Raw genomic sequence first — 263,368 nt, forward strand, 5'->3', positions numbered from 1 at the left:
CATATCTGTCCAATTTTTCCAACACCATTTATTGAATAGACTGTCTTTACCACATTGTATGTTCTTGCCTCCTTTGCTGATATTAACTGACAATAAAGGCATAGTTTATTTCTGGGCTCTCTGTTTTGTTCCATTGACCTATCTGTCTGTTTTTATGCCTAGTACCATGCTGTTTTGGTTACTATGGCCTTGTAGTATGGTTTGATATCAGATAGCATGATTCTTCCAACTTTGTTCTTCTTTCTCAAGATTGCTGTGGTACCTACCTGGCTTAAGTCTTTTCCTCCACTCTATGCTCCAATATTTTGTTTGTAACATCAGTAACTGAAAATCTGTAGTGAAAACCAAACAAAACTTTTTATCTTTTCACACAGGAAAAGGATAACAAGCCTAAAGGAAAGGAGCATGTACAAAACTTTAAAACACAAATTAACATTTATTGACTGCTTTCTGGTAAGTGCTTTGAGAAATATGAAGAACACTCCAGAAATGCTAGCCTTAGAGTTATGGAAGTATTTGCAAAAAACGTTCTATTATCCCAGTAAATATATTTCACTTTAAAGACAAACAACTCTATAACCTGATCACACTGATCAATCTTAGATCTTAAGAATCAAAATAATTGATTTTGTGATGTGAAATTAAGTATCCAGCATCATCTATGGCATATTTGGGAGAGGGGAAATGTGATCTGAACCTAAGCAATCCTTTAGATCTAACTTCCATTTAGTTCTAGCAGCCAAACTTGCTAAAATAATCTTGTATTATTTCTAATTATTGAGTAATAGTCTCTTGAGGTTTTTTTTTTTATATATTGTCTCCAAATATTTGATTTCTGCGATTCTCAAACATCATGAGACTAATTTAATCCTCTTATTGCAGAGGCTAGGAATTCCAACACAATATTAGATAAAGAGTGGTGAAAATAGTCCAGCCGATAGGGCCAAGTGATTGATTGTTGACCTCTGAACCAGGAGATCAAGGTTCGATTCCCCAGGTTGCATAGGGGGCGTACAGGAAGCAACTGATCAATCAATGATTTTCTCTCATCATAGATGTTTCTCTCTCTCTCTTTCTCTCTTTCTGTCTGTCTCTCTCTCTCTTTCTCTCTCTCTCTCTCTCTTCCTTCCTCTCTGAAATAAATAAAAACATATTTTAGAAAAAGAGTAGTGAAAATAAGTATACTTTCTCCATACCTCAATTAAAAAAAATTCTAAGATTTCCTATTAGGATGTTGTTTGCTGTAGACTTTTTATTTTTAAACAGAGACTTTTTATCACATTAAAAAATTTTATTTCCAATCTTAATATACTATGAATTCTTTTTTTATTTCAGCTTTGAGGTAAAACTGACATATAAAATATTTAAAGCATACATCATGGTTATTTGATATACATATACACTGTGAAAAGATTCCTCCTATCTAGTTAATTAACACATCATATGATCTAGATGAAACTGACAAATGCCAAGAATCACATAAACCACCAAAACTTACTTGAGAAGAGACAGAAAATCAAAATAGACTTATAACAGATTTAATTAGTAATAAAAAAGTCTCCCAACAAAGAAAACCCAGGACTAGTTGGCTTCACTGGTAAATTCTATCAAACATTTAAAAAATAATTAACACCAATTCTTTTCAAAGTCTTCTAATAGATAGAAGAGGGAACACTTCCTAACTCATTCTATGAAGCCAATATTACTGATACCAAAGCCAGAAAAAGACATCACAAGAAAACTACAAACTAATATCCTGTATGTACATAAATGCTGAAATTCTCAACAAAATACTAGTAAACCAAACCCAGCCATATAGCAAAACAATTTACACCATGACCAAGTGGGATTTACCTGAGAAATAAACTAATTAGATTTACTTGATACAAATGCTGACCTACCTCACTAGTAGTGTCAAATTTAAGAATCTAGATTAAGTTCTCGCTTTGGTCATTCTATCAACACTGACGGTTCTTACATCTAATAAAAAAGTAAGTAAATATCTTGGTATTAGCTACTAAAAACTTGTTTTTAAAGCACACTCTATGTTCATAAAATTCAATAGGACCAATAAAACAAATTTTGATTCTACTTCAAAATTTTGCTTAGGACCAAATCTTTAATAAGAATGTCACAAATGTATAAGTCTATTAATTAATTATATAAATTTCCCAAATTATCTCAGTATAAAATAACGCTGATTGATCAAAAATCAGGATCAAAATATATGCAAAGACTCTGTGAAGTGGGGCAAAATAGAACTGTAGTAAAGAAAGAAATTTCAAAGACTGAAAGAAGCTACCCTTAAGTGGATCGTGGAAGAAGTCACATGAACTGTAATGGACAGCAGAATAAACATTTTACAGCAATGTAATGATGACTAATCCAACAGTAAAAATAAGAATTTAACCTTTATTTAATCTATCTGCTGGGAGCTGAGCAAGATGTTTCATCTTTCCCCAATAACTTTTCCCAAAATCCTATGGCATTAAGCTTTTAAAAAGGCAACATTTATACTTAATATGTATGATTTATAATAAAACTAACACGATCACTTCATGGTATAACGCCATTAGAGAAAAATTTAGCAATATATTATAAAAAACAAAGATGTGGTGTTCTAAAATAAAACAAACAAAAAAATCCTACATGAGACGCCAGTTCACACCCAGTGAGTGCCTAGGATGTGAGACTCTCATATATTGCTGGAAAGAAATGTTAAAAACGTCACTCGTTTCTCATAATGTTAAACATTCAGTAACCACATGATCCAGAAATTCCAAGAAAAATAAAATCATATTTCCACAAAAGAGCAAAAGACCAATGTTTATAGCAACATTATTCCTAACAGCCCAACACTAGAAACAACCCAAATATCTACCACCAGCTGAATGGATAACTTGTGGTATATTCACACAATGGACATACTACTCAGCAATAAAATGGAACAAACTACTGATACATGTAGTAAGATGGATGGGTCATAAAGTAATTTGTTATGCAAAATAACTCAGATCTATAGCAGATAAATTATATGTTTACATTTATACGAAGTTGAAATCCAGGCAAAACTACTTATGATAATAGAAATCAGAAGAGTGGTTATCTCTGGTGGGAAAAGGGAGCTTGGAACAAGGGCTGATAACCTTCTGAGAGGGCATAAATGTTCTATGGGGTGGTAATTACATGGATATACGTATTTGTTAGAGCTCATCAATCTGTATGCTTAAAATGGGTGCACTTTATTGTATGTAAATTATTAAGAATATTGAAAACTTTTTAAATTTACATGATGAGTTCTCACTGGCATAGCATACTGTAGGTACTCAATCAATACACAAGGAAAGAAGGAAGTAGGATAGGTAAGTAAACTGTTTTACAGTCATGGCCAAATACGTATTCTGTACTACCTACCCTAAAAGAATTTACGATCTAGATCAGAATATGATATATAACCTTTGAACCAGTCACACCCCATACTGGGGATAGAGCTTGCAACCTGGGCATTTGTCCCGACTGGGAATTGAACCTTGACCTCCTGGTTCATAGGTCGATGAGCAACCACTGAGCCACCGCTGGCCGGGCCCAGTTCATTATCTTTAATAGCTACTTTGGGTGCCACAGCAGCTTTTGCACTATGCGGCCTCAGAGGGCTCCACTCTCAATTTTTGAATCTTCCTATGTTGCTTATTCTCCATTTTTACCCTTCCCCTAGGTTGTGCTCAATGACTTGACATGCTGAGTTTTCCTGCTTTCCCAGCCATGCTCACCTGAGACAATGGACCTCAGTGCCACAGCCACTAACCAACTCTATCCTTTCATATGGTTGGCCTGCAAAACTAAGAACTTAACCACTGAAAATCCTTGGGCCTTCCAATTCACCAGAGTAACGAGACTCTAAAATGTGAAAATTAAATATTGAAAGTAGCAACAGAAGATAGTATATCAATAGTTGGCAAATTAATCCAAACAGGAATTATTACAGGCTCCAAAGGAGCAGGAAATAAAGGCTGCATCTAAGCTAGGCTTGCTACAAATAGGAAAGAGGAACAATTGCCAGGCAGGTGGAGAGACTTAAGCAAAAGAAAATAGGAAAGTGATGACATTACAGAAGAACAAATATATCCGTTTGTCTAGATTCTAGAATAAGAAAATTATATTTGTGTTTGTATGAGGTAATCTGAAAAAGTCAATTAGTTCTCATTTGACAATCACAAAAAATTGCTAGGTACAGTGAGCAGATATTGTCTGCATTTATACATGAAGAAATTAAAGCATAGAAAGGGTAATACTTGCCCAAGGTCCTTAAACTATTTAGAAGTAGAGCCCATGCTGAATGAATTATATCTGATTCACAGCTAAATGTTCATTTAATTAGTTCATTCTTTTTTTTAAAATATATTTTATTGACTTTTTACAGAGAGAAAGGGAGAGGGATAGAGAGTCAGAAACATCGATCAGCTGCCTCCTGCACATTCCCTACTGGGGATGTGCCCGCAACCCAGGTACATGCCCTTGACCGGAATTGAACCTGGGACCCTTGAGTCCGCAGGCCTATGCTCTATCCACTGAGCCAAACCAGCTAGGGCTAATTAGTTCATTCTACTCAGTGTTCTCCTACTTTGCTAAATAGAACTCTTTAACCAAACTTCTCACCACAAATATTCTTCTTGAATGTATACTTTTTACCTGAAGCACATTTCAACACATACTTTAACATAAACCTTATTCCAGTGGTTCTCAACCTTCCTAATGCTGCTCGACGCTTTAATACAGTTCCTCATGTTGTGGTGACCCCCAATTTCACTGTTACAAATTGAACATAATTAAAGCATAGTGATTAATCACAAAACAATATGTAATTATATGTGTGTTTTCTGATGGTCTTAGGCGACCCCTGTGAAAGGGTCGTTAGACCCCCAAAGGGGTCGCGACCCACAGGTTGAGAACCACTGCCTTATTCTCTTACCAACATATGAGCAGGTTTCTATACTTAACAGGACACAGATAGAGGACCAAGTCCTTCATCCTATGGCTACTAAAAGATTTGAGTTCCAATAACAATTTTTTAAAAATTAATCTTGGGTTACAGATTAGAAAGTTACTAACACTATCTAGTAAAACAGACTCTGCTTTTCATAGCTTGGCGTTATCACATGTAGTGCAGGCAAGGGTGTGCCTAAAAGCATAGGGATAACGAGATTACTGTCCTTCCTCATTATAGTAAATAAGGAAGGTAATTCATCTTTCAGTAGAACAAAACATGGGCTTCATTTTTTTTTATTTTCTTCAATAGAAACATGTTTAAATCCTTCCCATATCCCCCAAACCTTCCAAAGACCCAATCTTCCCTTCCTATCATTGTAATTCCCTACACTGGCAGATTTTTTGCAAAAGTACGTACACTCAATATGTTTCCACGTCAAGCCTACCATTACCTAGTACAGTACTTACCTTATCAATATAATGAATTTCTCACTAAGGAAACCAATGACCAGAATGAATCAAGTCTAAGAGTTTTTGAATTCTTGAGGATAGAGGGGCTGGTGCGGAGTTTACCACAATTACAGCACTTACTGTGCTCTCACTCTGTGCCAGGCACTGCATTAATAAGAATGTTTCATTTAATCATCGCATCTGAGAAGTATTTATCATCCCTTTTCATAAATTAAAATTGAGACTCAAAATTACCCAAATCCATATGGTTAGTGAAGCCTACATAATCCCAATGTTTTCAATTCTGTGACTTTTAAATATATATGTAATATCTATATCTATATCTATCTATCTATCTATCTATCTATCTATCTATCTATCTATCTATTTTATTGACCTCAGAGAGAAAGGGAGAGGGAGAAATAGAAACATCAATGATGAGAGAGAATCATTGATTGGCTGCCTCCCGCATACCCTCCACAGGGGATCAAGCCTGCAACCTAGGCATGTGCCCTGACCCAGAAGGGAACCACAGGTTGACACCCAACCACTGAACCACACCGGCTGGGCTTCTGTGACTTTTGACAGCGGTTTTGTTCCCAGTTCTCTTCCTAACTCTGTGGCTTTTTCTCCGTCTCTCTCACTGTTTCCTCACCCTCTCTGCTCATCACTACTTCTCTTACTTCACAAGCTACCCCGAGGCAATTCCATTTCCTCCCAGGACTGTAACTACACAGTATATTAGTGTTTCTCAACCTTTCAACGTTTTTTATAAACATTAAAATCTTGCTCTCTCTGTAGTTTGCATTTTGAAAACAGGTTTTTCCCAAATAGAAATGCTACTAGTAATGTTGGATATTTGTCCAAACTACACCTCCTCCTGCCTCTCAAGATCTGCTAACCCTACTGCTGAGAATTGGTGATTGGTCTCGTTCTGCCATGACTGAGAACTAGTGACTGGTCTGTGTGATGTCCATCAAACCCATCAATCTTCCCTTTCTTTATCGCACCCACCCTCAGACATCTTTCCTGAGTTACAGACAAGTATTACCAACTGTCTAAAAACACAGTTCCATGGCTGTCTCCCCAGGCCCTTTGATTTAAAGCCATCCGAAAAACAACAACAACAACAAATCTCTCTAATCAAACCTGAACCATCTCTTTTTATTCTCCATTTTGGCCTAAAGGTATCCCAATCCACCCTTGTCTATGCTTTTAGGTACCTATTTTCGAAACGGTTTTATTAGCACTAACTTCTCTGAACTATTAGGTCAAAAATCAACATTAAACAATGAGTGCCTCTCGTGGCCAGGAGGTAAGAAATGCAAAGTGGTACTCTTCGTCCTTGAGTGTACAAGCAGAAACATACCCAAGCCAGTATTTTTTTTTTTTGTGAAGCGTTTTCCCATCTACAAAACAAAACTGAAATACTTTACAAAACATTTTAATTTAACCCGTATTATAATCCCATTATTATCCCCATTTTATAGGTGAAAAAACTGAGGCTCAAAGGGATTAGGTAATTTAACCAAAGTCTTACACAAGCTGGTAAGTGTCCAGTCCAGACCCAAAACCCAAGATTTGAGATGTCCAATTCCGCTCTGGGACATACACTTCCCCACCATGAGACAGGTCTGTGCAAACCAGAGCAGCACACGGGGTCAAGTGAAAGTGGGGCGCTGCAGGCGGGGGCCTCCTGGCCCGACCCTCCCTCCAACGCCCGCCGCCGCCAGCACCTAGCAAGTCCCTCTGCGGCCTGCGTCCGGCCCGCAGGGTCTGCGGCGATCGATCGCGGGAAACCCACGCTCTGCGACTCCAGGCGCGCTGAGCAGGGGCCGCCGCCGCCTCCCCGCCCCAGCTCAGCCGCAGCCGCCGCGCCTCCAGACGACAGGACGGCCGACCCGTCAGAAACAAGCAAACCTGGGGGAGAAGGCGGCAGCACGGCGGGCGACCCCGGCAACCCTAGGAGGCGAGAAGGCCGCCGGAGGAGGGCTGGGCCGGCCTCCGGCTCTAACTGCATCCACCTACGTCTGGTAGACACGGAGCCACCAAGCCTCCTCCGGACGGTGCAGGGACGCCCGGCGGCGGGTCGGCGAGCTCGGATCTGAGGCAGAGGGCATCGCGGTGGGGAGGGGCGGGGCGGAGACGGCCTGTGGGGGCGGGGCCCGCGGCTCTGGGAGGCGTGGCTTGCGGGGCGAGGAGGCGGGGCTTGGGGCGGGACCTGCGGCTTGACGAGGCGGGGCTTGGGCGGGACGTGCGGCGCGAGGAGGCGGGGCTTGAGGGTCGGGACGTGCGGCGTGAGGAGGCGGGGCGCGTGTCTGGGCGCCGCGGCTTCGTGACGCGTTTTCAAATCTTCAACCGCCACAGCCCGTTGTGTATGCCTGTGACCGTCTTCCTCTGAGCCTGGAGCCTGGCCCGGGCCCGGAAGTCCGGCTAGCGGGCCTGGTGTCTCCCCAGCGCGGGTGTGCGGGTCTGCGGAAGGGGAGGCGACCGGCGGGTCCCCGGGCCTCGGGGAACCGTGTTCTCTCGGCCTCCCGGCGCGACGCCCTCTCCGGACCCAGCATGTAGGTGCTGGGCGGCTGCCATGAACCCCGGAGCCATGAGGATCCACAGCAAAGGCTATGTCCAGGGTAGGAAGCCCCCCTCCGCCTGCGTCCCTTTAATGGTTTCCTCCCTCCGCTTCCACCATGGATGCTTTGTGGCGTCCTCCCTTCGGGGCCCTGCTGCTTTCCTGGCGTGAGCGTCCTTTTCTGTGGCCTAAACGGAAGGTTTTCTTGGTTCAGGGTTTTGCCTCAAAAAGGGAACGGATCTCGAGCGCAGCCCTGGCGCTCTCCACGCCCCTAACCGCGGCCCCCAAATGCCGGGGTGCCCGTGTTTAAAACCCGAGAACAGTGCGCGCACCCGGGGCCTCGCCGGGGCGCCGACGGAGGCCGCGGCGCGACCCTCGGTGGAGAAGCGGGCGTTCCTGGCTTTCCGCTTCCTGATTGAAGGGAGTGGGCGGGGGATCTTGGTCCCATTCTTCTATGTTCTTCCCTCACGAAGCTATAAGTATGTGTACTTTAAACCCACCATCGCTGTTTTCATACAGATAAACAAACTTCCGTTTTCAGTCTTTCTTGCTCTGTGTATATTATACTCGCTAGTGACCTCCAACTTACGAACAGATTGTGTTCTGAAAGTTAATTTGAAAGCGGCTTGGAAATAGTGAGATGAATGGTGACCCGGGGCCTCATGTAGTTCTCCACGGAGAGGTGACTCTCAATGAGCTAAACCTCGCGCGGTGCGGGATCTCTGAGGACCAGGTCCTTCGTGGAGTCAGGGTTCTTGCATTGCTACGTGTTTAACTTTTTTTTTTTTTTTTAGTAAAAGTGTGTTTTTATTGACTTTGGATAGGGAGGAGCAGAGACAGCCGAAAGGGGAGGGGGTGAGAGATGGGAACATGGATCCCTGCCCCATGCAGGGCCCCCACCCTGTTTGAAGCCCACACGGGCCGCCGGGAATCCCCCGGCGACCCCTGGGCACGCTCAGCCCGGGGCCCATAGCCGCACTGGAGCCCCATATCCGCACTGGAGCCCCATAGCTGCACCGTACTGGAGCACCATATCCGCACTGGAGCCCATAACTGCACTGGAGCACCATAGCTGCACCGCACTGGAGCCCCACAGCAGCACTGGAGCCCCACAGCAGCACTGGAGCCTCCCAGCCGCACTGGAGCCCCGAGCCGCATTGGAGCCCCAGAGCCACACTGGAGCACCATAGCCACACTGGAGCCCAGAGCCGCACTGGAGCACCATAGCCACACTGGAGCCCAGAGCCGCACTGGAGCACCATAGCTGCACTGGAGCCCCATAGCTGCACTGGAGCCCCATAGCCGCACTGGAGCCCCATAGCCGCACTGGAGCCCCATAGCCGCACTGGAGCCCAGAGCCGCACTGGAGCCCCATAGCTGCACTGGAGCCCCATAGCCGCACTGGAGCCCCATAGCCGCACTGGAGCCCAGAGCCGCACTGGAGCACCATAGCTGCACTGGAGCACCATAGCTGCACTGGAGCACCATAGCTGCACTGGAGCCCCAGAGCCGCACTGGAGCCCCATAGCTGCACTGGAGCCCCATAGCTGCACTGGAGCCCCAGAGCCACACTGGAGCACCATAGCTGCACTGCACTGGAGCCTCCTAGCTGCACTGGAGCACCAGAGCTGCACCGCACTGGAGCCCCCTAGCCGCACTGCACTGGAGCCCCATAGCTGCACTGATGGGGCCAAACATTTAGCATTTAAGTACCTGTTTTGACTGTTCAGCAGAAAGGCAATGCTCCAGAAATAGTTTGTTGAGTAAATACCCATGAAGTTTGCATTTTAGGAGGAGGAAAATCTTTCAATAAGGTTTTATGTACTGGTTCCCTACCTTCATACATAAAACATAAATGCGTGAATATTTATTTCCTTCAGACTCAGATATGGGCTGTAAACAATCCTTGCTTTGCAATACAGGTTCGGTTAAACTGTACTGGGTACTTTCCCATCATCTTAAGTGGGACCACAAAGAAATAGGGCTTGAATGGGTGGGATAAAGATTTTTCCCTCTGTGATATGATTAGTGTGTACAAAACTGTTTTTAAAACATTGTAATTCTTTTTGTCTGCAGAAAACATCTAATTCTAAATGTTTAAACAATAGGTGGAATCCAACTCAAAAATGAAAAGAACAGACCATCTCTGAAATCTCTGAAAACTCTTAACAAACCAGAAAAATCCAAATGTAAGCCACTTTGGGGAAAGATATTTTACATCGACTTACCATCTGTCACCATTTCTGAAAAACTGCAAAAGGACATTAAGGATCTAGGAGGGGTAAGTCAGAATTATACACTGGAAAAAAGGAAAAATTTGTAACTAGTACTTTTTAATATATAATCGTTTAAAATGTCATTTTGGAGAACATCATTAGTACCAAGTGCAAACTTTTTATATCATTAATGGAAAACTATCTGTTTTAACCTTTGTAGCCTAGTAAAACTTTCAGTTTTCTATGATTATTAGTTTAAATAGTGTAAAGTTCACAAAGTGTGAAGTGAGGTGAGACTCCCTTGTCCTGGTGGAACTGCTAATTGTCTTTCCATTGTAATGCTGGATGTCTTCCCCATACCAGGAACTCCTTGCTTATGATTATTGGAGAGCTACAGAAATTTGTCTGGATTAGCAAACAAAGAATGTTATTTACAGAACCAGGAAAACCTAAGAAGTAAAATTGCTCTTGAGTGATGAGTCTCAGCACAATGAATGTCATTAAGGGAACAGAATTTTGAATTAAGAACTTGGAAAACCTGCTTTTCTATGCTATACATTGAGTAAATGATTAGGAAATTAGAAAATTTGGGTAAAATTCTAAGATTTTCTTGGGCTTAAAGTTAATTAATATTAGGTAAATTTTAGTGAGTAAGTCTAAAATTTTATTAATTTATTTCCTAATTCTTCCTGTTTAAAAGATCTCTGCTGCACTTAGAATTTGTTAAGGTTAACATCTTGAACAGATCCTGTCTTTCCAGGAGTAGATATTTGCAGAAGCACAAGTAACAAGTTTACTGAAATTATTTATTATTGTGATGTTTTACTTACCTATCCTTGTAAAGCTATTTTATTTTTTTGCTATTCATTTTCTTAAAACATCAAACACATTTTGTCATAGTATCCTATATCATAATAACCATATGATTATATTCCTAAAAGTCATGTTTTACATAGGCCTGCTACCAAGTTGACCGGACCACCTATCAGGAGTGTCTTAATTTTTTGAGGACCTTAGACATTGAGTAAAGACCCCTTTATTTTAGAAATTATATATTTAAGGATCAGGAGAAGGTAAATGACTGGCCTAGCGTTGAATTAACCTCTGATTCCAATGCTGCTGCACAATTCTGTTTCTCTAGCAATTAATGGTTACAAAAAAACTATCTTACACAGTTTTGCAGCTTTCTCATATGTGATGAATTACCATTAGCCCCTCTGATCTAAATCTGTGACTTTAGATTTGTGTTTTTAGCAATGGAACACTTCAGATGAAATCATATTCAGATGTCCAAAGTGTAAAGCCAGTAAAAAGGGAACTGCTCTAGCTAAAATAGCAGTATAGTAGCTAGTGCTGGGACTGCTGCCCTGTCCCCCTTTTTCTCTCCTCTCACCTCTCCCCATCAGTTCCTAAGGCACTTGGAAGAAATTTTGAATTAATTTATGCATTTGATAATATAGACTTATTAACTTGATTCCTTAATTCCTTTTCAGGAAAAAAAATGTTTTTGTCAAATTCTGATCTCTCCATAGACTATCTTTCCAATAATTTAGTGATGTCCTTATTTCTGTCCCTAGCACATTACTACTTCTACCACTGAAAAAAGACTGTTAAGATCTCTAGTGAATTATTAAGGAACTTTGACCTCTAGACACTAATTTAAGAGTTTTAGGATTCAACTTTAAGTACCAGTTAGTTGAATTAGATATTACTTAAAATTCTTTGCTTATTTAATGTTTTAGGATTACTTAGGCCTTTTTTTTATATATATAATTAATCTTGCTTCAGATTAGTACCATCTTTGTCCTTTAATTGTCCACTTTATGCATTTGTTTTCTCTAGTCTTTTTTTTTTTTTAAAATATATTTTATTGATTTTTGACAGAGAGGAAGGGAGAGAGATAGAGAGTTAGAAACATCGATGAGAGAGAAACATCGATCAGCCGCCTCCTGCACATCTCCCACTGGGGATGTGCCCGCAACCCAGGTACATGCCCTTGACCGGAACCGAACCTGGGACCCTTCAGTCTGCAGGCCGACGCTCTATCCACTGAGCCAAACCGATTTCGGCTTTTCTCTAGTCTTAATGAAAACCTCTAAATACCCCATTTTTCTGGAGAGTGCACTTCTGACAAATTCAACCATAAAGAGCACAGCAATGAAGTCTGACATAATGGGGAAATATCTTTAATTGTGGCAGAGAAAGTAACTGTTACAAAACCATCTAAAAAGGATATGGAACCAGCCACATTTAAGTCTATGTCTAAACATTGTGGACTAAAATAGGGCAGTTGGAGAAGAAGAAAGATATAAGGGCAGATACCCGGCCATATCATGAACTTGAAGACAGTTACTTGTTTGATGTTTATTGTGACATTGAGTCATAAGAAAATAGCAATTGCTAATAAATTGAAGACCATGGTAAAACTAAGTCAGCAGTACAGGGCATAGTATATTAAGTGTTTTGTTACAGTCTAAAATGAATCTTATGCCCATCTTCCCTCAGCTAGGTAGAGATGGTATGGGTGCAATTATTTTAATACAACATAGAAGGTCAAGAAGAGGGGAAGATTGCAGCCAGCTGAAGAATCTTGCAAGCCATTTTACAGACACAATTTGTACTCTGTTTTAAAAAAAGGATTATGATTTGGATGTGGAAATTCATTCAGAAATTATTCCACCAGTGTCTCCCATATGCCAGCACTATTTTAGATGCTGGGGATGCAAAAATAAGTTAAGAGGTAGTCTAGTTCTATAGGAATTTTTATTCTATGGGAATATCAGTCACCTAAATAAATAATTAACAGCAGTATTATGAATACTTTAACAGAAACTATGTAGAAATTGCCATTAGAATATAGAGATGGAAATGATTGGTTCTGCCTTTAGAAATTACATGAGAGAGAGTTTGAGCTGAGTTTTGAAAGCCTGGTAATATACCAGAATGAACAAACTTCATTAGAGGAAAGAATACATTCAAACAAATTTCAGTGTGGTTTGTTCGAGCAGCAGCTAATATTATACCACTAGAGGCCCGGTGCACAAAATTTGTGCACAGGGGTGGAGGGGGGGCGCGAAGGGTCCCTCAGCCCTGCCTGCATCCTCTCACAATCCAGGACTGCTGGCTCCTAACCGCTTGCCTGCCTGATTGCCCCCAACCACTTTGCCTGAGCGTCCCTAAGTGTTTGCCTGCCTGCCTGATCACCCCTAACCGCCTCTGCCTTAGCCCCTGCCGCAGCAGCTTTGTCCAGAATGACATCCGGAAGCTTATTTGGCTGTCTGGTCTAATTAGCATATTATGCTTTTATTATTATAGATTACTTGAATTTGGGATTTAGATAAGGAAAATGGCAAGAGACTGTTATTTAGGGGCCAAATTATAAATGATACTTTATTCGCTACTAAAGAGTTGTAACTCAAGCTATAGGAAATGGAAAACCAAGAGAAAGTGTAGTATTAGCATAAGGGCAGACATGTAGACCATTGTAATAGAGAGACCAGAAATCAATCATCATATATAGGTTGCCAAGATCATTCAGTAGGGAAAGGGCAATCTTTTCAACAACTGATGCTAGGAAAACTAGATATCCACATGCAAAAGAATGAAGTTATACCATTACTGTGTATCATATGCTAAAATTAATTAAAAATAGATTAAAATACATTCTTCTAAAACTCTTAGAAGAATGTATAAGGAAAAATCTTGATGGCATTGGGTTTGGTGTTGGTTCCTAGGATATGACACCGAAAGCACAGGCAAACAAAAAAAGCAGATACATTGGACTTTATAAAAATGAAAAGGTTTTTTCATCAAAGAGCATTATGAAGGTGAAAAGACAACCCACAGAATGAGAGAAAAAAAAATTTTCAAATCACATATCTAATAAGAGACTAGTATCCAGAATGTATAAAGATTACAAATCAACAACCTGATTTTAAAATGAGCAAAGAATTTGGATAATTCGACTTTTCTCCAAAGATCTTCAAATAGTGAATAAACACATGAAAAGATACTCAACATCACTAATCATTAGGGAAATACAAATCAAAACTACATGTGATACCATCTCTCATCCATTAGGATGGTCACTATAAAAAAATAAATGTTAATAAGGATGTGGGGAAACTGGATTCCTGTGCACTGTTGGTGGGATTATAAATTAATGCAACTGCTATGCTAAATAGCATGAAGGCTCCTCAATTAAAAATAAAATTATTAGCCGAAACCGGTTTGGCTCAGTGGATAGAGCGTCGGCCTGCGGACTGAAGGGTCCCAGGTTCGATTCCGGTCAGGGGCATGTGCCTGGGTTGCGGGCATATCCCCAGTGGGAGATGTGCAGGAGGCAGCTGATCGATGTTTCTCTCTCATCGATATTTCTGGCTCTCTATCTCTCTCCCTTCCTCTCTGTAAAAAATCAATAAAATATATTCAAAAATAAATAAATAAAATAAAATTACTATATGATCAAGCAATTCTATTTCTGTGTATATTTCTAAAAGGATTAAAAGCAGGGTCTTGAAGACCCTGTTCCTAGCAGCATTATTCACAATAGCCAAAAGGAGGAAACAACCCAAATATTAGCAGATAAATGGATAAACAAAATGTGGTATTTACATACAATGGAATATCATTCAACCTTGAAAAGGAATGAAATTCCTACCCATGCTACAATGTGGATGAACCTTGGAAACATTGTGCTAAGCGAAATAAGCCAAACAAAAGGACAAATACAGGAGTCCACTTAATATGAGGTATATAGAATAGTCAAATCCACAGAAACAAAGTAGAATAGCGATTAAAAAGGGCTAAGGAGAATGGGAAGTTTGGTTTAATGTATACAGTATCAGGTGGAATGATGAAAAAGTTCTGCAAATGGGTCGTGGTGATGATTGCACAACATGATGAATGTACTTAGTACTACTGTATCATACACCTGAAAATGGTTAAACTTTTATGTCATTTTTATCACAATTTTTAGAAGCATGTAGGAGATTGAGCTTCTCTTGAAAAATTGGAAACTCTGGCAGTGTGAGGGCCACGTATTAATGAAAATGAAAATATTCCTTTATATTTCTGCTGGCCCTTGTAGGCATTTGAGTTTATAATCCCTGGAATTAAGAAAAGTGAATACTTACTTTATATACTGGTTAATGAAAACCCACAGAATGAGAGACATTCTGTGGGGGAAGGAAGTAGTGATTTGCATTTATCCAAGGGGACTGCTGGCCTTAGCCGGACATTCTGCTTAATGCTTACATGAAATTAATTCATCTAATACATACTTTGCTTCATTTTTAAATTTTCCTATTTATATTGTGAGATCCTGTAGAATTTAGGTATAGCTGTTTAAAATATTTTAGAAGTCTTTAGTATTTGTTTTCACTTATTTCAATTTTCCTGCCTTTGGATGGGAATGATTGTCAATAATACTGACCTTGGTACATGTGTTTTTAAATTCAGACATTTAAGTAATGATTTTCAAGCATTTTAGCAGGGAAATTCTCTTTAAACAAACCATTTTACACTCTTAAGGGTAAGGGTGTAAAAAGCTGGCTTAGCATATAAAAGCCTGATTTATATGACTCACTTAAAAATACTTTGTTTTTCTTTAGCGAGTTGAAGAATTTCTCAGCAAAGATATCAGTTATCTTATTTCAAATAAAAAGGAAGCTAAATTTGCCCAAACCTTTGGACAGATTTCTCCTGTACCAAGTCCAGAATCTGCATATACTGCAGAAACCACTTCACCTCATCCCAGCCATGATGGAAGTTCATTTAAGTCTCCAGATTCAGTAAGTCTCTTAAATGTGCTTTGAGTCGCTCGTAAAGGCTACAGCCTGAGGATGTTATGATTTTTAAGAGCAGGCTGGCCTCAGAGTTTGCTTAGGTAGAACAATGTCTACATTATGTGTAGCTTTCCAGTCATTAATAGGGCTGCTGTCTGACAGAAAGGTGATTTTTTTTTTTCCCCAGTAGTGCTTGTATAGATATACTCTGCTTCCTAAAATAGACCCTTGCATTTAGATATGATGGTATGACTTTATTTTTTAGAGTAATTTATAACTTAGAAGTAACAGTGGGTCATTGTTTAAAGAAGAAATGGAAATATTTTGTTTGTTTTAGAGCAGGGCTTAGCAAACTATGGCCACTGGCCAAATCCAGCCCATCACCTGTTTTTTATAGCTTTCAAGCCAAAGCATGGTTTTACATTTTCAAATAGGGAGAAAATCAAAATATTTTGTGACAAGTGGAATTGAAATGAAATTTAAATTTTGTTGTTCACAAAGTTTTATTGGAACATAGCCATAATACCCATGTGTTTACTTATTCACTGATTGTTTACTGCTTTCCTGCAACCAGTTAATATGTAAATGAATAAAGTCAGAACTGGATAGCTGGGAAAGACTACAAAGCCAGGAGAGCCTAAAATGTGTAGAAGTTTGCCAACCCCTATTCTAGATTTGTTGACATTATACTCCTTTGTCAATAAGTTGGAAGATACAGTGAAGAATAAATTAAACTGATTTAATTTGATGTGGAAAAGGGAAGAGATTAAAAACTAAAATGTTCATCTTATTTTTAGATTGAAATGTAATTATCATTTTAAAATCTCAACTTATCGACTGTAGCCACTTGCGAAGAAAGAAAAATTGGGGCAGGGAATAGAAGAAATGAGTTACATAAGAAATATCACTTGATAAAAAAAGACAAATACATAGAAAAAAGTCAAAGACAGAGGAGAACAAGGAAGCCTAATATATCTTTTTAGTTCATGCTTTTTGGAGGAACGAGATTAGACACCAGTGACTAGTTCCAAATTAATTGTAACTCAGCATTTCAACTGCTTTTCTGGTGCTTTGTTTAAAAAGTGAAATACCATATAAAACAATATATACAGTTACATCTTTAGTTTAATGGAAAACTAAAATGTAAACTTACTGAATTTTAGACGGTTTCAGAGGAACCTAGCTATTTTATTTTTCATGTTAAATAGAATTTACTAAAGAACTGACCTTGGGTCTCGACAACATTCAATTCAGTTTAGCTTTTTCCCTTTTTCAATGAGGCACAAACCTTTTATTTTTGATTGTTCTCTGGTCTTTTTATAGGTGTGTTTGAGCAGAGGAAAATTATTAGCTGAAAAAGCTATCAAGGATCATGTAAGTATAAGTAGTAACTTTAAAAACAGTGTATATTCTGTTATTAAAAACTCAAGTAGAAAATAGAGATAGATGTTCTTGAAATCTTTCCTTGTTTTCATGGGAAAAGCCTAAATAACAGCATGTATCTTGTTTTACAAAGAACAGAATCCACTTTCATGAAGAAACGTCTCCATCTTGTGGTCTTTTAAAGTATTACTAAAGATTTCTGAAGCTCCTGGTATTTTTAAATGGAATAATTTCTTGAAACTAATAACTGTAAGGCTGTATTGTGTAGTAATTGTCAAGAATATGGGAATGTATTAAGCAGGTTTGAAAAACTGGCGTTATCATTGCTGTTGTAACTATAGAGTGTTCAGCGACATTGTTTCAAATAATTTTTAAATTCAGCTCATTTAAAATAGCAATTTCTTAGAAAAACTATCAGACTGTTTTGTTTTGATTTTGTTTGTTTGTTTTTACAGGATTTTATTCCTTCAAATAGTATATTGTCAAATGCTTTATCGTGGGGAGTAAAAATTATTCATATTGATGGTAAGGATTTTATCCTTATTTTATTTCTTATATATTTCTTTCCCTTGGTTCCAAACTTTACATAGTGAAAATTCTGAATGCAAGAAATACCTGTTAACTCCAAAGGTAAAATGCTAATCTTAAACCCTTCTTTCTTCTAATAAAGACATAAGATACTACATTGAACAAAAGAAAAAGGAATTGTGTGTACTCAAGAAATCAAGCACTGCTATAAGAGATTTGGTATGTTATTTTCCTTTCTTTTTAAGTTAATTAAAGAAAGTGATCAAGTTTGGTTTTTGTTTATGTATCTGGATTTTTTTTGCCAAGTAGAATATATTATTGCCAGAATATCCTAAGGTAAACTTGGATACTGTATTCATAGTTCTATTATAGGGTCTATCTGTCAGACCATTCTTTTGTGGTAGGCTTCTCTTCACTCAATCCTTAAATGAATATGATCTAAAAGGAAAATAAATTTTATAGAAGAATGTATGTAAAGACATAAGTCATAACTAGGATGGCATGTTTTTGCAAATTTTCTGTATTGTAATACATATTGACTCTTAGAGCAAGAGAATGACAAGAAATGAAGCTGGAAAAATTAGCGGGTTCAGATAAAAGTATAGAGGAGTTTGTACACTATATAAAGGAGTAGATTTTTTCTTGAAGGGTTTGGAAATTTATTGCGAAATTATTAACAGAGGAACTGATTGGATAGGCATTTTGGAAAGATCTGATTGCCAGTAAAGAATATTTGCTGGCAAGACTAGCAGTTGGACATTGGCCTTTGAACTCTTTGAACACAATTTTCATTAAGAAATATTTTACATCATGAATACCCATATATGCATGCTATATACAATGATTCATAAAGTCTTTGTGACTTCACATTTTTAATAAATTTTAATTTATATAAAATATAAACAGTTCAGAAAGGAACAAATAATTTACTTAGTATTTAAATAAAATTGCTAATATTTTATTTGTTTGGTTGTCTCATTTACAAGTAAAAAAAAATTTCCAAATGACTATTCCCAGATTTTTGCAAAATGATGGGTGGATATTCCTTTATTGAAATATGCTAAATATGCTACTGCACTTTGCAAATTATTTGGATTGAACAGAAAAGTAGATGGAAATTTAAACTCAAAAGGACATTTATGGATTCTGAATACACACACATATTGAGTATTCTGGGATGATATGTCTGTAATCAGGCAAAAGGTTGAAAGCCTGCTTAAAAGTAGTAATAGAAGAAGAGCGGAAGATTTAAAAGATACTTATTAACAGGTTTCAGTGCCTTAAATCCAATATAAACTTTATGAGGGTTCAGATTTGTCTTATCTTTAAATGCTAGGTGTTGATTACACATGTAACCTCTATTGTTCATTTAGTATTCAACAAATACTCAGTGTCTATTGTGTGCCAGGTACTAGGAAAAAAAGTTAAAAGCTGGGTTTTTTTTAATTCTCATCCAAGGATATGTTTTTACTGATTTTAGAGAAAGAGGAAGGGAGAGATGGGCAGTCAATCGGTTTCCTTCCCATATGCTCCCAGACCACTGTTTTACATGGGTGTGAAAAATATCTTACTTTTCTCTCCAAACAAACATGATAAAAATACCAAATATCTCTATAATCCAGGATGTGTGATTAATTGGTCAACTTGATTCCACTTCTGGCAGGTTTTTTTGTTTGTTTTTTGAATGAGAAAAAAAAAAATGTTTCTGGAATAATTTTGGTTTGCCAAGTACTAAAACGTAAAACTTTTCAATGAAGGTGCATTTATGGGCCTTAAATGGACAGCAATAAACTTAGACATACCACAAATTTTAACACATTAATTATATTCTCACAAATACTCTCGTTAATTTTTAAAGTTGGATAAATGTATTTGCTCCACTAATTTATTTAAAGTGCTTTGAGGTACCCCCCCCCCCTTTCCAGTTAACCAGAAACATGTTTTGGGTGTTTTTTTTTTTTTGGAGGATTTTTTGCATATATTTGCCTGAGAAATATTGGTCATCTTTTTCTTTCAATGTCTTTGATTTCAATGTCAAGATAATGCTGTGCTTATAAAGTGCTAGAATGTATTTCTCTTCTATTTTCTAGACAAGTTTTTGTAGAATCGGTTTTACTTTTTAAATGTTTGGTAGAATTTACCAGTAAGATTATTGGGGTGTGAAATTTTCTATGTTGGACATTTTCAAATATGAATTCAATTTCTTTATTAGACAGAGGAACCTTGGGTTGTTTATTTATTCTTGAGTGTACTTTGGTAGTTTGTGTTTTTCAAAGGACTTGTACATATTGTTAAAACTGTCAAATTGATGGCAAAAGTGTTTGTAATAATCCTTTATTAAGCCTTTAATGTCTATAGGGTCTGTAATGATGTCTCCTCTTTCATTCCTAATATCATTATCGTATGCCTTTTTTTCTTTTCTTGGTCAGCCTGGCTAGTTTTATTTTATTTCTCCTTTTTAAAGAACCACCTTTACTGTAAATTCCCTTTAAGCTCTGCTTTAGCTTCATCCCAAACATTTTATATTAGATTTTTAAAAATATATAGACTTTATTTATTTTATCCTCTCCCGAGGATATGTTTCCAGATTTTAGAGAGAGGGGAAGGGGAAGGTAGGGGAGAGAGAGGGAGCAAAGCATTGATGTAAGAGAGAAACTGCCTCTCATATATGTCCCAACTGAAACCAAACCCAAAACCTAGGTGTATGCCCCAACTGGGAATCAAACCTCTGACCCTTTGGTGTGTAGGATGATACTCCAACTAACTGAAGCCACATCAACCAGAGCTAGACTTTATTTTTTAGAGCTTCTTTAGGTTCACAGTAAAATTGAGTAGAAGATACAGATATTCCCTTATACCCCTTGTTTTCAGTATACGCACAACATCTACTACTATCAATAATCTACAACAGAGTAGTACTAATTGATGAACCTATATTAAGTCATCATCACTCAGAGTCCATAGTTTACGTTAGGGTTCACTTTTGCCTTTCAGTTTAGACAAATGTATAGTGACATGTCTACCATACAGTACCCTAAAATATAATTTCAATGCCCTAAAAACCCTCCACGCTCCATCTATTCACCCCTCCCTTCCCACTTAGTTCTGGCAACTACTGATCTTTGTACTGTTTCCATAATTTCACCTTTTACCGAGTGTCATACAGTTGGAATCACAGTATATATATAGCCTTTTAGATTGGCTTCTTCACTTAGTGTTAGGCATTTAAAAGTTCCTGTCTTCATGACTTGGTAGCTCATTTGTTTTTATAGTTGAAAATTCCATTGTCTGGATATGCCATGGTTTATCCATTCACCTTCCAAAAGACATCTTGGTTGCTTCCAGGTTTGCCAGTTATGGATATAGATTAAGGATATAAATATCCATGTGAAGGTTTTTGTGTATTCGGCTCATTTGAATAAATACTAAGGTGCATGGTTACTGGATCATATGGTAAGAGTGTTTTTAGTATTATAAGAAACTGTCTTCCAAAATGGCTATCCCATTTTGCATTCCCACCAGTAATGAATGAGAGTTTCTGTTGCTGACATGTCCTGTTTTCATCTTTGTTTAATTAAAAATATTTTAAATTTTACCTTAATGACTTATTCTTTGTCCTGAGCATTGTTAAGTGTGTACACATCTAATATTTTTATGTCTTCTTGGTGAATGGATCTTTTTATTATTATACAGGGTGTTCAGAAGTAGGTTTATGATTGTTTGTATGGAAAAATAATACAATAATTAATAAATAATCCTATCTGATAAAGAGGTAATATGCAAATTGACCATCACCCCAACACACAAGATGGCCGCCAGGGGAGGGCAGTTGTGGGCAATCAGGCCAGCAGGGGAGGGCAGTTGGGAGGTATCAGGCCTGCAGGGGAGGGTAGTTGGGGGCAATCGAACCAGCAGGGGAGCAGTTAGGCTTCGATCAGGCTGCCAGGGGAGTGATTAGGGGATTATCAGGCTGGCAGGCAGGCGAGCGGTTGGGAGCCAGCAGTCCTGGGTTGTGAGAGGGATGTCCGACTGCCCGTTTAGGCCCTATTCCGGTAGGATTGGGCCTAAACGGCAGTCGGACATCCTTCGAGGGGTTCCAGATTGGAGAGGGTTGAGGGACACACACACCCATGCATGAATTTCGTGCACCGGGCCTCCAGTATAAGAATAAACTATTATCAAATAGTTTTTGAATGCGTATTAGACATTGTAAATGTTGTATAGGCTCCAGATCTATGATAATACTTTAAAGAAAGTTGATTTTTGTTGCTGCTGCAGGCAGTCATCAAGTTTGGTTCAGACTATCAGTTCTGTCTCAAATTAGATGGCAGGTCTAATCTCGGTTTCTGTTTTCAAAGACTTGTATGGAGCTTTCTGTTTGTTCTGCATATGCATCACTTATAGATTAGCCCAAGACTTGGGCAGTGTAGTTTGAATCTTATAGTTCCAATTTTCAAAGCTCTTGCTTTGTATCTGTCCTTAGAATATGCAGCTTAGAGTTAACCCCGGTTTTTATGTGGATTTATACAGGGAATTAGGGATCCCCTTCTCCAGCTTGCTATTATCTGTGGTTTCCCCTTCACTCTCCACTATGAAGTAACCCTTTTTATAGTTTCTCTAGTCAGAAAGTCATGGTTTCTCAATTTCATTTGCTTGTGGTACTTTTACAATTGCAATTTCATAACTGGGGCCCACCCAAAGGGCAAAAAGGTGGGAGAAATCAAAAAGAACATAATACAGTGATTCTCTTTGTAATCTTTGGATTGCAGGAGCCTCTTTCCAGGTTCTTTCTAGGTAGAAAGATGGGGTTTGCATAGGAAAGGTAATCACTGGCTTCACTCTTCCCACCAACTCCGTGACTGTAGGCTGGTTTGTCCTTAAGGCAAAATTGCAAGAGAAAGATGGGGGGATGGGAAACTTACCCCCTAAAGGTAGTCTCTCTCTAAGTTTTTACTTCCTTCAACAATATTCTTGCTTCTGTTTACTTTTCAGTCTGCAGGTAGTTGCTTATCTACACTAATAAAAGAGAAAAATGGTAATTGGCATACGGCGATACCTTTTTCATTGGCTAATCAGGGCTATATGCAAATTAACTGCCAACTAAGATTGGCAGTTAACTGCCAACAAGATGGCGGCTAATTTGCATAGGTAGGCACAATGCAGGGAGGCGAAAGGGAAAGCAGGAAGAAGCCCCCTGCTACTGACAGTGATCTGAAACCCAGGGGGGAGCTAAGAGCTGGGGGGCAGCCATGATCGGAGAATCAGGCGCCTTTGCCGCCCTGGCCAGTGATAGCAGGAAGTAGGGGTGGAGCCAGCGATGGGAGCTGGGCAAGGTCGAAGCTGGCAGTCCCAGGAGCTAGGGGTCCCTTGCCTGGGCCTAAAGCGGAGCCCACCATCGCGGCACCCCCCGCTGCCACTGCAGGTCCCCGCTGCCTGGGCTGGACACCTAGGCCAGAGGCGTTAGGCCTGGGCAGGGGCAGAGCCTGCAACCGCGGGGAGCTGGGGGTCCCCTGCCCAGGCCTGACATCTCTGCCGGAGGCCTCAGGCCTGGTCAAGGGGCCGATCTGGTGATTGGTGATCGGAGGGTGATGAGGGTCAACTCCTCTGGCCGAGGCATCAGGCCTGGGCAGGGGGCGGAGCCGGGGATTGGGGGGATATGATGGTCCCCTTGCCCAGGCCTGAAGCCTGGGTCAGAGGCGTCAGGCTTGGGCGGGGGGTGGAGCAAGCGATTAGAGGGAGATGGGAGTCCCCTGCCCAGGCATGATTCCTGGGCCAGAGGCCTCAGACCTGGGCGGGGGCCAGAGCCAGTGATCGGGGGGAGATGGGGGTCCCCTGTCCAAGCCTGACGCCTCTGGCGGAGGCGTCAGGCCTGGGCAAGGGGCCGATCAGGAGATCAGAGGGTGATGGGGGTCAACGCCTGAGGGCTCCCAGTATGTGAGAGGGGGCAGGCTGGGCTGAGGGACACTCCCCCCCCCTCCCCACACACACACACACACCCAGTGCACGAATTTCGTGCACCGGGCCCCTAGTTGTATTATGTTCAGTCTTCGGTTATAATCAATGGGATTGGATGTATTCCAGCTTGACTGGAATTGATAGACTATAATGAATTTTTTTTGTTTTATATTGTTCTTTTCCTATATGGTTTTAAAAATATAATTTAAGGGTAATTGCAATTTTCACTATACTATCAAACCCAGTATTTTCACTATCAATTTTTTTTTTTTTTTTTTTAGGGGAAAAGAGTAGGTGTTGGCATACAGAAAACAAGAAGTAAGTATTTTGATATACTTAAATGTGTTTGGTTTGCTATAGAAAACAGAACATAATTTTCTTAAAAATCATGTAAATAACTTCAGATGACTTACTCAGTAGTTCCTAGTCTTTTTAAGAACCTGTACCCATGTAGCAATCTGTTTAAAAAATACATTTTTTTAATTATTAGTTTACTAAGAAAATAATATTGGATTGAGTTAACAGAATTTTTAATGAAAAAATAATATTACATGCTTTAATTACACATTAAAGTCAAGCTCTAAAACTGATTCTGATTACTGTAATTTTAAAGTGATGAACATAAATGATGCTTTGAGATATCTGTAGTAATTAATATGATAGGAAAATACCTGTTTTGATTTGTATCAAAATTACCAGCACTGGTAATACTTATATGAATAATTTGAGGAAATGTCAAATTTCAGTTAGAAGTTAGTAAAAATAAAAGTTGAATTTGTTTTTTTTCCTGTTGAACCTCTTGAGCCTCCTGAATTCTACTCGTAGGTCTATGGTGGGGGGCGGGGCAGGGGGGGGTGTCCATTTAGTTTCAGAATCTCAGAATATAGACGGAGCTTCTGTTATTTTGAAATGGATTGACATTGTAAAATAACTCGCCTGAGATTTAAAACTAATTGAAATGAAATGGATAATGGGTACATAGTTGGTGATTTTTTTGTGTGTTTTGTTTTGTTTTTTAACCAGAGTAGTTTTTTGTTTGTTTGTTTTAAATCATGGATTTGTAATATCTAATACCATGTTTTAATATGTTTTCAAGCAGGTAGACTCAAAAAGCCTTTTCTAAAGGTGGAAGATATGAGCCAGTAAGTATCTAAGTTCAATCTGCCGGTCGCCTCCGGTCCCTGAGGGCTCCTAGACTGTAAGAAGGGGCAGGCCGGGCTGAGGGACTCCCCCCCTCCAGTGCATGAATTTTCATGCACTGGGCCTCTAGTTTCAAATAACCATTATCTGGGTAAATACAGTACCATATGATTTATAACAACTACTTAATAATTGCTTCTACATTTGTTAAAAAGAAATTATTAGTTGCTATTTGGAAATACAAATCTGAGTCTAACTTTTTTATTTTAGAGAGAGTGTGTGAGAGAAACATGTATTTGTTGTTCCACTTAGGAATTTATTGGTTGATTTCTTATATGTGATCAGACCCACAACCATGGTGTATCGGGACGATGCTCTAACCAGCTGAACTTGCCTGACCATGGCTGAGTCTTAACATTTTATGTGGTAGTTTTTCTAAACTCACTCTCATATATTATAGGATAATATTAATGAAAATTAAGGTGTGAGCGAATTAAGTTGGCATGGAGGAATCATATTTCTTTACCTTGACTTTCCAGTTATTCAGACATGTGTGGTTAATTACTCATTTAGATGTGTAATTAATTCTCTTGGGTACTCACTGAGGTGATTAATGTGTGTTGAATGCTTCTGTTTATGAAATGTATTATGGGGGGCGGGGCTGCAATTCAAAATTAGGCCTGGAGAAGACATCAATAAATGATATTCCATGTTCATGAATGTGAACACTTCATCTTGTTAAGATGTCAGTGGTATCCAAAGTGATCTACAGATCCAGTGCATTCCCTGTCAGAATCCCAATGACTTTTTTAACAGAAAGGGAAAAATCTATCCTAAAATTCATATGGAATCTCACAGGACCCTGAACACCCAAAGCAGTCTTGAAAAGAACAAAGTTGGAGATCTGTACTTCCTGATTTCAAAACTTAGTACAAAACTACAGTCATCAAAATAGTTTGGTGCTGAAAAAAAGGCAGATATATAGACCAGTGAGATAGAATAAAGAGCCTAGAAATAAATCTTCACATGTTGACAAGGATGTCAAGATCATTTAGTGGGGGAAGGACATTTGTTTGTTTGTTTTCAAAACTCAAAATGGCTTAAAAACCCAAAACTGTAAAACTCCTGGAAAAAAACACTAGGGGAAAGCTTTATGACATTGGATTTGGCAGTGATTTCTTGGATATAAGACCAAAAACACAAGCAATAAAAGATTTAAAAAAAAATTGCACTACATCAAAATTATAAATTTCTGTACACCAAAGGCTACAACAAAGTGAAAAAGGGAACCCATAGAATGGGAGAAGATATTTGCAAATCATATGTTTAATAAGGCATTGATATAAAGTCAAGCCCTAGGCGGTGTGGCTCAGTGGATTTAGTGTAGGCCTGAGGACTGAAGGTTCAATTCGGTTCAAGGGCATCTATCTCCATTGCAGGCTCGATTTCCCTGGGATGTGTGCAGGAGGCAACCAATGGATGTGTCTCTCTCACATCGTTTCTCTCTGTCTCTCCTCCTCCCTCCCACTCTCTAAAAATCAATGGAAAAATATCCTCAGGTGAGGATTAAAATAAAAAAGTCAACAACAGATAATCAAATGACCTAAAAATGGACAAAGGATTTGACATTTCCCCAAAGATATACAAGTTACCAATAGGCATATGAAAAGATGTTCAGCATTGCTGTTCATCAGAGAAATGCAAATCATTACACTACAGTATACCTCATATCTTTTAGGATAGCCATTATAAACAAACAAAACAGAAGATAAGTGTTGAGCATTGTTGGCAGGATTGGAAAATTTTGCATCCGCTATGGAAAAACCAGTATGGAAGTTCTTCAAAAGAATTAGAAATACCATATCCAGCAATTCCACTTCTGGGTATATATCTAAAGTTATAGAAAGCAGGGTCTTGAAGAGATATATGCACATACATATATGTTCATAGCATTATTCACTATAGCCAAAATGAATGGATAATGTATATGTAGACAATGGAATATTATTCAACCTTAAAAATGAATGAAACTCTGACACATGCTACAACGTAGAAGAACTGTGAGGACATTATGCAAAGTGAAATAAGAAAAAAAAACTGCATGATTCCATCTAATGAGGTACCTAGAGTCATTAAATTCATACTGACAGGAAGTAGAATAGTAATTGTCTGGCTGGTGGGGAAAAGAATGGGGAGTTATTGTTTCACGGGTATAAAATCCGTTTTGCAAGATGCAAAGGGTCTGGAGATGGATAGTGTTCCTGGTTACAAAACATTGTGAATGTGCTTAATGCGATGGGACTGTACACTTAAAAATGGTTAAGGTAGTAAATAAATTTTGTTACGTGTATTTTGCCACAATTAAGCTTGTTTTTAATGTGTTAAAAAAAATGGGTCTAGAATTGGGAAGGGAAGTCTAACTGATTTCTGTTGTTTATTTCAGATTCCAGATGAATTACATGATTTTAAAATATAAAACATCAAATGTGTTTTCTTTAACCATAAAAATGTTCATGTGTTTTTCTTTTTATTCTTTTAGACTTTATAGACCATTTTATCTTCAACTGACCAATATGCCTTATATAAATTACTCTATTCAGAAGCCTTCCAGTCCATTTGATATAGATAAGCCATCTAACATCCAAAAGCAAACTCAGGTTAAACTAAGGTTGGTTTAACCTTTAAGTAACTTTTTATCCACTTAAACAAACATGAAAATAATTAATGCCGTGTGTGTGTGTGTGTGTGTGTGTGTGTGTGTGTGTGTTCGTTCGCTCTTAGGGTCCCCCCACCCCATATATTTTTATTGCCACTTGGATAGATTTTAAGTCTGAATTTCTTTTAAGTGTCTCACATTTAGAAACTAGATAGATGGGGGGAAGAGGAATTGAAATTGCAAATAATTAAAATGTGTTGTTTTTCTTAAGTGATCTGAAATATGCTCAAGAATCATCATTATGTTCTTAGTTTGCTTCTCAATTGTTTAAAAAGAAAAACGTTGCAAATATTTGTTGATAGAAAACTCTGCAGATTACGGCAGATTCTGTTTGATTTGTATTATTCCTTATGTTCAGCAGTTAATCCTTTTATCATATATTTCTATCAGAATCCAAATGGATGGCGATAAATGTGATGGAATCCCAACTCAACTCCAATTGAAAGAAAAGAAAAAAAAAGGATATTGTGAATGTTGCTTGCAAAAATATGAAGATCTCGAAACTGTATGCATGATTTTATGTTTGGGGTTTGATATTTTTAAAGCTATGAATAGATATCTGATTGTGGTTATAACATTAAATTATTAAGTAGTATATATTTCTTTTTGATAGAATTATCTGAAATTTTAAGAACCCAAAGTGGGGAAATATATATTGAAAAATCATTTTAACTCATTTATTCAACAAATATTTATTGTGCATCTGTTATGTAAGAATCACTACGCTGAGCAAGTATTGAACAAAGACCAATTCCCTGCCCTTATAAAGATTACATTTTTTGGAGGAGGAGGGGAGATAGGTAACTAGAATAAAAGAATAAAGAATATATAGAGAGAATATTTAGGTCAGTACTGTGAGAAAATATAAAGCAGGAATGGTGATTTTGCTATTTACATAGATTAGATAAGGAATACCTGACTGATAAGGTAATATTTGAGTTAGAGGCCTGAGAGAAGTGAGGGAACAGTAAGACCTGTAGATATTGAAATAAACAATGCAAAAGTGCTAAATTAAACTGATTGTTGGGACCAAAGAACAGATGATGGAGACCTAGACTAAGTAGAAGTCAGGAGTCATGGTCAGATTGTGGATGTAATTCAAAAGTGAGGCCAAGGGGATTTGTCAGTGGATTGGATGTTGGGAGTAAGAGAGATGAGTCATGGGTGACTATAATATCGCAGGCTTAAGCAATTAATAAATGGGCAGGTGATTTACTAATGGGAGGATGAGAATAAAATGAAGACAATTCTTTGAAGTAGCAGAAAGAAATGGAATAGTTGGAAGGATATGTGGGATAAAGAGAAAGTTAAAGATGGGAACTATTACAACTTGTAATTCAGAAAACACATATATAATTTCATATTGTTTTTGTGATTAATCACTATGCTTTAATTATGTTCAATTTGTAACAATGAAAATACATCCTGCATATCAGATATTTACATTATGATTCATAACAGTAGCAAAACTGCAGTTATGAAGTAGCAACGAAAATAATTTTATGGTTGGGGTCACCACAACAAGAGGAACTGCATTAAAGGGTCGTGGCATTAGGAAGGTTGAAAACCACTGAGATAGAGGTTCTTCTATGATCATCTTGGTATAGGCTTTTGGATATAACTCCCTGATTAACAATCAAACAAATAGAATTAGCCTGGTGATTCCACCTATTCAAAAGGAACTTTGTTTCCTGTGAGTTTTATTCCAATACACTGAATTAATTTATGTTTGTTCTTGACCACTCTTAAAATTAATAGTTACTTCTCTCTATTCTCCATTATAAGCACTGAATAATGGAATCATCTGCCTATTCTCAATGTGTTCCTTTTTAAAGATTATTTTTATTCCTGACAGCATTCATTGTATTTCATTTGTGTGTTCAGTCTACCTTATAGCTTCTTGTTTTGGATTCTTGTGTATTAATTATAACATTTTATTCACTGGATATTTTATAAGCCCTATCTTATTTAATGGTAATTGTATAAGGCTAAAATAAAGTATTAAAGGGAAAAGTGTTCTCAAAGTATTAGAGCACTGTAAAAGTTATTTTTTTTTCTCCATCTTTATCTTCAGATTTCTGATATAGTTCGTTTTCAGTTACATTGAAACCACAAATTAGTATTTGATTTTTTTTATTGAAAAATGGAAGACTGAAAAGCAAAGTAAGGTTGTCCCTTGAGCAAACGGGTTTGAACTGCATGGGTCCACTGAAATATGGATTATTTTATTTATTTTTTTTAAAGAAATACCTGTACTGTTTTTGATCCGAAATTGGGAGTTTGTGGATGCTGAGGGTTGCCGGTATGCATTGGCCTATGCTGTTTTACATAGTTAGGGAGCTGGAGCATCTCGGATTTTGCTATCTGGGGAGGGGAGATGCAGAGAGACCACTGGAGCAGTTATACATGGTTTGGCTGGAGGGAGTCGGCACCCCTCAACCTCTGTGTTCAAGGGTCAGCTGTAGTTCTGGTGGTTTCTCAAAGTTAGCGTTTACTTCTGTCATCCTACGAAGTTCTAGTGAAAGGTATTACTTTGGAGTAGTTATTAGAAACTTAATTTTAGGGACATGCAAATGTTAGAAAACCTGAACAAAAAAAGGTATCTGTTGATTTAAAAATATAATTTTATAATTTATATGCTTTTTGTTTTGTTTTAGCATCTCTTAACTGAGCAACACAGAAATTTTGCACAGAGTAATCACTATCAAGTTGTTGATAACGTTGTATCTAAGTTAGTTTTTGAATTTGTGGAACATGAAAGGGACATGCCTAAAAAGAAAAGGTAATTTATCCACCTAAGTTTTAAATTTTAAACTATTTTCTTAAACTAAAAATAAATCCAAAGTTTCCTATTCTTAGATGGAATATATATTTTGAGAATGTCAATATGGTTAAGGATTGATTACTTCTTTCCTCTCTCCTCTTTACTTCTAAAAGTGTGTATTTTAGATTACTTTTAAGGTCCTCATTTTAACATTATAGTCTAGAGGAGGGTTTTTTAAAAATAGTAAATATTTTAGGCTTTGTGAACCATAAGAATCAGCTTGTACAGATAACAACCTAATTGATTAAGGAATAACCAGTTTAATATAGACAGTCCTCGGGTTACGTCAGACTCAATGTACGTCGTTTCGTGGTTACGTCGCCATATCCCATTTATTTATAAAAAAAAAAGTTCTGTCATTTCGACATATGTTCATATGTGCTTTATGTTTTTTATTATTTATTTACCACAAGTAAAGGTCAGGAATTGTTATCTTTCTTATAAATTTTTTTTACTGTTTCACTTCATTACTGCTGTGTCTGTGCTCCATGTGCGTGACGTAGGTGCTGATGTAGGTGGGTTCCGACTTAGGGTGAAAATTGCGTTACGTTGTGCTGTAGGAAGGGATCTCTAATGTAACCCGAGGACTCACTGTATGTGTTTCTGCCTTAGGTTTCCCAATAATTGCTCATTCCACATTGCTAACTAAATTTGAAAAGACAAAATTAATGTACATCACAACATAGAAGTTAAGAAGTTTTTCAGAATAATGAAAGTGACCCAAATCTCTCTACTATCATCTTGTTTGATTTATATGGTTGAAAGAGTTTTAAACACCACATTCAAGATGCTGGAAGGGAAGAGTGTGGATTGGAAGAGGGGTACTCTAGAGTTTTCAGCTATATCTGTAGAAGTTTATTACTTTAAAAGCATCTAAATTTGTCTGAATGCTAATATTTCTGTATTTTTGTAATATTGCCTAAGTTAAATAAGTTTCGTAAATAGTTTTAAAAGATTTTTACTAATTTAATGTTTAACTACTAAGAAATATTTTTTTTTTGGCAATTCTTTTTCTTTTTTTCTAAAAAGATTAAAATGCAGCGTTGGATCCCTTTCTCCTATTACTGCAAATATCCTGAAAAAGTTTGAACCAAAAGAAAAGCTAGAATTGCAACCTATTTCTCAGAAAGACTTCAGGGAAAATAATGTACAGGTGATCAAGCGGAGTTTTCTATATAAAGAAACCCAGCAACCTGAAGAGGAGCTTGTGTTTATTTCAGAGCACATCGCTAGCCCTTCAGATGAATTGAGAGGACTTGTTGAGAAAAAAAATCAATATTCCACGTTAAATCCAGCTGAAAATGACATAAAACAAAATTTTACACATCTATTTCCAGGTAAAAATGGACAGGGATGCATTCTTGATATTTCTAAACATAAATTAATTATAAATGAAAACAACTTGGAAGAAATAAGAACAGATCATTGTCTGTGTAGGCTACAGACATCTATACAAGTTTCTAATTTCAATATAGATAATAGTGCATCTCAACCAAAACAAAAATCAGATGTTGTGCTTTTTCCAGCAAAGGATCTGAAGGAAAAGGACCTTCATTTAATATGTCATGATTATGCTCTGTCGGCAGTGAACAGTTCACAGGAGCACCGAACTATTCAGGCAAACACTCCATCCCGAAGTTGTCTTGGGGAACCCAATGAATGTGACATCAAGAATATGGATAGCTTACCTTCTGGTAAAATCTGTCGGAAAGTGAAAATATTATTACGAAGAAATAAAAAAGAAAATCTGGAACCAAATGTGGATTTAGATAAGAAAAGAACTGAATGTCTTATTACACAAGAGGAAAACAGAATTTGTAGTTCACAGTCTCTACTAGACTTATTTCAGACTAGTGAAGAGACATCAGAATTTTTCGGTTTCACAAGCTACACCGAAAATGGTGGAATATGTGATGGTTTTGATATTTGGAGGGAGGATAATTCAAATCTGTCATCACTGTTTTCCTCTTTCCCTTCAAATTCTACATTTACTGGCTTTTAGATTTAAAAAAAATAAATTTAAAAGGGATAAAAATCATACTGAAATTTTTATAAATATGTATAGAAATTCTTAGGTTGTTGTTTTTGTTTTTTTTTGCCAACTTTGTTTACAGAACCAAATGTAAATGTTAACAATAAAGGTAATATTTACATTTTTATACAGAATTGAATACTTATTATAGAAAAATTGTAGGGTAAATTTGTGACTCATTTTTATATACTCTGTTCATAATTGTTTCATAAGAATATGAATAAGTGCTTTATGACACTGAAAACTAGTGTCAAGTGAAATCTCGAGAATATAAAAATTTAGCATTATTGCCTGGTTGCAATGGCTCAGTGGTTGAGTGTCTGCCTATGAACCAGGAGGTCACAGTTTGATTCCTGTCGGGGAACATGCCCAGGTTATGGCTCGATCCCCAATAGGGGGTGTGCAGGAGGCAGCCAACCAAGTATTCTCTCATCATTGATGTTTCCCTCCCTTCCTCTCTGAAATCAATAAAAAAAAATATTTTAAATATTTAACATTGTAAATTTAGCAGATATTCTGGTTTTATCTATTGTTTATTAAAATAGAGTCCAATGGCCCTAGCTGGTTTGGCTCAGTTGATAGAGTGTCAGCCTGCAGACTGAAGAGTCCCAGGTTCGATTCCGATCAAGGGCACATGCCCAGGTTGGGGGCTTGATCCCCAATAGGGGGCGTGCAAGAGGCAGCCCATCAATGATTCTCATCATTGATGTTTCTATCTCTCCCTCTCTGAAACAATAAAAATATATTAAAAACAAAAAATAGAGTCCCATGATAACATGGCTGTAAATCAGGAGTTGCTCAGATGGGAAGCAAAAATTTCTAGAAGGTCACAAGACTAATGACAAATAGGGCCACGTCTGCTTCCACCTACTGGTTCCCAGACTTATGTATTCTCTTAGCAGAGACACAGCACCATATAAATGTTTTGAACATCCTAGATTATATTCCATCCTCAAAAATATCACCTCCAACCCTTCAAGGTGATGCTATAACTGTGCCTCTATTAACTATTACAATACTCTGTCATTCAGGCAACTTCTGGGTGACTCAGTATGTTGTAGACCTATGGGTCACCTGATCATGAACCCATTCCCACACCTTTATTGTGATTTTAATCCCCTAGTGAAACACGAAATTATGAATGATGCCATGCCAGTGAATCAAACCGTCTGTCTGTAAACCCTCAAAAAGTGATGTGAGGAAGAAAGACAAACACATCTGGAATGTGCCTGTTACTATACCTAGTGTAATCAACTTGCCTGGTGGGTGGTCTCATGGAATTGTGTCATATCAAGAACTCAGTGTTGGTCTGTTTCTGACAGGTTGGACAATTGGCAATGGCAGAAACACTAGATCAGCTTTAGTCAATAGGAGCCCATGCTATTGAGCCCATACATAACTTTCATCCCTGCCAACATCATTCTTTTGCTCATGTGCCCATTGTGCCAACTTTTGGGTGGTGGTAATGTGTGATATTAAGATACATTTCATGACCATTCCCATATGCCACATGCCTCTACCCCTTATAGTCAACCTTCTACCCCTTGTATTCAACCTTTCAATCATTCTCTTCCCAAATGCCTTAATAGCCAGTCAAGTAATTTCTCCCTGCCCCTGAGTCCACAAATACTCTACACCTAGGCCACTTCTCTTTGCTTACAAAGGGGATGACTAGGTACACCACTTGAAGCTCTGCCCATTGGGAAGATTTCCCCTTGTGACTGGTTACCAAAGCCACCCACCCCTGAGTGCAGCTATAAGGCAGTTGCCATCTATTTTCAGCTTGCACCCATGGAAGCAACTAATTCATAAACCAAGTCTGGGTTTTTACTCTTCATCTGGTCTTAAGGGATGGCCCATATACCTAGAGGTGTGATCTAAGAGAGAGGACCTAGGGAAAAATACCACGTGAAATGAGGAAGCAGGATCTGATATTACAGGCAGATTCTAGGTCCTCTCACCAGAGCCTCCACCTTATGGCAGGAAAACCCCTGCCTTAGTTGCAGATGTCAACAACAACAATGACTGGCTGGAACCAGATCATCCCCAAATGGAGGAAATACCAAAGACCTGACCCCAAAGCTCACTGTACCATCATTGTAATGAAAACTGACATCGCAAGTAGAGGTGGGGGCCAAGCGGGTGGTGAACACCATGACACTTCCTGAATGGACCATATTAGGAACTCCCAACCTGAAGGTGGAGACAAAATTTGGTGCCACAGGTTTCAAAAACCTGGAACACATAAAATCCCAGGAACTGACTGACGGTGTGCACAACTCACTTGCAAGTTGGCCCACATCCACTCAGACGCGTACTTCTGCCTCTTTCACAGAGGCAATGGCAGAAACACTAGATAGGCTTTGGTGAATAGGAGCCCATGCTTTGTCTCTACTTGAATAAAACTTGCTTTTGTTCTCACTCCAAATCATTCTTGAAATCTTTCCTGTATGAGTCAAGAGCCTGGAGGTCGTCTGATACGAGAAAGGTCCTGGATTGTCTTGGGACAGGGCCAGCTCCCGCTCTGAATAGGTCTGGTGACACAACAGCGATGGATGACATGGGGTTCTGGGCTGTGTGCTCATGCAATTCCCTTGAACCTTCTGGTCCTGCTCTTGCCCAGTCTTGGATATACCAATCCTATCTTACAGTGGCTTCTTGTTGCACCTGCCCAATGTTATGAATTAGAAGATCTGACAGAACCCCAGCTCATGATTGGCAGTTGTGACCATATGATGGTTTTTGCTCCATAGTCAGGTGCTCCATCTGCCATACATCATCAAAAATACAAACCATATATATATATATAATATTTTTTAAGTACATAATTCGCCACTAAAGATGTCATGGCTTTACTCTAAAACCCCAAAGCCTCAGCTGTGACTTCCCCATGGGGGTTTGCCATAAGCTCCAGTTTTCCTACCTCTGATACCCAGAACCTTTGAACCTGCCTGGTGAGCCTGCAGAGCTTTTTCTGCTCACAGCTGGCAGCATTCAGCAAAGCAGTATGAACACTGCTGCGACAATCTGAAAAGGCCTATCAGGAATTATGCTTTCTTCATATTTGGGAAGCTCAGGATGCAGTAATTTGTCTTTAGTGGGATTTCCTGGCATGCTCCTGACCACTGACTCAAACTGATACTGATAGGGCAGGGCCCTGAGTCTTTTTTTTTTAAAGATTTTTTAAAATTGATTTTTAGAGAGAGAAGAAGAGAGAAACATCAAGGTGAGCTGCCTCCTGCACGCCCCCTACTGAAGATCGAGCCCAAAATCCTGGCATGTGCCCTGAGTGGGAATCAAACCAGCAACCTTTCATTGCACGGATGATGCCCAACCAACTGACCCACACCGACCAGGACCTGAATCTTAGGGGGTGTCTTTCACACTTTAGAGAACATGTCTTATCAAAGTTTCCAATGTGCTAGGAACTTCCTTCTCAAATGGTCTGATGAATATGATATCATCAGTATAATGGATGAAAGTGATATTCTCCATGGCATCCTCTTCAAATTATAACAAAGGAAAAGAAAGAATGTATACGATAATCTTTTCCCAATGAACACAAATGGTTTCTCATCCTTTTTTTTTTCTGACAGGGATGAAAAATTATGCGTCTGCCAAATAAATGGCTGTATACATGTACCTGAGGCCATGTTCATTTCTAACTTTTTAAGAAATCCTCACCGAAGATATGTGTGTGCCCCCCCCCCCCCATGTTCATTTTTAATAGAAAAGACCACATCTGGCATTGCAACTGCAGTTGAGGCTGCTACTTAGTGCAGTTTGTGGTTATCTACTGTCATTCTTTATGACCCATATGCGATTATGATGGGAATTAACCATCTTCTGGCTATTTAACAGGGATAGTAATTCCTCCATCACCACCACAAAACACTACCACTACCACCACCATGACCCCAGGTTAAGGTATTGTTTTTGATTTATTTATTGTTTGGCTAAGGGAGGAGCAGTTTTAGAGGTTCCTACTTGGTGTCTTTTTCTTTCCTTCCTTCCTCCCCCCCCCCCCACTATAATTCTTACCCTGTAGGCCAGGGAAATAATGTGGGGGATTTTATGAAGTACTAAGCATTTCTTTTCTAATAATACATTCAGAGGCTGTGAGCAAAACCTTGGTCAGGACTTCATTTATCACCTACCTCCCAGATGCCCCCACTATAATGGGTGCTTTGGGTCCCAGGTACCAGTGTCAATTCGAACACTGCATACAACAAATATTTGGGTATTTCCCTTTCCCTGGCGCACAATTACTGAAGTAAATGGAGGTAAGTCCCTTTGCGGAAGGATTGGGGGGAATCATTACCACGTGTACTTGACATGTATTGCAGGGTCCTCCTGGGACATGGCCTTTTCTTTAGTCGGTGATTTCTGGGTTGCAAACCTGACTAATGTCTGAAAACCAAACAAGAGATCATGATTTCTTATTGGAGCAACTGCTCTCAGCCTCCAGAGTATGATCTATTTTAATGGCACATATTCAGTGATTCCCTTGTTGGTTGTCTTATCTATTTTGCTCCTAAAGGAACTATGTTCTCTTAACCAATTCCACAACTCACTGAGAATCAGGATTTCTTCGGCTGCCTCTTCAACCTTGCCAATTAAAACTACGTGTACCTGGCAAGACAATGGTCAGAAGACCACGACTAATGGACCTCAATATAATGTGCCCTCACTATAATAAAGACCATATATGACAAGCTCACAGCTTGGGTCCAGGATGTAGGGGATGAAGGTAAAGGGCTATTCCAGGCCTTACTTCTAATTCCGTTTTACAATGACTATTATGGAATCGTCTGCATCCAAGGTATAAAGTGTACTGTTGAAAACTTGTAGCCCCTTATTCAGGCTACAATTACATGTCATATATAGGATTCTTAAGTGTCTCATTATTTGGAGATTTGGGGAAATGTCTTTGAAATGACAATAAGTGAGATGTGGCTACCAAAATATGATAGAATGTTCTCATAGGCAAGAATTTAGGTCAAGGGAAAGGAGTCCCTCTCTACTGTTTGCTTGTGAAACCATGCCTAAGTTGTACTTAATTCTGGATACCACACTTTAGCTGGGACATTGACACACTGGAGTGTATTTTCAAATCATGATGGCGAAGGAACCTGAAACCATGTCACCCGAGGCAGGAGTGGTAATTGTGTGGACAATTGTGTTATTGCTGTCTTATCTTCAAGAGTTAACATTTGAAATTTTTTTTTTTAAAAAAAGGAATAAGCAGACGAAAAAGTGGAGTATTCCAAGCCTGGCTTTCAGAGACAGGTTTGAGGCAGACAGATATCAGAGAAAGGACAAAAACATCCTCCAGAGTTTGGCTAAATCCAGCATATCTTTCAAGTGCCTGTGTAGACCTTCAGGAGGTTCTCCCTGCCTCCCCCTGGTTAAGTCAATGACTCCCCTCCAGCATCATCTGGATACTTTTCACCTGTTGCGTGTAAGACAGTGTTTACTCGACTGTGCCTGAGAACAGGTGCCTCCTATACCAGTGTTGTTCACAGTTGTGATCCCTGAGCTTAGTCAACTGCCGGGCATATACTGTAGTAGGTCCTTAATCAATACTTATTGGGTAACTAACTTACCATGAATTATTGAAGGTATAATTCCCTGATAACTATTAAAATTGTGGGAAACATTAATATGGTTCTTTGTGGACGATGTGGATGAATACTGCTCCCGCGGCAGCGCGGTTGGATGTCCTCGGTGCCAGGAGGCCTGCCAACATGACCTCTCTTTCTGTTGCCCTTTTCCTGCCTCCTGTCTTCATGCTGTAGAAGACCTCACGGTCACGAGGTCGCAGCCATCCGCTCCGTGGTGGCGATGAGCGGGACGCGGGAGAGAACTACATTTCCCAGGGACATGCGCGCGTCCCTGCCCGCGCGCGGCGGGGCGAGTGCACCAGGCGCTCGCTCCCTGCAGAGCGCTCGTCGCCTGCCGGAGCCTTTGCCAGGCGATGGGGTGGGAGGCGCTAGAAACCACTTAGCTACAGCCAACCGCCCAATGCAGCACTCGCACGCTCCCCCCGCCAGCGGAAGCTCCTGCGAAGCACAATGCAGCACTGAGGCAGCGCCGCGGTGGAGGCTGCAGCGCCACGGCCGCCGCAGCACCGGCCGGGGCGGGGAGGGGGCGGCCCGGGCGAGCGGGGGGGCGCTGGGCCAGGGAGTCGGACCAGCTGACCCGGCATGAGGAGCTGAGCGTCTCCAGCGAGGTGGCTGACGGCAGCACCATGCAGGCGGCGGCGGCGTCCGTGCCCATCTTGCTGCTCTGCGCCCTGGGGACCTGCCCCTTGGTGCGCGGCGGCCGGGCAGGTAAGTTCGCCACCCTCTGTGGCTTAGGGACGTACCGTTTGCCGGGCATCTCTGCAGCCCTCCGGCGCATTGCAAAGGGACATCCCCATTTCCCGAGTGCGCGGGGAGATTTTCTTTTTTATTTGGAAAAGTGGAGCAAAAATACGTGTGGGGGCGCGCGGATGCATTAGAAGCCTTTGGTCAAATGTCTGTTTTTCTTTTGAAGAAGAGGCATGCGGCGGATGGGGAAGGGGTGCTCTGCTTCTGGGCCCCTATCCTGGATGCGCTCGGAGGAGCGGGTCCCAGGCTCTCCGATTGGTGCCTGCGTCCTTCCCAGCTGGGGTCCGGGAGGGACCAGGAGGTGGAATGTTCAGAGGGGAGGGGTCGGGCCGCAGGACCGACGATTGTGAGTCAGGGTCATTATTTTCGCATTTTCTTCCCATTCCCTTCTTCTCCCCTTCCTGCCTGGAGGAGACGCCTCGTTGACTGAGCTGGAGAGGAGGAATGAAAACGGCTTCCTGGAGCGCCAGAGCATCGTGCCGCTCCGGCTCCTCTATCGCTCTGGCGACGAAGACGAAACGGGGCACCACACGCTGACCACGCGGGTGCGGGGCGACCCCCGCGGCGCTCAGGTGAGAGGCGCGGTCCCGGGAGGGTGGTCCTCTGCGCTGCCCAGCCCACCCGCGACTCCGCGTTTGCTCTCGGTTGCCCTGGAGATGCAGTGTCTTAGGTGAAATGAGCGCCTAAGTAGAAATCCTACTAGTCCAGCAGGACGCTCCCTGCTTAAAAAAATAAAAATAAAAATAAAAATCGGAAATGGGGGACCCCCCCCCCCCGCCCCGAACAACCCCTGGCCAGGGCCTGTGCTTAAGAGGAGTTTGTGCAGTTTGCCTCCAGCAGTGCGGCTACTGAGCGAAAGGGCGGAGACCTCTCCTCTCAAGGAAAAGCAAAAGGCCATGCATGGGCAAGAAGGGATATGATATTAGGGCAGGATTTGCATCATTATTATTGTGGTGGTTGTTTTAATGCTAAGAGAAGACTTATAAGTGATTTAAACCACAACTGGTGCTATAGAAAATAGGAGAAACAAACCTAGACATCCCTAACTAAACTCAAACCATAAAAATAACCTAAACTGAAGGGTTCTCCTCTCGCTCAATATGTGGACCCCAGATTTGTGTCCAATCACCTCCACTTTCTAGAAAAGACGTCCCCCTCCCCGCTTTCTTCGTTGGTAGAAGCCTTCTTGGTGTATTTAGGGCCATGGTATTTATTGGGCACTTGTAAATTATGATTTTAAAAAATCAAAATTTACCAGTTACCTGCATTTGGATTAATATTACACATCCACAGATATGCCTGAAAATTATTTTGCACTTTCTGGTGAATTTCAGTAAATATCTGGGGCTCTGTAAACCTTTTTTGAATTCATATACATCATTCTAGCAACCAGTTCACCTACCTGTAAATGCTTATTAAGACAGAACTTGTTTATGTAGTTGAAATTTTGTAAACTTAACTGAAGCAAACTTACAATTTGTATGTGTAAAATATGTAAAAATAGAAAAATACTATTTAAATTGGTATTTGTAGCCAAATGTTAAAATTTTAATATAAGTGAGGAATTAATTTAAAGGGCTACAATAAGTTATCAAAGTTAGATTATTGCAGTAAAAAATCTAATATGCCAAGTCTTTAATGAAAGATTCCATGATTTGAATTAATATTTGTTAAATGCCCATTTTTTCTTTTTCATTTTAACTTGTTTCCATAGTAAAACTGAAGAAGCAGAGGGCACTGTCTTATTTTTCAATAAGTTAGAATTATTGTTGTGGAGGAATAAATTTTAAACACACACAAAAGTAAATATTGTAATGAACCCCGCTTTGACAATTAGCAACTTAATTACCAATTAATTCAATTATCAGTCTTCTTTTACCTATATCCTACCTATTTTCTTCCCCTTCTTGTATTATTTTGAAGCATATGATATCTTTCATTTATTAAAAGTTCACTCAGCCTTTCTAAAAGGTAAGGATTCTTTTAAAAAATGTAACCATATAATATCTAACATAGACATATATTAAATATGTAAATATGTTAAAATGTATATAAATATATTAAGTAAATATGCTGTATATACACATAATGCATACATATTTATGTTTGTTTGTTTGATCCAGAACCCAAATAATACCTTTCGACTGCAATTAGTGTATTTTGTTTTGAAGTCTCTTTACTGCATAGTTTCTCTACATTTTTGGTTTGTTTTTCCTGAAGACCTGGGGTCTTTCATCCTGTAGCGTTTCCTACAATGTGAATTTTTGCTGATAGAGCCAGTGCTTTAATACAGATCACAAAGCCTTTCTCAGGGAGCAAGGGAGACCGAAGGAAGCAGAGAAGCAGATAAAGGGAAGTGCAGGACTGAACCTGGCAGTGCTGTCTCCGCCGCAGGCTGGTCCTGTCCACAGAACCTCTGCCCTGCTCTGTGTTGGTGAAAGACCAGCGCTTGGCAAAACAGGCCAGTCCTCCTCCGTTGATGGAGCTCGACTTCTGCAGGGTTTTTTTGTTCCTAGGCCTCTCCACTTGGGGCAGAAGATACCTTGGGCCCCTGCAGTTTCTGCTTTCGACAGCAATAAACCTCACAACTGAATAGAATGACTCTGCCTTCTGTGAGGGGTGAATGAATTGGTAGGATTTAGGTTAAACGCACGAAGAGATAACTAATTCAAGCCAGCAATGAAAGTGAAGATACTGTCTTGCCATCAAAGTAATTATCACAGGAAATCATCTCAGTGCCTGGCACGTAGTCAGGTATACACAGCACATCTGGCTGGATGTCTGGATCACCTGGGCAGCCCATGCAGCTTTCCGTGCTCCTTAAACTCGAGTTAGAAATCACTGATACGAGGACTGAATTGGGCAGAGTTGTGAAGACCTACTTGCCATATGCCAACTTTTCCGGCAGTTAGGGAACTAAGGAGTTTTCTTGCATTGTGGCATTTCTAGTTTCCTAAGAGCTGTAATTTGACCTGAAAACATAAGGTGATTGTATGAGGCCCTTGGTATTTCTTTGGTAATTAAATAGATATAATTTATGGCATCTTAGCTATGCTTAGATATTTTTTAGCAACTTCCTTTCTGCTTTAGAAATAAAATTAGGATGATTTTCTGTTAGCTTACAAAACACAAATTCATTTGTTGATTTGTTGATTTAAAGGCATTTATTTACTTGAGCCTCTTCTGTGTACCAATTTCTGTGCAAGGCCCTGGGAATTTAAAGAGAAAAGAGCCCAGCCAGTGTGGTTCAGTGGTTGAGCATTGACCCGTGAACCAAGAAGTCACTGGTTCGATTCCTGGTTAGGGCACATGCCTGGGCTGTGGGCTTCATCCCCAGTAGGAGGCGTGCAGGAGGCAGCATATCAATGTTTCTCTCATCCATGTTTCTAACTCTCTCTAAAAAAATCAATAAAAACGTATTAAAGAGAAAAGGCACATTTTTTACCTTTAAGGGATTTAGAGACAAATGGGAAAATGGATGCGTGAATAGCAGTTACATTCTGCCCTTCTGTGTGTGATTTTCTGGAGGTGGTCCCAGAAAACTGGAAGCAGAGAAGACCTATTATTTAACCCAGGGAACAGTCAGGATGGACTTTTCCCGGGGGATGCAGTGTGAGCTCTGTTTTGAGAGTAGGAATTGGCCAGATTAAGGGGAAGGATCAAGAACATGAAACCCAAGGGGCAGCAAGTACATAGGCACATGGAGTCAGGACACATTTAAAAAAAATATATATATATATATTATTGATTTTTTATAGGGAGGAAGAGAAAGGGATAGAGAGTTAGAAACATCGATCAGCTGCCTTCTGCACACTCCCTACTGGGGATGTGCTCGCAACCAAGTTACATGCCCTTGACCGGAATTGAAACTGGGACCCTTCAGTCAACAGGCTGACACTCTATCCACTGAGCCAAACCGGTCAGGGCAGGACACATTTTTGTTAACCGCAAATAGTTCAGATTTAAGGGACAGATGAGAGAAAACAGGAAAGCAGAGAGATGCTGTGGCATCTTCATGGTTTGCTGAAGAGTTTGGACTTGGTCCTAAAGGCAGTCTAAGATTTTCATAGGGAGAGTTAATTGACCAGATTTGTGTTATCATGGGATAATCTTAATTGTTAGAAATGAATAGTTTTAATTTCAAAGAGTCAGTGAATGGGTTTATTTACTTTAATTAATAGGTAAATGCCAATTCACATACTCATTAAGCTTCACAGAAACTTAGTTTCCAAGTAGACTGAAAATACTGTAGAAATGAATTAATATTTACAAAGCACTTAGAACAATGTTGGGCATGTTGTAAATACTGTGAGTTTTCGTTAAATAACAAACTCCCTCAGGCTTCTTGAGTACTATTTAGTTTTGTGACATCACTTTAATGCAAAAATGATGCCCTAATCACTTAAGTTTAACACATTCCCAAGAGTAATTTACAGATTACTCAAATTTACATAACCACGTGGAATCTAACAGTGCTAGAGATGGAAGAGACCTTAAAGGTCATCTCCAGTAAGTCAGGAGTTATCTCTCACCGGATAAGATCAAGCCGTTGACCCAGAGTAAGGAAACAAGCCATGTATTAAATTTCAGAAAGCTCACAGAACTGTGATAGTATAACACACCTCAATTTTACTCCTCATGTGTCCTTTTTTCAGTTTTTATCACTAAATGGAGCAGAACACATATTTTGGGGAGAAATTTACATTTTAGTTCTGTGGAAATACTGGCAATTTTGTGTGAAATAATAATTCTGTCGGTATGAGTCCATATTGCAAAATATTTCTTTATTACATGGGCAGTTACTTGAATGCATGCTTTATTTTTATCCCAAGTGGGATAATACCGAAAGCTTATTATGCCATAAAGTCCTGGAAATGATAGTCAATGACATATTTGCTGTGGGTAACCTTGCTTTCCTCCAGGTTGTCTACCGCGTCTGAAGTAATTTCAGTCTTGTAAAATAACAATCAACTATAATACTCAAAATGCTCAGTGTCTTCTCTTCTCACTTGAAATTATTTGTGCTGAAGGAATTGTATGTTTGCAGATAAAAGAACAGAACATACTTTTAACGGGACACCCCTATGAGCACGATATCACCTACTGAGTCTTACTGATGATTTGATACTGATAATCATGAAATTGCTACTTTTAAGACTAAGCACCTTACTGGTTACTCCTTGTTTGCTACCCATGTGTGACAGATTTCTGTGGCATCAAAGAAAGGTTACTTGGTGATTTATTTTGTTGTGTGGTCACCCTATAAATTTTCAATAATTTGTTTTTCACCCAGTCATTGCATGTCTCTACAAATAGCAGAATTTCTTTTTGTCAGAAGACTTTGTTGTTAGCAAATAGATGGGCTACTTATTTCTCTGTCTCATTCCCTGGAAAGTGTTGCAGCTTCTCAAGTAGTCGGTCAGGTGCCAAGAACATAGACCTACAGTTTGTCATAGTTTTGGTAATCAGTAACGAATGGGGAAAGTGCAAGGTGGCAGCAAGATGGCAAGAGTAGGAGTGCTCCTTTTTTATGATTTTATTTATACATATGCCTAAGCATGGATGAGCTGTACTTAAAATTGTGCTATTTCACTTGGGAGCTCTGAGTCAGCTTGATGGTAAAGTGTCTGCAGTACTGCTTCCCTGGCGGAAAAGGGCTCCTAGAATTACAGTTTTAGAAGTATTTTGCAAGGAGAGCACAAACCTTGTTTTTTCTTAATGTGCATTTGTTAAACCTAAGTAGCTCAATATTGATAAAATTTCCCCACCAATCATAACTTTGTTCTGCTGCTGTAAATAGGAAGGAGACGTTTCGTAGTTCATTTCTACTCCCCTGCCAATTAAATAGTTAAGAGAAAATGAAATCCAGAATTGTAGGAGTTTCCCTGAAATCTTGTTTTTACTTTACGAGGTTCCCAATATGTATATATTTCTTTGGGGCATCTTTGAAATTCTGCCTAATGATTTTACTGTGCACAAAAAGAACCTGTCTTTCATAGGTTCTTTATAGCTACACATGGAAAATTCTGAATTATTCTAAGAGCTTAGGGGTTGATACAATTTTTTTTCCAGTTTTATTTGCTTTCTTATATTTCAAAGAATGCCAAGTGTTTTTATCATTTTTAATGATTAAATCCCCTCCTAAAAGTCCATGGCCTGGGGCTGGCTTTAATGTCACAACACTGAGAGTGAACCTAGGAGGTCTTCCATGGGGCTCAGATAGGGCCACGTTTATCATTAAGTCCATAGAAAAGCCCCACAGAGAAAAAGAATGGTAATACAAGGAGGAGGAAGAGCTGAAGAAGAGGAAGAAAACTTGAGGGGAGAATAGAGAGTAGGAGGAAGGAAAGAGAATTCAGGAAAAGAAATAAATTCAGTAGTGTTATCATATGTTCTAGTATGTACTAAAATATTTAATCTGCGGTAACTTAATGTGGGGACTTTTTATGTGCCAAATGATTTTCTGAGTACTTGATGTACATAAACTCATTGCAACCTTACAGGAATCCTGTGACAGGTAATGCTTGTCAGCTGCAAAATCACAGAGCTGGAAGGTGGCTGAGGCCACTTGAACCCAGGCACCTCAGCTCCATTGCACTGCCTGTGTGCTTAACCATGGTGCTAAACTGGCCTATGGTAGGAGACCACCAACATTTTCTTAGATGTCATTCGGTGACCCTGGGGTCAAAGATTTCTTACATCTGCCCCATTGGAACTATTTATTTCATTCAGTGCTTGAAAATGCTTGTTAAACTTACAAAGTCTCTTAGAGAAGAAGCTTGCAGAACACAGCAGGGATGATTCATTGCACTACCTAGAGAATGAGAATGGAATATAGAATGAGACTTAACATTTAAAAGGGGAGAAACTTCTCCTGGAGGAGGTGTGTTTTGTTTGTTTGGAACTGGATGTGTACACTGATTATTAGAACTGTGGTAAATCAAAGGTTTTAGTATTCACCAGTCAACACCAAAATTACATATGTCCTTTTTAGTAAAATGATTTTTATAAAACAGAAACATCAAATGCTAAAGAAGGATCCATATTCATATGATCTTCTTCAAAGGAAAAGATGCAAAGTATCTTTTTTTAAATTTTATTTTATTGCTTAAAGTATTACAAAGAGTAGTACATATGTCTCCTTTTTTTCCCATTGACCTTCCCCCGATCTCCCCTACCCCCAATATCTTGCGACCATTGGTTATGCTTATAAGCATGCATACAAGTCCTTCGGTCGATCTCTGACCTCCCCGCCACAACCCTTCCCTGCCTTCTTGCTGTAGTTTGACAGTCTGTTTGATGCTGCTCTGCCTCTGTATCTATTTTGTTCATCAGTTTATAATGGTCTTTATTATTCATAAATGAGTGAGATCATGTGGTATTTTTCTTTCTCTGACTGGCTTATTTCACTTAGCATAATGCTCTCCAGTTCCATCCATGCTGTTGCAAATGGTAAGAATTCCTTCTTTTTTATAGCAGCATAGTATTCCATGGTGTAGATATACCACAGTTTTTTAATCCACTCATCTGCTGGTGGATACTTACGTTGTTTCCAAATCTTAGCTATGGTGAATTGTGCTGCTATGAACATAGGGGTGTATATATCCTTTCTGATTGGTGTTTCTGGTTTCTTGGGATATAGTCCTAGAAGTGGGATTACTGGGTCAAATGGGAGTTCCATTTTTAACTTTTTGAGGAAATGCCATACTGTTTTCCACAGTGGCTGCACCAGTCTGCATTCCCACCAGCAGTGCAGGAGGGTTCCTTTTTCTCCGCATCCTTGCCAGCACTTGTCAAAGTATCTTTTTTGTCTTCAAAAAACAAGTAGCTCCAGGGTCCCAGGGGCACATTGATGCCATGTTTAGCACTTGTTATGTCCATGTCTAGAAATGGATCTAATGTCTGCTGCTACCTCACATGTTCTTTTTAAGCACATGGAAATATCTAAATGGCAACAAAGAGTATCTGCACTCTGAATGTTTGTTGGAGTTTAATGTGCCAGAAATTCGCTTAAAAGAAACAAATTATGGAGAATTATCTTCTATTTCTCCGTAGTGTCCTGACCTCACCTCCAGAGATCCTGGGTGGGGGTATTTTAAAAAATCTCCACAGTGGATTCCAATTTGTACCCAGGGTTGAGGAGCTCTGGGTGTTCTTCAGATTTAAGAGATTTTTTTTTCTTAAGTCTCTTTGGATTTGAGTTAGTTATAAGAGAGTTTGGTATCAGTCTTCTCAATCACTTCCTTGACCTCTTCAGTCATCTACCAGGCTTTTTCTAAAGGATATTTTGGACATTGTACAAAATATTCCTGAGTAACCAGTTACAGTATTAATCAAAGTCTTGGAAAACATCACATGATGTCTCGTCAGGACCAAGAGGAGAGATTGGTCCTGGAACTGTGTTTCCTTCTTTGAGTTGATGCCAAACATTTGGAGGCAGATTGTGGCCTCCTGCAAAGTGAAGGCACAGCGTGAGTTTTCAGAGCAGCTTCCTGACTCTCTCATCGGTGTGCTCCTTCTCATCCTCCCATTTCAGCTCAAAAGTCCTCAGATATCTCTTGCTTCATGAGATTTATCAGCCATGGAAGTCTCGGATCTGTGCACATTATCATATGCACGTTACACTTTGATTAAATTAACAATGAGGATAAAAGAAAAGTAATCTCCGAGAGGTTTCCTCTGTCCATTTTCCTAAAGCAGTCCCACCTCACCCTCTCCTTATTACATCACTTTACTCTGTTGTCTTCTAACACTTGTCAGCATTTGACATTCTTTTTGATGATTGGTTTGTTTATTGTCTTTCTTCCAGTATGCCATCACTAGAATGTGTAAACTATGAGAATAGTGATCTTGTCTCTTTATTCAGGACACATCTCCATTGCCTAGAGTCAGTGTTCAGTAAATACTGATTGAATGAATGAATTTTCCCTCACCTCCAGTTTCCTCATTTACTTAAAATTTTTATTTTATCTTGTAATTGTTCATATAAACAACCTGAAATTCCTTTTGGAACAAGGTAGGGTTCCAAATAGATAAATGCATGAATAATTTTACTCTTTTAAAATATTGAATTTATAGACCCCTTTGATAGTTGTAATTATTTTACAAATAATTAAATAGAGTTCAGTGTGCTGTATTTTAAAATATAGACATACTTCTGGTTGCCAGAGGGGAAGGAGGTTGGGGACTGGGTGAAAAAGGTGAAGGGATTAAGAAGTATAAATTAGTAATCACAGAATAGTCACAGGCTTGTAAATTATAGCATAGGCAATATAGTCAATAATATTATAATAACTATGTATGGTGCCAGGTGAGTACTTGAAGTATTGGGAGGAACACTGTAAAGTAAATGAATGTCTAACCACTATGCTGCACACCTGAAACTAATACAAAATAAAACTGAATGTAAACTGCAATTGAAAATTAAAATTAGAATAAAAGGAAAAAAATAAAAATAAAAATGCTTTTATAAAAAAACTGATTTTATACTTCTAGATCAGTGGTTCTCAACCTGTGGGTCACAACCCCTTTGGCAGTCGAACGACCCTTTCACAGGGGTCGCCTAAGACTATCCTGCATATCAGACATTTACATTACGATTCATAACAGTAGCAACATTACAGTTATGAAGTAGCAACAAAAATAATTTTATGGTTGGGTCACAACATGAGGAACTGTATTTAAAGGGCCAGAAGGTTGAGAACCACTGTTCTAGATGTTTCTTACTTCTGATTTCATCATTTGAGTTGCTTTTTTTTTTTTAAATATATTTTATTGATTTTTTACGGAGAGGAAGGGAGAGAGATAGAGAGCTAGAAACATCGATGGGAGAGAAACATCGATCAACCGCCTCCTGCACATCTCCTACTGGGGATGTGCCCACAACCCAGGTACATGCCCTTGACCGGAATCAAACCTGGGACCTTTCAGTCCGCAGGCCGACGCTCTATCCACTGAGCCAAACCGGTTTCGGCTTGAGTTGCTTTTAAGATATAAATCTGTTTTTTCCCCCAGCACAGACTATTATATGTAATTTCATCCTGAAAATAAAATTTTAAAAATGCTGTATCATAATCCAGAAATATCAGCAATTCTAACTGGAAAGAGAAAGAATAAAGAACTTAATCCTTTATCTGCCCCACTCCTCACCCCTGCTCAACAATCTATTTGTTGTTTATATTGAAGAAAATTTTCAGAATCATGTTTATCATCAAGGGTAAACAAATACTTTTCTTCTCCTTTTTAAAAATTAATTTTGTCCCAGGGTATTTTTAAGACTTAGCAATGGTTGCCCTTTTGTTGTATTTTTTGGCCCAAGTAAAGAACATTAGATAACTCTTTGAAGATGGGAAATCAATGATGCTTTCCCAGACAGACCTCAAGAGCTCACATTTTGCCAGTAGTTTTAGACTTTCCTACCCAAGGCAGAATTATGATAAAAATGGGGAAGAATATTGATGCTGAGATACTGAGAATTCTCATTTAATTTAATTTCTGAGTTAAGTTTAGCATGATGTTCTTAGAGTTCTTAATGATCCTGCATAGACAATGTTCTCTCATATTTAATGAAGGAAAATACTATTAATTCATAACTTAACCAATTTAATATGAAATCTACTTGAGGTCATCGATTAATGAGTTGTTTAGGACATTTCTTTTTTAAAAAAATTTTTATCTTCCAATTACAGTGATGTACTATATTATATTAGCTTTGAGTATATAACCCAACGATTGGGCATTTATATTACTTACAAAGTGATTACCCTGATAAATCTAGTGCCTATCTGATACCATGCATAGTTTTTACAATATTATTGACTGTACCCCCTACATCTCCCTGACTATTCTAAAAAAAAACTATCAATTTGTACTTCATCCCTTTGCCTTTTTCACCCATCTCCCCAACCCTTCTCCCATCTGGCAACCGTCAAAATGTTCTCTGTATCTATGAGTCTGTTTCTGTCCTGCAGATTTATTTATTTATTTAGATTCCACATATAAGTGAAATCATATGGTATTTGTCTCTCTCTATCTGACTTATTTTACTGAGCACAATACCCTCTAGAAGATTCATCCATGTTGTTGCAAATGGCAAGATTTCATTCCTTTTTATGGTTGAGTCATATTCCATTGTATAATATATACACTACTACTTCTTTATTCATTTATCTATTTAAAACATTTTTTGTTAATCCTCAAATATGGGGGATATTTTTTCCATTGATTTTTAGAGAGAGTGGAAGGGAGAGAGGAAGGGTGAGAAAGACAGTGTACACTGAATTGTACATTCGAAGCGAATATAACATTAAAAGAGAGAGAAACATTGATGTGAGAGAGACACATCGAATGGTTGCCTCCCATATGCACCCCAGCCAGGGCCGGGGTGGAACCTGCAACCCAGGTACATGCCTTTGACAGGGAATTGAACCTGCTTGGGCTGATGCTTTAACTACTGAACAAACCAGCTAGGGCTCATTTATTTATTGATGGACACTTAGGTTGCTTCCATATCTTGGCTATTATAAATAACTAGAGGCCCAGTACACAGATTCATGCACCAGTGGGGTCCCTCAGCCTGGCCTGTGGACATCCCCTGAGGGGTCCCGGATTGCGAGAGGGTGCAGGCCAAAGTGAGGGACCCCATCGGTGCACAATCAGGGCCAGGGAAGGACCGCGGGAGGGCTCCAAGGGTGTGTCCTGCTCATCTCACCTAGTCCTGATCGGCCTGACCCTAGCCCCCTGGCGATCAGTGCACGTCATAGCGACTGGTCAAAAACTGGAACAAATGGTCAGACACTTAGCATATTAGGCTTGTATTATATGGGATGCTGCAATCAACATATGGTGCATATATTTTTTCGATTTAGTGTTTTAGGTTTCTTTAGATAAATACCCAGAAGTGGAATTGCTGGGTCCTTCTTTGTCTTTTATTATAGCCTTTGTTTTGAAGTCTGTTTTGTCTGGTTAGGACATTTCTTAAATGTTCTGATTATGAAATCATGAAGTTTGCAGTTATCATAGGGTGATGGGGTGTAAACATTATTTTATGTTTATTTATTGGATAGAAAAACATTGAGTGAAGGCATGCATCCTCATCTTCATTTTTATTTCTTCCCAACATTGAACACAGAGCCTTGTACATAGCAAGTGGTCAACAAACCAATATCAACTGAATGAATCACTGGTGCCATGACTTATAGAGCCGTTCCATTCTTATGCCCCCAGATCTCTCTTCTCATATCAGGTTTTTTCTGGTCAATTATTTCTTTTCTCTTTCTTTCCTCCTCTCTCAGTACAGGTTCTGTCACTTTCCTGTTGCTTCTTTCCATTTGTCATTTTCTTGGAATTCAGCCTTGCTCTGCTTTCCCTTATGACCCCACTCTATTTCTGTTGAGTGTCTCTTTTTCTCTTAGCAACTACAGTAAAAAACAAGTCCCTGAAAGGTTATTTACATTCAGTGTTGGGAGCCATCTCTGCTGCACCGTGCTGGACCTAACTTATTTTGGGATTTGAAAAATGTGTTATAGTTCAACAAGCTTTGCATTTAACTACTTACCATTAAGCATGTGAGTGTGTGTGTGTGTGTGTGTGTGTGTGTGTGCGTGTGTGTGTTTCTTTATTCCTGTTTGTTTCTTTTGTTCCCCTTAAATTGTTTCTATTCCTTCTCTTCTTTGGGTGTGGATTCAGATGTCCCTTCTGCTCTTCACTGCTGGACTAATCGCCTTTCTAAAATCATTCTCCTGTTCTCATTGCTCACAACCCCCTAGATTTAAACACTGAGTTATGTGCTCACTCCATCCTCCACCCTTGTTGAGCATGTCACTTCTTCTCAAAGTCTTCCAGACTGTTCCATTGCCAGTTGCTAGAGGACTCAGACACAGTACTAAGGAATGATGAGGCACTTTTACAGGTATATTGAAAGTAAAACTTGCCTCACAGGCCTGTCATAAAATCATCCCTGCTTATGTGTGTGTTCGGGTGGGTTGGGAGGTGGGGATTAAAGCACTGATCACTTGGGTGTGTCAATAGAAGGTGTCCCCATGAGATAGACTGTCATTCCTATCCACCATCGTTTGTTTACTGCTTAGCACTGTGCCTGATGCATAGTGGATGCTCAGCAAATATTTATGTTCTGTCCTCTGTTTGAGTTTTCTGTCTCAAAGATGCAGAAAAAATGTTCTGTGACCATTTGTTACTGATTTTATATACTGTTGGTGTATTTTCAACCAGTTGCAGTATTTCTTTCCTCCAGATTACTCGTCTTTTGTTGGGATGGGTTCAAGAGGAGGACGGGCCTCCTTCCACATTTGTGCCTTATCTCTGACCTCTTTCTTCCTCTTCCCCCACATGTATTCTTGCTGGCCCAGCAGAGCTACCCTGGCTATAGTATTCCCAGGCTCTGGGAGAATCCCATCACCTTGAGCATCTGAACTGAAATACTGTTCTCTTGCTTCAGGTGTGAGGCAGGACTTATTAGGAAAGGCAGGGCCATGATGATGAGGAGAGGGAACACTGGAGAAAGTGGTGGGAACTCAGACAATGATTGGTACACTGTCATTTTACCTCATAAAGCCACCTTGCTGTCTCTTGGCTGCCTTAATCACTGTGACAAAATCATTCATGTCAGTTTATAGACCTGTCTCTCCCAACAAAAATAAATCCAAGCTATTTAACCTTTGTGTGTGACTTTATTCACCAGATTTTGCCATTTGCTGCCTAGAGCTGTATTTTCTTTAAGACAATGATGTGTGTCTTCTCAGAGAGTGACACAATATTTTTGATGGATCTGAACTCATATGACATGGAGTTCAGCCAAGGAGTTCCCTTGATATTTGTTCTCAGAGTTTTGATTTTTTTTTTCTTTAACTGTAGTTTTAAACTGAGGCCATATCCTTCCTTCCTTTCTTTCTTTCTTTCTTTCTTTCTTTCTTTCTTTCTTTCTTTCTTTCTCTCTCTCTCTCTCTCTCTCTCTCTCTCTCTCTCTCTCTCTCTCTCTCTTAGACAAGTTTCAGGTACATCTTGTCTAATAATGTTTTATTTTTTCAATTTACTGTTCTTTTAGAGGCTTACAAGGTAATATAAAATATTTTACTGTCTTTGTTTCTTAGGTGGTAGATGTTACCCATATAGTACTGTGACTCCATGAGATCTCCATGCCTCTAAAAGCTCTGCACATCTAATTGAAACCAGAAAGAACACCCCTAGAGACCAATCCCTTTAGAATAAGTAGAGCCCACAGGGAAGGATGGCCCTCTGGACTATTTTGAAGCATATACATGCTAGTGTGAATGAAGGATCTGAAAGTAGGTTTAAGATCAGAAAAGAAAATAAGGGCTTGTGGTGGAGAGGCAATTCCATCAAAATGTTAAGATCCAGTAACTGGCCCACAGAAATTAACTGTTTTCACGACTCCAACTGACCTACTATAATATAATCTCAGGAACAAAATTATTCATAGTTTAAAAAAATATTTTTATTCATTTCAGAGAAGAAGGGAGAGGGAGAGAGAGATAGAAACATCAAGGATGAGAGAGAATCATCAATCGGCTGCCTCCTGCATGCGCCTATTGGGGATCAAGCCCACAACCCGGTCATGTGCCCTTGACTGGGAATTGAGCTGTGACCTCCTGGTTTATAGGTCAATGCTCAACCACTGAGCCACGTCAGCTGGGCCATATTTTAATTATATTTAATAGGTTTTTCTAAGAACTTTATTGAAATATAATTTACATATCATAGAATTTACCTATATAACAAGAGTCTACAATTCAGTTTATTAGTATATTCAAACAGTTGTACAATCACCACCACCACAATCAATTTTAAAGCATTTCCATCACCTCAAAAAAGAAACCTCACACATTCTCCAAACTCTCTCCTGTACTGCCTACTCTCAAACCTAGGCCTAGGCGGCCACAAATCTACTTTCTGTCCCTTTAGACTTGCCTCTTCTAGACATTTCATACACAAGGAATCTTACACTATGTGCTCTTTTGTGACTAGTTTTTTCCATTTAGCATAATGCTTTCGTGGTTCATTCATGTTGTAGTATGTGTTACTTCATTCCTTTTTATTGCTGAATGATATTCCATTTTCCATTAATTTTGATGAACATCCCCCCACCCCTTTTTGGGGAATTATGCATAACACTCTTATTAACATTTGTACAAAAGTGTTTGTTTTTTTTTTATTAAATCTGTATTGTTCAAATTATTACAGTTGTTCCTCTTTTTTCCCCCCATAGCTCCCCTTTACCCGGTCCCAACCCCACCCTCTACCCTTACCTCCCCCCCCACTGTCCTCATCCATAGGTGTACGATTTTTGTCCAGTCTATTCCTGCACCCGAGAATAGTCAGTCCACTCCCTTTCTATGTCCCTGATTATATTCACCAGTTTATTCTGTTCATCAGATTATTTATTCACTTGATTCTTAGATTCACTTGTTGATAGATGCATATTTGTTGTTCATAATTTGTATCTTTACCTTTTTCTTCCTCTTCCTCTTCTTAAAGGATACCTTTCAGCATTTCATATAATCCTGGTTTGGTGGTGATGAACTCCTTTAGCTTTTCCTTATCTGTGAAGCTCTTTATCTGACCTTCAATTCTGAATGATAGCTTTGCTGGGTAAAGTAATCTTGGTTGTAGGTTCTTGCTATTCATCACTTTGAATATTTCTTGCCACTCCCTTCTGGCCTGCATAGTTTCTGTTGAGAAATCAGCTGGAAGTTGTATGGGTACTCCCTTGTAGGTAACTGACTTTTTTTTCTCTTGCTGCTTTTAAGATTTTCTCTTTGTCTTTTGCTCTTGGCATTTTAATTATGATGTGTCTTGGTGTGGTCCTCTTTGGATTCCTTTTGTTTGGGGTTCTCTGCGCTTCCTGGACCTGTAAGTCTATTTCTTTCATCAGGAAGGGGAAGTTTTCTGTCAGTATTTCTTCAAATAGGTTTTCAATATCTTGCTGTCTCTCTTCTTCTGGCACCCCCATAATTCGGATGTTGGTACGCTTGAAGTTGTCCCAGAGGCTCCTTACACTATCTTCATATTTTTGGATTCTTTTTTCATTTTGCTTTTCCGGTTGGGTGTTTTTTACTTCTTCATATTTCAAATCTTTGACTTGATTCTTGCAATCCTCTAGTCTGCTGTTGGGAGTCTGTATAATATTCTTTATTTCAGTCAGTATATGCTTAATTTCTAGTTGGTCCTTTCTCATAACCTCGAGGGTCTCACTAGATTTATTGAGGGTTTCACTAAATTTATCGGCGGTTTCTAGAAAAATTCTTGAAAAACCTTATAAGTGTGGTTTTGAACTCTATATCCAGTATTTTGCTTTCCTCCATTTCTGCCATTTGTGACCTGTTCCTTTGTCTCTGCATTTTTTTATGCTTCCCTGTGTTGACCGAGTGGCTTTCTGTGCTAGGTGTCCTATAGGGCCCAGTGGCTCAGCCTCCCCAATTACCTGAAGTGGACACTCTTGGTGCACCCCTTTGTGGGCTTTGTGCACAGTCTTGTTGTAGTTAAGCCTTGATTGTTGTAGGTATCCCTGGGAGGAATTGACCTCCAGGCCAATGAGCTGTGAGCATCAGCTTTGTCTACAGTGGGAGAACTTCTGTGCTGGAGACACCCTTATGGGGCAAGACTTGCTTCAGTGGTGCTTTGGTGCTCACTGAGTCTGCCCCTTGAGTGTGTCACTTATGGATGTGAAGAGTTGTAATCTGGTATTGTCTCACACTAACCACTGGATACACTGGCTCTTGGATCTCCAAGGAGGTGCAAAGCCAACCATTGCCTGGGTCACCAAGCAGGAGCTACAGAGAGATCTTCAGATTCCTCCTCTTTGTATTGGGTTTGGAAGTGCCAGTTGAGGCCCAGCTGTGTAGCAAGGCAGGCTGCTGTTTCTGGATTGATTGCTTTGGGGCTCCCTGACCCAGATGCTGTCTGACAGGTTTTAGGCTGAGAAAGGAGAGGCCATTCATATGCAAAAGCCACTTTGCACAGCTTAGGTGGGGTTGTAAATTGGGTGGGGCAGGGTCTCAGAGAATCATCAGGAAGGAGCAAACAGCAATGGCTGCCAGTCTGCCTTGCACTGGGGAGGTCCCAGCACAAGAACAATGACTGCTGTGAGCATCTCTGTCCGGAAGAAAGCTGCCCCCGTTTTCCTGCCCCGATGCCAGTTTCTCCCCATATGTGTCTGGGTCCCCCAGAGTCTCGCCTGGCACTGGAGTTATGAGCAAGTGGGAGTTTGTATCTCCCTCTTGATTAAAAAAGCAGCGCACTCGGGTACCAGCCTGTTCCGTGCCTCCGCACCTCCTACCAGTCTCAATGCACTTTCTTCTTCACCTCTTTAGTTGTAGAACTTCCACTCAGCCAGCTTTCCTGCAGTTCTGGATGATAGTTGTTCTGTCTTTTAGTTGTAATTTTGATGTGGTTGTGAGAGGCAGCAAGTACAGGTGTTTACCTGTGCTGCCATCTTGGTTCCTCTGTGTACAAAAATTTTTGTGTGAACATATGAAAACATGCACACACCAAAATCAAAGGAAGTCATTGTGAAACAATACTTTCATCCATAATACATGCAGCAGTATACATTTCACTGTACTCTGTTTTTTGTCATATTTTAAAAAATTCTGGCCAGGTTATGCTTAAGTGTTTTCAGAGCCTTATAATGGATCATGATCTGACCTACAGATTTAAAAACTGTCTCACAGGATTCCAGACAGACGAGCCTAATACCTACAAGGCAGCTCTTTTTTTGAGCAGCTCTGAGAAAGGTTTTAGAAGGTTGAGTCAATGTGTGCCTGCTGGAGCTTCCAGCCATTAATTTTTATTTCTTGTGCGTTTACTGGCAACAGTATTAGAGACATCTCTATGCTGTATTACTCATTCCTCCCCCCTCCCCTTTACAATATATTTTTATTGATTTCAGAGAGGAAGGGAGAGGGAGAGAGATAAAAACATCAATGATGAGAGAGTATCATTGATTGGGTTGCCTCCTGCATGCTCCTCCCCCCGCCCCCCCACTCCCCTCGGGGATCGAGCCTGCAACTTGAGCGTGTGCCCTGACTGGAAGTCAATCCATGATCTTTTGGTTCATAGGTTGATGCTCAAGCACTGGGCCACACAGGCTGGGCCTTTCCCCTTTTTTTTTTATCCTCACCCAAGGATATGTTTATTGATTTAAGAGAGAGAGAAAGGAAGAAAGGGAAAGAGAGACAGAGAGAGAAACATCGATGTGAGAGAGAAACATCTATCAGTGCCTCCCATATGCACCCTGACTGGGGATCGAACCCTCAACCTAGGTATGTGTCCTGACCAGGAATCAACCCACAATCTTTTGGACGATGCTCCAACCAACTGAACCACCCGACCAGGGCAGTGTTACTCATCCCTTAGTTGTTATGTGGCATCAATGAAATCAACCATGCAAAGATGCTTGTGAAAAAAATTTTTTTTATAATTGTAAAAAGTTTTATGTTTTGTAATAGTTCAAGTTTACAGAAAAGTAGAGAAAATAATGTGACAGACACTCTTGTACTCACCATCCAGGTCAACAAAATTTAGTAGTTTTTTTTTTTTTTTTAAGGACATAACTTTATAGATTGAGTTGATACTTTCCTTCCTTTCATTTCTCCTCCCTTCCCAGAGGAAATTACCTTGCAATTGGTGTCATTTTGCCTGGCTTTCTTTTCATACTTTTACTACATAAATATTTCCATAAACAATTGAACTATTTTGTGTGTTTTTTAAATATACATATTTGGTATCATATAGATCCTTTTGCCACTTCTCAACTTTGATTTTCAATCTCTTATGTTGATACAGGTAAAATAATTGAATTCATCCTTTTTTATTGCTATCTGGCTTTCTGTTTCATAAACCTACCAGTTATTTATTTTCCCTTTAATGACATTTATAGACTGTTTCCAAGTTTTTGCTCTTATAAGCAGTGTATGCCATTGATATATACATGTATTTCTGTGGGGTATGTATTTGGAAGTGAAATTGTTGGCTCTTCAGGTTTGTATCTTTTCAGTTTTTCTACATATTGCCACATAGTACAGTGAAATACCAATTTATATTCCACCATCAATGCATGAGGCTTTCTGTGCATTGCCATCTTCATCATCGTTTAGAATCATAGGACTTTTAAATGTCTGACAACATTGTGGGTGTGAAAATGGTGTTTCGTTATTTTACTTTCCTTTTTTTAAAAAAATATATTTTATTGATTTTTTTACAGAGAGGAATAGAGAGGGATAGAGAGTTAGAAACATCAACGAGAGAGAAACATCGATCAGCTGCCTCTTGCACACCTCCTACTGGGGATGTGCCTGCAACCAAGGTACATGCCCTTGGTCGGAATCGAACCTGGGACCTTTCAGTCCGCAGGCTGATGCTCTATCCACTGAGCCAAACTGGTTAGGGCTTACTTTCCATTTTTATGATGACTAATAAGATAGAGTGCCTTTGGGGACTACTAGTACATTTCTTCTCTGAATGACCTCATCACTTACTTTCTCCAATTTCCTAGTGGGATATTTGTCTTTTTCTTATTGATTTATAGGAGTTTTAAATATGTTATGGGTTCTTTTCTATTATTAGTTATCTCTGTTACAAATACTTTTAAAAAATGTTGTGGCTTACCTATTCATTACCCTGGTATCATTTCTTGTGACAGATTAAAAAAAGTTTTTGATGTGTTCCATACTGACCCTTTCCTTCATGATGCTTTGTGTGTTTGTGTATTATATTACTATTTTAGAATCTACTATAGTTTTATATAAGTCTTAATTTTTAGTAAATCAAATCCCTGGTGCAGTATCCTTCTTTAAAGAGTAAATGAGACTTCATAGATTCAAAGCCCACCTTTTGCCCCTAGCTAACTGTGTGAACTTGATGCACACTTCTCTAATCCTGACTTTTTATACCAATAAAATAGCAATAAGAATAGTACCCAGCAGGGAAATGGAGACATTTGTAATAATGTAAACAATACAGATAAAGTAAAAAAAAAAAAAAAGAATAATGCCCAGTTCAGACATTATTGTGAGGATTGAAGGTGATAATACACACAAAGCTTATAGCTGAGCATTTGGCATATAGTAAGAGTTTAATGAACGTTAGCTGTTTTTTGTTTTCTTTTTTTAGCTTTCATAATTATAATTTCTTGGTATAAAACTGGTGTATAATTTTTCTATACATAAACCACTGGAATTCTCTGATTTTACAAGAGCCATGATTCACATCAAATGTTCCAGGAAGTAGAACAATTTGGACTCTGGTGCTAATTCTGAGTTCCAACTTTGTTCTCACTGTATCCTTTCCAAGAATTTAGCAAACCAAGTTATTCTTGCCCCCTTCTCCCTACCCCATAATATTAGTTCAGGTATCAGGTGGGGTTTATTTTTTTAAAATGGAATGAGCAACCATGCAGCTCCTTTACTTTGGGATGGGAGACATCTCTGCATGAGCTAAAACCTCAATAGTCTGTAGTCTGAATAGGGCTGCTCCCAGCAGGAGAGTGAGGGAAGGAAGGAGAGCAGGTTTCCAAGAGGGTAAGAGGCAGCTAGGTAAAAGGTTGGACTCATAGTTCCCAAACAAGGCTGAGTTTAGAATCTATATTTTTAACTGGATTAGAGGATAAAGTGTTCTATTTTAATATCTCGTTTTAGTTTCTTTTTTTAAAACCATGTTTTATCTGAAGAACTTCAAAATGTAAAACTCTAAAGGAACAGACATTTGAGGAAGAAAGGGCTCCCCAGATTTTATAGAAGGTAGCAGTTATTATAACCAAGTCCATTCCTCTTCTGTGAAAACTAAGATCATCTTGCATTTGAAATATATTTAGTATAACAATATTGATTTTAAATGCAGTTTTTATAACAGCTTTATTGAGATATGATTTATGTGCCATAAAGTTCATGCTTTTAAAGTATATAGTTCAGTGGTTTTTAGCATAACTTTTAATTAAATATTTAGTCATGCTTAATTCTCTTTCCCTTTCTGTTTTGATCTTCACTTTTTACCATTCTGCTGTTTTGGTCCCATTGTAAACTAGCTGTGATCATAAGTTCCTTTGCTCAGTGTCTTGCTGAGACAACTCTGGGCCCAGCGTTCCGATTTAGCCTTTGGCTCAACAGAAGAACTTCCATTTTCTTGCAGTGAATTCCCATATTTAATAAATATTTCAACACTTAATCAATCAAGCATGTGTTCCTGAATCTCCAACACTTTTCAACAAACAGTCTTTCCAAAATCTGTTATTCCAAAATTAATTGTTTGTGTTATTTCTCTTTCTCAAGAAATAATTAGGTTAGAAGACATCCGTCTGCTTTTATTTTAGTATCAGCTGTTCACTGCAGAAAGTGTTGAGGAAAAAGGAGCTCCAAGTGCAGATATTATTGTTGCTGGGGTGTTAGTGGGGTGTCTGTGTGGAGGTCTTTGCAGAACATCCCATCTCCATAGGGCCAATGGGTCAGTGTCGTCCTCACATTTCACTTGAAAAAGCTGTACTTGTCTCTGCACCTTCTGGCCCTTGTACAGTTGGGTATTTTAGTTATGCTTGAGCTATTAATCATGCCTTTTTATAGCTCCTGTACTCTGCAGTGTGTTTTCACTAGAACTAAAGGTTCTTGATTTCTCGTTTTGTCGTCCTATCTTTGAGTAATGAGGGAACCGAGAAGATTGCAAATATTTAATGGACTTTGATTCTTGTACCTTTTCTTAAGAAGTTTAAACTTGCCAGTTTTGCAATAAGAATTTTTTCATTGGTTCTTTTATTTTTCAGATGAAGGCTCACTAACTGTTTTGGGTGACACTAATATTGTGTGTGTGTGTGTGTGTGTGTGTGTGTGTGTGTGTTGGTATTTATTTCCTGTGATTTGAGTTGTGAACTGACATTTAAAGTTTTTTAAACAATATATATTTTTATTGACTTCAGAGAGGAAGAGAGAGAAGAGAGAGAGAGAGGAGAGAGAGGGAGAGAGAGAGAGAGAGAGAGAGAGAGAGAGAGAGAGAGAGAGAGAGAAACATTAATGATAAGAGAGAATCATAGATCAGCTGCCTCCTGCACTCCCTCTCTTGGGGTTGGAGCCCACAACCTGGGCATGTGCCTGCCAGGAATCGAACCTTGACCTGTGGCTGAGCTATGCATTGACATTTAAAAATTTCATTCAAAAAATTTTTCTTAAGGGCTTACTACTATTTGTCATGCACTATCCTGGGTCCTTGGGATATATGAGTGAATAAAAAATTCCCAAATTTTGTTCTTCATGGCACTTAATGTTCTAGTAGGTAGACAAAAACATAATACATGATAAATTACATAGCATATTAGAAGGTGGTAAATGCTATGGAAAGAAAGGAAAAATATATAGCATGGTAATGGTCATTGGGAGTACAAGGGGGATGTAGGGCACATAGGTTGTATTTAATAGGGTGGTTCATTAAGTTTCACAGAGAAGGTGACATTGGGAAAAGCCTTGAAAGAAGTGGGGAGTGAACCAGGCAGATATCTGAGGAAGAGCATCGCAGGATGAGAGAATAGCCAGTAAAATGGCCTGACCCAAGGCTAGAGCTTGTTTATTAAGAGTTAGTAACAAAGAAGGTGGGTGACTGAAGGTCTCATTGAAAGCTATATGTGGGGAGGTGGGGGGGTGGATATTTGGAATTATCCATACCTCTGGCAGTATTTTCTTTCTTTTTTTAATATGTTTTATTGATTTTTTACAGAGAGGAAGGGAGAGGGATAGAGAGTTAGAAACATCGATCAGCTGCCTCCTGCACATCTCCCACTGGGGATGTGCCCGCAACCCAGGTACATGCCCTTGACCGGAATTGAACCTGGGACCCTTGAGTCCGCAGGCCGACGCTCTATCCACTGAGTCAAACCAGTCAGGGCCCTCTGGCAGTATTTTCAGTTTCCTTTGTGTTCTCTAAGGGTTGTTTTATCTCATTAAAGAAGACCGTACAAATTTTCACTGTGGTGGCTGAATGTAATCCATCCCCACCAACTCCACACAATGTAATGCATTTGGATTCTTCTTTGCAAGACAGAATTACTCCTGTCCACTTAAATGTCTTTCTCTTTTATGTTTAGGACATACACGGCTTTGGATCACTCTGTCTGCAGGATGTATTATCCTAGGTGGTTGGTAGATAATTTTAGTGCTGACCTGCCATAAAGTTTACAAAGAAGCAAGTCATTGTTACTGTGCCTAACAGATGAAAGGAGTACTTCCAAGTCATCTTTGAACATATCCTGTTTCACAAATGGAGCAAATAGGCCTACATCGCATTAAGAAAGTTTTGTTAGCTATTTAAGAGGGAAAATAAGATGATTAGGGCAGACTTCAAATACAGGTTGACAAACTGTCTCAAGAGCTCATTAAATAGACTCAACAATCATTTTTTCAAGATGGTTTTGAGTAGATGTTTGTTTCCTCATAGGTGGGAAGTGAATCATTGAGGTAACCAAAGGTCAAAGTTCTGACCTTCTCTATCTGACCTATGGATATTGCATATTTCAAGTTACATAGTCAAATGACTACCAAACTCACTAACAAATGTTGGTTGAATACAATGAGCACCAGAACACAGGGTAGAATTTTTTCTTTAAAAAAATGTTGATTTCAGAGAGGAAAGGAGAGAGAAAGAGAGAGAGAGAGAGAGAGAGAGAGAGAGAGAGAGAGAGAGAGAGAGACATCAGTGATGAGAGAGAATCATCAATTGGCTGCCTCCTGCACACCCCCTTCTGGGGATTGATCCCGTAACCCAGGCATGTGCCCGGGCCTGGAATCAGACCATGACCTCCTGGTTCATAGGTGAATGCTCAACCATTGAGCCAAACCAGTTGGGTTAGGTTAGAATTTTTTAGGAAGAGTCAGTGAAATGCATATGCTGGTAATGATTATACTCTCTGTCTAACAAAGATAGTGCCTATAACTACCAGAGAACTCACAAAGAAAGCAACCTTCATTATGGTTATATTCTTGAGAACTATTTCCAATTTTTGGATATTACAATTTGCAAAATAACTTGTTCATATTATTGTGAGATAACAGTTGCCAGGTTTGTTTCACATTTGTAAGTGAGCACATATTTTGTACCAACCAAGTGCTAAGTGTTGGGAATATGGAGCCACTTGGTGCAGAATTGAGACTGGAGGGTGGTGTAGCTGTGAGGCATGGACCTCCAAGAGATAGTGAAAGGAATTGTCATCAGGAGGTGAAAAGTGGTAAGCAAGAACAATTCTGACTTCTGGATGTAACACCAGATTCTGTTCACACATGCTCCGACTTTTGCTGCTCAATAATAAATAGCCTACTTTACATGTATTCAGTCTTCCCAGCGATCCTCGGAGGTTGGTACTATTGTTCCATTTACTAAGTGGGAAAACTGAGGCACAGAGAGATTAATCACCTGCCCAAGGTCATTCAGTTTGGGAAAGGATAGGGTAGAATTTGAAACAGGAAATTTGGCTCTAGAATCTGGAGTCTTACTACCCTCTGCAGCTTTTAATAAGTAACTGCTCACAGTCTCAGCTGCTTCCCTAAAGGAGGGAAAGCTCCTTTAGGACAAGAGTGTAGCATGGGATTATATTACTGTCTGGCATAGTGGTAACTTGTGCTTCTGGACAGTAAATATGTGTGGGCACTACTGTGTCTTTCTCAGCAGCAGGTACGGTTGCCGTGGAGTCCTGTGCACGTGGTAGGGGCCGTGGGACGTGTGGTATAACGGAGATGGTAGAGCACGCAGGGGAGGCCAGACAAGGGCAAAGAGGACGGCTTGGTGGCAGTTTGCTGAGGATGCTGATCACGGGAGTGTTTTAGTCAGGACTCCTTGCCAGGAGGCAGCTTCCCAGAAACTCAGTGGGGGTAGTTCAGAGCAACTACCTACACACTTCTCAGAAGAGAATGAATTCTCCCAGGGTATCATTTAATAAATTAATTGAAATGTGAACTCCATGTCACTTCAAAGTATTCATTTGCTTCAGAGCAACAGAAGTAAGGAACTATCATAAAATGGACAGAAAGAGTAACTGTGCCCAACCTTCGTCCTTTATAAAAGAGAAGCAGGACGTCTTTTAGGAATCCTTTCTTTAACCCAGCGTGTGAGAAGCATGGAGGCCTCATTAAAATGCTCTAATTTGACCCCACCCCCCCCCCACAGAGGCAACACCAAGAGAGTTTGGTTTATTCAGTTTTATATCAAAACACATCAACAACACAGAAACCTGGGTCATGCCTGGAACATTGAGAACAGTTTAGTGCCCCACATGCACACTCTTTTGTTAAAGCCAAGAGTTTAAGCAGAGGGAGGAATGAATGGTTTTAAGTTAGCTGGTGGCTCCCACCCTGCCCAGGAGGCCACCGATTCTATCTGCTTATCCTTTCCATCAGCCTTTTACATGAAATTGTTTCTATCAAGAGCTGAGTTCGTGTCAGTGAAGAAAAGAGTGGTGGGACTAAGGATTTTCTTTTCTTTTTACATTCAGACACAAAGTCACAAAAATAATTAGAAATCTCCAAAGTTATGTTGTTTTTTTCTTGGATGGTATTTCAGGGTTCAGGGGTAGTCTACATTTGATTCTGACTTGACATCACCAGATCCTGTTAGCTTGTCCCAGATCTAGAAGACACTTTAGTAATGGCCTGTGTCTTATCTCCGTCTTAGGGCTGCAGTTATTCCTTCTATTCAGGCTTTTCCGAGTTGGAATCACCAGCGCTACAGAGTTACAGAGTTAGCTTGTTTAAAGAAGCAGTTACTTTCCAGGTGATAGTTGGCGACAGGCTTTCTCTGCTGTAATGCATACATATTTGTGCGTACACACATTTACGTGCAAGCACTATTGGATGTATAATAGATGATGTGATTTGATTTGTTGAATTTTTCTGTCTCTCCTAATAATAATAGCTCTTAGGAATTCCTGCTTTCAGTGATTATTTACAGTCAGTGTATTTTTTAAAAAGCACTCCCCTTTACTAGGGAAAGTGTTTGGTGGTAAGGATTAGGTGACAAGACTGGTCTGTTTATTGCAGGAGCTAATTGTGACTAGCACCAATAAGTAATAGAGGTGTGAGTAAAAGTAAATTTTAGAGTTTCTTTCATTACTCTTGTTACCAAGCAAGGGCTCGCTGCCTGACACATAGAAACCAATACGATGACATCGGCTTTAGAGAAAAGAAGAGGCTTTCCCCAGCAGAGAAAGGAGGCAAGGCTCAGATCTATCTCCTAATTGAAGGCTCAGGTGGAACTTAAGGGGTCAGGAAGGATGGGCGGGTGTATGGAAGTGCTGGCGGGGCAGGTTTCCATCGGAGGGCTTTGGAATTTGACCACTTATGGTGAGATATGAGATGGGGCTTCAGCACCAGGTCTCAGTGGACAAGGGACCCTTCCTTTCTGAAAGAATTCCCGTGCTGATTGAATCGGGTCAAGTCTCAGCTCTTTGATTTCCTAAGGGTGGTGGTGGTGGTGGTGGTGGGTGATACTTTGGATCTGGGTGTTGTCTGTGTGTGTTCTTTCTATCAATTTTTTATTTTAGCTACTCGGGAAACAAAGCAGCAACAACAAAAAAGAAATATTTTTGCTGGGGTTTGTGTGCCTGGAATGCTCTCATTTTGTGTCCCAATAACAGATGCCTTTGGTAGGTGACTGTTAAGTTAGAGGTGAAAAAACATTTTTTGAAAATCCTTGATGTTAGAGACTTACTGCTGGTTCTTCCTTCCTTCCTTCTTTTCTTTTCTTTTCTTTTCTTTTCTTTTCTTTTCTTTTCTTTTCTTTTCTTTTTTTTCTCCCCTCCCCTCCCCTCCCCTCCCCTCCCCTCCCCTCCCCTCCCCTTCCCTCCCCTCCCCTCCCCTCCCCTTCCTTCCTCCCTCCCTTCCTTCCTTCCTTCCTTCCTTCCTTCCTTCCTTCCTTCCTTCCTTCCTTCCTTCCTTCCTCCCTTCTCTTTCTTTTCTTTCTACCAGGAGCTTTGCTCTTGCAGGATTTCTGTTTGACTGTGTTCTTGGAAAACTTTTGGGCAATTGAGATAGAACAAATCTGGTTCTTTTTTAAAAAAAAAAATCTTTATTGTTGAAAATATTACAGATGTCTCCTCTTTTTCCCCATTGAGCCCCTCCACCGCACACTCTCACCCCAGGCCTTCACCACACTATTGTCTGTGTCCATGGGTTATGCATATACGCACACAAGTTCTTTGGTTGATCTCTTCCCACCACCTACCCACCAATCCCCGCTTTCCCTCTGAGATTCAACAGTCTGTTCCATGCTTCTATGTCTCTGGATCTGTTTTGTTCATCAGTTTATTTTGTTCATTAGCTTTCACATATGAGTGAGATCATGTGATACTTGTCTTGCTCTGACTGGCTTATTTCACTTAGCATAATACCAAATCTGGTCCTTTTTTAAAGTGTAGTATGTATGTGTCTGTATATCTACATGTGTATGTATATGTATTGTATATGTGTGAGCAGAAAGTCTTCTAGAATTACGTAGTTTTAGTCTTTAGTCTAGGAGAGAAAAAGCCTTTTTACCCATGCAAATTTTTTTCCCAAAGAAAATTCGATGGAATTCTTGTGTACCAGCTGTTCATTATGGGATTTTACTCAGTGATATTTCTGAATTTTTTTTCTTCAAACACTTGGAGCTGGCCCTTTAGTGGCAGTGAGCCTTAACTGTCAGATGCCTGTAATATTTATATATGGAAGATGAAATTAAGCAATCAAATAAAAATCCATTGGCATAACAGAACTGGGTGAAATGAATCTTAATGTGAAGAACACGCCATTCTTATTTTTATTCCTTGGACTAGACCTATTTTTGATGTTGCCTCCAGGAGAGACTGTGACCCAGCTGGCAGAGACAATCCTGATTTCCATGCGTGCTTTTAAAATTATCTGATTTAGAGCTGAAATGAGTAGTTATTCATTTGAGAATGTAATAGCTAAACTGCTTATTCCCCTCCCCCCCCCCCCCGCTCTTTTTACCTGTCCTATATTTAGCTTTCAATAGTTACATTATTCTTTGCAACAAAACTTCACATATTCTTTTGACCACAGACAATTTTAAAGTCTTTTTCTCATAGCATTCTATACTTAATGCTATTTTCAGTTTACATACAGGGGATGACAAGATGAAGCCCATAGTAAGTTTTAGTAACTTCACTCTAAATCATATATCGAGTCAATAGCGGGGCCAGGAAAAGGTCTCGTCTTTCTCCTAAGCCTTTCTTGCATTAAGGAAGAGTATCCGTTTCCCAGAGCTGATTCATCTGAGGGATTGTGTCTGCCGATGTTGTTGCATCCAAATATTGGGATTCCTTGCACTCAGATTTAATTACAGCTCAATATGACTACATATTGTATTGTTCTCAGGCTACTAAAGATCTTAAAGGCTTTAACTTTCAGGATTATGTGAGTAAGCGCTTTCTTGTTCAGTCCTTAAATTGAAGGCCTAGTAATGGAAGGTTAATGGCCAAGATGATGGAGAGACTGATTTGTCAGAAGATAGCTGGAGCATAAATAGGTAATGAGGCTGCCTGACTTCCTGAATGGAGGGGAGAAAATCCGAGCTGGTGCCAGTGTCAGATAGTCTTTCTGCCTTCAGCTTTTGGAGCGGGGGCCACTGGAAAGAAGGGCCCTCAGCTACCAGGGAATCAGAATCATGGGCTTTCAACACCATCAGAACTGGAAACTCAGCAAAACGAATTCAGGGAGTGCCTCTCAAGGACTCATCTTATCCAAGGAAAGCCCTTTGTGTGTGTGTGTGTGTGTGTGTGTGTGTGTGTGTGTGTGTGTGTGTAACATATGGCTTTACCCAAGGGTTCCGAGGCAGTGAGAGCTACATGACATAATCTCTGTACTGGAGTAATACATCCCCAAACAAGGGCATGCTCACAGCAACTGAACATGTTTACATCAATTGTAAAATTTTTTTTACATCAAATAAAGTCAGTATCAAGCACTGGAATTTGAATTAGAGAGCTAGTTCAACCAAAGGAGAATTCCATGGGAATTGGTTATATGTTAGACTCATATGGGTGGCTCTTTTAAAAAAATATCCTGGGAATTTCAATCTATTGCTCCTTCCCCCCCCCCACCTCCCCCCATTTAGAAAAAAACATGTGTGGAGAGTCTACTGTGCTTGTAGAGATGTTTCTGGAAACCTGGAGGCCTCATTTAATTTATCTGGGGAGGCCACCAGATGGAATTCCTTTTCCTCCTTTTTGGCTTTCTCTCACCCTTCCCTTCCTTTAAAATCTTTTTTTTTAACTTGTAAAACTTTTATTCATTTGATTGAACTCAACAACAAAACTCAGGCTGTAAAATTGTCAAAAGAACATAGACTTTACTTGCAAGAAATATGTGGGAATTTAGTCAGTAGATACTGGTTTTCATAGTTAAACATGTTTTGTCATAAATTGTGAGAGTAAAGGAAGGGACCTGTTGGTTATTGGACATCTGTGATCTCAAAGGCATTTTCATCCACCCATTTCCTGTTATTTTTCAGGCTAAAGAGTACATCTCTTACATTGGTTTATAATAGTGATTCTCAACCCTTAGCCACCCTCAGAATCACATGGGTAGCTCTTAAAAAAAAATTGATACCTGAGATCAACCCCAGACTAAAAGAATCAGAATCTTTGAATTTGGGGCCCAAGCATTGGTATATCTTAACAAGCTTCCCGAGCAAGTCTAGTGTGCAGCCAGGACTGAGAACCACTGGTTTAGAAGTTATTTGGCATCTGTAGTTCCAGCCTGTTTTCCAACAGTAGATGCCTCACACTTTCTGCCTCAGGAATACAGCATTTCTTACAGTTCCCTGGATGTGCTGAACGGTTCCCATCTTTGTGCCTTTGTTGGTCCTTTTGCCTGGACTGCTTTCTTCTTCATTTTTGTCTGAGTGGCACCCCTTCCACTCCGTCACCCTACAGGCAGCGGGCTGCTGTCATACCTCGTATGTATATCTATTATTGGACTTTAAAACATTCTGTTACTTGTTCAGCAGCTTCCCTTTTGGACAGTGGGTTTCCTGGATAAGGGACCATGTTTGACTCTTCTTTATATCCCCAGAGCCTGGTATATTTCCACTAAGGTATGGTCTGCACTCCACAAAGGTTGAATGGATTGTAACTTGTACTTTAGTTATGCCAATAAATCCACAAACTGTGTATTGTTATGTTTGTTCTTTTAGAGACTTTGGTTTTGAGACATTAAACAATTTGCCCTAATTTGTTCCATTAATAAATGGCAGACCCAGAATTCAAATGCAGCTCTGTCTGACTTTTAAAGACTGTGCTTTTTTGTTCCGTTTTATTTCACTTCATTTTAAAATGTCCTGCTGTCAGACTGTTTCATTCTTATAGTACTAAATGCAGAAGGTTGGATTTTATGAATAGTTTGGTTAAAGATAATGTATAAATTAATGCAATATATGATGCACCTTATGAAAACTATAGACATGATTGACTTGACCAGGTGGAAAGGGGAGAGATATTTAACATAAAGTCATAGATATAGACATATGAATAGAAAAGCACTAATTTTCTTATTAATTTTCTGATGTAGAAAAGAGGGATAATATATATTAGTGATTATTGGCATATTATTTTTTTTTAATTGAACTCAATATTAGACATCAGGAATAATACTTGTATTTTTTTTTTTTTTTTAAAAAACAAGTTGAAGTAGCCCTGACCGGATTGGCTCAGTGGATAGAGAATTGGCCCTCGGACTGAAGGATTCTGGTCAAGGGCACATACCTCATTTGCAGGCTTAATCCTTGGCCCGGTTGGGGAGAGTGTGGGAGACAACCAATTGATGTGTCTTTCTCACATTGATGTTTCTTTCTCTCCCCTTCCCTTCTACTTTCTCTAAAAATCAATGGAAAAATATCCTCAGGTGAGGATTAAAAAAAACGTATCTGATTTGAAGTAATCACATGGTAAAGAAGTATTTAGAATGCAGAATAGCTAAAGATTCTGTTACTTTCATTATAGACTTCTTTTTAATAATGTTCATTACTTTCCCAGTTACTGTGTTGCACAATACAATTTGACTGGCAGTACTCCCACCCACTAGTATTCATTGGCTCATTATTCAAATTGGGCTTAATTAAAACCCAAATTACCTTATCTTTCTGCTTGTGTCAAAGTTCTGATTCTGCCATGAAAGTTTTAGTGTCACCTTTGCTTTAAAAAGTGGTTATGAATACGGCAGTCTTGAAAAGTTCACTTGTATTTGTTCTTTGGGGTATGTAGGTTGGCCCCAGCTAATTGGTTCTAGGAGATAGGAGGAGAAAAAGACTGGCTGCCAAGAAGCAAAATACATAAGGAGCAGGGTGCTTATATTAACTTCGCAGTTAGATTTCAGCTATTGCCATGAATAATAAACAGGCCTCAATCTGGAGATCATATCAGATTCTTCTGGTCCTAAAATTCTCTGATTCATTTTTGAAATTTGAAATTAAAATTTATCCTTATGCAAGTATATTGATTTATTAAGTTTGCTTGCCATCTGGTTATTTTATACTTTTGCATTTTTCCCCCTCAATCTTTTGTTTCATGGCTTTTATAAATGTCTGTCTCACTGCTTGTCCAAAACCTTAAAATGTACAAATGCACACACATTTTACCATAAACATGCAGTTTTTTCCTTTAAAAATAGATTTGCATTTATATTTTAAACCATTATTTGTCATTTCTAAGGTGGTAATCAAATTGGCCTTAGAACATGTGTCAGATGTGGTGACATTATTGATTTTTTTTTTTTTATAAAAACAGAGTTCTAAAGATTATTTTTCATTGTTTAATTTTTTATGCGCTTTAAAATGCACTTTCATGACTCTAGGAAACCTGCAAGCTTCTCTGAGCTGCAGAGTAGAAGCAAGGATGAAGCATGAGAAACGGCCTGCCAGGAGGCAGAACGCCTGCTCTGCTTCCAAGGAGTGTGACCTTGGAAGGACATTGGCCCACACTTCCTTCCCTTGGGTTCCTTGTTTGTAAAATAAGGCTGTTGTATCATATGCGTTCTAGGGGATCTCTCAATATGATGATATGATATGAAAGTGTTTGATGAATAATTTTAAAATAACAAATCATGCTTATGTAGTAATTTGAAAGACTGCATTTCAATTTATATTTTTCAAATATTTCTGAGAGACATTTAGCTTTTAATCTTCAAGTTAAAGTTAATAAATATTAGAATTTTTCTTTGGCTATATATGTTAGGCACCTCTCCCCAAAGGAAAATCCTGATATTATACAAGTTCTATCTTCTCAAATCTTCATTTTCTTTTCCTTTACATTTAAAAGGCCCGGTCTAAGATGAACTTTCTGATGGCCGTCCTGGCTCACGTCAGTAGTGTTGAATAATAAGCTAGATTGTTAGTACTGCATGAATTCGGGGTAACTCTATTTAATTTATTATTTCAGATAACCTAAAGTAGTAAATATGAGAGACTCTCAGAATATGTTTGTTGACTGAATCAATCTGAATACAGTCTAAGGAAGACTTTTTTACATGAAAACTATTCCTATTCCTATCAATACTGCAAATTTTTTTTTTTTTTACCAAACAGCAGTTAAACTTGCTGTCAATAGATTTTCTTTTGAGTTTAGTAATGGATTTCTCCTTAGGCTATGCATGGGTGAAATCAATGAAATAAAAGACCAGATGTAACATAAGAAAAATATAAGAATTAGACAGAATTAATGCAAACAGTAACTATCTTGCTGAAAAGGGATGGTAACGTTATCCTGATCCAAGCTGTAATCATACCATGATGATTAACATGTGGCCTCTGCCCTGTTCACCATAAGACATCCAGAGAAAAAATGGAGGAGAGAGCGAGAGGCTCATTTTAGTTGGGACATCAATGCTGGTAAGCAAAATACATAAGAGCTTTCCTCGGTCTATTCCCAAAACATGGCACTTCAGGAAACTCAAAGAGCTTTCATACAAAAGGGAAGGCATTGTCCATTGACATGGCATTAGGAACAACCCTGATGGAAGGACTGCATTTTATATGCAAGTAATTGATAGCTGTTCAATTGTTGTTCATTTATGCATCCAGGTGATTGATAAAACAAACATTCAAATCAATTAGTCAGGAAATACTTATTGAATACCCGATGCTGGTCAGTCCTGAGGCCCTGATGTCAAACTGAACCCTACTGAGGAGGAGGGAAGACAGAGGTGGGAAGACACTGGGACGACCTTGTTTGGGCTGAACTGTGTCCCTTCCAAAAAGTATATGTCAAAGCCCTAACCGCTAAGGTGACTGTATATGGAGATAGAGCTTTTAAAGAGGTAATTAAGGGCAAGTAGCAGTTAAACATGCTGTCAATAAACCAACAAAAAATAATTGTCTTAAAGTTCTGGAGATCAAAAGCCCAAAATGGATCTTAAAGGCTAAGATGAAAGTCTTGGCAGGGCTGTGCTCCTTCCAGAGGCTCCAGGAGAGAATCGTTCCTTGCTTTTTCCAGTTTATAGAGCCTTACAGCATTCCTTGGCATGAAGCCTTTTCTTCAGGCCACAAGTGTGGGCCTTAATCCAATGTGACTGGTGCCCTTGCAGTGGTTCTCAACCTTCCTAATGCCGCGACCCTTTAATACAGTTCTTCATGTTGTGGTGACCCCCAACCATAAAATTATTTTCGTTGCTACTTCATCACTGTAATTTTGCTACTGTTACGAATCGTAATGTAAATATCTGATATGCAGGATGTCTTTTCATTGTTACAAATTGAACATAATTAAAGCATAGTGATTAATCACAAAAACAATATGTAATTATATATGTTTTCCAATGGTCTTAGGCGACCCCTGTGAAAGGGTCGTTCAATCCCCAAAGGGGTCGCGACCCAGAGGTTGGCGACCCACAGGTTGAGAACCGCTGCCTTACAAGAACAGATGTGCGCGTGCGTGCACACGCGCTCACACACACACACACACACACACACACACACACTGAGAGAGACAGAGAGAGAGAGAAGAGAAAACGATAGTTATGCCAGGGGTGCACACACATAGAGAAAAGGTCATGTGAGGACACAGTTGGAAGGTGGCTGTCTGCAAACCAAGGAGAGGGGCCTCAGGACAACACTTTAATCTTGGACTTCTGGCTGTTACCAGAGAATTAAACTTCCCTGTCACTCGTGGGAGTGAGGTTCTTATGACATCTTAGAAAATGTGTGGAAACAGGCTTTATTTGCCTAAAGTTACATTTCTCAGGTTCCCTTAAAGTCTCCTGCCCCTTAAGCCAGTCTTGGAAAAGGTGCAGCTGAGGTTCCAGCAGAGAGAGAGAGAGAACTTCGTTGTTTGGAAGTTTAAGTACTCAGGTTTGCACTCTTGCAGTAATCACACCCATCTTGGCCACTGACTGGCTTTCAGGTGTGATTGATGAGCAGACAGGTAGGCATCTTCTCACATCACTCAGACCTTACTGGGCATGCGTCTAAACTGCCTTTGTCCAGTCCCTACCCCCATTGATTAGTGGGGAAGAGATTTGGAGAGTGTTAAATGCAGCTTTTTGACAAAGCTGCACAGATGGCCTGCCTATACCTAGTCTTCCCTTTCCTCCTTTCCTGTTAAATAATAACCAGGTTATCACAGCCTCCAGGACTCTGAGAAAGAATATTTCTGTTGTGTAAGCCTCCTAGTCTATGGTCCTCTGCCATGGTAGCCCTTGGCAGACTAATACAGGGAGGAACTTGATCAAAGTCTAAAAGGATGGATAGGGCCATTTTGGGAAATGATATTGGGAGAGATCAGGGCCTGGTTCAGAAAAGCACTCAGCAGAAGTGATGAGTGAAAGTCACATAAAAAGTTGGAACATACCTCGCTTGTGGAATTAAAGAGCAGAAAGGAGAACAGTGTGGAGGCAGTGTGGGTGGATTCTTGGGAACTTGGGTGCCATTATATCTGGGGTGGGGGAAGTGACTGTGGAAGATCTTGATATTCAGGGAGAGAAGGTTTGTAAGTGAATCTTCTGGGGCTTATATTTGGGGTTTGAAAATATGCGGCTTACATTTGGGATTTTGGTAAGGAGTTAATTTTAAAAAGAGCAAGGAAGATATGATCTCTGGAGGCAGATGTGGAAATAGAGAATAAGGTGTGGCTCCAAGAATGGCCATAAAAATAAAAAAGAGGTGAGAGTTTGATGATAGCTCAGTGTTATTGGGAAGAATGAAGGGTTAATGAAGTTAATGAGGCTGAAAGGTAACCAGATAGTTCTTCATCCTTGGGGTTTCATGAGGATTGGAATATGTTTGAAATTGAGCTATTGCATTGTTCCACCCCCTATTACTTTTAAATAATTTGAAACAGAAGAGTTACCATTTTTTTTCATAAAGCTTTATTATCATTAAGTGCTCTCCTTTCACCTAGTGCCATAAGCTCACTGTGTATGAAAATCCCAGGGGTGGTTCAGGTGCCCTTCATGCCTCACAGAATCCTGGGATGCCCCTTCCTAAGATGCACTGGTTCACCATCTGTTTCATGTGCTACATGAGTGCGGTTGCTCAGATGGTTTTTATCTCTAAAATAGTGTCTGCTTTTTTCTCACTGCAGGAATTATACATGTTTATTTTAGGAATTTTGGATACTATAGAAACATACAAATAAAAATTTCAAAAATTCATAGTCCTACTAAGATATAGGTATTCTTAGTATTTGGGGAGTCAAACAGAAGGAGCAGTTTTGCTTCCTCCCTCTTTTCAGTTAATGCACATGATTATTCAACATGTTGAAATTATGTTCTTGGTAGCTCTCTATATTGTTTAGTTTAGAATCCCTTATGATTTTCTCTGGGACTTCCAAGAATGGTGTTGGAAATAGTGATTTCATTTTTCCAAGAAAATTTTGATAGGCGATATTTGCAGTAGATGTACAGAGGTTCAGTTTTGCTCTTAGGAAGACAGGGAAACCTCTATGAAATTATGTTTGCTGAATTAGAATGGAAAGAATTTTAATTAATTAATTAATTAATTATTTCTCTGGATAATGTTTTTTCTTTTCCCTCTGGATAATTAGAACTGAAATATTTTTAAAGTTTGTATTTGTGACAGGATGAAAAGTATTTTTAGATCATATTCACCATATTATCTTACTCTTGAACATATTTTGCTCTATTTTTTAATGTACAAGGCTTAATTTTAAAGGAGCCAGTCATTTAATATAGAATAAACTGAAGAAAGTTCGGTCTTCTTGGAAATGAGATGTGTAGCTACTTGAGATAAAGTGGAACGGTAGGGCACTGACCCTCCTTGGCAAGGTGGTGCTTTACTTCAGACTGGTGAATGCTTGGCTTCTAAGAAGGTGCACATTTTACTTTGTTTTTATTTGATGTCCATGTTGAATTGTTGTTTTCTAAATTAGGATACCATACATTTTTTTAAAAGTGATCTAAGAAATGCTTATCATCTGATCACTATGCTGAATAATAAATACCTTTTATCTTTTTAATATTGCAGTTGACTCATGTTAACCAGGCAAGCTTCCAGGTCGATGCCTTTGGAACATCATTTATTCTTGATGTCGTGCTAAACCAGTAAGTCTTTGTTGAGCTGTATTCACTTTTGTCCGATACCCATTGAATCTACCTTGTTATCCTTCTGTGAAGTTTTGTTTTCTTACTGTATTTTACTTCATCTTGCTATCTCAGTTAAATAATACATTTAAAACTAGTACATCTATTAATATAATATCTGTTATATCTATTAATATGATATCTATTATAAGTATTAAGTCTGGCAAGTAATAGGAAATGGATATCCATTTGAAATTGAAGTCAGAACAGATTTGAGAATGTAATATGGAGGGCAAGACCTACTCCACTATTTTGCATAAAAATACCTGTGACCTAAGTTTCTATGAATGACAACAAATTGTGAAAATAATACTTTTAGTATTAAAATTTCCTTCTTAAGAGAAAGCTACCCTTTTGCTCAATGACTCAGAGGATTGGCTGTGTCCGTTATTCTTAATAATGCCTTTGGGATGCTTTGAGTTGGGAGTTGATTTCTGTGAGGTTTAGGGTACTGGGATTATTCGGTAAGTACCATATAATTTTGGAAATTGTCATTTGCCTGTCTACCTGGAATTTGGGGTTTGGAATAACAGAATTTTAGGTTTAGAAGTGGCTTTTGTTTAATCACTGGATTTAATCTCTTCCCGTTGGGTAAGTCTAGTGTCTAATAAGTCTTACAGGACTTTTGGTTGTCTGTTCCCTTTTTTAAAAAAGCATTTGTATCCCACTTCTCATCATGGGCAAGTGGAAAGAGACCATGCTCTGCCAGCCAGTGTTTGTGAGCTGAGCAGCAGTGGCCAGCAGCTTTGCTGAAATCAGCTAGCTATGCACCAGCTCAGGAAGAAAATTTGAGGCCAGAAGGGCAGAAATGTAGATCTAGAGTGAGAACTAAAGCCTAAATTGTCTATATTGGGAAACCAGGTGAATGGAAGACTATAAAAATGACATAAGAGGCAGGACTTAGAGCTGTGATATCTGGATAAGTAGCCACTAGCCTCTTTAAATAAAATTTGAGATTCTATTTTTCTGTTGCATTCTCCACATTCCTAATGCTCACTAGCCATATGTGGTTACTGGTTATCTTATTGGACAAGGCAGTACATTTCCATCATTGCAGAAAGTTCTGTTGGACAGTGTTGGTTTAGAGAATTCTTTTGGAGAACAGGCACATAGAAACTGTTAGATTATTGAGCTAGGTCAGTCATTTCCATCCATGTTCAATGTTAAATTAATAATGAATCTTACTAGTGTCCTAATTTTTATGGAATTTATGTACAAATTTGTGGTAATACCATTTTTGCTGCATTGATGTTTAAGCCATGCATTAGTTTATTTTGTCATTAAGCTATCTCAAATGATACATTTTGTGAGTAATTCACCTCTCATCTTTGAAATTCACCAACAATTTAAATATGAAAAAGCATGGTGTTAGATGGAAATTGTTTTCTTACTTTCTTCTTTGATAAAGTATATATTTAAAATGTAACATAAATTGTATTTCTACTATGCTCATTAAAATAGTTTGTTTTTTTTTTGTTTTTTTTTTTTAATTAGTGGCCTAGCCCTAGCCATTTTGGCTCAAGCCTGAGGACTGAAGGGTACTGGGTTTGATTCCAGTCAAAGGCGCATGCCTTGGTTGCAGGCTCCATCCCCAGTAGGGGGCAGGCAGGAGGCAGCTGGTCAATGACTCTCTCTCATCATTAATGTTTCTATCCTCTCTCCCTTCCTCTCTGAAATCAGTAAAAATATATTTTAAAAAATTAATGGTCTAGAGTTACACATATATAATTAAATGTTTTACACCACATGTATTTTTAACCTAATTTTATAGCATGTAAGACTCTGTTAATACGATCTGTATCTTATATTCCTGTTTGATGTAAATACTTGGCATAATTACACCACCTGGAGACAGGTTGCCCTATTTTAAGTCGTAATCCTCTTTGCCCTTGCTCCCCCATTAATGCTACTCCCTGTTCTGCCCTGCTTCATTTAAAAAATATTATTCATCACCATTTAATGTGTAGTTTGACTCGTATTGAGGCAGGATGGTATGAAGCTAGGAAAACTCCATGGCAAGTAGAATGGGGAAACTGAGACAGGGAGCGGAACAAACCTGCTGAGCAATTTACAGCTGGGTACAGAGGGTCACCTCCCAGAAAAGCAGCAAAACCCAGTGATCAACACCAGGGCAGGAAACTGATGCATATTCTGCTGAAACCCTCCCCTAAGACCTCCGCTAAGAGGATTAACATAAACAAACAAACAAATAAATAAATAAATAAGAAAAAAGAGGAAAATCTCCACCTTGAATTTTTTTGGCACATATTCGTATTGTCATTGTCTTTGGTTCCTAATATCCTGTGATTAATGATGCTCTTGAACAAGTCTTGAATGTGTAATCAGCCAAATAAACAAGATAGTATGAAAAAAAAAAAAGAATGTGGCCTGCAAGAGAGAGATAAAAACCCTCAAAACAAAGGACCCAGCATGCACTCCTCCCCCTGGGCTTGAGCGCACCTGTGCCTTTCCTTCCCCTCTCTTCTTCCCCCACAGGCAGTATCCTAAACGCCAAGGGTTCCCAGGAGGCTTGCAACCAAGGGAGCAATGAGCAGTGGCAGCTCATCCTGCGCTCACCCCCTGAACTGGCCCTCAAGGCCCCCTTTTCTCTGATGTCTCAGTGAGCTGAAGCAGCCCTGCTAGGCTCATTTCTTTCCTATCACATTTTCAGTGAGCCGAAGCATCCCTGCCTTGGCTGTCTCCTGCAGTTTCTTCTATCCTAGGCCTTTCCTTGTCCCACTGTCCCCAGCTTTAATGAACATACTCTCAAAATCACCTGGACTCATGTTGTGACATCTTTCCTACACACTACAGGCTGGCCCTAGGTAGACCCACTCAGGGCCAGGTCCCTTTTCCGGCAACAGAATGATGTTGTCATTTTTGCAGGGCAAAAAAAATTGACTGCTAGCATCTTCATATCATGCACTAATAGCCTGTATTTTAATTATTCACTTTGTTTATTTTTTTTTCCTCCCACTAGAATGTCAGCTCTTTGAGGGCAGAGATTTTCTTTCTTTCCCTGCTGTAACCTTAGCATAGAGTAGGTGGAAAATTGCCAGGCAGTCATATTGAATTGAAAACCAGGGGCTAGAATTAGCCAGGTGACCGAGGAGATGACTGGATGAAGATGGAGTGAAGCAACAGTCAGAGAAGAGTGAAGCAACAAAAAAGAAGAAAATGATAAATGTTTGGGACTAGCCTCTAAAAGCTGAGCATATATCTTTAGGTGTAAACTTATAAGTCAGATTTCGAGGCTTCTATTTCAATGCTTCTTTCCCATCCCTCCTTTAAATCATTGTTCTGTGGCTAGCCCCCACCATGGTTTCTGACATTTGTAACACCTTGACTTTCAGTATTCATGTTCATTTTGCCCAAATCACCTTACTTCCTTTGGAGAAACCTGAGCCCTAAAATGTTCTGCTCTGTTCCTGAAGGAGAAATACATATGACCATGTGTATCAGAGCATGAAACAGAAAACTAGGGTGCAAACAATTTCTTTTGAGATACTGGCAAAAACCTCCTTGGGCATTTTTCTTCTTATTGCAATGAGAATTTAAAATTACAAGAGGTACAAAGGATAAAATAATAGCATAAAAGGAATGAGAAATATACAATTGCTTTTGGGCATCTATATTAAACACAGGTGGCAGGTAGCTAATTTCTTTATGCTCTGAGAGCCCAGATGATTTAATACGAAGTTTATTTTTTTCTTATTTTTTTTGAGAATGTTTTTATTTCATGGTTTCGGGTTATATATTATCTTGTGGTTGTGTTGGTTAAGGAACAGGAAGATGAAAAATTGAATATGCTCTTTAAAGGTTTTTTTCTCATGAAGCAATTTTAGGGCTGTGGAACAGGTAGAGTTTTTTATTTTATTTGTTTGTTATGTTTTAAACTGGAGAGAAACTAAATAAGTTTATATGGCTGGAGTCTATTTGCAGAATAGATCCAATAATATGCATTTTTAGATTGGAATGCAAAGGAAAGTGTCATTACATAATATTCCTTTTGAATGTTCAGTAAACAAGATTTTAACCAAATTACACAAGAGTTCAACCTTTGGGTTGCAACTTCTACAGGAGGCAGATAAACAATATGGAATGGTTAAAAATGAAAAGCACAGCCAGTTCCTATTTTGTCAAGATTATGAGGGTAGAAAACAATTTTCAGTCCCTTCATGGGGTTACACAGTCATAAAAGTTCACTCTTTAGGACAGATATATTAATAAAACCAAACATATGGCCTGGCCTGGTCACACTAGTCCTGAGGCCACATTGGACCTTTCCAGAGGTCAGCATCTGGTATTATATTTTATTGTGAAGCATTTCTCAGAATGAAAAAGGCTCAGTAAAGACATTTAATTATATTATTTGAGCAATGTAAGCCAAGTCTTATCCTGCAATCGTTCTCATTTTCGTTAAGACGTGGGTAATTAAACTGCCCAAAAGAATGCATAAATATTGAAAAAATTTCATTCATTACTTCTTGATTCTTTTTTTAAATCTTCACTGGAAGATATTTTTTAAATTAATTTTCAGACAAAGTGAAGAAAGGGAGGAGTGGGGAGAAAAATATCGATGTGAGAGAGACAGGGATCAAACCCACAACCGAGGTACATGCTCTTGACTGGGAATCGAACTCATGACCCTCTGCTCTGCAGGCTGATGCTCTAACCACTGGGAAAACTGACCAGGGCACTCCTTGATTCTTTTACAACAGGTGACTTGAGAAAAACAAACCACACATGTGGACACACACACACACACACACTCCACAAAGAACCAAATGTTCCACATGGACTGTGGTTGGTTGTGTTAGGATGTGAAACATAATTAGGAAGAAAGAATCTATTTTATAACCTGTTTTTTGGAATGGATTCTGTGGTATAGTTTTCAGATCTGAGATGATTCTGTTCCTAAATTTTGACTGTATTTTATAAATCCTCTCCCTCTTTATCTTCTTACTCCAATAACAACGAAAATAATTTCTTTCTGTTATGATCCTCGTTTCTCCCCTATTTCACAGTGGTGGGTGGGGAGGACTGCTAGGGACTTAAACATGAAGCTGTCAGCAGATGGGGTTGCCCATGCAGAATGGGAGGTGGTGTAGTGATGGCAGGGGGAAGGGCACGGAGGCGGGTAGGAGCAAGATCAGACAAGGAAAACCCCAAATCAGTTCAAATGGGACCGGTCTTGTCTTCTCTCATTTAGAACCATTTGCCTACTAGTTACCTCTTCCTTGCTTTGCACTGGGACTCCTGAATTTGCAAGAAAAGTGGGAATCACAGTGGGTAAAAGGTGGTGTGAATTCAACTGGGATTGGAGGTTAGGTCTGGAAGAGTCTCATTTACTTAATGCTCTATTCACAGCGTGTAAATAGAATGTTTACAGCTTCCTTGGTCCTGTTAATCACCTGTTCTCTAATAAAACTATTCCATGATGATGTATTGGCCTGGTCTAGTCCCCTTCTTAGTCCATGTATGTCATTTTTTAGAGGTATTCCTGCCTCTTTGGGTGACACAATGGACTGACTCTAAAAGGTAGTTATTGCAGGCCAGCTAGGAAGCCAGGGAAGGCTTTTGAGCACTGCAATGTCTCCCACATTTCACTGCACCAAATGCATGTTATGCACAGAACTCGCTCTACTGAAGGATGCTTGGAGCCTGTGAACCCAGATTTATACCAGCCCTCACTGAGAAATTCAGAACAATCAAGCATTTAGAAAAAGAACAAAATCAGACAGTTTTAATAATGAATGTTTCTATGTTTTCTGAAGTAAACAACACACTAAAAATCTTTTAAAAATTATTTGAATAGTTTTGTATTCATTGAAGTCAATTCCATAGTGAAAATGGTTGATTGTCATTCTTCAGCCAAACTTTATCTGTGTATTCATTGAAGTCAATTCCATAGTGAAAATGGTTGATTGTCATTCTTCAGCCAAACTTTATCTGTGTATTCATTGAAGTCAATTCCATAGTGAAAATGGTTGATTGTCATTCTTCAGCCAAACTTTATCTGTGTATTCATTGAAGTCAATTCCATAGTGAAAATGGTTGATTGTCATTCTTCAGCCAAACTTTATCTGTGTAGATCAGGTATCCTGTTGTCACTTGAGTAATCCCCTCCCCCCCCCCCCCATTACTTTCTGTCTCTCTGGATCTGATTTGGTGCAGATCTAATTCATATCTTTAAATTTTTTCCCCCATTTTGTTCCCACCTTGATTCATCTTATAAAGCTTGTGGCTCAGATTGTAACCGACAACAAAGCTTAATAGAGGTCACAGAAAATCCCACTTCTCACTTTGCTATGCACCTTGCATTTAAAGTGCACAATTGCACGAACTCCCTAATTAAAATTTTATGTGAATAGATATTCTTCAAAGCCGAAGTGGTGAAGTGGCTTGGAAACAGACCTCTGGCAGCGGTTTTTAGAAGGCCACTGAGTTAACTAGTAACACGTGGCTATGGATACGAATTCCAGAGGAACTGAGAGGAGTAACAGATGTGGAATTACCCCTCCCTCTGCAAGAGGGATCGTGGGAATCTCAGTGCCTGGATGGAGAGGCTTAGGGCTTTCCCCAAGTGCACCACTGATTGCTACTGGGCAGTGTCCAGAAGGGCTCTCCGTTGATGTCCATAAACTAGTCTGAAAACCCACCCTCCCAAGGGCTTCTTACCTGTTGTGATAGGTTAGTCATATAACGTTGGTTTCTACATTAATCTCTTCCTCATTAACAGTGTTCCTAACCCAGCGATCTCAACTCTGACTGCATATTACAATAAACTGGGAAGTTTTATAAACTACCAATAGCTGGGTTAGTGTGTGGTTTCCAGTGTGGTTCCTGGACCAACAGCCCTGATGTCATCTGGGAACTTAGAAACAAACATTCAAGATTCTCACCCAGACCTATGGAATCAGAACTTCCGATGGGGTGGAGCCCAGGAAAGTGTGTTTTAACAAGCCCTCTGGGTGATTCTGATCTCTGTTCAAGTTTGAGAACCACTGAGCTAGTGTTTTTTCCCCTCTGACATTCACCTCCTGCCAATATCTTCTTATGATCATGATATACTCGGTGCCTAACCCTGTACCTACCAGTATATGCCACCCATCCTCTTACATAGGGACTTGTTTTGTTTAACGTTCAGTACTTAGTAACTGTTCTCACTTATAATAAAGATAATGTCTTCTGGATCAATCCTATAGATAAATATGACTTTTTCTAAACGTGCCTGGCTATTACAAATTAGGTTGAAGAAGTCTTCCCACTGGGCCCTGTGTGGTTTGCTCTGACCTGAGGTGTATTCGAGAGCTGGAAAATTGTGAGTGAGCCTCTCAGTCAGTCACTGTGAGTTTATTTTGTAATAATAGGGGTATGTCCATGACACCAGGTTATTTGGGATTTTAGAATCAATAGTTATCATGACTTTTCAATATAATAGGAGAGAAAAGGCTGCACAACAGGAAACCATGGATAGCAGATTTTATTTTATAATCATCACCCAAGGATATTTTTTCCATAATTTTTAGAGAGTGGAGGGGAGGGAAGTAGAGGGGGAGGGTGGCAGAAAGAGGGGTGGGGGAAGAGAAACGTCGACATGAGAGAGACACATTGAATGGTTGCCTCCTGCATGTGCTCCCACTGGGGCTGGGGAGCCTGCAACCAAGGTACATGTCCTTGACCCAGAATTGAACCCTTGACCTTTCGGTCTGAGGGCTGATGCTGTAACGACTGAGCAAAACCGGCCAGGGTTGGATAGCAGATTTTGCTGATTGGCTGGCTCATGTACTATGCTTCCCAAAGGAAATCTTATTGGCATTTGAGGATCAATGCAGAAATTTGTAGAGAAAAACGTTTAGCCTATACATCCCAAGGTAGCAGGTATTTTGTATTTGTTGTGCCAGTTGTAGGTGTTTGATTAAATGGTACGGGTACCAACAGAGAGGTACCCACCTGGAGTGGTTAGCAACATAGACTTTATAGCTAGACTGCCTAGGTTTAGAAACTATGCCAGTTGCTAGCTGTGTGACCCTGGGAAAGTCAGTTTCTCCACCTGTAAAATAGGGAAGGTAGCAGTACTTTTCTCTTAAGGTGGTTGGCAGGTTCAATGGGTTTATGTACATGAAGCACCCAGATCAGTGCCTGGGTATGGAAGTGCTCAGCAAGTGTTTGGCTATTATTAGCTACAAGAGGCACTTTCCTTTAAATAGTTGCTGGGAGGTCAGCTCTCTTAGAGGCACTGGCTAACTTTGAAACCTTTAGGACTAAAAGGGAGTTAGACACTGAGATTACTATTAGAGGGTTTTTTTTAGAGCATATATAACAAGGTGGTTAGGGAACGTTTCAAAGCCTTATTAGTGTTTATTAACTTGGTAAGCTCACTGAACAAACTTAAATAACAGAAATAAACAGTTCTGAATCCCTTCTGGGCAATTCTGAAACTCCCCAACGCTCTGAAAACACAGGTTTTGTAAATTTCCAGCAACTCATTTGTTATTGAAAACCTCACTTGAACATATACATATTAGTTTTGAGCAATCATAACAAATTACCCTGCCATAACAAATCACCCTAAATTTCACGGCTTTTAAAACAACACCCCTTGATTGTCTCCAGCTTCCAGGTGTCAGAAGTCTAGCTCCGCTGGGTCCCCGCTTAGAGTCTCACAGGCCTCAGTCAAGGTGTCAACAGGCTGAGCTCCTTCCCGGAGGCTCTTTTGGAGAAGACTCTACTTCCAAGCACTTTTAGGTTGTTGGCAAAATTCAGTTCCTTGAGATTGTAGGACTGAGGTCCTCACTTCCTGCTGGCTGTGGGGCATGGGTTATTCTGGAGGCCACCCATATTTCTTGGCCAGTTAACCCCTGTCTCCTTGAAAAGTAGCAGTGGCCAGTCAAGTCCCTCTCAGGCTTTGAATCTCTCTGATTCCTCCCTGCTGCCTCATCTTTTCTCTGCCTTCCCTGTCCACTGTCTCTCTCCCATGGAATCTTCCCCCTTCCTCTTCTGCTTTTAAGGACCCATGTGATTACATTGGATCTACCCAAATGATCTAGGATAATCTCCCTATTTTAAAATCAACTGATTAGTAACCTTAATTCTATCTGCAAAGTCTCTTCATGCAGTACCTAGATTAGAATCTGATGGACTAACTGGAGAATGGGAATCTTGGGTATATCTTGAGAGTTGTGCCTATCACACTGCATTAAACTGTTTAGTATTTATTCCAGTTACTGTGATTAGCATTTGGTACATAGATATCAGTAAGTTTGGTTATAGGACATTGTCCTTGATCCTGCAGGGAGTGTTATGTAATATCTCTCTATATAAAACCCTAATATGCAAATAGATTGAATGGCGGAATAACCAAACAACTGAACAACTGATCGCTATGATGTGCGCTGGCCACTAGGGGGTATGCACGGAACATGGCGGGCTTCGGCCGAGGTGGATGGTGGAGCAGATGAGCAGGGGTTCCAGACCAAGGCAGGGTGCCAGTTGGTGTTATTGGGGAGGGCCTCTGGTGGTTACTAAAAATTCTTTGCTCCCGCATGCCACATGCCTGCCAGGCACTCGCACCTGCTTCTGGCACTGGTCCCACTTGCACCTGCTGCGAGCTACAGCCCCACTCGCACCCACTCCAGTGCCAGAGCCGCTGCTCGCACCCACTGCCGATGCCGGGTGCCAGTCCTAATTGCTTGGCGCTGTCAGCGGGTGTGAGTTGCAGCTGCCAGCCCCAATTGCCCTCCAGGGCTTCCCCCCCTATCCCTACTCCTGAGGGGCAATCAGGGCCAGCAGCTGCCTCTCACACCTGCTGTTGGCAATGGCCCCACTTTCACTCACTGCTGGCACTGGGCGCTGGTCCCTATCGTTCAGTGCCATCAGCGGGTGCAAGCAGCGGGTGCAAGCAGCGGGTGCAAGCAGCGGCTGCAAGCCCCGATCACCCCGAGGGCTTCTCCACCTCCCCCTGCTCCTGAGGGATAATCAGAGCAGCAGCCACAGCTTGCATCAGCTACTATCACTGGCCCTAATCACTCCGCACCATCAGCATGTGGGAGTGGTGGCTGCAGGAGAGGGGTTACCGGCAGAAGGGGACTGGGGGCTGTGGTGGAAGGGGCGGGTGGGGGCACAGAGGATGGGCTGAGACCCACCCCTGTGCCCACCACAGCCTCGTGGCCCAGAGTTCCTTTCAAGGTGCATGAATTCGTGCACTGGGCCCCTAGTATGATATATGCATATTGTTACCTTTCTAAAGTAAAAAATAAAAATGTATTATGTACAAAACACAGCTGGCCTCAGGGTTGTTAAAGAGATTTTGATGTGTTATAAAATGTTACTGGTGAAAGATATTTTTAAAAACATGTATACTTGTATTTATAAATACTGTGAAATGGTACCTGTGTAACACTCACTACTTGAGAGAAGGGATGTTATATGTTCTCCAGATTCATACTTAGAGAACTTAAAGGGACTTTCAAGATAGATTTATTATTTTAAAGATGCAGAAAGAGGCATTAATGTTACAGATAAGAAGGAAAAGGATGAAAACATCAAACACTATACTATTCATTTTACACATGGTCACATAACACGTGTATGTGTGTAGTTTAATCTTACAGCCTGTGTAGATTATTTTTCCATTTTATAGTTGCTGGATTCAGGGATGAGGGATACTGAGTAACTTGCTCAGGGTCACATGGCTAGTCAGTGTGGAACTGGAATTTGAACTTGGTTCTGACTTCAAAGTCGATTTCTCTATTCATCAAAGAAACATCTATTTGGAAGTAGATCTGGGATTTAAACTCTAGTATCCTGTCCCACCCTGTTAAGATAGTTGTTTATAAAAAACTGGAGGCCCGATTCTTGAAATTGGTGCAAGAGTAGGCCTTCCTTCCCCCAGCTGCTGGCACCGGCTTCCCTCCAGCACCTGGGACCTGGGCTTCCCTCCGGCCGCCCGCAGGCACCCGGGACCCAGGTTTCTCTTGCAGCCCTGGTTTCGTCTGGAAGGACATCTGGTCTAATTAGCATATCATGCTTTTATTATTATAGATAATTATAGATTTACAAGTGCTTTTGGAACTAATTAAGACATTTTAAAGCTTCTTACAGAGACAATTTATGATGCTTGACTTGTTACCAAAATTAATTTGTATTTAGACTATCAGTTATATGGCATTAAAATATTCATTATTTTAGGTTGTTTTTTTTTCTATTGGTTAAACCATAAGAACAGAGTCCCAATTGAACATTTCATTCTTGGATGTCTTTATAAAAAATAATTTCCTTAAATTTCCATCTCTCAAAATGACACAGATTACAAACTTAGCAGTCATTCTTAAGTGCTGACAATAATAACGCATTTTCCTGGTACTGGAACATTTCTTTACACAGCTCCCCTGCTGATAGCTGCTTAAGGTTCTCCTCGCTGTTTTCGTGTCTACTTTCTCTGCGTAGTAAAGTGTTGACAGAAAGCAACTGTACAGAGATATAAAAATATGCATCAATTAGAACGAACGGCAAATCACAGTGTAGTTTTCAGAGAAGTATTTTAACTAAGACTTGAGAAACACAGCTGTAATAAGTGTCTGAATAGGAATAGCTTCCAAATTGCTACTAAAGTGATCTTATTGTTTTCCATTTTATAATTGTCACAGGGGATTAAAAAAAACCCAACTAAACAGGTATGCATATTCAGGATTGTGCATAGTTTGGGAAAGTAAATGTGAAATGAAGACTAAAGATTTTCTAATATCTTAATTGTGTTCCTGTTTTTATATTCACAAAGAAAACATTCTAGTTATTCATGATTTATTATTATCATAATAAATGATAAAACTTTGGCTTTGAGAGAACAACTTTATGATTCAACAAAGTTTCATTTTACATAACATGGATTCCTTAACAAAAATAACTTTATAAATGAAGGTTTGAGAGAGATGACTACACTGAATATGATTATTTGAATGTCTGTCCATTTATACAAAAGCGTAGGAAAATTCATATTTCTCTCAGTAGGAATAAACACAGTTTAATTAACTGTGATATGTTGGGAAGTTAGGAAGTTGAGAAAACAGAAACTAGATTTTGTTTTTACCCTGGTCTCAAGGAAGGTTGCTGTCTATCTTTTTTGGTTGTTTATTATTTGTTTTTGTTTTATAGATGAAATTCCAAGTCAGGTATTAAGATGATGTTATCTTAGAATTGCTTCTATAATTGTGGCTCAGAAAAATTGAGATTGGTTAGAAGGCACTTGCTCTGGTATCTGCTTATCTTTTAGCCAGAAGGTGTAGAAACATGCAGGAAAATAATATATAAGCTGTTGTCGAAGATAGAATGAAAGACACTGGAAATTCAAAGGCCAAGATATTTAGAAATAAATAATTCCTTTTTGATTAGGGAGCTAGTGTATTACTATCTCTTTATTTTTTTAAAAAAATATTTTTATTGATTTCTTAGAGGAAGGGAGAGATAGAAACATCAATGATGAGAGAGAATCATTGATTGGCTGCCTCTACTGGAATCAAACCTGGGACCCTTCCGTCCTCAGGTCAACGCTCTATCCACTGAGCAAAACCAGCTAGGGCTCACTGTCTCTTTAGAGAAGGCCCCACCAAGGCTCTCTGATTTCCTGATTTTATAGGCTTGTGTTTATACCTGGAGTCTGCTGCTCACTCCAAAGCCAGAGGAAAGGGGGTAGAAGGAGATAACGTTTTGATCTTTAATGCTAGAATTGGTGTGTGGCACAATATGTGCTGCCACTCAATAACTTTGCATTTTCAAGGCCAAGCTTACAGACAGTGATCATTTTCCTATTGTTCCCCATGGTGCCTAACAATTTCTGTAATTCTCTTAATTACCAACAGGTGAGCATTTGGGTGAAGAACTAACAATATGAGACAAGTAAAAACAGCACATTGGAAGTTTCTATAATGTTTATAGAAAAGTAAAAATGATAACAGGGCAGGGACTCAGAAAACCCAGGTTTGAGCTGGAGGTGTGTAACTTCCTAATTATGTAACCCTGGTCATGCTGTATAATCTCTCTGGAGGTCAGTTTCTTTTACTTTAAATGGTGAATGTTCTTGCTCTGCTTGACCTGGTAAAGTTGTTGTGAAAAGCTAATATTCCAGTGGTTCTCAACCTTCTGGCCCTTTAAATACAGTTCCTCATGTTGTGACCCAACCATAAAATTATTTTCGTTGCTACTTCATAACTGTAATGTTGCTACTGTTATGAATCGTAATGTAAATATCTGATATGCAGGATGGTCTTAGGCGACCCCTGTGAAAGGGTCGTTTGACTGCCAAAGGGGTCTCGACCCACAGGTTGAGAACCACTGTAAAACTTTGTAGTGTGATTAAATATGATGTGTATTAGTTGCAATCTTTCATTTGTAAATGACAAAAATTCAACTCAGATAGGCAAAGGAGAAAGGGATTTATTGGCTCATGGCTAAATCCAGAGGCAATCCTAGTTTTCAGACTCAGGACTGTTGCTGTTCGCTCTTAGCTCTGCTCCTCACCATCTTTGTTTTCTAACTCATTGTGTGTCTGTGGCCACCATAGGTGGTGTGCCTCAAGTTCAATCTAGTGCGGAGGACTGCCTCCCTTTGTCTCAGTAAGTCTCATTGTCTTCCACCAACTTTTTTTTCTTTTTTATTGCTTAAAGTATTACAAAGGGTATTACATATGTGTCCTTTTTTCCCCCCGCCCTTGACAATCCCCTGGCCTCCCCTGCCCCCCAGTGTCTTATGTCCATTGGTTATGCTTATATGCATGCATACAAATCCTTTGGTTGATCTCTTGCCCCCCTTCCTTCTGCCCCCCAACCCTCCCCGGCCTTCTCGCTGCAATTTGACAATCTGTTTGAGGCAGCTCTGCCTCTGTATCTATTATTGTTCAAAAGTTTATAATGGTCTCTATTATCCATGAATGAGTGAGATCATGTGGTATTTTTCCTTCATTGACTGGCTTATTTCACTTAGCATAATGCTCTCCAGTTCCATCCATGACGTTGCAAATGGGAAGAGTTCCTTCTTTTTTTACAGCAGCATAGTATTCCATCGTGTAGATGTACCACAGTTTTCTAATCCATTCATCTACAGATGGGCACTTCGGCTGTTTCCAGATCTTAGCTATGGTGACTTGTGCTGCTATGAACATATGGGTGCATATATCCTTTTTGATTGGTGTTTCTGGTTTCTTGGGATATATTCCTAGAAATGGGATCACAGGGTCAAATGGGAGTTCCATTTTCAGTTTTTTGAGGAAACTCCATACTGTCTTCCATAGTGGCTTCACCAGTCTGCATTCCTACCAGCAGTGCACGAGTGTTCCTTTTTCTCCACATCCTCTCCAGCACTTGTCGTTTGTTGATTTGTTGATGATAGCCAGTCTGACAGGTGTGAGATGGTACCTCATTGTTGTTTTGATTTGCATCTCTCGGATGATTAGTGACTTTGAGCATGTGTTCATATGTCTCTTGGCTTTCTGAATGTCCTCTTTTGAGAGGTGTCTATTTAGGTCCTTTGCCCATTTTTTGATTGGATTGTTTATCTTCCTTTTGTTAAGTTGTATGAATTCCCTATAAATTTTAGAGATTAGGCCCTTATCAGATATGACATTGGCAAATATGTTTTCCCACGCAGTGGGTTTTCTTGTTGTTTTGTTGATGGTTTCTTTTGCTGTGCAGAAGCTTTTTAATTTGATGTAGTCCCATTTGTTCATTTTCTCTTTAATTTCAAGTGCCCTAGGAGCTGTATCAGTGAAGAAATTGCTTCGGCATATGTCTGAGATTTTGTTGCCTTTGGATTCTTCTAGAATTTTTATGGTTTCCTGTCGTATATTTAAGTCCTTTATCCATTTTGAGTTTATTTTTGTGTATGGAGTAAGTTGGTGGTCTAGTTTCATTTTCTTGCATATATCTGTCCAATTTTCCCAACACCATTTATTGAAGAGACTATCTTGGCTCCATTGTATGTTCTTGCCTCTTTTGTCAAATATTAATTGAGCATATTGGTTCGGGCTGATTTCTGGGCTCCCTATTCTATTCCATTGATTTATATGTCTGTTCTTGTGCCAGTACCAGGCAGTTTTGAGAACAGTGGCTTTGTAATACAGCTTGATATCTGGTATTGAGATCCACCTACTTTGTTCTTTCTCAGGATTGCTGCAGCTATTCGGGGTCTTTTTTTATTCCAGATGAATTTTTGGAGAGTTTGTTCTAGATCTGTGAAGTATGCTGTTGGTATTTTAATGGGAAGTGCGTTGAATTTATAGATTGCTTTGGGTAGTTTGGACATTTTAATGATGTTGATTCTACCAATCCATGAACACGGTATGTTTTTTCCATCTGTTTATATCTTCCTCTATCTCTTTTTTCAATGTACTGTAGTTTTCTGAGTAGAGGTCTTTTACCTCTTTAGTTAAGTTTATTCCTAGGTAGCTTAATTTTTTTGGTGCGATGGTAAATGGGATTGTTTTTATAATCTCTCTTTCTGAAAGTTCAGTATTGGTGTATAGAAATGCCTCAGATTTCTTGGGGTTAATTTCGTATCCTGCTACATTGCCAAATTCATGTATTAAGTCTATTAGTTTTTTGATGGAGTCTCTAGGGTTTTGTATGTATAATATCATGTCGTCTGCAAATAAGGACAGTTTTACTTCCTCTTTTCCAATTTGGATGCCTTTTATTTCTTCTTCTAGTCTAATTGCAATGGCTAATACTTCCAGTACTATGTTGAACAGGAGTGGTGAGAGTGGGTATCCCTGTCTTGTTCCTGTTCTTAGGGGAAATGGTGTTAGTTTTTGTCCATTGAGTATGATGTTGGCTGTGGGCCTGTCATATATGGCTTTTATTATGTTGAGGTATGATCCTTCTACTCCCACCTTGCTGAGAGTTTTTATCAAAAATGGGTGTTGGATTTTGTCAAATGCTTTTTCTGCATCAATTGATATGACCATGTGGTTTTTTTCTTTCAGTTTGTTTATGTGATGTATCACGTTTATTGATTTGCGGATATTGTACCATCCTTGCATCCCTGGGATAAATCCTACTTGGTCATGGTGTATGATCTTTCTGATGTACTGCTGGATCCGATTTGCTAGGATTTTGTTGAGGATTTTGGCATCTATGTTCATGAGGGATATTAGCCTATAATTCTCTTTCATTGTGTTGTCTTTACCTGGTTTTGGTATTAGGGTGATGCTGGCTTCATAGAATGAGCTTGGAAGTGTTCCTTCCTCTTGAATTTTTTGTAGTAGTCTGAGGAGGGTAGGTTTTAGTTCTTCCTTGAATGTTTGGTAAAACTCCCCTGTGAAGCCGTCTGGTCCTGGGCTTTTGTTTGCTTGAAACTTTTTGATGACTGCTTCAATTTCTTCCATAGTTATTGGCCTATTGAGATTTGTAGATTCTTCCTGATTGAGTTTTGGAATGTTGTATTTTTCTAGGAATTTGTCCATTTCCTCCAGGTTGTCTAGTTTGTTGGAGTAGAGCTGTCCATAGTATTTTTTTTTTTACAATCATTTGTATTTCTGTGGGGTCTGTTGTTATTTCGCCTCTATCGTTTCTGATTTTGTTTATTTGGGTCCTCTCTCTTTGCTTCTTGGTGAGCCTGGCTAGAGGTTTGTCAATCTTGTTTCTCCTTTCAAAGAACCAGCTCTTGGCTTCATTGATTTTCTGTATTGTTTTTTTTGGTGTCTATGTCATTTATTTTTGCTCTAATATTTATTATCTCCTTCCTTCTGCTCACTCTGGGGTTTTCTTGTTGCTCTCTTTCTAATTCTTTGAGTCGTAGAGTTAGATGATTTACTATCATTTTTTCTTGTTTTTTGAGATAGTCCTGTAGAGCTATAAACTTCCCTCTCAGGACTGCTTTCTTTGCGTCCCATAGGTTTTGGATTGTTGTGTTTTCATTGTCATTAGTTTCCAGGATATTTTTAATTTCTTCTTTGATCTCATTGGCAACCCAATCAATATTTAATAACATGCTATTCAGCTTTTAAGTGTTTGAGTATTTTGGGTTGTTTTTATTGTAGTTTATTTCTAATATTATTCCATCGTGGTCTGAGAAGATGCTTGGTATGATTTCAATCTTCTTGAATTTGGGGAGACTTTGTTAGTGACCCAATATGTGGTCTATTTTTGAATCTGTCCCATGAGCCTTTGAGTAGAATGTATATTCCGTGGCATTGGGGTGAAGTATTCTGAAGATGTCAATTAAGTCCATCTTATCTAGTGAGTCATTTAGGATTGCTGTTTCTTTGCTGATTGTTTGTCTAGAGGATTTATCCAGTGATGTCAGTGGTGTATTAAAGTCCCCTACTATGATTGTATTGTTGTCGATCTCTCCTTTGATATCTTCCAGGAGTTTTTTTATGTATTGTGTGCTCCTGCATTGGATGCATATATGTTTACCAGGGTTATATCTTCTTGTTGTATTGATCCCTTTACTATTATGAAGTGGCCTTCCTTATCTCTTGTTATGGCCTTCACTTTGAGGTCTATTTTGTCCTATATAAGTATTGCTACCCCAGCTTTCTTTTCCTTTCCATTTGCCTGAAAGATATTTTTCCATCCCTTCACTTTCAGTCTGTATGAGTCCCTTCTAATGAGGTGGGTCTCTTGTAGACAGCAAATGTATGGGTCATGTTTTTTTATCCATTCAACCACTCGATGTCTTTTGGTTGGAGCATTTAGTCCGTTTACGTTTAAAGTTATTATTGAAAGGTACTTGTTTGTAGCCATTTCTTTTTTTGTGTGGCTGTTTTCTTTCTGAGCTTTTTTTTTCTTCCTTTTACACCAGTCCCTTTAGCATTTCTTGCATTGCTGGCTTGGTGGTGATAAACTCCCTTAGCCTTTTTTTGTCTGTGAAGCTTCTTTTCCACCAACTTTGATTGAATCACATGCCCATCCCTGAACCAAGTACCATAACCAGGAAATGTGACATGGCCATGGCTGAGGCTGATCTGGACCTACCCCAGTTGCTGGGTGTGGAATTGATCCCTCCTAAACCACAGGAGCTGAATGTGGGGAGGGGGATTCCCCAAAGGACTTTCAGGGAACACTTTTACCAAAGTTGGAATTCTGTGCCACGAGGACAATTGCCCACTGAACGAGACAATACTTAATGGCTTAAAAGTTAAAAAATAGTTAAATGGGCATTCATAAAAACCAAGAAAGCCAAATTTTAAAGGGAATTTTTCTTTAATAATTTTTGTTTAATAATTTTGCTGCCAATCTGGGTGAGGTGGAATTCTCTCCTTTATGCAACTTGAAAGAGAATCATCATACCTAGTGATGCTGACCACAGTATTAGAGGACCATGTTCTGAGACTGTTTTCACTTCCTTATTGATCTTAACCCAAGAAACAATTCATATTTAAGGAGGTTGAGTTCAATTCAAAGGGATAATAGGATTAGGAAAACTGTCCCTGGTTGAAATAAGAAAAGGGTTAATTTGTGAAGCATTGGAATCTTTAGTTAGAAATGTACATGTTATTGCCAAAAAAGTAGCACACAAATTATGAAATGAGTCTAATTTTCAGTGACTAAGTGGAGTCAGAATGAAAAGAATTGAAGTAGGGAAAATTATGAAAACTAATAAAATATTATTTGGGAAAAGCAGACAGCTGCAAGAGGCTGTCCCTGTGGAGAACAGAGAGTGTTAGAAGATTTGGAATAAACAAACTTAAAAGAGACTTAGAAAGGCAGAAAGTTAAGTGGCTATAACCCAGGAAAGAAATTGAGAATTAAAAATGGCCTTCTTTGTTCTAGAAACTTATATTCATCTTTTCATTTAAACCTCATGATAATTCCCTTTTACAGATAGGGAAACTCAAGCTTAGAGAAGTTAGGTAACTTGCTCAGCTATCACAACTGCAAGTTATTACAATTACTTAAACAACAGCTCAGTATTAGAGATGAGGCTTTACCTGGGAATCAAGTGGGCTGGTGGCGGTCCTGCCGTAACTCAGATATTTCATGGTGTGACTTCTTAGGAAATAGATGTAACTGTTTAAGGGCAGCTGGTGTTTCTGGAGATGATTTTTAGTGTTCCTAAAGAAAAGTTCCTGCCCTAACTGGTTTGGCTCCGTGAATAGAGCGTCGACCTGCAGACTCAAGGGTCCCAGGTTCGATTCTGGTCAAGGGCATGTACCTTGGTTGTGGGCACATCCCCAGTAGGGGGTGTGCAGGAGGCAGCTGATCGATGTTTCTCTCTCATCGATGTTTCTAACTCTCTATCCCTCTCCCTTCCTCTCTGTAAAAAAACCCCCAATATAATATATTTAAAAAAAGAAAAGAAAGAAAAGAAAAGTTCCTGTGGTCAGAGACATTTGGGCAACGCTCTGCGTCCGTCCGCCTCTGGGAGTCCTATGTGGATGCATGTGTGGCACCCAAGAAATTGCCCTCCTTCCTATCTCTAGGAAGCACTCAGGAAGCGGGGTCTCTATGGTTGCTTGCACCTGGTAGACAGGCAAACACAGGCCTGCGAGAGACCATTTAAGAAGGAAGTTCGGCAGCTGGGGCTGTGTTGGGGATCTGAAGGTCAGAGAAGCAGACTTCTCTTCCTGAAAGGCTGCTGTGGCATCTGTTCTTAGAGGCCTTCTCATGCACTGGAGACCTGGATTCCTTTTTCAACTTGGTACCTGTTAGTCTGTCAGTTTGGTGACAGATACGCTCATGTTAAAAGGCACTGAGGTAAAGAGCATTTTTCAAACTTTCTCCATCGTGTATTATTATTATTACTAGAGGCCCAGTGCATGAAATTTGTGCACTGGAGGGGGGGCTGTCCCTCAGCCCACCCTGCACCCTCTCTAATCTGGGACCCCTCAGGGGGTGTCCGACTAAACCGGCAGTCGGACATCCCTCTCACAATCCAGGACTGCTGGCTCCCAACTGCTTGCCTGCCTGCCAGCCTGATCACCCCCTAACCACTCCCCTGCCAGCCTGATCGATGCCTAACTGCTCCCCTGCTGGCCCGATCGCCCCCAACTGCCCTCCCCTGCCGGCCATCTTGTGGCTGTGGGCACCACCATTTTTGAGGACGGGGCAGTCAATTAGCATATTCCCTCCTTATTGGCGGTGGGCGCCACCATCTTTGTAATGGCATGAGGGTCAATTAGCATATTCCCTCTTTATTAGATAGGATTATTATTTTTTGGTGGAAACACCTGTTACATCTTCTGGACCACAACTGCCCTCCCCTGCAGGCCTGGTCGCCCCCAAATGCCCTCCCCTGCAGGCCTGGTCACCCCCAACTGCCCTCCCCTGATGGCCTGGCCGCCCCCAACTATCCTCCCCTGCCAGCCTGATCTCACCCCCAACTTCCCTCCCCTGCTGGTCTAATCTCACCCCCAACTGCCCTCCCTTGCCAGCCTGGTCACCCCCAACAGCCCTCTCCTGCCAGCCTAATTGCCCCCAACTGCCCTCCCCTGCCAGCCTGATCACCCCTAACCCCCTGCCAGCCTGATCTTGCCCCTAACCCCCTGCCAGCCTGATTTCACCCCAACTTCTCTCCCTTGCCAGCCTGATCTTGCCCCTAACTGCCTCTGCCTCGGCCCCCATTACCATGGCTTTGTCTGGAAGGAAGTCGGACATCTGGAAGGTGGCCGGTTGACCTGGTCTAATTAGCATATTACCCTTTATTAGTATAGATAGATTATATAGGATAGGACTGCTTAAATGCGCTGAGTGGGGGGAAGACTTTTCAGCAGAAGGAGATGCTTTTGGCAGACAAAAATACATAATCCCTATATCTGGACTGATAGCCAGCCATATGCACTATACTGCCAAACCAGTTATTAAAAAATTGAACCGCTTTCTTACACCTTACACCAAACAGCTGTTGCCCTTAAAACCCCTCCTCAGGCCCCACCTTAGGTTCTGCCTTCACAGTTCACCCAGATTAGGTTCTGGTTGGTCAGTTTCTATGCCAGTCAGTGTCAATAGCTCCACCTCCTAGGCAACCATTGGCTCTTCTGGGAAATCCAGAATGGCCCTGCTGACAGCTGTCTCTCTCTCCAGACCTATCTCCAGGCCTGATCCGCAGCCTCCGCAGCAGCTGCGGATCAGGCCCTGCCTCTCTTGCCATGCCCACCTCTCCCCACCCATCCGCCTGCCACCCCTCCCGCCTACCAGCCACCAGCCTTGCTATGATAGGAGTGCAGGAGAGGGACCGAGAGGTGCTCCATGCACTTCCTGGTGACCGTTCGTTGGGTCATTTTGGTCGTTACAGCCATTGGCCTTTTATTATATAGATTAAGAATCCATGGTTGGACACAGATTCCATAAGACCTGAAAGTTATATAATTTTGATAGCCCTTTTAAAGAATAACATTCAAAATTACAAAGTTTAGATATAAATAATCATATTCATATAGAATAAGAAAAGAAATTATACAGTTAAAGAATCTAACAAATATAAGAAACATTACAAAATACAGAAAAATAATGCAAAAATATTAATGAATTGCCTGACACATCTCTTTAATACAGTGGTTCCCAACATGGGGCACACACCTCACAGGGGGGCAATTTGAGAATGAGTTATTAACAGTGATTTTTTTTTTGCATTTCTCATGGCTCTAAGGGCCTCATATACAGTACATAAGTATATATTGTGACATATTTATGCACTTCAGTTCTCTATTATATGTTTTGAAACTTCATTTGCTATTTTTTCATATCACTTTATATTATTATAATTTTTTAACAATTTCTTAGTGATTTCTTCCTCAGTACTTCAAATGTCCTTTTTTTTCTTTTATTTTTCTCTTTCATGGATGCCATGTTCTTTAGAAGCTTGTTTAGACCAAGTTAATGGCCTTTTAGGCTTCCTCCATGAGAATAGGAGTCACTTTTTGAATAATAAGAATTATATGTTACAGAGGGGGCATCAGGATTTTAGAGATGCTTGGGTGGGGCATGGCCAAAAACAGGTTGAGAACCACTACTTTAATACTTTATTTTAATCAACATGTTGTGGTTGCATACTATCTAATTACCCCTCTTAATATGAAATATTATTTTCTATAGAGAGAATGTGGAGATAATTCAGTCTTACCAGCAGTATGAAATTTGATTGAAATTTGTTTTCAGTTATTGATAGAAAATTTTCTTTCAGTTTTTTTTATTTTTTTATTAATAATGTCTGATAAATTTGGGGGATTTTTTAAATCAAATTTGGGACAACCTATTATAATAAGTTATATCATTTTATGGCATTTCAAGTTTGGGGGGGACATTGACAAATCTGAAATACTCTAAATGAATGAGCCTCACTAAATGGCTTGTCATCAGTGTCCTTATGTAGTGACATACTATCGTTTTGCATTATCTTTACTGATGTCAGTATTTCATGTCAAATCAGTAAGAATTTAAATCATTTTTTAGTATGATTATTATGATTAACTCCTTTTCATAATCAGATTTTTTTAAGCAACTCAACTGCCTGTTCATTATTTTTATTTCTTTTTGAGGGATTGCTGCTTTTGGTGCAATCTGGAAAAAATTTATAACATTTGCTTCTCAATGTCAAAATACTTTCAATTGGTTATATGACTGTTCCTTGTTACGTTTGCTTCAGATTCCATTAATTTTTTCTGAATTTTCTTTTAGCTGTTTAATAAATGTAAAAATGACAACAGAATGTGCCCTTTTTATATATCCAAATCAGGTATCATAATTTTCTCCAGTTTTATTGAATTGTCTTTACAAATTTCACTTAAAAATGGTGCATTCAAACTTTGTGAAGGGAAAAAAATATATAGTGAGATTATATTTAATACATTTCCTACAGGAGAGCACTTTGAATTTTGACTAGGCATCAGTGATAAGCATCCTCTGCTGCCGCGGGAAGGCCGGGGAGGGGTGGGGGGCAGGAGATAGGGGGGAAAGAGATCAACCAAAGGACTTGTATGCATGCATATAAGCATAACCAGTGGACATAAGACACTGGGGGGTAGGGGAGGCTAGGGGACTGTCTAGGGCAGGGGGGAAAAAATGGACACATATGTAATACCCTTTGTAATACTTTAAGCAATAAAATAATAATAAAAAAGAATCCTCTGCTTATAATTTTAATTGGTGACTGGAAAATTTCCCCACAGACTAGCTTTTATTTCAAAACGTTCACCTTTACTACCCATGTTTTTCAGTGTTAGGCATCATAGGGCACATCCCTATGGTGAGAGGACTTTGCTTAGGTTCTTAGGTTCAGGGTAGACCTCTCTCTGGCCCTACGTCACTGGGAACAAATCATTTGCAGGGGTGCGGAATGGCCTGTGAAATAATTTGGTCTGGCCCTGCCAAGGCATTAGGGGTAAGTTAATTAACTGTTTGACCAAATGTGGCAGACTAGTTTTTAAATTTTTTTTTTTTATTGATTTCAGAGAGGAAGGGAGAGGGAGAGAAAGATAGAAACATCTATGATGAGAGAGAATCATCTATCAGCTGCCTTCTGAATGCCCTCTACTGGGATCGAGCCAGCAACTTGGGCATGTGCCCCAATAGGGAATCGAACTATGACCTTCTGGTACATAGGTGGACACTCAACCACTGAACCACACCAACTGGGCCAGCTTCACATATATTTATCTGTTTTCTTCTTTTTCCATTTCTGTTTCTTTATATTAATTTCATTCTCTACTCTTGAAAATTGCTTTTTCCCCCTTAAAAATTAATTGCAAGTAGTGTGGAGTTCTTTGGTAAGAGGCAGAATTTCTTTTGCAGCTTCTATTTGGAAACATCCTTGGAAATGACTCTGGTCAATCTTGGGTGATGTGCCTACTTGTTTTTTTGTTTTGTTTTGTTTTGTTTTGACCAATTACAATTGACATTCAATATTGTTTTATGCTAGTTTCAGGTATACAGCATAGTGGTTAGACATTTATATAATTTACAGTGATTCCCCCTAATAGTACTCACCTGGTACCATACATAGTTATTATTGACTATATTCCCTGTGTTGTACTTTACATCCCTGTGACAATTGTGCTTTTTAATTGCTTCACTTTTTTCATCCAGGCCCCCAACTCCCTCCCACCTGAAAACCATCAGTTTGTTCTCTGTATCTATGAGTCTATTTCTTTTTGGTTTGTTAATTTATTTTGTCCTTTAGAATACATATACAAGTGAAATCATATGGTATTTTTCTTTCTTTGGCTGACTTAACTTAGTTTGATACCCTGGATTTGTTGTCTCACTCATTCATGTATGCATTGGTTCATTCTTTATGTGCCCTTACCCAGGATCTAACCTGCAACCTTGGCCAATTTAAGGACAATGCTCTAACCAGTCAGGGTATGGCTTCATTTTCATTAATTGTAATCTGTCTATTCAGATTTTATTATTTTTCCTGATTCAGTTTTAGAAGCTTTGATGGTTCTAAGAATTAATCCATTTCATACAGATTTTCTAATTTGTTGGCATGTAGTTGTTGGTAATACTTTCTTACAATCCTTTGTATTTCTGTATGTTAGTTTTATTTCTCTTTCATTTCTGAGTTTATTCATTAGGGTCCTCTCTTTTTCTTGATGAGTCTGGTTAAAGGTTTGTTGATTTTGTTTATCTTTTCACAGAAGTAGCTCTTGGTTTCATTGATCTTTTGTATTGATTTTTATACTCTATTTTGTTTATTTCTGCTCTGATTTTTATTATTTCCTCCCTTCTACTCACTTTGAGCTTTGTTCTTTTTCTAGTTCCTTTAGGTATAAGGTTAGATTTAATATTTGAGATTTTTCTTGTTTCTTGAGTGAGGTAGGCCATAATTGCTATGGATTTCACTCTTAGTATTCCTCTTGCTGTGTTACATAGATTTTGGGTTGTTGTGTTTTCATTTTTGTTTGTCTCAAATCTTTTTATTTCTTCCTTCTCATTGATAACCCATTCATTGTTTAGTAGCATTTTATGTAGCCTCCATGCGCTTCTGTGTTTTTCAGTTTTGGGGGGTTATTTTGGTAATTGATTTCTAGTTTGATACTGTTGTACTTGGAAAAGATGCTTCTTAAATTTATTGAGACTTGTTTTGTGTCCTATCATGTGTGAGCCTAACACGTGGTCTGTCCTGAAAAATGTTTCATACGTACTTGGAAAGACTGGGGGTGAAATGCTCTAAAAATATCAATTAAATCCATCTGGTCTACTGTGTTATTTAAGGCTGCTGTTCCCTTGTTATTTTCTGCCTAGAAGACCTATCCATTGATGTCAATGAGGTGTTAAAGTGCTTTACTATGACTGTTATATCAGATATACATACATATAAGGACAATAGATGTAGCCATGCCTGAAGTCAGTTCAATCCCACAAATATAATTGCTGTAAATAAAAATAAATTCCCTGCTTTGTTTGTTATTTAGGTTTTCCAAGTCATCCTTCTATTGAGCTACCTGGTGTCTAGTGATCCCCAAATGCCAGTTCTCAGAGTGACGATAGCAGATCACTTGGGGGACTGTGGTGAAATGATTTCCAAACCAAGTTGCACCCACAAGGATTCAGAATCAGTAGACCTGGTGGGAGGATCTGGGAATCTTCAGGTTTGTAGACCTTCCCAGGTGATTTCCATATAGAGCAGTGACTAAATCTGTTCTGGTCTATGCGGTGATCATTGGTATAGGGTAGAAACCTCATCTAATAGTTCAGCATACACTCTGACCCTTACTTCTTCTCACTCTAAATAAAGTGCCCAAGATTTAATTAAAAAGAAATAGATTATGGGTACTGAATGTGCCATTCTTCTGGAGATCAAAAGAACTTTAAAAACCATCTCAGAAGCAGTTAGGGGTTAATGTTGGTTGGTTTGAGCCCTCATAAATGTTATCTGTGGATTGGTGTTATGAACTGAATGTGTCCCCTTATAATTCATAGGTTGAAGCTGTAACCCCAATGTGATGTTATTAGGAGATGTAATAATTAGGTGGGTAATTAGGTTGAGATGAAATAATGAGCTCTTGTGAAGGGATAGGTGCCCTTAAAAGAAGAGACTAGACCAGAGCTCTTCCTTTGTCTGCCATGTAAAGATACATCAAGAAGGCCACCATCTGCAAGCTAGGAAGAGCTATGCTCACCAGACACTAAATCTGCAGGCCCCTTGATCTCAGAATTGCCAGCCTCCAAAACTGTGAGGAATGAATGTTTGTCTAAGCCACGCCAGTCTGTTTTGTTATAGCAGCCTGAGCAGACAGAGACGTTGGGAAGCATTTCATAAACATTCATTAACTATGAAGTAGATAAATCTTGTTGTGCTCTTAAAGAGCTTGAAAGAGAGTAGTAAAATGCCGACCTAATTCCCTCTTATTATGCCATATAATAGCAAAGGAACTGTGGGTTCTGGCTCTGTCCATGGACCTAGGCTGTTGCCACCATTCCTGACACTCCTCCTTGTACATTTGGAATCAATCATCATAGGCATGCATAGCTGCAAGCATTTGGTTTCAGAAAAGAGGTTAAGAGAAACTAAGTGGTAAAAGGAATATGCTGGATCAAATAAAAAAGCCGCACTGAGGAAACTGGAGGAGGAAATGGAACCAGACCTCCAGCCATTACATTTCATCTTAGTACATTAATGCCTTCTTACCAAAGCTAAGCAAAGCCAGGAAATACTGAAAGTTTGACTTCGGAAGCCGCACAGCTTGGATTTTTCTTCAAGCGCCATGTCCCAACAAAAGATGAAGCTTAATATTGTAATGTATTTTCCTTTTATTAGTAATCTAAAAATCTGTGCTTCGTTTCATGCTAGTGAAATTTGTGAGTTGGAGCAGTCATTTATTATGTTTCCCCCTTGGGTTTTTATTTTTGATCAAGGTTATATATATGTACATATTGAAATAAATTTAATAGTTGTATATTTTCCCTTTCCCATGAGGCGGCAATTTTCAGCTCTTTCTTACTTTTTCCTTATATGTAATAAATGTAGAAGGAATGATAGAACTGGAAAATGTCTATTATACTTTTGTCTAAAGCTATTTCTTTTTCAAAGTATGTTCTCAGATTATTCTCATCAGAGTTAGCTGGGATGATTGTTAAAAATGAGACCTGAGTTCCCTTGCAGACCTGATAGGCTTGCTGGGGGGGGGGGGGGGGGGGCCTGCGGGAGGGACTTAGACATCTATATTTTAAACAGCTTCTAAGTGATCCTTATGCAAATTATATTATGAAAGTCACTTTCCTAAAGCTTCTTGATTTTTGCCAGGTTATGTAATGTTTTCTAGTTGTATTTCTGTCTTTCTGTCTATTGTCATGTGATCAGGGTTTGACCTAACAAAGGTTACAGCTTTCATGAATGATATTAACACAAACAAGACGAAACAGTAAGTTCACTCTTCCTAGAGAAATGGGAAATGGCTCTAGAGCAGCGGTTCTCAACCTGTGGGTCGTGACCCCTTTGCGGGTCGAACGACCCTTTCACAGGGGTCGCCTAAGACCATCGGAAAACACATATATAATTACATATTGTTTTTGTGATTAATCACTATACTTTAATTATGTTCAATTTGTAACAATGAAAAGACATCCTGCATATCAGATATTTACATTATGATTCATAAAAATAGCAAAATTACAGTTATGAAGTAGCCATGAAAATAATTTTATGGTTGGGGTCACCACAACATGAGGAACTGTATTAAAGGGTCGCGGCATTAGGAAGGTTGAGAACCAATGCTCTAGAGACTGAAATCTAGGTCCTAGATGTATTTATTACTATTGGGGTATTGTTTCTAGGCTCTTTTAGGGAACAGATTTAAAAATTGTGAATTATTTTAAAATGAGAATTATCAATAGGTACATTACAATATATTAAATTATAATATGCATTTTTTCTTTTAATGAAATTCATAGTTCTTGACAGTAACATAATTACTTCCTGCTAACCATAAAATTGCTGAGTGGTAGTTGAAGACTACTTTGCATCTTCATTGGGACTTAGAATATTTCCCATTTAGGAAATATAGTCAAGGTACTATTCTCAGAATTCACTCTAAATATTTATTTTCTCTGTTTAGTTATACTACCAACTGGGTTGTTTGTTTCCCAACAGCCGGCATTTTTAAAAATTTAATTTATTCTATGAAATATGTAAGGTATATCATGTTAAAAACTATATAAAATATATAAAGTATATACTCAGAGAAGTGTCACCCAGTTTCCAACTCCTCCCTTCTTAGAAGTAACCATTTTTATTAATTTCTGACTTTCTTGTCATTGTTTCTTTTCTGTTCTTCCTTTTTTTTTTTTTTTCAAATGCAAGCATGCAGGTATATTTATTCTTGCTTGAATTTTTTTCACAAAAAAATACAAAATATATTAGCTTTGCGTTTCCCCCACATCTTTTCCCTTCATATGTATCTGGAGATCAAGGAGAGACCTTGGAAACGGCCACTTTCTGCTCATTCCCCGAAGACTCTGAGATGGTCCCATTGAGGTGGTATTTTATTTTGTTCTTAGGTTCTCTCTTAATTCAGATCTCCATACTTGACCCTTTATGTAATAAAGACCTGTTGTCCAGGGTTGGTATTTATTATCCCATGTTAATGAAAATGACTTGAGAAATAACATGTTTATTTGTGTGCTAATTCATATGTAGATAACCTATGTCAGGTGGCCATGAAAGAACTGGCTATGCCTCCCTTTCATCTTCTGACAATAAAAGATCCACACTGTAGCACCCAGAAACCACCATTTTTCCTGTTGTTTCAGTTTGTCCTGGATGTCACAGTCTCTTTTTCTATGGTTGTTCTTCCTTAAAACATTGCTGAGAACCATTACGGGGCAGTGTCATTAATAAAACTCTTCAGTGAGGGACCTTTTATTTTGTAATAGGTACATTACATTATATTAAGTAATCTAGATTTTTTCCCCATCACTAATCTATTCTACCCAATTAGCATGTTCACACTAAGTAGAGCAGAAAAACACCCGTATTGCATAAAAAATAGAGAATTCAAATCTAATAAAATAAATTATATAATTGGGTAGAAATAGAAAGCATTGCCTTTTTCCATATTTGCAGCATGCATTGACAATAAGGCACACTGTAAAGGAAGAAAGTACTCTTTCCAAAGAAAGATTTTTCCAATCAAATTCACTCTTTAAGATTCCCAATGGCATGTTCACTTGCTGTTTTCCTGTTGCAGGCACACAAACTTGGAACATGAAAACCCCTGAAGGTCAAATACTATTTAAATGGTTTCTTAGTCGTGGACAATGGCTTCTTAGCAACAAATATCTCTGATTCTTACATAGTAATCTTAGAAAGCAAATTGCATAATCACTTTGCAAGAAATGATTGGTTATAATAATGTTTACATAAAGTTATGGATAAAAGTAGTATCAGCACATTCCTTTTGATAGATAGCTTATGAGCACTTAAGCTTGTTGCTACTAAAAGATTGTGCTTAGTTGTAATATCAAAATATATATAATGATATGCTGTTGTATTATATCATGCCTAATGATTTTCTTTTCTGAAATCAATACAAAATGTGCAAACTACTAAATTATAAAAACCAATTAGCTTCATTAGCATTCCAAATTTATATGGTAAAAAATTCTTTCAAGCAATGTATCATTGAGTTAGGGACGAGATACATTAGCCCTTTTTAAAAATTTTAGCATACTGGTTTTGAAATTCTTAAGACAGAATTTACTTTTAAATATATTTTGTTCTTAAAAAAGATTAAACCTTAAGCCATAAAAACTTTAGTGTTGTGCCATCCTCCATATTACTGATGAAAACGGACTAAGTGTTAAGTTCCTGAGCATTTATAAGAGTTCACGAAGAAAAGTGAAAGCCATTTCTTATGTGGATAGTAAATTTTTTCTGGGGAATCCTAATGATTAATCAGAAAGGGCTTTTCTGTCACCTCCAGGACTTACTGCATTCTCATGCTTATCGGTGTGGTGTTAATGAGCAGGCATCAAGTATTACCCATGGTGTGCGCTCTAATTATCAATGTGAAAAGTTGGGACTGGCTGGCGAAAGCCTGACACAGTAGGTGTTTAAATGGCTCTGCTCTGCCCATGGTGTGCTAGGAAGAGGGAGGCCGGTGCCATAACCACATGTAACATTTCGTAGGAGGCTGCTATCCCCCACAAGGCATCTCCACTCTTAAGGGAGGGCTCATGTCTGCCACGTGCATGGGTTTGTGATCTGTACTTTCAGGCTGTTGTTGGAAGAGCAGAGCAAACTGTTGTCCTTGTTTGTTTCCTCCAAGTTGTGTTGCCTTTGGTCTCACTGCCTCCTTCACTATCCCAATCTACCTTGGCAGTACTGTTGGAATTTTACCAGGTGAGTTTATATTAAGACTTTGACTCTTTCCACTGCTTCCCAATGCAATAGGCCCAGGTGGTCACCAAGTCCTGCAGATGTATTTACTCAAAAGAATATATATTAAAAAATGTTTAGCCCTAACTGGTTTGGCTCAGTGGATAGAGCATCGGCCTGCAGACTGAAAGGTCCCAGGTTCGATTCTGGTCAAGGGCATTTACCTTGGTTACGGGCACATCCCCAGTAGGGGGCGTGCAGGAGGCAGCTGATCGATATTTCTCTGTCATTGATGTTTCTAACTCTATTCCTCTCTGTAAAAAATCAATAAAAATATATTTAAGAAAAATTAATCTAAATTTATTTATTTTGTATTCATATAGTATATAATTTAAAATGTGAAAAAGAGTGAATCAGTCAGGGGCCCAATGGAGAAGAGATGGCATTCCAGGTAGGATTATTCCTATTTATTTGTAAATGAAACTATTTACAAAAGCATGGAAGTAAGGAAACTATAATGGAGGCTTGTTAGTGTCAACCCAGTTGGGAAGGAGGGAAGGAAATGGGTACTAGAACGAAGGGAGCCATTCCTACTGTACAGCTGTCAGCCCTTGAGAGAAGCCATAATCTTCTGTAGAGACACAGCCAATTCCAGGAACCTAGAGTGAGAAAGCCAGGAAATAAACACTCTGTCCTCATTCCTGTCCCACTGATCTATCCTGGTTTCCAATGTCCAACCCAGCCAGAAGCCAGAGAGCAGGAAACCCGTGATGCTAACCAGACAGGCCAACCTGCTGGGGCACAAGCTAGGTGGCAAGTGGATCTCAAGAAGCCAATGGAAGATACCTAGCACAAAAAGCAGTATGGGAGAAGTCTCTTTCCTGCCCTGGCACCCAGTTCCCCACTGTGAAAGCAACCATTTACCATGACTCCCCAGACATCTTAAATCCTGTTAAAGTTAACTGAGGGTGGGAATTATTTTCACAGATTTCAATATTTGCCTAAAGCAAACCTTGTTGCTTGGAAGGATCTACCAATGTGTGCCAAAGGTTTGCTGAGGGTCACTCAAGATAAGATGACACATATCCTGTTCCTGTATTCTAGGTGCTTTGTTTCATCCATTTTGGCCTTAAAACTTTTAAGTGGGTTAGGTTTTTGCATTATTGCCTTATGTTTCCTGTTAGTGAGCTGGCTCAGAAATAAACCATGTAAAAATATATTGCTTCTTTTCTGACAAGTGATTATAGACTTTTTTTCTGAAATGGACTTTTCAATGGCTTTAAAACACAGTTTCCTAACTTGCTCTCCATGGAAGGGCACTGAATTTCAGGAACCCCTGAAATTGCCTTTAACATGTGAAATTTTTAGGAGAGGAGGGCCAAGGCTTTCATCAAATCCTCTTAGAGGTCTTTGTGTCATAAAAGACTAAACACATTTGTCTACAGGAAGTTTGATGCATTTGGAATTTCTCCTCATTACATAATTTTAACGTGACCTCTGCATTCTTAGGGCTCAACAGCCTGGACAAAGTGAAATTCAAATGCTCTCAGTAACTTGCAAAGTAAAATTCTCTAGTGTTATGGGTTAATATGTGCTAAATGATCCTTGAAATATAAAATAGTGGGACTGTGGTCAAGAAATCCCACTACGGCCAGCTCGTAAGAAGATTTATGTTCAATGAGAATGTTTCACTTGTATGTAATCTAGAGAAAAATGTTTTGCTTAAGTGATAAAGAGGATTTGGGTCAATGAAAAAGTTGCCTAGAATTTATTTCCTACTCAAAATTGTTCAGAAATTTTATAGTATGTTATATTGTGTGAAAATTGTTATTGATTTTCTGTATACTTGTAGGTAGCCTTGATAAATAAAACTAAGTACACTTATGATAAAAAATTTTATCATAAAATTATTCTTTTATGTGAACGGTTGTCATATTTTGGAATCCAACTTTATGTACTCTGTCCTCTGGCCAAATATTCTTCTGAGAGAAAAAAAATAGTTTAATATTAAAAAATCACTGAGTGAGTTCATGGTATGATTTCCTAGTAGCATTTACTTTTTCTCAAAAAAGTAACTTTTCTCTTTCATAAGGCACAGGGGCAAGGAAACTGCTGAAACTATTAGCGGAGCAATAGTTGCTCAGTGGAAAGCACTGTTAGACTGAAATAGATGAGTCAACTCTTTACTTCCACTCATTTTACTTTCTTTTTCTTAGGACTCTGGTTACAAGTGTCCAAAACCTAAATAACTTAGACAAAACAGAGAATTTATGTTTATTTACAGGAATTACATTTGTGGGGTGGAACTGGCTTCAGGCATGGCTACATTCACCTTTTAATTTATTGATTCTTCTCTGTCTGTGTCAGCTCCATTCTCTCTTAATACGTGTGTTCTTCATGCTGAGAACAACACTCTAGTTATAGAAAGAGCCAGACTTTTTGACATTCCAGCCAGAAAACCATGTAGGAAGAAGCCTTTTCTTTCTCCACTTAAGAATATATAAAAATCCAAGGGAAAGAATTTGATTGGTCTTGCTTGGTCACATTATTGGATCAAATCATAATACTAGCAGCTCATCCCATGATTGACAGTCCATTCATTGAATAGTGAAGCCATTTCCCAAAGGAGGGGGAAGGGTATTATTACCAGAGTAAGGGGATAAGTTTGCTGGGCTGGTGTTACCAGCACATGCCCAGCACAGTGAGTTAGTATATACCTGTGTCAGAAAATCCTGCTTCCGAATTAGTAACTAGAATGCCATACTCTGGGTTTTGTAAGCTAAGAATTAACCTGCTTGTTCTAGTTTGACTATAAAAGCACAGACAGAATGTCTGGAAAAATATGGATCTGTTTTATCTCCACATATTCTTGGTCTTTCTATTGGAGACTGCAGGTAGATAATACTTAAATATAATCTCTACATAATCTTTATTGTTGCAGAAGGCTTGTAAGTTGCCTACTAGCTGGTAAAATTAAATATGAATGCAAATGAAAAATAAGTAGCACCGTATTTTTATGCTTCTGATAGATTTGGAAATAATTACCTGCATGGGTATTTACCTTTTTTTCTTTAGGAAACTGATAATGAACAGAATCCAGTGTTATAATTCATACAAGGTTTTTTGCCCCTCCCAATGTTCAGAAATCTTCTAGGGTAAATGTCTTCATTTTCTTAATTCTTTTGATGGGAAAAATTATACTTTTTTTCTGTGCAGCATTCTAATTAGGACTGGGTGCAGAAACTAAAAGGAATAAAGATACAAAATATTTTTTGTAATCCCAGTTTCAACATAGCAATTCATGTTACCACCATACTTATTATAATTTATTATACTTGTGACATATTAACAATACATTAACAGTACAATCAGCCAGCCACAGACTAAAGCTATGAGAAAGGTTCCTTACTTTAGCAGTTCATTAGAATAGCCAATATTGTATCTGTTTCTCTTGATGTGTAAATCTCTGGATAAATTGAGCCTATCCTTAGTTTGTTTTGATTTTCATAACTAATCTCCCTTATCCCTTTTCCCAACCTAAGCAGTGAGAAGTAAATAAGGATAAAGTGAAAATTTTTCCTGATTTAGTCACCCATTTTTAAAGGATTATTTTGTAAAAGATTGTTCAGAATTTATGGCAACAATAACAAGTAAAAGGAAAAAATTCTCCTATAAAATCTTAACACCCTAAAAAACAACTGGCTATTCCTTCTTCATTTCTTTCTTGTTTTATTTTTCCAGTTGCAGATGCACATACTTTATATCATTGTCATAGTTAGAATGTATATTCTGCCCATTCCATTTAACATTTGCCATAGACATTTCCATATATTGCAATCCAGTTTTGCTACATAAGATCTAATTTGCCAATGTTCCATAATTTGCAAAGGAGTTAACATTTATGTTATTTCCAGTCTTGAACTTTGTAAATGATGCTATTATAAACATAAACTGTGTATTAAAACTTTTCTTTTTCTGGTATTATTTCTTTAAGAAAAAGTCTAAGCAATGGATCAGAGTAGAAGCATTTTTGTAATTTAATTTTATAGTGAATTTGAGATAGTTTTAAAATTTGGAAATATGTAGCTACAATGTTTTTAGTAGTTTTTAAAAAATTGCTCATATAAATGTAGCTTTTATTATTTATTGGCTCTATCCCATGTATTGTATCAAATTATCTCCATTTACTCTGTTTCTGTTGGGGGGAAATGAAAACCTAAAGCATAGGTTCACATGTGAAAGAAAAAAGAGAGAAAGGTGAGGGGGCACTTACTGATTTTCTTTTTACCCTACTGTCTAATTTTTATTAAGTCTGCCTGCTGTAATTTCCATTAGGTCTGCCTTGATTTCATTTATCCTTTTTTTGCCTACGTATGGGAGCTTATTATTTCATGACTGTTCGTATGAGTTAACCTTTGAACCCAGTTCTGATCAGTGAAAAATCATGATGTAATATCTTTCCCACCATCTTTCCCTTTGTAAGAAGCTTTTGGATGATTTTCCTGCCCTTCCATCTCCCTCCCCAGCACCGGATTTTTTTCATAAAACTAGATCTCCTAAATTTTCTATGATGGTTATAATCATATAGGCCACCTCCTTAACACTTTCAGTGGGAAACTTTGTGCCAATATTTATAGTTGTCTTAAATGTCTATTGGGCAGTTCAGAAAACAAAAGGCAATGGGTTAATTCTGCACCTTGTACCTCACTAGTGGTTTTATACATCCCATGAACATTGGACATAGTGATTGATCTCAGCTCATTTGAAAATGCTCAGGAGTGTGAGCACTTGATCGCATCTCTTGAGAAATCACATAACATTTTGTATTTCTTTTTGTTTCCCAGGGATCTAACTCAATCCCTGGCAAGTATGACTTTTAGCATTCTCCATGTCCCATGGACAGAGAAATATCTTTCATCTTTTTGTGGGTGAGAATACAGACTATGAAGGGATAAGTTCCATGATCAATTAGGTTATTTTGATTTAGGATAAAAAATTATAAAAAATTAGTTTCTTCTGTCAAAAAATTTAACCTATAGTATTAATTTCAGAACATGTTGGCTTATGGTTGTCAGACATATTCATTGCCTTATAAACTATAAAATCCCTGGATGAAAACTTATACTGTGGCTTTTATTTATAAGCAAGCTCCTAAAATGTCACATAAACATAAAAGTACATCTTTGTTGTTCTTCATAATACTTGTATACATTCGTTTCTTAATCCACCTGGACAGTTTCAGTTGTTTCCCTAAAACCATGGATCTGCAGATGATGGTAGCCATAATCAAGTTTGTGAGGAGGAATTCTAAATTAGAGAACAAATAATTCCCCTAGGATAGTTATAATCTGAATCTGATTTTGTTCCCACATCTTTCCAAATATTGACAAATTCAGGACTAGAATATATAATAGCATTATACTTGAAAGGCTCTTTTAATTCTCTTTGTGTATGTGTATTTTCATTTTTAGAATGGCCAGTGATGATGATTATTTGGTACTTGTTACCTATGTAAAAAAAGGAAAAATAATGAACCACTTTCTCATTTTCTCACTCTCTGGTTTCTGCCAGTGTTATTCTACTGAATCTGCTATCAGGCACGTTACCAGCAACATACTTGTCTTCAAATTTAATAATCTTTTTCTGTCCTTGGCTTCTCTTTAATTATTTGGAAAGGTTGAAAAGGTTGATTCTCTCATCATTAAAACTCTTTTCTTAAAATACTAATTTATCTTTCCTTTTCTCCTCTCTTTTTAATATCACATCCTTCTCAAAATGGGCACATCCAAGCCTGAGTCAATGTCTTTTATTCTCCCTGTTACTATCATAGCTCAAATCTATTTCTGTAGATATCTCCTAAACCTGTCCTCTCTCATGAGTTTTCTCCCTACACCTCATGAGAGAGGACAGATACTACTAACATAAGTGGCATCAATAGAGTACAAGTTTAAGATGTTATGAGTGTGTGTTTATGAAGTGGCCAGGCTTTCTGTAATCACTTCAGGATCAATATGTCCATCACTAAGCTCATCATCTTTTCCCTTGTACAGGTCTTTTCCAAGATTTTCACATATCTGCTTCTTAGACATCCAGGTTTATTAAGTAATCTGTTGCAGATGATGAAGTAAAGAGAAAATTAGAATTTTGGTTAGGGCTAATTTTCTATTGCTGTGTAATGAATTGCCACAAACTTAGTGATTGAAAGAACATAGATTTGTTTTCTCATTGTTTCTATGGATCAGGAGATCATTTTCAGACTAGTTGGGACCTCTGCTCAGGATGGATTAAAGGTGCTGGCTGGGGAGGCGATTGCATCTGAGGCTCAAGGTTGTGTTTCAGGGTCATTCAGGTCATTGGCAGAATTCAGAATTGGCTGTATGGCTGCGGTGCCTGTGCTCTTGCTAGCTGTTGTCTGTGGACCTCTCTAAGCAACTCAAGATCATCCTCAGGTCATTGACACATAGTCCCTTCCATAGGCACTGCATGGCTATCACTTTTCCAGGCCTGCGGATGAACTTCTGCTTCCTGACCTGCTTGCGGGCTCCCGTGCGTAAGTCAGGCCCAGTCCATATTCTCTCCCTTTTCATTAACTCTGAGTCAGCTGATAAGGGATCTTAATTATATCTGCAAAATTTCTTTTTCCATATACCGTAACAAAATCATGGGAATGCTATCCCATCATATTCACAGTCCAACCCACACTTGGGGAAGTACTTATGCAGGGTGTATACACCATCCAGTGGGAATCAAAGGGACATCTTAGAATGCTACTTCCCACAGGTAGATGGGAGCAAGTATGGTAATGAGTGTCAGCGTTAGTTAGTCAAGCGATGCCATTAAGATGGTTCTACTAACATAAGTGGTATCAATAGGGTACAAGTTTAAGATGTCATTAGTGTGTGTTTATGAAAAGTTTACTAATTCTATATATACTAGAGGCCTGGTGCACAAAAATTTGTGCACTCGCGGGGGAGGGGGAGTACCTCAGCCTGGCCTGTGCCCTCTCGCAGTCTGGGACCCCTCAGGAGATAACGACCTGCTGGCTTAGGCCTGCTCCCGGGTGGCAGAGGGCAGGCCCAATCCCTAGGTGCAGCCCCTGGTCAGGCTTAGAGCATGGCCGATTGGGGAGTAGGGCGCCGCCCCCTGTCATGCACAGAGCAGGGCAGATTGGGAGGTTGTGATGCCACCCTCAGTCACGCTCAGGGTAGGGCTGATTGGAGGGTTGGGGCACCGCCCCCGTCACACTCAAGGCAGTGTCGATGGGGAGGTTGCGGTGCCACCCCCTGTCATGCACAGAGCAGGGCCAATCAGGGGGTTTGGGGCACTGCCCCCTGTCATGCACAGAGCAGGGCCGATCAGGGGGTTGGGGCGCTGCCCCCGTCACACACAGAGCAGGGCCCATCAGGGGGCTTGGAGCTCCGTACCCTGTCACGCACAGAGCAGGGTCGATCAGGGGGTTGGGGAGCTCCCCCCTGCCACGCACAGAGCAGGGTCGATCAGGGGGTTGGGGAGCTCCCCCTTGCCACACACAGACCAGAGCCCATCAGGGGGTTGAGGAGCTCCCCCCTGTCACTCACAGAGTAGGGCCAATAGGGGAGTTGGGGCACCGCCCCCTGTCACACACAGAGCAGGGCGGATCAGGGGGTTGGGGCGCTGCCCTCTATCACCCACAGAACAGGGCCGATCAGGGGGTTGGGGCGCCACCACTGTCACAAAGGGCAGGGCCGATGGGGAGGTTATGGCTCTACCCCATCACACACAGAGCAGGGCCCGTGGGGGGGCAGTTGGGGTGCCGCCCTCTATCACCCACAGAGCAGGGCTGATCAGGGGGTTGGGGCGCCACCCTCTATCACCCACAGAGCAGGGCCGATCAGGGGGTTGGAGCGCCGCACCCTGTCACACACAGAGCTGCAGGGCGATCAGGGGGTTGGGGAGCTCCCCCGTATCAGGCACAGAGCAGGGCTGATCAGGAGGTTGGGGCGCCTTCCCCTGTCATGAACAGAGCAGGGTGGATAGGGAGGTTGTGGCCCCGCCCCCTGTCACACACAGAGCTGCAGGGCGAGCAGGGGGTTTGGGTGCTGCCCCTTGTCATGCCGATCCCAGTGCCAGGAGGCCTCTCGGCTCTGCTGATCCCGGTGCTGGGAGGCATATTACCCTTTTACTATATAGGATAGAGGCCTGGTGCATGGTTGGGGCTGGCTGGTTTGCCCTGACGGGTGTCCTGGATCAGGGTGGGAGTCTCCACTGGGGTGCCTGGCCAGCCTGGATGAGGGGATGATGGCTGTTTGCAACTGGTCACACCCCCTTCAGGGTGGGGGTCCCCACTGGGGTGCCTGGCCAGTCTGGGTGAGGGGCTGAGGGCTGTTTTCAGGCTGGCGGGTGACTGAAGCTCCCAACTGCTCCTTTTTTTCTTTTTTTAAATTTTATTCTGGGCCAGCTTTAGCTCTGGCTCCAGCTCTGAGGCCTCTGCTGCTGAAAGCAGGTATCTGGTTTGTCTGGGTTCTATAATCGAAACAATGTATAACTCCAGCTCTGAGATCCCGGCTGGCTGAAAGCAGGTTTCTGGGGTTTAGTTTAGCTGCTATATTTGTTACAATGTTTCAAACTGAAAGCTCAGAGGCCGGCAAGGCAGGCGGGGACATTGGAGTCCTCCGTCACTGAAGCAAGCAAGCATCATGTTCACTTCCAGCTGCCTGGCTGCCGGCCGCCATCTTGGCTGGCAGTTAATTTGCATATCTCGCTGATTAGCCAAAGGGAAGGGTAGCAGTCATACGCTAATTACCATATTTCTCTTTTATTAGATAGGATATATATATATATATACACACATATATATATACACATACATATATATGTGTATATATACATATACATATGTGTATATATACATATACACATACATATATATATAAATATTTTAAAACACCTAGAAAATGTTTTACTATGTACTCATCTACATTCCACTCCACTAATTGCATCTTAAATCTGTCTTTGATGCTTTTTGGTAAGCAATTCCCACAATGAAACCATATTTCAATGGGAAATTTAAGGTTATTTTGAGAACTGCTACGTTTTTATTGAGAGATACAAGCGAGTACTCTTTGCCTTTATTCTTTGTTATAAAATTCTATACAATTATACATGGTGGTTTCCCACCCCCCTAAGCTAGTCCAGTAAGGTGCAATGTGAGGTGACTTTCTTCAGCTGTCATCCCAGATAAGGATAATTGCCTCTGGTGAATAATCAAATGATGGCTTTCATCCTATTTCACCCTCTGACCTTTGGAGGAACAGCATTTCTTCCAAGTTGCTTTGTGTGTATGTGTGTGAGCAAAATCCCAGTTGAAATGCTATTTTTCTTACGAAGAAATCTGTTAAGAAAAGAAAAAATGTAGATTCTTATTTGAATAAAGAAAACAGTGTTTCTACTCTGGTTTTCTAAAATGTATTTATACATAGCATCTGTTTCTATATAAATAAAGAGGTTTGTTAATTGCATTCTGCTGGTGTGTCAAAATTGATGATAAATCTTTTCTTTGAGTCATGTCTATTTTGTATTCTTTTCTCTGTTGTCTAAACCATTTTTTCCAATCTCAAAAGAAGGTATCTCCTTAAAAAAGTATCTCTTTAGGGAAGTCACTATTTTTCATACATTTTGCATAAAGCAGAGCCCATTACTAATTTTAGGCTATTTATTCCGTAAGATGTAAGAAAGATAGATACTCAGTCTTATCCTATTTTACAGAGGCTGAGATTTAAAAATTTACATGATTTTTACAAATACGTTATATAAGCTAGAACATTTTGTAGGAAAAAAGAGGAAGAAGTAAACTTTGGTTTTATTTTCAAATCAGTGGTTTATGTTGATATGGTATTTAGCTGATTTGAAATTAAATACTGACTCTTGAAGACAGCTGTTTTGTGTGTTTAATTTGAAACCAAGACCATTATATGAGAACATTCTTTATACATATATTCATAGATTACTGTGTTTTAGACCCTCTAGCTTTGTACTTGATCTGAGGGAGTTTAAAATGGAATTGGAAATTAATGTGCTTATCTCTACCCACATATACACTCAGTCTTCATTTCTCTTGATTGACTTAGCATTTCTCTTAGAAAAAAAAAGATTCATGGCTCCGTCAGTAATTGTATTCATCTAATTCAAGTCTTTCTTGAACTTGTTCCGGTCAGGCTGACATTTTGCCTCCATTAAGGGAGCCTTGGTGATAGACATAAATCCACAGGATAATGTCTTATTCTTGAGTGCCTCTGAAATGTGTTTCTAACCCAATCTCAAAGTGTCTGATGTGTTTTAGGCCCTAATTATCTTCTTCATTCATCAATGTTTTTTCCCCCCCTATTTCCTGGGTGAACCAGATCTAGTTTTGAGGATATTAATAGCCTATTCCACAGCCGTGGAAGGAGAAATTTGTTGCTACCAGTAGCAAGAAGGTGGATGGCATTCACTTCTCTACACAAAGGTCACTTTTCAAGTAGCTGACCTGTGTTTTTCTCCTCTGAATGCTTGGTGGTAGCTGTGTACACTGTATTTCAAATCTGCAATTTCCAACAACAGAGCCATTTCTTATCTGAAACATGGATATTAGCTACTTTTCATGGTATAGTTTATAGCATTCCATATTATTAAAAACATACACTTAGAAATATACATTTGTTTCCTATTTGAATCAGTGAAAACGTTGAATAAAGGTATAAGCAAAATACTTTTAAGAAGAGCATTTCAACTCCATCCATGCATATCCACACATGTCCATATGTGGATGGAAATTGTGGAGAGTTTTCCATCTGTATGCATACCATTTAGAAGTACAAGAGAGCCCAGGGAAAATAACTTCCATCACCAGCATCAGAGATACTTCTATTCATCTATTTTTATGCATGTGCATTATAGAAATCAAATATACTGCTCTTATTGCTACAATATGGCTTGCATTAAATCCAAGGGGAAGTATTTCTTTTTGAAATTAAAATGGGGAAGCTAAACAATATGCAGTCTATTAAAAAGTAAATATTTTAAATGCTTTGAAAAATTGTAGTCATATTGTTGCCCTTTATAACTCTCAGATATTAAACTGCAGTTTAATTCTTAAACTGTTGCTAATTCCATTATTTGAAGAAAGTAATTTGAAATAAACATAGAAGCAATTCCTTTTTGGATTAGGGGTAATAGGTTTCCGTATCATCTGTGATTATGATGATGATGATGGCTTTTTTAAAGTGCTGATAAATTTCCATGTTATCTACTCTATTAGATTTCTTATAATGACAGCACACAGGTAGATGAATATGTGGCATTTTTCACAAATCTCTCCTAAGTTGGAGAAATTCATTCTAACTCATGTAATAGAGACACTTTTATAATGAACCTTCTTTGCTAATCATCTCTACCTACTGCAGTTAGGTTATTTTTAATAGGACTTTCATCTTGAATAGTCCTTTCATGTACATTGGCTATGATAAAATCCCCAGCAGTCTCTTTTTATGCTTTTCTGTTAAAAGAGAGATGTGGTTGTTCAAATCATGGACTTAGGAAGGAGACCTACCTGGGAATGAATCTGGTGCTATCATTGACCAGCTGGGCTTCCCACTTGACCTTTCCACACTTCCGTTTCCTTGCCTACCAAAGGGGATCATATGTATACCTACCTCAACAGTTGTCTGTATACTTTAGTGAGCTACTAATGCATTTAAAGCACCTAGCACAGTGCCTGGCACACAGGCCTCCACACACACTAGCTGTTACTACTATTTCCGCAACTTGAACCCTCAACTCTAAATAGGCTCATCGTTTCACTACCTCTGGAGTCACTTGTAGTGTTTCCTCTGCTACAAGTCTGCTTTTGTTATTCCTCTCATTTGAAATGTCCTTCTCTGCCTCTCCGTTCTATCCACCTTCTAAGAATGAAGTCTTACAGCCTTCATGAACCCTGACCTGACTCTTCTAATTCTCAGAGATCTTTTCTTTTTGTGCATTCTATGTGCCTACTGTCAGTTCCATTTACTGAGGCTCTCAATAATACATTGCCTTCAGATCTGTTCCTTATATTTTCTTGTTTTCATAATAAGAATTGAAGTGCCATGGGATCAAGTGCCCTTTATATGTGCACATCTTCCTAGGAATTGAATATGTGAGCATGTTGTTGAGAGGTATTTTGTCTTTTTTAAAAATGATTTTGTTTCAAAGAATAAATGGCATAGAAACTAAAAAAGCAGTACAAAAGATCAATGAAACCAAGAGCTGGTTCTTTGAAAATACAAATGAGATTTACAATTATTTAAGCAGCCTCATCAAGAAAAAAAGAGAGAGAACCCAAATAAGTAAAATCAGAAATGAAAGAGAAGAAGTAACAACTGATATCACGGAAATACAAAGTATTATAAGAAATCACTATGAACAGCTATATGCCAACAAATTGGACAACTTGGGAGACATGGAAAAATTCCTAGAAACATGCAATTTTCCAAAACTGCATCAGGAAGAATCAGAAACCCTGAATAGATACCAACTAATGAAATCGAGACAGTAACAAAAAAGAACTCCCATCAAACAAACAGTCCTGGACCCCATGGCTTCATAGGCAAATTTTACCAAACATTCAAAGAAGAAATAACACCTATCCTAAAAAAATAAACATATGGGACTATATCAAACTAAAAAGCTTCTGCACAGCAAAATAAAACATCTAAAAAAAAATACAAAGGGAACCCACTGAATGGAAGAACATATTTTCCAACGATACATCTGATAAGGGGTTACTTTCCAAAATATATAAAGATCTTATACAGCTCAACATCAGGAAGACAAATAATCCAGTTAAAATTGGGCAAAAGATCTGAATAGACACTTCTCCAAAGATGACCTACTGATGGCCAATAGACATATGTAAATATGCTCAACATCACTAATCATCAGAGAGATGTATCTTAAAACCACAATGATATGTTACCTCATACCTGTCAGAATGGCTACTATCAACAAATCAACAAACAAGTGTTGGCCAGCGTGTGGAGAAAAGGCAACCTTTGTGTGCTGTTGGTGGGAATGCAGACTAGTGCAGGCACAAGGTGCTCCCAAGACAAAGAATTATCTGACCCAAAATGTCATTAGCGTGGAAGTTGAGGAATCCTGAGCCCTGGATGTCACCAATAGGTGGTTGAATTTGTATCCTGGCTATTTAGTGTCTTTTGTATATTTATTATATCATAAACATTTATTAACCAGGTGCATCGTGAATATTAAATATCTTTCTATCCATGTGTAAAACATACATGATTTTCTTACCTATACTTTATACAGCCAATGCAATTTACCCACGTCTAACAAAATTTTGCTTACTAGCTACTTATTTATATTTAAGTATCTTAAGAGTGTTTGCCTACATTATTATAAACTTCAAATTTATTCATTTAACAGACTTGAAGATTTACTAAAGCAAATTCACGTTACACCAGTCCTGAAATTTCTAATAAGAAATAAATGTCCTGATTGTTTGAGCCATGTGTAGTTGTGTTTTCTGCAACTTGCAGCTTAGAGCATCCTCGCTGGTTCCTCCTTAAAAAATCAATAGGAAAATGTATTCCAAAGACAAATGAAACAAGGGCTTAGACAATAATGATATTTTCCCCAAATGGTAATGTAAGCATCAGATATTGTAGAAACTGATTATGGTGCCTATGTTAATATGACTCTCATTTGATCAGTTTGTTTACATTTCAAGCAACTGTAACTATGGTGCTTACCGTGGGAGGACTGTGTGCTCAGAAATGCACTTTTTATTTTATTTTATAATTGGGACAATTTTGGCTTGGTGACCTTCAGAACACTGAGAAAAAGGTTTTCTTAATTGGCTGAATGTTTATTCATAGAAGTAGATTTAGAATATCAACTGATGGTTGGCATCAATTCAACACCAGCAGGGATCCCCAGTTTGGGATGTGGTGAAAAAAGAAACTTTATTCAGTGCAAACAGCTCAATTATGAAACAGCACAGCTGTGGAACAGCAGGGCTGTGAGACAGGCGCTGGGGTGAGGCAGCCCTGGGGCGAGGTGGTCCTCAGACAAGGCCCCTCTTTGGCTAGACACTTCTGCTCTGCCTGCTCTGCTCCAGTTCCTCTGTTCCGTTCTGGTCTGGTGAGAAGTCTCTGGTGCCTTGTCTTAGGTGTTTCAACTCCAGTTTTCAGTCTTTGGTGAAAAGGGAAAGTGCTCTGCCTGAGCCAGAGAGGTGCTGACTTATATAGAGAGAAGTCCCTGCCCCAGTCTCTGATTAGTCTGTCCTCATGCAAATGAGGACTCCAAATCCTCACACTTTGATTGGTCCAAAAGGCACTGTCTGGACCGATCAGCATGGAGCCACTCTGATAGGTTGGTGAAGATGCTAATGAGGATATAGCCATACGATTCCATTTGGAGCAGGGACGCCTCAGTCTTATTGGTTGAAATAGGATTCCAGGAACTGCTTTATAAGGCCTGGCTCAGATGGCAGGAACACAGTGCAGGCAGGCTGTTCAGTGTGGTTTGAATGAGAGAGCCCTGTTTTTAGACATGGCTGCAAGGCTCTGCTTTTAAATTTGAGCTCTGTTTGCCACCAGGAGCCTTTCATAGTAGGTATCTCCAGTCCCAGGGTCCACAGAAATTTATAGCTTCTTGTATTATTTCTATTAATGTTAATTTTATTTTAGTGCTTTAAAAATAACAGACTTCAATACTTTTTGTGTAAATTGTGTCTTGAGGTACTTCCATTAAAGTATGTGGGACATTTTTTCCACATACATGGAATTAAAGAGAAGTGCATTTATTTAAGATGATGCAAATAGTTTAAAATTCTATGAAAAGTTTGTTGTTTAGTAGATTTCAGAATAGAATTATTTTATTGCTAATGCTATATTTCTTTATATTTCTTTTAGCATTCTTTGCCCCCTTTTTATTTTTGTGATGGAAACTAATGTTTTGTCAGATAAAATATCACACACAGCACATAAAGAGATGGTGAGGGATGGTAGCAAGTTAAAACTGTTTGATAAAAAACTAAAGCAAAAAGGGAAGAAGATGTCTTTATAATAATGGTGTGCTTCCGGTAGTTTCCCAGAACTCCTCAACAAGATCAGTGGAATCAGCTCTGCTAAGCAAGGGGGTGACAGGTGGTATAGTCAGTTCAACCAATAACCCTTTAGAAGTACTAGGCTGGTGTGTGTGTGTGTGTGTGTGTGTGTGTGTGTGTGTGTGTGTGAGAGAGAGAGAGAGAGAGAGAGAGAGAGAGAGAGAGAGAGAGAGAGTCCTATAAAGCTTTATTTTTGTTTTAAAGTTGGAGTTAATGAATCATTAAAGCTGGTATGGGTAAACTTGATTTTCAAATGCGTTACATTTTCTAGTCCTCTTTAACCATCCTTTATTTTGTTATTGCAGTGATTTGCTGTCCTCTGAATACATAGAGAGACACATTGAACATGGAGGGAAGACGGTGGAAGTTAAAGTAAGTAAAATTTTTCTCCCTCTTGGGAAGATTTTTTTCAGAATCTTTTGAATACTGATTACCATTTTAATACTTTCAGTGATACATCTAATGTACCATTTGGGGGGTTTTATAACAAAGAATTTTATCAAGCCCTGGCATGGGTGTTGTCCCATGCACAGAAAGGTTGTTGGTTGATTGGTGGTCAGGGCACTTGCCCAGGTTTTGGGCTCAATCCTAGTTGGGGACCTGCAGGAGGAAGCCAATGGCTGTTTCTCTCTCTCTCTCATCCTCTCTCTCTGAAATTAAATTAAAAATCTTTTTTTAAAAAATATATATTTTTATTGATTTTTTTTTTATAGAGAGGAAGGGAGAGGGATAGAGAGTTAGAAACATCGATGAGAGAGAAACATCGATCAGCCGCCTCCTGCACACCCCCTACTGGGGATGTGCCCGCAACCAAGGTACATGCCCTTGACCGGAATCGAACCCGGGACCCTTCAGTCCGCAGGCCGACGCTCTATCCACTGAGCCAAACCGGTTAGGGCTAAATTAAAAATCTTAAAAAAAATTTTTTTAGCAAGAAAGTGTATTACCAATTACTTTTGAAAATAAAATAAAACCTTTAGTTATTAGAAAGAGAATTGTAAGTACACTGTAGGAGTCATTGGAGGTATGTTTTATAGAATTAATATTGCTGCAAGAGGTTCTTTTTTAATTATATCAAAGAAAATAATTTCTGAAATTTGCTTTTAAGGTTAGCACTGAGAACCAAGAGGTGAAATCTTGGGTCAGGGTATACATAGCTTTTTATTTTGTTGGGAATGACTTTCCCTGATAAAATGATGAACTTATTAGATCTAATGGGAAGTCCCAGGGAATTTTAAAACTCTGAAAACAGTAATCTCAAGATCCTAGTTCTTGTCATGTAAGTTCTGAAAAGATTCCACACAAATAAAAAGCCTTCTCCAATTATAGGCGTAAGAATGTATATTGTTTTCTTCTAGTACACTGATGAATCTTAGGGCATATGAGACTGAACTCCATGAAAGGCTTGCTTTAGGCTCAATGTTTAGTGTAGCAAGTTTTAGTTAATTGTCTATTTTCTTTTGAACAGTATTCAGACTACCTATTCTGCCTTGTCATAATTCTATTGCTATTTATATATATTTGCTTTCTTTTTCTGATTATATTTGATGCATACTCATTTTAGAAAACTTGTAAGTAGAGATAACTATATCAAAAAAGAAAAAAAAATCACCCTTAAATTTTACTGAGGTAAATTTTGTTTTCATTTTGGTGTATTTCCTTTTAGGGTTGTTTTGTTCTAGGCACATACTTATATATATATATTTTTTTAATTTATATAACATTTATTTCAAGAATGCTAATGATTTTTTTCTACTTAGCATTAGTGTGATATAGCCTTGAGCCCATTATTTGAACCATAGTATCTTTTATTTTTTATTTTTTTATTGTTTTATTGTTTAAAGTATTACAAAAGGTATTACATATGTGTCCCTTTTTTCCCCCCGCCCTTGATAATCCCCTGGCCTCCCCTACCCCCCAGTGTCTTATGTCCATTGGTTATGCTTATATGCATGCATACAAGTCCTTCGGTTGATCATACTTATATTTTTATATATAAGTATACATAAACATATATACAACATTATATCTTACTTTTTTAAAAAATATATTTTATTGGTTTTTTACAAAGAGGAAGGGAGAGGGATTGAGAGTTAGAAACATTGATGAGAGAGAAACATCGATCAGCTGCCTCCTGCACACCCCCTACTGGGGATGTGCCCGCAACAAAGGTACATGCCCTTGACTGGAATCGAACCTGGGACCCTTCAGTCCGCAGGCTGACGCTCTGTCCACTGAGCCAAACCGGTTAGGGCTGTATCTTACTTTTAAGTCATAAACATTATATCGTCCTATATATAATAAAGAGCTAATATGCTAATTAGACTGGACTGCTGAATGACCTTCCAGATGAACTTCCTGAATGACCAGGGGGCTGGGGCGGGGTCAAGAGGCAGCTGGGGTCACAAGGGCCAAGCCCCTTGCACTAATTTTGTGCATTAGGCCTCTAATATTGTAAATATTTCCCCAAGTTATTTTCTCTCGAAGCCTATATTCTATGCTTTTCAATTTAAATATATTACTGTCATAAAACTTTTTTATTTAAATTAAACTTTATATAAGTAAATAACTAAAATAAATTACATTGTTCTCTTCAAGTGATGACATGAAACAAATTGGATTTTTTAATGATATGTTAACTAAATGGAGGAAAACTTTTTATTGTGGAAATTTTCAAACATATATAGCAGTGAAAGGAATACTATAATGAACTCCCACATACCCATTTTCCAGTGTCAACAATTATAAACATTTTGACAGTCTTTTATATCTCTACTTGTGTGTGTGTGTATATGGTGTGTGTGTGTGTGTGTGTGTGTGTGTTGAAGCTGAAAGCTGCCAGTATTCTGGTTAATTTGAGTTTCTACAGCTCTATTTAATTAGTATTATAATACTAATAGTAACTGCTAACATATATTGCTCATGAAATGATGGCATACACATTTATATATATTCAATCCTGAAAACAACCTGTGGTTATAAAAATGACTATGTATTATCCCACTTTACAGGAAACTGAGGCATAGAAAGGTTACCTGTTGAAAGTAAATATAATGAATGGTCGTTACTTGTTGAAAGTAAATATAATGAATGGTCAAGCTACAATTTGAATCTAGGGTATGTAACTCCCACACTGACTCTTATACCATGTTATCTACCATACACTAGTATTCTGTTATACAAAAGTGGATGGCCATAAAAATTGAAATGAATTTTATTTAGACCTATTACATACATATTAATTCTGGAGGTACCAACAATTACTCCTTTAGCGTTTTAATCTTTAAACTGAAATGGTGGTCTACTTAAGGAACCTTTAGCTATTTCTCACAAATTTGGTGACGCATTTGGGTAAGTTTTCTGTAATGTTACTTTGGGAAAGAATGGTGCAGACACATTTCAGTACAAAGCTTGTTTTATTTTTCACATCTCAGGAACATGAACATAGTAGGAGTTTTAGAACACTAGGAGAGGAATTTGAAATTCTGTATGTATAGATGGCGGAAGGGGAAGATTTCCTGGAGGTCAAAGTAAAAGTAGACATCTTGGTAGAGATATGATTTATCATATTCATTACCAATGAAAGAGCATGTCCAGTTATCAATATCATTAACCATGTCTTCTTTTCTAATTTTTCAATTATTTATTGTTGAAAGTATTACAGATGCCCTCCTTCTTCCCCCAATTGATCCCTTCTAGCCCGCACCCACCCCAACCATTTCTTTTGGTTAAATTATATGATGTCTTGTTATAATAACCTAAAGTAATAGCTGCTGAGTGTCTTTTTTATTAGCTCAAATGATTTCTAAACTACTGTATGTGAGCACTCCCAACTGGTCCTTGGATCAGGATCCTAATTGTTAGGATGGGTATGTACAGAGACACCCATTATACATTATTGACTTTTTACTGGCAATTAACTGGTTGCTACCCATCACATAATTGAATTGAGTGTACTCAACCATCATTGTCTCAAAGTCATAATAATGCCCACAGTGGCATTAAGAAGATGGATAAGAAAGCGAAGGACCGTGGGTCAAGGGTGAAGCCTGGAATTGGATAAAGGCGTTGCAGAGAGGCTGTGTTGGAGAGCAGGTGTCAGAGGAGAAAGTGTCTGCTTAAGGGTGAAAGAGGTGGTTGTGGCTCTCGGGAACCGTTTACTCTGATGGAATAGTGGGGGTAATTTCATTAAAATATTTTATAGGCAAACTGAAATGGCCGCTGTCACTCTGGAAACAGTATATCAGGAAGTTGATATAGAAGCAAGGAATTGAGTTTTTCTCCTGCTGCTCACATCCATCTTCCTTCCCTGGGGCTGGAGCTCCATGCACGATTTCTAGCTTAACGTGGTACCATCTCCAGGAGGTGCCTGTGATACAAGCAGAGTCTTTAGGTTCCTTTTGTACTCACTTTTGTAAGTCAGGTTTCCAGCTCATTTCTTCTTTCTTAAAAAGGAGATTCCTTCTTTATCCTTTCTCAGTCTTTTTTTTTTTTAACCCAATGAATATGTAACTGACAGGGAAAACATACTAGCAGAGGACAGCTATAAGAAGTCACTTAGAAAATTTTGAGGATGTGAACTGTTAGGACAGCATATACCTACCTCCCTGGCTCACTTTGTAGCTCCTTTAAGCCTGAACAGTATTCATAGAAAACTAGAGGCCCGATGCACGAAGTTCATGCAAGAGTAGGCCTTCCTTCCCCCGGCTACCGGCACCGGCTTCCCTCTGGCACCTGGGAGCCCTAGCTTCGTCCAGGAGGTCATCTGGAAAGATGTCGGGTCTAATTAGCATATTACACTTTTATTATTATAGATTGCTTGTAATCTTGAATTGTGTTCAAGTTTTCTCATGTCCCGTTTTCTAGGTTTCTCCAGGAGGTATACAATTCTCAACAGTTGAATACTTTAAAAGATGCACAATGTGTTAAAGAAATAATGTTGCTTAAGGCATCTTTTAAGATGTTTTGTTTGGGGAAAAAAACCCACAAATAGTTGTTTGGTACTATAAAATGTGAATTTCTTTCTTAAGTAAAAAATGTTCTCAGTTTGTCATTAGTCACAGAATTTAGTTTATTTAAAATGTAGGTTATCCAGGGTGTGGCAAAAGTAGGTTTACAGTTGTTCATATATAAAGCAGTACAATTAATAAATAATCATACAAGAATAAACCCTGTTTCACATATAACTGTAAACTACTTTCCCCCCACCCTGTAGTTTAGTGACTGCATTCTCTTCCTTCTACCTCTTCTTTTTTGCTTAGTGAAAATATCCTTTTAGGAGACATAGATTTTTCTTGAGTTCATTGCATATGACTGAATAGTACATAAATGCTTGAACTGTTTCCTTTTTGGCCGCAGGGAGCACAAAAATAGCCATTAACCTGCCAGAGTGTCATTATATGTGTTTATTGCAGTAGAAACGATGAACAAAGGGGTTAATCTGAGATTGCTTATCCTGGATATCAAGTTTCCTTATTGATTCTCAAAAGTGCATTACCATCCAGAATAGAGTCTTGGTACTTTCTATAGAAGCAGGAAGGGTAAGCGATTATGTAGAAAGGAAAAACTAGGCCTTGGTGTGCAGTAAATTTTGCTGCATGAATTAGAACAGAGTCATCCATACCATTGCATCAGTGATGAATCTTCTGAAGTGAAGACTTGCATGTATTTTTCAAATAGCTTTTAGGTTATATTTTGAGGCTATCTTTGAGATGAAATGCAAGCAACAGACACTGTAGCCAAGTAATCTATCCAAAGGCTTTTAAAAATCCCATTTTCCGTTTTAGAACAGCTCAGCAGCAGCATCTCTGCCAAAATGCCTTTCTTATTTACCACTTTCCTTCACATCTGAGAAACGTGCTTTCTATCTTGAATTCTCACTACAGTAGTTCTTCCAGAGGCTCTTGGATAAGGGAATAATACTTTGTCACCTAGACAGTAATTAAGTCACATGGCCTGGAAAGATGCTTTTAGAAACGATTTTTTTAAAAGGATCTATTTATAGAACTTGTTACCTAAGCTCTTAGCTTTATCACTCTTAATTTCAAATAGAAGTTTCAGGCATTTTCTCTGGTTCTGTGGAGAGGGGGAGGCCTCTAGCCAGTAAAGAAACTCAGTGATATGCATCAGAAGGCCTGCAGATGGGAAGATTACCAATCAAAGACCCTTCCTTGGTCCTTTGAGGGGCTCCTGCTGCCATGGTAACTGGGACTTTTTTTAAAACAGCTTTAATGAAGTACACTTCATTTACTGTAACCTGAAGTGGGGTTCGGTCTCTATTTTGCCTGGTAGGGAGCACAGATTCTTTAACTGAGTATGTGTAAATAGAGTTGATTAAAATGATCACAAACAGTTCATGAAGCGATGCTAGGAATGTCTGGCAGGTGCAACTTTCCCTTATTTTATTTTATTTTTTTAAATTTATTGATTTTTTACAGAGAGGGATAGAGAGTTAGAAACATCGATGAGAGCGAAACATCGATTGGCTGCCTCCTGCACACTCCCTACTGGGGATGTGCCCGCAACCAAGGTACATGCCCTTAATCGGAATCGAACCCGGGACCCTTGAGTCCGTAGGCCGACTCTCTATCCACTGACCAAACCGGTCAGGGCAACTTTCCCTTATTTTAGATCTGTATTTATATTCTTTTCACTGCACTATCCGGGAGATTTAGGTGAAGGAATCTCACCACCGAACCTAACCTGAGAGCGCACCTCTGGGCACAAGGAGGAAACCGTCCAGCGCAGGTGCCACGGGCTGTGGTGTGGGTGGGCAGGTGCCTCACCAGGTTCTCTTTGCCAGAGGGGAATAGTTCGGATGTCAAAGCTGTGGACATGATACCTTTTCCCACTGCATAATAAAAAGCATAATAAAATTAGATGACCTGAAGAAAGATCTTTTAAAGTTTGCTTTCAGAAAAGCAGTTTAGCCATGATTTAACGTCAATCTGATGAATAGTAAACTAGAAGGATTTTAAACTATTGATTAATATATTTCCCATATATGCAATTATTTAGTTATTGGGTGTAGCTAAACTGGTTTTAAATTTCACTATATTTAATTACCTCATTAGTTCCTAACTGCCAACATAAATTAGTTTTGTAAACCTCAGGATTCTACAGGAATAAGACCTAGACTTTCTAAAAAAGTAAGTCGGATTGCTCTTCCAGTAATTTAATAAGAAATCATTGAATTGAATTTCAGGGGTGCTGGTGGGATTCAGTTCCAGGATCTTCTGAGCTAGAGATGATTCTGTAACTGCAGATGGAGCCAGCACGGGGAACCTGTCCTTCGGGGCTTGTGGGTTTGAGCTGCTGCCCATTTGTAAATACTTTCATTTATAAATAGCGAATTATATCAGAATGAAGACTCATTAATTTTCTCTGTTACTAGTGCAAGAGCCACGATATCCTCACATATGTACTTTATTTTAAATCCCAAACAACAATAAACCTGGAAAAGCCCAGGCTGGGTGGCTCAGTTGGTTGGGGCATTGTCCAATACACCAAACATGTTGCAGTTCTATCCCTAGTTGGGGCGCATACGGGAGGCAACTGACTGACATTTCTCTGTTTCTCTCCCTCCCTCCCTTTCTCTATTTAAAATCAATAAACGTCCTCTGGTAAGGATTAAATATATATACATAGCTGGAAAAAAACATATTTGATGGTTGGTGTATATGAGTCATAGTGAGCTGCTTTCCTTGATTGACAATTAATTACCATATGTTACTGTGTTGTAGAAAGACTACACTTCCATTTGTTATCTATCAACTCAGGCTCTGGGACTAAGTCTTACCTTAGGGGCAGGTACTGCTGCCAGTGGCTCAATGCCAGTCACTTGGAAGAGTTAGCTTCTTACTAATTTTCCTTCCTTAAAGCTATTAGTGGCACATTCTCTCCAGATAATGAAGCCTTCAACTTAACAGAATTAAATTAAAAACTATACTGACTTGCTGTACTTATATTTTATATTCTCAAAATTTTGTATTTTTGCAAATAAATGATTATTTTGCCCCCAAAAGAGCTGATTTTGCCATTATGGGTTTTATGTTTTATTGAATCATCTTGATATCCTGGGGGGTTAATACTGGTGACTGCACTGAGGAATAAGAGTTAAGAGGAACTAGCAGCAGTTGGAGAAATAGCAAACACTTATATGGCACTTACTGTGTGCTGGGCACTAGTTTAATGCTTCACATATGTTAAGTCTTAGTTCTTCAGCAATACCATTGTTGCTCTTCTTTTGCAGATGAGGAAACTGAACGTTTAAAGTTTAACTAACTTGCCCAAGAATTTGAGGCCAGGCAGTCTGGTGCCAGAATTCATGCTATCATTCATTAAACTGAGTGGCCAAATTATTATGACCACCTCACGTTTGTAGGCAAATTAGCTATAATTTCTCGCTGAAGTTGCTAGAGGACCAGATCATTATAAATAGGGAAGCAGGTTGTTTACCACGACAGTAGAAGTGATATTTTTCTGAAGATATGGGAAAAAAATGCGATTTAACAGCCTTTGAACGTGGGAGATATATATATATGTGTGTGTGTATGTGTACACACACACACACACACACACACACACACACACACACACACTGAGTGGCCAGATTATTATGACCACCCCATCAGTACTTCATTGGGCCACCTTTTGCCTTCAATACTCAGCGATTCTTCTTGGCATTGACTCCATGAGATGTTGAAAGGTGATGCGAGGAATCTGACACCAGGCCTGATGAATAGCACTGTCTAGTTCTGTGAGATTTGATGGTTGTAGAACCAGTTGCCTGATGGCTCTTTTAACTTTGTCCCACAAATGCTCAATTGGATTGAGATCTGGTGATTGTGGGGGCCACCTAAGCAAGGTAAAGTCTCCCTCGCGTTCTTGAAACCACTCCTGCACAATACGAGCACCGTGGCATGGTGCACTGCCTTGTTGGAAGAAGCCATCTCCATTGGGATACACCATCAACATGATAGGATGAACTTGGTCAGTAATGATACTTAGGTATGTTGTGCTATTCAGATGTTGTTCCACACGAATTAAAGGGCCCAAATCATGCCAGGAAAACATGCCCCAAACCATAACACTGCCCCCACTAGCTTGAAGGGTTGTACTCATGCATGTGGGGTGCATGGTTTTATGCTGTTTCCGCCAAATTCTCACTCTGCCATCTGCATGATGCAACTGGAAACGTGACTCATTGGACCACATGACTTTTTTCCAATGCTTGACTGTCCAATCCTTGTGTTTCTGTGTGAATTGGAGACGTTTTATCTTGGTAACTGCAGACAGCAAAGGTGTTCGAACAGGCCTTCGGCTTCCATATCCCATATGATGCAGTGTACGGCTAATTTGCCTACAAATGTCAGGTGGTCATAATAATCTGGCCACTCAGTGTATAGTCTACCCTCTTTCAGAAACAAATATCATAATACCAAAGGAGGTAGAATGCAAATATTTAACTTACAGCACTTCAATTTACCATTTGCAATTGCATCTTTGTTAGCAGTTGTTTGAGTAAGCCATGAGTTGAAGATGCAATTGCTTGTTTCAGGTGAGTTTTGATTATTCTAAATATAATATTTCCATTATTCCAAAGAAAGCAAAATATTTTCTAAGGAAGCCCTTTTTTTTTCCAACCCCCCTTTTTTTCTTGGGGGTTATTTTTAGTCCTTTGCTCTCCATAGAAGTTAGACTGAGTATTGTTCAGTATAGGGATGGCCATGGCTTCTGAACTGTAACAATTGGAAATGTGTTGCTGTCTTGCACATGGCAAACACATGGCCCAGTTCTTATGCCCATCTTATGCCTATGTGTAAATTTATCTGCATCTGGAGGAAATGTGACGTTTTATGGACAAGAGTAACTATGCTGAAACATGTCATCATCCTGCCAAAAGACCAGAAGATACCTGCTTGTATCCCTGCCAAAGTATACCCGTCCCCCTCCCTTCCCCAACACACAGCACACACACCAATAATAAAAGAGCTACACGCATCTAATAAACCGATAAAATGGTTTTTTTCCCCTCACATGTAACAGTTATCCCAAGTATGTCTCCTAACTTCTTTGCTTTTTATCCACCACTAGTCGTCTCTTTATCTTTTTGGTGAGCTGGGCTGTGTGTGCATTTCCCTCTGGCAGGCTTGTGCAGACATATGCTCTTCTTCCATCTTGCAATCAGTGTGGTTTCAGCAGTGGCTTGGATTTCATGATTTAATTCTCTTTGCATTATGGGGGAAAATTCTTTGGGGATTAAGTAAATCTTGCTTTCCCTTGGGACTGAAGCAAGGTTGCTCTAGGTCCATCATCATGTAAAATGCATCAGCAGCCTTAATGGCGTCGTTGATTACAAGTAGTCTTAACTCTGTAGCCTGAGGGAAATACATTGGCCCATTACTGGATTATGCACGTCAGGTATCTTAGTGCTGGGAGTAAGGAAACATGAAAAGTGACAGCTGGTGTCAGCATGAGTTCTGTTTCTAAGCTCTGCTAGTAACCTATTTGAATAAAAAGTCCTCTTTATTTTCTTTCCAGTGTAAGATTTTGTTGTTCACTTTAGTATCTAAAGTATTTCATCGGTTAATATTCAAGATGTTATCTATAAATTTGAAAAGACATGTTCGGCTATATATATTTTTTTAATTCAAAGGAGCACTAATGGTGTTTCTATGTATAGAATCAATTAACTGTTTTATAATAGACTAGTGTTCCTATTTTAATTCTAATTATAGAATGAATGTTTTCATCATATAATGCCTTATACAAATCTACTGTTACAAAATTTTTTGAAATTCAGAGTGAACTGTTGGAGGAATTATGACTGAACTGAAAGTTGCGAAAGTGTTGTTTTTGATAAGTTCAAAACTGGTTTGAAGCAAAAAAAGAAAAACAACCCACAAAACAAACAAAAACCAAATCACCAAAAATCCCCCAAATAAATTATTCCCTTGGTGTTTTCCCAAACTAATATTATCTTATTATTAATTTATAAAAAATTTTTATTTTTCTGGTGAGTAAGTAGCCACTATAAAAGTAAAAACAGGTAATAAACACCAGAGAATAAGTATTTGGTATGGAGTGGTTTGAGTGTTTATAGCCATTTTTAGGCAGTAATTGATCAGCACTCCAGTATCAGTTATCAAACATGATTTTATCATCCCAGCCTTTTAATTGCATCTCTGAGGAAGGAAAGGAGGTGGATGCAGGTGGGTTTCATTATCCCCATAGGAAACTCCTAAATCCTTAAGCACATGGAGGTTAAATGACATTAGATACTCAGAAAGGAAAGCTGACATTAGAGATTTACAACAGAATAGAAAAAAAGCCCCAAATGTCAGATACCATATTTGTGTCCTCAACCTTTTTCATTCAGTAGATATGTGTTGAGGGCTTGCCATCAGTTCAGGGATATATATGTGATGCACTTCTCACCCTCAAAGCTAGTAGTTTAGTAGGGTGATAGATAACAAAAATAACTACTAAACGGTCTTTTAAAATGACAGTTATGAGAGTGCCATAAGGAGAAGTCCATGTTGTCCTGAAGGCAGCGGATGGGAGACCTGACCTAGCCTGGTTGGTTTAGGAAGACTTCCTCGAGGAAATTATGTGAATTCCAACTGAAGTTTGAAAGATAAGTAACAGGCAGGTGAAATGGGAGGGGAACAGCTTTTCAAGGTGGTGAGATTAGCATGTGCAAAGGCCCAGAGAGAGACCTTGATGCAGGATCTTGGTGCATGAGGAACAAAAAGAAACCAGAGAGGGTGGGCAGACCAAGAGATGGACACAGTGGTACAAGAGGGAGAGAAAGTAGGAATATAATGTTTAACCAGAGTCTCAACTCAAAGAAATCAGGTATATCCTAAAGGAAACAAGACTACTTTTTAAATTGTTTACAATTTTTATATTTAATACTTAAAAACTTTCCATACATGCAAGCATCTTCTGCGTTGGCTTTAACTTTTATTCCTTTGTTGCAAGTGCAGTGTACAACATACTGATTCTTTGGAAGTTGGCCTAGTATTTAAAAGGAGTAAAAAGTTGGTAACATTTGATTTTTAAAAAAAAGTAGATTGCATATCATAGAATCTGAAAGGACTATAGAGACGACCTAATTCAACTCCCTCCTCTGTCTAGTAGGAAAATAAGTAGCAATAAAAAACAGCAACAAAATCAAAACCAAAAAAGAAAAAGACCAACCTGTGACCATAGAGACAGTTGCTGAAAAACAAAACAAAACACAAAACCACTTAATTTTTTGAGGCCTAGCATTTTGTTTATCAGGTACCGCCTTAAATACTAGTTTGCCTCCTTAAAGGACATTAATTGAGAAGTTCCTCCTAAGTAAGCCAACCGTTGTTTGTACCTTTAAATAAGCCCCGAGCTAAGTCAGAATCGCCTGCGGAGGGGTAGAAATGACCACTGAGAGCTACTGATCAGTTCTGCATCACCGTGTGTACGACTCAAAAGGGGAAAACGATGCTGCAGTGAAACCTTTTTTGGCAGCTAGTTTTCCCTGTTTAGCCTTCCTTCTTAAAAAAATAAAAATAAAAAAGAGATTTGGGAGGATGATACAATGGAAGTGAAAAAAAGAGGGGGAAAAAACCAAAACACACAAAACATGTTCTTTTTTTCCTTACCTCACATCCTCATATAGTTTACATTTTCTTTAAAGAAAAAAAAAGAGAAAGAAAACAACCAAATTTTCTTTTCAGATGGAGCAAAAACCCTTTTCTTCCTTTATGTTAGGGATGCCAAATATGCTTTCTTTTTGTGTAACTGTCTTCTAATCAATTATATTTCTTCCTGTTATAGTCAAGCATCAATGACAGAATAAGGTTTTAGGTAACATGCATCTCTTATGCTAAAAACTTTATATAGAACAATACATTTAAACTTCTATTATTTGCAAAAGATGCAATTATGTAGTGGTTTCCTGGAAAGAGTTATAATGTCATGCGTTTGTAATTATAGAGTCTCTGTATGTGGTCCACATTGATTTTCCCTTCTCCCAATTTAGAGCTGCATCTCAGAGAACCTGCTAAGTACCCTGTCTGCATTACAGTAATTTGTTGCTGAGGAGCCTTTTGTGGGAACCTAAAATTTTTCAGTAGTCTGATAGGAGATGGTTATATTAATGGGTCTGTAATGATTATCCGACAGCTGAAAAACAATTTCTCTTGCCTATTCTCTGGTTAAACATAAGCAATTGGGAAGCTCTGTTTGACTTACTAATAGAATTGAAGGTCAGATTTATGATATTATTTGTGTAAAAACAATGATTTGTATTTTAAATGAAGCTTTGGGAAACTAGAATGGCCTGCTCAAGGTAATTAAGGTATAGGTTAATCTTATTAGATGCATAATGCTGTGGTAGATACCTCCAGCTAATTCCACTGCGCTAACCTTCTTAGAAGCAAAATCCTTGGATTATGAATATAGAAACTCACTTGGTCACATTCGCAGAGATGAGAAGTTGTACTCTGTTGAATAGTGTCCATCAAGAGTCAGGGCCCCTGGTACCTGTGGACGTGACCTTTTTTCTTTTCTTTTTTGCAAATAAAGGTCTTTTCAAATGTAATCAAGATAAGAAGGAGGTTGTACTTGATTGGGTGGGCTCTCATCCAATGACTGGTGTCCTTATAACAGGGAAAGTTAGAGACACTGAGACAGGCACACAGGGAGAACAGCAGGTGAAGACACAAGCAGAGCCTGGGGGGTGCATGTGCAAGTCAAGGAACCCCAGGATTGTGGGCAACCCCCTCAAGTTAGGAAGAAGAAGGTTCTTCCTCAGAGCCTCCAGCGGGAGCATGGCTCCACCATCACCTTGATTTCAGAGTTCTAGCTTCCAAAACTGTGAGACTACATTTCTGTTGTTTAAAGTCACACAGTTCTTGGCAATTTGCTATGGCAGTCCTAGGAAACGAATACAGAAAGCATTTCGAGTATATTATAACGAACGCAGAAACAATGAGTATGTGTTGAAGGTGCTTGAGCCTCCACATAAGAGGAGAAGGAGTAAGCCTGAACCTTCTGGAAATGCATTGCGTCTCAAAAGACGTTAACAACTTCGCTGAGGGTACCTGGGAGCTTAACTCCTGGGGACCTCCCACAGCTTTTAGACCAGCCGCGGGCCGGATCCAGCCCGTTTGAAATGAATAAAACTAAAAAAAAAAAAAGACCGTACCCTTTTATGTAATGATGTTTACTTTGAATTTATATTAGTTCACACAAACACTCCATCCATGCTTTTGTTCCGGTCCAGTTTAAGAACCCACTGTGGCCCTGGAGTCAAAAAGTTTGCCCACCTCTGTTTTAGACTTTGTTTTCTACAGATGACATTACCCTGGGGAAATCAGTGTAAGAAAAGACTCCTGCACAACAATAAAAATAGATTTTAAGCTCACTGGGTCCCTGGTGGGCTTTTTTTTTTTTTTTTTTTTTTTTTTTTTTTTAAATCCAGAGCTCATAAGAAAATTATGGCCCCTGTTTTCTGTGGGCTTCCCCATCTTCTAATGAGACCAACTCTTTCCTCATCATTTTTATTTATATCCAGTGCCTTTCTTTTCTTTTTTTTAAAAAATATATATTTTATTGATTTTTTACAGAGAGGAAGGGAGAGGGATAGAGAGTTAGAAACATCGATGAGAGAGAAACATCAATCAGCTGCCTCCTGCACACTCCCCACTGGGGATGTGCCTGCAACCAAGGTACATGCCCTTGACCGGAATCGAACCTGGGACCTTTCAGTCCGCAGGCCAACGCTCTATCCACTGAGCCAAACCGGTTACGGCTCCAGTGCCTTTCTAGGTCTGTTTCCCTTTTTCTCTTTCTGTGGAAACGTTTGCTACAATCATATTCTTTATCTTTTTCTCTTCAGGAGAAACTATGTACCTTTTAAATGGAAGTATTCTTTTTGTCAGTTAGATCTGTCTCTTTTTAATTTTTAAAATGTTTTTGATTGACAGCTGTAATACAAGATCCTAATGTTTACCAGTGAATATTAACATAGAGCAGAGATTTTAATGACCACATAGCTGTAGATGTTGGAATGAGCTGATAATTTGGATGCTGCTTGAATACTTGTACCCTGAAATGGGTGGCAAACACAAATGTCCAAAGGCATCAACAGCAGTACAAATGAGAGACAGGCTAGCTGTGATAAAATCGACTGTGTGTGCCTTATTCACCTTCAGCTGATTTTTGTCCTGCAGGAATATGGAAATGTGGGAATGGAGGCTCACTGTTAACAAATCTCCTAATTTTTGCAACTTTTCTGTGAATCTAAAATTATTCCAAAATAAAAAGTCTATTAAAAATCTAATAATTTTAATAATCAAAGAGAAGGAAGGAACTAATCTCAAAACAAAGGACAGTTATGTAAAATGAAATACCTTTAGTTTTATGAGAAGTTGACTACACTATACTTGTTTTTCTCATTTTGTCATTAATTGGTAAAGACTTTTTGACATGCATTAGTATAGATACATGGATTATTGGCATTTAGCAACCACCATGGGACAACTTTATTTAATTTACTGTGAAAAGAGGTGATATTGTTTTCCTTTTTACTTTGCTTAGAGTCAGATACCCTTACACTTTGTACCTGAGCAGGTATTTGGCCTATGTCCCTTTAATGACTCCAACCTGACTCTGTATAATCCCAGGTTATGGATTTTAACCAAGGTGGGTTGTGGATCCTCTCCAACATAAGATTTAGCTTTTCCAAGGAATTTCCTTGATGCCACTGGCCCTTCAGAGGCTCAGAGTTTCCTGACTCAGTAATGCCTGAAAAAGCCGTTTCTCATTACTAGGAGGGAAGAGGAAGGGTAAGAAGAGGACAGTTTCCTCATGTCACTGCCACTTAAGAGGAAATTGAGAAGAGGTTATTATAGGGGAGCACCTGGTAGAACAGACTCCAGCCATGCAGCCATAACATAAGTCTGAGCAGTGCACACGCTTGGGAGGAACCTAGTGTGTGATAGAATTCAGGGGTAAGTTCCTGCAGAGGTGTGTAGCTTCTGAATCATGGTAGCATATTGGAATCATCTGGGCAGATTAAAAAATGCTTTTTGTCTACTGGGGAGAGAAACCAATAGACATATGAACTATCATTATCATATGGTCCATTTTTATAGAGGTGGGTAATTTTTTTTAGCTATAACTATCTACTTAGCTAAAAGTAAACATTGGTACTGTTATAATAATGTTATTAAATCAAGAAGTATGAAGAAAGTTTCAAGGAAAATAGATTTATTTCTGGAACAAGAGAGACAGTGAGGAAAAGGCTGTGGCTGGCAGTCAGATAAAGAGCTGAACTCTATGAGGATGTGCTGGGTTTTATCTTTTCTTACAACATCTATCTTAGATTATCATATGTAATACCCACTAGCATAAAGCATTGGTTCCACAAGAAAGTCATACGAAAATATGGAGGACCTTTATAATCAACTAGAGTCCTGATGCACAAAAATTTGTGCACTCGGGGTGGGGGGGGGTGGGGGGGGGTGGGGGGGGGGTCCCTCAGCCTGGCCTGTGCCCTCTTGCAGTCTGGGACCCCTCAGGGGATGACCACCTGCTGGCTTAGGCCCACTCCCCGGGGAATTGGGCCTAAGCTGGCAGTCAGATATCCCTCTAGCAGCCCGGAAGCCCTCAGTGGATGTCTACTTGCCAGCGGGGAGCAGGCCTAAACTGCAGTAGGACATTCTTAGCGCTGCTGAGGAGGCGGGAGAGGCTCCCACCACCACCGTTGTACTGGCAGCCGTCAGCCTGGCTTGTGGCTGAGCAGAGCTCCCCCTGTGGGAGTGCACTGAGCATCAGGGGGCAACTTCTGCATTGAGTGTCTGGCCCCTGGTGGTCAATGTGTGTCATAGTGACTAGTCATTCCCAGTTGTTCTGCTGTTAGGGTCAATTTGCATATTACCCTTTTATTATATAGGATAGAGGCCTGGTGCACAGGTGGGGGCCGGCTGGTTTGCCCTGAAGGGTGTCCCGGATCAGGGTGGGGGTCCCACTGGGGTGCCTGGCCAGCCTAGGTGAGGGGCTAATGGCTGTTTGCAGCTGGTCACACCCCCTTCAGGGTGGGGGTCCCGGCTGGAGTGCCTGGCCAGCCTGGGTGAGGGGCTGAGGGCCATTTTCAGGCTGGCTAAGCGCCCCCGGCGACAGAAGTTCCCAGCCTCTCCTTCTTTCTTTTTTCTTGTTTATTCTGGGATTTATTTACCTTCTATAATTGAAACTTTGTAGCCTTGAGAGGAGCTCAGAGCTGGCCAGGCCAGGCGGGAGGGAAGCTTGGCTTCCTCCATCACCAGGGGCAACCCAAGCCTCCTTCTCGCTCCAGCTCCATGGCCATGGCCGACTGAAAGCAGGTATCTGGGGTTTATTTACCTTCTATAATTGAAACTTTGTTGCTTTGAGTGGAGCTCAGAGCGGGCCGTGGCAGGCGGGAAGCTTGGCTTCCTCCATCATTGGGGCAACCAAGCCTCCTGCTTGCTCCAGCTCTATGGTTGCCCGCCGCCATCTTGGTTGGGTTAATTTGCATATAGTTGCTCTGATTGGCTGGTGGGCGTGGCTTAATGCATAGTGAAGGTAGGATCAATTTGCATATTTGTCTTTTATTAGTGTAGATAAGCCTTGGCTTAAGTAGTAATCTGTAGAAATATACAACTTTTGTCCAGCTGGTGTGGCTCAGTGGTTGAGTGTCAACCTATGAACCAGGAGGTCATGGTCCAATTCCTGGTCAGGGCACATGCCTGTGTTGCAGACTCAATCCCCAGTGTGGGGCATGCAGGAAGCAGCCAATCAGTGATTTTCTCTCTCAGCATTGATGTTTCTCTGTCTCTCTCCTCCTCCTTCTCTGAAATCAATAAAATATTTTAAAAAAGAAATATACAATTTTTAATAAAATACAGCTTATTATTTTCAAATGTACATTTTTAAAAACAGATGTAAGTACAAAGAAACATAATTCTATTTGTCCCTTAAAATACCTATTAAAATGTTTAATGCACATATTCTTTGACCTACCAGGTCCACATCTAGAAATCTACCCAATATATGCTGATGGAAGTGCACAAAAATATATGAAAAAAAGTTTGTTACAGTATTGTTTATGACAGCAAAAAGTAGAGGTAATCTGAATTTCCATTAGTACAGGACTATTTAAATGAACTGTTGTTCACTCCTGTAATTAAATATTACGCCATCATCGAAAGAATGAGGTATTGATATAGAAAGATGTCAAGATTACCTTAAGGAAAAAAATAAAGTGGCAGAACAGTATGCATAGTGTAAATCTTTTTGTGCTTTGAAGAGGATATCTGTGTATTTATGTATATGCACATTTACTTAAATGTGCATAGATTATTCCGGACTGTGCACAAATTCTGTCAAAAATGTTTACCTTTAAGGAGGCAACTGCAGCCTGGGCAATGTGTATGAAGGGGATATTTTTAATTATTCTGTACCATATACCTCCTGAATTCTTATAATTTTTTTCTATAAGTATTTATTGTTTTTTGAATAACGAATAATCGTTAAAAATAAAAAAAATGTTAAATTTATTTTATTTATTTTAATAATTTTTAAATATATTTATATAATTAAAGAAGCCTTTTAACGTTAAAGCCTTTATTCTGCACTAAAAAATTTTCAGGCATGTTAAAGGGGGAAAACAGCTCCATTACTTTCATTCTTAGCTTAAATAATTATCGACTTATGGTGAATGATCCCTGAAAAAAATCACAACACAAAAATTAATTTCCACCATCATTTAGAAAAATTACATATACCACAAATTACATATATAGGAAAGCCTCAAAATTTGTGTTTTAATAGTCCAAATTGAGGAGATTTCCCTCCCCCCACCCCCCTGGATGTTTATGCTTCTCTTGAAGTGTCATGGAAACATTCGATAATGAAGCAACCATATTGAGCTCTTCATTTCATTTGCAGCGTTAGGCTTTTGTGCAGATGGGTCCAGATCATATGCTGTTTTTGGATTGACTCCTGTTTTTTATAACCAGAAATTAGTGAAAGATGGTTTTCCATGATCTAATCAGCTATTTAACCCTAAAATAATGGAATATTGTTTTAAAACATGAATTTTTCGTCCTTTTTCTGATTTACTATAACATGTTTCCAGAGTTGGTATTTTAAAGAAAACTTTTGCAATTTATAAAACATTTCTCACATGTCTTTGCCTCTGACATATTTTATCCATATATAGTGACTTGTCAACTTCCATTGTTCCCTAATCTGATACCATAACTACTGTGATTATCTTTTTTTCTATTTCTCTTTGTTTCTGCTATCTTTATATTTACTGTTTGTGTTAGACCTACTCTTTTAGATAAGAGTCTCTCTCTCTGTTCAGATCACCTCATTGGTGGTTGGCCTTCTGTGTCTGGCCAATAGATAGCTAGAGTATTAATTTCTGATCCAATCAGATGTGTCCAGGAAGTGAAGGTTTTCTGAAACATAAACACCTCTCATTCAATTAGAATCTCATCTTATGGACAATTCTTAGTCCAACAGCGCCAACAGAAGATATTTAAAATTCTATTAAATTTACCTCCAGCCCCACTCAAAAAAATAAATTTTAAAAGAATCAGTCTAAAGGAAAACTTAGATTTACACTACATAACCGACAGGTTTTATGTCCAACTCATCAGTAGTGTAGGGACAATGACACTGGCCTTGAATTCACAGGTTTATACAAGGTTTGCATGCCTACTTGGCCACTTCCCAGGTGGCCAGCCTTGGCTCACAGAGATTGCGACCTCCTATGTAGACTAGAGATAACAATATTGTAAGATTGATGTGAGGATTCAAAGTGATTGTGTATGTAAATTGAGTAGGACAATAGCTGACACTAAGTAATTTTAATAGCAGCAAACCTTTACTGAATGTGTACTGAGTAACAAGCCATTATTCTAAGCGTCATATGATTATTAGCTCTGTAATCATCTGAACAACCCTATGAGAGTATTACCATTTGACAGATGACACAGGCAAGTCCTGTAATTTGTTTGAGATTACACAGCTCACACTGTTAACAGCTACGCCAAACCAACCCTACGTAGGAAGCCAGTGCCCAGGTTTGTTTCTATCCTGACATCTGTGGCCTTTGAGTTCCACCCCTGTCAGACCCACATGTGAAGTACCATCCTACTTTATCCTCCACCAAATCCAGCCGTAATCCTGGTCCATCATGCTCAATGGCTGCCTTGGATATTGGGGGTGTCCCAGGGCCAGGGATTGCATGGCGAATCATTTTATTTGCTCTCTATCCTCTCATAACTGAGGCTCACTCCAGCCTGTGGTATTATCTCAGTAGGAGCAGCGGTCGCAGGCCAGGCTACCTGCCTTGGAATTCCAGTGAAGAAACGGTCTTTAGCCTTATGATAGCATCATGTCTTCCTGTTCTCTCTCCTCCACTTGTCAAGCACTGAATAGTTTAAGTGGGGTTAGTCCTTAAGCCAGACTGGGAAGTAGGTAACGTTTGCTTCTTTAAGCCACCCGTTCTATTAGTCTGTCCTATTTCAGTCTTTCATATCTCAATGGGTCAGTTTAATTAAAAGTTTACAGCTTCTGAAGAAATAGGAGATGGGCGGGGGGATGGGAACGGTCATTTAGAGCAATGCTTCTCAGACTTGAATGTGCGAATAAATCAGTCACCTAGGGACCTTGTTAACATGCCGACTGTGATACAGTAGCTCAGGAGTGGGCCCAAGATTCTGCATTTCTCGCAAGCTCCCAGGCATGTCAATGCTACTGGTTTCTCGACCACACAATGAGCAAGTATTTAAAAACTGAGCACCACCCAGAGCTGGCAGAGGATTTACCCTGTGAGGTTTTCCAGGAACATTTCATCCGAGGAAATGAGTCTCTCAGTGGCATTTAGCTCATGTAACTGGCTGCTAGAAGAAACTTCTCCATTTCAAACCATAACCTACACTGCTTACCAGTAGAGCCATTCCTGGGTGGAGGAAAGAATAGTATAAACTTGTCAAGTTTTGATAGAAACAGTGTAAAATTAGGCATTCTCCTCCATCAGTGTAATTTAGTGACTCTCCCATGATTTATATGCCTTTTTCCTGAGCTTTATGTGAAAGTATCCACTTGCTGCTGCTGCAGGTTGAGTTTCTCACAACGGGGGAAATAGATGACTAACCTTATTCTGGTGCAAGAGCCACATGTGTATTTCAGTATCTGCTTCTTGTTCCTTCGATCATCACATTTGGAGCCAGCTCACTAGGAGCATTTGTGACTAATTTGGTTATAAATGGTGGGATAATACTAATCTGACTAATGAAATCTTGTGCAGAGCCTTACAAGTGCAAGTGCAGTGTGGCAGAAACCTGTGCAGTGATGGCGGGCTCTCCTTGTGCTGGCAAAGGCTTACATTCTCTGTTTCTATTTCCTAGGGAGGAGAACACTGTTACTACCAGGGCCATATCCGAGGAAACCCGGCCTCATTTGTTGCATTGTCAACATGCCATGGACTTCAGTAAGTGTCCAGTTTTTTTGTGTGTGTGCTACCCATGTGTTCAATCACTTATTTTCTTTTTTTTTAAGGCAAGACATCATTTGAAATCAGGGATGGATCTGATCTTTTCTCTTCTGTGGTTTATAAGCCAAACATATTTTAAAATTAGAGTTGCAGAAACCTGGGGCATTGGAATTATAATATGATACCTTATAGAGATGTTTGGAGCATTTTTCTAGTTGAGACAGAAGTTGTTGGGGTAATTTTGGTCTCTGTGTCTGTGGATGTTTAGACTCTGGGTACCAGTGCTGCTTTCAGTTCTCTTTGGTGTCAGTTTTTATATTTTTATAGAATAATAGACATTTCAGTAGATGGGAACTCTTAACTCCTTGAGCAAAGAGAAAAGGCTGCAAGTGACCTCAAGAGCTCATGTGTTTCAGCTTATTTTTCAGCTAAATCCCACCTAAGCCACTGCAGACCGGTGGGAGGTTCCGCCTGTTCTTAGAAATCTCCAAGGATCGGAGTTCATCCTTTCTCGGGGCCTTGCCTCCTTTCTCATAAAGTTCATTATCAAAGAATGTCTGCTGATGTTTAACATGGGAATACATCTACTTCCTCTGTCCTGTCGGTGATGGGGAGGCACAGGTGGCCATCTGTCATTTGTTTTATAACTCCTTACAAAGCCACTGTGTCATTCCTCAGCATTCTATTTAAGCGAAATCATCTCAGTTCCTTCGGACTTGTTTACTGTTGTTTGGGGAGGGGGGTGGTTTGTTAGGGAGGCACAGAACAAGCCAGCACTTTAATTCAGTTTTGTTAAATTTTTCTTGGTAACTTTAAAATACTTCCTGTCTGTTACCAAGTTAGGGATGTGGCTTTTTCATCTAACTAACAGTTATTGAGTGTCTAGGAATATTAAGGTGATTAGGACATGAGGCTGGCCCCCAAGAGCTCAATCTAAGGGGGAAGCTAATTCTAGCTCATCATCCTACTATGGAATATGATAGGTATATTTGTTACTTTGAGAGAAAGTAAAAAACAAAACAAAACAAAACAAAAACTGAGAAAGATGCAAGCTGAGAGTGGGCAATAATGAATGAGGGCTCTTACCTGGCCCGTGTGGCTCAGTGGTTGAATGTGGACCTATGAACTAAGAGGTCATGGTTCGATTCCTGGTCAGGGTTTATGTCCGGATTGCAGGCTCTATCCCCTTTAGTCCCCACTAGGGGGCCTGCAGGAGGCAGCCGATAGACGATTCTCTCTTATCATTGATGTCTCTCTCACTCTCCCTCCCCCGCTCCCTATCTGAAATTAATAAAAATCTGGTCAAGGGCATGTAACTTGGTTGCAGGCACATCCCCAGTGGGAGGTGTGCAGGAGGCAGCTGATCGATGTTTCTCTCTCATCGATGTTTCTACCTCTCTATCCTTCTCCCTTCCTCTGTAAAAAATCAATAAAATATAAAAAATTTTCTTAAAAATATATTTTAAAGGAGGAGGAGGAGGAGGAGGAGGAGGAGGAGGAGGAGGAGGAGGAGTGGGAGGAAAAAAGAAGAAGTGGCTCCCTGAGGAGTGGCCCCTTAACAGGGTTTGATAGAATCTTCCAAGAGAGGGGTTGGATTGACAGGTCTTAAAAAAAGCAAGGAAAGGGATCTAATGGGAAAGTCCGGAAACTGTAGCTAGTCTGCCTCAGTCAGGCTCTGGCAGTAGGTATGTGAGAGGCAGAAAGGAGAGTGGGAGGATCAGTTACTTATTCAAAGAAAAGAGGCCCCATGCCCTATAGCATGGAGGACTTCTCTTTGCTTATTCTTTCTTCTAAAAGGCAATTTCCCTTATTTTAAATAAATTCTTTTAATAAAGAGACATTTACAAACATGAGTGCATGTCTAATATCTGAGAGCTTTGGTTTTCTTATCTGGAAAAAGCAATATTGAAGTTGCCTTTAGCAGTAAAATTGGACTGATCCCAAGATGAGTACAGCTGTCAGCTCGGATTAGTACACTGGGCCTGTTGACACTTGTGACAGCAAATGTACGTTGTAGGAGAGAGATATAAAAAATGAGTTTTTCCCCCTCTCTGTTCCTCTTAAAATCTCAACCCAAAGTCACCTTGTAAGCATCATGCCTAGTTCTTATTCCAGTTTGCTTCCAGTTTTCCAAATGGACACAGATACTGTGAAAACCAGAGAGAAGGTATTACCGCCTTCTAAAGGCTGTAATAGAGCTGACAAACTAAGACCAATAGCTTTCTCTAAGCCTACATAGTCATTTGAAGGAGGATGGAAAAGTAACTTGAAGGACTTTTTTGTGACTAGATCAGGAGTAGAACTCAGAGTCTACTTCAGTTGTTTTACCTTTAGAAACCTTTTCATTTAAAACTACACAAAAACAAACAGAAAACCCACTGTGTACCTAGGCCGGAGCACCAGCAAGATTGTGGACAAGCATGTTTTGGTATTCTTAGACTTTTATAAGCGTGTGGGGAAAATTTTCTCCAGTTCCTTTTTGTTATTTATTTTTACTTCTCATCTTGATTTTACTTTCTGAACAGAAATTTCTGACAGAAATATTTGGGGTGGATATTACTAAATATTAAATGATTTTATGTTGTCTCAATTGCAGTGATTAGATATGAGATGTTATTTCATCCATAATTCATCTTTTATAAAATACACATTGAGATTTTTTTCGTTTTCCTGGATTTATTTAATTCAGTAGAAGAACATAAAAGGGAAAATAATCACATTCAGATTCATGTCTTTTACGTAAAGAACCTGCAAAAGCAATTTTTTTTTTCAAATTCAAAGGACTAATGGGTAATATTTTGTCCTGATATGTTTGATGTTGCATGCATGCATATAAGCATAACCAATGGACAAGACATTAGGGGGGTGAGGGCATGTGCCAGGGGGTGGGGGCAACTGTGGGGAGGTCAATGGGGATAAAAGGAAACATATGTACTACTATTTGTAATACTTTAAACAATAAAAAAAGATAAAGATTTATGACCAAGACTACTAATATTATTACTATTATTAATACCAACATACAAAAAAATCTGGATGATACCAAATTCAAAAAGGCTCCTAAGCTGTGTTGTATGTTTGCAAACATTTGTAAGATTATGGTGCATTTCGCCATAGGGACATATAGAAAAAGAGTAAATGATTTTCAGAAGATGGTGTTCCCGGTCCTAGTTCTTTGTGCATTCCCACCAAAGCCTGACAGTCTCAGAGGATAAAAGGAATATACGAACAACAGCAAAGAATCAGTTCGATATTTAATACTTTATACGTTTTGTTTATTTACAAGGTTAGTACCGACCTTGCGAATTGAAAAGAGCACATTAAGGAGCCAGTTTTGAGCGGTGGATTGAAAGCGATCTAATACACACAGAGGGGAGCTTCAGCATGAAGAAATTGTGGCACATGATGGCCGTCCCACTTACTTGAGAGTCATTATTACAACGGCCTTTGATCATTTTGCATCTGTGTATAGCATTTCTGCAGAGGGAATAGCAGTCTCAAATCTTTCTTTAATTATAACAAAATGATTTTGTATGTTTTTTAACAATATACTTATTTTAAAATAAAGTTGCCAAGGGATTTGCATTAAAAAAAAAAAAAAAAAAAAAGACAAAATCCTGTAACTATGGGTAGCTTAAGCGTGGACTCAAATGTAAGTTTATTGCCCTCTTGTGGCAATTTGTAAGAATGGCTGTTTTCTTTAAACATTTTGATGCAGCCTTTCAAAATTTTTGTTCTGTTGTTTCATAATGACTCAGTCCTAGTTGCAGGTTTTTATCAAACATGTTCTGTACTATTGAAATTTATATAAATATAACAGAAAGGTACCAAGCCTCAAGCAAAGCAAATAAAAACACGCATGCCTTTTATTTGTTAAAGAACTTTTAATAATAGCATATTGTAATTTAGGAGACCAGAATCTTGCAGATATAGATGGTGTCAGACTCTGCTTTCTTTATACTGTATATCATGCTGTTTAAACTCAGTAAAAATATTTGGTTTTCACATTAGATATGAACCTAATGCAAGAGGAAATAATACCCAGTACTAGTTAAGCAAAACAATCTGCTTGCAACTTAATCAGTATTGCCATGTGAACTTTGGTAAAGAGAATGGTTTTATGTAACTTTCTCCATGGATCTGGCCAAGTCCCATCAGGGGCACAAAGAATGTTTACTGCCATATTTGTTCTCCTGTTTCGAAAAGGCTCACCCCCACTGATTCCTTAGGCCTGTATGGCCAGTAATATATTACAAATGGCATCTGTTTAGCTTTAAATTCCAAATACAATGTCATCTGAATTCAGAAAGTGCATTCTTGTTTGAAAACCTTACAGATGTGAGAATAGCAGTTCTAAGGGTCTATGAGAGTTGAAGACATGTGGAAGATGTTAAGGCAGGAATGAAAGAAGCTGGGTAGTGGCAGAACCCATTTCCCTAAGCCATCAATGAGAGACAAATACTGTTCTCTGTTTAATAGCTTGGATGTCTTGTAGGCATTTCACTGAAAAATAACTGCAGACGATGACAGCTTCACCCCTGCTAGATGCCTGAATAATATGAACATTCCTTCAGCTCATAAGATCAAGGGGCTTGATCTCAGTAGAAGGACCATGTTCCACTAAAAGGAGTGACTCTCAGCATCTCTCTGAGTGGGAGTTATGGCCATCTGCAGCTTAAAATGCCCTCCACCTGATTTCTCAATTGGCTGGCAGCCATCTCCAGTCTAAGAAGTCCAACTCTGAACTCCACACTTGCGCCTTGCTCCCTGCATCCTGCTTCCTTCCTTGTTGCCAACCCCATTCTGTGCTTCTGACAGCTTTTTTCACCTTATTAAATGGCAATTCCATTTGCCCAGGTACTCAGGTCAAAACCTTGATGTCCTCACTGACAGGACTCTTTCCTCCATACTTCATCTGAAATCATTAACAAATCCCATTGGTTCTACTTTTGAAAAATAGCCAGAATTTTTGCAGTTCTTACTATTTGCATTATTACCACCATGATCTAAGCTATCATTTCATTTTCTTTCGCCCGAGTTATTGCAATACTTTCCTCATTTCTATCCTTGCCATCCTGAAGATTATTGTTGCACAGCTTTTAAAGCAATTATTTGGAAATTGAAGGGGAGATTGTGTTTCCTCTCTGCCTAGAACCCTGCAGTGGCTCCTCATCTCTCTCAGAGTGAAAGCCAAGGCCCCAAGGGCCTACCTGTCTCTCGGCCTCATTTTACAGACCTCACCCAGTCTACGCCAGCCACACTGCATCCTCCATATTCCTGAACACACCAACATCCTCTTATCTTAGGGCTTGATTCTGAAGTGCTGTCTGCGCAGATATCCTTATGGCTCTCCCCATCACTTCTTTCAGGCCTGTGCTTAAATGCACCTTCTCTGTGAAGCCTTGCTCTGACCCTCTGTATAAATTAGCCATCTTCTGTCTCTGGTTTCTATCTCCAATCACCTGGCACCAGTTATTGCTCTTACCCTGCTTTAGTTTCCTCCCTAGAATTTGCCACCTGTCATATATATTTAGTTGTGATTATATATCTTCTATGTCCTCCCTAGAATGCACGTGAGCACCATGAGGGCAGAGAAGGGGTCTGTTTTGTTCAGTACTGTATCCTCAGCACCTAGAACAGTGCATTGCACGTGCTCTCTAAATGTTTGTTCAATAAATGAATGATAATGAAGGTGGGTAAACAGCTCAGGAACCAATCTGCCTAGGCTCTATTCCTGCCTCGGCTCTCATTGATTATGTCGTTTGGGCAAGTTACTTTGTCTCTTTGGGCTTTGGTTTCTTTACTTGTAAAATGAGGATAGTCATTGTGCCTGCCTCATACATTTTTGGAAAAGAGTGAGTGTACTTAGTTCATGGTAAGTTGTTGAAATGTGTCAGCTCTTGTCACTATAGCATCTTCCATGCGTGTGGTAGGTAAGCAGTTCTGAGTAGAGTCCCTGGCAACCTGCATCAGAATCACATGGGGTTGTTTAAAATGCAGCTTCCTGGGCCCCCATTCAGGAATATGAGGAAGGTCCTGAAAGCTTTGCATATTTACTAGCACACTAAAGTTTTAGAATTATATGTTGGAGAGCGGAATAATGGGCCACAGTTAGAGAATGGTGATTATGAGCCTAGAGAACAGTCTAGATGAGGAGACCCTGCTGCTTGTGAGGAATCAGACGGAGGGACCTTCCCCTCTCAGCAGTGTGTGTGTGTGTGTGTGTGTGTGTATAGTATGTGATGTGATGTGATGTGATGTGATGGTAGCGATAGGTAGGACTTGGAAGTGGTGTTGAGGAGTAAACTGGTCCTCTAGCTGCTGCTGATTTTAAAATGATTTTGTTCCGAGACAGGAGTTGGTAGCCATGACTAATTATTTTCTTGTTTTTGACAGTGGGATGTTCTATGATGGGAACCACACCTATCTCATTGAGCCAGAAGAAAATGACACCTCCCAAGTAAGTGCTCCTCTGTTGTGGCAAACGTGAAAGTTGATGCTGAAAGCTTTTTTCTTCCTCCTTTTCCCCTCTCTGCTTTATTTTATTTAAATATATTATTAAAATAATATTGAATATGTCAAAACCACAAGTGGTTTTTTTTTCTTTCTCTTTTAAAAAAATCTGTCTCTCCTTTAAACTGAAAATACTTTCCTTCAGAGGTATTCTGAAGCTTCCATTTCTCTCTCCACCACAATGTATTATGATCTGTCTTAGTCTGCTCAGGATGTCATTACAAAACACTGGGTGGCTTAAACAACAGACATTTATTTTCTCACAGTTTTGGTGACTGGAAGTCCAACATCAAGGTGTCAACAGGGTCAGTGTCTTGGTTGAGGGCTCTGTCTTCGGGTTGCAGACAGATGCCTTCTTGCTATGTCCTCACATCGCAGAGAGAAAGAGAGAGCTCTGGTGTTTCTTCCTCCCCTTCTATGGGCACAACCCTATTGAACAAGAGCCCCACTCTTACAACTTCACTTAATTATCATTTCCTCACAGGCCCTGTCTCCAAATGCAATCACATTTGGAGTTAAGGCTTCAACATATGGATTGGTGTGGGGGGAAGGGAGGCAAACATTTATTCTATAACAGATCAAAGCCAGATACGTGATTTTCCACCCTCCCTTTCTTTCCTAGATTTGAGATTTTGCTCTATTGTCTTCAAAGCCCACTGCTGATGAAGTTTAGAGAAATCTAAGTTTTCTCAATTCTTCTCTCACTTTAGTTGAAATATTCATTTCCCACAAATTAGAAAATGATTGAGTTAATGTTATAGACTAGAGAGAAACATAATCCACTTCCATACTAGCTCTGTACACACAATTATTCTTCCTTGTATCATGGAAGGAACATTGGTCAAACACTTAGAGAGGCAAATACTTTCAAGAAACAAATTGTTTTGCCCCCCATCATCTTGTTTGAGGAAACTATCTGTATTTGCATATTATTTTCTGGTCTCCACTGCCTGCTCTCCTGTCACTTTGCTTGACCGTGTGATTTTTATTTTTAAAAGGTGATATAATGAAACTTGACTATGACATTCTTCTTTTAATATCATGAAACTGTATTTTTGGTAGTTCTTATCATGTTAGTAATTGAGTGAAGCCAGATGAAGTTAATTGAATGTTCATTAAAATATGGCTTTTTATCGGTTGGCTTTTCACAGAACTTTGCATGACACTTGGATTTTGGAGCAAGGTCCATTTGGGCATCTGCTGTGCCAGTCAGCATGCTCCTTAATACAAGCAAGTGTGTTAGCTCAGCATTCTTTGCCTAGCAAAGCTCTCTGACTCTAAAAGGGAGGCAGGGAATCGTGGAAAGGAACCAGTCATAAAAAAACATTAACCCACTTTCCCAGATGCCTTGCTTCTCCTTGGGGGGATAGGCCCATTCATTTATTTTCCAAATGGCTTTTCTGTGAAGGCATTTTGCTTCTAATAGGATGTCACTTGGGTGCAGGAGAACACGGGAGTGAGTGTGAACTCTTGTGCAATGGCTCATCGCCACTTTAAACCCAGGAGTCTGTGTAGTCAAGTTACGGTGTCTTAAGGGTTCCAGCTCCTCCAGCTCTGAACCCCCGAGGCTGGAGGTGTCTGGAAGCACATGCTTAATCTCTATTGTCTGTGTTATTTCAGGAGGATTTCCGTTTTCACTCAGTTTACAAATCCAGACTCTTTGAATTTCCTTTGGATGATCTCCCCTCTGGTATGAAATTGTTATAATGACTTAAAAAAACAACTTTAATAATTTATTTGAATGCTGTAGAGCTCATCTATAGCTGGAATATCGTTAGCACACAACTGCTCATAATTTTAGAGAGAAAGTCAAGTGCGTCAAGAGGGAGAATAAAATGCAGACTGACCTCATGCTGACAGTGGATGATTTGGAAAGATATAACTCAAACACATTGAAGGAAAACTTTTTAAAATCGTAAGATTCCAAGAAAGGTACTATAAGATAAATAATGTTAGATCAGAAGTCGGTCTGCATAGATAACATACATAAAAATTCACTCTTGGTAAAATACTATGTTGTAAACATAGGAATGAACTCTTAATCATTTCCCATTTGTTGTTTTCCTCCATTTCTGTCATTTGTGACCTGTTTGTTTGTCTCCGCATTTTGGCTGCTTCCCTGTGTTGATAGGGTGGCTTTCTGTGGTAGGTGTCCTATAGGGCCCAGTGGCTCAGCCTCCCCAATTATCTGAGGTGGACACTCTTGGTGCACCCCTTTGTGGGCTGTGTGCACAATCTTATTGTAGTTAAGCCTTGGTTGCTGTTGGTATTACTGGGAGGAACTGACCTCCAGGCCAATTGGCTGTGAGGACCAGCTGTGTCTATGGTGGGAGAACTTCTGTGCTAGAGACACCCTTATGGGGCAAGACTTGCTTCAGTGGGGCTTTGGTGCTCAATGAGTCTGCCCCCTGAGTGTGTCCCTTATGGATCTGAGGAGTTGTAACCTGAATGGTCCCACTCTGACCACTGGGTACACTGGCTCTTGGATCTCTAAGGAGGTGCTAATTTAGCCTCTTCCTGAGGCTACCCAGCAGGAATTATGGAGAGATCTGCAGATTCCTCTTCTTTCTTTGGGACTGGGAGGTGCCCAGATGAGGCCCAGCTGTGAAGCAGTGCGAGCTGCTGTGGGGCCTTGGGCCTTCTTTTGGATGTTGTGGGTCTCTCTGACCCAGCTGCAGTTTGTTAGGTAATTTTAGATTGCAAAGGGCCAGGTCATTCATATGCAAAAGCGTCTGCACACAGCTTGGGTGGGGTGGGGTCTCAGGTAATCAACAGGGCGGTGCAAACATCTATGGCTGATCCTTAGCCCTGCCCTAAGAGGCCCCGGGTCTCATTGTCCTGCGGTAATCACTGCAAGCACCTCTGAGAGAAAGCTGCCCTCGAGTTCTGCCCGCTGCCAAACAGTCCAGTTTCTCCCTGTATGAGTCTGAGTCCCTAGAGACTTGCCCAGAACTGGAGTTCAGAGCGGGAGCCTATGTCTCCCTTCTGTTTGAAAAAGACAACCGTGTCCTCAGTTGCCAGCCCTTTCTGCACACGCCTCCGTACCTCTGCACTTTACTTCTGCACCTCCTCTGAGTCTCAGTGTGCTTTTCTCTTTCCTTCTAGTTGTAGAATTTCCACTCAGCCAGCCTTCCTGTGGTTCTGGATGATATCCGTTTTGTCTTTTAGTTGTATTTTTGAAGTGGTTGTGCGAGGCAGTAATTTCAGGTGTTTACCTATGCTGCCATCTTGGTTTCTCCGGTTTCCCATTTGTTGTTATTCTCATCTCTCTATGCCGCAGCATTTTAAGGAATAACTATTTTAGATTAACATTTTTTATGTGCTATTTGTGGAATTAGTCTTTCCTTCTCATGAATGTTTATTGGTCTTTTGTTTACAGATGTTGATTTAAGAGTTGCATCCAAATCTTTACATGAAAATTGGCCTCATTTAGTGGAGCAGTGATTGTGCAGGGTCCTAGCTACCCTGGGCTCATTGTGTTCTCCTCTGAAGACAGGGCACACTCCCAATATCTGGGGTGGAGATGCTTCTCCCTGTTCAGTGAGCCCTGATCATTGCCATAATACATTCTAAATTTTAATCTCACTGTAATTTGTGCAACAGCTCTGTGAGATATATATTAATATTTCCATTTTATGGATGAAGCTCAGCTAGTTTCTTTTCCATGGTCCCACAGCTAGGAAGAGATGGACTGGAAGTTTGGATTATGGCACAATGAGAATGTTCTCTGGGAGAGAGGACCAAGGGGAATTGGAAAATTTACTAAACTGATAGCAAATCCTAAACTACTACTTAGGAAAATGACTTAAAAGTTTTCATTGTCTTCTCATCAGAAATGAAATAAATATTTTCTAATGTCCCTTCCTCTCTGAAATAAATTGGTAAGTCCTTGACTTCATGCAGTTTCCTTAAAGAGAACTAGGACTCCCCCTTCTTTCCTGTTGCCAAAGGGATATAAGGTCCTATTTTATAGAATTCACTATTTTGAAAAATCTGCAAATGAGCATATAATGCTCTTACTTCACACAGCTACCTTATGTAACTTTTATAATCCCTCTTATGGGAAGAAAATTATTCATGACTAGCTGCCTAAGAATAAAGCCACAATCTAATAGATATTACTGGAAGTAATCAACATTAATTAATATTTAAAGTGATAAATAATACCCCCAGTCTTTATTGTAGGCTTGCCATGATACAGTCTTGTAATTTGAAAAAAAAAAAAAAAGAAGAGACTTTCTTGAGAGTTTATTTCCAACAGAAATTTTGGAAGTGACTTGGCCGTTTTGCTGTTATTAAAAATGAGTTTTGAACATATTCTTTGAAAACTCAGGTCTGTCTTAATTAATTTCTGGTTTTCTTTTCTTATCAGAAGTTGGCCCTGTCAATTTTACACTTGTTTGGTGGTAGAACCTTTTGTTTTATGTGACACATCTCTTAGGATTAGTGTGTTTTCTTTCTTTGGTTTTCTTTTTGATCAGTTTTATACTCTCATATATGAGAGTCCTAATTGCTCCACCAACATTTCTTCACCAACACTTAGAGTGTCATTCTTTAATGAAGGTCAGTAGTAAACGTGTCGGTCAAGTTGGCTATTTAGAAGGTTCCCAATAAAGAATGTAATGGTTTTATGGGAGAAATATGAGAAAAACTTTGAGATAAGTTAGAACAGGAATAATGTTTGAAATTTTTTTGAATTATACTCATTCATAATGTATTTATTCAGTATTGATATGAACACAATTGTTTTGATTAATGTTCTGTATTATGAAGTGCAACATTATATCTTATAAAATTTACAACTAGTTATTAATAATTATAAGTATTAATAAAGTATAATTATATAATTTTTGTTAGGAAGGGCTAGTAAAACTTTGATTGCCTTGTATGAAATAAAGATAGACATTTCAATAAGTTTAATTTAATTTATTTTTATTTCCTCTTAGAGTTCCAACAAGTAAATATCACTCCACCAAAATTTATTTTGAAGCCAAGACCAAAAAGGACTAAACGGCAGGTATGTATTCACAGGTATATATCGTGATGCTTTAAAAACACTTGGCAACTGCCAGTCAATTGACTCCACATTAAGTCCCTGTGAGAGGATATTAGTCACGACATTTGTCAGGGTGTGGTAAGCAGTAAGCACGATGGATCTGTCGCCAGCAGTGAAGGTGTGGCTATATTTTTTCATAGACTCAGAAAGGACTCAAGACAGTGGTGATAATGTGGTTATTCATCATGTAGATGGATTATGGGGCCCTGCTGTGGCATCTCAGATGCTTTCTGACACAGGCCTTTTTCCTTACCTGGTATGCACCACCTAGTATGCATATCCTGGGATCTGCCTGTATGGTGCATAACCTTGTATTTATCTTTTTAAAGATAACCCCTTCTGAGTGAATACGTCAGGTTTTGAAGCCACAAATGCTATTGTCACACTTGAGTTACTTTGGAGTCTAGAATATAAAATTAGGATGTCTACTTTATGAATGTTCAATGGATCTTGGACTTAGTAATAAAAATAACAACTGTTTGTACAGTGCTTTAACCACATGAAGTAGGTACTATTATTACTCTTATCCAGGAAAAAAAAAACAGTGGCTTTTCAATGTGAAAATGACTCGTGCAGAATTATGGAACTGATAAATGGTTCAGACAAAATAAGAACTCGGGCCATCAGAAGTAAGCCATCATCACCGTTGTGGTGGTGGTTGGTGTGATAGTATGTGTGTGGCATACAAACACAGGGTGAGAGAACTAGATTTCTAGTAAGATGAAACTGTTGAATGAAACAGGTATTTTCTTTTTAAAATATGTTTAATCTGTGTGAAATAAAACACGTTTACAAACAAATTTCTAATGTGAATTGTAATTGCTAACTTTTATTGAGTACTTACCATGTGCCTGGCCCTGTTCTAAGAATTCTAATTGTATTAACACATGTTAATCCTCATAACAATCTAATGAGGAAGGCATTATTGTTATTATCTCCATTTTACTGGAAAGGACATTTAAGCATGGGAGGCTTCAGTAACTTGCCCATGGATGTATTGGGTTACCCAGTGGTGGATCTGGGATTCTGACCTGGAAAGTCTGGTCTCAGAGTTCTGATAACCACCTTCGCTTAATATGCTGCCGCTCAGAAGTCTTTGTGTTCTATGAATTACTACTGCGAACTTTACATATTTTGTGAGTATGTATATATATTGAGGCCCAATTAAATAGACATAAGTAATTGCCATGAGGATTTAATTGGAAACAGGAATTATTTTCATAAGTTAATAAATGAGAGAATAGGATGATTTTCTGTTGACATAATTCTTTTATGGTTTTCATAAACATTTGTAACATCCAGTCATATGCTAAGCAGACAAACTTGATTTCTCTTTCTGAGGACCATGTGGACCCAGGGAGATGAAGTGTTTTAAAACTGTGTGGCCAATATTGGCAACTTTCTGACCTTCAGAAAATGTGGGAACTTGTGAATCTACTGTATTAACTTATAAGGCTCAGTGTCCTCCACAGTTAAAAAAGCAGAGACTAGCACCCTAAAAACACCCATTTTTAAAGAGACTCCTGTGATTGGGTGCAGTTTATGTGGCTTTTTGGTTTCCAAACCTCAAATTATGTCTGTCATTCCTTACCAACTTATTATAAGGGATTTTGAAAAAATATATATATTTTTTAAAGTTTGGGAGTGTGTTAGCAATGAAACAAAAATCCACATGGCAGGAATGTTTTAGTTTGCTTTAAATGCAGTACTCAAAACACATTCATTATGGATTTAGGTTTGATTGTATACCCTCATCACCAAAATGTCCCTTGGGCAAGTGAGCAAAAAGATTTTATTGAAAAAACTGTTTATCAAAAGGTATGGTGTAAAGGAAAAAGTTAATTTTGCGTACCTTGTTAAAGATTGTGTTATAGACTAACTGCGGAGAACAAAGGCATATGGCTGCCTTAGTGGCTCTTGCCAGTAGCGTTCTCTGGTCATGATTTTGAAGGTGAGAAAATTTGTTGTTGAACAGACAGATGTAGCTGCACTGCATAACCCAAACCTGGGAACTCAGAACTATCCTAACAAAGTTCCTGTGTCATTTGGGGGATCCCCTCACCCTTGCCAGAGGAAGGAACATGTCTCAATCCCAGATTTGGAGATTAAAGAACACAAGTGTCAATCATCTCACTCCCGGTAGACCTCTCAGAGATTCGCAGGAGCTTAAATTAAACTGTTTTATTACAATCTCTGAGGTCTACTGTTAAATGAAAATAGCCTGAGAATGAAATAGATGGAAGTACATAATGAAATGCATATCCTTTGATTTATATGCGTACATATTTCTGGAAGAAACCAGTAACTGCTGTGCCCATTGTTGGGGAAGGATAAAAACCGGGTAAATGGGGACAGAGGTGAGAGGAAGACTTTTACCCTCTACTTGTTTATGATTCTTTAATTGTTGAACCATGTAAATGTATTACTTCCTCAAAAACTAAATTAATTGAAGAAAATGAAAAAATAAATGCTAAATGAATAAAAGGGGGAAACTGGTTTGTTTACTTCTCCCATATTTTTTAGTTTCTCTTATTAAAAAATTTTCAGCTTTATTGAGGTATACTTAACAAATAAAATTGTAAGATATTTAAGTGTGCATTGTGAAAACATTTCCCCCATGGAGTTAATTAACACATCTATCGCCTCACTCAGTTACCTATTTAGGGAGTGAGAACATTGACGTTCTACTTTCTTAGCAACTTTGTTATAGAAGGCAATATTATTAATGTGAGTGTCCATCAAAGAATAAATGGATCAAGAAAATGTGGCATATATACAATAGAATATTATTCAGCCTTAAATCCAAAATAAAAAAATGCATGGTATCACTTATAAATGGAATCTAAAAAACAACAACAAAAAAGTCAAACTCATGAAAACAGAATAGAAAAGTGGTTCCCAGGGTCTAAGGGGTGGGGGAATAGGGAGAGGTTGGTGAAAAGGCACACATTTTCAGCTATAAGATGAATAAGGTCTGAGAATCTAATGTCTAACATATTTTTTAGTTTTTCACAGCCAAGTTCAGAGGGCCTATTTAGGTGCCATTTCCTTTACTATATTGCAGCTCCATCGCCACCCTCGAAATGTAGAGGAGGAAACCAAATATATTGAACTGATGATTGTGAACGATCATCTCATGGTAGGATTTGCTGAATTTGTTGTTGTTTGCACTTGTTCGTACCTTGGATAAAACTGGTCAGTGCAGGAATATGTTTAGAGAAAGAGGTCCATAAAGCATTAACCTGGACAAGGTATTTGTGTAACCAGATATGTTTGTTACCCAGCAACAACCTATAAGAAGGAAACATCCTTAGGTGAAAGTAACTAATGGTATTTTGTGAAGTTCCAAAAATATTTCTGGGACTCAAAATGTCAACTCTTTCTTGATTAATATCAATTCCTACTTGACTAAGATAGGGGCTAATATTTCCTCTTACTAAAATGGCAAGTTTTAAAAAAAATGTAAAGTTCCACTAGTGAGACACCAATAATGTGACACTTTAGTTTTCAATGTTCAAGTTTATCCTAGTAAAATAGAAGCAACATTTCTATTTCTGTCTTGCTGTGCAGTAAACCATATGGAAAAGCTTATATAGCCAAGTAATACAGATTTTTTAGGATTTTTAGGATAAGAACCTAGCAAAACTCATTTTTGTTGAGTCTGTTATTTTGTTATATTCAATTCCAATATAGATTCAGTTCATGGGCATGTAGCAGTCATATGGTTATAGTCACAGTCTAGTCTTATATTGATTCTGCATAACTAGGGCATTGTACTAAAAGTGTTCAATGATGCACATTGCTTGATTTTATTTAATTTCACATGAAAGTACATTTGGATTTACTTTGATTTATTTGAGGGAAAATATAATTTATTTCCATATGATTAAACAAATAATATCAATTTTAATTCTTTTTACTGATTATACCATCAAGATTGAGTGCTTCTTTCTTGCTCAGGCTAAGACTAAGTTTTACCTTTCTACCTTTTCGAATTCAGTGCATGTTACTATTCCCTGAGATTTTTACAAAACAAGCATAAGTTGCAAAAACATAATTTTGGGTATTTTGGAATATCACAAATTCAGATGTCTATAGACACGTTTATGCAGAAAACACAAATAAAGTGAGTCAGGTGTTAACAGTAGAGAGGAGTGAGGCCTGTGGTGAAGAAAAGAATGTCACATGGCTGGTCTGGTGGGTCCCATATTTACCATGTGGGGATGCTAATTTAAAGTGAAGCCAGAAATCAGGTTTTATATGGTATTTCCTGAGTTTTAAAACAGCTCTGGGGCCAAACAAAAGGTATATGTGATTCACATCTAGCCTATAAGCTACCTCTTTGTAACCTTTAGGGCTTTCTTCTCCTGACTGAATACGTCTTATAGAATTCATACATTTTTATACTTTTAGCAGTATTCACATTCACTTTATCTGACTTGGATGCTACTTATATTAGTATGTCTTGCAATTCATAGATAACTTCATATGTTTTAATCATTTCTGAATAATAATCTCTTGGTAGAAATAAATTTGTGGAGTAGATGGAATGAGTATTTTTTCCTTCATATCCCAGATGAGTAAACTGAGGCCTCCAACTTTGAAGAGCCTTTTCTCAGACTACAGCATGTAAAGGACTAGGTCTCAATTCTTATTTATTTATGTAAGAATTTTTTTTTTTAACAGAAAACCATAGAGATCTTTTAATTACACCATGTTTTCTTTGTTGAGTTGATTATTTGCTGATGACTTTGAAAGCCCTTCACTTGTTTCCTTTTGCTTTCAGTTTAAAAAACACCGGCTTTCGGTTGTACATACCAATACGTATGCGAAATCTGTGGTGAACATGGCGGATTTAGTAAGTATCAACCCGATTCAGTATTGCCATAGAGGAATTTTATCTCTTGATGGCTAGTAGAACAGATAATATGGTTCTTCCATTTTCACTACTCTAAGTTACACGTTAGCCAAGGTGTCCCCCAAATCCCTGGTAACCGTGCAGTTGACTTTATTGACTTAGATATCTGGCTGGGAAGATGATAAAAGGAAGTGGCCACAGTTTCCCACAGGTTTATGCCTGATATTCCTTCCTGAATTTTTCACATGGGAAAAAGAAAAGGTTGGGTCATAGGCCCTAACAAAGATACTCACCCTGTACTTTCACCAGTGGAAAAGCAGTATAAGATTTGCCTTTTTCAAAAGGGTGCCTGATGCTGTGGGAATTATGCAACTAAATAATCCTACTGAATCTACTTTCCAAATCTTCCCCTCACAAGACAATGCCTGTACCTTTTCTATGACGTTAGTCAGGGACAGTCGGGTTGTGTAGAGAGGATTTCCTTGGAGAGTCTTCATTGTTCCATTTCTGCTAGGGCAGTGGTCGGCAAACTGCGGCTCTCGAGCCACATGCGGCTCGTTGGCCCCTTGGGTGTGGCTCTTCCACAAAATACCGACTTCTGCGCATGGGCCACGAAGTTTCAATCGCACTGTACGTGTGCGCCTGCACGTGGTATTTTGTGGAAGAGCCACACTCAAGGGGCCAAAGAGCCGCATGTGCCTCGCGAGCCGCAGTTTGCCGACCACTGTGCTAGGGAACTCAAGAATGCATGGATGCTTTGTCTGGGTGCCAGAAGGTGGACTCAAGGAGAGCCTTGAATAAGGGCACAAGTATTTGTCAAAACATGATTTTTTTGTTTCTAACTAGTGCTATTCTTTGGGTGTTACTTGCTAAACAATTGATTCCCTGTTACTCAAGGGAAATGCATGTAAGTTAGAAAAATAATTATCTCCCTTAAAAACAATGAAATTTCTTACATTAACTAAAACTCAAGGTGTTTCCTTAAGTCGAAATTTTTTGTCCTGTTCATTAAACATTTGATTTTACCACATGTATAGCTGGTGTGTTCATTTTGTTATACACTAGATATATAAAGACCAACTTAAAACAAGGATAGTATTGGTTGCCATGGAAACCTGGGCAGCTGACAACAAGTTTGCCATATCTGAAAATCCATTGATCACCCTACGTGAGTTTATGAAATACAGGAGGGATTTTATCAAAGAGAAAAGTGATGCAGTTCACCTTTTTTCGTACGTAACTTCTGTAATGATTTATTACTTTTCCTGGTTCCATGTTGAATGCTCTATGACCTGTGACTGCAATGTATCCTTTGTACTGCATAATACAATTAGGATTTGATAGGGAAGGTACATTTGGAAGAAGTTTTTAAAGTATAGGTTGTTTCAAATTGGCATGAAAATGTAAGAGCTTTAATTTTGAGTTATTTTCTTATTGCATATACATTTCATTTAAATTTTCAAGAGGTTTAATGAAAGCATGTATTGAGTAGAAGTACTGTTAATGTTCATACCGAGTATTTTTAACTTATTAATTATACTCTTTAAAGTCGTTGGCTTTTAAATGTTAACTATGTTTTTGATTTAAGATGAGAGCTTAGTATTTCCAGAGTTTATCTTTTGTTTTTCTCACTCTTAAAGGTTTTTTTGTAACATGTTTATTTGATATAATAGCAAGATATATATAATAGCATTTTAAAAACCTGTCATTTGAAGTCAGAGCTTTTGTTGAAGAAAGTTATAAATGGAAGTAAAAGAGTATATTTTGGGGGTAACTTTTTATTTTTATATAATTTCAAACTTAGAGAAAAGTTGTAAGGAAAAATCCTATGCCTTTCATCCAGACTCATTAATTGTTTACATTTTGCCCCATTTGTTTTATTATTTCTTTCCTTTCATTGTTCTTACCCCTTTTTCTTCCTTTCATCCATCTATCAGGTTGTTGTTTTTTCCTGAAACATTTGAGAGTAACTTGGAGACCTTACTAGGCATTTACTACTTAATACTCAAGGCATTTTCTTATATAACTATAGTAAATTATTAAAACCAGATAATTTAGCATTGGTATAATATGTTATTTAACCTATAGTCTATATTCAAATTTTACTAATTGTCTCAATAATGTCTTTTATAGCTAATTCTGTCCTGCCTCAAATTCAGAATCTAATGCAGGACTACACATTGCTGTCATGTCTCTTTAATCTGTAATCTGGAAGATTTCCTCAGCCTTTCTTTGTTTATTTTGAACTTAACACTTTGAAGCATATAGGCCTATTATTTTATAGAATGCCCCTCTTTGTGGGGCTGATATTTTCTCGTTATAAGATTCAAGTTATGCATTTTTTTGGCAGAAATAGCACAGTAGTGATTTTGTATCCTTCTCAGAGTACATCATATTAGTAATTCTTTTTTAATAGGTAGAGTTCTCTTGAAGATAGTGATTATATGGGGAAACATCCCCAGAAACCTTTCTTTTTGGTCATATGTATAAACAGTTTTCATATTCCTTCCTTGCTTCAGGAACATATAGTATACAAATGTTATGTGCATTGAGAAAATAAGTGTGATAAATTAATAATGAGAGGTGTTATGATATTTGAACTGCGAGCAGTAAGTATTTTTCATTTCCTTTTCTGAAAGGGGAAGTCAATTTGAGAGTAGCCGGAGCGGGGCAGCTTATATTGGTGGGATTTGCTCGTTGCTGAAAGGAGGAGGCGTGAATGAAGTAGGTGTGAACATCTGTACAGTACAAAGTGGTATGATGGCTGAAAATGTTTTCCTAATATTTAAGAGATAAGTTCTCAGTATTCCACATTCTCCACGTTAGGTTGTTTTATTAATACCAGTGTAGTTACTGTAAATGACCAGAGGGCAGAATAAGGAAATAACAGAAGATAATATCTGATAATTCTGTTCATGGTCTACTTAGAATAATTTCCAGATTTAGCTATTTACAGATTATTTAGTGAAAATATTTACTTTTACCTTCATGGACAATAAAGCTTTGTTTATCACTTTGATTTTCCAGAGAAATGAATAATTTTCTGAATTGTTCAGGCTATTACAAAAACCAAATTGGAAATTTTCTTCCTTTTTGATACTTGGCAAATTTTTGGAGAAAAAAATAGACCAGGCTTCTCAAAGAGTTCCTTCTACCCCTAAGGCACTAAACCTGATGGAAGTGACCTAAAAGGAAATACTTGAATCCTTGGGAGCCTGTATATTGAAAAAAATACCTCTAGGCCCCCTTAAGTTTCTTTTGGCCAAAGATCATCACCACATCCTGTTATTTAGCATTTGTTCTCAGAAGCCACGTTCTATTTATTTTGGGGAAATTTCAGGAGTACAAGTTGACACACCGAGATGAAAAGTTCCAAATAATTTACTCACTTATTATTATTATTATCCAAATCACTAATTATATGTAAGTATTGCATTTTTCAGACATATCACTGGTGAAATTTGGACTCAGAATTAGGTTTAAGTTTCCAAACCAATAAGTGGCGATTCCCTGGTTTCTAGTCTATAAGGCTTAATCAAACACGGATTTATTTCTTACTATGTCTCCCCAAATGCTCAGTAGTTCAGTATTGGCTATTATGTGTTTAACCTGTGCCAAATAAAATACTTAGAGATTACTTATTTTCAATTATATTGTGAATTTTTCTCTGGCCCATCTTAAATAAAGATAATTTGCATTTACATGTATTTTACTTTTGTTTTGTTTTTCAGTTTGGGAAAACTGATTTAATGGCAGTTACACTTGCCCAGTCATTAGCCCATAATATTGGTATTATCTCAGACAAAAGAAAGTTAGCAAGTGGTAAGTTAAAGTACATGTGTGGTTTAATTGTATTTAAAATAGACTATCTGTGAAATATTTTGGAGAATGAGATTCTTTAATTCAGTTGCTTGATCAAAAGAGTTTGGATGATAACATAAGATAAACAGCTAGGGCATAAAACAAAACGTTTTTCAAAAGTAATACACCATTATATTTATATTACAGATGAAAATTTCTCCATGTGTTATGAACGTTTAAAGTTATTGTGATGATAAACGTTTGAATTTCACATAAAAAGGACAAAATAATTTTAAATGTTTTAATAAAAAATCCAGGCATATAGGTTTAAGGCATACTGTTTTATTATGGTTTATTTAAAACATCTCTTAATATGGCCAGAGAGAATTTGCCTGACTGATAAAGGGCTTAGTCAATATGGACCTAGTGAAATATGCTACGTTTAGCATTATGAGGAATATATTTTACCAAGTTACTTCACTATGTATTATGAGTACGTTGCTTATAGTCATATTTATTTTATTTTTAATAACAGACATTATAAATATGATGGCTTATATTAATAACTATTATAATTTGTGGAATACCGATTATATGACAAACAATTGAATGCCAGTATTATCTACATGTAGATACTCATTTAATCCTCTAGATATTCCTGCAAGATATGCATTATTAGCTCCATTTTACAGATGTGACTAGATCATAAAAGGCTAATGTCTCAAGATTAAGTTAAATGGCAAGCCCACGTTTTGAACCTGGGGGATTCTGATTCTGAAGCCCTTCTGCTTAACCGATATATCATACTGCCTTCTGCCAGCAGCCTTGGTGCAGAGGCTTTTTAACAATAAACAGGAAATTATAAGAATTCTCATAAAGGCCTGTGAAACTAAGATCCTGGAGTGGTGTGTCACTATTTCATTGTATTTTATTTTAAGTGAATTCTTTCAAAATATGGCCACTTGATAAAATATCAAAAGATTTAATTTTAGTAAGTATTATGTAAACTTGACAGGGTCAGGGTAGATTTTTGTGGTTATTCACTGCATAGAAACTATAAAAAAAATTAGAAAGCAGGTATTACTTTTTAAAAATTATATTAGGAATAAAGTTAAGATATACTTTTTAAGATAGGAACTACTCGAAGGCACCTGTTTTTACTTTGTAATAAGGCGTGTGTATTCCTCTTCTCTTAGGTGAGTGTAAATGTGAGGACACCTGGTCTGGATGCATAATGGGAGACACTGGGTGAGCCACTCTACTTGAAAATACCTCACTTTTCCTTTCCCTGCTGTGCTGCTGTCTTCCTAGGAATATGACACCCAATAACTTAGTGCATGGACCCTCACTACAGACATTTAGGAGAGAATCAGTAGGTTTTCTCAGTGGCTTTGCTATGTAAAATATTTTCACAAACGACTTATTTTTGGAAACAATTGATGTCAATTAATCCAGAAGGTCAAAGATCAAAGATGTTTTTGACCTTGAATCTAGGCTGGAGATGAGGAACAGCTTCGTTCTTGATGGCTTACATACTAATCTCATTCCTTTTACCTTCTTCAAGTCAAATTCAGTGGGTTATAAACAGGACTGTGCTGGTAAGCTGACCCACAAAAACAAAAACAAGAAAAAAGCCCAGATTTGTCACTTCTCGGATTGCCAGCAGCCTTCCACCATAAGTAGAGCCTATGGTGTGTAGGCAGACACTACAAGGGCCGGTTTCAAGCTACCACAGGCGCCTCACTGAACGAGGAGTGGGCGGAGCTGTGCACATTGCCCTCCTGAGAAAGGTTTTTGTTTGTACCCTGTCCCACCCATGTCACACTATCAGGCATTAACCTTTTATTCTTTCTAAATTCTACAATCATTCCTTTCGTGCCAAGCTTATCACTACCCCTTACTTTTTTTTAAAATTAATCTTCATTGTTGAGATTATTACAGATGCCCCTCTTTTTTCCTCCCATAGCTCCCCTCTACCCGGTTCCCACCCCAGCCCAGGCCCTCGCCACCCTATTGTCTGTGTCCATAGGTAATGCATACATGCATATAAGATCTTCATCTAATCTCTTCTCGCACCCCCCCCCCCCCCCACACACACACACTTTTAAACTTTCATCATCTTGTGCTCTTATTTCAGTAACATTCCAGATACTCACTCAGCTTCGGGGCTCCCTCTCTTCCATCCACTTCCATCATAATTGAAAAGGTAGAAGGAATGAAAGAGTGAACAGTTGTAAACCATTATCCAGATTTTAAAAAGTAAATACTTACTACATAATTAAATACCATGGTTAATGTTACAATAGCAATATTAAAATAATGTTTAAATGCAATATCTTTTTCTTTTCATTTTTATTGTTCTTTTATAAAATTTGGATCCTGTTGGATATATAACCATTTATTCATTTTTTTTACTTAACATTATATAATCAACATTTTTTTTCTGAGTCTTTATTTTTGAACACCATGATTATTAATAACTACATGATATTCTATTTTATTAACAGGTTGTTGTTTTTTTTAACTGTTGAACATTTAGGTTATTTTCATGTTATTTGCTATTATAAACTGTGCCACCATAAATATCTGAGTTCAGACATATTTGAACACAAGCTAATTATCTCCTCAAGAAAAATTTTTAATTTTATTTATTTATTTATTTATTTATTTATTTTTTTAGATATATTTTGTTGATTTTTTACAGAGAGGAAGGGAAAGGGATAGAGAGTTATTCCCTATTGGGAATGTGCCCGCAACCAAGGTACATGCCCTTGACCGGAATCGAACCTGGGACCCCTCAGTCTGCAGGCTGAAGCTCTATCCACTGAGCCAAACCGGTTAGGGCTCAAGAAAAATTTTTAAATTGAAACTATTAGATTTGAGAATATTTCTCATTTTGAAGATTCTTAACACACATTGCCAAATTGGTCTATAGTTATTTCTTTTTCTATTGACCCTTTGTTACTTTATTTGTATACATTTTTTGAAACAATCTGAAACTTGAAAATTTGCAAGAATAGTAACAAAACCTTTTTGTCCTTGAATCATAAATTGCTAGCTTGGTGCCCCATCACTGCTAACAACTTAGTGTGCATTTCTACCAATAAGGACATCCTCCTACAGAAACACAGTGCAACAAATAAAATCACCTCATTCCGAGCCCTCATTCAACACTGGCTCTGTGTTTCAGAATGTCATTCTAGAAAAGGTTCAGAATCAGGCATCAGGTTTTTATGTCTCTTTAGCCTCCTTCAGTCTGGAACAGTTCCTGACTTTCTTTGACAGTCACGACCTTGACACATTTGTAGATTATAGGTCAGTGGTTTTGTAGACGGCTTTGCAGTTTGGGTTCCAGCCCAATTGTAATATTTAGGAACGACTTATTATGAAATAAATTATTCCTCTTTTTGATGGAAATTACAAGTGTGTGTGTTTCCTTTGAATATGTATGCAAATAATGAACAACCCATCATCACCATTGGTCACCAAATGAAGAATTTAGAAATATACTGATTGAATAAAACTTTTAGGGATTTGAATGCAAATATTGTACATAAGTGGAATTTATTTTTTCACTTTTGAGAAAATGTATAATTTTAACAATGTTCAATTTTAATACTAATATACAGACAAGGGAAACAAAAATTGTACCCAGCTATTATTTCCTTCTATCTTATAGCTACTACCTGCCTAAGAAGTTTACCCAGTGTAATGTTGAAGAGTATCATGACTTCCTGAATAGTGGAGGTGGAGCCTGCCTTTTCAACAAACCTTCTAAGGTAATAAGTGTGAACAGTTATTAGTTATTAATCTTTCTAAAGTATAATAAACACAAATTTTTCAGCCATCTGGTCTTATAAAAGAGAGCTTTTCAACTTGGCTTGTACATATTGCATATGTACGTATTCTAAATTTGCTAAGTATTTGCATTTTCAAAGCCAGCTTTAATCTTGAGCATTTGGGGCTTTTCTGATAGGAATAGAAAGTAGGTAGAAATAAGAATGTTTGCTTTCTGAAATTTTTTCATTTTCTATTTATACGGCCACATGATGTTTCAGGGATAACTTACAAAATGTTCTCATTTCGTTTTTCTTGAGTTCCCCTCTTTGGATACATAATCACAACTCATACCTGTAGAAAGGGGGTAGGGGGTATAGCTACCTTCATTACTCCCTGCCATTGCCTTTCAGAATAAGCAGTATGATTAAAATTGCAAGTACTTCTCAATATGAAAACCAAGTTTGCTTAAAGAAGAGAAGGAGAAAGTCTTTCTGTGCTTAGACTTTGTCAGAGGCTTTTGCAAGGTGAGGAACGTCCTTTGATCACTGACTGCCTGAAAGCAGGTCTTCCTCCTGCCCTTGGAAGTCTGCACATTAAAGGAGAATGCTTTGTCCTTGTCAATTATGTCAACGGTGGCATGCCTCTGTGCACCACAGTCTTGGGAGTAATTCACCTGCTTTCATCCTCTGTCACTCCGGTGACATTTAGGAAATGTATCACATGGCAATAAAATGACTTTAGCACCGAAAGTTCCAGAAGTGATAATTGAACAAAATTCTTACTTCTATAAAGGAAAAACAGTTCAAGTCTTTTTACCAAAATTACTGATTATTCTGAACCCAGAAGAGAATAAGAGTGCTTTTCACCTAGATACGTTTTAGTTTTGGCTTCCAAAGCTGTCTCATTCGTTATGCTCTCTTTGAATGGAAATGAAATTGAGAGATAGATGAATTGATTCTTTTGTTGGAGAGGAGAGAGTATTTGAAATGAGGTGGAGATTCTTTGTTGTTGTTGCTTGCTTTATTTGGTTTTGCTTCTTCCCTCTAGTTGGTTTTAAGAAAGTGTGTGTGTGTGTGTGTATGTGTGTGTATGTGTGTTGATAGGTGTGTATTCACCGCCATTCTGTAAAATGTAGACTTTGATTAATTTTTGAATGGATATTATATATTTAAAACATAGCAACTATATTTACTAATTTTCCCTACAATCATAAGATAAATTATAGTTAAAACATATATTGATGGAGAGTTAAAAATTAAACAGTCTTAAAATATACTCTTGTACAGACCAAAAACTGCTTCTGTTTCTGGGGAAAGTTATCATTGCTGTTCTCTGCAGGACTATGTTAATAGGAGGAACAATATTTTGTATTAAAAATTAGTGGATTTGTTATTTTGTGATGTTTTTCTCATTGTCAATGAAATAACTTTCTGTTACACAAGAAAATATAGTTAATAAAGGGCTTTTCACAGGTAATTGAACTTGATCCTCACAGCAATTTGTGATGTAGATGGACAGTTGATATTGTTCCTGTTTTAAATACTAAAACTCTTGGGCTCAGAGATGGTAAACTGTTTGCCCAAGATAAGTAGCTGAGCCAAGATTTGAATCCTTTGCTTTCTATTTAAAGGAAATGACATTTCAGGAGTCATTCTGGCTTGGTTTTGGTCAATGGCTAGATCATATTTTATTTTGATGGCATTTATCAGACCCTACTTGGTTATGTATGATATATATATATATATATATATATATATATATATATATGATTAAATCTGACATGGAGCCGAAACCAGTTTGGCTCAGTGGATAGAGCGTCAGCTTGCAGACTGAAAGGTCCCAGGTTCGATTCCGGTCAAGGGCATGTACCTGGGCTGCGGGCACATCCCCAGTAGGGATGTGCAGGAGGCAGCTGATCGATGTTTCTCTCTCATCGATGTTTCTAACTCTCTATCTCTCTCCCTTCCTCTCTGTAAAAAATCAATAAAATATATTTTAAAAAAAAAATCTGACATGGAAACAATATTAGACACTTCTGTTTTAAGGTCCCCAGTTCTAAAGTTATAGGAAATTTTGCTTTCTGTTTAGAAAAATAGAAATATAGTTTGGAATAACTGATAGATATGCCAGAAGCTTAGGTGTGGCACTTAGGGTCTCATAAAGTCTTTGACATTGATTTTTCTCTATTTTAATTCTCTTTTTGGTTTTCATCCCACAGCTTCTCGATCCTCCTGAGTGTGGTAATGGCTTCATTGAAACTGGAGAGGAGTGTGACTGCGGGACCCCAGCAGTAAGTCTCTGGGTATTTTGATGACTTCATTTAGGTTATTCAGGGTCATTCCAGGCCCATACACTGAGATAGACATACAGAGCAGGGGTGGTGCCTGGAAGTTTTATAAGATTTGTGGAAGGAAGATTATTATTACGAGGTTGTTCATTTATTTTAGAATATATCCTGGTACTTTAAGGAAAATTATCCCATTTCTGACATTATGCAAATGATTATATTCCTTAGGAATGTGTCCTCGAAGGAGCAGAGTGTTGTAAGAAATGCACCTTGACTCAAGACTCTCAGTGCAGTGATGGTCTTTGTTGTAAAAAGTGCAAGGTAAGTAAATGTTATTTCATAACCAACTGATGAAAAAGAGGACATATTTGATGACGCTGTTAAGGGGAGGTGAATATAATCTAATAACAACAGTGGTATCTAACACATATTAAGTGACTAAGTGCCAAATGCTTTACAGGATCCTCACAAAATCTTGTGAGGTGTAGTAACTATTTTTATTCCCATTTATCAGATGAGAACACTGAGTCTTGTGTGGTTGAATAGTTTGCCCAGGGTCTTAAAACAAGTAAGTCAGGGAGCGAGGGCCTGCACCTTTACAATTCCCAGAGTTTGTCCTCTCACGACTACTGCCTCCCTGAGGACTACGCACATTAAATGAAAACAGGTGTTACATCTTTGAATGCTGTTTTCCCTTTCATGTAAACCCAAGTGGGTATATAGTAGACCTTTCTTTTCTCACTGCTCAGTTTGGTACATCTCTTGCATTATCTGTTGAAGGAGCAAAAGGAATACTTTAGACATGATAACACCTTACAGGTGTTGTGCAAGAGATTTTAAAATGCACCTTGAAACACATTGACTGTTTCACCCTCCCACCAGCATCTTCATACCTGTCTCCAAATAGTTAAGCCTTTCCATCAAGACTAACAGTTATTTGAGGCTTACCTTTTCCAGAGAAATCTATTGTTTTTTTTCTCTTCTCATAGAAAGTCTGGTACAATATTCTACATTATTTCTGAGGTTGAATATGTCTTTCATTCTGTACATTTTATGGAGGCAGAGCCCGGGACTTACACAGTAATTGGTACAGGTTCTTAGTAAACATTTGTTGAATGAATGAATAAATACGCTCATCAAATACTTACTGATTATTTGTTGATTAGTCTACTTAGGGTTAAGAGAGGGTGAAATATGAACCAATTATCTACTGAGTGCCGGAGATAGTGCTAAGGACTTTTAATGTATAACATCTTATATCTGGATTCTCAATGCTGGCACTATTGACATTTTTGGCTGGATAATTTTTTGTTGTGAGGGTGAGTTTTGTTTATTGTAGAATATTTAGCAGCTTCCCTGACTTCTGCTTACCAGATGCAAGCACAATCCCTTTCAGTGGTGACAACCAAAATGTCCCCAGAAATTGTCAAATGTCCCCGTGGGGGCAAATCCACCCCTGGCTGAGATGCTGTCTTAGATAATGCTCACAACCACACTTTCTGATAGGCGTTACTATCCAGACTTTTTTCACTTGCGCAATCCCGGTCGCAAGGAAGTGAAATAACCTGCGTAGGCTCATTCAGCCGGGGATGAATATATGTGCAGTTACTTCCCAGATCTGCTGGCAGCGATTTCTGCTGTTTTCCCATTACCACGGTGTCTCTGGCAGCTTTGTAAGACAAGTGAGGCGCTGGCAGAGATCTCTGAGCATACTCTCTAAAAGAGGAAGATGAAACCAAATGTGAAACAGACGTTCTTTCATTTTGGCTGCCTCAACTGTTTATTCTGTCAGCTTTTCCAAAGGCCATAACAGGGGATCCTCAACCCCTTATTTTAATTCTCAATATTTTAAGTCTTCCCACCCATTATGTGCATTTAATTAGGCTATTTTTCTTTGATTTATGGACTTTGGCTCTCTGTGATGTAATCAGTTCAAAAAACAAATAAAAAATAATAGAATACATACAATAAAATGGTATGTTAATCATCCCACAGATAAGTACCAGTCAAGTAAGGTCTTTTTTGCTAATTTCTCACCCCCTTCCATCCCCGCTCTCACCCCTACCGTGGGCCCCTGAAGGGGCCAAAGCAAGATAGTGAATGGAGGAGTGGACATAGAAGAACAAGATGAGAAATTGAGTGTGTTTCTATTTTTTCTACATGTGTTTATAATAATGTGTATATAAGTCAGAGTTGGCAAGCACTTTCTATAAAGAGCCAGAATGTAGGCTTTGTCGGTCATAGCTATCAATGTCAATTACTTCTGCCTTTGAAAGCAGCCATCAAAAATACAGAAACCCATGGACATGGCTGTGTTCCAATAAAACTTTATTTAGAAAAACAAATGGCCAAGTGCCTATCAGTAGATGAGTGAATAAAAAAGCTGTGGTACATTTGGTCCATGAAATACTATGCAGCTGTATAAAAGAAGGATTTCTTACCCTTTGAGACAGCATGGATGGACCTGGAAATTATTATGATAAGTTAAATAAGCCTCACAAAGGAAAACAAATGCCATCTCACTTTATCTGGAATCTAATGAACAAAATAAACTGATGAACAAAATAGACCCAGAAGCATAGATACATGGAACAGGCTGACAGATCTTAGAGGGAAGGAGGGTGGAGAGGAGGGGAAGAGATTAACCAAAGAATATATATATATGCATAGCCTGAAACAGACAGTAGGCTTAGGGTGAGGTGGGAATGTGGTGATAGGGGGCAGGGGGAGGTTAAGGGAGGGGAATGGGGGACATCTGTAATATTGTCAGCAATGAAAAATAAATAAAAACAAACCAAAGGAAAAACACCCACATGTGCCCAACCAGGTGTTGCCCTCGAGCCATCACTGTGGACCTCTGCTATAAAATACTGCTTATGTATTATTTTTCTTCTCTCCGTGTGTAACTTCTAGGAGGGCAGGGATTTGGGATGATACATTTACCTCTGTGCCCCAGCACTTAGCGCAGGTCCTCCTTAACTGTGCTTTCTCTCAGAAATCTCTGGTAGTCCTTGAACATTTCCACTCTCATATAAACTCTACCTTAAATCTGCTCATATTTCTACCCCAGATGTTCTAAAACTGTGGTGTGCCCCAATTCCAAGGAGGAAGAGAGCCAGAATATATGAGATGAAATTATTCTGCTTATTTCCTTGCTTGTATAGCCTATTTGCCCCATTAAAACAGTTTCTTGCAAGCAGGATTCTTGAGTTTTGTTCTCCATTAGGTTCCCAGTGCCTGGCACATTTAAGTGGCTAGTAAATACTTGAATGAATGAATGAATAAATGAACGAACAAATGAACACAATTTTTGTTTGGATCTTCTAAAAAGTATCTGTTGAAATGCTGATTGGAGTTGGCAATGTGCTGTTCATGTTCTACAAACAACAGGAAACTGAATTGTCTGGAGGGTTGTGAGCAAGGGAGGAAGATGAAAGGTGTGTGTGTGTGTGTGTGTGTGTGTGTGTGTGTGTGCGCGCGCGCGCGTGCGCCTGCTTGAAGAATAATGTGTGTCTTTCTGTGAGCGGAGATCAAAGCAGAGAAAGATCCAGCCCCAAATATTAGCATTTTGTAGAAGGAAAGTAAGTGGGATTGAAGAGCAAAGGGAAAAGATGAAAACGCTATGTATCTCTGCTTTGTTATAATGAGTAGTCTTGCAATTATAAATCCGATGAGCTTAAAAATATATTGGTACTAGTCCCACACTTACAAGAAATATTTAAGGTGGTTGAAAACAGGCAAAAACAAAACAAAACAAAAATCCCTCCCATACATGGGTACAAATCATAGAAACATTAGAAAAGAATAAAGGACCAAGCTATAAATCCATTTAAAAATGAGGCGGGAAAGAAGGGAAAGGAGAGCACGGGAAGAAATAGCTTCGCCAGAAAATCGAACTTTTGCAATTTAGCCCAAAATGTAACTTCCAAATTCTTGGCAGAAAAGGTAAGAGAAAAAGTAATGTGATAAACGTGCCAGTAAAAATGAGGGAGAAGTGTAAATCCAAAAGCCATTTGGAAGGAAGAATTCCTAGAACTTGACTGACTCCTCCATCTCAAAGGATGCATCATCAAGCACGGTCCTGTTTTACCAAGATATTCAGGGATTGTGTGTGATGACTGTGCAAATTACTGCATACACAAGAAACTCTCTCCGAAAAGTACCAGATTAACATTTCATTCTGTAGCTGTTTTTCACAGACTACCGTGTTAAAGGAGTTTAAGATATTCCTATCCCCCAAATCTTCATTTTGCTTTTTTAAAGATGATACTCTGAGAAATTTTTCTTCAGCAGTTTTACACATTGGTTTTTGTTCATTTTAGTTTCAGCCTATGGGGACTGTGTGCCGAGAAGCAGTAAATGATTGTGATATTCGTGAATCATGCTCAGGAAACTCAAGCCAGGTAATTTACAGAATAATCTCTCTACACCAGATGGGAAAAAGTAGGCGTATCTTCAGTGCACGGACCCCCAGATGACACGGGAATGGACAAGATGCTCGTGTCTCTCTCTCATATAAATTCTTACTCTCCTTTTATTTATTTTTCAGGAATTTAAATTTCAGTCTTCAAAGCTTGAGCAGATGTTCAGCATAATTTTGTCTTCACATTGAACAAAGCCAAGATTGCATGCATGCCTTTTTTTGTTTTAAGTAGAGAGTAAAATTCATTGGCTTTTTATCTATTTAGTGAAGGAGGAAGTAATTAATTTTTTTGTTTTTGTTTTAAGTGGAGAATAAAATTCATTAACTTTTTGTCGAGTGAAGGAGGAAACAACCAGACTCTCTTCAGCTCTTTGAAACAGAAGTCAGCTAAGGCAAGAGACCCACAGAGCACTGGGTTCTGAAGGAGCCTGTTTCTCTGTCTTGACTCTTGTTTTTCCCAGACAGTTTGCATGACCTCAGTCACTAACAGCTGATCTTGAATTTCATATTATTTAGTTGTAAATAGAGAAGATGCGGAAGTTGATCAACTTTGGCTAGGGTCCCAGGTTTCGCAGGGTCAGTGTATGTACGGATAATGGAGGGTCATGAAAATAACCCTGAGAGCTAGAACCATGCAAAGTCGTCTTAGAAACTACAGTTGTTCTGTGATCTTTTAAAAAGGTTGTCAGACTCTTCAAACCTCTCTCACTGTTGATTTTTAAATGAAGATGGAAATGAAAAGCAACTCATTTATTTAGCACACTAAATTAAAACAGAAACAGTAAGAATTAAAGTATCTTGTTTCTTTTTTTTAAATGTGTTTTTATTGATTTCAGAGAGGAAGGGAGAGAGAGTGAGATAATTAGAAACATCAATGATGAATGAGGAACATTGATCGGCTGCCTCCTGCACACCCCCTGCTGGGGATTGAGCCTGCAATCAGGCATGTGCCCTGACTGGGAATTGAACTGTGACCTCCTGTTTCATAGGTCAATGCTCAACCACTGTGCAACACTGGCCAGGCAGTATTTTATTTCTTTGTAAAAAAACTTACCAGGAGTAATGCCACCTTCTTGTAAACCTCAGGAACATCTTTTCCATACTCCTTTTTAAGTTTAAATCAGCTTTCAACATTTCATCCTTTGAACTTTCAATGTCGTGAACTGTCTCCAAGAGATGTCGATGTGAAGTTTTTTGCCAAATAGCACTATCAACATTCCCATAGTCAGTGATTTTTTCTATAACAACATTTACATTTGATTAGAATTTCACTACATGTCTTCACTTTTCTTTTTCTTTCTTTCTTTTTTTTCCCCTGCACTTTTGTCTTTGTTGGTTAGTTTCCTCTTTTGATTATCCAATTTTGTAAAATGTCACATGCTATCTCCCAAAGACAGAGCAGCAACACAACTACACACCTGGTTGTCTGTGCATGCACTAAATATACAGATGGCAAGTGACCAGTCACTGAGAGGCTTTGAAAGAGTGACGAGTTAGGTCATTCACCTGTTGTTTACCTAGTGATCACTCAACGGAAGAGCTAGTAGTAAAAGCTTGTGCTTTATGCAATTACTCACAGTTAATATATTATGGTAACTGATATTGGAACTGTGTTGTTGGGGTACCAGTCTTCTTCAACAATCCTGTGGTACCTGAAATTCATGCACATTGGAGCCATGTGAAGCTAGGACTGCCTGTGTATTTTTTCTTCTAGAAAAGAGGGATTCAGTGGTTGAAAATTTACCTCCCGCTCACATGACCTTTGTTCATGGTTCTTCCTCTTCTTTGTTTTTATGTGGTATATCTACCTGAACCATTAAAAATGCTTTATTTTAAAGGTGGTCATCCTAAAAGACTAAAGATATTTCGTGTAAAAGTATTTTCCTTTCTTATGTAATTAGCATTGCGTTTCTTAGCTAACAGTGGTGATGAGGGTACAATGAAGTGGTGGATGTGCACAGAAAGATGTTCTTGCCATGTTAGTTGTAACAGCATAACTTGGAGACATAGCAGGTCCTGGAATAACAGTGTTTTGTTCAAAGCCATTTTATTATATAATATTGATGAGATGCTACAGGAACGTAAACTCTTATTTATTTCAGTTAGCCTATGGTAAAATTGGTTTCATTTTACATAATTTCTCTTTAAATCACAGAGCCTATCGAGCCTATTAGTACATTGGTTATATGATGTTAGCTCAATGCAATGTATTATAGTTATTAAAAATGATACCTACAAAAAGTTTATTATGATGAGGAAATTCATAAGTAAAGGAAAGAAGCAGAATATAAAATATTATCTATACTTTGACTGTACCTATGTTTAAAAAATATCAAAACTTGTAGAAAAAGGTAGAGAAAAAATGTAACAAAATGTAAAACGAAATGTAAAATAGCTGCCTTTTAGGGGTGGGGATTTGAGTAACTTTTGTCTTTTATTTTAATTTTGCATTTTTACATTATGTAAACTTTTCTCAAATGAGTATATAACTACTATAATGATAGAAAAAATGTATCATAAATTTAAAAACTCCATAAGAATGCTTTGAAATCTTCTGTACTTACTACAAAGTATAAAGGGGGCGTGCCATAAAGCATGTCTTTTTCTAACATGTGCAACGTGGAGGTCTGCCTGAGAGTCCTTTTGAGCGTAAGGGCTGTGTTGCTTCTCACAAAAATGAAGACATAGAGTTATTGCTCCATCCATGCTGGCATCCTCCTTGCTTTTGTTTTATGCTCTTGTTTTTCTTCTTTGAGGAACAGTGTATCTGTATAGAGCAAGATGCTCTCAAATGTTAGCATGAGCTGAGTCCGTGCTGCCAGTCTTCCTGTCTGCTGCCATGCCGCCCGTTGCCTTTGCCGCGGATAGATCAGTACTTTTAGGGGAAAGTGAGCCAGTTGTTGTATTTTCTTTTGCTTCCTCTTCTTTGTTTTTATTTTCAGATATTTTAAGACACTACACATATTTTCCTACTTTATTTTTAAAGTGAAAGCATTAAAGGGATTAGCTCATCCCGATATTTTGTTGCACATTTGGCTCATAGTTCTGTTGTCTTTTCCCAGTGTGCCCCAAATATTCATAAAATGGATGGATATTCATGTGATGGTGTTCAGGTAGGTTAGTTCATTTTTACCTAATTGTTTTGTGTGTGTACCAGCATGAAAGAAATACTGAAATGTTATCACAATAGGAACATTAATTTAAATGTTTCATAATAAATTCTGAAGATAAAAAGCCTTTATAATACTCCTTGACTAGTTCTCCAAGTTATACTTAGCTTTTCAGTTACCTGACATCAGCAGACATTGCATGGCTCATGGGTATGCTTTTCCATTTTAGGGGATTTGCTTTGGAGGAAGATGCAAAACCAGGGATAGACAATGCAAATACATCTGGGGGCAAAGTAAGTAAACAGTGTGGCCCAATCATTTCAAGGTGTGCTATCAGGCCAAGGGCCATGTGAGCAGGAAGTAAATTTTCAACCTCTTTAAGAGTGAGGGATTCTTCAAACCACCACACGTCTTAGCAGGGGCACTTTTGTGGAAATTAGAGAAGGGCACTTCTGAGAAGACAGAGCCCTACGCATCTTGGGTAGCTGGCAGTGCCTTTGGATGAGACAGATGGTGTCTTCGCTGCCAGGCAGGTGAAGTCCCTGCCAGGTGTGCAGCTTGGAGAACGGAACAAACGTGGATTTTAGCTCCACATATGCTCTCTGCAGCTGAGTGTCCTAGCAAAACCTGTACAACCATATGGGATGGACGTGGACCCTGGCTAGGGAGCTGTAGCCTTGGAACTGTAGCATTTTCGCTAGACTTGTTTTTCTCCCTCAACTATCTTTCTTGACCTCTAGCTGGCTTTTCTACTTATTGGTGACCTGCTGGAGTGGCTCTGCTATATCCGAGAGAAATTTTAATGTTATTCCCTTTAAAGCTTGTCAAATTTTCATAGGGAATTATATATCAATTATATCTAGAACATATTATTGAAATTATATATTTATATTTAAAATATATTTAAATGTATTTTTTCCAGAACTATTATCTGCCCCTTTGAAAGTAGTTTTTTGTTTTAGAGCAGTGGTTCTCAACCTTCTGGCCCTTTAAATACAGTTCCTCATGTTGTGACCCAACCATAAAATTATTTTTGTTGCTACTTCATAACTGTAATGTTGCTACTGTTATGAATCGTAATGTAAATATCTGATATGCAGGATGGTCTTAGGCGACCCCTGTGAAAGGGTCCTTCGACCACCAAGGGGTCGCGACCCACAGGTTGAGAAACACTGTTTTAGAGTCTTTCAAAAGACAGTTATCATGAAAGATAATGACAACCCTTAGTTGTCACAAACTGGCTACAATCCCTTTGGGAGAGGAAGTGTGTGCTCTCTTTGGAATAATTAGAGAAACATTGGGATGGGGGAAAATTTAATCATACAGGTTTGAACTCTGAACAGAGAGTTTTGTTTCCTCCTCTTGAGAATAACCAGTAGCTGACAGCATAACATAGAAAAAGAAAGTATCAACATAATTATTATTACTTTTTACAATATAAACCAACAGTCATCTTTTGATTAGTTTGCAAAAGTCATTTTGATCTAATTATTGGAAAACTTCATCAACCAACCCCAGCTTCAGGAAAAATAACATCTTGACAAAGATGCTGACACGACTTCAAATGTTATTTGACTCTCAGAGATTTAGCATGAATTCAAGTTTTTCTAAAAGCAGAATGAAGTTTTTTGTTTTTTAAAATTTATATATATATATATATATATAATTGATTTCCAAGAGAGAAAGGGAAAGGAAGAGAGAGAGAGAAAAATCAATTATGAGATAGAATCATTGATCGGCTGCCCCCTACCGGGGATCGAGCCTGCAACCTGGGCATGTGCCCTGACTGGGAATTGAACTGTGACCTCCTGATTCATGGGTTGATACTCAACCACCTAGCCAGGGTGAGCAAACTTTTTGACTCGAGGGCCACAATGGGTTCTTAAACTAGACCGGAGGGCCGGAACAAAAGCATGGATGGAGTGTTTGTGTGAACTAATATAAATTCAAAGTAAACATCATTACATAAAAGGGTACTGTCTTTTTTTTTTTTTTTTTAGTTTTATTCATTTCAAACGGGCCAGATCCGGCCTGCGGGCCGTAGTTTGCCCACGGCTGCCACACTGGCTGGGGAAGTTGTGTTTTTGTTGTGTTTTGTTTTGTTTTTTTGAAGTGTGTTTTTTTGGTGATAGCTGTTGACAATTAGTAAACAAGGTAGAAAGTATACCACTGTTTCTTGACTCTTTAATTTTAGTGCATAACTATTTTAATAAAATTGTCTTTATGATTAATAAAAGTTGTCGAGTGAGCAATGTGTGCTTTATATTTGGCCCTGAGATTAAAGTGTGGATTATTTATTCAAAGAACCATTTGGTAGCATCTTTCCCTAATTATTGGCCAAATTCTGAGGAGTATTGTTCTTGGAACTTATAGCTGAAACCTACCAGAGCTAATAGATTTGTTTCCCAAATTTCGAATGAGCAGTCATGAAAAATGGAGTTGAGTTATAGATGTCTAAGGGAAGGAAAACTCCTGTGAACCCTGGGCACACTTTTGGAACTGATAGCATTGTAATGAAGGAGTCTTTAAATGGAATTTCCCTGCAAACATTTTGAGTAGCTCGCATGTTGTATCTACCATTGATAGAAAATTCTGTTCTGCTTCAGAGGTGATGGCATCAGACAAATACTGCTATGAGAAACTGAATATTGAAGGGACCGAGAAAGGCAACTGTGGGAAAGACAAAGACACATGGATACAGTGCAACAAACGGTGAGGTGGACAAGTCAGCCCCCAGCTTATCCCTTAGTTAATGACAAACATTATTTTCTAAGACAGCAGGACTTTTCTGTTTTCTGCATCCCATGAAGCAGTGTGCTGCCTTCCATCTCTTCCCACTGTTCCAGTCTCATCTTTGCAGAAGCCTCCCATATCTTAACATGTATGCTCACCTCTCTCCTAAGGCCTAGGTCATGCTTAGAGCTGCCTCAGGACTTTCTCACCTAGAAGATATTTGCCAGCATCTCAAAAGCAAAAAAAATTAAATAAAATAAAGCCACCAGAATATACATACTCACTTAACTGGTTCTGATTTTCCAAAGGTCTTAATACCTCACTGTCCTTCTGATTAGAAGCCTAGAATGATCCTGGACTCCACCTTCCCTCTGGCACATTGTCCAAATGCAAGTTATGTCCATGCCTCCCTTTTATTCCCCCACCATTTAACTCATCCTTTCATTTCTATTCCTGTAGCATTAAGGACCCCACTAAGACCTCCACTACCTCTTCAGCTATTACAAAGGCCTCTAAACAGGTTTTTTTTATGCCTGCAGTCTCTAACAGGCTGCCCTCAGGATACTCTACTGACTCTTTTTGACCATGTCAACTCTTTGTTCAAATTTCACTGGTTCCACATAGCTAATGACTCATAAGAATAATATCCAACATGGATTGAATGCGCACCGTGTGCTACACATTATATTATTCTTTACACGGGCTGTGTCATTTGGTCTTTACGTCAGTTCTGATTTTATGGAAGAGGACACTGAGGCATAGTTTACTCATTTGACCAAGATCATATAACGAAGATATAACAGCAGCGGAATTGGAATTCAGGCAGTCTGATTTCAGAACTCTATTTTAACTACTTTGTAGAATGTCATACTATTTTGTTTAACAAACACAATGGAAACTTAGCTTGGCACTGTACCTCCTCCACAATTTGCCCCCAAACCTCCATTTTTTTGTGTTTTCTTCTCCACTCTTCCAAAGTCTAGCATGCCTTTCATCCCTAATGTGTGCACTGTTTTGTGCTACCTCTGTGCCTGTGCTTGTGCTATTCATTCCTCTGGAAGCACTCTTTATACCCGCTTCACGACGAGGCAAAAATTTATCCATTCTTCAGAGATCTGCTGGGACAATACTTTCTCTATAAATTATTTCTGTATTTCATCTAGAAATAAATAATTTCCCCTTTCTCCTCAGAATTCCCACAGCCCTTTGTACTATTCTTATGACCTTGTCCCCAACTCTATGCTCTATAGTTGTTTATGTATGTGATTTCTTTTTTCATCCAGTGTCTAATTTCCTTGAGGATAAAAATCATGTCTAATTTTCTTTATATATCCTAAAGTACTTCGTAAGCTATGTACACAGAAAGGACACTAAAAAATGTTGACTATATTTTTCTATGTTAAGAAGCATTTTTATTTATGACAGGCATTTAAAAAATGATGATATAATGTTTAAACATTATTTTTTAGAAATGAATTAATACATTTTTTCCTGTGTTGGTGATAGATACAAGTCCTAATTTTTCCCTTTTCTTTGCCTGATAAAGCCTAGTATTTTCATATGTGCTCTTAAAGGCCTACTAATCAGTCTTCATAAGATACTGATTAGAATATGGTTTATCATTATCTACATTCATAATTAAAATGTGTTAGATACAGAGATCATGTAAGATAGTATTTAACACCAGTGAAAATATTTTACAAGTTAAATTAGAATTGTATGTGATATTGGAAAAGTAGAGAAATACATTGAGCCTATGTTGTCCAGAATCTATAAAGTGTATGTGTGAGCGTGTGTGTGTGTTTGTGTGTGCATGCACATGTATGTAATTTCTTTTTTAATTATGGGGCAACAAGTTGAGGAAAGAGCTGTATTCCAAAAGAATAATCATCCAAAGGTCATTCATTCACTTATTAAATATTAAAAAAACGTGTTTTAGCACATCCAGTGACATGTTATAGGGAGAGAGAATCATATATAAAAGAAGTCTTTTTGATGGGTGATTTCCTTTCTATCAATATTTGAACTAGTGGGCATTAAGGAAAAAGCTAGAGAGTAGTTGAGATTAGATTTTGGTGCACCAATAAGAGTTTCAGATTTTTCTAAATCAGAGGGGACATGTTTTAAGTCTGGAATAAACTAATTTGGGCTTATTTTATTTTTCTTGTAACATAAACAAATAGCATAGTTGATGAAAAACAATTGCTAAAATGAGATAAGATTATTGTTCTCACTGCACATGGTTGTAAAGTAAATACTTGGTATTCTTTTTACACAGGGATGTGCTCTGTGGCTACCTTTTGTGTACCAATATTGGCAATATCCCACGGCTTGGAGAACTCGATGGTGAAATCACATCTACTTTAGTTGTGCAGCAGGGAAGAACATTAAACTGCAGGTAAATATTGCTGATCATTCCATGAGAACATTAGTCATCTCCTGAGAATGCAGTTCAGGATTAATTCTGTTTTCAGTTCATATGCATAGTAAGCCAAAAAAGAATCTCACCCATAGAGATGACTGAGTAAATCCGGACAGAAAATAGAGAAAAACAAGGTAAGAATTAGGGTTTAATTTGCATTTTATTCTTATGAAGGAAAAAGAATGTGAATTTTGGGGTAAAATCATATGTATGGTCTTTAGCTCTCTTCTGAGATTCCACTAAAATGACACTCAATGATTTTTTTAAAAAATTCATATATTCACAGGGAGACAGAGAAAGGGAGAGGTGATGATAGCATCTTGGAATGTGGAAAGCAAATGGATGTGTGACAAATGAGTATAAAAATTAAGAAAGCTAATTGGAGAACTAAGCCAATATATACTGTAAAAAAAAAATAAAAATATGGGCAACGCCATTTACTATGGAAGAGGGAATAAAGGATTAAGGGACAGAGAAGGGCTAAATACAATTTATTAAAGAAGCACTAAAAGATTACTTCCCTGACTCAGCTACAGTGGGTATTGCTCATCCCCCCAGGGGAGATATGAGCTTTATACCCTGAGGTAGTAAAATAGGAGGTGTCCAGATTGAAGAACAACAGGCAATATTGATATCAAGGTTGTATGAAGTGGTCCAGTTTCACTGATGTTCAGTCAGAAAGCCCTGAAGTTTCCAAACACCTGTCTATTCCCACACCTCAAATATGAGCAGATTATCAGCTACGTGAAGAAAGTCTCTAACATGAAAAAAAAAGAAAGAGATAAAAACAACCAACTAGAAAAACAAGCACCTATCAATTTTTAGGAGTGATAAGGTACCCCTATCATGAAACAAGAATAGAGTGTTGTTTTTCAAAATGAAGACCATACAGAGAAGGAAAACATACTATTGGAAATTAAAAATATGATGGCTGAGATTAAACTCAGTAGTTGAAATTATTTTCCAGAAAATAGGGCAAAAGAGGGAAAGAAATTAACATAGAGAAGAGCTCATCAAATTAGAATAGAAATAATAAAGAAATAATAGAGAAAACAGCAGGGAGAAAATTGTCAATGAGTAACTCAAGAGTATTGTCTAGAACTGATGAACTTGAATTTCTTTACTGATGGGCTCACCAAGTGCCAGGTACAATGAGTGAAATTAGAGGTACATTTAAACATATCATTATGAAATTTCAGAACCTTAGGACAAAATATTTTTTTCAATGTTTCCAGAGAGGAAGGGGGAAAAAAAGATCAGGCATTAGGATCTATAATCAGGAGCCCTGGGAGCCAGAAGACAATGGAGAAAATGTCTTCCAAACTAGAGTTTTGTACCCAGACAAAATATCAGTCAAGGGTGAGGATAGAAATGACTCTTTTAGATATGCAAGTTCCCCTCAAATTTACTCCCTTAAACCTTTTCTCGGGAAGCTACTGGAAATTGTACTGCACCAAAATGAAGGAGTTAGCTAAGAAAGAAAAAGGCAGGGAATTTAGGAATTAAGATCCCCACCTTGAGGGATACCCTCCAGTGAATGGTGACAGGAAATCCAGGATGCACAGCTGTGCACCAGGTGCAGAGGACAGTCCGATCAGATAGACGCAGAGGAAGTCCAGATGGGAACTCCAAGAGAGAGTCCACAGGAAGATGAAGTGATGTTTAGATGCATCTTGCATGGAGATTTTGACATTTAAAGAACTAAGTTATCTATTTGACTCTTTAAACTCTATGCATCTATAGTTTTCATAAAAACAAATAAAAATAATGGATCTATTGACATGGTACCATATAGATAAATTGATTATAAACATACATTTTCAGTATCTATTATTTTTTTAATCCCTACATTATATGCAGGCTTGCTATATTGAATAGTGAAGGTACAATAGTTAAGCCATTCTCAAATGTAATTTGTAAATATAGCAATCGTTTTGGGAAATGTAAACTAAAATCAATTCTTATTTTGTTCAAAACATGTTTGAAATCTTAAAACTATGTACTTATCAAAACAAATACTAGTAATAATGGCTTATTTGACTTGTACATGATATCCCAGGCCAAATGATAAAGTTATTTAAATTCAAGCATTGTTGTAATAATTATATTGAAATCCTAAAATATGTTAGTATCCCTGAATAGAGTTATATCAAAAGATTAAATTGCTTTCTCCATTTATCAGAAAAACTCCTATGTTACCATTTTTATTAGATAATAAATAGAAAATAGAGGACATGATATTGCCTACTTTTTAGTGTTTATGCATATTCTCAAAATGAATGTGAATGAATGGAATCCCATTTTCTTCTCTCCATTTATTTTCAGTGGTGGGCATGTTAAGCTTGAAGAAGATGTAGATCTTGGTTATGTGGAAGATGGGACACCTTGTGGTCCCCGAATGATGTGCTTAGGACACAGGTGTCTCCCTGTGGCCTCCTTCAACTTCAGTACTTGCTTAAGCAATAAAGAAGGCATTGTTTGTTCAGGAAATGGAGTGAGTATTCAGTACCTCACCATGGGGAATTACTCATTTCTTTTGTATCAGAAATAGATAAGACCCTAAACTGCTTATTTCTGTAATAATGCAAACCATGCTTGTCCATATTTCTAAGCAGGTATGTAAACAGTTATTTTGTCATAGTCATTTGAATATTTCTGTCATGTCATCTGCAAAAGCCTGGGAATAAGAAACAGTATAACTTCCTAACCAAATGCTTGCCTCTTCCTTTCTCATTATATTGGTGGGATCTCATTTACTATAATACCAGTTGTCTGCAAGTGATCTAAGAGACAAATTCCAACAAACTATAGTGGGATTAAAAAGGAGTAAAACGCAGGGCAGTGGCCACAATATTTAACAACTGGTGTGGCCCAGGCACTGGCTGATTAAGACAGACCATAAGTAACCATAGCCACACCAGTGTGCATCAGCTGAGGAGAATGCCTAAACATAAAAACAGAATTTAGGAAAATGTTTCTCACAGACATGTAGAAAGAGTGGCCTTGTTTAAAAGACTAAATTCTGTTCTTTCAGTCATATATCTGTTCATCTACATAAATGTTTATAGGTGAAAGAAACATGCTCTATTAGTGATTACATTTTGTCATTTTCAGTCAGGAATTCCTATACTCATGAAACCTTTTCTGGTTCTTTTTCTTTCGGCATATGCTGTGATTCCCTTCTTACCCTCATTACAGACTCACTGCTTGAGCTGGTGTATTAGCTGGTTGAGGGAAAGGATCTCTGTCCTGGAGTTGTAAGCCTGCAGTCTTGGTCATTCCATGCATGTCCCCAGGGATATTCCAAGAATTTCCTTAGGGAGCCCTTACTCTTTTCCAATGGATAGGAATTCTTATTGCACAGGAGACTAGAGAAGTCTTAGATTAAGTAGCTCTGTTTTTTTAAAGGGCTCTGCTAAGTCTTCTTTCCTTAATAAGATGGTGTTAGGGGGAAATACATTTTGGGTGGACAGTCGAAAAGAATAAAGACATTGTTCTTGGTCATTCATGCTATTGAATCACCATACCTTATTCACCTAGACCTGTGGTTGGCAAACCGCGGCTCACAGGCCACATGCGGCTCTTTGGCCCCTTGAGTGTGGCTCTTCCACAAAATACCATGTGCGGCTGTGCACGTACAGTGTGATTGAAACTTCGTGGCCCATGCACAGAAGTCGGTATTTTGTGGAAGAGCCACACTCAAGGGGTCAAAGAGCCACATGTGGCTCGCTGGCCGCAGTTTGCTGACCACTGGGTTAGCCAATGATATAAAAGCTTTGTTTTGTTTTGTTTTGTTTTACAAGACAAAGGCAAGTTTTCCTAAGCTTGGATTTATAGTTATTAAAAAAAGAAAATGGGTGGGGGGGAGGTAGTAGGAAATAAGACACAAGGAAAAATAATCTGGGCAGTAAAAAACTTACTTTAAACCAGAAAAAATAAAAGACAGTGATGAAATGGGGAATCAAACTCAGGCTTTCTGACTCTACACCTAAACCTTTTTCTTCTTGCATATTTGTTAATCTGTAGAAATTTATTTGAGATCTGTAATTTGCTAATCATATTTTTTTATATTCACCTGTGGATATTTTTTCCATTGATTTTCAGACAGAGTGGAAGGGAGAAAGAAAGGGGGGAGGGAGAGAGAGAGAAACATCAACATAAGAGAGACACATCAATTGGTTGCCTCCCTCACAAGCCTGGACCAGGGCTGGGGATCAAACCCACAACCCTTTGGTCTGCAGGCTGACACTCTAACCACTGAACAAAACTGGCCAGGGCTGTTAATCATATTTACAGTTACATTTAGATGTGGATGAATGTCATCCTCTGGAAAATTAGATCAGACAGAAGACAACTACCCAGTGAAAACCTACTGAAGAATTCTGATCTCAAACCAGCTGAATTCTCCCCTACTTCCCACTCCATTTAAAATTGCTTTGAATTGTAAGATCTAGGTATAGGTTTGGTCTCCTGGATATATAAATGCAGACAGAATATTACCTGATAATTTTTAAAAATGTGGTGCCATTTTTATGTGAATTTCCCCCCTGTGCTTTGTTTGAGGGAGCTCTTCTTCTCCATGACCATGAGGTAGCTCATCTCTGTAGCTTGTGTTGAGGTGCCAAGGTTATGGCTTTGTATAGCTTTCTTCTCAGACTACTGCAAAGCATCAGGCTTCCCCTCTTTGTCAGGTTTCTCTTGATCTTATCTGCTTCCTAAAAGATGAATAGTTTCAGTATAAAGATTCTTTGGAAGAAAGAAACCTTTGTATTGGATAATTAGACAATGATCTTATTTCTGCTTAGTTTTTAAAATCTCCCTTTTATAAAATTTAAGTTAATGAAATTCAAAACAAGAACTTTATTGATTTTTTTAGAGATATACATTTATTTCTCTGTTTACATTTATTATTCCCTGTGGGACAACTGTTGATCTCTTGAAAATATTTTTTAGGTACATGGGTAAGAAATAAGTAATTGGCATTAGGAAGAAAGTACTGATCATTTTTCAGTCCCATAAAATTCTGGGCATATAGTAATTAGAAATTAATGCTTATTTTTCATGCCTCTGCACCCGAGAGCTGACTCTCTCTCTGGATTGATTTCGGGTTTCAGGTTTGCAGTAATGAGCTGAAGTGTGTGTGTAACAGGCACTGGACCGGTGCTGACTGCAGCACTTACTTCCCTCTCAACGATGAGGAAAAGACTGGTATAACTCTGTCTGGCAACGGTAGGTCCTGAACTTGGTACCATTATATAGCCTTTATACACAAGGAAGGAGAACAGAGCCCTCTAGATAGTTTCATTTGGATTATTGTTATAACTCAAATATCAATTAAATCCAGACAATAATGAATTATAATATGTAGCTAGCTAGGCTCACATTGTGAAACTGATCATTTCCATTAACTTGTAATAATATGTCATATTGAATTTAGTGTTTTTTTCTCTGACATCAGATTGAGATTCCTTTTTCAAGTTTTGTACAGTGCTTGTTTGGGGATGACAACAAACCTTAGCGTATTTTTTTTAATTAAGAAAATAGTCATGTGCTTGCTTCGGCAGCACATATAATAAAATTGGAACGATACAGAGAAGATTAGCATGGCCCCTGTGCAAGGATGACATGTAAATTCGTGAAGTGTTCCATATTTAAAAAAAAAAAGAAAAAAAGAAAGTAGTCATACTTAACTGTCTGAATTTAAAGGAAGAATTTTATATTTTGGGACTGAATCAATAAGAAAAGAAACAGAATTGATTTTTAAAATTTTTGTAGACTTAAAAAATTTATCTTTATTGTTAAAGGTGTTGCAGATGTCCAAATTTTAGTTGACTTTAATATTTTTTTTTATTATAGACTAGAGGCCTGGTGCACAAAAATTTGTGCACTCGGGGGGTGGGGGGGGAGGTGGGTGGTCCCTCAGCCTGGCCTGTGCCCTCTTGCAGTCTGGGACCCCTCGGGGGATGTCAACGTGCTGGCTTAGGCCCACTCCCCGGGGGATTGGGCCTAAGCTGGCAGTCAGACATCCCTCTGGCAGCCCGGGAGACCTCAGGGGATGTCCACTTGCCAGCGGGGAGCAGACCCAAGCTACAGTCGGATATCCTCAGCGCTGCTGAGGAGGCGGGAGAGGCTCCCGCCACCACTGCTGTTTTGGCAGCTGTCAGCCTTGCTTGTGGCTGAGCAGAGCTCCCCCTGTGGGAGCACACTGAGCACCAGGGGGCAGCTTCTGCATTGAGCGTCTGCCCCCTGGTGGTCAGTGTGTGTCATAGTGACTAGTCATGTTCTGCTGTTAGGGTCAATTTGCATATTACCCTTTTATTATATAGGATAGAGGCCTGGTGCATGGGTGGGGGCCAGCTGGTTTGCCCTGATGGGTGTCCCGGATCAGGGTTGGGGTCCCACTGGGGTGCCTGGCCAGCCTGGGTGAGGGGCTGAGGGCCTTTTGCAGGCTGGCCACAGCCCCTTCAGGGTGGGGGTCCCTTCCTCCTCTCCAAAAATGCTCCTCCTCTCGCTCTCTTCCTCCTCTCCAAAAAAGCTCCTCCTCTCGCTCTCTTCCTCTCTCTTTTGTCCTTGGCTGGAATCGAATGTGTGACCCTCCAATCCGCAGGCCAATGCTCTATCCACTCAGCCAAACCAATCTGCGCTCCTCTCCTCTCTTCTTTTTCCCTAGAAGAAGGAAAGGAGAAAGGCACAGGGGTTTTCAATTCGTACCAAAAGGAGAGATAAAGAACTCTACTTGGACACATACCATTCTAAGTAAGACCCTCAGAGGCTTAAAATAGTGTACAAGTTGGGGAATTATGATGTGTTCCAACCATAAACTGAAAGAAAGGATGGAAGGAGATGAGGTTGGACAATGGGGTCCCAGGTTGTCCTCACATGGAAGTCATTACAAAGCCTCTCTTTCCCACACGCCCTCTTTACTCTTTCTCCCTTTCACCAGATTCACCTATTTGCTTTAAAATAACCCCTCAATTGAAAATTGAAAACAATTCAGGCCTTAGTCAGGATTTTCACCTTTATCCTGAGAACAATAGGAAACCATTTGGCAGAATTAATTAAATGAGTGGTCAGAGCAGGTTTTCTTTTTAAGTTTATTCTCGTTGCTGCATTGAGAATAATCTGAGAAGGAATGGACAAGAAAGATTTGGACAGAGCAGTCAGGTGGTGATAGGTAAGAGAGATCATGGTGAACTGAAGTGGTGGTAGCAATAAGATAGAAGGAGTATTGGACAGGTGTGGAAAGTATTTCTAAGGTAGAATTGATAGGTCTTGCTGATGGGTTGAATGATCTTTTACCCTCTCTGCATCCACCCCCTTGGGCATTTAACTTTGAAGTGTCCTCTGCCTCTGTCTCTGGACTTGACCTGGCTTTGAGTAACAGAATGAAGCAGAAGTGCAAGTATGGTGCTTCCAAGTCTACAACTTGAGAGGCCTTGCTCTTTCTTCTGTTTCTGTCATCTTTGTGAGGACATTCCTGAGGTAGCCTACTGGCATGGAACAGATACGTGGCAGAGACTTTAAGTGCCCGGTCAGCCCAGTTGAGACTCGTCTAGATCAGTGGTCGACAAACTCATTAGTCAACAGAGCCAAATATCAACAGTACAACGATTGAAATTTCTTTTGAGGGCCAAATTTTTTAAACTTAAACTGTATAGGTAGATACATTGTTATTAACTTAATTAAGGTACTCCTAAGCTGGCCTTTGCTAAAAGCGTCCTCAATCTGATTGAGGTACGTTCGCTGAGGTCGACCCCTTCCAACTCTCCCATCCACACTCGTCTTGTATACTTGTTCCGTATATCTCCTTTACAAAAACCGACTTCTGCGCATGGGCCACAAAGTTTCAATTGCACTGTACGTGCGCGCCTAAGTGGTATTTTGTGGAAGAGCCACACTCAAGGGGCCAAAGAGCCGCATGTGGCTCGCGAGCTGCAGTTTGCCGACCACGGCCCTAGACAGTTTGACTCAGTGAACAGAGTACTGGCCCAGGGACTGAAAAACAAACAAAAGGAGTTTGGTGTCGGTAGTCTTAGCAGTGGTAGCCTGGAGCTTGTTCCAGCAGTTAATGCAGAGAGGACACTATTCAGGTCCAGAGATTGAAGTTACTTGTTAAAAGCCACACTGTTACTTAGAAATAATCAGGGCAAGAATTGGAACATACACAATATTGATGCATATTGTTAACTTACGGTTGATTTTTTTCTTCCCTTTAAAAAATACCTACTTTAAAAATATCTTAAAATAATGTTGTTGGTATGAAGATGACAAATCTGGAGAATAAATTCCTGAAAGAATTTTATATCAAGCTCTGACCGGTGTGGCTCAGTGGGTAGAGCATCAGGCTGTGGACTGAAAGGTCCCGGGTTTGATTCTGGTCAAGGGCATGTATTTTGGTTGCAGGCTCGATTCCCAGTTAGGGGTGTGCAGGAGGAAGCTAATCGATGTTTCTAACTCTGTCCCTCTTGTTTCCTCTCTGTAAGAAATCAATAAAAATATATTTTTTAAAAATTTTTCAATCACAGAGATTGATTTTCATTGTTCCTTTTTTCTCTCCAGGTGTTGCTGGTACCAATATCATAATAGGCATAATTGCTGGCACCATTTTAGTGTTGGCCCTCATATTAGGAATGACTGCATGGGGTTATAAGTAAGTGAAATATCTCATAGTAATATTTTTACTATCAGAATATATTTTAAAACAGTTTGTTCAACCTAGAAAGTTTTTGTCAGTGAAAATCAGTCTGGCTCACTATTCAATCAATGATTGTACTTGGCATGATTCGAGGTGATAATAATCTATCGTTGTTTGTTTTTAGAGTTTGAGATAACTCCCATCTGTTCTAAAAGTACTGAATACTGTCTTAAAACCATTATGTGAGCCTGGCTGGTGTGGGTCAGTGGTTGAACATTGACCTATGAACCAGGAGGTCGCTGTTCAATTTCCGGTCAGCTCGCATGCCTGAGTTTTGGGCTCGATAATCAGGGGAGGAGGCAGCCCATCAGTGATTGTCTATCATCAATGCTGTTTCGATATCTCTCCCTCTCTGAAATCAGTAAAAAAAAATATTTTTAAAAAACCCGTTATGTGAAGTAAAATCAGTCTAAATTTTGTCTTACACAGAGGTTCTGTTGGCTTACTCTTTTAATGACACAGGTTCTCTCTTGACTTAAACCATACCCAGAAGTCTAGGCAAGATTGTCAACTAGAGATCATGGAGCTTTAATAATAACAGTCATAGCAATAAGAGCAGCAGCCACAGGTCTGGTCCTGAGTGCTTGCGATGGCCATGCCTGGGGCTGAGGGCAAAACCTTTTTATCTTCATAGCCAGTGTAAAGGAGGCACTATTTGTTAAATATGTGGGTGTTTTTGCATGAAGAAAAGACTGCTTAGAGATGTTTGTTAAGATTGAAATTCAACTTTAAGTCATAGCTTTTAAAAGCCTAATTCCTTTCTTATGTGTCAAAGTTTGCTTTACAGGTTTTTTTGGTTCAATTTATAAATTTTTAAAAGTTATGCCATATAGTTTTTGAAAATCAGATCCCCCATAAGCATTTAACTAAGTAAATGGCTTCAAATATTCCAAACATTTACATATTTAATATGTTCAATTTACTTAAGTACTTCAGTCTTATGATGTGAAAACTGTCCTTAGTATTCAAGAATTTTATTCATTTTTAATAAATTAAAACGGAAACAAGGTGAACCTTAAGTTCTCTTTAATATTTCAACTTAAAGCTCATAGTTCTGCTGATTCTGATGATATTTCAGCTCCCAGCCCTAGAGTTTTTCCATTTGTGAGTCCTGTGACTTTTCCTAGGCACTCTGGGCATTACCTCACTTTGTAGCATTTTCCCCCTCATAGACCAAACTTCGTTCACTGAAAGACTTGGGAATTAGAATACTTCAGACTTTAAAATTACTCCAAAGCTTTCAATAGACTACCCGTGGTCGGCGAACTGCGGCTCGCAAGCCACATGCAGCTCTTTGGCCCCTTGAGTGCGGCTCTTCCACAAAATACCACGTGTGGGCGCGCATACAGTGGGATTGAAACTTCGTGGCCCATGCGCAGGAGTCGGTTTTCGGCCTGGGCGAGTCTATTTTGAAGAAGTACTGTTGATATTTGGCTCTGAGTTTGCCGACCACTGGCTAGGCAATATGTACTTGTTTGCTGGTATTATTGTCACCTGGCATGATCTTAAACCAATGGAATCAAATGGAATACCTTTAAAAGCGTATGTGGCTGTTGCTTGTGGTGAGGTCAGAGCCCTGAAAGAGTTTCTTTGATTGAAAAGAGTCGTTAGTTTGTATGCTGCAAGCATTAAAATACAGAAAGCCATTTGAGGAAGGCATTATGAACATATCACATACAGCATAGTACGTTTAGCATAGAAAGCAAGGATAGCACAGCCTAATAGTAATGGTTTGCCCTGATTAAATGAATATCGCACTCTGTACCAGCTCATAGATGCTTACTACCTCTGGGCTTCTTTGAGGTGCTGGTCATTAGGTATATTGTATACTTACACTTGCACAGGCTGATTTCAGCATAACATTTGGAGTTACAAAATTATAGTCCGGAAGGAAGGCTTTCTGAATATTGTCTGATCTCCCCTCACACCTCAGGTGAATTAACTCCATCTTGGAGCTACACAATATCATTGACTTGCCTGATGCAAGACTTATGCAGTAATTGCCATCACAAGCGTTGTTTTGAAGTAGCTCAGTGGTTTCATTTTCATGTGAAGGGAGATAGGAAAATTGTTAGTTCTATATTGTGTGATTTTCTGCCACCTACTGATGCAAGTTGTTATTTCATTTGTAATACATTCTTAAGATTTTGTATTGATTTTAGAGAGAGAGAAACATTGATCAGTTGCCTCCCACACATGCCCCGACTAGAGATTGAACCCACAACCTGGGTATGTGCCCTGACCAGAAATCAAACCTGCCACTTTTTGGTGTATGGGATGATACTCTGATCAAGTGAGCCACACCAGCCAGGATAATATTTCATTTGAAGAATCTTGGAAAAAATAACCTTTCAGAAAATATGAAACCCTAAACATCTCCTATTGCTAATGAAATGACCTGTGCTCATTTATTTTAATGATTAGAATTAAAAGTACTTCTTTCTGTATATCATTTCTTATTTTTATGAAAATTTTTGAAGTGTCATTGTTTTTACTTTTATTTCTAAATATATGTACTTTGCAGATTCATTAAGGAAAAAGACTTTTTTTTTTTCTGTACTGCAGTATCGTCTTCATAAATAATTTGAAGCTAAGAGATGAATGTTTTAATGTTATCGAACTTATAAGGAATATGTTTAAAAATAGAATGAGAATGTAGAAAATGTTAATACAGAAATTAATTTTATTAATATGATGTTCCACATACTCTATTTCAAATTCAAAAACTGGATTTAGGATCTGAGAGCTCATTTATTTTCTCATTAATCCTTCCAATTAAACTTTCTACCCCTTATTCAAGCTTTAGAGTGAGTCAAGAAATAGCAGAATAGGAAATAAGAAACTAGGGGACCACTCAGGTAATCAGATTGAGAGAATAAAAAGTAAAATATGTTGAACAAAAAGATTCAGGGCTCATATTTCTCCGCCATCTAATGGTTTCAGGAATGAAAAATAGTAAGTAACTAATTGGCACTTCTAACCTCATTAGCTCATCATTAAATGAGATACCTATTGGGCACGCAGAACAGATCGGCAGGTAACGGTGCTCCTAACAAAACCCATGAGGAAATATTATCTTGATCTTGGAGGAAGGCGCCCACTGTTCAGTTGGTTTACTTTTCTAACTTGTCCTCAAAATATTAGCACCTAATTAGGTCATGATAGAACATTATAAATTAGCTCTTTTAAGTTAAAAGTTAAAAGTCACTGGTGCCTCAATACCACATCCCCTAGAACACATCTTTTCAGATTGGTTTATTTTGAAACTCGTGTAATTTTATTGTAGTTTATGACCACGTAAAATACAGGAGACTAAACTTTGAACATAGTATTTTAATGTGGAGCTTGTGAGTAAGTAGTAACAACTTAGGAGCTCATAACAGCTGTTAATTAACTGACTCTAATGTATCACACATGATGAAATAAAATGTTCTAGTGTCCACTTATGTTCTCCTACTTTGAATCCTTAGGTATAGCTTTAGTTTGGGTATATATTGTATCTAAAAAGGAATGGATTATGATTTCTATTTTTTAAAACAATTTATATAAGTAACTTGATTACTTAATTTTATTATTTAAAGCAATATACACATCTGAAAACCTGTATTTGAAACAGGGTTGACTTTAGAACATTACAAAATACAGTATTTAATATGACGCAATTGATATTGAGAAAAGCTACTCTTTAATAGCTGAAGTTTTTATGCTTTAAAAGTAGTTATTTGAAAATATTGTCATTAATCCTTTGGTGTCTCTTCTAAAGATAAGTGAAATGTGGGTTTTGTGACTTCGGATTCCCTGTTTTAATTCTGCTAGTCAGAATCCTATAGTGGAGACCCTTCAATGAATGCTAGAGCTTTTATGTTTAATGCTCTCTCTGAATGTACTTTTGTAGGTAATTAATTCTTTTTTTCCCTTTCTCTACTTGTCCATGAAAAGAAACTATCGAGAACAGAGGTATGTGATGAGAATAATCAACATACAACTAAAAATTTTAAATCTTATTCGCATCTTTGGAATTCATATATGCAATTATAAGTCAGGTTTACTTTTTTATGCTAAGTAGTCATACACTAAACTTGATTTTTCATGACCTTAAAATGACAATTTTAATAATGGTGCTGTGAAATGTATTACTTTTAAAATGTTATTTAATTTTAATGTTTTTTTTCCATCCAGCAATATTATAATTATTTCTGTTACTTTTATAAATTGATTTTTTCCCCCTTCTAAAACAAGTGTCCTCTATGTTAAGATGTCACCGTTTACATTAATTAGCTTTCCTTCATATTTATAACACTATTATTGCCTAGTACTTTCGGAGGGGACTTATTGTTTATTTGTTACTGTTGTTATATCAGTAACTTCCACTCACAAGTGATACAATTTCTATGGGCACAGTGTTGTGATCATGAGAATGTCCTGGCATGTGATGAGCCTGTTTAATCTCTGCATAAGAAAATATTTTTGTACTGAACAGATCATTGTTCAGGTAGTTAAAGAAATGCTTTGCATTGTTGGAATCTGGTTGTCTAGTGTATTTTTTTAAAAAATAAAAAAAAAGTCCATAGTGCTAGGTACCCCATTCATCCATAACCTTAAAGTCTATGTTTAATCTACAGCATAAAAAGGGATGCAAAGCATTTCTATCGTTCTGTAAGAATTTATTTTTTAAATAAATCTAAGTTAGCCCATATTGAGTACACCCTTTTCATTTTAAAAAGTACTAATGTTGTTAGCTATTGTTACAAAATGAAATATCCTGGAAATTGATAGCCCAGACCAGGTCTTGTACATCATAGAGTTACTAGTTTTGTACTCAAGATATCTTTGCAGATTACTACTTCCTTAGCTTTTCCTACTGTTTTATTAAATGCCTGCGGCCAATTAGGAATAAGATGTAATAAACATGGCAAGACTTTTACAATGAAAATTGTAAACTTTACCTTCTGTTTTCTTTCATGTTGTAATTTAAAATTTCCATAAGATTTAGCCCTAAGTATCTACAGAGTCTCCATAAATAAATGGTGCCCACAGGGTACCAACTGAGATCCTGGTCAGTTAACATAGGTATTAGAAAAAATTGACCTTGCCCTGGAGTAACTAACTCCTTATTAATGCAAAAAGTAAAACAGGCAAAATGAAATTTTATTAATTTAATAAGTTTAATTAAAATTTAAAAACAGATTTCTCTGTGCCATGTTTTAAGACTCTTGTGTGTTGAAACACTGGAGAAGAGCCGGAGTCGTTTAAGCTTTCTGTTGAGTAGAAGTTGATCATCATATCAGAAATCTAAGTTGAGTGGCTTTCTTCCGGGAAAAACAGAAGTAGGCTAACTAGATAAAAAATTGATGACTCAACTTCATTTCCATAGGAGCTAAAGCTATAATGTAATTTAACATTGCTGACTATATAAAAGGGAAAGTAAAGTGCTCCAAGATGTGTCCTCACCAGGGACACTGTCCAGAATAAAGGAGTTGTCCACAGTACAAAAAAAAAAAGATAACTATGTAAAGCTGTGCACCAGTCTTATTCTAACTCAGTATATGCATAGGTATAGTTAAGGAGATGTTTACACTAAGACTCTGTGTACCTGGTATGATTTCATGTCTGTTGGTAGTACTGATCATCATTTTCTCAATCTGACTACTCTTTTGGAATCTAGTTTATGTTTTGAGACTTGTCTCATCATAAGCAGATACTTATTTATTTTGATTTGTTTTAATGCAGCCTTTATTTATTCCTGCCCTTGTCCATAGGGTTTGTACAATAATTCTCACAGTGGAGGAGTAGCAGAATGGACTTTAGATCAGGAAGCCATGAATGTATAGATATCTTCTGAATGATTTTTCTTTTTGAGAATATACGTTAAATGATTATAGAGAAAGTGATAAGGCCAATGGACAAAAGCATGCATTAAGAAATTTACAGTCTTGTAAAAATATCTTCAGATAATTAAAGATGTGCCCAGTTTCAAAGGATGCCAGAAAGTAGGAATAAGAATTTTGAGTTGTCCTTGCCTTTAAATTTAGTTTTTCTTTGAAGTTCCATGATAAGAGGACCAATTGACAAGAAATCAGACACCTACTTGCTAGTATGTGGTGTTGGGAAATCACTTAAACTTCCCTCAACTCTCAAACCAGATAGAGTTCCTTGTAATCTGTAAAGTATTATGGCAAGGGGAGTTATTGGTATGTGGTCTCTGAAGACATTGTGTTACTCTGATCTTCAAATGAAAGAGATGGATGTGGTTCTCAGAGAGGAAGGTGGCATTCATTGACATAAGCGAGCCCTGCACATACTGGTTAAGCTGGTGAACGAATTGATGAACATAAAAGTTTGCTTTGACACTAAATGCAAGACCATATTAAATTGGTAGCCAGTTATCAGATTTATGTTAATTACATAATAGCTCAGAAATACCAAATTGGGCATAACTTTCAAAATATTGGAGAAGTCAGGCAAGTAATTCTGTGAAGATACCTAATAAATGTTTCCTCTGAGAACATGTCCTCATGGTTTTCATTATAGGAAGGAATTTGTGATAGGTTTAATTGCAGGTCTGACGAAAAGATAAGAAGCAAACCCATTTTTTTCCTTTTTGTCTACAAATGCCTTAATGGAATATAGAAGCTCCATTCTGGGACAGAGTGGAGGCAGAAGCCCATACATGAATGACATCACTTTAAACCTGCCAGGGTCATATTGTGAAGGGTAGAACCATGGAGCCTAGGAGCCAGGGAGAGTTCTTATATGTCCTGTAGTTAGAAGGATGGCTATTGGTTGGTCCTTTCCTTTCAAGTCTTCAGTGAAGAAGGCCTCCATGATTTTTTCAGTTCATGCTATTGCTTATACTTTAGCATAATTGCTTTAGGACTTAGCAGCTGTACACTTTATAACAAGAATTACAAGTTTGAGTTTCAGTTTTCAAGCAGATTTGCAAATAGCAATAGAATAAGAAAACATCCATGGAATTTGGATTTCTAAGGCATCTATATTCAGCTTAAATATTATCTTTCTTTGTCTGAAATGAACACACATCATTATGATTAAGGTGAAATGGAATAAACAATTAGATCATGTGTTACTGATCTATGCCTTCAGCAGAAATGCCCTTCCCCATTTCTTTTCTCTCTCACCTATTTTAGCCACTTTATTTTTGGCTTGTGAACCTCCCTCCTTTTTTTTTAAGCCTTTCTTAGTTTGGTTTTAAATGATTATTTCAATGATAGTCATGCATCTGTCAGTGTGACTTGGTACACATTACACAATATTTTTTAAAACAGTAAAGTAATCATTTCAATGACAGACAGCCCAGACACTGACAAAGCACTGGAGAAACGCCTCCTTCAGGATTAAGGTGAAGATTTCATTAAATATTTTTTCATTGTATTCTCATTTTGAAAATGTGCAAGAATTATTAAATTAAATATTATGATTCAATGGACCCCTTTAAGAAAGATCAGACTTCCCTCACAATTCGTTTTTGAGTAAAAAGAATTTAACTAAATAAGCTTTTATTTTCTTTTGGTCATTATTTATTTTTAAAACTCATGCACATGTCTAAGATATTTACATATGACAGGGGGGTGTGATGTACTTTTCCTATTATAAAACTTAGCACTGGTCAGGTCACCTAATGTGATTTTCAAGTCACTGCTGGATTCCAAAATTCTATGAAACCACCAAAATTTAGTAAGAAAGACACAAAGACTAGAAAGATAAATTCAATTTAAAGAAATGTAAAGAGATCATTTAGTTGGTCGTTTATGATCTTTTATAACAAATGATGAAATGTTATTTTCTTGATCATGGGGACCTGATATTCTCTGTCTTCACTAAAGGTTAAACAAGAAGATATAAGTTTGTTATAATATATGATGGGTATTTAAAAGGGTCCACTTCTGGACCATGAAAGGTGTTCAATTTTATGCTTGAGATCTTTAACAAAATTAGTAATCATTAACATTTTCATGTATTTACTATGTGAAGAAAGTTACATGTATTACTAATGGAATTTTAAGAATGCAAAGTAGTTCTGTATTTTGAAATAGCTAAGAATATGATCTGGCTAGGGTGAAAAAACAAGCTGTCCCAGAAATTCATTGAACTCAAACTCCCTTCCAGCCCTCTGACTGAAAAGCACAGTTTACGATATTTTTAGCATTTAAGATGTTTGTACCCTGTGCAAAAGAAGAGTATGTACTGCACAGAAATTACTGAAGGAGTCATAAAACATGCTCAGTTAAAAAAATAAAAAAAACTGGGTGCCATCCATTTAATCCTGTGCTATCAGCTAAGGAGGCCTCAGTAAATGCCTAAATGCCAGAGACATGTAAGGAGAAGGTAATTCGGAGGAATTAATGGGAAAGGTCAAGTGTAGTTGGAACTTGTCTTTATTTAATTTGAATTTAGTGAGCCACATCTCATCAGCTTAGAAAGATTATCATTAAAGGTAATAATGACAAACATGAGTTGTTAAACATAAAGATTATGTGATGTTGATGGGATATTCTCTGCAATTCCTTTATAAATATTAATATGATTCAAAAGGCAACAGAGAACTTTGATTTTATTGAGAGCATTTTTCAAGCATTGATAGACAATTTTACTGATGCACGGCAAGAAAGAAAATATAATTGCAGAGATTAAAGATCTCTTGCATAAGAAGATATATTATTTGTCCTATATTATTAACACTATAAATATGGAAGAATTGTATTATATTTTCAATAAAATTAATTTTTCATAATGTCCTGGAAAACAGGAAGATTACAACTATGACCTGAAGTCACTTAAAGGGTTAAAACTTAAAGGGTTAAAATATTTTGAAGGATTATGTATCAAAGAATCATAGATAAAATTAGTCTTATAAATTTAATGAGGAATTCTTTCTTTAAAGGGGAAGAGTAGATTTAATTTCACAAATTAATATATGTACTTTATGTCAGAAAATCTTTAGATTTGTAACGATGTATGAATACATATAGAGGATTGAAATAATATGAGTGAGGTTATTTGGTACTTTAATAGAGTGAATGACCAAGTATTTCAAACATTTGAAACAGTGTTTGATTAAGGAAGCAAACATCTGAAAGTGGTATATTTTGGATAGAATTTAGCATCAGCAAGTAATCATGACTAGCATGGTAACTAAGGAAAAACCAAATGAGAAAAGGAGTTAGCAAATGTGCACCATTGTTGGAGACCTTTTTCAGAACAGCTCTGTTTGAAATTCTCCACCCAGCACTAGTCCGTGCCCTCCAGCAATAGTACTGAATGGAACTGAATCAAGTGTTTTATTCAGTTGGCTGCTTGTGGGCCAGGCACTGGCAAGTGATGAGATTAACTACTGAGGAAGGGGGCCGACTAGGTAGTCCGATCTAAAGGTTTTTACCCTGTCCCTTTAGACAGAGGAATAGGAATCTGTTCCCACCTTAGCTAATCACCAGAGCGAGTAGAGTCAGTAACAGGGCAGACTTCCCCCGTTTCACTGCTACAGTGGAGACAGAGAACCGAGGTTACCTACAATTATCCTTCCATCATTTCATCAAGATTCAGTTACTTTTTCAACCCTTTTCTCCTCTTGCTAAATTATCTTCCTTTACATATTCTACTGTGCAGTTATAGAATTATATGTTTGACTCACCTTTGAATCTTTTTCAATTTCTTCATATTTTTGTGCAATCAACAGTAAAGTTCCAAATTGAACAGAGACCTTGAATAAGAGTTTATTTGGATTAAGTTATAGAATATAGCTTAGAAATCCATCCTTTTTTTTTTAAGGACCAATCAAGGTTACTTTATATAATGTTTAGAAATCATGAATAGTTTATTCTCCACAGTGGAAAAAAACGATGTCTTATCCGGGCAAGGACTGTCTGTCCAACAGGGCTCCTTTGGCACCATTTCTTTTTTTTTTTTTAAGACAAAAGCTGCAGTGAACACCTCTAAGTATAGTGAACTGACAATGAAAAACTTCATCTTTCTATATTTTCCCCCTAAAGCAAAGCTTTATTCATTCAGGCTGTAAAGGCTTCAGCGACTGCATTTCTGATCTCTAGGAGGACTTGAACTTGTCACATGTATGAATAATCTCATGTGTTGTTATGGATTTGACTCATGTAGATCATTATCCCTCCCTCTTTTTTTCCTGAAATAATATTTGTATATGTCTGTATTCATGTGTGTGTGTCTTGTTTTCTGACTCTGAAATGTTTATTATGCCTTAGACAGTTACCCCAGGGAGATTATGTAAAAAAGCCTGGAGATGGCGACTCTTTTTATAGCGACATTCCTCCTGGAGTCAGCACAAACTCAGCATCTAGTTCTAAGAAGAGGTCTGCTTTTCTGTCGCATTTTCAGATTTCTACCTGTTCCATCACACATTATTCCATTAGTCAGAACATTTCATTATTTTGCAGCAGGTTTGATTACTTCTTCCTTCTTTCTTGAATGTTAAAAAAAAAATAGTATCCTTTGTTCTTTGATTACTCTGATTCAAAATGCCATATGCTCAGAACCACTTGTTTAACAAATCAGACCAGAAATCCAAACAAAACAAAACAAATAATGTTAACTCTATATAGAAACCCTACAGTTTTTCAATCTTGCTCTTTATATGGCTTAAGAAACTATACCTAGTATTTTATCATATTTTAAATGGTGAGCTTTATGTCATGTTTGGTAGTCAAAGAAAAAGGTTACTGTCATGCTTCGATAAAAGCAGCTGTTAAAATAAATTGGTAATATGAATGCTGCGTTGAATATGTTTTAATTGTAAATATATCAAAGCTAAGCTTGCTGTGAAAAAAAAAAAAAGACTGCTTCTCTGTGAATCATATATTTGAATATTATGATTTTGCCTTTTATGCCTGGAATGATTATTTCTAGACTTTATGACTTAGAGCTTGGTCGCTAGTTAAATTTAAGTATATTTAATGCTTTAAGTCCTATAATATTGTGGATGGGGTTAAGATATTGTTTATATGTCTTAAACTTTGATGCTATATTTTTGCTGCAGGAACTTAAGGTGTATGACACCATTTAGAATTCTGCATGCTTTATAATTGCTTAATAAAATAAACTGATAGCAGAAATAAATAGGTGGGATGTTTTAGGAAAGAAGACATTCATTGAAAGACACTAAAATTTTCCTGTGGAGAATTTTTTTTTTAATTGTTGGTGGAGGTATAATATATAGGGAAAAAAAGATTGATAGCCCTAATTATTACTTTGGTCATAGTAGTTACTTTGTAGATTGCTAGTTTATTGAAAAGAAGCATGATCTCTCCTGGAGTTCTAAAGAGAGTGAATCATCTGTAAAAATTTCACTCTTTATAAATAATTAGGAAGGACAGTAGAAGACATTGGGGAGATCTGGGAACTCTACCTTGGAACTATCTTAAGAATGAAAGGGTGTTTTTACTAAGATAGCACAGCTTAAAACAAAAGTAAAAATAGTGTTTGGTTTTTTTTTTGTGTTTTTTTTTTTTCAAAACAAGTACAATTCTACGGAAGGATGTTAAAAAAATTATTCTTTTAATTTATTGGGGGCTTTTTGAGTAAGAGAGTAAGATTTACTTAAATTCTCTCAGCTTGGAAGTTTTTTTTTCTCGGTCAAATATTTAATGTTAAAGTAAATAATATGGTAAATAAGTGGAGAAATCAGTGGGTTCCAGTAGAATTTCTGTTGTCCTGTACTAAATGGGCATCATTCTTAATCAGCAAATGATGTTGAAAAAGTTCCAATCTAGGGAATTCATATATAATAATTGTGTCGATTTATTTTTATTCAATGAAAAAAGTTCCTTATAAAATAGGCATTATTAGCATTAACTGAATACTATGTGGAAAAGATTTTAAGTATAATGCTATTTCCTACAGTAGCTCAAGAAGGGTTTGAAGTATTAATTGAATAATTCCCAGATTTTAGCAAAATCTCAATGGGTTATGACTTTTAAGCAGTTAAAAATAGTATCAGATTATGTGACTTCTCCTAGGTATATGTAGTTTGTTAAAATACTTTTCTTATGTGGTTCAAGGTAGGTGTGGACATTTTGCTTCTTGTAGACGATTCATTTAAAGATGCCAGGACAATTGATTTAAATAGCAGAAGGGCTTCATGGTGCATGGGCTTTGTGAGAGATACTCCCACAACAACCATATGACTCAGTTTACTTATTGGGCAGTTAACTAACAGTTAACACTTATTGGACAGTTAACTACATTTTGGGAGTGCCATATATGTAGAGAAAATGCCAATTCTCAGAAAATAATTTTATTGTTTTTTTTAAAAAAACTAAGTATTCCTCTGATAAAGTTTAGCCAGGTTAAATAGAACAAATCTTAATGAAATCTCTTGGAAGTCCATGTTCTCATAATATTTGAATGAAAACCATTGCTTTACAATTAAGAAACATCTATGGTGGGACCCCATTAGAACTCTGCTACTTGGGTTGTATAACCAAAATATGTAGTGAATTTGTTCTGTGTAGTGTTTGTGCTCTGGGGAATGTAATTGGCTTGCATTGTATCCTGATACTTTGCAGTGATAAACTGTTGTAATGGGGTTCCATTGTATTTGACTTTTCTTAAATTGAATGTTGTGTAATTTTGCCTTTTTCATGAAGATGTTCATGTTCTGTTCATTCTTTCATTTTAGATTTTTTCTTTCTTGATTTATTTAATGCACAGCAACACTTACAAGTTTTTCTTAATGATTTCTAAACATTCATTGGATTATATTTTTGCACAATATATACACATTTTCAATTTCAGGTCAAACGGACTCTCTCATTCTTGGAGTGAAAGGATTCCAGACACAAAGCATACAGACATCTGTGAAAATGGGCGACCTCGAAGTAACTCTTGGCAAGGTACAGGGTGGCATTCTGAACCCATCTGTCCACATGACCCAAATTCTATATTCTGTGGCTCCTGACTGTAAAGACTTGTTCTTTTCTGTGAGCTCTTTAGCTCTTCTCCCAGTAGAGAAAGGGCATGTGTTATGAGTTCAATTCTTTTTATTTTCTTGGATGGGAAATGAGAGGATTTGATAGCACCAGTGCACTAGACACATTGGGAAGGCTGTACAGAGCTGTAAAGCCCTGTGCTCTGGGTGATGCTAGCTTTAAATGACACCCACTTGAAATACGATGTAATTAAACATATGGTGGGTTTTTTAAATTACTTATATTCAAATCTAGCTATAACCTATCTTTTTTCAGGTAATGTGGGAGGCAACAGAAAGAAAATCAGAGGCAAAAGATTTAGACCTCGGTCTAATTCCACTGAGTAAGTCTGCACCTCTCCTGGAAAAAGGCTATCATCCAAGGTCCTGTGCAGTTAGTGTGGAAAGCTAATTAACCAGCTCGTCAGAGAACTGTAAACCATGCCTCTGGCCGTGGTTTTGTCTTTTCAGTTCCTTTTTTTGCCATTTTAAAATTAACCATGGCTTTTCTCTTTTACATAGGCATCTCCGCAACTGTGCCCAAAGCCATATTCACTGACAGCGTGGGGTCTGGCCCTCGCTGCAGGCTTTTTGCTCCAGTTCCCTGCCATTGTGGTGTCTTGGTTGCGTTTGAAGGGAATTTTGATAACATTCCTTTCTTCTCATCCCCTGGGGTCCAGCCATTTCAGAGGGGTCACCCTTCCTCTCCCCAATAGTCACACAGCCTAGAAGCTTCCGGGGGAAATTCCCACCGTCTTAGAGCATGATGCTGCTCACAGGGGACACCACCTCTCCCGGGCTTCCTGGCAGCACGCTAAGCATTCTCTCAGACTAATGGAATTCCTTTCCCCTTTAAATTTTTCTTCCCGGGACATTTATAAGGGCATTTACCTAAACTTGCTCTTTAACGGAATCATTGTCACTAAATGCAACACTATCCATTTTGAAGGATAGCCACATTTTTTTAAAAAAAGTGGGGATGGGATCTGAAGTTACATTTAAGTCATTTATAATGAGTTAAACACATTTTTTGTGTTTGCTTGTTTCTCCACTGAATAAAGTACAAACAAAACTAAGCTTCCCCAAACCCCATGGAATAAAACACCTGGCCCTGCTTCTGGATTTTTACCACCTGGTTTTAATTAACCATGTTTTTTTTGATCCATTTAATTTTTTTTTTTTTTTACTAATATCTCAGTTCAGCGCTAGTTCTTCCTCCCAGGATCTCTGTTGCTTCTTTATGACTTCAATATTTTAAAAAATCTGAATAGCAGGTATTGGTTAACTGCTTCTCAGAAACTTATGTTAGCTTTCCCATCGTATACCCTGCCTTTTTCAGTCCAGGACAATAACATTGCCCTGAAATTCGGACCTTCCTGCTGATGGTATTGTCTTGTAAGTGGCTTGTCGAAGTTTCCTAGAGGATATTTTACCATAGAAACAATAGATAGGTTCAAGTGATACCATTGCATGGCCCAGAATGGCATCATAGAACTCCATCATAAATAACTAATCTGTTAGAGTTTATCTTATACATCCCCAAAGTGCTTGGATGCTTTAGGACTCATTGTGGATAAACTCTTCTTGGAATGTTGTTTGATTTATTTTGCATGAGGTCACCTGGTGAAGGGCTCCTTAACTTATCCCAGTGGCTCACAGAAGTATAGATGAAATTGCAAAATGTTCTTCAGAACTTCCTACTGTTTAGTTTTCTAACAGTATTTTGTATAACAATGCTTTGAAAACTCAAGTGACTAAGAAAAAAGATCCAACATTATATTAAAACTGTGAGTTTAGGACCCAAAGGATACTTGGTGTTGAGCAAGATTCATAACAGTGTTTTTTAGAGCGATCACTTATTTTTACAATTTTTTCTGTAAAATTCCCACTTGCATCATATGATAAATATTATGCTGCTAGCTTGCCCTTGAGAAATCTTGCCTGTGAGATAATTCAGTTATAACATTTAATAAGCGATCATAATGGAATTATCTTTACGAAGAAGAAATATAAAGGATCCCCTCAGAGTTTTCAGACTTTCCAGACTTGGGTTACATGTCTCATGTTACCTAAATGGTGCCAAGTCTGTGAAGCTGACCACACACCTGTTGTACAGGCACTATACTGCATATATATTTTTTTCTTAGAAGGAATACTAATACATAGCATATCAAGAATTATATTAACAAGTTTTTTTAATCCTTTCCATATTTGTTAAATAATCCCATTTGCCTCTGATATAACAACATCATTTGTGTGACCATATGAGGAGCAGAATGACCATGGAAAAACACATCTTTTTAATTTTTTTAGACTAAGAGGTATTACCAGATCTGTTATTTCAACATTCCTTTTAGTTTCTCATCATCCCACAGGATGATGAAACATTGGGACATGAATTAAAACATGCACCACAAATGCATACTCTGCTAATTAACAACACAAGATATCCTAGTTTAATGTATTGTTTTCCCCCCTGAAAGCTTTTGCATCTTCCTCACTGTTGTACGTGATGTTAAACCAGTTTTTGGCTTAGACTTTGTATTATATATTGTGTTTTTACAGGAGGGAGCCCCAAGCACCTGAGCCTGGGCACTCCCTCGCCCAGACAGTCCCATCCCAAGGCATAAGCCCAGGGGGCTCTGACAGCCCCCAGACAGGCAGTCTGGATCACAGGTCAGTCTCCACCTGCCCCTCCATTCTGGGCTGCCACTTAATCTCCCTCCGAGTCCCTTCCTTGGCTGAGAACAGGGTCATTTAATCTCTGACGGACCCCTGACGTCTGCTCAGAAGTGGTCCTGGTCCAGCCAGCACCAGCTAGTTTCCTCTGCCTTTCTCTCCTGGAGAGCACACAGAGCTCTCCTCTCCTGTCTAATGCATTTTATTTTATTTTTTGCATGTTGCGCTACAAGCCAAGTCAAGCCACATAGGCAGGTTTATAGCAGTTTGATAAAACCCCATCACTCCAGCCACCACGACCTAGAGTATTAGGAAGCCCGCTGTGATGACACTTTCACAGCAGATCCCCGGGAGGAGCAACAATTGAGAGCTCTCTTCAGTGACCTCTAGTGAAGTGATCACACCCATCTGAGATGCTCCTGAGAAGAAAGAAAAGGTCCGTCAGGAGCAAGTCAAGCCATGTGGTTGCAGGTTTCATGGCACCAGTCCTCTGAGCTTCTAAGATTGTCAGTGAGAGGAACACGTGTCTCTTGGACGTGGCCATCTGCCTGTGGGTGATCCGGTTTGCTGTGTGGCTATGTGTCACCTGATGACAACCGCTGCATGGGCTTTCCCACAGTTTCCCCCAGGCCCCAGCATTCACGAGTCTTCATCTGTGGCTGCACTTGCTTTTTGATTATTTTCTTTTTGTTCGGAGTCTCAGTGGAAATCTTTATGCAAGTTTTAATGGCTATCTCTGTGAAAAGCACAAGTTGGCAATGATTGTGGCTAAAGGCAAAACTAGTGTGAGTTGTTCCAGAATCAAGGGACACTATCTTAGCAAAAATGGTCTTATAAGCATATAAAGTACCTGACCCTTCTCTAAGGAGGGAACTTCGTGAACTATTTTATAGCATATATTGGGTATAGCTAAAAACAAAGGAAATGATTATGGGGGGGGAAAATCTAATTTGTTTATGTAACTATGACAATATAGTCTTGACTTAAATGCATTTGCATTTAAATACTTAAATGCATTTACAAACTAAAACTACATATGGAGGAAAGACGCAAACTGGACCCACAAATAGTATATTTTATCATTTTCCCTGGTTTGTTTCCAAATAACCTTAAAAGTTTTACAGAACTTGATCTTCATTGCCTATAGTGTTTCTAGAAGTTACTTTTTAAAATGAGAAAACTCAGTAAAATCTCCAAATTCATCCAAGGCTGAATTTGTTGAATCTAGGTTTATTTTAAGAGGGCAAATACTAAGGGAACATGCTTTTGCTTGCCGCCGCCGCCCCCCCCCCCTCCCCCGCAAGTCCGCAACTCTCCCCCAGGGTAAAAAATAAAAGGAAACTGTGAAAAGAAAAACAAAACCTGCACTCCCAATTTTACTACCTTTAAGATTTTCCTTTGTGATTAATTCTGATGGAGACTTTGCCAGATCCGCCTGGGAAATGCTACCTTCGGCCATTATTATCTGCTGCCCATCACTCACACGGTGCCCACACCCTCAGAAGGTAACCTGTGAGGGCCCTTTCACAATGGAAAATGAACACTTTAGTCTGGGGTGCAAGCGGACGAGGAAGGACCATGACAGCCGCACCTCAATTACTAAACCCAGCCTCAAGGTCACGGAGGCCTGCTGGGACCACGATGAATGTGCGTTGGGGCTCCAGAATCAGAAGAGTGAGACCTTTCCCGCTCCTTCTAGAGCTGACTGGAGCACCTTTCTTGTTAAATTCCAGCTTGGGATCTGCTATCAGGAGAAAGAGGCCATTTAAAGTCTTCCCTTTCATATTGGAAAGAGAACGTGGCTCCTTACCATTGTTCTTGGGGCGATGTGCCCAAACACCAGGTTGGAGTGGCAGCCCTCAGGGTTCTCAGAAAGTGCCCTTACCATTTGAAACCAAGGAGCCCAATGAGAGGTGGCCTGGAAAATGCCCCTTTGGAGGTGGGTGAATGGGATTGCTCACAGCACTATAATGGAAAGAGCTTCTGAGTCCCTTTGGGAAACCACTGGAGAGCCTCTCCTGAAATGTGAATCGGTCCTAGAATGCCGTGAGCCTGGCGGTAGCTGAGTTTCTGCTCATGTGATTGTACCGACTGCCTCATAACCACCCAACATCCATCCTGGTTTATTTGCCATAGTCACTTGCATTTGGAGGGTGAAGAACATCCTTGCTAAGCTTGTGCTGTGTGTTTTCAGATTTTTCTATCTTGTTCTGCTTTCTTTGTTCCTTCCATTGCTTTCTGCAGGTATTTAAGCCCATGGTTCAAAAGAGACTATAATGTAGCTAAGTGGGTAGAAGATGTGAATAAAAACACTGAAGGACCATACTTTAGGTATTTTATAAATTAATTTTATATCCTTTTCAAACTCTCCCAGCACATACAAATACTGTAGTGTGACTGGCTCTCCATCTTGTATCTCCCAATACAAGTTCCCAGAGGTGGAGAGGGTCCTTGTTTCTTTGCTGCCTTTTGATTGATCTCTGTTTTGGGCTTCATGAGCAAGTCTAGCTCTTTTCTGAATGTTTTGAATGAAGCCACGTGAAAGGGTTGCCACTTAGTGCATGTCCTTGTTACCATCTTGAGCTTTTTAGTAGCTTTCTGTTCATTTTATGCTCTGTAGTGTTCTGTGGGCATGAAACATCCTTTCCACTAATAAAGAAGCACTATTAACCCGAGCAATTTAATTTCTAGAATCTACTTATTCCATAGTGCATTTTTCCTACTTACCACCTTAAGAGTGCATAGTGCATACGAAAACTCAAGGAAAAATACGAAAAGGAACTAAATGCAATTGGTGAAATTTTACTTCGAGTAAAAGCCATGATTAGCTGTAACTTGAAAATTATTGAGAGAATATTGGCCACGTGAGAGTGTATGGAATGAGTTTAGGTTGTATTTGTTCAGTACAACCATTTGCTACCAGAGTAGGGCTGTGCTGACAAGTGCTTTACAGATTCTCAGCAAAGCTAAGGAATTTTTTTTTATTCCAGTAAAAATGCTGTGTCTAACACTTCAGATAGAACAGGAAGCAGATCTGCAGCATGCCCTTGATTCACAAACAAGCAGGTAGAGCATCTGTACATTTTAGAAACTAGCATATTTACTCAATTCACTGCAACTCAAAGAGAATTTCCAAGAGCTCTCAATGGCATTTTTTCACTCTTTATAATAGCAGAGTGATTTCCTAAAGACAAATGTCCATTTTTACTTTGTGACAATTAATATAAAGAAGAAAATATAAGCTGAACTGCTACCTCTGCTGAACACAACTTAACTATAAGCTTTTGATTATTTATCGCCATGACTTGGGTCAGCATTTAACAGATATCAAAATATATATGTGGATTTAACTCTCAGCACCCATGTAAGGTGGACTTTCTCTTCCTGTGTACCATTTAGTTTAGACATGTATAGTTTGAGAAAATGATTAGACCTGCCTGCATTTGAATTTGATCCATACATTCGCATATGCCCCAAGGAAAGCATAATCCCTGCCTGCTCACAGAAATATATCCTGCTTTTATACCCCACCTTTCCCTCTTGCCCTGTCCCTCTGCTTATACCACTTTCCCACTGAACCTCATACACATACACTCACATTCAAACATCCCGCCCTCACCTGTAGCTCCCAAGATGGCCAGCGTCAGGAAGACAGGTAAGATGGTTTGGAATGTTATTTGGAATCTTGGCTCACCTGCAGTCCCGTTTCTCCTCTCTGTCTTCCTCAGGCTTGTGGGCAGATTATAACTTGTATTAGTCATGGAACCAAAAGAGAACATCTTTGGTCCTATGTGGGCTAGGGCTGTTATGCCTAAGTGGACTTAGCATTTTGCAGCAACAATTTATGAAATGGTACCCCGGAAGAGTTGATTCACCTCCCCTGGGTGAGCTGAGTAGTGTATGTGGCTCCCAGAGAAGAGTTCACATTTCTTCCAATCGGCACCCAGGTCTGCCCAGAAGCTGCATGACTAAACTCAAGTTGGATGGGGAGTGGCTTTAGCACTCCCGGTTGCACGTGCAAAGCTGCAAGGGCAAGTTTAGAGGGTTCCTTTATCGCCTCTGGTAATATGAGATGTGGGTTTCCACAGGGGATAGTCATATTAAGACGTAATGTTTTTTGGTTTGTTAAGGGTAATCAATACAGAATTTCTGTGGAAGTGGTGAATTATTGAGATACCCCAGGGCTTTCCGCACAAGGATTTTAATGCAACAGAAAGAATTTCATCCACTCTCCATCCAAGCCATGCCTCACATCGCAGGCCCCGAGTGCATCCATGCCTTGGCTGACGCTCTTTGCCAACCCTATGCTTAAGCTCAGGTCTGCTTCATTGGCTGCCAGGACATTCAGGATCACTTTTCCTGTCAAAACCATCAATGAGGGCAAAGGTCTCTTTATTAAGGACCCCTGTGTGGTGTGAGGTTTCTGGCATCGTTACCAAAATGCAATGGGGACTTAATGAATGCAGGAAACAGGTCCAGAATACAGCCAGCCCTTTAACATATAGGAATCACATCACCACAAAGAGCAAAGCAAATGCCAAAAGACACTGAGTGATCAGAGTGCCTCAGCTGTGCTCCCTTCCCCAGTGCTCATGTGACTGGTTGCTCAGGTTGTCGTGGGCATGCATTCCAGACTTTAGAAAGGAGTGGGTGGGTCAGGGCAAGAAAATGATCTCCCCACACCTAGATCCTGGAGGTAGTTCCGTGGGTGACAGGGCTTTACAAGCCCCTGGGAGGTATCCTTACTCTTGGGTATTAGCGGATGGATTACTCACTTCATCACCAGATTTTGAGTCCACTCCCATGACCTCATGGAAAATGCTGTGACTCTGAAAATGAACTTAATAATGGTCATGTACTGCGTGCCTTTATTTCTCACAACATCAGGAGATGTAGGTATTCTTATTCCCTTTCTCTGGATGGAGGAAACTGAGGCACAAAGAGTAACTCAAGGTAGCACAGCCAGTTTTAGAACCAGAATTGGCTCTGACTCCAAAATCTATTCCCTTTCCATTTCACTGTAATTACTTAAAAGTAACAGGGTGGGCATTGACTACATACATCCTATCCTAGGATACTTGATAAACCCCTCCGGATTAGGCTACCATTAAATTTGCATGTGAACACAGCCAAGAGGTGGACCTGTGTCCCTTGCGTGTAACTGTGCCGGGGGACAGAAGTGGACTGAGATTGGCCTTACAGGCGTATCTCCTAAAGGCAAGCCCAGGAAATCTGCTGCAGCCCTAACACACACCACAATGCATTGGCACACAGGCACAGTTCCATTGTGTAATTCTAAATGGCACCCTCTATGGTTATGATGGTTTTTAAAAATGCAGTGATGTTAATGGGTAGCATTTGCCCAAAGATTGCTTTGTCAGTGAATAAGCTGGGCCCATGCCTGGGTGTCAGTGAAAGCGATCAAAACCACCGGGCAAGTAGCCAGGGTCAGAAAAGAGCCTAGAGGTGGTTGGGAAGAAATGTCAAGTTTGTTTTTGTTTTCCCTAAACTGATTTACCCTGCCCTGTTCTCAACTCTTATTTTGACTCCTGCTCTGGGGCTCTCCATCCCCCTCACCCCAAGATAATCCCCTTTATGCTCTCACATTCCACCCAACCTCCAGGACCCCATGCCCCTCCCGTAAACAAAACCTACCTGCTTAGCTTCTCTCCCCTCAGGTTCCAAGTATCAGTTAGCCTATGTGCTCATGTGCAGTTTCTTTGGGGTTCTGGAGAATACCGCCTCTTTTAAGTCATTATTGGCTTTGGTCATGGGAAGGTATTTGAGGGGAAGACTGGACTGTAGTCCTCATTGGAATGGCGATGTATGTGTGCAAAGCTGGTCATTTCCACTCATGGCCCAGTGAATGGCTGGCATGACTTTGAAGCTATAAGCTAATGGCTCATGTTAAGGACACATATACTGCAGCAAATTAAACTAGTCTTGCATGATCCCCTAAAGTAACTGAGATTTAGTTGTTTGTGTATCTGACTAGCTTTCTTGAACTGGGATATCTTCTCAGTGGTGATTAGGCTAAAAATCTGAATGGAGGTTAATGTCCCTTGTTTTAGAAAGTTGTATTTAAATACAAAAGTTTGTCCTCATTCCACATATATTGAATTTGTTTACTAAAGTTCATAGTCCTGTTTTAGAAATCATTAGTTTCTGAGTTAGGAAATTATGTTGTAGTATATCACTTTAATAGTACTTTAGAGGATTTGAAGTACTAACATTCTTCGTTCTACCCACATGCTCCACAGTGGAGAGCACTGACACAAGAGAAGCCCAGTCGAAATAGTCTAAGCCACACTAAGGAGTGGTTCTGGACATTTCTCAAAAACAGAGGGAACATTAGGAATTCTAGATTAAAAGCAAACGGAATCACTCTTGATTCTTAAAATTGAGCGAGAACGTTCAGGGTTTGTAGGAAAAAAATATTTTAAAACAGTAGCTTGCATTCAGTGTTCATAAAACAGAAACTGATTTGAAAACCGTGACAGAACCAGAGCAAAGGATAATGTATGGATGGGAACTAAAATTTAAACTAAGGAAGGAAGAAAGACATCTTTATGCCATTGGATACGGTATAGGCTGCAGATCTTCTCCTAGCCAGTATTTTACCCCCGCCCCATGCACCCTGGTGGAGTCAGTCACTCACAGGAAGCTGATGAGGTGCATTCTTCAGAAATCAGTACTTGAGCTCTAATGTGACAGTGTAAGCAATTCAGTTGTGTAGGTCATTACCACTTTGCACCAGGAACTGAGGAGTCATGGATGTGTAGTCACATCCATGTGTAGACATTTATGAATGGATAGCTACTGCTAAATCATCACATCTATCTTCCACTGATATGTTATGAGGTGACACTTTTCACTCTTAGCTGGTTTTTTTTGTTTTGTTTTGTTTTATTAACTTTAAAGACAAGATGGCAAATATGGGCTCTTCCAGTGTGCTCTGTTTAGTCACAAATATTAACCACCACACGTGCACAATCAACAAGAACAACATACTATGCCAAGAGCTTATATATAATCTTTCATTTGGAGCATCTCCATGATGGAGAGAACACATGTTATCCAAATAGGAAGGGGTCTTGTCATTGTGTTATTTTTTAGTTTTTAGTAAAATTCCAATCACACTATAGCCACCTTATTGACACACCAAGTGTACCTACATGAGTTAGCAAGATCCACGTCTATGGCCTAGAATCCTCCCCTGCCGACATGCTGATTGGAGGGACTAATCAGACCATTTTTGTATGTTCTCATCAGACTCTTTGTTTGGCTGTAACTCTGCACTCCTTACTGCTTGCATGTTTACTAATTTATTATTAAAATCACTGTATTTGCCTTTGTTCTTTCACAACTAACACATTGGCCTCTGAATGCATGAGTTTTGTGTAAACTGGTGTGTGACTTAGCAACTAATAAATGTAGCGTTTGTATTGTATTTGGGGGCCTTAAAAATAGAATTGGAATAGCCGTGCTAAAAATATATATATTTTTTAATTTATGTGGTAAAAATAAGGCAGACTATTGAGATGTTGTATACTTAATTCACCATTATAAGCTCTTAGAATAATTTTATCCCTTCTCCATTTTAGCTTTTTATTCCATAGGACACTCCATTCTTGGCTTTCTAGTTGAAAGTATGATTCTGTGTACTAACATTTAGACAGTCCATTGCAGCTATAGGTTAGGAAGGTAAAACACCAGCATTCCAGTGCTGTGAATGATGTTGTCTCCCAATAGCTAACCCTCTGCAGTAGTGGCCTATGAAAGGAGAAGTCAGAGGGTTCGTTCTGAACCCACTTTTCAGATATTTGAAAAAGACATTAGGCCATCACATAGTATTTACTTCATGTGTTCTCAAACGTCTCAGGACTTTATCTCCTGCCAAGTCTCCATCTTCATCAACTGGGTCTATTGCCTCCAGCAGAAAATACCCCTACCCAATGCCTCCACTTCCTGACGAGGAGAAGAAAGCGAACCGACAAAGTGCCAGGGTATGTGGAAACTTCCTCCGTACGCCAATGTCATCGGTCATGACCCTGTATCTATGAGTTCATCTTTCCAAAGAGAGAGCTCTTTTTTCCTCTTTGTTCATAAGCAAAAGCAAAACATTAAGTTTGAAAAATACACGATTTTGGGGGCATTGAGGCTCAGATTTATATTTGCAAATTATTTTAATCACTGCATTGATAGATTCCAGAAATATTTGGTGTATATTAAGGATTTATTGCTACATATTTACATCTCATTATTCAGTGTAGCTAATATATTGCTACCTGCCAGAGAGCCCAGTTTGCTTACTCAGGCCTTTTTCTTGCTAATAACACCCAATAGGATTTTAGAAGTAGTAAATCAGATCAGTGTCTTGGAGATGGGGGTGGAATTTGGCAACAAAGAAAGGGGACTTCAAAATTTGTAATATTTAGAGTAGATAATAGGTAGGGTGAAATTTAGCAACCTTTTATATTTTAAAAAGCCAGATTTAGCCCTACCTGGTTTGGCTCAGTGGATAGAACATCAGCCCACAGACTGAAGTATCATAGGTTCAGTTCTGGTCAAGGGCATGTGCCTGGGTTGCAGGCCCAATCCCTGGCCCTGGTCAGGGTATGTGTGGGAGGCAACCAATCAATGTGTCTCTCTCACATTGATGTTTCTCTCTCTTTGTCTCTCCCTCTCCCTTTCACTTTCTCTAAAAATCAATGGAGAAATATCCTTGTATGAGGATTAACAACAACAAAAAGCCAGACTGAAAAATATTCATTGAGTTGATTATTTTTATAAATATAAGGTTCACCAGATATTTCATTTAAATACTAAGTCCTCTTTTACATCTTAATCATGATTCTAATCAGTCTTACAGATTAGAGCCATTGTTCCCAAAACAGATCCATTATGTGAAAAGTGGGATACAGTGGAGTTTAGAGAGGCAGACCAGCCCTTCAAGGCTTAAGTGACAAATATAATTGAAGAATAATTACCTTAATTGATGTCCTGGCTCTGTTGTGGTCAGTTACATTATAATGTTGATCTTCTCAGAGATAATTTTGCAAAAAAAGTAAAATAAATTTTTAAAAGCCTGGCAGATTTATCTGCTAATGTGTCCTGGGTTCCTAGGCCCTTTGGTTTTGAAAAATATTCCAGAGCTTCTTTGATCCTGAACCGAAATTATGGAGTTCAAGGTAAATGTGGATCATTCAAATTTTAACTCCCTCAACTCAAAGTCAGTAAGAAAACACATTATAAGCTGATTACTAAATAAAAAAGACTTTAAAAACAATCAATGGTCCTTTGTTAATTATATAAAAATTATCTTTATATGTTAATTTGGAAAATGATAAAAGATGAAAAGGAAGAAGATAACTCAGATATACCTGGCCGGCATGGCTCAGTGGTTGAGCGTCAACCTATGAACCAGGAGGTCACAGTTCCATTCCTGGTCAGGGCACATGCCTGGGAATCGTGATTCTTTCTCAGCATTCATGTGTCTATCTCTCTCTCTTCTCTCCCTCTTCCTTCCTCTCTGAAATCAATAAATATATATATTTTAAAAATATATAACTCAGATTCCCAGTATTCAACTTCCAGGCCTTAAAAGAGGGGCTTGTTAATAAGCATCCAGCTTTTCATGATATGTGTATGTGGTTATAAAATCTAAGGCGATCTCACTCCTTCCCTCACCGGGGAGTTGCCGAATATCTCTTCCCGATAAATTGTCTTCATTGCTGCTTTTGCTAGAAAGTTGGGGTGTCATGCCAGGGTGCAGGGTTTTAGAAACTTTCCCGCAGGAGAATTCCTGAGAATGACCAATCCCCAGAAGACATGACTGACCATGGCCCCTTCCTGGGCAGCATGGGGAGCAGTAAAGACTGTAGCCTCTGGGACAGTTGTGTGAAAGGCCTGGCTGGTTCTGTCCACTGTGGACCATCCACATGAGTGGATAACAGGATCCTGCAGAATAGGCAGCCCCTGTCTTCAGGCTGTTTTTGTGGGCTGTGGCTAATCAAACCAGCAGATCTTTTTTTAAAAAAATATATTTTATTGCCCTAACCGGTTTGGCTCAGCGGATAGAGCCTCAGCCTGCGGACTCAAGGGTCCCAGGTTCGATTCCGGTCAAGGGCATGTACCTTGGTTGCGGGCACATCCCCAGTAGGGGGCGTGCAGGAGGCAGCTGATTGATGTTTCTCTCTCATCGATGTTTCTGACTCTCTATCCCTCTCCCCTCCTCTCTGTAAAAAAATCAATAAAATATATTTTAAAAAATTATATATATATATATATATATATATATATATATATATATTTACAGAGAGGAAGGGAGAGAGATAGTCAGAAACATCAATCAGCTGCCTCCTGCACGCCCCCACTGGGGATGTGCCTGTAACCAAGGTACATGCCCTTGACCGGAATCGAACCTGGGACCTTTCAGTCCGCAGGCCGACACTCTATCCGCTGAGCCAAACCGGTCAGGGCATAACCAGCAGATCTTTCTATCAGCAACCCCTCTGTTACAGTGATACAGACATGGCCAAGGTCATGCACTGTCCTAAAAGTGATGGCGTGGCAATTTTTAGCTTCTTTGTCCTGTCAGGGGTCATTGTGGCCTTCAGGTTTTCCCAGTGTCATTTCTTTGTTCCTTTGGCAAGCTGTCACTTATTTTTTATTTATTTATTTTTTTAAATATACTTTTTATTGATTTTAGAGAGGAAAGGAGAGGGAGAAAAACATTAGATAGAAACATTAATGATGAGAGAGAATCACTGATTGGCTGCCTTCTACATGTCCCACACTGGGGATCGAGCCTGCAACCTGGGCATGTGCCCTGACTGGGAATCGAACTGTGACCTCCTGGTTCATAGGTCTACACTCAGTCACTGAGCCAAGTGTGCTGGACTGTCACTTATTTTTTAATCTTCCTAACCATTTGTGAGGAAACTGGACTCACTGAAGCCTGAACTCTTTATTACCCCATGCCATCCTGTGAGCATCAATCCAGATCTTCCTTCCCTCAAACTCCTACAAGCCATTCATAGTCACTTGTCTTCACCAACATGGATTATCCCCCCACAATGATCCTCACAGTTAGAGATTTGGTTTACAACGTGTGAGGAGATGGCTGTCTTTTTAAGTGAGAAGGACATCTAAAGGTGACCTGAGGTCGATAACACTGGTGGTTGTACCACAGTTCTGAGAGGTCGCCAGCCTGGGCATCAGCATAAGAATCCATGAAGATTCAAGAGAACATATCAAGGGAACCTATATAGAAATATCCATTTAGTTCTTTAGTTATTTCTTTGTTTTCATTCCCAGAAACTCATTAGTTATATGCCCCAGACTTCCAGTAAAAGTGGAAATTGGATGCAACCTAAGTCACCCTTAGGCTTTCTTTGTTCATGTTTATAATAATTATACCCAAATCATATTGTCTGGAAACATAATTTATTAGCTAGATATTTTTTAAAAAATTGGCCTTCCTTCTCTGGTGAACTGAGTTACATTCATATTTAATCATGCCAAAGTTGCTTCCAGTCCATTAAGGCAATTACTGAACATCATAGAAATTAGATATGAACAGGGCCAATATAAAGAGCTGGTGGCAGAGGCAAGGAGAGGGAAGAGGTGAGGAATTAAGGCCTTGATGTCCTGCCCTGGATGCTTCGTTGTACTCTGACATGTCAGGTCCCAGGAGAAGACACTGTTGTAGGCGGTAGAGATGGAATTGGAGGGTGTATAACCTGGTCATGGGCCCAGGGCAGTGATTTCGAAGTGGGTGGTGGTGGAATCATACTTCCCTGAGGTCTGGACTCAGTGTTGGCTGTACATGGGATTGTCTGAGGCCTGAGACCCACCTAAAGAGACTGGTTTGGTGCATTGTCCAGGAAGTGGGATTTAAAAAATGTCCCGAGACCACTGAGCTGTGCCGGTGGACTGAGAACCACTGCTCCAGCTGGCTATTTCAGAATCTCAGGGAAAGAAGGGGGTAGTTTAAAGAAACAATATTTTAAAGTATTTCATTTGAGACCATCTTTAATGTATTCAAAACTTTGAGTTACACAAATGAGGATGAGAGGAGTCATTTTGTATTAAACGATGACGGTTGTTAAAAAGGTTGAGATATAGGTTTAGAGGTAAGAGAAAGCGCTAAAAATTAGTGTTTATTTTATCCATTTATTAGACTTTTTAAATTACACATCAGCGTGTGTCTCCACAATCACATAAGTATGGGTGGAGTCACCAAATCCTTCTCATCTTCATAGCTCACAATACGTCTGTTTCCTGCCTTCACAGTGTGCAATTTGCTTTTCTCTGTTGTGCAGCTCTGGGAGACATCCATTTAAGATCAACTGTTTACATGTGACACATCGAAACTGTTTACTTCAACTTTTATAGACACCCAGCCTCGCGGAATCACTGCAAATCTATCTGCTCTCCAGACGCTACGAACCCCCTGGAGATGCCTGACGGAGAAGCCGAATCTCACATCCAGAGACCGTTTTCTTTTCGTCACTGGCTTAGGATTTAACTGAACCCTGAGAAGAACTACTGAAATGTTACACTATAACATGGAACAGTAAAGGTCCTGGTATATTAATGGACAATCCGCATGACAGATATATGTAGAAGTATCGCTAAAACTAACTCACACGACCCAAATGTAGCAAGTTTTCTAAGGGACAATAGTGGATTCAGAACTTGGTGTTCTGAGGCCCATCCTTGCTGTGTAGACAGTGATGCTGTGTGCATGATGCTTCACTTTATTGTTTTCCACATTTAAGGAAACAACATGCCATAATAGACACTAGCATGCAGGGCTAAGGCATATAGGATTTTTCTGCAGGACTTTAACGCTTTGAGAGGCCAATATCCCATATGCTAACTTTAAACATGTATTTTTAGGTTTTTTGTGTTTGTTTTTTTTTTACTTTTCATATTTATATCAGCATATGAGGACAATTGTACATATGTCAACATTTTTAAAATTAAAAAGCAGCTGTTCCACACAGTGTATTTTGCCAAATGCCTCAAAACAGTCAGTCACAGTCACATCATTGTTATCCATCAGATGATCTCTAAAGAGTAGAAGCAGGTGATGTTGTAAATATAGTACTAGTCAGTGCTGTAAATGTGTCTCCATAATTGGTATTTGTCCAAAACATGTGACATCCCTTTAAACTGTGCATAGTGTGGAGGCAGTTTTATTGGGTCTTTAGTTGACCAGGAGGACACATGCCCAGCAAAACCCATGGCCTCCACTGCTTGCAGGGGCACCATCCAGTAGGGCAGCTGTCCTGCCTGCAGGCCCTCTATGCCGTGGCTGCTCCCTGGGGGTCCTCCAACCTGCTCACTGTTCTCCTGGGGGCTACAGTGGCTGCCTCCAGGAGAACATATTTCAGTGCAGGAGCACATCTGCTGGTTTCCCTTTGGAGGCCTGTGAGCTCCACTGAAATACATCCTGCTGAGACTTAGCAAGTGCATCAAAGATGCCTGAGACAACAGGCTGCTGCTGTATTGGTGGTTCCCAACTTGTGAATACTCCAACCCAGTGATTTTCAACCTTTTTAATCTCATGGCACCCATAAACTAATTACTAAAATTATGCTGCACACCAAAAACTGTATTTCTTGCTGATCTGGCAAAAAAAAAAAAATGATATAATTTTGATTCGTTGACACCGGATGGCTATTATTGTGTTGACTGTTGTCTATTTTTTTTTTTAATTTGACAATATAAGAGAAAAGTGGTCAGTGCCCCTGACTAAATAGTCAGGTATTGCATATTTTAAACATTCTTGAGGCACACCAGTTGAAAATTGCTACTCTAACCCCTTGTGGCCTAAAGTTTTGTTCTTTATCAAAATTTTGCAGCCACCTTTATCTGTGAAATGAATAATTTGTTTTGCTAAAAAAGAAACTTTCATACTGCGTACTAAGGACGTTCATCATCAGTGGGATATGGGAGTCCCAACAGGTCATTCTGCGCTGACTTGGAAGCGAGAGGCTGGGCGGTTCTACCAGTTGGGCTGGGAAGCCTCACCTTTTAACGAAGGGTTAAAAGAAACCTAAGCCACAAGTGTGCAGTAACGGTGCCGTTACCCAAACAGCTGGCCGGGGAGAGAACCTGATGTTTTGAACTCTGTGTTTTTTTAATCCATGGAAGAGTGAGAAATCTATTCAAGGCCCTTCTTTACAAGCAGAATTTGATGAGGTCACCAGGCGGCTCTGTCATTCTAAAGAAACGTCCCAAGGACACTTCCCTCTCAAGCTCAGAAACTGATGGGATCAACCACATCCTCTGTGGTGAAGAGTACTTCTGAGTTCCTTCATGTTCTCCCCTTTTTCTTGAGAGGAATGGAATCTGCAGACAAGATTGCAGAAGTATCTTCTGAAGTTGATCTCTCCCAGGAGGGTTCACGGACAAAATCCATGTCTTTTCCATGGGTGGTCATCTGGGATCCCCAAACGGAAGGGCCGAGTTAGAAGGCGATGTGTTTTACTGTGTGTTTATGTCTCTGAATGGACCTCTTTTCTGAAAGTGTTTGAACATATTTGAAAAATCAATTTAATTATCCAAAATGATAAAGTTTAAACAGCATTTTTCATGACAGGAAGGGATATAACTGTCAAGACTACAAAAAACAACAACGATCCATCAGACTAAAGGTTGGGTGAGTGTTGGGTGACCTTGCCACCTAGCACAAGCCAAGGGCAGGAGGGCAGATAGATTTAAAGATACAGCAAATAAAGTGGCTTTTGACCCAGATCACTTTAATGTGCACTGAATGTTTTCTGGTATTGAGTGTAAAAAATGCTAATGTATAAGGTTTATTTTGACTATAAAAGAGATTATAGATTTGAATGTAAGGTACCTTGTGTATATATGCTCCCTAGTTGCAGTTACATAGGCCCTAATTTGAAAGAATCAAAAATAGATAACTATGTAATCAACAGATCTCCCCTACCCATCTCTTTCCTAACCATCTCAATTATTTTTTACATGAAAATGATTATTTCAAGTGAAAATTGTTATGATGTGCCTTTGGGGCAACATGGTTGCTCTAGAGCTGGGGTGAGGAACCTTTTTTCTGCCAAGGGCCATTTGGATATTTATAACATTATTCGCGGGTCATATAAAATTATCAAGTTAAAAATTAGCCTGCTCTATTTGGTCAAACATTTAATTAACTCACCCCTGATGCCTTGGCAGGGCCAGGCCAAATGATTTCTCGGGCCTTATCCGGCCCGGGCCGGACATTCCCCATCCCTGCTCTAGAGGTATATATGTAGTTTATCGTCATCCTTGGTCATAACCTTCATATGGAACTGAATGAAAGTGTTTTGTTTTATTTGCAGAGAGAATATGATTTTATAGTAGTTTTAATGTTGTCTTCTCAGTATCTACTCTATCTAAGAATGTTTAAACATCCTTACAGCCATTTGCAAGATTCTTTGGCAAGTTTGTAATCTCAGTGGGTAATTTCGAGAAGTACCTATATGTGTACTCATAGTTGGTGTTCTAGAGGTATTAAATCTAAATACCTATCTATGACTTTTCATCCACAGAGGCAGGGAGAATGGACCCATGACACTAAACACAAGCACAGCGTTATTTTTTTAATTATCTATTTTGGAGGCCTGTGAGGCCACAGAGCCCTTTGTATTGTGTAACTAATATCTGTATCTCCCTCCCCCAGTCCACTGTAGGGCCTGCCTGTTGTGCTAAGCAGAGAAGAGCAGTTAACCGGCCTGTGTGTTCCATTGTATGCCTTTTTCCCCTTCCCAAAGTTCTGTGCATAGGTAAGACTTCAGATGGACAACCCTGCGGCCTGAGATGTTCCATTTAATCCATAATCATTACAGCGTAGTATGATTTAAAGAAACATTTAAATCTCTCCGCTAAGAGTGTCAGCAAGGGAGGTGTGGGGTCACAGGGAGCCCTGAAGGAACCTCTGTCTCAGACTAACTGGTCTCTGTGTCCAGCCACTCTCCTTAGGCGGGAAGTGCATCCTCCCCGGCCTCTTCCAGCCAGAGTGTGGCCCCCAGGCTCATAGTCTGTGAAAGGAACAAACTCAAACAGTGCCGCCTAATGCAGGCTGACCATTCGCTATGACTGCTGTGTTTTGTTTTGTTTTACAAAAACCCCAGTGCTATTCCTTAAAAAAAAAAAAAAAAAAAAAAAAAAGTTGACTAATAAAGTAAGTGGAAGGTTAAAATGCAAACCATATTTTGATACAAGTGCTATTAAGTGATAATACAGTTCCTCTCTCACTTTTCCCTTGCTTAAAAAAAAAAGCGTTTAATATTGTGTTTATATATAAGGTCAGACCAGCATAGATTTCTGAACATAAGATTGGTAAACTTTCTAAAAGAAGTTTCTAAAAGATAGAATTAAATAATTTGCTCACTTCAGAGAAGGAAGTCATTCTCTCTCTTCATTCATTCTCATTCTCTCTCTCTCTCTCTCTCTCTCTCTCTCTCTCTCTCTCTCTCTCTCTCATTGATTCCCTTGTAGATTTGCATCACTTAATTATGCCCATGGCCCCAGATCTCTTGGGGGTACTTCACTTCTTATCTTTGTAGATGCTGCTCTTTGCTTTGTTACCTATAGTTATCTATGGGCCAAAGGAAATAACGGTACTTCAGCGTTTCAAAATCAAGTCTGTTTATTTATTTATTTCATCCATTCTTTTTTTTTTTTTTTTTGCTGTCATGTAGTTCTGTTTTAACATATATTTAGCACTTTAAATATTTCCTTGTTATTAACCATAATAATAAATTCTAACTGAAAGAGAAGATGATTTTTTTTTTACTTCATTTTGCTTGAAGGAAGGGGGAGCTTTTGGAAGCATATGGAGTAGCGTGCAGAGGATATGGAGAACAGTGCGGCAGTGAGTGCGGGGGTGCAGGAGTGAAGGGAGGGAGGACGGCTGCTGCCACAGCCTGATTAGGACCCCACTGCCGCCTGCTGCCTGGACGCGCTGTGGGCAGCACATTTCAATGCCAGCCTACAGGTTGGTAAGTTGGCATGGATTTTCCATGAAACCCTTCTATGTTTTCCTCTAAATCTGTCCCACATGCTGCTTTTTTTTTTTCTTAAATGGAGTCACGATGAATCCCACATTCTCAGTCTACTAACTTAAAATATATAAGCAGCACACATTCCTAGAGAATCTGGCTTAATTTGGAACTCAGGTCTCCCTGCCCCCAAGATATTTTCTGCCGTGATAAGACTACTCTGAATTTGAATGTAACTTTCCTCCCAAGGGGAGAGTGAAGGACTTTTCAGAAATAGCTTCCCTCTGTATTGGAGTGCGAGGTGGCCATCCTGCCCATCCTGGGTGGATGGGTGGGGGGGCGGGTGTGTGTTGGGGGAGCAGCCACACCTGCTGGGAGCCGTGGGCGCATGCTCATAGCATATGCTCTGCGGGCAGGTGCTTTTAATCGCCAGAGGAGCTTTCCCAGCACACCTGCAGCAGCAGAGCGACCAGAGACCAGCGGGACCTCAGACAGCAGGACGTACTATTTCTGTTCACACTTATTCATTGCTTTGTCAGAGTCCCCAGAATGGAGCATCTTCTGATTCGGTTTATAAGTAGAAAACACATTAAAACAAAACAAAAACCTGCCTAGTATTTGTGCCCTTTATATCCAGAGCCCGACAGACAGTAAGCATCCTCGCTGTGGGGTTTGAGAAATGCTCCCAGACCCTCCTACTTCTGAAGTCGCTCCCCTCCCAGTAGCTGTCAGCCTTTTTCTCCTGACTAGGAACTTGCACTGTCACCGAGGTAAGTCCCTTTTTTGGCCTAAATTGGCACTTGGGAGAAGCAGAGGGATGTAGAATAGGGGGCAGAGGCACCTTTAGTCTTCTCCCCGGGGCACCTGGGCACGGGGTGCAGTGTTCCAGGATGGAGGGGAGATACGACGCAGCCAGCCTTGGGGTGCTGGCACAGGAGCAGAATGGAGATCCTCTCCCAGCTCAGGAGCTAACCGTGCAGAGGGGCCCAGGATGGCCACTTGGGGTGAGGTGGGGAGAGGTGCTGCATGCCTACAACAGACAGGCCTGTGTGCTCTGCAGTGTTACCGAGTGTTGGCTTTTAATACTTCATGGTCCAGCCGTGATGGGCCAGTCACTGCTGCTGCTGCATTGTTCATAGCACCTGCTTTGTAGCTGGAGGCACTTCAAGGCTGGCGAGGTTTTGCTCAAGGGCATCGTCATGTCATGTTTTTAGGTCTCCTTAAAGTCCAAATCAGGGAAAATGTGTGTTGTTTTGTTTGTTTTTTTACAAAAAGGCATACAATGAGACTAGCAATCTTGTTAAGATGATGCACTTAAAAATCATTAATAAAGTTTCCAGAGTTTGCTAAGAAAAGAACATTTTCCTCTCAAGTTAAAAAGACACACACATATAATACTAATCTACTTATACTTTAGGGCAGTGATGGCGAACCTATGACACGCGTGTCTGAGGTGACACACGAACTCATTTTTTTTGGTTGATTTTTCTTTGTTAAATAGCATTTAAATATATAAAATAAATATCAAAAATATAAGTCTTTGTTATACTATGGTTGCAAATATCAAAAAAATTTCTATATGTGACACGGCACCAGAGTTAAGTTAGGGTTTTTCAAAATGCTGACACGCCGAGCTCAAAAGGTTCACCATCACTGCTTTAGGGCTTAGCCTATATATAGTTTCAGATGTGGGTTTGTGTTTTGATGGTCAAGTTCTAAAATAATGAAAATAGCTCCAAATCTTTAAACACAGCGGTGCTAAGTCATACCAGGTAACACCACACAGAAAGTGCTGACATGAATACATGTACTCAGTAATAACCCAAGAGGTTTTGCTAAATTATACGTGTGTATCACTGCCTGATGAAAAATCCCACAATCCAGTACAAAAATCAAACTGTGATTCAGGAGTCTTTTTAGTGGGTAAAAGGGACCCAAGAGCTTTGTTTTATATGGAGCACGTTTTTTTTAGACCAACTTCAAAAGTGCTTAATGATAGGTTTATTCAGGATAAGTGAGCATGCTCTGCTTTTTTCACTTGCTGGAAGAGACTTCCACCTAGCACACCTTCTCTTAGAAACTGTGTTCTCCCTGAACATAGCGGGTTATCTGTTAGCCAGGGAAGGTCTGTGCTAGTGTTTTCCACATCTGTCATCTTCGAGGGGTGATGTCCCATCCACAGTGGACGCCACTTGGTGGGAAGTGTTAATAAATAGCCGGTTCCCCTTTTGGTAACCAGGTTATCGTGTATATACTTAGATTGGCTTCGTTTTCACATTCTATCCTCTCTGCCTCTCTGCACTTCAGGTTCTTAGGTTATTTAAAAATTATTGGGTTTTGGCAAACACCGACTGAAATGTGTATGGCAACTGCTTTCCTGAGCAAGCGTGACTTGATTTATGGCTGTTCCAGTGCTAAGGTTGTTCTCATGTTGTAAGTTAACAAAATCTTGCTGTTTTTAAAGGTCACTGTAACTTGAGGTTCAAATCACCGGCACAATTTTATTAGTCTTCCCTTCTGAAGCTAATAAGAGACCACGGTTTTCTATGTCACTCTCATTGTAACATCAATAAAGTGACTTTCAATGAAAGATCAATGTTCTTTTGATGCATAACTCCCTGTAGTCCTGTTTTTCTCCCAGCCACTGTTTGTCTTTCAGAAGCTATGTGTGGATACAGGTAAGGGGTTTTCTTTCTGTGCCGCACTGTCCTAAACAAGGCCGTCAGCATGCTTAGAGATGCAGTGGTCCTTCAGGAGAGCCTGGGTGTGTTTGCTGGATGATTTCCTCAGCCGGGCAGCAGGCAGAGCCTCCTCCATCTACCCACCTGCTATGCCTCATCTTTTTGCACTTTCTCCCTGACCCTAACAAGGACCCGGCTCCGTACCCTGACCTAGAGCCCAGGCAGTGGGCTTATTTAACAGCTCACCTGTGTTAGACTCTAAAGCGATGGGCCTCAGAAGGCTGTTTAAGTTCAAGTTCATAGACTGAAAAATTGTTACACCTGACGCTTCATCATCTGCCAAGCAGCAATTTCACCCACCAGTCATATATATATATATGTATAATGTATACATTTTATATTTTTATATATACATATAATATGTATTATTGATTTCAGAGGGAAAGAAACATCAATTATGAGAGAGAATCATTGATCGGCTGCCTCCTGCATGCCCCCCACTGGAGATCAAGCCTGCAACCCCGGGCATATGCCCTGACTGGGAATCGAACCATGACCTCCTGGTTCATATAGGTCGATGCTCAACCCCTGAGCCACACTGGCTGTGCTCACCCACTAGTCTTTACCCTGGAACTTGCACTTCCCTTGCCTTTAGCTCTTAGTCTGCTGAGGAAAAAAGTAATATGTGAGAAAAATGGATTAAGGGCTTGTACATGTATTATAACTAAAAAAAAAACAAAAAACTTATGATTACATAGAGCTCCATTTCTTTCTTTTTTTTTTTTTTTGAGCTCCATTTCTTGTATTTATATTTTAGGCATATATAAATAAGATGTGCACTGAAACATTGATGCACTCTGCCGAGTGAAGGCAAAGTCTAGTTCTGAAAGAGCAGAGGTTTGAGCTCACATGCCATCTGTGACCGACAGTACCACCTGGAACTTCATGCACAAGTGGAGCCTGACCTCCACTTTGGCTCAAGGGGAGTGAGAGCTGTGAGCAGTTAGGTAAGACTTCCGCGTGCTGTCCTTGCCAGTCGTCCCCAGAGAGGCACCAGGCCTCCTGTAGCCACATCCTATGGAAGCACTTGGAAAGGGTATATTTCATAACTCATAAAAATCGAAGCACAAATCTGCAAAATTAAATCAAATCTTGAGTCGGGGTGACTGGAGGAACTTAATTCTCCAAGTAACTGAAGTATTCAGGTTTGACCTCACAGCTTTACCAGAAAAACAGACCAAGAGACCATTGTAAAGAAGTGGGAGAGGTTGCACTGGAAGTATATAATGAATGAGACACAGAACCCAACATAAAATAGAAATAAGGCAACACGAGATTCACTTGTAATGAAGACTTTGGCTGTAATTAAAGAAAGGAGATGTATACGTCAAATTCCTCAAGGGGAAGGAAACTTTCTAATGTAGGGACATGCTGAAGACCAGGCTCCATGCTTTCGGAAAGAAATAGTGAAAGTAGAAGTGGAAGAGATACGGAGACTTGCTACAAGGTATCAATAATTAACACCGAATCGAGTATTTCAGAGACATGGTTTTGTGTCCTTTCGCACTTGACCAAAGGCAAATTCAGAACCATGATAGCTGCGGCTCACCTTGGGGCTCATCAAAGCAGTCGGATGCTTCAAGTATGGCCCATCACCTTGAGTCGGCAAGAGCCTTCTTCCTCATACCCTTAGTCATCCAGAAAACAACCCTTCCTTAAACCGTGACTTCTCCAGAGGATCCTGGTGAGTTTGAAGCAAACAGCAGGCCTGGGACTGAGGGTGCTCCCTACCTCCTGGTCCTCTGAGCTGTCTGGCCCTCCTCTGGACAGCTCAGGATCAAGACAAGCTTTGTGCCTCAGACAGTATCTCTGGAGTGAAACCCAGGGCCGGGCAAAAGTAGGTTTACGTTGTGAGTATGCAAAAGTTGATTCTTGTGTTATTTTCCATACGAACAACTGTAAAGCTACTTTTGCCCCACCCTGTATAAACCAGCTGCCTCACAGTCTAACATGTAGCCCAGGTGTGACTACTTGACATAAATATATAAGTTGGGGCTGAATAAACGTGTATAAATGAATATATATTTAGCAATATTTGAAAAATAACTAGTTGAAATGTGGCTAAAGATGCTTAGAAATGTTTGATTTTCATTGGTTGGGATCAGAATGGTAGCTGTCACGTTGGGCCCCAGAATGAGACAGGTGTTCTGCTGGCAGGGAGAAATTAGACTAAGTTTATTATTTTATCTATTAAGCTCTCTTGCAAAAAAGAGCAAACCAGCCCAGCTTTGAATTTAAGAAACAGAAACATTATTGGTGTTGATTCTACCAACACACTTTTTCAGAGTCAGATTAACCCCAGGAGGTAACAGCTAATCCCTGTTCAAAGATGTAGAAACCGAGGCTCGGAGATGACCTAAAGTGGTCAAACCACATCCACAGGAAGAGGCACAGGCAGCATTGGAATCCAGATCTTAGTTAGAAGGACATGTTTTAAGGTTTTTTTCTAAAAAGCCCTCCACTCCAGTGTGATACCTGCTGATCAGAGAACATCTGGAAAAGTAGCAGGAAGGAAGAAAATGAGCTCACGATCCTGACTCCCAGTGGCAGGCACAGCAACATTTCGGAACACAACTTCCAGACCTTTGGTTGTGTATATTCTTTAATGTCAGTGTGAACACATGGCATATCAAAATGAAAGTATCAATATTTAAAAAATTAACATCTGATTTTAAAGGAAAAGCACACACATTATAGAAAGCTTGGAAAATACTGAAACGTATAAAGGAAGTTAAATCACCTAGAATGCTGTTAGCCAAAATAATCATAGCTCATATATTCGTACATTCCCTTAGTTTTTTCCTGTTAATTTTCTTTTTTACATAGTCAAGCTCAGAATGTACAAGGTTTTTAAGTATGGTTAACAAAGGTCTACGTGGGTGATGACGAAGATCTTGGTGACAGACAGTATTTGCCATTCAGATTATTCAATAGGTTTTCAAGAGGCAGAAAATAATCACTCCTGTCCCCATCTGTTCATATGACTGTCAATCAAAATATCTGTAAGCCTTAAAGCCTTAAAATTTCTACCAAGATGAACCCTGACATAGATTACCATGGTTTTTTTTGCATCACTGTAGGTATAAAACATTTTACAGGATAAAAATACTCCACACAGCCCTCGCTGGTTTGGCTCAGAGGTTAGAGTGTTGGCCCAAGGACTAAAAGGTTCTGGGTTCTGATTCTGGTCAAGGGCACCTACCTTGGCTGCAGGCTCGTTTCCCGGCCCTGTCGGGACACGTGTGGGAGGCAACCAATCGATATGTCTTTCTCACATCGATGTTTCTCTCTCTCTATCTCTCCCCCTCCTTCCCACTCTCTCTAAAAATCAATGGTAAAAATATCCTTGGGTGAGGAGTAACAAAACAAAACAAAACAAGAATACGCCATACATAAAGCTTTCAGTAACATGCAAGAGCCCTTCTAGGGAAGGAATGACAGCAGCTGCAGCCTGATGAAAAGGTTTTAGTATCCTACAGTGAAAAGTATATAATGTGCCTTAAACATTCTGCACACTTAAATTCACATAAAACAGGGTTAACAAGAAAATAAGACATGACAATGGCTCAAGGAAGTTCTAAATGGTGTAGCAGAACTGATCTTATATTAATAAAATTCCAAAGAATTTATTACCTAAACTGAAAACAAAAACTCCAGATGTACATAAAGTAATAAACCTTTACAACAGCTGTTAAGGAAAAGCGGTGAAGCAAGTTTACACGCGTCACTGAAGGCAAGCAAAGAGCGAGCGCTTCCGCTGGAATGTCGATCGGTTCACACAGCGCCCTCTGGATTTAAATACTCATGACACACTGGATGAACTGAAAGAGAGAAGAGTCAGCATCACAATGCAGACCTCTTAAACGTATACACTCTAACTTATGTTTAAGCAACTTACATTTCGTATTCTAGTTTGAACTATGGATTTTTAAAACTCCTTTATAAAATAAAAGTAAATGACATATGGAAAGGCTCATTTTTTTGAGGAAAGCAGTCTAATATAAAATCCAATGGGTGCCCTGGCTGGGTTGCTCAATGGGTTGGAGTGTCATCCCCATACACCAAAATTTACAGGCTCGATCCTGGTTGTACGGGAGGCAACTGGTCAATGTTTCTCTCTCTTTCTCTCTCCATCCCCCTCTCTCTAAAATCAATAAACATCCTTAGGTGAGGATTAAAAAAGAAAATCCAATGGGTTTCTCACGTCAAAGCTCACATCAGATCTTACTCCAATGAATATAGAATTACTTAAATTTCAAATACTCAAGAAATGGGCATGTCCAAAAGTTCGTACTCACAAATAGAAATAACAGTTCAGTTTACACAGTCATATCACATGGAGACTTCCAAACTGCACAGGGTTACCCCATTACTCTAACAGAGCTCCTTTAAACAGTTTACTCCCTTCAAATGTGCTTAATCAATCAATGGAATGGTAGCACGCGAGTGTGTGTGTGCACAGAAACAGAAGCTCTGACCCTTCTGCAGTTCAGAGACCCCAGCTCAGAGGCATCAGCACGTGCTGTGAAGTGCTTGCTTGCCCCGCCACTAAACACACACCAGGAGGCGGGGCTTCTTATCAGTTTTCTTTTTCACTCTTCTAACACCCGTGAGGACTGTGCACTGCTAGTCCTGCAGCATTCCTGCAAGGCCCAGCTGGCCGCCCCGTTTCAGGGAGAAGGAAACTAAGGATCAAGATGCTCAGGTATCTCTTAAGTGGCCCCATCTGAGGCCACAGGCTGTGACTTTCCGCTCCACCGGCTGCCTGTCCTTCGGAAACAGTGACGGGACTGTCACCTGAGACGTTGCACATGAAAGAGAACACATCTTTCAGCAGAAAAAAATAAACATTTACACACTAGCCTTTTCAAAGTGTACTCCTACGTGCAGCAGCTGCTGAGCCGAATTCACATGCATCTTTGTATTTTGTGACGGAGCAACATTTAGTTTATTCAGTTATCACAGTGACTTTATTCTAAAAGTAATCTTTAAAAAAATCAATGGCTTTCAAGCAAAAAATGGTGAAACAACTAAACCTCTCCCTTGCTTTGTTACATATATCCAACGAATGCAATCAAAGGTGGCCCTCGGTGACCGTCATGCTGGTGGCATGGCCTGATCCTACCTCATTTAGTGTGGCTGGTTAGTAAACCCTTGAGCTTGTGCCTGATGTCCTCCATGAAGGACATGGGTGTGTCACATAGTGTCTTCAGCTCTTAAAGTTCCTTCTCAGTGACTGAGAAGAAGGGAAAAGCAGATACGCTGAGCGATGCTTTTCAAGGACATTTCTGACTGAAATCTCACAATAGCCAGGTGAAGAAGGTATTACTTCCTCCTCTCCCCTCACACAGGCTCAGAGCAATGCAGAAACCTGCCTGAGTGACCCAGCCAGAGCGGGACAAGCTGGGCTTTGACCCAGGCCTTTTTAATATACAGCAAACAGTGTTCTGTGGGTAAGATGAATAATAAATGAAATGGATAAATTCTGAATGATAACTCCTGATCACTGAAGCCTGGATTACTCTGGCACCCTTAAAATCTGCGGTTCTCAACCTGTGGGTCGCGACCCCGTTGGGGGTTGAACAACCCTTTCACAGGGGTCGCCTAAGACCATCGGAAAACACATATATAATTACGTATTGTTTTTGTGATTAATCGCTATGCTTTAATTATGTTCAATTTGTAACAATGAAATTGGGGGTCACCACAACATGAGGAACTGTATTAAAGGGTTGCGGCATTAGGAAGGTTGAGAACCACTGCTTAAGATGCTCCTAACAGTTAACTTTAAAGGGCATCCCATTTGGTGTGCATCTTATGCAGCTACTCAGTTCTGAATTTACTGAGACTTACATCATCATAGGGGAAATTCACAACACCTTGCTGAGAAGTATCCCGTCTTCGAAAGTTGTCTGTAAAACAAGACAGTAAATTAAAAATATATGAACTGACAATAGTTAATTATTCTGGCTTTGGGTTCACACTGCAATAACATTTAAGTTGTACAACCAGCCAAAATAACCAAAGCAAAGAAGCCAATTATATGAATATGAACGAAAATAATAAACAACAAAGTAATACAATGTGCAGAAGTCGGCCATCTATCTCTTTCAATGTGGAGCTGGAAGAAAACACTTTATCCCAAAGTCAGTAAAAGCTGTGCGGCTTCTGAGGCCATTACTTAATGTTGATGAAAGCACAGATTTCAAAGTTCTTAATGTCATAGGTGTTGTTTAATTAGGAAATAGGTGGTGAACGTACTATAGAAAACGGGCCGTGATAAAATATTCCACCTGAGCTCTGCCCTATTGAAAAGGATTTACTTTCATTAAAAAATCTGCCCTCAAATTTTTGTTAGGATGAATAAACATTCTACAACCTGATATTAAAAAGAGTAAAAGGAATGGAACAAGAAAAGGTATACAAGAGGAAGAAAAAGAATTGAGGGAATAGAAATGTATAGAGATTATTGATGTCTCATCATTTCAGAAATACACCTGAAACAGATGACCACTATTTTAAGTTACTTTCCATCAGGAGGAAATAGGAAAGAGAACTACAAATGAGTGATTCACTCTTTTCAGATATTTCACATACTAGGGAGAAGTCACAGAATACTGCTCATACTCTGTCAAAAAATTAGTCTGTCATGTTTTGGAACATTTCAGTAAAATTCTGTCAGGATTTTTTTAATGGCAGCTCATGTACAAATCTGAAAAAATAATTCTGCTAGATGAGTTGAATAGAAATGTTAAAAAGCCACTTAAGTTAGAAGAAAAAAAAAAGATTAGGACAATAAAAGTTTAGAAGCACTGAGAAATGAAATGTCATAAAAATGCGTGTCTTCTTGACCTATGGTGATGACACTGTCTCAAAGAACACACCTGTCAGGGCTCGCAGCTTGACACAGCAGGCGATGTAGTCATCAAAGGTGATCTTCCCATTGGTGCTGTATCGTTTTGCAATTGAATTCACGGCCTGGGGACTCAACCGAAATCCTGAAAGGGAGAAAATTCATCCAGCCAAAACGTTAAAGGATGACAGAAAGATCATTAAAAAATAAGCACAATATTTTAAGACTGAGAGTATATTAATACACAATACTTCTAGAATACAGAAACTGCCTTCATGCAGCAGATTTAGAAATTTTTTTTTAAATGACCCCTCCCCATACGCACCCATTGTTGTCAGGGCCTTCTGCAATTCTTGAGGATCCACCGTGCCACTCCTGTCGCTGTCAAAGCTGGTGAAGTGCTGTCTCCAGCCATTCAGGACAGACCAGAGTTCCTTAAATTCACTGAAACCCATGGTGCCTGACAGATCTCTCTGAACTGTAATTAAGGATTTAGAGCATCTTTTTTTAGGGCAATATTTTCTAATGATTAAATCGAAGATCAAGGATCAGGAAATTCAATGTTCTTTCTGCTACAATGGTTAAAAATGTTACAGGGCCCCTGGAAAAGAGCTGAGTCCACCTTTTCATTGTGGGAGAAAAGATAATCTATGCGATATGATTACAAGGAAATGTCATGGTCACTGTGAGCTACAAGTAAAAAGCGCTCTTGTTCCTGGAACCGGTTGCACTTTCTGGATGCCCCAGGCTACGCGGCTCACCCTTCCGTCCTGGGGCCCTCGTGGGGCCTAACGCTCCCTTGGTAAGCTCTCCCAGACCCACGGTTTTCACTTTAGCAAGTGAGGTGGGATGGAAGGTACTGGAGGGCCAGCACTTGCTAAACTGAGCCCAACAACTGTGCTGTGCAAATTCCACGGCTTGAAGGTCAGGTGCGAGTCACATAGAACAATCACTGCTGAAGCAAAAACGCTTCCCGGACACTCCGAGTTCTACACTGCTCTCCTCAGCTGCTTCCTTGAATTCTGGAACAACCAACATCTTAATCTTACTAAGCTCCCTTCCTTTCTCCAATTTCCACCTTAAAAGCTAAGGATTTTTAAAAAACTGGTCATTTATCACTGTGTTCACAAGGTATTAATTCTTAGAAGAATCCCTTTAGGGAGGAATTTTTTTTTACAAGAAAAAATACTCCACACAGCAATCCAGGTAAAGGATACATCCAGCATCGAAACCATAAGCCGACAAGTCTCCAGGTTAAAAGCTGTTAAATCAAGGAAAGTACATACCTATTAATACAATTTCAAAAATTCACATTACATTAGATACCTTCAAATTAACTGGGAATATGATTTACACACTTTTACTTCACAAGAAACGGGGCCGTGTTAGAGTTGAAACAAGAATGCCATACATGATAACTGTTGAAGCTGAGTGATGGGTACAGAGAAGTTCACAGTATAATTACCTCTATCTTAAATAGGCTTAAAGTTTTCCATAGTATAGTCTTTTAAAAATATTATGTACCTTCTTACCTTTGAAACTGTAACAGAGTGAGTTCAATTCACCATAACGAGCCACAATGTACTAGTATTACACCCACCACTGTGAGTAGGAAGGTAGGGGTGCTTTGTTGCTGCTCATACTTGAATATAAATAGCTGGTTTGCTAGTTCTTTGTCTAATCATATTTTTCTTTCTTTTCCCTAAATTTAAAGTGAGGCTCTGAATGGCACCCTCCTACCTCAAATAGCCTGACCTCTGTTCATACTCAATAAGATTATATATGGAACCAGATAAGCACGCTTGCAAGAATTGTGATAAATAAGAGCGCTCTGGAGTAAGATGCAATGAGGACTTAGATGCTCCTTCCTAGTAAGAGAGACTTTGTAGAAGCAGCAGCATTTAGGCCAAACCTTGAATGACAGAAAGATGGGGGGCACTTGGTGACAGCCAAGTAGAGCTAGGGGCCAGCATAAGCAAAGATGCAGGAAAGTCCGGGGCAGGCAAAGGAAGTGGGAGGAAGTAGGTACCTTTCCATGAGGCTACACTACCTTGAATTCCCGATAAACTGTTTAGCTTTTATTTTTAGGTACCATGGAGCTGCTCCAGGTTTTTAGAGGAGAGTGACAAGTTAGAGTTGTTTCAGGAAGAACAGAAATCTGGTCATTTTTTCTGAGGGTTACAAAGGGAGGGAATGCGATGGGCAGTGAACAAAAGTGAACAGAGAATCCCCCATTCCAGACCGTTCTAGGCACTAGAATGCTGAAGTCTAATCAGTTGGGGTGAGGAAACTCTCGCTCAATATTACTTGTATTTTCCCTCCAGAAAAAACTTTTATTACGAGTTCTATTTTACATAATTGCAAAGTAATCTTCACTGTAATTGTACCTTTCCTCTCCTTCTCCAGCTCATTTTACTAGCATGGCTCACACACCTTTTCTTCTAGGAGGAACCCAGTGTAACAGACCTCTGGGGAGAGCCCTGCCTCCAGCTGTTTCTCTGCTGCTCAGAGTAACAACTGCACGCAAGGCAAACACAGAAGCTGAATGACTATCTTACAGATGAGCAACTGCCCTCATCAACTCCACCTCTAGGTATGGCTGCTTCCTATTTTCAGGTTACAAAGGTGCCTGTAGGTCCTGGGCTGCAGTAGACCCCCTCGCCCCCACCTGTGCTGTTTCTGTCTGGAAGCTGGGTTTGAGAGACCTGTGAATGTGTAATTTCTGTATTGCAAAACTTGGTCCGACAGCTGTTATGTAGGATGACTCTGTGGTTCGGTACAGCCCCCACCACCAGATGAAATGAGCACATGAAGCTCATCACATGGTCCCGGTGACTCAGGAAATACCTTCTCCAGAGCTCACATGGTCCTGATGACTCAGGAAATGTCCTCTCTAAAGCCACACCCAGAAGTGTGACTTTCTCAGATGAGATTTTTACAAGGACTGCTCTCCCAGGATGAACAAGCCACTTTGTTATTCAGATTTAAACCTCCCATACCTCCTCTATGGAGGAGTGTAGAATAACAGAAATCTATTTTACATAATTGCAAAATAATCTTCACTGCGACAGGGCTCGCCTTGCTAAACCCTGTCATTAGACTGTCTGTTCACTAGCCTCAGCTGCTTGAAGTTAATGGGTAACAATGTGCATGTACTGCCTACAATAAAAAAAAAAAAATCCCCTCATCTAGAAAGTGCTTCTTTTGTGTACGGGTAGGACCAGAGTAAATGGCAGAAATGTAAAAGCTTCCTCCCTTGTGTTAATTCCCCCAACTAGGAAATATTAACAGGATGCTGAAGTCATATGAAACAAAGGATGAAACCAGAAATGCAAATAGTCTAAATAGAGAGCCAACTAGTAAATGCGCCATGTCAAACAGTAAAAAAGATGCCACTACAAATGCTCAGACGTGAATTTTCGTTGGGGAATTTTAATGCAGTTTCCCAGGCAGTGGGGGCTTCGATTGGACGTTCTGCCTCAGTGAACAACAGGCAAAGAAGTTGGCAGCTACCGCACCTCAGTCAGGACACTATCATGTGCCCTGGGGATCTGTCAGGGTCCAGAGCTGATCTGAAAGGAGGCGTGTGGGGGATGAGAACACCCCTGCCCCAATCCGTTAAGGAGGCAGCCTCTTTGCAATGGTTCCCTATCTGCAGCTGGAGGCAGGGCTCAAAGGGCAGGGCAATGGTGTGAGTGCTAAGTCACAAGGCAGCAGATTCAGTCTGTGAGGAACTGCAGAGGAGGGGAAAGGAGGACGCGTGGATAGAGTTAGAAGTTAGGAAGGGAATGTCTTAGCCCAAACACATTCTCTGAAGTGGAAAGAGGCAAGACCCGGGAATGTCATGCCAAATATTCGTGTTGCCAGCAGCATGCTGAGACCAGGAATGCAGACCTGGCTCCTCAAAGACTAAGGGTGGATGACAGGACCCGCACTCAGAGCCAGGAGTGCAGGCAGGCCACTAGGGGACCAAGCCACTCAAAGCCCCGAGTGCCACCAGGCTCGGGACAAAGTAAGCTCTTGGCAAATAGTAAATGCTAGCTGTTGTGAACGAAAAAGGGACCATTACCAGCTATCGGGAGGCCCGGCACACTCAGTGACCGAAAGTATCTGCACAGGATGGTCTGGTCATAAATTCCTACCTGGGCAAGCCATGAGGGGTAGTCCCGTCCCAGGCCTGTATCTTCCTTAGCAAAGGTCAATCTTTACACTAAGTGAGCCCAGTCCACTGTGATGCATGTAGGACAGCGGTGGTGAACCTATGACACGCGTGTCAGAGGTGACACGCAAACTCATTTTTTCAGTTGATTTTTCTTTGTTAAATGGCATTTAAATATATAAAATAAATACCAAAATTTTAATCTTTGTTTTACTATGGTTGCAAAGATCAAAAAATTTCTATATGTGACATGGCACCAGAGTTAAGTTAGGGTTTTTCAAAATGCTGACACGCCGAGCTCAAAAGGTTCGCCATCACTACTCTAGGCTAACATGCCTTTGAAATGTTAGAGTAATTTTCTTTCCCTAGCCCTGGAAGGCACAGCCTCAGGCACCACAGCACCCCTCATTGTAACCTAACTCCCCACATACCAGCTCTAGGTGCTATGAATGTTCATTATTAACTATCCTGCACTCACCAATGTAAAACCATGTGCTTCTCCATATTACCTTTTACCCAACCCTAGAGATTTCCCCACTTTGCTTTCTCCCGCCTCCTTAATCTACCACCAATGGATTGCATGTGCCTTTCTTACATTTGCTCCCTTGATTCAAAAATACATAAGAGAAACTGCAAAACTGCCATTCTCTGGAGCATTTTCTCAATTTGTTGAGATTTTGCTTCTGGTATGTCCTCAGCATTTTGGCTTAAATAAACTCTTATGAAACTTTTCTATGGCGGGACATTCTCCTGTCATTAAAGACACCTAAACTGGACGATTTCACTTCAGCACTTTAACTCCCTGGGAGGGAGACCACGTAAAACTGTTTCTGCTTCGCATGGTTCCTGCGAACCCAAATAAAGGGAGCCCAAACCTAAGAAACCCACTAAATTGGCAGGTAGTGTGGAATGATTTATTAAGAACTGCATTCAGATTCACAATTGGAAATAAGAAACCGAATTTTGCTTTTGAAATTCTAAATGTTGCCGGATCGGGAAAGCTCAGTTTCCTTGAAGGCTGTCATCATAAGCGACAGCTAAAATAGGAACCGCAAGAGCACGTCTAGAGAAACTCTGGGACTGGCAACTTACGTTTGTATCCTCCGGCGATGCCCGACTCTGTCAGGCATTTCTGCAATTCATCAGCATCTATTTGTCCATCCTTTTGAAAACAAAAATAGGAAGAGAAATCACCATAGTCATCTGTATCATCCAGTTCTCTGTTTACTTTCAGTGTTCAATGTAGCAGTAATAACCAAGAAAATAAGTATTATCATACATGAAATTTTTTAAAAGAAATACATTTCAAAAATAGGTGTTCTTTTCTTCATCCTACTTCCAAAAATAATTGTATGATGAAATAAAGGCAACTATTCCACCAATGGATAATTAGGGCCATAACAAAAAAAAAATGCATTTCTTAATATCACTTTCAGACTCTATTTTAAATAATTATTACACAAGAATTAACACAGTCAGGAAGCTGCTAACACCTATACTTTATTATTACCAATATCTTTTCATCATTTCCTCTAAATTCCTGAATTAGATTTGGCATAAACACTCTCAAGTGTAAGGTTTCCCTCTTAATAAAACACCGAGGTGAATTCTGTTTCTTCCATTGATACTTGATATTTTCAAATGAATGAATACAACGAGTTTCTGACCTGTACTTCTCTTGTCTCTCTCTGAGCTCGGAAAGTGCCAGAGTTAAGCATTTTAAAATAAAATAATCTATGTAATTGCTTAAATTCTTATTCTAGCTTTTTTGGGGGAGGGGAAAGCAGGGCACACAGCTGACATCAGCAAATGAAAGGCATGGTTCAGAGAGAGAACTTCCTGTTCACTTTGCTGATAGTGTGGTGAATGGTGACTTCAGATCAGAACTATATATATCTGGGAGAAACAGGCTCCCCGGGCCTATTCATGGGCTGGCCTAGGCCTGAGCCAGGTATATATTATTTTTAGGGATTTAAAAATAAAACACCTAATTCCTAAAGTCCATATGAGTTCTAAGTGGGGAGCAGGGTGAACAATTGGAAAGGCCAGGGATATGCTGATACAGGCCAGGCTGTGAAAGCTAAGCAGGTGGGGTCACTTACAGGGCCGGAGGCACAGGCCATCTACGAATGTGAGTCTTGAGCTTTGCCGTGTCTTGTGGTTTCAAAGATACAGATCATTAACAGATTAAGGAGATACTTCAAGGGAAGCTCTTTCAGTTTTAGACTCAATTTTCCACTCAGTTTCTCAAACTGAATTTCTTAGAGTGCTGTTCTAAAACCTGGTCTTAGGCTTTTATCCCACACTTTCTGTGGCATTCCCACATTAAGACTGTGTTGCTTCTAGCGTTTGACCAAAACAAAGCTAAGGTGAATTTATATGAGCAAATGCCTCGGGTCATATCTGGGTTACACCTACAGCATATTGCCCATACACAGTGACATCCGGAGCCGGGGAAGTGACCTCCCTCATGCCCACCACCCCCTGTCAAACCACTCAGAATTCAGAGAAGTGAAAGCTCGTGGGGAAACAGGCCACAACAGCTAATAAGGACATAGAAGGCTGACCTAGTAACAGCACCTCCATCAAAGTGAAACTAAACTGTTGACAAGATTAACTTCCTGATAGTAAGAAGAGAGTCGTACCTTTCTTATTTTGAAGCTGGTGGGTTTTTACCATAAATACCTATTTCCTAAGGCGGGTAACTGGTTAACAATCAAGCTCAACCCAAAGAAAGTATCCATTGGAATCTGGCTGTAGAAGTCTACTAGTACACCATGCCTTTAAGTTGTACAAACAGGGGTTTGTGGCCACCAGATGGGCAATTTCTTCTCTGGAAGCCACGGTGGACCCTGACAACTCAGGTGTAAAGACATCTTTCTACCTCACAGATCTCCTAAGGGTATTAATAATCCCCTCTTGTGTTCAATCGGACCCTAATCCAACCACAAGTTTAGTTTTGAAGTGAACTAGGGTCAACACCAGGAACACTTTGTCCTAATTTGTTCTGAATATTCGGAAATAAGTAACTAAGCATTTCCCCCTCTTTTTTTCTTCGGCAGAAGCAAAGGGATTCTTTTCCAGAGGAAGGGTCGTTTTACTGGCCCCTACGACAACGACTAATACAAATGTAGAGTCTGATGATTCTTAATATTAAAGGGAAAAGCTAACCTGTCCAGCTACTGCTGCAAAGTAACCATACAGCGGGTCCTGCGTTTGTCCGGGAAACGTAGGCCCTCCCGGGGCCCCTCCATACTGTAAAACAGAAAACACACATTCAGTATCATTTATTCCACTGAACCAAGTTTCATTCCTTCCCCACTGGGTGCCTTTGTGCAAAGCCAAGCGATGGCCCGCCCTCCCCATCCTTTGCCTCCCCACCTCAAGTTCCTCTTCTATAAAACGGAGATTGAGAATATTATCTGCCTCATGTTCTGTTTCTTGATCTGGGTGATATTTATTTGGGTGTGTCTACACATTCTTTTTGTGATAATTCACTGAGCTGTGCGTTTTTTTTCTCTACCCCCTTCCTTCCATGCTCGCTCCAGTAGGATTTACAAACTGGAGGCTTGGACCAAAACGAATTGTCCTGACATGACATCGGGGTAAGCCAAGCAACTGAAACCCCCCTTTTAACCTTCAGGTCACTGAAGTAAATGCCACCGAGGCAAGTAATTTAAAAGCAAACTTAAATTTATTTTTATAGCGTGTTATGGCATTTTCAAAGCGTCTGGGGACAGGTGTAGCCAGGAAGGGGGAAGGTGTGTCTGGGTTGGGCTCTTTGCCCGGGAGGGAACACTCTGTCTTGGAAACAGTTCCCAGGACAACGCGCATCCCGGACGCCGGGCCAGGGGGCCCTCCTCCAGGGGGCTTTTGACTCGGGCGATCTTTCCTGACCAGTTTCCCCCACTTTCTTTTAAAGGAAGAAGCTGGTCTCTGGTCCATTCTAAGTTAAAATGGCTGTAGCTCTTAGGGAAAACACAGAGGGAGGGGGAGGAAGCCAACACCCCATCTGCACAATTTCACGCCCCGCGTCAGAGAGTCCCAGGGTGGGCGTCTGGGGTCGCAATCCACCCGCGCAGCCGCCCGCGGGGAGTCGGAGGGGACGGAGAGAAGGAGGGAGCCAGAGAAACAGGCCGAAAGGGCCGGGCGAGGCAGCGGGCAGGGAGAAGCCGGGGCGGGAGGCGCCGGGAGCCGCCCCAGCCGAGTCGCCAAGTGTGGTCTCTGGCGTCCCCGGTGCCCAAGGGTCGCGCGGGCTGCACTTACCCCACCCGGGTAGTACCCGCCGCCGGCGCCGGGGTGCCCGGGGTGCCCAGGGTGCCCAGGGTGGCCAGGGTGCCCAGGATAAGCCATGGTGCAGACTGCGCCGCCGCCGCCCCGCGCGCTGCCGGTCACCGCCTGCCCGCCCCGGATCGCACCACGCGGCGGGGGGACGCGCCCTGGAGTCGCCGCGCGCACGGGACCCGCCGCGGCCTCGGCCCCCCGCCCCGCCCGCCCGCCCCGGACTTTCAGAGTCAGAAGCTCAGGCCGCGCGTCATCAGAGGTCGGGTAAGTGACTTCAGACCCGCCAAGTAATTCACACCCGGAACCTTCCTCCCTGCGGAGCCAATGGTACATTCCAACATCAATACAGGGCCCCGGGAATTCTTTTTTCCTTCCTATTTGGCTGCTTTCTGACTTTTTAAAATTTTTCAACAACTTTGTTGGAAGGGCGGGCCGGCTCTAAGCAGAGTGCGGCCTCGCGAGGAGGCGCTGAATACATTAGGGCAGCGCTTAGGAGCTTGTGGGTCGTGGAAAGATCAAAATATGAAAGCGCCCTTGCAAAAACAGGGATAAACTTCAGGAACTGGGGGCAGGGGAGCGATGGCGTGCGGTGCACATTTCACTGGTGAAAAACCGTCGGCGTGTTTCCTTGCCAGGGGACGTTGTCATCTGGGGTTAAGCTGGGCGTAGCAGGCTACGGCCTGGGGAGGACGAGGGCAGGTGCTGGGCGGGGCAGCCAGACCCAGATCTTCCATAGAAAATGAGTTTGAATTTACTGTCTGGATGAATCAGGCAAAATAAATCCTCTCTCCAAAATGACTCAGCTACTATTTATACAAGAAAAGTTTTAGAGCAAGCGAAGAGTGTGCTGGTAAAAATATTCAGGAAAGTGCGAGATCAGAACTTCTCTTAGGTGATTCAGAAAAAGGTTTTCTTTACTTCACACGTTTTTTCTTTTTCACCCAGTTGAACAGTCTGAAGTTTGGTTGAATGTTTTTGGCAGAATGCTTTTCTGGTGTTTTTTTGGTGTTTTTTTTTTTTTTACGTTTTTGAAATGCATTCATGAGCAAGGTTCACAGTATATGCTGTGGAGGTTGCACAGAAAAATTGAGAGTCACCAACACTGAACAAATGGGAACCTCTGGGGAGTGGGGTTCTGCGCTTGTTCACCCCCGTGGACAGGGTTCCTCCATGCCCAGCGCCTGGGCCGTTTTTCACTAGGGTCCTTGTTTTCCTCTTCTGTTGAAATTCCCTCCAACACTCTTTTTGGATACCCAAACTCCAACAATGAAAGTCCTGAATTATGAGAAAAAAATTCTAATAGTCCCTGTTCTCTCATATCAAATAAACTATATTATTACCTGTTTTGTGTTTGATTCAGAAAGTAGATTACTGTTTTCAAATGGCATTGCAAACATTGAGGTAGATTAGGCATTTTATGAGTCCGTTGGCCTCAGTGAGGTTTTTTCCCCTACGTGTGTGTGTGTGTGTGGTAAGAACACAACATGACATCTACCCTCTTAACAAAATTTTAATTGTATAGCAGAATATTGTTAACTACATGCGCCAATTCTTTAGGACCCTTTCATTTATTTAGTTAGTTGAGTATCCATAGAGACTGTCAAAAATTGCCAATGTTGACTATATTTCAAGTCGTCACTGCAGTGTATTGGAAAAAGTTTTCAATTAGTAATAATTGCACCTCAGATAAACCCCACTGGCTATGACACTGCCACTGCCAAAGCTAGAACCTTTTATCTTGCATGACTGAAACTCTATACCCATTGAACAACTCCTCATTGTTCCACACCCACTTATTGCACATTTCTAACTCCAGCCCCTTTCTACTTTCTACTTTAATTATATAATAGGAATCTCCTTTCTCATCTAATTGGAATCATGCAGTATTTGTCATTTTATGATTAGCTTATTTCACTTAGCATAGCATCCTTGAAGTTTATCCATGTTGTAGCATATGACAGGATTTTCTTTTTTTTTAAGGCTGGATCCATTGTGGAATTACTGGAACATACGATAGTCTTACTTTCAATTTTTGAGGAATTTCCATATTGTATGGTATAGTGGCTGCACCATTCCACATTCCCACCATTTTTAAAATCAGCCTATTAGTTTTACTTCTGTTGAGTTGCAGGTGTTCCTTATATATTTGGGAGACTAACTCCTTATCAGATATATGGTTTGCAAATATTTTTTCCCATTCCATGGGTTGCCTTTTCATTCTGTTTCCTTTGCTGTGCAGAAACTTTTAAATTTGATGTAGTCCCACTTGTTTATTTTTATTTTGTTGCCTGCATAGCCATGAAGCCACTGCCAAGGCCAATGTCATGAAGCTTTCCCCCTATGTTTTCTTCTCAGAGTTTTACAGTTGTAGGCCTTACATTTATGTGTCTAATTCATTTTGAGCTGATTTATGCTTATGGTGTAAAATAAGGGTGTAATTTCATTCTTTTGCATATGGTTATCTAGTTTTCCCAGCACCATTTGTTGAAGAGACAATCCTTTTTTCCATTGTGTATTTTTGCCACTCCTGTCAAAGATCAGTTCACAGTACATGTGTGAGTGTATTCCTCTGATCTTTATTCTGCTCCTTGGCCTCTGTTTTGATGTCTGTTTCTTCAGAAAGAGGTAACAAGAAGTAGTTATAAGGAATAGGTGGATGGTGAGGGCTAAACTCAAAGTTGAATATAAGCTCTTGTAAGGCTCAAGTTCAAAAGAAGGATATAGAATATAAAATATCTGTACGTAACGCAGAATTAGCTTTGTGGATAAGCAACTATGCTACTTGTCATTTCAGTTGACTTTAGACTTCTTTCTACTGCCCCATTGCTAAAGAATTTATTTACTGGGGTGCTGCAAAAGAAAATTTTACAATTGTTGATAGCAAATTGGTAAGCTGTTGCTGCTACTTCAGTTTATGAAAAAAAAAAAAAAAACACCCTGTAGCAACTAATAATACCAACAACAGACAGATTTAATATGTACTAGACCCTCTTCTAAGCACTTTACATATTTGCTGAGATAGATGCTATTATCATTCTTGGTTGAAGAGCTGAGAGAGCTTGCCCAAGTGGAAGCAACACGGAGCTGAACTATGTGAAATCAACACGGAGCTGAACTATGCTGCCAGACTGTCTGGGGCTGGAGTCTGTGCTCTACACCTGGGGCAGTAAACTTTGTACAGGGCCGAGCAGTAAATACATCACTTTGAGGGCCTTATGGCCTCTGCAGCAACTACTGAATTCAGCCATTGTGGCATCCATAGATAATATACAAATGAATGGGTGTGGCTGTATTCCAACAACAACTTTGTATATGGACACCAAAATTTGAATTTCATACAGTTTTCATATGTCATGAAACATTAGTCTTTATTTTTTTTTACTATTCAAATATGTAGTATTTTCCTTAGCCCTCTGGTACAACACAGGAAGTGGGCCAGATTTGGCCCTTGGGTAGTAGCCAACCACTGCTAAAAAGCCCTCCAGGATTCTGGTTTTAAGATAAAGCTTGTGGGTAGCAGTGGCTGACTCAGCCTGAGGAATGATGACTTCCCTGGGATAGGCTCCTGTGTGCAGAATGGCTTCTTCAGAGTCTCCCCAGAAAACCAGAAGAACACTGTGAAACCTGGGCCTGTTGCCTCACCCTATGCAGTAACAATAGCCAGAGGGCAGGCACAATGACAAAGCTGATGCAAAGCCAGCTTTTAAATGTTTATCCAGGTGACATGGATATCTCTATTTATGGGCTCAGTATTCATTTCAGGAAAAAAATACTAAGAACTCAACAAGAGATGAATTTACTTTTATGGTTTGGATATTCCAATGGACATGAATGGGCAAGGTGGAGAGTGAGAGAAAGAAGCCACTTTACTAAGTTCTGGGCATGCGCCAAGTATTGTACTAGAGACTTCCTTATGGTATTGCACTAAAAGAACATCACCTTCCGAAGGAGATGCAGTTACCCACATTTTATAGATGAGGAAATTGAGGCTTAAGTAACTTTCTGCAAGTTACACACCAGGTCTTTGACCCTTGACCTACCTAACTCTGAAGCAGGGGTGTTTTAAAATATAAGCAAACTATAAAGATATGAAACCAAGTTCTTATTTTTTTTCATCATTGTACTGCTTTCTCAGGAATTGGGGCAAAAGAGAGGCTGCAGGAAAAAAAAATGCTAGAGATAGAAAAACTCTCCCAAGCTCATAAGTATCAGCTATCATCAAAGAGTGATACTCATGTTCTTCATTCTCAAGTATAGCCTAGAGGAAGAGTCCACTCCTTTTGTCTATTTTAATTTTGAACCAAATAAAAAACCCCATGGAATAAGAACTCATTTTTATCCTTATACCTTCATATCACAGAATCTGAGGTATGGACACTGCAATCCTCAAGTCGTTTAAAGAAACTCAGCAACGGAACACTCAAGCGGTACACGCTAGTTAAAAATAGGGATTCCTGACTGGCATGGACACTCTGGGGAGCCAGAATACTGTTTTATGTGTCCTAACGATTTACTAAATCATAGCCAACAACTGCAAGAGTTACGCAGCCATGCCACTGTTATTGAGGGCTGTGGCAGCAGTATGGGTGAGGGCAAGAGCTATAGGTTTATAGCTAGGGTGTGGACCATAGTCATTTTGGGAAATCATTGGGACCTCAGAAACCATTCTGACTGTCTTCCCCAATCATGTTGTTTTATGAAGAAGATGAGGAAACTGAGCCTGGGAGAAGGCAAATGATTGGCTCAAGCGGGCCTAGCCTGATGCAAATATTTCACTCTTCCTATTAAAGTTGGTGGCATCATTTGACTATGCCTCTCAGACAGGCTCTCGTTCTTTTGTGTTATACCCTCCCTAATCCATCCATATGTTTTCAAGACAAAACACAGTGTGGACACTCTCTTTGTCCCTGGAAAAAAGTTAATATAAAATACTATGTGTAGTAGTATCCATGCTGAACTTCCTTGCTCAGAGAAATGGTGGAAGAAGTAGTCTAGCTACTGTAACTACAGTTGTTTCACCATTTCCTGTAGGTGAATTAATCACAGGTCTAACATCTCTGGTAGAAATGTGTAATAACATTTACCAGACTGAAGTCTCAACTTTTTTTTTTTTTTAGCTCTAACGTGTATGTTACCCTAGTCTAATTGTGTGTAAAGTGTTTAACTCGTTCCTGTTGATAATAATAAATCATGAGCCACAGCTGTCCAATAGAAATTTCTGCCATACTGGAAATATTTCATATCTGTGTCATCTAAAATAGTAGTCACTAATTACATGTCTGTAGAGCACCTGAAGTGAGGAACTAAGTTTTTAATAGAAATTTAAATAGCCACATGGCTACTGAATAGGTTCCTTCTGACCCATTCCTTCCCTTAGTGAAGCTTTTAGCTAGATGGATGATCAAGAGTAACCCGGAAGCAGATTTTGAAGAATATATGTGTGTGTGTATGTATGTACATGTGAGTATATTATGTTTGTAGTTAATATATTAGAGCAATGGTTTGTCAAGTATCTAAGACTTTATATGGAAGAATCAATTTAACTATCTCCATCTAAAACTTATTACCAGAAGAGCTATAGATATTTTATCTTCAATTACATTACATGCTTTAGAATTACTGTTCTATGAAACAATTTGTATCCATTTTATTAAAATGGTTGGATAACTTTAAATTAGATCAAACTTTCTCAGAGAAAAAGGAAATACAGAGGAAGCTTTTCTCTTGGCAAATTAAAGAAATTTGGGGGCACCTAATTCTTTAGCAAGCTGAAGCTATATAGAGAGCTTAATATTCTATGTGTCTATACTAATAGTTTCTTTCTTTATTTTTATATTGCATTTACTGGGTGACATTGGCTAATAAAATTACATAGACTTCAGGAACATAATTCTGTAATACCTCATCTACATATTGTATTGTGTGTTTACGACCCCAAGTCAAGTCTCCTTCTATTACCATTTATGCCCCCTTTACCCTCATCTTCCCCCACCCCTATTCCCGCTGGCAATCACCATACTGTTGTCTCTGTCCAGGGGTCTTTCTTTTTTTTCTTTGCTTAATCCCTTCTCACTGAGCCCCCAATCCCCTCCCCTCTGACAGCCATCAGTCTGTTCTCTGTACCCATGAGTCTTTCTCCACTTTTTTTGTTAGTTTATTTTGTTCATTAGATTCCACATATAAGTGAAATCACATTGTACTAGCAGAATGGCTATCATCAATAAATCCACAAACAACAACTGTTGATGAGGATGTGGAGAAAAGGAACCCTCGTGCACTGTTGGTAGGAATGCAGATTGGTGCAGCCTCTGTGGAAAGCAGCATGAAGTTTCCTTAAAAAATTAAAAATGAAATTGCCTATGACCCAGCAAGTCTGCTTCTGGGAATATATCAAAAGAAACCCAAAAAACTAATTTGAAAGAATATATGCACCCCTATTTTCATTTTAGTGTTCTCTACAGTAGCCAAGATTTAGAAGCAGCCCAAGTGCCCATTAGTAGGTGAGTGGATAAAATAGCTGTGGTACATTTACACAATGGAATACTACTCAGCCATATAGAAGAAGGAAATCTTACCTTTTGCGACAGCAGGTTGGACCTGGAGAGTATTATGCTAAGTGAAATAAGCCAGTCAAAGATATACTAATAGTTTCAATGGGGAAACCCAATCGTCATTTCTGTATACTTTTTCAAATCTCAATATTAAGAATATATTTTCCCATTATTAAATAATTTTCTTTACCATATTTGTTAATTTCTACACTTCATTCTTAAATTCTTGCCACCAATGTCCTCACTTATACCAGGGCTGTACACACACATCTTTTTGAGTAAACTTAAAAGATATTCTCAGCCTGAAAAAAAAAAAGAGTTAATAGAATGGCGCAGATTAAGAACTTTTCTATTTTTAACAGCGGAATTAGAACTGTGTAACATTACATTACCTGCATCTTAAGGTGAGGTCTTAGAGGTAGAAGCTGGTGCTTCTGAGGAGGGTGTCCTTGTGGGGAGGCCAGACAGAAGAATCTGGAAGTATAGACTGTAATAGCAGATTAATCACATTGCCCTCTTGGTCCCTGGCAACAGTAACCAACTATAAACACATTCAGCAGTGTAGGCAGCTTTCCCATTGGCTCCAGAGAGGCCTTCTCTGAAATATGCACCTTTCAGTAACAGAAAGCATTGCCTTAGCTAAAGCAGCCAGGAGCCAATAGCAACAGTATTAAATGCACATGCAGCTCAATATTTGACATTGCATTGGATTTATTGCCTCTACCAGACACTTCCGAGGACTTACAGAGCTGTGCCCTGCACCAGTGCTGTGTGTGAGTTGGCTAGTAAGAGCCAATTTTCAGAAATTTTACCAGCCGATTGTTAAACACTGTCAATATTACAAATTAAATTTTTTAACTTTCTGAAATCGAAGGCAGTAAATACTCAAAATGCATCACGTCTTAATTATTTTTCTGCACTTACATAACTGTGTAATGGGGAACTACTGCTAGACATTAATTCCCAACTCCATGCCCAGTCATATCATGTTAGTAGCTTGAAATCGGCCACGGTGGGAATATTAATATCAAGGAAATCAACTTGTACTTACAAACAAGAAATTGATTTATTGTTTTGTTGCTTTTCTATTTTAGACTTGGAGTTGACATGTTAGAGAAGATGTTAATAATGTAGATTAAAATGAAAAGTGTGCTGTGTCTGTAGCTGTTGCATTATGAATTACACAAACTGTTAAGGAAACATTCCTCTGGAATTCAAAATTATTTTGATTTATTAGGACCATTTACTGGCCTTTACAAAGAATTAATTTCACCATAATCATTTATGAAAAAAATCTATCACTTAAGCTTAATTTTAATATGAAGTTGATTTGACTGACTTTCAGGATTTTTGCAGATAATATAGAATTAAACAATGTTCCAATCCCTGCAATTATGCAAAAAGCTGGGGGGGAAAATCATTGCGATCAGTAGTTCTGAAGTGGAAATAAGTTTTAGTATATTGAAAATACTTTTTGAGACTGAGTAATAGTTTAAACCACATATCAGATTTAATAAGACATTTATTGGGAAAGTGTTAGTGGATTGGGATGCAACTGCTTTCATAAAATCACGGTTGAAGTCCAACCATACGTTGGCTTTGGATAAAAAATTTTGTCAAAAAACAGCAAAGGCCTTCTGTGAGAGTCAGTTGTCTGTATGAAATTGACAATAAAAGTACTATATATTTTATTATTATTTATCAGTTGTGTGCAACATATTCTTTATGTCAGTAAAATATATAGCACTCTTATGTGTATTATATGCCCATGTAAGCTGTTCTTTTCCCCCTTGGAGAGCCAGTTGTTAAACATTTACCAGCACACCCCTGGCTGCAGCCTGCAGGGCAGAGCGTGTCCGTGGAACTCAGGGACTTAGAGATCTCTATCTGGGCTCAGGCGGTGTGCTTGATATGGACTGGCAAATCAAAGGTTGCATGAAATGGGATTTTTAAGCACATCGAGATAAAAATTCACAAGTTTATCTTAAGGGCCTCTGAATGCTCCTTTCTGTTTCTGTTCTTCCGAGTTCTGGAAGCAGCTACCACAGGCCCTTAAGTTTCTTGTGCTTCTGTGACTGTTGAAAGTCCCTGCTTCACAGTTCAGCCCTCTTTGCAGAGTCTCTGGGCTTTAAAATCACCACTATGCCCCATTGAAACTCCTGTCCATCAGACGGGGAAGACCTATTATAGTTGTTAGAAGCAATTTGATTAAGACATAAACACTGCAAAATACTAGCATTTTGCAATGGGACATTTTTATCTGAAATTAATCTTTAATAATAGAATATATGGGAGGTTTTAAAAAATAAAACAATACATATATATTAATACTAGAGGCCCAGTGCACGAATTGGTGCATGGGTGAGGTCCGACTGCCTGCAATGATGGAGGCCGATGGGGGCCAGGCCAGTGGGGAGTGGGAGCCCAGGAGGTTCGCTGGCTGGTCCCACCCCCGATTGGGGTTTGGGGGGCGATCAGGGGCCGGCCGGTTGGGGGGAGGGGCTGCAGAAGGTTGGGAGGGTCCAATTGGCCCCCCATCGGGACAGTTGGCCACCACAGTGTGCGTCATAGTGAACAGTCATTCCAGTCACTATAGAGATTTGTAAACTACAAGTGAAAAGGAGAAAGAAAAATCACCTCCCACTCAGAGAAAATCATTGTAAATGTGTTGGTGTTTATCTTTCCAGGCTGTTTTATATGCCTAAAAATAGGATTATCTTACATATACTATTTTGTAGCTTGCTTTTTAAACTAATAAATATATAGAGTGAACATCTTTTTATTAACTATTCTAAGTCAATACCATTTATAAAATATATATATTTATTGATTTCAGAGATAAGAGAAGCAGAGAGAAATAGAAACATCAATGGTGAGAGATCGAGCCCACAACCCAGGCATGTGTCCTGACCAGGAATTGAACTGTGACCTCCTCGTTCATAGGTCAATGCTCAACCACTGAGGCACAACCGGTCAGGCACCAACACCATCACCATTTCTGATGGCCACAGGGCATTCAGTTGTATGATTATTCTGCATTTTAGTTACCTATTGTCATATTATTTGTTTCCTCATTTTTATTATTAAAAACAGTACTTAAATAATGATATATAGTTAAAATTTTGCTTATATTTTAGACTGGTATCTTAGACATATTCTTAAATAGACTTGGTGGAATAAAGTTTTGAAGTTGCTGATAATTACTGTAAGTTGCCTCACAGGAAGTATCTAACCAATTTGTACTATCATAGGATCTGAGAGCATGTAGAGCTATCCAGAGAGAGGTGTGCAGTGATGTACAATATCACTGCCAAGCTCTCTTTTTTGGACCTGAATTGTAGAATGAGTTGTAAAGGAGGTTATTCTGAGTGTTGAGTTTATGGGCATTTTTTTGCTTTAATATTCCTTACGTGTAAATTGTATTATTTTTTAGTGAACATTAAAAGGAAAGAAGGCTCCTGTTAGTTAAAAAAACAAATAAGCTTTGTTACTTAATACTACTCTACCTTTAACAAAATTAAAAGGCAAATGACAAACCAGAAAAAGTATTTGCAACATCTTTAATAATGGGTTTATATCCTGCACATATACAATATAATTAGTAACATGGAGAAGTGTTTTTGATGGAGATTCATCCTGTCCTTTGCCTCCTCTGCACTTTGCTCTGCCACTCCCTCATTTATCACTTTACACACTCACCCACACCTTGCTCATACATAGTCACCCTTACAACTTACAAACCTATGTCCACACACATTCATTGACCACACCTATCCACCCAGTAATTTGAAGCCACACCTTTGAAAGGCTCTGTTCAATGTCCTCACTTATACCAGGGCTGTACACACACATCTTTTTGAGTAAAACCTTCAATAATTGCCTTTGTATACTGTTCTCTCTATTTGAAATCCAGAGGAGATACAAAATTGAAGTAGGTGGGTCCTGTTGCCTACATGATACATTCCCCAACAACCATACCATGCAGGTGATTATTGGTTTTCCAAAACGTAGTAATCCCACCCCTCTTGCTAGTGGTTTAAGACTGAGTGTGACAATCAACAGAGTGAACAGGCAACCCATGGAATCGGAGAGAATATTTGCAAACCCTCTATTGGATAACGTTCAGAATATATAAAGAACTCCCACAGCTTAACAATAAAAAGCCCAAATGACCCAATTAAAATTGTGCTAAGGACTTGAATAGATATTTCTCCAAACAAAATGGACCAATGAATAATAAGCACATGAAAAGATGTTCAACATCATTAATTATCAAGGAAATGAAAATGAAAACCACAATGAGCTAATACCTCACGCTCACTATGGCTATTACATATTTTTAAAAATTTATTTTTATTGTTGAATGTATTACAGATGTCCCCCAATTCTTTTTCCCATTGACCTCTTCCACCCCACACCCGCTTATCCCAGGCCTTCACCACACTGTTGTCTGTGTCCATGGGCTGTGCGTACACGCATTTAAGTTCCCCAGTTAATCACCTCCCCCAAACCTTTCTTCTGAGATTCATGTCTATTCCATGGTTCTATGTCTTTGGATCCATTTTGTTCATCTCTTATTTAGTTCATTAGATTCCACATTTGAGTGAGATCATGTGATACTTAAAAAAAAAAACACCTGAAAATAACAAATGCTGGCCATGATGTGGAGAAACTGTATACTGTTGGTGGGATTGTGAAATGGCACAGCTACTATGGAAAACAGTATGAAGGTGACTCAAAAAATTAAAAATACAACTACTATATAGATCAGCAATGCCACTTTTGGGTATATCCAACAAAACATGTCTGTAAACAGAATCTGAGAGATATTTGCACCCCCATATTTATTGAAGCATTATTCACAATAGCCAACATGTAGAAGCAACCCAACTGTCCACCTATGGACGAATGAGTAAAAAATGTGACCTACACAACACGGATGAACCTGGAGAACATTATGCTAAGTGAGATAAACCAGGCACACACACAAAATACTCTGTGATTCCACTTAATAAGGTGTACCTGAGGTAATCAAGCTCATAGAAACAAAGTAGAATGGTGACTGCCAGGATCTTGGGGGAGATGACTTGTTCAGTGGGTATAGAGTTTCAGTCACGCGAGATGAAAGTTCTAGAAATCTGCTGTACAACACTGTGCAAATAGTTAACAATATGCTACCGGTATACCTAAAATTGTTAGGAGGGTAAGTTTATTTCTTAATCAATCAAGAAAAAAAGCATATGATGTAATTCTGAACGGTAAAATCGAAAGGGAAGTCCATTGAAAGGGAAGTCCGTTGAAAGGGAAGTCGTGTGGGGGCATATAGGAGATGTTTTCTTGCTCTTAAGAAATTGATTAAAGAAAGACTGGTTGTCTGGGATTGTTGCCCGTTTCATTACTGGCCCAAGGATAGATGCACCAACAGACTTTCAGAGCACATAGCCAGACCACCAGCTTAACTGTACCTGAAGCTGTAATACTTTTGAGAAATAGATTTCCTTATTTTGTAATTTGGCTGAGCTAGTGTTTAATGCTACTTCCAGCACAGAAATATCTTCCCTAAAACAGAGAAGATTTTTTTTAATTTTTTAATTTCTTTATTGATTAAGTTATTACATATGTGCAGAGAAGATTTTTTAAAGTAAAATTTTATTCTTTAACTATCCCGACAAGTTATCTAAGCTATATTATTTATTTAAAAAATTAACCTACATTAGGAATTAATCTTTCCAGTTAGGATTGCTTATTAAAAAATAGAAGATTTTCTATTTAAAAAGTCAGGCTTGTTGCCCTGGCTGGTTTGGCTCAGTGGATGGAGCGTTGGCCTGCGGACTGAAGGGTCCCGGGTTTGATTCCGTACAAGGGCACATGCCTGGGTTGTGGGCTCAATCCCCAGTAGGGGGCGTGCAGGAGGCAGCCAATCAATGATTCTCTCTCATCATTGATGTTTATATCTCTCTCTCCTCCCTTCCTCTCTGTAATATATATATTCACACACAAACACACACACATACACACACACACACACACACACACACACACGAGTGGCCAGATTATTATGACCACCCCATCAGTACAATGAAGTGAATTAGTTATGCAAAATAATAATAATAATAATAATAATAATAATAATAAAACCTTGAGAGTATTTGCTTAGGAAGTTTTCAATATTCAGTATTTTTGGAAGTGTCAATGAAGTACTGATGGGGTGGTCATAATAATCTGGCCACTCTGTGTGTGTGTGTGTGAATATATATATATATATATATATATATATATATATATATATATATATATATATATAGTCAGGCTTGTTGAAGTGTAAATACAGCAAAACTCCACATTTTTATAGATATCATTTTGATTTTGACAAACACATACTTCCTTATGGATTTTTCTTTATGCCCACTTAACAAGTAAAATAAAAATTGCAAGGACATTGTCCTAATTTCACATTTGATTGGAGAAGAAAATTTTTTTCCAAATGATGTAAACTATCTTTTTACATTTGTATGTCCAAATTAACTTGGAAAGGAGCTGTGAAGCAATCTGCCAGGCAGAGAGAGATAAGAGTCCAATTTAGATCAGTAGCATCAGTGCCCAAATTGCTTTGCACACAGTCACCTTTAAAAAAAATATATTTTTATTGATTTCAGAGAGGGAGGGAGAGGGAGAGAGAGATAGAAACATCAATGATGAGAGACAATGATCGAATCATTGATCAACTGCCTCCTGCACACCCCCTACTGGGGATCGAGCCCACAACCCCGGGCAGTTGTCCTGACTTGGAATCGAACGGTGACCCCCTGGTTCATAGGTCAACGCTCAACCACTGAGCCACGCCAGCTGGGCCACAGTCACATTTCTTTGCCAATCATTTTTATTTGTAATAAACGAGGACATTCCTGGGTTTTGAGCTGGAAGTCCTCAGTTTTGAGACACTCCTCAGTCCTGGCCAAACCAGGATGGTTAGTCACCTTGCAAGTTTCCTCTATCTCAGAAGTGTATAGATTTGGGGCTGGATAATTCTTTGTTGCAGGGAACCGTCCTGTGTATTGTAAGGTGTTTGGAGCACCTGTGGCCTCTTCCCACTAGATGCTAATAAAACCCTCCACCCCAGTGGTCACAATCGAACGGGTGTCCAGACATTGCCCAGTGTCCCTGGGGAGAAATGCCACCAGGGAAGAACCACTGCTCTAGACATAAGTGAGATACAAGTGCCCTGCAGCTCACACATTTGAAACCCATGATCTTCCTTTTTGTTGCTGTCGTAAAGCAAAAAGAAGTTGATTCTGCTATGTTTACACAGGACTGAAGGCTCTTAGGAACTGCTCCTGTTATATGGTCTACTAATTTTCTCTCATATCAATTTAATTTTAAAACATGAAAGTGATTAAATTCTGTTGAGCTGATAACCGGCATACACATCAGAAATAGCAACAGAAGGTTATTAAAAGCCAGACAGTTCTTTAAGAAAGGGAAAATTTAGAAAAATCTATGGATGGATTATGTTTTTTATCATCTCACACAAAAGCACAGTTTACTAAGATAGGTGGATAAAGTTTCAGTTTTTCTTTTTGACAAGTTGAGAATTTTAATGAAAAAGGTAGAAAAGTACAGAACACAGCTTAAAAAAAATACTTAATGAATAGGAAAAATAGTTCTGAGAAAAGAGTGAGGATCGTTGACTTATTTGAAGATATAAATGAGGTCTTTGAACTTGGGAAATTTAAAATGCCAGTAAACTGCACTAGAAAATGCTGGTCTTTTTTAAGGAGAGATGTAGTGCTGTGTAGCACAAGCAGTAGAAAAGTAATTTCACTGATTAATACTTCTGTTGTCATTATCCTGTGTTTATTTATTTTTTCTAGTTTAATTAAGACTTTTTTTATTTTTAGTTCCAATATACCTACTATCTTATCTTTGGCATTTTTACTAGTATGTCTAACATTTCACTGAAGTTTGAGTCAGTGCTATACTCCTGAATCCACAAGGTGGCACTATCACATTGGTATTTATTTCGGAACCTGCCTTGCATTTTCACTCTACCATTTTGCAGTAAGCTGCAAATTGGACTTCTCAGAGGGAATGCCCCTGAGAGTTTCTTGTTGCTGTGAGGGAGATTGCTGAGGCTGGTGTTGGGAGTTCTGAAAAAAAGCCGAGGGCTAGACCAACGGAATCCCTGATGGGCAATGCTGACCAGAACTGAAAAACTGGAAGGAATGCTCTCTCCTCTTACCTTTCACCTCCTTTTTGTTTCTTTAGTAACAGCACAACAGGAAATCAGTGGACGAGAAAGTCTGGGAGGTATAATCTGTACAGCCCCAGCACAGAGCAGAATAGAAAAGAGTGGGCTTTGAGCTGAGAGATAGTAAATAAATAAGCAGCATGAATAAATCAAGCAACATGACCATAAAGTAAGGGGATGGTGGCTGGAGTTTAAACATTTTTGGTCCTGTATTATTCAGAAGGAGAGTAAAGATGCTGTCTTTACACTGTAGAAAGGTTAAATATGCGTGTTGCAATCTTTAGGGTACTTACCATAAAGACAGAGATACACTATAATTTTCAAAGCAGGAAAAGGAATAAAATAAATGAGGAGAAATAGGCTATCAATCCAGGAAAAGGCAAGAAAGGGGAAAAAGCTTATGATAAAGCAAAAATAAGTACAAAGAACAAAGTAGATCATTTGAAATACATCCAAGTATATCCAATTTAAATGGACTGAAGCCCTAGTTAAAATAGATTAGATTTTTAAAGTATATATATTATGCTCTTATATATACCTCAAATATAGAGATCCAGAAAGGTTACAATGTTAAACAATGGGGGAGGAAGTAAAAGGCAAATACTAACTAACAAAAGAAGGCCAATATAGCTATTTATGATCAGACAAAATAGACTTTATGCAAGAAACATTACTGCAAGTAGGGATGGTTTTGGTAAAGGGATTAATTTACCAAGATTATGTAATTGCAGGTGTATATGCCCCATCACCATAATTTCAAGTTATATAAAATAAGAACAATAGAACTACAAAAGGAAAGAGATAGATCCAAATCATAGTTGAAAAATTTAACATACTTCTCTCAGTCTTTGATGGGTCAAGTGGACAAAAATATGATTAAGGAAACAAGATTTAAAAGAACAAAATTAACAGGCTTAATTTAATGGAGCTATATGGAACATTGCTGTCGACTACAGGAGAATGTGCATTTTCTTTATTCACACATTGAACTTTAATAAAAGTGGAAAATGTGTCAGTCTATAAAGCAAGTTTCTACACATTTCAAAGAGCTAGTATTATGGAGACCATGTTTGTTGGCCAATGTAATTGAATTAGAAGTCAGTTTTTTTTTTTTTAAAGGCAACTAATGTATATTTAGAAGTTAAAAGAATTTAAAACCAACTTCTGGTCAAAGGAGAGATTATAGGATAAATGAGAAAATACTTAACTCTGGAAAATAAAAAAATTACATCTGAAAACTTGTAGGATGTAGCTAAGGCATTAAAAAATCAAATCAATAATCAAAACCGATTTCACACATAAACTGAGTTTCATTGGCAAATTCTGCAGACATCTCAGGGTCAAAATTCCCATCTACAACCACTTACAGGATATGAAAAGAACCTTTCCCCACCTTATTTGATGAAGCTGGTATAACTTTGAAAACAAAACTGGATAAAGATAATATGCAAAAGGAACATTAGGCTAATTTCATGCATGGCATCAATACAATAATCCTAAATAAAATATTAGCAAATCAAGTTCAGCAAAGTATAGCAGAATAATATAATTTGACCAAGCTGTAGTATTCCAGGAATGCAATGTTATTAATGTAACTCACTCAGTAGTAGATTAAAGGAGAAAATGGTATGATCGATCTAATTTAATTAACTTATACAAACTCTAAAACTACATATAGAAGGTAACTTCCTTACTTATGAAGGACATCTAAAAAAAGTGAAATGCAAAAAAATAAGCTAAAATATGTATTTATTTTATATACTTTAGAAGTTGTTTCATTCTAAAACTAAGGACCATGAAACAATTCCTGCTACTGCCACTTTATTTAACATTGCATTAAATGTATTAGCCAGTGCAGTAAGACCAGAAAGAGAAATGTATGCATAAGGATTAGATAGATTCACAGATTATATGATTATTTATGCAGAAATTCAAAAGAATCTAAAGTTAATAATAGTGGGTGGGAGGTAATCAACCAAAGACTTTGTATAAATGTATAACTCATGGACCCGGACAATTAAATGGTGAAAGCTTGGGGTGCGGCGGGGGGCGGGGGAGGGGGCGGGAGGGGCGCGGGGAGGGGGGCAGGCGTGTGCTGGAGGGAGTTTAATGGGGGGAAAAGGAGACAATATGTAATACTTTCAACAATAGATTTAAAAATAAAAATAAAGTTAATAATAGAACCTAGCATAGTTCCCAGATATAAGATCAACATAATACATTGGATACATGTACAGATCTATATACATGTATAATCTGATATTTATATATTGGCTTCAAAATTAAAAAGTAAAAATTATTCCATGCACAATAGATGAGATGCAGCAATAACAACAACAATGTATTCATGGCATCTATTTGTGTGCTCCTTTTAATTTAGTCCTTATGTCTCATTTTTGCTCTTCTCCCCCGCCCCATTCATTCTTAGCATCTGAAAATTCTCATTTTCCATCTATACTTTCACAATTTTTGCTGCACAACTCCAGGTATAAAAAATGCTACAATTCTTTAATTCTCTAAGTCAGAATAACTGTGGAGATATCACTCAACCAGCCAATAGCAGGTTCAGTTTAAATAACTCTTTGTGGCTTATTATCCTCACCCTTTTATCAAAGCAGAATCCAGGAATTGTTTGGGGCTAGAAGGTGGGGGAGGGGTTGGCTCTGTGGCCATAGTAGTTGACATCTTTATTCTGGCTCCTATGGCTGCATTGTACTGCTGTTTAGTGTTAGCTCCACTTGCTGCTTCAGGTGGCCTGAGAGATGTTTCTTAGAGCACTTCACTGCGTTGACTGTCCTTCACTACAGTTACATTGGACAACCTTATGTTCAAGTAAAACTCAGTAAGGCATCTTTCAACAGCTGGGATGCTTCATTCCACAACCCTCCTTCCTCTGTCTGCATCAGTCTCCGAGTAGAGGAGGGGTTAAATCCATACCTTTCTCAAAGATTCAGCCATTTTCAACTTTTGTTGCCCAAGCCTCTTTCCTTCGCTATCTCCTTACCACTAACCCAATCACTTGCTTCCAAAAGGACCGGAAAACTCCTAGCCTGGGAATCAGGTCATCTGTGTTCTAATTCTGTCTTGTTGCAACGTGGCTGTGTGAGTTTGTGGAAATTTATTTACCCCTTTGGGCTTAGTTTCCTTATCTGTGAAATAAGTTTATTAGATTAGATAATCTCCAGGCTTTATCTTGTCTCTGAAATAGTATAGTTAAAGGTTATGGATAACATGTTTCCATATTGGTTATAAAAAACTAAAATAAGACACAGAAGTTATATTTAGGAAATGAGTAGACAGCACATTATTAGCAAATGCAATTAATATTTAAAACAATTTTCCATATTTTCCATGCTGGAAGGAGAGGTTACTTCCTGTAAGATAAACTTTAACAAAGGACCCAGTGGGTTGTTTTTTCCTTTTTTTTTTTTTTTTTTAAGTAATGCTTATTTTTGAATAGTTTTAGATTTACAAAATTGCTGTGAAGATAGCACAGTGATTATTGTTTTTGCTTCATGCTTAACTTTAAAAATGTGTGGCAATCAGTGTTGGGTGGGTGGTATCGGTGGTGTAAGGGGGCAGGGATGGGGCTAGTGGGGTAGATGGTGGAGAGACTGGACTTAACATTTTATGTGAAACAACTCAGGCATATTATGGAATGCGATCCTGATATTATGTGACTCTAAAAAAATAATAAAAGCTTAACTACATTAATAGAGATGCATGATCCAGACAGAATACGGGAAGTGACAATCATATTGTACTCTAACCTGGCTACACCTCATCTGGAGTTCTTTTATTTATTATTTTTTAAATACATTATTTTTCTCTACCTATTGATTTGAGATAGAGATAGAGAAATAGATAGATAGATAGATCCCTTACTCCACTTACATATGCACCCATTGGTTGCTTCTTGCACATGCCCTGACCTGGCTGGGATTGAACCCAAAACCCTAGCACATTAGGATGACTCTCCAACCAATTGAGCTACCTGGAGTTCTGTTTTTGGTTCATGGCACTATGTTTTAAAAGGAACCTTGAAATGTTTGTAGGAGATCCAAGGAGGAGGGAGCAGGGTGATGAAAGATTTGGAAATCTATATTAATAAAAGGGTAATATGCTAATTAGACCGGATAGACCGGATGTCCTTCCTGACAAAGCTGGGATCTGGGCGGCGCCGCCTGGGTTCCCGGGTGCCTGCAGCTGGCCAGAGGGAAGGAAACCCAGAGCCCCAGTTGTCTGCAGCCAGCCGGAGGATGGAAGCCTGGGTCCCGGGTGTGGGGACGAGGCAGAGGAGGTTAGGGGCAATCAGGCAGGCAGGCGATTGGTTAGGGGTGATCAGGTAGGCAGGCAGAGTGGTTTAGGGGTGATCAGGCAGGCAGGCAGAGGCTGTTAGGGGCAATCAGGCAGGTAGGCAAGTGGTTAGGGGTGATCAGGCAGGCAAGCAGGCGAGTGGTTAGGAGCCAATGGTCCCAGATTGAGAGAGGGTACAGGCCGGGCTGAGGGGCCCCCTGCCCCCACCCCCCCCCGCATGAATTTCATGCACTGGGCCTCTAGTCTATAATAATAAAAACATATGCTAATTAGACCAGACAACCAAACAACCTTCCGGATGACCTTCCGGGTAAATCTGGGGCTGCAAGGGTCAAGGCAGCCACCTCGGCTGCAAGGCTGAGCCCCTTGAACGAATTTCGTGCATCAGGCCTCTAGTTGTTATAGAAAAGGAAACAATGAATGAGCTGGAGAGGGTTACTCTGAACAAGACAAGACTTAACAGGGATATGCAACCAATTACTTTTCTAAAATTATTTTAAAAATTAGGTACAGTATTTATTTAATTTTAAAAATCAAAAGGATATAATAGAGCCACAGTGCTTCCACTCCAGTATCTACTCTTCTGTTCCCCTCCTCCTGTTCAGGTATGATTTTTTTCTAGGTTTCTTTTGAACTCTTCTAGTGTTTCTTTAGGCAATTATAAGCAAATAGCCACATACAAAAGGAATCAAACTATATGTGTTATTTTGCACCTTGAATTTTTTTTTTTTTTACTTTATGATATATTTTGGAGATCTTCCCATATATGAATAGAGAAGGTACCTCATTTATTTGAAATAACAGCACAGAATTCCATCCTGTGAAAGCATCATAGGTTACTTAAGCAGTCCCAAAGATGAATGCTTGAGTTCTTGCCCATATCCTTTTTTTATGATGTTGTCTCACAAAACGCAAGAAAAATGAATAGCAATGCATTTCATTTTGAATGCCTGCAGGCATATCTATAGGATAAATCCCCAGGAGCAGGGGCCCTGGGTCAAAACTTAACTATTCATTTTTAATTTTGGAAGATGTTGCTTAATTGTTCTCCATGGGGGTGGTTCCAGTTGGCACATCCAGGAACAAGGTATGAGAACACATGTTCCCATGGCCTCACCCACTTTGTGTGCTCAGACTCTTGGTTTTTTGCCCATCTGTTAGGTAAGAAATAGCATCTCAGTGCAGTTTCAGTTTTCATGCCCCTCTTCATGAATGAAGTAGAATATCTTCCCATTCCCCCGTAAACTCTCTGTTGATACTCTCTGCATAATTTTATTTTTTTTAAAAAAAAATTTTTTTATTTATTTTAGAGAGGAAGGGAGAGGGAGAGAGGGATAGAAACATCAATAATGAGAGAGAATCATTGATCTGCTGGCCTCCTGCACGCCCTCCACTGGGGATGAATCCCGCAACCCAGGCATGTGCTCTGACAGGGAATTGAACCTTGATCTCTTGGTTCATAGGTCGATGCTCAACCACTGAGCCACAGCGGCTGGGCTCTCTGCACAATTTTCTATTGGATTGTGCAGCAGTTGTCAGTGCCACACCCGCATCCTCTACAGGCAGAAAGCTGCTTGTGTGAACACCTGGGACCCTCTGCCTGTAGGCCCTTTTCCTGGCTATAGTGACATGTGCCACAGGCATATAGGCAAAGTCAGAAGACCCTGAATGGTAATGCCCTGGAAGCTTCTCTCATCCAATAACAAAGGATTGTTAAAACATCCATATCTCTTCCTCTTGGTGGGGGTAGCTCTGAGGTGTATCTGATCCCGCCTTTCAGAGGTTCCCAGTGGAGCAAGGCCCACAGTGGTCACTGGCTTGAAAACGCACATTTTATTCCTTCCCTGCTCTGTTTACTTTCCTATTCCATCCCCCATGCTTAATAGTTTCATTTCCATCCTAAACTTTGCATTGGAATCCTTGCCTCAGGGTGGGCTTCTGGAGGAACCCAAGCCAAGCTAGGTCGGCAGGCCTGCCTTTGAGTGCTGCTCACAGTGTGGTGTGCAGATGGTGCTCGTGTGACCTGCTTGTCACCAGTCTGATAAATTCAGAAATTGAGCAGAAAAGTTTAGAAACTCTTACAGCAATTTTATGTTGCCATAACATTTAAGTGTGTGGTTTTGTGTTTTACACACACACACACACACACACACACACACACACACACACACAGTGGTCTGTGATGAATTGGAAGAAAAACAAAACCAGCCCAATTGGTTTTCACAGATTTTACTACCCTGCCGTAATGAAATTTGAACACTGATGACTAACCAATTTAGGTTGTCCAGACCCCCACTGTGGGGACCTGGTCCCCCAGACCGACCCTCTGTCCTTCCAAAATGCAAAGAACGCTGAGCATCCAGCAAGGAGCACAGCTTTATTCACTGGTCAGAGAATGGAGAATCGGGAGTTCAACTCACAAATCCATTTCTCAACCTAGAGAAGTCTCCAGAGATTATACTGGGGCAGCATAATGAGGGAGGCATGTGCATTCGTTTTCAGGGAATGGGAGGGTGTCTTCCCAGAATGGGGGCCCCACCCCTTTTCTTCCTTATAGGGTCCCAGTGGGATCTGTGGTGGTGGCGCCAGTGGGTGTGCCAGTTAGCAGGCTAACGTGTGATAATCGGAATATAACGCAGTCCAGGCCGGCTCTGGTCGGTGTTTGTCATTCTAGTCTTCTTCCTGTGCTTGTGTTTTGCCTGTCCCTGGAATGGAAAGATAAGTACACAAGGTTTCACCAGCAGGGGCCAACAGCCATGGTGACTAACTCTGTCATTCTTCTTTTCCTTAAAAAAACAGCTTTAAAGTAGCCTTTCCTCTTTCCTCATGTTCCATTTTATCTGCTTTCTCTAGTTGCTTCTTTGCTTCTCTTCCTTTGATAGAAAAGATTAGTAAACATGAACCTACGGTTGACCCTTGAACGTCGTGGTGGTGAGGGGTGCCATCCCCCATGCGTTTGAACATCATGTTTAACTTTTGACTCCCTGCAGAACTTTACTCACAGCATACTGTTGAGCAGAAGCCTCACCAATAACATCTGCAGTTGAATAACACAAATTTTGTGTGTTGCATGTGTCATATCAGTGGACCAACACAGTTCAAACCTGTGTTGTTGAAGGGTCAAGTGTAATTTACAGGGTGTATCCTTAAAAAAAAACAAAACAGTGGACTCTCTGCAATCATTGGGGAAGGTTTAATCCTAGTTGATCCTGTTATGATAGTGTTTGATGTCCTGTGAATTCCATTCCAAAGCCCTTCATATTTACAAAACCGAGAAACTGGCAACCGTAGGTAATGGGACTAAATCTTTTTTTTTTTTTAACAATACATTTTCTCAACTAGTATTACAATGCTACATGAAAGGTGTTATGAGATTTCCTGGGTGAGTCACTGAGTCTCAAGAACAAATATGTTTACTCAGTACACAAAGCACCCCACCCGGGAGAAACCAG

General features: G+C 39.1%; 3 protein-coding genes across 17 annotated transcripts; 2 read left to right on the forward strand and 1 right to left on the reverse strand.

Moving 5' to 3' along the window:
- The first annotated feature begins 7,709 nt into the window (after positions 1–7,709).
- On the forward strand, positions 7,710–32,871 carry DBF4 (DBF4-CDC7 kinase regulatory subunit). Of its 2 annotated transcripts, XM_081102579.1 has the most exons (13): positions 7,710–8,066; positions 10,114–10,286; positions 15,834–16,013; positions 17,331–17,381; positions 17,846–17,915; positions 18,061–18,137; positions 24,155–24,191; positions 24,970–25,015; positions 27,553–27,681; positions 28,120–28,234; positions 30,387–30,511; positions 31,583–31,890; positions 32,080–32,705. In XM_081102579.1, exons 1-13 carry the CDS (start codon positions 8,021–8,023, stop codon positions 32,553–32,555), a joined length of 1,833 nt encoding a protein of 610 aa, XP_080958705.1. In that variant the 5' UTR covers positions 7,710–8,020; the 3' UTR covers positions 32,556–32,705. The 2 variants fall into 2 exon arrangements, with proteins under 2 accessions (XP_080958705.1, XP_080958704.1); XM_081102578.1 differs by having other exon boundaries at positions 31,583–32,871.
- Positions 32,872–38,732: 5,861 nt separating this feature from the next.
- ADAM22 (ADAM metallopeptidase domain 22) lies at positions 38,733–220,381 on the forward strand. 13 transcript variants are annotated; one of them, XM_081102588.1, is made up of 34 exons: positions 38,733–38,917; positions 39,368–39,528; positions 75,428–75,504; positions 121,225–121,291; positions 142,348–142,430; positions 148,830–148,893; positions 150,567–150,636; positions 153,893–153,963; positions 157,067–157,141; positions 158,789–158,860; positions 159,926–160,092; positions 161,500–161,584; positions 162,592–162,682; positions 163,858–163,909; positions 166,341–166,440; positions 168,660–168,731; positions 168,957–169,049; positions 173,051–173,131; positions 176,214–176,264; positions 176,491–176,554; positions 178,868–178,973; positions 181,273–181,392; positions 183,742–183,910; positions 186,531–186,645; positions 189,976–190,066; positions 194,051–194,068; positions 200,344–200,538; positions 202,892–202,989; positions 203,341–203,407; positions 205,629–205,739; positions 207,987–208,073; positions 209,368–209,397; positions 213,625–213,748; positions 218,069–219,386. In XM_081102588.1, the coding sequence occupies exons 1-34, from the start codon at positions 38,836–38,838 to the stop codon at positions 218,087–218,089; spliced, it is 3,030 nt and encodes a 1,009-aa protein (XP_080958714.1). In that variant the 5' UTR covers positions 38,733–38,835; the 3' UTR covers positions 218,090–219,386. The 13 variants fall into 13 exon arrangements, with proteins under 13 accessions (XP_080958714.1, XP_080958718.1, XP_080958715.1 ...); XM_081102592.1 differs by lacking the exon at positions 209,368–209,397 and having other exon boundaries at positions 200,344–200,451; positions 218,069–220,381; XM_081102589.1 differs by lacking the exon at positions 207,987–208,073.
- A 7,707-nt stretch (positions 220,382–228,088) lies between these two features.
- SRI (sorcin) lies at positions 228,089–240,984 on the reverse strand (the record flags this gene model as incomplete). Of its 2 annotated transcripts, XM_081102171.1 has the most annotated exons (8): positions 240,783–240,984; positions 239,688–239,771; positions 237,609–237,678; positions 233,575–233,618; positions 232,683–232,830; positions 232,389–232,502; positions 231,358–231,416; positions 228,089–229,325 (listed from the first exon to the last, which is right to left on the reverse strand). In XM_081102171.1, exons 1-8 carry the CDS (start codon positions 240,867–240,869, stop codon positions 229,299–229,301), a joined length of 633 nt encoding a protein of 210 aa, XP_080958297.1. In that variant the 5' UTR covers positions 240,870–240,984. The 2 variants fall into 2 exon arrangements, with proteins under 2 accessions (XP_080958297.1, XP_080958296.1); XM_081102170.1 differs by lacking the exon at positions 228,089–229,325 and having other exon boundaries at positions 231,328–231,416; positions 240,783–240,913.
- Between the last annotated feature and the right edge of the window lie 22,384 nt (positions 240,985–263,368).

This window comes from Myotis nattereri (assembly GCF_964212035.1).
Source record: "Myotis nattereri genome assembly, chromosome: 11".
Taxonomy (NCBI): Eukaryota; Metazoa; Chordata; class Mammalia; order Chiroptera; family Vespertilionidae; genus Myotis; species Myotis nattereri.

Bases quoted from the DNA above. Each gene is read 5' to 3' on its own strand.
- DBF4 (XM_081102578.1), top strand. From the start codon at position 8,021: ATGAACCCCGGAGCCATGAGGATCCACAGCAAAGGCTATGTCCAGG. The intron at 27,682-28,119 runs GTTGGTTTAACC...TATTTCTATCAG, and splicing joins CAAACTCAGGTTAAACTAAG to AATCCAAATGGATGGCGATA. The intron at 28,235-30,386 runs GTATGCATGATT...GTTTTGTTTTAG, and splicing joins AATATGAAGATCTCGAAACT to CATCTCTTAACTGAGCAACA.
- ADAM22 (XM_081102588.1), top strand. From the start codon at position 38,836: ATGCAGGCGGCGGCGGCGTCCGTGCCCATCTTGCTGCTCTGCGCCCTG. The intron at 178,974-181,272 runs GTGAGGTGGACA...CTTTTTACACAG, and splicing joins TGGATACAGTGCAACAAACG to GGATGTGCTCTGTGGCTACC. The intron at 183,911-186,530 runs GTGAGTATTCAG...TTCGGGTTTCAG, and splicing joins TTGTTTGTTCAGGAAATGGA to GTTTGCAGTAATGAGCTGAA.